The sequence below is a fragment of the Mobula hypostoma genome, chromosome 2 (assembly GCF_963921235.1).
Source record: "Mobula hypostoma chromosome 2, sMobHyp1.1, whole genome shotgun sequence".
Classification (NCBI taxonomy): Eukaryota; Metazoa; Chordata; class Chondrichthyes; order Myliobatiformes; family Myliobatidae; genus Mobula; species Mobula hypostoma.
This window is the reverse complement of record NC_086098.1, coordinates 239269199-239513073: the sequence shown is the minus strand read 5'-3', so window position 1 is coordinate 239513073 and position 243875 is coordinate 239269199. Positions and strand designations below refer to the sequence as shown.

The 243875-nt window shown below is 42.2% G+C and overlaps 2 protein-coding genes and 1 long non-coding RNA gene across 7 annotated transcripts in view; 1 reads left to right on the top strand and 2 right to left on the bottom strand.

The window, feature by feature from the left end:
• Positions 1-2402: 2402 nt before the first annotated feature.
• Positions 2403-135504, bottom strand: LOC134342973 (cingulin-like). Of its 4 annotated transcripts, none has more exons than XM_063041723.1 (22): positions 135364-135504; positions 87113-88509; positions 77205-77302; positions 75845-75914; positions 72116-72217; positions 65768-65916; positions 61574-61712; positions 56423-56635; positions 49670-49818; positions 48796-48937; positions 48271-48483; positions 45392-45598; positions 43006-43110; positions 41102-41254; positions 39919-40089; positions 37306-37467; positions 29783-29872; positions 20365-20448; positions 18513-18631; positions 14742-14850; positions 13993-14156; positions 2403-6862 (listed from the first exon to the last, which is right to left on the bottom strand). In XM_063041723.1, exons 2-22 carry the CDS (start codon positions 88475-88477, stop codon positions 6721-6723), a joined length of 4146 nt encoding a protein of 1381 aa, XP_062897793.1. In that variant the 5' UTR covers positions 88478-88509; positions 135364-135504; the 3' UTR covers positions 2403-6720. The 4 variants fall into 4 exon arrangements, with proteins under 4 accessions (XP_062897793.1, XP_062897794.1, XP_062897795.1 ...); XM_063041724.1 differs by lacking the exon at positions 135364-135504 and adding an exon at positions 117485-117728; XM_063041725.1 differs by lacking the exon at positions 135364-135504 and adding an exon at positions 88611-88630.
• A 31326-nt stretch (positions 135505-166830) lies between these two features.
• Positions 166831-243875, bottom strand: part of LOC134342970 (transcription factor 12-like) — a 177405-nt gene continuing 100360 nt past the window's right edge. Inside the window, exons 6-14 of one of the 2 annotated variants that reach the window (XM_063041721.1) lie at positions 220895-220973; positions 210135-210208; positions 206326-206397; positions 204756-204965; positions 182694-182814; positions 179924-180092; positions 176598-176827; positions 173757-173898; positions 166831-172704 (exon numbers count right to left, since the gene is read on the bottom strand). In XM_063041721.1, the coding sequence (XP_062897791.1) occupies positions 173762-173898; positions 176598-176827; positions 179924-180092; positions 182694-182814; positions 204756-204965; positions 206326-206397; positions 210135-210208; positions 220895-220973 (1092 nt within the window). In that variant the 3' untranslated portion in view covers positions 166831-172704; positions 173757-173761. The remainder of the gene's footprint in view (positions 172705-173756; positions 173899-176597; positions 176828-179923; positions 180093-182693; positions 182815-204755; positions 204966-206325; positions 206398-210134; positions 210209-220894; positions 220974-243875) is intronic. The other variant, XM_063041722.1, reaches the window with a different exon arrangement.
• Positions 176736-187432, top strand: LOC134342972 (uncharacterized). The gene is made up of 3 exons (XR_010017141.1): positions 176736-176846; positions 179401-179743; positions 187340-187432. It is a non-coding gene; the product is annotated as an uncharacterized LOC134342972 (long non-coding RNA).

The following is a 243875-nucleotide window of genomic DNA, read 5'->3' as shown; positions in this document are numbered from 1 at the left end:
TCTGATTTGATGGAGAATGGGCGTGAACGCACAGAGGAACATCTGGAGAAACTTCTCAAATGCTTGTTTGCTGCTGTTGTTACTGCGCAGTCGGGAATCTTCTGGAGGGACGTCCTCAAAATCCCCGGCTTTGCCTGCTGTTGGCAACTGAGATTGAGGTCGAATCGTTTGGACAGAGATGGCGCTCAGTACTCGGTGTTGGAAGGCTGATTCGGAGGCTCGAAGTTTTCGGATGACTCAGAGACGCAAAAGCAAAACGTGTCTAAAACAGTTCTTCAAACCTGTGGAGTCTGAAAGATTTAGACAGATTGGGAGAATGGGCAAAGTGGCAGATGGAATATGTGTAGGGAAGTGTTTGATCATACACTTTGATGGATGGAATAAAGGCATAGATTATTTTCTAAATGGGGAGAAAATTAAAAATCGGAGGTGCAAAGGCTAATTTGCAGGTTGAGTTGGTGGTAAGGAAGACAAATGCAATGTTAGCATTCATTTCAAGAGGACTAGAATACAAAAGCAAGGATGTAGTGCTAAGGCTTTATAAGGTATTGGTCATACCACACGAGAGTATTGTGAGCAGTTTTGGGCCCCTTATCTAAGAAAGGATGTGCTGGCATTGGAATGGGTCCAGGAGGTCCACGGGAATGAACAGGTTAACGTATGAGCAGCATTGATGGCTTTGAGCCTGTACTCACTGGAGTTTAGAAGAATGAGGGATCTCAATGCATTTGATCAAATATTGAACTATCTAGATAGAGTGGATGTGAAAAGGACGTTGCACAGGGCACAGCCTCAGAACAGAGGGATGTCCATTTAGAACAGATGTGGAGGAATTTCTTTAGCCAGAGGGTAGAGAATATGTGGAATTCCTTGCCAGAGATAGCTATGGAAGCTGCATTTGAATATATTTAAGGCAGAGGTTGGTAGGTCCTTGATTAGTCAGAGCATCAGTGGCTATGGGGAGAAGGCAAAAGAATGGTATTGAGAGGGATAATAAATCAGCCATAAAGGAATGGCCCAATTCTGCTCCTAATCTCACATTCCCAGATCATTTCACTTATCACTGCTCAGCCCTCCCATCACCTAACCTTCCTGTAATCTAAACCTCAATGATCCCCAGTCTCAGTCCAGTCTCCTCGATCTCCCTGATCACCCTGCAGGAAGATTGAAGGCGCACATATTCTCAGTGGCCACTTTACTAGGTACACCCGTACTTTAATACAAATACCTAACCAGCCAATCATGTGGCAGCACCTAAATGGATAAAAACATGCAGAGGTGGTCAAGAAGTTCAGTTATTTAGACCAAACATCAGAATAGGGAAGAAATGTGACCCAAGTGACTTTGACCACTTAGAAAGATTCTTGGTGCCAGACAGGGTGGTTTGAGCATCTCAGAAACTGCAGATCTCCTGCGATTTTCATACACAAGTCTCTAGAGCTTACAGAGAATGGCACGCATAAAAAAGTCAGTGGTGGTTCTGTGGGTGAAAACCCTCATTAATGAGAGAGGTCAGAGGAGAATGGCCAGGCTGGTTCAAAAGACTGGAAGGTGACAGTAACTCAAATAACCATGAATGTGGTGTGCAGAAGAGCATCTCTGAATGCATAAGACGTTGACACTTGAAATGGATAAGCCACTGCAGTAGAAGACCACACCAGGTTCCACTCCTGTACCTAATTAACTGGCCACTGAGTGTATAATATGATACTGAATTCCAGTGGAAACGTGTGTAGGCTATTTAACCCTTCTGCCATACAAGACCTGATACCATATACCATGGTACCAATGTCACTGGAGTAGCATTCAATAGATTAAGAGCCTAATATGCAAGTAGTGAAGTGTGGGTCCTCCCAAGCCTGACTTGTGTGCAGCCCATACATGCAGAGAAGCGTTGGGGAAACTGGTGGGAAGAATTTGCTGGGTGCTGCAGACATCTTTTGCTAGATGGGAATCCAGTTTTCTGCTGCATTTCTGATTTGGGAACTGTTTAGATTATGAAGAGTTGTCAGCTAAGGAGCTTTATTGCAAACTGGTTAGCCACCAGGGTAGTGCAGTGGTTGGTGTGACACTGTTATGGCTCGGGAGATCAGAGTTCAATATCGTAAGAATGTTCTCCCCATGACCGTGTGGGTTCCCTCTTGGTGCTCTGGTTTCCTCCCACAGTCTAAAGATGTATCAGCTGGTGGGTTAATTGTTCTCGTGATTAGGCCAGGGTTAAATAGGTGAGTTGCTCAGTAGTGAAGCTCTTTGGGCCAGAAGAGACTATTCCGCATTGTATCTCTGAATAAATAAACAATTTAAAAAAAGCACTAACTGAGGCAAAGTGTCATGTGTACTAATTAAACAAATCACCAAACAATTTGCAAAGAAAATATCTTAAGTATATTTATTTCCTTAAACATAAAATGCAAATTAAAGATTTGAATTTCAAACATATATACAAAAATACAAATATGGAAAAAAAAAGCTTTGAAAATTCCCACACAAACTGGAATCAAAATCTCATACAGAGTTGGATCAACAGGTAATCAATACTCTCATCTATACAGTTAATGTGTATATATTTATATATCTATATATAGATTTTGTATAAATTTCTTTAGTTGATATTCATTTTTCAATTTATACACCAGTGAACCTTGGCAACAGTAAAGTGTGAAATAGAAATACAGGATACATTTACATTGTAAATATACACAGTATACTTGCAGTTAATGGACAAGAGATTCTGCGGATGTTGGAAATACTGAGCAACTGTGCAACATAAAATGCTAGAAAAAACTCAGCAGGTCAGGCTGCATCTATGGAGGGGAATAAACAGTCGACATTTCAGGCCGAGGCCCTTCATGAGGAATGAGTCTTGATGAAGGGTCTGGGCCCGAAACGTTGACTGTTTATTCCCCTCCACAGATGCTGCCTGACCTGCTGAGCTCTTCCAGCATTCTCTGTGAGTGTGTTATACTTATAGCTGATACCAAGTGAAGAAACACTATAAAAACTGGTGTACAAGTCTGGGCATCTTTGGAAGGGGCCACACATACAGCTGAGTGACTTGTACATTGGTGTTCATCGGCTAAAATTAAGTATGACTGAAAAGCTTGGAAGAACCATTGTCAGCTGACATCACACAAGAGAAAATCTGCAGATGCTGAAAGTCCAATACACACAAAATGCTGGAGGAACTCAACGGGCCAAGAATACCGATGATGTTTCAGGTCGAAGTTGAAGGGTCTCAGCCCAAAACGTCGACTGTTTACTCTTTTCCACAGAGGCTGCCTGGCCTGCTGAGTTCCTCCAGCATTTTGTATGTGCCAGTTGACGTCTGTATTTTCATCTTCATTTAATCATGAGATAATGAAATTGTGAACGGCAACATCAAATAGGATGAATAAGGTTTCAGAACTGATTTGGAATGCATGGGAGAAAAGCCGGATATTAAGCCTAAGAAAGGCATTTTCTTGACATTAAAGTCCCTAAAGAACCTGTAACTCCACCATGGACAGTCCCAAGCTCGGTTATGAAAGGAGGTGGTTTGGAGATGGGGCTAGCAACCCAGCCCATCCCCATCCAGTAAAAACCCAGAGCTCCAGAGATACCAACAGAAGCTCCGAAGACCTCATCCCTATGAGAGGGAGGATCTTGACCTAGAAGACACAAGATGGGTTACACTGGGACAATGTGAAACACTACCCCAGCACAGAGGACTCTGTTGGCTAGGGTACAAGCCAGTGCAAATTATATACCAGGTGTTAGAGGTAATTTTATTTCCTTCTTTATTATTGCACAATTACAAAACTAGGCAACATCCAGCAAGATGGTTGTGCCTCAGTCATTACTAACAATACAAAAATAAGGATTCTGATGTTAGGCATTTGTAAAGTTGATGGCAGCTCACCTCATAATTCACCATGAAACAAAAACAAGACAACGCACGAGCCCAAGCAATATTAATAGCGAGACTGATGTAATGCATTTTCCAAGTAGTAATTGAAAAATACAAGAGATTCTGCAGATGCTGGAAATCCAGAGCAACACACACAAAAACGTGGGATGAACTCAGCGGCTCAAGCAGCATTTATGGAAAGGAATAAAGAGTCAATTTTTCACACTGATGAAGGGTCTTGGCCCAATACATTGACTTTCCATTGTAACTGTCAATTTCCTCCAGCATTTTGTGTGTGTACCCCAAATTGTAATTGGTGTTTCACTCATCTTTCCCATCAGGACCCTGCAGTTTTCCTTTTTGCAATTCTCTATTAATCATACATTGAATTAGGGATAGTTTTGACACGTGAACCTTGCCTGAAATGGGGAGGTGGGGATGTGGGGAGGAGTCTATGATCTCAAAGAGAATAAACAAATCCCTGAACTACCATTGCAGGGTCATTATTGGCAGGAAGGTCAGACAGAGGTCATGGATTGGCACTGAGTCACTTCACAGGCCTTCTAATCACATGAAACAAAGCAGGCACCAGCCCCAAATATTTTAATAATGCGAGTGCAAAGGAATCATTCATTATAATAACAAATCCTTTCCTGAAAGGTTAAAATCAGAGTTGAGTTTACATGTATGCACAGGTTCAAAGAAAACCTATTTGCAACAGCACCACAGGCACATTTTCACTTGACTTATCCTATATTTATTCTCAGACTAATATTGCTGAAACACATTACCCACCAACCCTCATTAGCACACTGCTGCTAGTGAGAGTTTGCTGGGTGCAAATACATTGCCTCATTTCATCCCCGTCCTCACTGGACGAACTCATAATTTTGAGACCACAGACCTTACTTATAGACCCTCTGGAAGGGACAGCTGCCTTTCATAATGTGTGTCATATTTATCTGGATGTTGTGAAATGCAACACATTATATATTATTCAGTTATATCTTTCATGATGAGCCATGTACAGTTCTGAAAAGCTGTTATTCTCTCCCTTACTCAAGCTGCTTCTACTGACTCCTGTATGATTGGTTGTACTATTACTGTTGAAGGCACAAATTAGGGAGGAGAAGAAAATGTGGTTGTGGAGAGCAGATCTTGTCCCACTCTTAATACCAAAAGAGGCAAGAAAATGAATCTAGGGTTCACGTATATGGTGACATTTACGTACTTTAATAATGAATTTATGTTGAACTCAGAACCCATCACCCTTTTCACTCAAAGATTGAACAATTTAATTTTAGAGGGATATCCTGTGTCCTTACTAATATTCATTTTGTAGTTACCTCAGCATGATCTGACCATTTTTCATATTGTTTGTGGGAATTTACTATACACAAATTTCCTATTTAAACAGTAACCACACTCCATGATAATTAATAGGCTGAATGGTGCTATATAAATGCAGTAATCTTTCTTCCCAAAATCCCTGTCATTCATTCTGAAAGCCACTTCATCTCGTGAAGCACAATCAATGGTTGCTTGTTGTGTCCAAAGGTGGGAGTTTGGGTAAAATGAAGGAACATTAATATGCCAACTGAAACACAAAACACATAATATTAAATAATTCCCATAATTACACCTATAGTATTCTGATTTCAGTTGATCCCAGACGTTTCCTGGTTAGAAGCAGATGGAATCAATCTTTCCCTCTGCACCTTCTCTCTCCTACATGCAGTCACTTGCAGAGATATGATTTACAAGCATCTGCAGACAATCAACTTCCACTTACAGAAACACCAGTCACAAATAATCTCACTCAAAGGCTTGCAAAACACTTCAGACTTGTACTTCAAAGAGTACAACCACAGGAATCTGAGAGGCACCACACCTAGAGCTTGCTCAGTAGAAAAGATTTTCAAGACACAGCAATTCAGAATAAAGGCAGCCTCAGATAAAGTGGTTGATATTGGTGATATGAACAGAGAGTTGACCAATTGAAGGGGAGAATACACAAACACTTGAGTTAGATATACAAGGCACAGGGGTTTCATTAGATTTATCCAGATACAAGGAGGACACACAGTAACCCATCCACAGATATGGTAGAAAACACAATCAAAAGAGGAATGTGGTTATTAGGGCTTAGTGCTGGGGGCCTGGAAGATATTAAGATCTTTTTATACACAACACTAATTTCAAGGTGGATTCTCAGTGAATGACCAGCAACCACCAATACCAGAGAGGAAACAACACTCAAGAGAGCTGTGCAACAAGGAGATGGGGGCAGACAGCAGCTTTCACTATGTACAACAGGATAGCGATGGGAGAGACTATTAGATCTGAGTGGTCTGTCAACAGATACAGTGGGTTCTATCATCCCACAAATTCAACACACACAATGTACCCGCCAGGGTGCAGTCAAGGCTGCCTACCTCAGTGACAAGCAGCCTCAAGCAGTTCAGAGACAATGCACATAGAATGACTCCCTTTTAGCTCCAATTCCTTTAGTGCTTTCAACCCTAGAAATCCAAACGACGAAACCTTTATTCATCTCCCTATGGTACGGGAATAAAAACTTGTTCCAACAAAAACCTTAAAATACAATATTCCTATCAAAAGCAGGTTTTAAGTTGTATGATTGTCTTGTACATTTACTAAAAGTGGATCCCAAAAGACAGATTAAAGCTTTGCATAATCAGATCATTTACATGCTGAATTTCTGACAATGATACTGTAGTCAAATGATTCAGCAAATAATCTTATTTCCTTCTGTACACACCAGCCACAGAGAGTGACATACTGAACTAGCGAAAATCTTCCAAAAGAAAGGTTTAACAGGAGCTTGTCTGCAAATTGCTCTCAGTAATCAGTGACTTGATGGAGGAAGGATTGAACGTGCTTTCGAAATCGTCGTCTGAACTCAAGTCGTCATCATCATCTTTTAGATCCATGTTGGAACGAGTATTTTTCCGCCTGTAGAATAAGCACAAGTGGAGTAGTTATGATCACCATTACTGAGGCTATGAAGGGAGAGCATTCAGGATGATACACAGGAATATAAGGAGAGGTGGTGGCCTGTAGCTATATTTGCAATTAATTAGATGATGGATGACCTGTTTCTTAGCTCCGGCTTTTATTTCGGATGGTGTCCTGGCTGAACTACAATAAATCTTGGCCTCACTTTTCGTAGATCACCAACCTCTCCAGAAGGGTCATACGAGGTGAAAGTTTTTAATACCACTTTTGCAAATTTCTATGGATATATAATAAAGAGTATCTTGACTGGTTGTATCTTGGCGTATGGAAGCACCAATGTCCAGGAATAGAAGAGTCTACAAAAAGTGGTGGACACAACCCAGTTCATCATAGGCAAAGCCTCCCCCTACCACTGAGTACAAAAAAAGCAGTGTCTATCAAAGATCCCATCATCCAGACCAGGCTCACTTCTCACTACTACCATCAGTAGGAGGAACAGGAGCCTTAGATCTCGTACCAGCAAGTTCAGGAGCCGCTACTACTCTTTAACCATCAGGCTCCTGAACCAGCGTGGACAACTTCATTCGACACGACTCTGAACTGATTCCACAACCTACAGATTCACTTCCAAGGATTCTACAACTCATGTTCTCAGTATTACATTTTTACTTGTACAGTTTGTTTTCTTTTGGACATTGGTTGTTTGTCCTCATCTCTTTATGTATAGTTTTTCACAAATTCTACTGCTTTTCTTTATTTTCCTGTAAATGTCTGCAAGAAAACAAATTTCAGGGTAGTAAGTGGTGACATACACGTACTTTGATAATGAAGTTATTTTGAACTTCACCTCTTGTTCCACACTCAGCCCATGAATCTGTCTGGTCACTTCCTTTATTCGTCTGAAACACTTCCATCTGATCATTTCTTAATTTTCTACATTTGAGGAAGTTAGCCCTTTTTTTGTACTGTAACCTCACAATTAAACCTTTTAGATTCTAATATTCCTTCCCAGGCCAAAGCATTTTTCTTGTGATTCAGTGTCAGAAAAATGTAAACTAAATTAATTCTTTCTCACTGGGCTTTCCCTATCAAATCTCCAACCCCATTACAAATCCCAAATGTTATAGAACATAGAATAGTACAGCACAGTACAGGCCCTTCGGCCCACAATGTTGTGCCGACCCTCAAACCCTGCCTCCCATATAACCCCCCACCTTAAATTCCTCCATATACCTGTCTAGTTATCTCTTAAACTTCACTAGTGTATCTGCCTCCAGCACTGACTCAGGCAGTGCATTCCACGCACCAACCACTCTCTGAGTAAAAAACCTTCCTCTAATATCCCCCTTGAACTTCCCACCCCTTACCTTAAAGCCATGTCCTCTTATATTGAGCAGTGGTGCCCTGGGGAAGAGGCGCTGGCTATCCACTCTATCTATTCCTCTTATTATCTTGTATACTCCTACCATGTCTCCTCTCATCCTCCTTCTCTCCAAAGAGTAAAGCCCCAGCTCCCTTAATCTCTGATCATCATGCATACTCTCTAAACCAGGCAGCATCCTGGTAAATCTCCTCCTTTACATGGAGAACCTTCCCATACTTGGGAAGCGGCCACAGTTATAGCTTGAATCTTGAAATATCATCCTAAAAACCCCTGTGTCAGGAGGACATCAGAGATGAACACAGATCTTACTGGACAATGGGGTGATGAACAAAAATGGCACTGCACTGTTTGCGTGGTCATCCGCCTGCCTGCTGGGAGAACATGAATACTCCTGTTACATTGATCCAAAAACAGCTGGGCATTCAAACTAGCAGTTCCCAGTTAGCCAGTGTCAAATAAAGTAACAAGTCGTTTAGCTCACTTTTGCTAGTGGGAGCTTGCTGTATGCAGACCAGCCGCAGTGTTTGGGTCTAATATCAGCTATTCATTCATAATTCACTGAATGCAAGACACAATGAATGCCAATAAACGCACTGTTTCAATCTGAACTTAAGACAAAAAATGACATCCAGCATCACAAGCTCTGGTTGAAAGGGAATGGAATGATTTCTATTTCAATATTTGACAGGTGTTTCCTGATCTCACTGGCACCACCCAAGTCTCACCACATATGATGTGCCAGCAGTGTTACACTGTTCATTTTTTTTTTAAACTTGCAATGTAAATGCACCCTTATGTTAATTTCTTTGTGGTAACATGACTGCGTGCTGTATGTGCATTATACATACTGAGTTGGGCACCTTGCTCTGGAGGAATGATTTTTGCTTGGCATGTATGCAGCTGAAGTGATAATAAACTTGAACTTGGTAACATAGTAAAATCAAACTCCTCATTCTCTGTCAAACAGGAATAGTATTTTATTTTTCTTCCTGTAATTTACTCTTTTCACCATTTCTTAACTTTAATTTCTTAATTGTATTTTTATCCTATCTGCTGAACTAACATAACTTATTCTAAATTTGATGATTTATTTTCATTTCTTAAGTTCTAGTTTGGAAGTGAGGTACACATCCGTCAATCTCTTCCCCAATTGACTGAGCAAAACTAAAGGACTGAATGTCACCCCCCACCAACTCCACGCAACAGACTGAGTTCCATTGTAATCACATTACATATTTCAGCAAGTCTCTGCACAAAAACACCAGACAATATTGAAATGGGCTTCTGCAGGTGGTGATTGATCATGAACACTTTCTATTGCACCCAGTAGCAACTAGTGCACTTAAGGGTCCAGGTACACTAAAGTTTGGTTTTCCATACCAGGTATGTCAATATTTGTCTTCTCAGCATCACAAACACAGAAGATTTCTTGGCTGTCCGCTATAGTGGATTCTGGTTAATTGAGACAGCTGTTTCTTTGGGACAACTCTTAAAGAACAAAAATATTGAGAAAATAGCCGGGATTCTCTTCTTTTATTTGGGACACTGTGCTGTTCAATTGGGACAGGAGACCGTTGCCAGACAGTTCCTAATTAGCATCAGACATGTGCATTTGTGTCGTCAGACACTACACCATGCGTAGAGCAACGTTTTTAAATAGCATCAGTTATGTGTACTCATGTTCAAAAATCAGTGATTTTTGTCAGTGCTAGTTGGCAAGAAATAAGCAGCAAGACAATTCAGAACTGTTTTGCTCACTGCAGTTTCAAACATTTGGGCTTGGAGATGCCAGGAATGAAAACGAAATGATTTCACTACTTCAACAAGTTAGGAACTACGAAGAATTTGAGGGTATTGACAATCATCTTTAATGTTACAATGAAAATGAAAATTTGTATGATGCAATTGTCCATAGCATTCTATGAAGGCAATCTACAGCAGGTGTCTGCTGAATTTGTCCATTCACAGTTAAAAGAACACAGCAGTGTACATTGGATGAAATCCTCCATTGATACTGTAGTAGCATTCATCGTGTTCTAATTTGTTTTGTATTTTATTTAAATATATAAATTGTTATTCCAGTTAAATGGTAGTTTGCTTTTTTTAAACTTTCTTAACTATTTCTATGAAATTTCAGCTAATTGGGGCAGCTGCTTAATTGGGCCAAAATGTACTGGTGCCAATGTGTCCCAGTCAACTGGAATCCACTGTATTGATTGATTGCTAATGACTGCGCTATAGGTGGATCCAAAGGCCTTTGGGACATTAGAAATACAGATTTTTCCTTCTGTACCTTGATGTACATTTCAAAATACAGCCCCAACTTCATTTTGCACAAACTTTCTCTGCCATATTGACAGCAACATGCCATTCAGTGAACATTAAGCAGCACAGCTTTTACTCATCCTGACAACACGATAATCAGACGACTGCTGGCTTCAGGAATGAGTTAACCAGTTAGTATTTCCTGCACTGAGGACTATCCAAACAAAACCGCACATTCAGAAGCATCTGGTTTAACAGCAAGCTAAAAGTGCATGTGCCTGTAACCGGGCAGCGGGCTGGTAAACCGATTATTATATATTTTAAAGCAGCGTGTAGAACAGTAATCTATGGAGGAGCAAGTAGCATTAGTGTTGAATCTGCTTGCAGAAATGGAGCGTGGGCATGTATGAGAGAGATACAGAACAAAAAAAAAACACTACTCACTTCTTGCTTACAGTGGAACTGCCTAGGAGGGGGGAAAGAAGAATAATTGTAAGGAGAACAAGAGTTCACAATCTGCTACAGCAACACATACAAAACGTTGGAGGAACTCAGCAAGTCAGGCAATAAACAGTTGACGTTTTGGTACGAGACCCTTCATCAGGACTGGAAAAGAAGGGGGCAGAAGCCAGAATAAGGTGGGAGGGGGGTGGGGAGGTGAAGGATTACAAGGTGGCAGGTAACAGTTGAGGCCAGGCAAGGGGAGATGAAATAAGAATTTGTGAGGGGACTGGTGGAAGAGGCAAGGGATTGATGAAGAAGGAACCTCATAGGAGAGCGTAGTGGACCATGGAAAAAAGGGAAGGAAGAGGGGAGGTAAAGAGAAGGGAAGAGGTAACCAGATTGAGGAATGGAAAAAAAGACTGTGGGGGGGGGAGGAAATGACCAGAAAGTAGAGAAATTAGTGTTTATGCCATTAGATTGGAGGATACCCAGACAGAATAGCAGGTGTTACTCCTCCCACCTGAGTTTGGCCTCATCTTGGCAGTAGAGGCAGGCATGGACAGACATGAAAGAATAGGAAGTCAAATTGAAATGGGTAGCCACCAGGAGATCTTGCCTGTTGTGACGTTCAAAGTCTGTTATTTTCCCTTTAAACTAATATCCAGCAGGTGGGTGACACACCTGTAGAGGATAAAGGAATCAGCTGATGACTACAGGGAGAAAATAAATCAAAGACAGTTAAGGGTCTCAGGATTCAGCAACACCACATTCACAGTCCGAGCAACCTCATGTCCGTATGGACAATCAACCTGCCCACGTGGCTTGGTGATGTAGGAGGAAGTGTGTGCACCCGAAGAAACCATGAAAGGAACACACAAGCTCCACACAGAGGCCAGAATTGAACCCGGGTCAGTAGAGCTTCAAAGACACAGCAGTGCTGATGGCTGTGCCCCTCCTAGTTTTCTCACAATCATATATCTCCAACTTCCACCGCAAATGGCTGGATTAGCTAAACGAGGTGAGCCACCACAAGACCATAAAACAAAGGAGCAGAATTAAGCCATTTGGGCCATTAAGTCTGCTCTGCCATTTCATCATGGCTGATTTACTATCCTTCTCAACCTCATTCTCCTTTCTCCCTGTAACCTTTCATGCCCTTGAACCTATCAATCTCCACTTTATGGTCTTTATGTTTTATAGTCCTTGGCCTCCACAGCCATCAGAGGAAATAAATTTCACAGATTCACCACCCTCTGGCTAAAGAAATTTCTCTTGATCTTCGCTCTAAAGGGATGTCCTTCTATTCTGAGGCTGCGTCTTCTGGTCCTTAGACTCTACCCTACTCTCCACTATTGCAGACATTCTCTCCACATCCATTCTATCTAGGCCTTTTAATATTCAATTGGTTTTAATGAGTCTCCCCCCCCCTATTTTTCTGGATGAACTCCAGTGAACACAGACCCAGGGCTCATGTTAGCCCTTTCATTCTGGGATCATTCTTGCGAATCCGCTCTCCAATCCCAACACACCCTTTCTTAGATAAGGTGGCCAAAACTGCGCACAGTACTCCAAGTGCAGTCTGACCAATGCCTTATAAGACCTCAGCATTACATTCTTAAGATCACATTTCCATCTTCTAGAGCTCTCTAGATAGAGGGCCAGTCTCTGACCTCGAGGGAGACACAAGGGACAGAAGATGCTGCAATATGCAACATCAAACAATCTGCCGCAGGAACTCAGCAGGTCAAACAGCATCTGTGGGAGGGAAGGAATTGTTGAGGATTTAGTTCGGAGATCCAGCATCAGGGCTTACAAACCTGAAAAGTCCTCAATTCCTGCCCTCCCAAAGATGCTGCTCAGTCCGCAGATTGTTCGACCTTAGAGAGGTTGGGAACAGTATCTCTGCCTCCGCCTCCACCCCAGACTCACTGGACTAAAGACTAAAGCAGTGAATAAAATGATTAAACTGTAAGAAACAATAAAATAAACAATATAACATGAACAATATTGCTTGCGTGGTGTTAAATCAAGAATGGATTAAAAACTTGTATGATAGTATGCAATACCTCTGGCTGTCACATTTCATCATCCCCGACTCCCTTTCCTCATCATAAAGCCACAAGTCTTCGGAACAGAATGAGGCCATTCAGCCCATTGAGTCTGCTCTGCCATTTCATCATGGCTGCTTTATTTCCCCATTCTCCTACCTTCTCTCAGTAACCCTGGATGCCCTTACTAACGAAGAACCTATCAATCACTGCTTTAAACATCTCCAGTGGTATTAATTCCACAGATTCACCACCCACTGGCTAAAGAACTTCCCCCTTATCTCTGTTCTAAAGGGATTTGAGGCTGTGCCCTCTGGTCCTAAAATTTCCCACTACTAGAAACATCCTCTATACATCCACTCTATCCAGACCTTTCAATAATTAATAGATTTCAATGAGAACCCCCCTCCTTCTTCTGAATTCCAGCAAGTACAGGCCCAGAGACAAACACACCTCGTACAGTTACCCTTTCATTTCCAGGATAATTTCTCGTAAACCTCCTTTGGATCCTCTCCAATTCACTTCTTTTCTTAGATTATGAGGCCAGAAATTTCTCACAACTTTATCTAATCATTAAGTCACATATCAGCTGAAAGGAAGTAATTACATTTTAAAGCTCTCATTACATTCCCAAACTGTTCAATAATTTAACAACTTCTTGCCTTTCCACACACAAAAGGGCATCTTGTTTTATTGAACACAGCAAACCAGTATATCGTTGCACTTTCCTCTCCAGAGCTGCAGCTATCAAGCATATGGGTTGAAAGAGATATTCACTGTCTATTCACCTCCCAGGATTGCAAAGTGTGGAATGCCTTACCTGCCACCTCTTCCCTTCCTCAACAATTTAATTAATCTGAGCTCTGCCACTTTAACCTGTTGATCCAATGTTGTTTAAACAACTGACTGCTATATTACTCTCTATTGTGTACTCAGTGTGCATTAGTATGAAAAGCATTTCAAGTTTTGCCCCGAGGCTGTCTTACCAGACGTCTTTTTCCAAGGACTTAATCCGACTCTGTAGTTGCTCATTGGCCTCGTGCACTTCCTCCAGCTCCCGCAGACTCTTCTTCCGTGCAGCTTCCAACCTCTCAATTTCCTCCTCAGCTTCGTCCACTTGTCGCTTCAGGGCTTTCACTCGCAAGGTCAGCTGCACGAGGGGAAAAGGGTCGTAAATGACAATAAGTAACTTACCGCAAAATTAAAAACTACTTTACCAGCCTCCAATTTGTGCCTGCCCAAATATTTCTCCTGTTGGCCATGTATACTCAAACTATATTCTGTGAACTACAATAGACAGATCCTCCCCATGGAATGTGTGGGTTTCCTCTGGGTGCTCCAGTTTCCACCCACAGTCCAAAGATGTACCGTTTGGTAGATTAACTGCTCATTGCAAATTGTCTCCTGACTAGGTTAAGTTTGAATCTAGGGGGTTGCTGGGGTGGTGCGGCTTGAAGGGCTGGAAGGGGCTACTCCATGCTGTAACTCTAAATAAAATAAAATAAACAGATCTCTGGGAAATGTAGCGGAATGGAACTCATGGGAATGCTGTGAGAGCTGACCTGTGTTAATGGGCCAGATGGCTTCTACGCCTTATAAATTATGAATTGTGAAAAGATTGTTCTATAGGGATTCAGAACAGACTATGTGGCAGAACAGGTTCCTTCAGTACTCCAAGGATTGTGTGATCTTTCACTCTATTAGAAACGACTCCATCTCCTTCCAAAGAACATACCTGGTCCTTCTCATCCGAGACATGCTGTCTCTCATCATCAAGCTGAATGGTCAGTTCCTTTACCTTCCTCTCCAGTTTACGATTCGACGTTTGCAAAATGCTTCGCTCCCTGTTAACACCAGATGGAGACAGATGGGAGACCATTGAGGAAAAGGAACATTTGCAAGTCATCTTACTATCAGGTTCTTACTGAAAATAGATTAAAAAAATTTCTGTGCTAGATTATTTTATAATAGCAAACCTATCACAAGTGCCCTGAAGTACTTTTAAAATTCAAAGTTCAAAGTAAATTTATTATCAAAATACATGTATGTAATCACATACTACACTGAGATTCATTTTCCTTTGGGCAATCACAATAGAACAGTACAATAGAATCAATGAAAAATTACACACAAAGACAGATATGCAACCAATGAGCAAATACAAAAAGAAACAAATAATAATAAATAAATAATACCGAGAACATGAACTTGAAACTGAGTCCATAAGTTGTGTTCGGAGTTGTGCTGAGTGAAGTTACCCTCGCTAGTTCAGGAGCCTGATGGTTGAACGCTAATACTTTTACATAGAAACATGGCAGGCATTTCACACTGTGAAGTTTTAATATTTGTAATTTATCCAATATTAATCTAGTTCCATCTCTATTTCCTGCTGTTTTGGGAAAGGAGTTAACATAATTAAGGACCTGTCCCACCTAGAACATTCTCTTCTGCACTCTCTCATCAGGGAGAAGACACAAAAGCCTGAAAGCATGAACTATTAGACTCAAGGACAGCATCGATCCCACTGTTAACAGACTCTCATATGCTAAGGCATGAACTTTTGATCTTCAAATCCATCTCAAATTGAAATAGCACTTTCATTGTGACTGTAACACTATATTCTGCATCGTTTTCTTTTTACTACCTTGATGTACAAAGTAAATATTATCAAAGTACTTTGTACATATATCTCACCATATACAACCGAAACTCACTTTCTTGTGGGAATAGTCAACAACTCCATAGAATAGTAACTACAACAGAAACAAGGAACAACCCCAAACTAGAGATTTCAATCAGAGTGCAGAAGTCAACAAACTGTGTATGGCATACTTGCATTTACCCTATCTATATTGCTCATAATTTTGCATTCAAAATTACAAAACTTGTTGGTTACAGTTGTTTATTAAGTATTACATTATATTTTATTAATATATTAAATGTATTAAGAATGAAGAGCAAAGAAAATGGCAAACACTATAAACTAGTTCAGACTAAAAAGTTAACAAGCCATTCCATGATAACAAATAACAGATCTATAAAAATTTGCAAGAGTCTTTTGAGAAATAACAAATCTCCTTGAACTCCTAGCAGAGCTGCTGATGTGCCTTCTTCATGATTGTGTCAATGTACTGGCCAGAGAGATCCACCAATAAGTTGGCACCCAGGGACAAAGCTGCTCACCTGTTCCACCACTGACCCTTCAATGAGGACTAATGTGTGTTTCGTGAAGTCCACAATTATTCCTTGGTCTTTCTGATATCAAGTGTGAGGTTCTTGTTGCATCAGCACTCAACCAGCCAATCTATCTCACTTCTGAATGCTTCCCTCGTCGGCATCTGAGACTTTACAACAGTATGCATGTTTATAGATGGCACTTGAATTATGCTTAGCCACACAGTTCCTCACTGAGTGTGGTTTCCCAATGAGGAAGATGAGGATCCAGTTGCAGAGGGAGGTTTAGCAGCTTGGTGATTAGTACTGAGAGGTTGATATTGAACACTAAGCTTGCTAAGAGCACAAACAAGGATGCTGATGTGAAGCAAATGGAATGGATCTGCAATATTTGTGCAAACTCTTCCTATACAGTGCACACTAAATCTCTCATTTAGGACTGGTGGAGAGCTAGGGCTCACATTATAGCATCAAATAATTGATCCAAAAATAGTGCGCAGACTGTTTCATTAAGGGACACGGTGAAGCTGTGCACTATGTGACATTATTGTGTCTCCTTTAAACAAATTATATTCTGATTACAAACACTAATTTTCTTCTCCCAATCCACAAGACATAGGAGCAGAATTAGGCAATTTGGCCCATTGAATCTTCTCCACCATTCCATCATGGCTGATTTATTATCCCTCTCAATTCCATTCCCCTGCCCGCTCTCTGTATGGGGCTTAGCCTGACAGAGGATTTCACTTCTCTAAATAGCTGCTCTTCATTTGCAGCTTTATCAGGCTACTTGAAGGAGGGAATGTGCACAGAAACACTGTGTAGCTCAGCCAGATAGGAGCCATACATAATATAATAAAGACATCATAATAGTTCTATAATTCACCAGGATTTCTATCAATGGGTTCATGGGACTTGCTGAGAGATTTCCTTTGATGTTTTCCTACAACTCCTTGGCTTTATTTCAGAAAGAATTGTTATAACAGGATTTGGTCATTTGGCCCAATGAGCCCTGATGAGTATTTTGCAAAAACAATCCAATTGGTCCCATTCTTGGTCGTCGTGCAAATTCTTTTCCTTCAAACAGTGATCCAATTATTTTCTGAGCGTTACAAGCCAGTTACAGATCATAACTCACTGAATTGAAAGCTATTCTTCAAGCCAGGTTTGATACTTTTGCCCATTCCTTGGTTTTCAACTATTCCAAAGTAAATGTGTTATCAGAGTACTTGTATGTCACCATATACTACACTGAGATTTATTTTTTCTTGCTGGTATTCACAGTAGAACAAGAAATGCAATAGAATTAATGCAAAACTTCACAAAGACTGACAAAACCAGTATGCAAAAGATGACAAACTGTGAAAAAACCAAAAAAAGCAAATAATAAATAAAGAAATAACATTGAGAGCATCAAGTGTCCTTGAAAGTGAGTCCATAGATTGTGGAATCAGTTCAGAGCTGTAGCTAGTGAAGTTATTCACATTGCTTCAAGACCCTGATGGTTGAGGGTTAATAACTGATCGTGAACCAGGTGGTTTGGGACCAAAGGCTCCTATACCTCCTTCTTGATGGCAGCAGTGAGAAGACAGCATGGCCTAGATGATGGAATTCCTTGATGTTGGATAATGACTTCTTGTGGCAGCACTCCTTGTAGATGTGCTCAATGATGGGGAGGCCTTTGCTTATGATGGACTGGGCTGTATCCACCATTTTTTGTATGCTTTCTGTCGGGCATTGGTGAATTGCAACAATTGCTTTTTATCCCAGAGGTTTTCAAAGTTCAAAGCTCATTTTTGACACATAGCCACCCATTTCTGCTCTTGGGATTAGCTGGGAACAACAATTTCTTAGGTGGAACATGTTCCTACACTGGAAATCCACAGACCTGAAGAAATGCTAAGGAATTTGAATTTAAGTAATCAAACAAATTGGGAAAAAGAAGCAATTTACCAACTGGAACTGAATCTGGAGCAACAATCCATCTGATGGGGGAACTCAGCAGGTTGAGCAGCACATGCTTTTGGCCTGTGAAGTTCTTCCAGCAGATGATTAATATTCTCAGTAAAACTCAACTGGCTCAGCAAGGTTCTTTAAGAGTGAAATATGATGTCTTTAATTGGTCTGGGGTAGATGTGACTGCAGATCACAGAGGTTTACTCTGGAAGTGGTTGCAGAAGGCCAGAGTTCAAGGTCATCACATATGGTAACTAATTCCTTTCACTGATATTAAAATCTCCTCAATAGGGATTCTGGTTAATGGAATGAATCTTTTCCTGCCTCAGCACTCACGGTGAACCTGGAATTGAACATTTCTTTTCAAAGCAAGTACCTTTCCTCCAACTGCAACTGATCCTCCAGCTCTCTAATTCGAGATTCAAGCTGCGGTAAATTAGCATTCGGTTTCAGATTGCCTTCACTGTTTGCCAGTCTGGTCTTCAGATCTTTGTTCTGCAAGACAAAGGAGAAATTCAATAGATGTATGACATCAGAGTCAAGACTAAGCGCTGTCAGATGGTTGTTGCATCTCCACTGGGCCTCACCATTGAACCACTATCATGTACACCAGGGTATACACAAATGTGGTCCAGCTCATGTGAACACTGGAGATGAGGAGACATTATGGGTTAACCATCTCATTCTTAGATCATACAACAATTATAGATCTAATAAATGGGACAGGATAACCTCAAATGAGACACATATCATTACCACTATGTCTGGAACACACCTTTCCCCAAAGCCCTAACACTCAAACACAAGAGATTCTGTAGATGTTGGAGATCCAAAGCAACAGTAAAAATGTTGGAGGAACTCAGCAGGTCAGGCAGAGGAATAAAGAGCCAACATTTTGAGCTGAGACCCTATCAGAACGCCTACTTGTACCCTAATACTCATCTCTCAAGTGCATTACTTGTATTTCCCTTGTAAAGCAATGCTGTTATAAAAGGTGCCATCAGATTTCTGAGTGGTACCTCACTGTTTTGCATGACTTATTTATTTTTTATATTTCTTATTGTAACTTATAGTAATTTTTAAACACATTGCACTGTATTGCCACTGCAAAACTTCATGACGTATATCAGTAATAATAATAAAGCTGATTCTGAGGTGTGATGCTATGTGGGTCCTGAATTTCTTTTCTGTGATTGCCTTATAGATCTGTGTTCATCCAATATTAGCATCTTGTACCATTTATTGTCATTCTTCAGTACATGAGTGTAAAGGACAACGAATTTCACAATATATGTCCGTGATATTAAACCCAATTCTGATAACAAAATGATCATTACTTTGGATCTGATGCACAATAAAAAACACAATAAGCAAAAAGGATAAAAGCAATCCTATAAAACAAAGTAACTGTTATATACGTACTGACTGTATGTGCATAAAGTGAGGCTAGGTGATGTGTATGTAGTAGTGGTGAGGGGTAATGGGTGGACATGTTGAATAGCCTAATGGCTTGCGGAAAGTAACTGTTTCTGAGACTAGTGGTCCTGATGTAGAGGCTGTGTGGTGTCTTCCCTGATGGGAGTGGGACAAACAGTCCATAAGCAGGGTGCGTGGGATCCTTCATAAAATTGCTGACCATGAAAACCCTACTGCTTCACCCAAACCCCAAGTTGCAGGCTAAGTCTTACCTGTGTGCTGCTGGATTGGGGGTTAGCCACTTCCACTAGTGCTGCCCTCCAGTGTTCACTCAGTGTAGAACAAGCTGGATTACGTTTCTCTGCTGCTGCACTTGTGCAAGATGAGGAAGTGCTGCGAGCTTGTGCTTGCAGAAACGTGGCTCCAGGACAACATCCATGCACTATTATTCCACAGGCCATGACACTCAAGGACTAGGGCTATATTATAACTTTTTAAAAATTGGTTTTGTAACTGTATGATTTTTTGCTATCATAATTATATGTGCTACATGTGCCTTCTGCTCTGTGTGACTGTTGGTACTGTACTTTGCACTTTGACCCTGGGAGAATGCTGTTTCATTTGGCTGTATTCATGTGTATGGCTGAGTAACAATTAAACTTGAATTTGAAGCTACGATTGTCTCTGCAATTTATTTATGATACACTTTAACACCTCTGAGCAAACCTAGGGGTGGAGCTGTTTGGCAAAGCTTTACAACATTAAAAACGTTGTGCAAACCAAAGCTGTTAAGTTTAATTGTTCCCACATACCTGTCTCTCCAAAGAAATTTTGTCACATTCCAGATCCTGCCTTGCAGCTCTTTCTTGCATTAGCTCACCCCTCAATTGCTCAATCTGTTAAAGAAGAAATGAAAGAAGTGAGCCACACCTCTATAACTAGATCCCTGTTCCGAGACACTTTGTTCTATAAGTTCCATCAGAAGAAAGGAGTACAAGAGACAGAGAAAAGGATTCAAGGACAAACTCAAAGTTTCCTTGAAGAAGGCAGCACAGTAGCATAATGTTAGCATAATGCCATCACAGTGCCAGTGACCAGAGTTCAATTCCACTGCTGTCTGTAAGGAGTTTGTACATTCTTCCTGTGACCACGTGGGTTTCCTCCGGGTGCTCCCGTTTTCTCTTACATTCCAAATATGAACGGGTTAGCAGGTTAATTGGTCACATGGGTGTAACTGGGCAGCACGGGCTCATTGGGCCCGTTACCGTGCAGCGTCTCCAAATAAAATAAACATAGCTGTAGATCCTTCTACTTCGGTGTTGGTATGCAAAGGAGAGAGTGACAGGAAGGGATTAACCATCAATTCCTTGCCATAGTGCACAGCTGCGAGGCGTTTGACAAGGATGACATCAGGTGTGATCTCATCGCCTAGTAAACTGTCTGTTAAATTTCTCTAAATTACTGCAGTAATTGGAATGTGGTACTCCAGCTGAGAGAAGGTGAGATGAGCCAGAGTGCATAAAACATCCCTTCTTCACACGATGGTGGAAAACATATGGCATAATAACGTAGGCCACTATGAACCGCAAACAAATCCATCTCTGACACGCATCAAGTCTTTGCTTGCTTATACGCTGAGTCAACATGATATACAAAAGAGGATAGCACTCAGTTGAGGTCTTTTCAAAAAGCACTATATCATTCATCAGACTTGAAGTCATCGGTGGGAGGAGAGAGAAACAACGCGCCGCGCGTGCACAGCCCTCCGGTGGAAAATGATATCGTATCCGTTAAATAGGGGCCGTGGACAATTCTGATTTGATGGAGATGGATGTGAAAGCACAGAGGAACATCTGGAAAAATTTCTGAAACGCTCATTCGCTACTGTCGTTACTGCATGGTGGGGAACCTTTCGGAGGGAAGGCCTCAAAATCCCCAGCTTTGCCTGCTGTTGGCGACCGAGATGGAGGTCGAATCGTTCGGATCGAGATGGCGCTCAGTGCTCAGTGTCGGAGAGCTGATCAGAGTTCGAAGTTTTCGGATGACTCAGAGACGGATTGTGGTCGGCATGGCAGAGAGAGATTTTCTTCCTTCTCCCGTCTGCGTGAGATGTGGGACATTTCAGAGACTTTGAACTTTACTGTGCTCATGGACTTCTTCATCAAGTTATGGTATTGTTGCACTGTTGTAACTATATGTTATAATTATGTGGTTTTGTTAGTTTTTTCAGTCTTGGTCTGTCCTGTGTTTTGTGATATCACACCGGAGGAAATATTGTATCATTTCTTAATGCATGCATTACTAAATGACAATAAAAGAGGACTGCGTGTCTTCATAATCTAAAAAAAAGTTATACACACACACACATTCTGCAAATATTTCCATTAGGACATCAAATTACCAGGGCACAATCAATATAAATCTGTAGACAAACTGAGCTGCCCTCATTTTAAGGCTTAGTACACTGAGTCCATTTTAACACCGAAGAGTGCCTTACTAAGCACAGGATTGATTCTGATTCCGAAGCCTCCGTTGGTCAGAGCTGACCATAGATATTGCATCCTAGCTGTCTAGATATGCAGGCCTGGGTGGTAAGATACGGAGAGCAAGCTGCTGCCTGTGTAGCAAGCTCCTCCTCCCAATGCAACTGATGAATGCAAAGAAATGGCAGAAGCTGATACCGTTGGTACCAGCAGAGCCACAGGAGTTGCCAGTCAGCATTGAACTCAATGTAGGACTGCCTTAGGGACTCCAACTCTGAATTTTTCCCTTGGGGTTTACTCCCAAAGCCTTCCCCAGAGTGGGTATAGCCACAAGGCAGCTGAGGTTTGAGATCAGAGTTTTCCTTCTCCTAGATCAACTGCCAACCATGGCTCTTGAGCCCCATCGGCCCGAAGCGACTGGTTTTAAGGCACCAGTAATCTGCCTATGCCCCTTCTCCCATCAGCAGAAACGGTTCTGCTGGACTTGGTAGCTAAGTCACACATGAAGGCCAGGAGCTGGACTTGGTTGTTAGATGCTAGTTGAGTTGCACGCTATTGGGAGCATTTAATAGGTAGTGGGAGCCTGCCCCATTACCATCCCTGGCTATAACAAACTTAAGGAACGTTAAGCTCAGAACCATCCAGTACTTCAGTTTAAGAAGCCCAATCGCCCTGTGATATCGGTGCCACCCTCACAGAAAGATGCGATTAGAGAAATTCTCCAGGTTCTTCCACATAATCATTTTTAAAGTACTTATCAAAGTTCTTCTCAAACAGCCTCTGACAAACACGTCCAGCTCCCGGCCTTCACGTGTAGCTTAGCTACTAAGCACAGCTGAACTGTTTCTATTGATAGGAGAAGGGGCAGAAGCAGGTTACTGGCGCCATAAAACCAGTCGCTTCAGGCAGATGGGGCTTGTCAGCTGCGGTTGGCAGCTCATCCAGAGGGAAAACTCTGATCTCACACATCCGCTGCCTTGCAGCTGTACCCACTCTTGGGGAAGGCTTCGGAGTAAACACTGAGGGAAAAATCTAGAGCTGGAGTCCTCAAGGCTGTCCTACGTTGAGTTCAATGCTGACTATCAACTCCTGCGATGCCACTGATGCCAAAATATATTGGTCTCTGCTGATCCTTTGGACTCATCAGCTGTGTGGACAGGGAAAACCTGCTGCACGGGCAACAGCTTTTTCTCTATAATCGTACTGCCCCGGCTTGCATAGGGTGCAACACCCATGGTCAACCCTGATCAATGGAGGGTTATGTGTGTGTGTGTCTGTGTGTATTTAATTTATAGTTTTAAAATTATGTATTACACTACAAAACAACAAATTACATGACATATATCGGTGATATTAAACCAGATTCAGATTCTAAATCCATGGCCCTCTGCCAATGGAAACAGTTTTCTTTAAGAAAGGATGAACGTGGTGGGACTTCTTTCCCCTTGGGACCCAAGAGAGGTTTGTAAGAATTAGGAAAGATTTCAATGAAATAGATAATGTTTCCACTTGAGGGAACGAGCATAACCAGACACTATCGATACAAGAGAACCAGTAAGAGAGCTATTATGTTAAATTGTTTGTTATGTTTGTGATGCAGCATTTATCCCATGACATTTGTATACCTATGAAGATCATCTTGAACTGAACGGATTTTTTTTTTTAAAACACTGGGAATATAGAATTACAGGGAGTGGTTGAAGCAAACAGTTAAAATGCTAAGCAGCAAAAGAACTGGATATTTCTATAAAATTGAAGCTTCTGTTGGTCAGGGTCAACCATGGATGTTGTGTCCTAGCTGTCAAGATACGCAAGCTAGGGCAGTTGCCAATGTAGCAAGCTCCCCCTCTCCGCAATCTAATGAACCCGAAGGAACGGTAGAAACAAATACAGTTTGGCAGCAGCAGAGGCACAGGAAATGCCAGTCAGCATTAAACTCAACCATGGTAGGACTGCCTTGGGGAGTCCAGCTCTGAATCCTTCCCTCAGCGTTTACTCCTGAGGTCCTCCCCATGAGTGGGTATTGACACAAGACAGCGGAGGTTTGAGATCAGAGTTTTTATTTTCTTAGATGACTTGCAGTGACTGGTTTCAAGGCACCAGTAACCTGCCTTTGCCTCTTCTCCATGAGTAGTAGTTTGTTGTTGTAGTTGGGGGGGGGGGCACAGTAGGGATGAGCTCCCACTACCTATTAAATGCTCCCAATGGCGTGTGCCTCAAATAGCCTCTGACAACCAAGTCCAGCTCCTGGCCTTCATGTGTAGCTTAGTTACTAAGTCCAGCAGAACTGTTTCTATGCAATAGTGATCTGCTTAGCTCTCTGTAGCTTAATTCCATATTTTGTGATTTTGAACATCATCACTTTGAAGTAGCTTTTAGCTGTACATGCCAGGTACTTCCCTATTACAATGGTGGGCATTTGACTTTTAGATCTCAAAGGATACGGAATCGATGCAGCAGAGTAGTATCAGACTGAACCATCAGCCATGATCTTATTGGTAAATTGCTAAATTGATTTGTTATTGTTATTTGTATCAGCATAGTGAAAAACCAGTCTTTCATATTGTTCATACAGATCTATTCATTACTATAATGTATGGTCATGCACTTTATGAGGAGGAGTAAAAATGCAGACTACATTCTAAATGTGGAAAGAAATCAAAGGTGCAGAGGGACTTGGGATTCCTTGTGCAGGATTCCCTAAAGGTTAACTTGTAGGTTGTGCCAGTATCAAGAAAGCATTCGTTTTGAGAAAACCTGAATATAAAAGCAAGAGTACAATGCTGAGGCTTTATAAGGCCACATTGTTAGCAGTTTTGGGCCCCATATTTAAGGATAGATGTGTCAGCTTTGCAGAGAGTCCAGAGGAAGTTTATGAAAGCATGAGTAGTGTTCAATGGCTCTGGGCCTGTATTTGCTGGAGTTTAAAGGAACAGGGATGAGGGTGGAGTGGGGGAAATCTCATTGAAACCTATTGAATTTTGAAAGGCCAAGATAGAGTGGCTGTGGAGAGGATGGTTCCAGTCGTATGAAAGTCTAGGACCAGAGGATATAGCCTCAGATGTCCCTTTAGAAGTAAGATATGGAGGAATTTCTTTAGCCAAAGGGTGGTGAATCTGTTGACTTCACTGCCACAGATGGCTGTGTTTATTGGGTATATTTAAAGAGGAGTTTGATAGGTTCTTGATTAGGTCATGGGGAGAATGGGGCTGAGAGGGAAAAATAAATCAGCCATGATGGAGTGGTGGAGCAGACTCCCATGCCTTACAGTCATTGAGGCAGTTCAAGTGCAAATACTGAATGAAGTGTTCCAGTTCCAGAGACAATGCAGTGCAGGTAGACAATAACAAGGATGGTTATAACAAGGTAGATTGTGAGGTCAAGAATCACTAAGAGACTATAAGACTCTTATAACAGTGAGCTAGAAGCTGTTGTTATGCTTGGTGGCATGCACACTCAGGCTTTTGTATCTCCTGCCCAAATGGAAGGGGGTGGGGATGCGACAGAATGCCCAGATTGCAAGGGGTCTCTGATTATGCTGGCCGCTTGACTGAGGCAGTGAGACGTGTAGATGGAGTCCATGGAGGGAAGGCTGACTTCCATGGTGTGCTGAGATGTGTCCACAACTCTTTAATTTCCTGCTGTCTTAGGCGCAGCAGTTACCATACCATACCACACTATGATGAATCTGGATAGGGTACCTTCTATGGTGCATCAATAAAAATTTGTGAGGGGCAAAAGAGGCATGTTAAATTTCTTTATCTTCCTGAGGAAGCAGAGGTGCTGGTGAGTTCCCTTGCCAGGGTGTCTAGGTGGTTGCTAGACCTGTTGCTGTACGACAGGTTATTGGTGAGGCTTATTCCTAGGAACTTGAAGCTCTCAAGTTCAGCATTGTTGTAAACAGAAGCATGTACTTTGTCCCCTTCCTGAAGTCAATGACCAGCTTTTTTTGTTTTGTTAACTTCGAGGAAGAGATTGTTGTCATGACACCATGTCACTAGGCTCTCTACCTCTTTCCTGTACTCCGACTCATTGTTATTTGAGATACAGCCTACTAAAGTGGTATCATCTGAAAATCTTGTAGATGGAGTTAGAAATGAATCTGGTCACACAGTGATGAGTGTGTCAGGAGGGCCCCAAGGACACAACCTTGTGGGGCACCAGTGTTGAGAATAATTGTGGCAGAGGTGTTGTCACCTATTAAATAGTGGATTAAACACATGGGGGGACTTGATGCTTTAATATTCACAAGAATGTTGCCAGGATTTGAGGACTCCAGTGAAAGGGAAAGGTTGAATTGGTTACGACTTTATTCCCTGGAGCGCAGGAGAATGAGAGGAGATCTTGTAGAGGTATACAAAACTATGAGGGGTATAGATAGGGTGAATGCAAACAGGCTTTCCTCTCTCAGCATAGGTGAGACTAGATGTCATAAAACATAACAATACAGTTCAGGCAATTTGGCCTACAATGTTGTGCCAATCTTTTAACCTGCTCTCTAAATAAATCTAACCCTTCCTTCCTACACAGCCCTCAATTTTTGATCATCCAAGTGTTTCTTAAATGCTCCTAATGTATCTGTCTCCACTAGCACCCATGGTAGGGTGTTCCACACACTCACCACTCTGTTTAAAAAAAAAACTTGGAAGTGAAATATTTAAGGGGGAGGTACAAGTGTTGAAGACAGATGTGGGTTCAATTATAACATTTAAGAGAAGTTTGGATAGATACATGGGTGAGGGGGGAAAGGAGGGCTATGGCCTAGGTGCAGGTAGATGTGATTGGACAGAATAACAGGTTGCCATGGATTGGAAGGGCTGAAGGATCTGTTGTGGTGCTGTAGTTCTCTATGACTCAATACTTCATGTTCCCCTGTAAACAGACAAGTTTGCAAATTAGGAGCAGATCTCTGGGTCTCTCTAATTTGTGCTGAAATTCAATGAAATCACAAATGATCCAATTGCAGTTTCAACTCTACATGCCTGCCCTGCCCAGGCAATCTTTCATCCTATTGTTTATTAAGAAATTATCTCCTCCTGCCTCAAACTATTCAAACACAGCTTCCACCATCCTTTTAGAATAGAGCTTTGAAGGTTGATGGCCTTCAGAAAATGAAAATAGACTCACCTTGGTCTTAAGTGGGTAATCCCCTTGTTCTAGATGTTCCCACACTAGGAAATAGTCACCATATCCACCCTATCAATACTCTGCAAGATCTTCGACATTTCAATAAATTCCCTCCCCCTCCCCCCCACTGTAAGTGCAGCAGATACAAGCCTGACAAGCTTTTCCTCAGAAGCCAACATTCCTATTCCAGGTAACAGCACACAAGTATGCATAATGAACTTTGGCTCGCCTTTGCTTGTTCAGTACACATAATAAACTTTCAATGGTTTCATTATGACTACAGGTGGAGGTTAACATGCTAGGGGGAAAAAAAAGGAGCATTTTCAACTTGAGACCCACAGTTACTGTAGGCTTATTTCACCGTTTATATGGATGAATCTCAATGCATAGAGACACACACACACATATATAAACATACACAGCAACTCAAATAACCACGTGTTACAACCATGGTGTATAGACGAGCATCTCTGAATGCACGTGTCGAACCTTGAAGTGAATGGGCTACAGGGGAAGACCACACCAGTTTCACTCCTGTACCTAATAAACTGGCTTCTGAGTGGACAACACAATGACCCTCACAGCTGCAGTTCAATCACGACTTTGGGAACTGTCTGTGTGGAGTCTGTATGCTTCCTTCAGGTGTTTCCTCAAGGATGGTTAACTGGCCACTGTAAATTGACCTCAGTGTGTGTAGGTGAGTAGCAGAACCTATAATGGTAAAGTGTACAATTGATTTATTATCATTCACAAGTACCAAGATACAGTGAAAGCCATCCAGACAGATCATGACATACATAATCACATTGAGGTAATACAAAGAAAACAGACTACAGAATAGTGTTACAGTTACAGAGAAAGCACAGTGCAGTTAGACAATAAGCTGCAAGGGACTTGATGAGAAAGACTGGGAGACGAAGAATTCCTCCCTTAACGTACGATACCCTGAGGCGGTGGGAAGTGTAGTCAGAGGCAATAGAGGGAAGACTGATTTGTATAATGGACTGTGTTCGCAACTCTTGGCTGTTACTTGCAGTCTTGGGTATAGCAATTGCCTTACCAAGCTGTGATGTGTCCAGATAGGATACATTCTATGCTGCATCTTTAAAAAGAAAATTGGCAAGCCATGAGAGACATGCTGAATTTCCTTCACTTGAGAACAGTTTTAGGGTGATTAGAGTGAGAGAGTGTGAGTGTGTGTAGAAGAGATAAAATGGTGTAGAGTATGATAATGTTCGAATCAGCATGGGCTGAAGGACCCACTTTGGTGATGTATCACTCTACAAACAAAACAGATTTTTCAGCACGGTGCAGGTAGAAGGAGGCATAGAAAATACGTCATCTTCACTAAACTGATACCTCTTGTACAATTCCAACAAGCATTGCCATCAGCTTACGATGTACTCTTTCCTCTGACACAGTGGCATGTCTACTTCCTCGCGGCTACAGCAACTTCCAAGTTCGGCTGGTGTGCTGAAGAGCCTATTTTGGTATGATGGCTGACACAGATTTGGTGTGCCAAAGGATCTGTTTTGGTGCTGACGGCTGACACACACTTGATGTGCTGATAAGCCTGTTTAGGCACTGGCAGCCGACACAGAATGTGCTGAAGAGCCCGTTTTGGTACTGACAACTGACACACACTTGGTGTGCCACAGGGCCTGTTTTGGTGCTGACTGGATCTATGACATGCTATAGCCCTGGGATTTGATCAGGATTCAACATACCTGTGATGTCATAGGATGTCAGCTGGTATTGGCCACATTATCGAGCACTAGAAACATTTTGACAGTACGTCCAAACCTTTCAAAGTTTAGTACACTTTGTTTTTAAACTTGAGTGCACATTACATTGGGAACATCTTGCGAGGTAGTCAGAGGGAGGCAAATCCAGTGCAAAATTACAAGCATAGGAAATAATAACCTGTTAACCACAGTACGAAGTTCAATTTTTCTTCAAGCAATTGAAAATGAATGACAGGGGAGGTCCCAGGTGTGATTATGGAATCAGATGAACTCAGCTGGGTCTGAAGCAAGTAAGCTCAGTGCCCTAGAAAGAGTCGGGCAGGATGAGAATTCAAATTAAAGCCACACCTGATTAGTAAAGCAGGGGCTGGTGGCTGTAAGGAGGTACACAAAAAGTGCAACAAAAGCAGGTCAGGTTGCAACAAACAGAGAAACGGTACAATCATTTCACATTGAGGAAGTCATAAGGTAATTTTAGGGTGACCAGTGAAGTGTTTTTGACCTTAAACATGAACCACAGATGCTGCCTGCGATCTCAACTGTGTTCTCTTCCACGATTTCCAACATTTGTAGTGTTTTGAATTTCAATTAATTGGAAGCACAAGACATTATGCCTCTGAAAAGAGCCAAGAGTGAAGGTGAAGAGATGGGAGAGGCCAGAAGCAAAACCATTCGGAGTAAATTACGACATCAACCTTGGTTAAGTGGAAAGAGTTCCAAGATGAGATAAAGACATTTTTCTAAGAACTTCTTTATAGAGTCCAAGTGTGATACGAATTTCTGATTAGATCTGGTCAAAGTGCAATCAAGTAAGAGTTTTATTGTTCATGCAGTGCAACGAGGCTGTCAGAGACATTTGACATCTCCTCCTCTACCTGTTCTCTACTCCTGTTGATTCGCTCAGCTGAAAGGTCAACACTGTTCTTCTCTTCTTCCAGTTCCAGCTCTAGGCGCTTGACTTTATCCTGAAAGCAAAGGGAGAGAAGCAGAGTTACAAACAAGTTTCCTGCAGAACTCACCCTCGAGCATGGTCATCAAGAGACACAAAACTGGTGCAATATGCAGACCAACTTGCCTGTCTAGTGGGTGGTAGGGGGTTGGCATGTTCTCTGCCAACCCTCACTACCCACTCATCTTCACGAAGGTTTTTAAAAATGCAGGAATCTCTCTTCCACCCATAACTACGTGAGCAAGAATTATTCTGTTTGGAGGTAGGGCAGCAGAATACAGGAATAAGTCAAAATAGCTGCACTCACATGCCTGATATAATGCATTTTTATTGATTTCATGTTTAAAACAGCATGCAAAACAGGCCTTTCGGCTCAATATTCATGCCAATCAATCTGTCTTCCTCACCTAGTCTCATTTTCTTGCACTTGCCTCATACGCCTGTAAACCAGAGGTTCCCAGCCTGGGGTCCACAGACCCTTTGGTAAATGGTAGGGGTCCATGGCATAAAAAACAGTTGGGTTCATGTATCTGTCCTAATGGTCTTTTGAACATTAAAACATCCTCTGGCAGCTTCCTCCAGCCTCGTTGTGGAAAAAGGTTGCCCTCACATCCCCTTTAAATCTTTCCCCTCTCACAAACTTACATCCTCTAGTACAAGACTTCACTTCCTTGGGTAAAAGACCTTCACCATTTACCATTACTTATGTTCCTTATGACTCATTAAGGTCTAAAAAGGCTACATATTAGTCACCTTCAATTCCAGGAAAAACAGTCACACATTAACTGTGTCTCCTTATAATTCAAACCTTCCAGAGCAGGGAAGATCCTCATGAACCTTTTCTGCACACTCCCTAGTTTAATTACATCCTACCTAAAGTATGGTGACCAGGAAAGAATACAATAGTCCAGATGCAGTCTCACCAATGTCGTGCATAGCTGCAAAATGACATCCCACCTCTTGTACTTGATGCTGTCCAATGAAGATAAGCATGCTATATGCCCTTTTGTCTATTTACATTGACGCTTTCAGAGAACTATCTACTAGTACCCTAGGTCCCTCCGCTCTACAACACCCTTTAGGGTCCCGCCATTTGCTGTGCATGTCCTACCTGGTTTAACTTCCCAAAATGAATCCTTTTGTATTGTGCAAATTCAGTTTTGTATGCCACAACCTTCCTCACTGTCTGCTACACCAACAATTTTAGTGTCATCTGCAAACCTACTAGTCATGCCAGCTACATTCTCATCCAAATTGTCAATGCGCATGATAAACAACAGGAGACTCAGCATAGATTCCTGTGGCACACCACTGGTAATAGGCCTCCAGACTGAAGAGTAACCCTTCACCATTACTGTCTGACTACTTCCACCAAGTCAATTTTGTATCCAATGGTCTAACTCACCCTGGACCTCATGTAATCTAAGGGGTGTTTGACAGGGGAAATGGTGAGGGGATGTTACTTCCTGTGGGAGAATCAATATTCAGGAATTTAGTTTCAGAATGAAGAATGGTTACGCATACAAAATAACGACAAGAAATGAGTTCTTTCAAAGGGTTGTAAATCTTTGTTACCTGCACCTTTAAAAATTGTGGCGGCTGAACCATTGAACATGTTCAACATAAAGTAGATCAGGGTTTTTGAGATCCATAGTAAAGTAACTTTAAGCCCAAGATCAGAATGATGGAGCAGGCTCAAGGGACTATAATTTAACACACTTCATTTTAGTCTAGACCACAGCAGTGTGTGTAGTGAAGGTGCTCGCTCCAACAGTGCTGTTGAGTTAAAGTCCTGGGATTTAAACCAAGTTGTGCTGGTGTGACTGTCGTCACTGAGGAGAAGATGGCAGCGTGACACAGTGCATGCGGCCTCTCCGGTGAAATGATATCGTATTTGTTAAATAGGGGCCGTGCACAATCCTGATTTGATGGAGATGGACGTGAGAAGCACGGAGGAACATCTGGGGAAACTTCTGAAATGCCTGGTTCGCTGCCGCTGCTACTGTGTGATCGAGAATCTCCAGAGGGGAAGGCCCCAAATCCTCGGCTCTGCCTGTTGCTGGCGGCTGGAGCTGGGGTTGAAGCGCTCGGCAGAGATGGTGCTCGGTGTCGGAGGCTCGAAGTTTTCGGATGGACTGAGAGTCGGACTGTGGTCAGGTGCTTCCAGGTTGCTGCATCAGCAAGTTTGTGGCGCTGGAAGCTCATGGGAGGGAGAGTTTTCTTCCTTCTACCATCTGCGTGAGATGTTGGGACTTTCAAGAGACTTTGAGACATTTTTTACCGTGCCCATGGTCTGTTCTTCTATCAAAATACGGTATTGCTTGCACTGTTATAACTACATGTTATAATTATGTGGTTTTTGTCAGTTTTTCAGTCTTGGTCTGTCTTGCGTTTCTGTGATATCACACTGGAGGAACATTGTATCATTTCTTAATGCATGCATTACTAAATGACAATAAAAGAGGGCTGTGCGTCCTCATAATCTAATAACTAAAATAACTGGGCCCAGATGAAACACAGTCTTACAATTCAAACATATTTTTATTTCAGTTGTGCAGAAGAACAGTGTGGTTCATCACCCACACTGTTGTGAAGCCAGGACAGAAAACTGCTATTTTAATACAGAATTGGCTCATCAATTATTGATACTGATTATTTGGTAAATTGGACATGTTTGAGTTCCTTACTTGCAGCCACCCTGTACTGTGTACAGGGAAACTATGTTGATCTAGGTTAATTACAGTGTCATTCTCACATATCTGTCTGCAGTAAGCAAGGTTGGCTCCAGCTGTCTTACTTCAAATATCTCCCTTGTCTGGGTTTGATTACACACCCCCACAGTCATCCTCACCTGGATGTTGTCTTTAACCCTTGCCTTACTGCAAAGTCCACATAACTTTTAAGAAACATTTAGATAGGCACATGAATGTCTGGAAAATGGAAGGATATGGTCATTGTGCAGGCAATGGGGATTACTTAGGTTACCCATTTGATTAGTAATTTAATTGGATTGGCACAACATTACAGGCCAAGAGGCCTGTTCCTGTGCTCAACTGTTCTACGTGTGACTTGGAGAGAAACTTGCAGGTAACAGCATTTTCCATAGTTGCTTATCTTCTTGATCTTCAAAGTTGCTGGGGGCAGATGTTTGGGAAATGATGCTGAAATACACTTGGCAAAATTGCAGCCATGTATCATACAGGTAATACACATGGTAGCCACGATATGCAAGTGATAAAGCCGGGGGGGGGGGGTCAATACATAAGGTGATGGTTGTGGCTAAGTACAGCTCCAACACTATATACAAATTTGCTGATGACTCCACTGTTGTGGGCTGTATCAAAGGCGGTGATGAATCAGCATACAAGAGGAAGAATGAAAATTTGGCAGAGTGGTGTAATAACAACAACCTCTTACTCAATGTCAATAAAACCAAGGAACTGATAGTACCTTACAGGAGAGGGAAACCAGAGGTCCAAGAGCCAGTAATCATTGGAGGATCAGAGGTAGAGAGGGTCAGAAACTTTAAATTCCTGGGTGTCATGATCTGAAAGAACCTGTTCTGGACCCACCATATAAATATAATTGCAAAGAAAGCACGACAGTGCCTCTACTTCTTCAGGAGTCTGCAGAGGTTTGACATGTCATCAAAATCCTTGGCAAACTTCTATAGATATGTGGTGGAAAATGTGCTGACTGGCTGCATTACGGCCTGTTATGGGAATACTAATGCCTTTAAGCAGAAAATCCTGCAAAGGGAAGTGGATTCAGCCCAATACATCCCGAAATAGAAGGGTCCTTCTTGAGGCAGCACCTTTGGAAGATGTTCTCAGTGGTGGAAAGGCAAGAAGAGTTGGTTATTGCTTATAGTCCTTCATAATAATAATGTATTACCCCTAAGTACATTGCAGACAAGGAAATGCTTTGAAATGTAATCTCTGCTGTGATGATATAGGCAAGGAGACACAGCAAGCTTCAACAGACAACAATGTAGTAATGACCAGACATCCTGCTAATTGGGTTTTTCATTAGTTAATGTTTGTAATCTGGGTATCACAAGACATCGGAGCAGAATTAAGCCACTCGACCCATCAAGCCTGCTCCATCATGGTTGAATTAGGATCCCCCTCAACCCCATTCTCCTGCCTTCTCCTCGTAACCTTTAACTTCCTGACTAATCAAGAACTTACCAACCTCTGCTTTAAATGTACTTAGCCTCCACAGCCATCTGTGGCAATGAATTCCACAGATTAATTCCCCCGGCTCAATAAATTTCTCCTCACATCTGTACCTTCTGGTCTTAGACTCCCATGTTCACTGTCTAAGCCTTTCAATATTCAGTAAGTTTCAGAGGTTCCACTCCCTCCCTCATTCTTCTAAACTCCATTAAGTACAGGCCTAGTGCCATCAAATGCTCACAGGTTAACCCTTTCATTTCTGGAATCATTGTGAACCTCCTCTGCACCCTCTCCATTACCAACACATTTTTTTCTTAGATTAAGGGGCACAAAACTGTCCACAATACTCCAAGTACAGCCTGACCAACACCTTATTAAAGCCTCACCATTACATTCTTGTCCTATATCCTTGTCCCCTCGAAATGAATGCTAACATTGCATTTGCCTTCCTTACCAACATCTCAACCTGCAGGTTAACCTTTAGGAAATCCTGCTCAAGGACCCGCAAGTCACTCTGCACCTCCGATTTTTGAATCTTCTCCGTTTAGAAACACCGACATCTGCGAATTAGTCACTGGCAGCCAACCAGAGAAGGCTTCCTTTATTCTCACTCTTTACCTCCTGCCAGTCAGCCAATCTTCTATCCATGCTAGTACTTGTCCTGTAATAGCATGGACTCTTATCTGGTTAAGCAGTCTCATGTGCAGCATCTTCAAAGGCTATCTGAAAATCCAAGTACACAACCTCCACTGATTCTCCTTTGTCTATCCTACCTGCTATTTCCTCAAAGAATTCCAACAGATTTGTCAGGCAAAATTTCCCCTTAAGGAAACCATGTTGGCTTTGCCTTATTTTATCATGTGCTTCCACGTACCCCAAAACTTCATCTTTAATAATGGACTCCAACACCTTCCGAACCACTGGTCAGGCTAATTGGCTTATAATTTTCTTTCTTCTGCCTTCCTCCCTTCTTAAAGGGTGGAGTGACTTTTGCAATTTTCCAACACTCTGCAACCATCAAGTCTACCAAACCAGTGTTTATTACTTCCCCCTTATTGACTATGAGGAGATGGTGATAAACTGTCAGCTTAAACTACTGAAGTCCTTCTGGCGAACGTACTCACACAATGCTGTTGGAAGGGGATTCCAGGATTTAGAGCAAGTGGTAATTCACTTCCAAGTCGGGAGTGTAAGTGCATTGGGAGGGATTCTGCAAGTGAAGCTGTTCCCTTTTCCCACTTGTCCTTCTGAATTGTAGGTGGTGGAGGGAATAAGGTATTGATATTACGACATAATATTGTACAGCAATACTGTTCCACTCAACTTGGATAAATTCTTCCTTGTGAGGGCTGTAAGTTGCCATCACCTCTGAAGGTGCCCTGACAGTTTGATGTTCTGCATGTATAAATTCTCATTTGATTCAGTAAACAAAATTTCTCCTCATCTCCCTGTATTGCACCTTTTCAGTTGCTTTTATACTTTATTCTGCATTATTGTTTTACCTTGGTGGAATGACAGGCTGAATTGCGTGCGTCTACATGCTGCCAGGAGACTGGACCATCGATTGTTGGTCACTGTCGCTCAGGGTCTTGGACTGTGTTTTTTTTTGAGTGAATATGCTTCCTTTGTTCTCTATTTTGAATTATGTTTCTTGCCGTTTTGAATGTTTTGCACATTGGCCCCAGAGGAACACTGTCTCATTCAGCTGCATCTAGGTATGGTTAGAACGATAGTTAAACTTGATTTGATTTATTGTAGCTCAATGGACTGTAATGATTTGATCTGAATGAACAGAATGCAAGATAAGCTTTTCACTGTATCTTGGTACATGTGACAATAATAAACCAGTAGCAAATATTTTGACAATGATCTCCTAGTTCTAGAAGGGGTATATTTAAAGCAGAGGTTGATAGGTACTTGATTAGTGAGTGTCAAAGGTTACAGGGAGATGGCAGAGGATGTGATTCAGAGGGAGAATAATCAGCCACCATGGAAGACCGGAGCAGACCTGATGGATAAATTAGCCTAATTCTGCTCATATGTCTATGGTCTAACACAGCTCCCTGCAAACATCTCAAAGACTACAAAGATTTAACATGCTTTCCTAGAAAGATCAGATGATAGCTGCCAATCTTGTCTGGGACCAGTAAAATATTCAGCAGCCGTCTCCATCTTCAACATCCTTCACCTCTCTGTCCACCTGCTGAGATCATCCAGCAGCCCGTTTCCCAACTTCACTCTTTTTCCCTTCCCACTCACCCACTTAGCTCAACTACCGCATCATCTTTCATCCATCCTCAGTCCACTAATCACCCGGGGCTCCTATCTTACCACTCTTCCTCAATTTTCAGCTTCAACACAAGGTCTCCATCAGAAACTTCAACAATTCCTCCCTCCCTACAGACGCTGCTTGGCACACGAAGCTCCTCCAGCAGACTGTGCATTGCTCCGGACAACATTCATTGGATTTGCCGATGACAGATGTTATGGATCTGAAACCCAGGTGAGTGGTTGCAATATTCTGTTTGAACAATGTCAAAGGTGTCAGGTCAGTGCTGCTCTTTATCGGCTGCAGGAACCCAGGCTCAATTCTGATTCTGGGTGTTGTCTGTATATAGACTTTGCACCTTCTGCTTGTGACAGTGTCTCTTTTCCTGGAGCTCCTGTTTCTTTCCACATACCAAAGACTTGCAGGCTGGTAGAATCAGAATCAGGTTTATTATCACTGACATATGCTGTGAAATTTGATGTTTTGTGGCAGCAGTACACTCCAATACGTAAATTTTTACAATAAGAGATTAGTGCAAAAACAAAACTAAAATAGTGAGGTAGTATTCATGGACTGTTCAGCAATCTGATGGTGGATGGAAATAAGCTAAAACACAGTGTCTTCAGGCTCCTGTACGTCTCCTTGATGGTAGCAATGAGAAGAGGGCATGTCCTGGGTGATGGAAGTCCTTAATGATGGATACTGCCTTTTTGAGGCAACACCTTTCGATGGTGTCCTCAAGGCTAGGGAGGCTGGTGCCCATGATGGAACTGGCAGCGTATACAACCCTTTGCAGATTTTTCTGATCCTGTGCATTGTCCACTCTGTACCAGATAGTGATGCACCAGTTAATGGCTGCTAGAAACCCTCCCTGAAATTGCGAAGGAATTAAAGGGGCACTTGGTAGGTGTGTGGACAGAAAAGGCTATTGGATTACTGGAAAATAATAGGGAGCAGGGGTGGATCAAATGGCCTCCTTGTATAAATACACAAGCAACTGACCTCCAGTACTTTTGCCAGCCTGGACTTGTCATCCTGGGTCTTTCGCTTGGTATCCATTTCCTGTTCCAAGTGCTGCACCTTCTGTCCCAGCACATCTTTATCCAGCAGCGCACTCTCCTTTTCAGCGTTGCTCTCTTGCAACTCCTGTTTCAAATGGCCAATCTGGAGGGATAAATACAGCACCTTTCATTGTGCAATGTAATTAACAGCAAAAACTGAAACTGCATCAAAGCTTTACCTCACAAAAGGAAACTGGAAATAAGATTTACAAGGAGATAGCCCAGTCCATCACAGGTAAATCTTTCCCCAACAAGTGAGCACATTTATATGGAGTGCTGCCACAAGAAAGCAGCATTCAGTTTCAAAGAACCTCACCATCCAGGCCATGCTCTCTTCTCACTACTACCATCGGGCAGGAGGTTCAGGAGCTTTAGGTCCCACACCACCAAGTTAAGAACAGTTATTACCCTACCCTAGGCTTCTGAGCCATCATGAATAACTTCATTTGCCACAACTTTGAACTGATTACACAACCTGTACTCACTTTCAAGGACCCTACAACTTGTATGTTCTATTTTTTTGTTACTTGCACAACTTGTCTTCTTTGGAACATTAGCTGCCTGTCAGGCTTTATGCATAGTTTTTCAGAAATTCTATTGTATTTTTTTATTTTCCTTTATGAGAACTTAAAAGTTCTAAGTGACCAAAAAAAAACTGGTTAAAAAGGTAGTACCATACGAAATAATGGGGAAACTCAGGAAGGCAGGCAGCACCCATGGAGGGGAATAAACAGTTAATGTTTCGACAATGTAAATGACTATGTAATGCTAAAGAGGCAAGTTTTAAGGAGCACCTTAGTGGAGAAAAACGGGGGCAAAGAAGTTCTGAGAGGGGATTCCAAAGTTTACAATCTCAGTAGTTGAAGGCTTGGCTGACAACAGTGGAATGATCAAGAGGAGCAAAAGTTTGACATTTCTGTCAGCCCTTTGATTAAATAAGAGATTAGGGCACGGAGGGACCTGAAGACGGGATGGGAATATTCTAAAGTCATGACTGGGTGCGGGCCAGTGTTGATTGAACAGACCTTGTGAAAGCTGGGATTTGGATAGAGCTTATAGAGAATAGAAACAGACTGTCAGTCCAGTCTGAAGATCACAGATGTTTGATATCTTTGACAGATGAACTAGGCAAGGCATGGTCGCATAGCAGTTGGTGTAACGCTTTACAGCGCCACCGATCAAGGTTCAATTCCCGCCACTGCCTGTAAGGAGTTTGTACATTTTCCCAGTGAGTGCATGGGTTTGCTCCAGGTGCTCTGGTTTCCTCCCACATTGCAAAAATGTACACATTAGGGTTAGTGAGTTGTGGGCATTCTATGTTGGCGCCAGAAGCATAGCAACACTTGCAGGGCTGCCCCCAGCACATCCTCGGATTATGTTGGTCATTGAAACAAACAACTGTTTGTCTAGATGTACGTATGACAAATAAACCCAATCTTTATTCTCTCAAAATGTTAATTTTGTTTTACCCTCATTGCAGATATTGCCTAAGTTGTTGAATTTTTCCAGGTTTTACTGTATTTATTTCAGTGTCTTGTTTTTCTACATTATCACACCACCCATTTGTTTACCGTGAAACTCTTGGGATGTGTGCTGTGAACAAGATACAAGATAAATGTTATGCCATATGCTAACTCTGTTACCATCTAGTGGCAGAAACTGATCACTACTTCAAATATAATGGATCATTTCAGGCTACCAATTTCATCAAAAGTCCTTCCTGGGTTTTTATTTAGAGATACAGCATCACAACAGGACCTTTCAGCTCAATAAGACACTACATCCATATGACTAATTAACCTATGAACCACAGTCTTTGGAATGTGGAAGAAAACCAGAGCACCCAGAGGAAACCTACGCGGTCGTGAGGAGAATGTACAAGGAGTGGGAATTAAACCCTGATTGCTGGCGTTAAGAGTTACACTAACCACTATGCTACTGTGATTCCAAATCAGTTCCCTAGAATATGCTGAAAATCCCCACAAATGTATTCCTTGATTTCCAAATTCTCTTGGAATACTGTCATTTTTGGTACCCTGATGTAGTGTACAGACCAGAAACTTCAACTGTTTATCTTTCCACAGGTGCTGCCTAATCAGTTGAATGTTTCCAACATCAGCTATTTTGACAACAGATTTCTGGTAGCTACATTTGACTTTTGCTCCTAAGTTAGCATGACATTGTTAGATTCAGCCTTTCATGTTGTGCTAGGCTGCTTCACATATCAGAATAGCTGAACTACTAATGTGTTTTGCTGTGTAGGCTCTTCAGCAAGATAACAGTTCTACATAAGTTTTCAAAAACAAATCCTATCAGACTCTTTAAAATGATTATGCCTGGCTTTGAATGGACAGTATGTAAACAATGCTGGTCTTCAACCACATTGGTTGCTGACCACAAATTTTATTGAGATTCATTTGTATCCACATTCAGGGAATCCTCGGCACTAGTATGTCTTATAGGGAAACGGGCTCACGAGCAAAGATGGAAGGCGGCCTGCAGCCGAGAGCAAACCTGGCTTGTACTTATAAGGAAGGCAAGAGGTGGCTTTTACCTCATCTTGTAGTCTTTTGATGGTCATATTTGCCTTTTCCAGTTCCAGCGTCTTCTCCTTCCCTTGTCTCTGGTGCTCAAGTAACTCGCGACGTGACTTATCTCGATGCTCCTCCAACTGAGACTGCAGCTTAACGACTGAACTTCCCGACTGCTCAGAGATTACTTCTATCTACGATGGGAAAAATCAAAAGGATCACGAGTTATTGGAACAACCTGGCTACATCAGGGGAACAACTTCTGGTCAACCAAGAAAATCTCAAGAGAAAATTTAGTGGAATTCCTCTAAACTATTAAGATAAGGAAAAATGTGTTTCTAGTCACAGAAGGTCTGGGAAGCCTGAGGACTCAAGGTTTCTGGTAAGAAGATTCTGAAAAAGTAGAGGTATAAAGAGTTCAAAAGCAGAATGTATTTTGCCGCGCAAGTGATAAGAGTGTTTAAGACTTGAAATATTGTGTTCTGTTCTGGTCACCTCATTATATGAAAGCTGTGAAAGTTTTAGAAAGGGTGCAGAGATTTATTAGGATGCTGGCTGAATTAGAGAGGGTAAAACAAGTTAGGACATCTTTCTTTAGAGATAAGAGGATGAGAGGTAACTTGATAGAGGTGTACAAGATGATAAGAGGCATAGATTGAGTAGGTAGCGCAGGGTGGAGATAGTTAACACCAGAGAGCATAATTTTAAGGTGATTGAAGGAAAATATGGGCGTGGGATGTCACAAATAAATAGTTTTTTCTTGCACTTTCCTCCCCACAGAGAGCATTGGGTGTGTGAATCACCCTGCAATGGTGGTGGCAGAGGCAGATACATCAGGGTCATTTAAGAAACTCCAAGATAGGCATATGAATGATAGGAAAAAAAAAAATGAGGGATACTTAGGAGGAAAGGATTAGATTGATCTTGAAATAGGTTAAAAGTTTGACACAACATCGTGGGCTGAAGGATCTGTGTGCTGTGATGTTCTATGTTGCTGTCTCATTGGCCTTTAAAATGATTTGTGTGAAACTTGGGTGTAAGCATCCCTGCTTAGGGTAACTATCTACGTTAATCTTTTTGCTGTCATTCTCAATGCAAACGTGCAATTACCCAAAGGTTAACCAGTGGGATCAATGTAAGCGTTCGAGCAGAGGACAAAGCAAGAGTGCCTTTTTGCAGAATTTGTTCCCCTTTTCTTCTTTGTACCTCTTTCTGGAGCTTTTCGACCATTTTTTCCCGAAGCCTCTTCTGTTCTTCCAGTTCACTCTTTGCTTTCTTGAGCTGCTCCTTCTGCTTCAACTCATCTTGGAAACGCTCGTTCAACTCTTGGTAGTCTTGGGTCATTCTGCTCAGGTTCCGCTGTTTATTGCAAAGGCGGGGAAAAGAAAATGAAAAAAGGTAGCAGGACGCTTCTCCCTCATGCTAACAAAGCAAGCTGAGCAATGAATACTCGAATGTACAAAATCCAGTGAATAGAATATTCCGGCTGCAACTGAACCTTTTATTTGAAATCATGGTCTGGAAAAAAAATGGAATCCATTAGTGGGACAAAGGAACAGAATTTGGCCAAATTTCTTTAACCACCTGAGGAAGTAAAGACATTGCTGGGCTTTCTTGGCTGAAGCATCTACATAGTTGTACCTCCACAGGCAACTGGCTCTAGGAACTTGAAGCTCTCAACCTCAGCACCATTGAGGTAGACAGGAATATGTGGGCTGCCCCCATTCCTGAAGTCAATGACCAGCTCTTTTGGTTTAGATCATAAGACATAGGAGCAGAATTAGGATATTTGGCCCATCAAGTCTGCTCCTCCATTCCTTCATGGCTGATTTATTATCCCTCTCAACCCCATTCTGCTGCCTTCTCCCCATCCTTTGACACCCTGACTAATCAAGAACCCATCAACCTCAGCTTTAAATATACTCAATGGCTTGGCATCCACAGCCATCTGTGACAATGACTTCTACAGATTCACCACCCTCTGGCTAAATAAATTCCTTCTCATCTCTGTTCTAAAGGGATATCCTTCTATTCTGAGGCTGTGTCCTCTGGTCCTATCTCTCCCTCTATTGGAAACACCCACTCCACATCTACTACCACTGGAGTGTTACAAAATCCATTGCTACCAGATACCTGGAATGGTGCAGCAGCTTCAGTAGGGCATCTGTCAGTGTTGACTTTTTGCAATGCAACAGAAGTGGTGCCTGGGGACATGGTTTATGAGACTCACCATATCTCATCTACTATTAATTGCTAACAAAGTAGATCGGAGGTTCTCTGCTGTGAATGATATGCTAAAGGTTAACTAGTTATCTTCACTGCATGGTAGCACAACAATTAGTGCAACTCTTTACAGCACCAGCTGAGAGATCAGGATCAATTCCCACTGCTATTTATACGGAGTTGTTCATTCTCCCTGTGACCATGTAGATTTCCTCCCACATTCCAAAGATGTATGGTTTAGGGTTAATGACTTGTGGGCATGCTATGTTGGCGCTGGAAGCATAATGACACTTGCAGCCTGCCCAGCACAATCCTTGCTAATTTGATATATGCAAATGACACATTACACTGCATGTTTCGACGTACGCATGACAAAAAAAAAAGCCTATTTCTTTTAAACTCAGGTTAAAATATTCCAATAAATGTTTTGCATTCAGAAAAAAGCATTTACAAAAATTCTTTCCATGTTTCAATCTGGATGCCCAGCCAAGTATTATGATACGTAGTCATCGGAAAACAACTGTCTGCACGAGCTAACAGTAACGTCATGATGACCACATGAGCTTTTACAATCTCAGTTGAGGGATAAACCTTGGGCCCAGGATATTCAGGAACTCTTCCCTGGCTCTCCGTCAGAACAGTGCTGTGGATTATTTTACATCCACTTGAGGGAGACAAGGACATTGGATGAATGCCTCATCTGAGCAGCACCTCTGACAGTGCAGTGCTCCCTCAGTACTGTAATGCCAGTTGTTTTGTTCGGAATTTTAGGAAAATAGACCAGCAATGTGACATGCAGCCCAACTCCAAGTTGAACGTGCTTCTCAACGAGGCACAGTTAACAAAGCATTAGAGTATGTTATGGATTCAGAGACAGAATGCTATACCTGTGTTTCTTCCAGACGGTTTTCCAACACTCTCTTTGCCACAGCTGCTTCCTGTTCCTGGTCAGTGACTTCTCCCAGAGACTCTTCCATCTGCTTTCGCTCCACCTAAAACAGGCAGGGTACTAACTTTATTTGGATACTTATCAGTAGCAGCCATTCAAAACCTCTGAAGTCATCTGGTTATTCAAATAGATAATAGCCAAACTGAGTTAAGTCATTTGCCCACCTTAGAACATTGAATACTAAAGCACAGTACTTGTCCTTTGGCCCATATGCCAACCTTTTGACCTACTCTAAGATTTATCTCACACTTCCTCCTATGAAGTCCTCCATTTTTCTATCAGTCATCTGAGTCATTTAAATGCCCCTAATATATCTGCCTCTACCATTATGTTCTATGCACTTACCAAACTCAGTAAAGAACTTACCACTGACATCCCCTCTATATTTTCCTCCAAACACCTTAAAATTATGCCCCCACATATTAGTCATATGTAACCTCGTTTCTGGATCTCTTTGTATCCGTACCCAATAAAAACCAATCAACCTCCAGTTTAAAATCTCCATCCAAATCACAACCATAAAACCTTCATCTAGGGCCAAGCCATTCAAGGACGACACCAACATTTATAGAAATGATGTGATTGCACTGGAAAGGTTGCAGAGAAGACTTACATTAACATCGCCAAGAATGGAAAATTTTAGCCAACAGCTAAGTTTGGCTAGTTTTGTCAGCACAGAGGGAGACAAAAGGGACTCAACCAGGTTAATGGAGAACTTATTGAATTTTCAAAATTCTCATGGGGAAAAAAATCTACCTATCAAATCCCAGCATCCTACTTCATCCTTACCTCACCTGGTCTGACCTATCACCTGGCAGCTTGTACTCTTTCTTCTCCCCACTCCCCCCACACCTTCTTATTTTGTCTTCTTTCCCCTACCTTCCCAGCCTTGATAAAGAGTCTCAGTCCAAAACATCAACTGATGAGAGATGACATGATAGGGGTGTACAAGATGAAAAGAGGCATAGATTGAGTGGACAGCCAGATACTTTTTCCCAGGGGTGGAAATGATTAATGAGGGGGCTTAATTTTAAAGTGATTGTATAGGGGGAATTTTTCTAAAAAATAGGTTTGTTGAAAGATAAGCTAAAAAAAAATAAAAATAGAGCGTGGTGAGTGCATGGAACACACTGCCGGGGGTGGTGGTAGAGGCAGATGCATTAGGGACATTTAAGGAACTCTTAGACAGGTACATAGGTGATAGAAAGATGGAGGGCTACATAGGATTGATCTTAGAGTGGATTAAAAGATCAGCATAGCATTTGTAACGGTAACAAATCACGCAGCATCCACACGAACAGGGGGAATTGGGGACCCTATGCTTCAATCTCCTACGTTTGGTGGGGCTGGAGGGTGTCTTCCCTAGACTTACACAGCCGACGGAAACAGAGTGTTACACTGGTAAATTGGTGAAGCAAGTAGCATGAAGAATAGGGGAAAGCCTCACTGGCCAATACAATATTTCACAGGACAGACATATGGGAAAAGTAACTTTTTCATCTAGTGGTGAGCAAGTCAACATCCCGATTCTCTAAAGCTTTTCCACAGCTGTAAGGTACAGTCAATATCATCTTGGAAAAATTACCTTCTGCCTCTGTGCAACTCCAAAATATTGAGAATCTCAACACATTCAAGGTAAAATCAGCTCGCTTGACTGGTGAATAATCCACTACCTGAGATAGTTACCACCTCTGTACTGGCCCTCCATAGCAATAGCATAGCATCTACTGAATGCATTGAGGCAATTTGCCAAAGTCAATGTCTCTCAGTCCTACTAATTCCACCATATGGGGGACAAGTGCAGTAGGGCATGGAAACATACCACTTGCAGGTTCTCTTTCAAATCACACACTACCAGACATTAAACATGTTATCACTGTTAAAATCCAACTACTCCTAACCCAATAGCACAACATCCCCACCACAAGCACTGCAGTAGTTAAAGATGGTAACAACTAATCACATCTTCTTAGGGGTCAATAAAGGACAGAAAATAAGTCCCATGTTTACCACTGGTGTCAACATCAAACAATCAAGATCTCTTTGGGGTCTTTTGCTTTAGCTTGCATGGTGGTGGGGGAGTGCAGGGGTGTCAGTACTTCTGCAAGTGAGAGAGGGTCAATGTTTCTGCTGCTGCTTGTCGGGGGGGGGGGTAGAGTAGGTTTCAGGGTTCTGATGTTCCTATCATTCATTCTGTGGGGTTTCTTGTTTCGTGGATGTCTGTGAATAGTGAGAATTTCAGGTTGTACACTGTATACATACTCTGATATTAAATTGAACTATTTGAACCTATTAAATTAGAAAACCTTTTGCTGTTTAATTACCTCAAGCCTGGCTATTTTGTCTTTCAACCTTGATTCAGAGCACCGAAATTCTTCAAGCATGTCCTTGCATTCTCCCATTTGGAAGTCCATCTGAGAAATCTTCCTCTTCAGGTCCTCATTATCCTGCCTCAATTGTTTCAGAGTAGAATCGGCTGCTTTCTTCGCCTGTTCTGTAACTCCCTTTTCATTTACTAGGTTTATTTTCTCCTGCAAGATCAAAAGAAAACAAAATACTTTCAAACTTGGAAGTTTTGATTGTGAACAGCTGTTTCAGTGACTGGAATTGGATTGAATAGATACATTTTATGTAGAGATAGCAGGTCCTTCCAACCCAATGATACGTGCAGCCCAGCAACCCACCAATTTAACACTAACCTAATCACAGGAAAATTTACAAAACTAATTAACCTACTAACCGGTATGTCTTTGAATTGTGGGAGGAAACTGGAGCACCTGGAAAAAACCCTCTCATTCAAGGGGAAGTTGTACATACACCTTATAGACAGCATCAAATTTGAACTCCGACACCCCGAACTGTAATAACTTTGTGCTAAATGCTACGCTACCATGTTGCCCACTTACTGCGGACCTTCAACACCACTAGGCTCTGCCACAGTTCAGGGCAACAGTGAAACTGTTGGCTTTGATTTCTGATCTATTGAAAGGCAACAAGCGGGCAAAATTGGAGAGATCATCTCTCTTAATTAAAAGTGACTTTTTACAACTTTTTGTCAAAAATTGTAAAATGTAAAACTCAAGTTAAAGTTTATTGTCATCCAACTGCACATGCAAACAAAACAACGTTCTCACAATACCTTTATCACACACAGCACATAAAATGAAATATTATCACAAATTAGTTAACAAAATACAACTCAAAATGCTTGTGAAGTGCACAGCACAGGTAAACAGTAAAGAGTTCAGTAACAATGAACAGCTCACTATCCTAGTGATGAGACCTCTGTGGTGGCAACTGAGCTCTACTTATACCATTTTCCCTACCCCAGTGAAGCTATATTTTTTTACTTATTTAGAGAAACAGCACAGCATAGACCCTTCCAGCCCTTTGAGCAGCACCATCCAGCAATTCCCAACAACCATGATTTAACTCTAACCTAATTACAGGACAATTTACAATGACCAATTAACCTACCTGGTATGTTTTGGACTGTGGGAAGAGGAAATCGGAGCACCTGGAGAAAACACAGCATTCCAATGGAAGAGCGTACAGAGACTCCTTACAGAGGATGCCGGGATTGAACTCCAAACTTTAGATACCGAGCTCTGTAACAGCGTTTCGCTAACCACTATGCTACTTATTTAATGCTCCGCACTTACAGCTAATGCCAGAAGTTCAAATCTCACTATTGAGATTCTACAATGCCGGTGGTGATACTTTATCTCACCCCGCTGCATTCTGCTTCTTTCCCCTGCCACCCCTACACACACACACACACACTAACAAAATGACTTGCCTGTGAAGCTACAGGATAGGCTAACACAGGATTGAATATTTAGCCCATCATCCCAATCCCTGCTCTTTGAACTCATTAGTCCTATTCACTTATTTTATATTTCAATAGTTTTCACAGCAACCCCATTTTCCCACTCCTCTGCCATTTCTCCGCAGCCCTTATAATTTTGGTTTGACAAATATTTATTTTGTTTTAAGTTATTTTGCTCTGGGACCACATGACTGTGTGGCTATGCACAGCTCCAATGCCATATTTGATTTTGCTGACGACACCTCTGCCAGGGGCTGAATCAAAGGTGGTGACAAATCAGCGTATAGGAAGGGGATTAGAAACCTGGCTGAGTGGTGATACAACAATCACCCACTCAACATCAGCAAGAATCACAGAGATCAGATTCGATCCTGACTTCAGGAAGCTGGAATTTCACTTTCCTGCTCACCTAAACCTCCTACTTCTTACAACTTTAAATGTACTTTTGATATCTGTTCTGATACCCCTATCTGATTCCTCTCCAAGCAAAGTTAGGAAACCCCTAGGAACCACCTTATGTACAGATCCTCTTGCACCTAGCATTACTTTATGTACAATCAGTCTATGTACATTAGCTAATCTTGTGTATATACAGCCACACTCAAAAGTGTGTTTTATAGCATTGCTTTTACATTTATTGTGTTTCTTTCATGTTGCATCAGATCTGGAGTAACAATCATTTTGTTATCCTTTACACTCGTGTATTAAAGGAGGACAACAAACAATTCTGAATCCTGAAACATCCTTAGGTGTGTTGGTTGGTAATACAAATAACGCATTTCATTGTTTGTTTCCATGTACAGGTAATAAATAAATCTGAATCAAAAAGAGATGTTTCACAACCTTAAATAAAGTACCTTGAAAATTTAAGATGCACAGCCTGCATGCAGCAAGTGCTTTCACATGACTGAAGTCATGTTGACAGTAAAACCGATGGCACACCATGGGACCTTTAACATGTAGCAGGGCTAGCAGACAAAACTTTCCCAGTAAAGATATTCATTCTGAAGAAAAACTGGTCCGAGAATCAAATCTGCTAGACCACAGCTGAATGAGCACTGTTTGACTGGTTGTGATTTTTTTTTTTTTTTTTACTTGCAACTATTTTTTATTTGGAGATACAGCAGTAACAGGCCTTTCAGCCCAACGAGCCCGTACTGCCCAATGATGCCCATGTGACCAATTAACCTACTAACTGTAGGTCTTTGGAATGTGGGAGGAAACCGGAGCACCCGCAGAAAAGCCACGTAGTCACAGGGAGAATGTACAAACTCCTTACAGACAGCGGCGGGAATTGAACCCAGGGTACAGGCACTGTAATAATGTTATGCTCCACTGCAGAACTTAAGCATACTGGTTGCAAGTTAAGCTCACCTCTGCCATGAGATCGCAGTTCTTCTTAAGCATCTCCACTTCTCTGCGATGGTTTTGTTTTAACTCCTCCAGCACTTTGCTATGACTCGCCGCCTTTTCGTTATGTGCCTCCTTCAGTAAACTTAATTCCTTCTCTTTTTGTTGAATTAATGCCTCATGGTACTCACTGGAAGCAGCCTTCTCCTTTAGTTCCTTCTTTGCTTTATCCAGTTCCTAATGCAGAAGAGATATGATCATGTGTTACATCAGGCCACTGGAAAACTTGCAGTTATGGGGTATCTGCAGAAGTGACAATCTGAAAGCAATACTTTTATTTTTAAGTAACACACAAATGAGCTGGACGAATCATGCGAGCCCAGCAGGATTTATGAAAGGAAACAGTCAGCATTTTGGGAAGAGTCCTGAGAGGAGTCTTGACCCAAAACAGACTGTCCATTTTCCTCCAAAGATGCTGCAAAGATTCCACCAGCTCCTTCGTACATTGCTCCAGATTTATAGTATCAGCAGTAGCTTGCGTCTCCATACTTTTTTAAGTGCCTCCATCCCAGCAATGTCTACCGAGGTCTTCTTCACATGGTCCACCTCGCCTTGCAGTGTAGAGTAACGATCCCGCAAATCTCGAAGTTCTTCGTCATATTCTTCCTTCTCCATCTTCATCTGCAGCAGTCTGGGATTTGGAAACAGTAATAAACGATAAAGATTAGCTTTGTCACATATGCATCAAAACATAATGAAATGTGTCATTTTGTGTCAATGACCAACAGACTGAGGATTGTGCTGAGTAGCCTATAAGTGACACCGTGCTTCTGGCACCACAACTCACAAACCCTAACCCACGTCTTTGGAAAGTGGGAGGAAACCTACGCAATCGAGGGGAGAACATACAAAGTCCTTACAGGTAGAGGTGGGAATAGAATCTAAATCGATGATAGCTGGTGCTGTAAGGCAACTGTGCTAACCCCTATGCTTAATCACAAGAGTTAATTCCACCCATATACAGAGCTTGCACCTCAGCATCCCTGGCACCCTTGGGATTGAACACGTGATCTGAAGCGTGACATGTTTGACAGCAGACTCTCAGCATTTTACTGGAGGAGTGGAAACGTTGGAGGGTGCATCACAAATCCTTAAGTGGCACTGGATTTAATATATTCTCATTCAAGAGGAGAGTGCTGGACATATCAGTTCTCTCTTTGTAGACTGTAGCCCTGCAGGCAGCAGTACTGCTAGTACACAGTCAGGTACTTAGAACTGCAGTAAAGTCTACCATCACCGCCCTTTCTGACAGCAAGTTCATCTGGATGCAAAGGCAAAATGAGCTCAATTTTCATTTAAAGTTAATTTTAAGCCCATGACTTGGATCAAATCAAGTGTGAAATCTTCCCAATGCTAAACATACTCTTGCTTGCTGCTGCGCAACTCCTCCCGGTTTTTCTGGAACATCTCTTTCCAATGGCTACTCTCTTCCATGCTTTCCTGGAGCTGCGTTTGCAGGTTCCTCATTGTTGAGTTGATCTTCTGCCTCTCAGATTCCACATTCTGTTGATTCTTGTTTTTCGGGGGGGGGGTGGAGAAGAAGAGAAAAAAATTTTAATCATTTCCCTAGTTATACCTTATTTATTATATTATTCAATTTATTATTTATTTGAGAGTGTCCTGCCTGGCTGCATCATTGTGCGGTACAGAAGCTGCAAGGCATTGGACTGCAAGATCCTATAGAAGGTAGTAAAAACTGCCAAGAGGATCATCAGAGTCTCCCATCCCATTTATGACATTTACCAGGAGCGTTGTATATGATGAGTCTGAAGCATAACACCTGTCCCACAATCTCTATAACCCACTATCACCAAAAAAGAGGTACAGGAGCATCAGGACTAGGACTGCCAGACTGGATAACTGCTTCTTCTCTCAGATTGTGAGACTAATGAATACCTTTGCCACTATCATCACTAGGACAGCGAGCTATTTGCTGTTTACCCATGCAGCACATTTCACATGCATTTTGAATTGTATTTTAGTAACTAATTGGTGGTAATACTTCCTTTTACGTGCTGTGTGATAAATGATTTGTGGATGCACTGTGGCCCAGAGGAACGTTGTTTCATTTGGTTGTATATACAGTATGTACAGGTTGAGCTTTCACTAGAACTATTCATTGAGTTCTGATGCAATCTTTAATTCCCAGCACATACAAATTAATGCAAAGACTCGATAGCCATTGCCTTTTATGTCAGTTTCTAATGCTGTGCCCATTTTCCAAAAAAATATTTCCAGTTGGGTAACACACATAAAAGTTGCTGGTGAGAGGTACAGTCGACGTTTCGGGCCGAGACCCTTCATCAGGACTAACTGAAAAAAGAGCTAATAAGAGATTTGAAAGCGGGAGGGGTAGGGGGAGATCCAAAATCATTTCGGATCTCCCCCTCCCACTTTCAAATCTCTTACTAGTTCTTCTTTCAGTTAGTCCTGATGAAGGGTCTCGGCCCGAAATGTCGACTGTACCTCTTCTAATAGATGCTGCCTGGCCTGCTGCGTTCACCAGCAACTTTTATGTGTGTTGCTTGAAATTCCAGCATCTGCAGATTTCCTCGTGTTTGCGTTTCCAGTTGGGTGTCAGTCTGCATATCCCAACTTCCAAATGAGAAAATGGACAGGTACATCACATTTTTCAACTGATGGCCAGAGAATTTAAGATTTACATTGTCCATTTTGCCCATAGCCATGACATCACATCTCACCACTATATCATTCAAATCCATGAACAAATCCATCTATTCCTTCCATCGTCACATGCTTATAGTTTTCCATCAAGGGTTTTCACCTTGACTACCATCTCTGCGAGCAAAGTCCATATTCCCTATCACTCGGCAGAAGGAAGCTTCCCTTGAATTCCATGCGATTAAAGAGCGACTTTCTTACATTAATGATATTTTTGCACTGTACTTTAGAACATGAGACAGTAACAAACCAGTTTACCAATTTCACCTTCTTGAAACAAGACTTTGCCCAGTATTTAAATCTCAAAGGCTAACACTCCAGCAAAGTTCAGAGCGTGTGTAGTGCTGTCCAAAACGTGCGCTTGGAAGTGGAGGTTAAATTAAAGAGCATACTTACTTGTTTAAATGGATTTTTAGGATATCACGTCACTGCTCAAGTACAAGAACACCCCCCAAAGCCTTGGTTAACTAGGAGCTCAAATTACTCATGCACATCTCTGCAGCTGGTGAAAATCAACAGAAAATACCAAAAATACCAACACTTACATCTACAATAATGCAGAGTTGAATACTGAATTTTCCATTTTCCAATTTTTCCCACCCACACTCTGTATTTCTCTCCCACACACAGTTACCCCTCCACCCTTTCCCAGCCCTGTTACCCTATCTGGATCTATTTGCACAGTATTCCCTTCCCATTTGATTTTACCTAACACTGACTAACTTTTGTGAACCTATCTCCCCATCTGGTTTCACCCATCACCTACTATCCTCTACCCTCCTCCCCACCACCCGAGGCCCTCTGTTCGTTAGGGTTCATCATAGATGTTGCGTCACAGCTTTCTACGTGATACGCAAGCCAGGACAGTACAAAATGGAGAGCAAGCTGATACCCATGCAGCAGGCTCCCACTCCACGTAGCTGATGAATCCAAAGGAACAGCAGAGACAAAAGATTGTTACAGTTTGCCACCAGCAGCATCACAGGAGTTCCCAAGCAGCATTGAACTCAACATAGGACTGTCTTAGGGACCCCAACTCTGGAGTTTTCCTCTGGGTTTACTTGCGAATGCTTCCCCATGAATATAGCCACAAGGCAACAGAGGTCTGACATCAGTTTTCCTTCTCCTAAATGAGCTGCCAACCATGGCTGACAAGCCTCATTTGCCCAAAGCAACTGGTTTTAGGGTGCCAGTAACCCACCTTTGCCCCTTCTCTTGTCAGCAGAAACTATTCCGCTGGGCTTAGTAGCTAAGCTACACGTGAAGGCCAGTAGCTGGACTTGGTTGTCAAAGGCTATTGGAGACGCACGCCATTGAGAGCACTTAATAGATGGTGAGAGTTTATTCCTGCTAGCTCTGCCAGCTATAACAACCTAAAGGACACCTCCGCCCCCACTGTATTGGTATTTACTGGAAATCCTTCCTCTTCCCTCATATCTTGATGCAGGATCCCAACTGAAGCATTGACTTGCACCTTCTGCCTCCACAGACGCTGCTCGACTTACTGAGTTCTTTCAGTGTTCTGTTTTTTTTGTTCCAGCTTCTAGCAGCTGCAGTCTCTTGTGCCATTAGCCAGTGTGGAGTAATTAATTGAAAAAAAAGACAATGCTGGAAGTACAACATAAAAACAGAAAATGCTGGAAGCACTCAGCAGGTTAGGCAGCATCTGTAGAAAGAGAAACAGAGTCAAGGTTTAAGGTTAATGCTGCTTGACCACTGTAATTGCCTGAGTCACTTCATGGGGGCGAGGTGGGGGATGGGTATCAAGGACAGTCAGAATGCAAACAATTATGTAAATTGCAAGGAAAACAAGAGTGCACAAGGACCTTACAATTTTAGGTTGAATGCCTTTTCGGTGAATTGGTACCCGATTCTCTAGAAGCCACAGCATGTGTCAGCAGGGAACAGATTGAATGAAGTCATGCACAGCACTAACCTCTCAAGAACTAGATTGCTCAATAGAGCAATAAAACCGCTTTTCATTCTTTTCCCTCTCTGCAATCTGAGCGAATTAGGAGCCAGACGTTGGCACTGTTAGTCAGTACTTTGTTTTTTTCTATGCAACATGTGTGGTCCCCTGTCTATCTACTCTACTTTCCAGACAGTATTCATGTAACACAATCAAAGCACTGTTTGCCCATGAAGACAACTCCATTCACTAACAAATAAACTTCAGTCTGTGCTAAACTGTTCTGTTGGAAGACGTTTTTATTAACAAATAGGAGGCATTTGACCACGAACACACCACTGCTCACCCGAATCCATCTGTCTGTAACGTCTGAGTAGGATTTTATTCCCTGGAGTGCAAGTGCACGAGGGAAGATTTGACAGAAGCATCGAATATTATGAAGGGTATAGATAGGGGACAGAAATGGAAAAAAGCTGCAGAAAGTTGCAACCAGCTCCATCATGGGCACCAGCTTCCCCAGCAGAGGACATCTTCAAAAGTTGATGTCTCAAAAAGGTGGCATCCATCATGAAGGGCCCCATCACTCATTACCATCATTGATCAGAAAACACACACGTTTCAGGAACAGCCTCTTTCCCTCTGCCATCAGATTTCTGAATGGACAATGAACACATGTCCACTACCTCACTATTTTTTTTTCATCATTGCTCACTTTTTGCACTACTTAATCTTTATGTACATATTTTCTTATTTTAATTTGTGTTGTCTTAAATTTATTATACTGTATTGATGTCACAAAAGAACAATTTTCACAACATACTGTATGCATGTCAGTGATATTAAACCTGATTGTAATTCTGATTTAGGGTAAATGAAAGTCAGCTTTTTCCACTGAGGTTTCGTGAGACTAGAACTAGAGGTCATGGGTTAAGGGTGAAAGGTGAAAGATTTAAGGGGAACCTTTTCACTCTGAGGGTGGTGAGAGTGTGGAATGAGCTGCCAGTGGGAACAGTGAATGCGGGTTCGACTACAACATTTAAGAAGTTTGGATAAGTAAACAGATGGAAGGGATATGGAGGGCTATGGTCCAGGTGCAGGGACTAGGCAGTATAACAGATTGGTACAGACAGATGGGACAAAGGGTCTGTTTCTTTGCTGTACTGTTCTATGCAGACATCCCACCTCTCCCAGAAGTTCCGGGAGACTCCCGCATATTAATAGTGGCTCCCTGATGCCTGCAAATTATATACAATGTCCCGGAAATTGATTTTTTTGAGAGCGAGTGTGAGAGAACGCGTGAGAAAGAGTGAGAGAGCGAGCGCAAGGGCAAGAAAGCAAGCGCGAGACAGCGAGAGCAAGAAAGCAAGCGCGAGTGAGAGCGATAACGAGAGAGAGAGCATGAGAGAGCGAGAGCAAAAGCAAGAAAGCAAGCGTGCGAGAGCAAGTGAGAAAGCAAGGGTGCGCGAGAGAGAGAGTGAGAGCAAGAGTGAGAAAGCAAGCGCGAGAGAGCGAGCGCGAGTGAGAGCCACCACGAGCGAGAGAGCACACGCGCGCGAGAAAGAGCGAGAGTGTTCCAAAAAAAGGAAAATATGAAACGTACGTCACCCCAGACTACACTAAAGTGTATCCCTGCCTAATAGGGGTCAAAAATACTGACAGTGTTGCTCGCTGCACTGTTTGCAACAGTGACTTTTCTATTGCCCATGGTGGGGTAAGACTGTAAAAGACATGTTGAGGTGAGTTGGTGTCATTCATTCATTAGCATAGCTAATGTTATTTAAACTAGCTGGCTAGCTGCTAAGGAGCTACTCTATTGCAGACATGCCATCTCTCCCGGAAGTCTCCCACAAATTGATGGTGCTACCTCCCTGAAATGAGTTTTTGCAGAGTGGGATGTCTGTCTATGACTAAGTGATGTTACTAGTGTGGTGTTGGATTAATGAGGTCTGTTCTAAAGTATTGTAATTGCAGAAAGACTGTCTCATGTTTCCACTTGGTCTGAGAGGCCAATAATTTTATAAATTTCAGCACCGCTGCAAAAAACAATGGAATGGGACCACATGGATTATGCTCCGAACATTTCACTGCATAAAAAGCAGATTGGTTTCTTGGTTTCTCCTGTGATTTACACTTTTGTGACACAAGGCTCCAAAATTGTTCACCGCCCTGCCTTAGATCACCAGTTGAGGGAATGCTAAACAAACTTGATTTTCATCAGTGTTTAGCCTTACCATTGGAACAGGTTTAGCCACAAAACTACTATGGCAAATTGCCCCTTCATGTTTATCCAAGTTCACATAACACTGACTTAGAACCATGGTTCTCACCCCTTTGCTTACAATTAGTTAAACAAGTGTTATTACCAACTCATCTCACTCAATCACAGGTCCAGAGTGCATGCGGAGACAACATTTCTTATAATGGGTGAATCTAGGACCAGAGGGCATAGGGACGTCCCATTACAACAGAGATGGGGAGGAATTTCTCTCGCCAGAGGGTGATGAATCTGTGGTATTCATTGCCACAGAAGGCTGTAGAGGTCAAGTCACTGGGTATATTTAATCAGAGGTTGAAATGTTCTTGATTAGTAAGCATGTTAAAGGTTACAGGGAGAATGGGTTGAGAGGGAAAGTAAATCAGGCATGATTGAATGGCAGAGCAGACACAATGGGTTGAAGAGCCTAATTCTTCTCCAATGTCTTATTTCTGCCCCTCTGGGGATTATCTCCATCTGACTGAACTTCTAATGGAGGGCTCATTGGGAATGCCAAGTATACTTTTCTACAGGTCTACATACGTCTACAGATATACTCTTGAAAGTATCCTGACTGATGCACCACAGTCTGCAAGCACAGGAGCTTAAGCTGCAGAGAGTAGTGGTCATGGTCATCACAGACACATTCCTCCCCACCATTAATAGTATCTACAGGAGATGCTGCCCCAAGAAAGCAGCCTCTATTATCAAAGATTCCCACCAGCCAGGCCAGGCCATGCAATCTTCTCGAAACTACCATAGGGCAGCAGGTACAGAAGCTGGAGGTCCCACACCACTGGGTTCAACAGCTACTTTCCTTCAACCAGTCAGTTCATGAAATAACCTGCATAACCCCAAACACCACAATTTAGCAACACTATGAACACTGACTACTTTGCACTAAAACAGACTGTTTTTATTTTGTATTAATTGTTTTCTAGAAAAAAAAGTATAATTTTATGTTTAATTTATTTTCTTATGAATTGTTTATATGATGCTGTGTGCCTGTGATGCTGTTGTTGCAAGCTTTTCATTGCACCAGTGCATACTGTATGACAAACTTGATATAACTTTAGCAAACTTTTCAACAATACTAAAGCTGCATCATACCCTCCAAAATCTTCAAGAGAGAAGAAAGAGACTGTGTGATTGTACACAAGAAATAAAGAAAAACAAGATCTAATTATAGTTGAGCTTTATAAAATCCGGATACAAATTCTTTAGGGGAAGGGAAAGGGAAAGCAGTTTAAAGGGTAATGATTCCCACTCACCTGAGACACCTCATCAATGTTTTTCCTCAACTGTTCCATATCCTTCTGATACTGGGCTGTAAGCTCTTCCATTGCTTTATCATGGCTGCTCACCTCCTCCTTCAGAACCCCTTTCAGGGCAGTCAACTCCCTTTCTTTCTGCCTTAAGATGTCTTCCACTGTCTGTTTTGCAGTAGCAATCATATCCAGCTCCTCTTTCGTTCTCGCCAACTCCTGTCAAAAGAAAGTTATACAGAGAGGTCATCCTTGTCCCTGTGCTTATGTTTTTATGAAAGAAGTGCGAATTAGCCCCACCATCTTCTGATTTAACAACAGGAAGGGGCATCCTTTCAAGATACACAAGTACTTGCAAGTTATGACATAATCTGCTTCTACTATTATTTAAGACACTGCATTCCATATCATGCTTGATGGACTGAAACATTATGAACTTCACTCATGTCTTTGTCAATCAAGTGCCTTGGTTACTGACTCTGCTGTTTCTCTCCATCTACTCTATTTCCTCAGTAATTCTCTCTCTCACTCTCATAGTAAATTTACATATTTATAAATTTCATGGACAGCCAGAGACTTTTGCCTCAGGGTGGAAATGGCTAATACAAGGAGCATAATTTTAAGGAGATTGGAGGAAAGTATAGGGAGGATTTTAGAGGTAGGATTTCTAAGTTAGTGGTGGGTGCATGGAATGCCCTGCCAGGGATAGTAGCGGCAGATACATTAGGGGCATTTAAGAAATTCTAAAGATTGGCACATGGATGAACAAAAAATGGAGGGCTACGTGGGGATGGGGGAGGAAGGATTAGATTGATGTTCAGAGTAAGTTAAAAGGCCAGAACAACATCATGGGCTGAAGAACCTGTACTGATCTATGATCTATGTTTTGTACTATTTTGCAACTTATGGAAACTTGTGTATTGCACTGTACTGTATCCATGAAACAACAAATTTCATGACATATGTGAATGATAATGAACCTGATTCTGATTGAATAGCTTGGGGTGGTTGACACGCAGAAATAACCTGGAGAGCTGTACAAGGAAGAAAATAGAGGGCTCTGAAACTTTGAAGATAGAGAAAGGCAAGGTGAAGGCAAGAAGAAATTTCAACACAGAACAGTAAAAGGTGGGAGAACTAGCAGTTAGATGGATTCTTATGAGAATGCAATCTTGGAAGCGAAGCTGGATAAGACTGCCAGGGATATAGAGGCTTTGTTTTTTTGAGGAAGCCCTGACCGCACTTTGGAAGCCTATTAAAAGTTCAAGCCTCAAAGTAAATTTATTATCAAAGTACATATATGTCATCTTATGCTACCCTGAGATTCATTTTCTTGCGAGTATTCATAGTAAATATAAAGAAACACAACAGGATCAACAAAAAAAAACTACACCCAAGACAGACAGCCAATGTGCAAAAGACAACAAACTCCAAATATGAGGAAAAAAGAAAACAATGATAAATAAAGCAATAATAAGCAATAAACAGAAAGAACATGAGATGAAGAGTACGTAAGTTGTGGAAACAGTTCATTATGACTAAATGCTAATAACTGGTAATTAGCTTGTTACTGTCACACATACTGAGATACAGTGGAAGAACTTCATTCAGCATGCCACTGGTACAGATTTTCACATATCAACACATTGAGATAGTATAGAGGGAAGAGGATAAATATAGAATATAGTGTAACAGTTAGAGAAAGTGCAGTGCAGGTACCCAGTAAGATGCGGAAGGTAGCACTCTTAACAATATTTTCCATTTTTCCATATTTTCCATAGTACTGATGACAGAGGGGAAACACATTAGGTGGAAATTAATACAATTTTCCCCTCACATGATCAGATTGATGCCAGACGTGTAACAAGTTGCAGAGGGCTACCGCTAGAATGCTCAGTCCCATAACTTTTCATGTATCAAGTGCATACAACCATTTCTTGATATCACAGCTCTGTAACAGTAGTGATCTCAGAAAAAAACTTGACGTGGAACATCCACTATGTACCTCAGCTAAACATGATTATTGGAGTCTGCTGCTATATCCTTCACACTTCACAATCTCCAGGACCAACTACATCTGCAAATCTGGAAACTATGACTTGTGTGCCCAATTATAGTTTGTGCGTCTGTCAAACCATAAACGATAGTCTAGGTGAACACACAAGAACAAGAAAATATGGGTAAATACAGGCCACCTGACCCCTAAGGCCTGCTCCATCAATCTTGATCTGCCCTAGGGCTCAACTCTACTTACCTACTCATTTTAAAATACAACATGGAGTAGGCTCTTCCAGCCACACTGCCCCAGCAATCCCCAACAAACCCTGATAAACCCTAACCTAATCACAGGACAATTTATAATGACCAATTAACCTACCTGGTACGTCTTTGGACTGCAAGAGCAAACTGGCGCACCCATTCCATGGGGAGGACATACAAAGACAGTGCCGGAATTGAACTCTAGACTCCAAGACCTTAAGCTGTAATAGTATTGCGTTAGCTGCTACGTTACAGTGACGCCCAACTTCTATGCAAGTTCCCTAAATCTTTCAAAAAAAAAAAAAAAAATCCATCTCCCTTCAAAGTACTACAATTCTCCTGGACAAAGTTTTCCAGAGATTGATCACCCTGTCCTCTTGATACAAATCCTTCCACTCAAAATTTCAAAAGCGGTAATAAAAATGACAACCATGGGTCCAAGTAGTAATGGACACAGCTTCCTCCTTACTGCCGTTTGAGTTATGCATCCTTCACAAATCTATTTTTATACAAATAAAATTCACTCCTATAAGAAATAAAATGAAATGTAAAAGAAAAATTGAATTTTGCTGTTTTTTAAAATTTCTAGTCACTCAAAAGAGTGGAGCAGTAAGATTTGGAAATTACATCACATCGATTTGGTTGGCACCCACAACCCAGTCCTTTCTTTGTCACGGCCACTCCATCTTAGAGTGCAATGCTACCATACTCTTCATCTGTGAGGTATTTTCTCAGACTGTTCCTTGTAGTAATCCCTCAGTCTTCACTCCACTTCCACTAATTTACTGGACCTTAACCCGTTACCCTCTTTGTCACCATCATTCTTTCATCAAACCTGACCCTCAAATACCATTTCTTTCCCTGATATCTCCACTTCCTAAAGCCTTTCCTACTCCACAAGTCTTGCTCATTAGTGAAAATGCCTTTCAGATAAGACTACAGCAGCACTGCACTCTTAGATGTCGGTTCTTGCGACATTAGGAACAGCTTCTTCCTCTCTGCCACCAGAGGTCTGAATGGGCTATGAACATTGCCTCACTATTTGTCATACCTACAGTATATTGCTACCACAAAGAAACAAATTACAGGGCACATGTCAGACTGATTCTGATTCAGACTGGAGAGGGAGTGGCAAAGGAGGGATTCATCGGCAAAGGCCAACCCAATTGACATTGACAGAGTCATAGTCATACTTTACTGATCCCGAGGGAAATTGGTTTTTGTTACAGTTGCACCTTTAAATAATTAAATAGTGATAAAACCATAAATAATTACATAGTAATACGTAAATTATGCCAGGAAATAAGTCCAGGACTAGCCTATTGGCTCAGGGTGTCTAATCCTCTAAGGGAGGAGTTGTAAAGTTTGATTTGATGGCCACAGGCAGGAATGACTTCCTATGACGCTCTGTGTTGCATCTCGGTGGAATGAGTCTCTGGCTGAATGTACTCCTGTGCCCAACCAGTACATTACGTAGTGGATGGGAGACATTGTCCAAGATGGCATGCAACTTGGGCAGCATCCTCTTTTCAGACACCACCGTGAGAGAGTCCAGTTCCATCCCCACAACATTACTGGCCTTACGAATGAGTTTGTTGATTCTGTTGGTGTCTGCTACCCTCAGCCTGCTGCCCCAGCACACAACAGCAAACATGATCGCACTGGCCACCACAGACTCGTAGAACATCCTCAGCATCGTCCGGCAGATGTTAAAGGACCTCAGTCTCCTCAGGAAATAGAGACGGCTCTGACCCTTCTTGTAGACAGCCTCAGTGTTCTTTGACCAGTCCAGTTTATTGATATGACATGATGATGTCATATCAAAACTTTATTGCCTCACTGTAGTGAGTTATTAAAAATAAAACTTGACAAAATGTATCGTTTCTTTTCCATAAGCAACGTCCATTCCCATCCTTACCTTAATGTCTAAAGTTGGCCTTAGGCGGGTCAATTGGTCTTGACCAATGAAATGGGTCAACACCACAGGACTACATCCTGTGGGGGAAATGAATCACCATTTATAACATGGGATTCAATGGAAAAAAGGGGTTCCAGTTACAGAAAAAAAACAATACAGATGGCTTTTTAGGATTGCAATCCCTTGCATTCCTAGAAATCCCTTAACATCACATTAATGCCATCCACAGATACAATTCCTTTCAATTAGAGTTAGTTTTAGTCTGATTGAATAAGAATACATTAATGGACTTCCCACAACCTAACCAAAAATCACAATTTAAAACCCAGAGTTAAATATATAAAAACACCAGTAATGAGAATGGCAAAAAAAAAAAAAAAAATTCACTTTCTTTCCTAGGAGGCAATAGATGAATAATCAGATACTAAATCTGGTCTTATTCTCATTGCTACCATCTGGCAGGAGGCACAGAAGCCTGCATGCACACACTCAATGTTTCAGGATTCTGAATGGACAATGAACCCATGTACACTACTTCACTATTTTAAGGTCCAGTACACTTATTATAATTTCTTTTTATAAAGCATTACAATGTACTACTGCTGCAAAACAAATTTTATGACATTATGACATATTCTTATTCTAGTCTATATTGTAGAAAAGGCTTTTTATATTTCCTACTTTTCTTATGATATTTCACTTGTTTTACCACCACCCACCCCGACTCTTTTTCCTTAATAGGGCCCTCAATGGCAATTAGTTAATAGCATATTCTGATACTGTTGATCAAGTTGATCCAACTACATGGTTAAGGATCCTTATCTGACTAAATAAAGTGGGTAAGAGAGGAAAAAAACATTCTGGTTCATTCATTTCAGGAGGAGAAATGCAAAGAGGAAATTTGTGTGGCGTAAGCTGTGTTTTTCCTCAGAACTCAGATGGTTTATTTGAATGAGTATTCAAAATGAAAAGTCACATACCTGTAAAGTTTCTTGGTCGCCACCACCTCCTGCAGATTTCCTTATCGTTCTCAGTTCTTTCTGCAACAGTGACATTTCTTCCTGCAAATCTTTCATTTCAGCTTCCAATGTATCCTTCTCCACCTTCACTTTCTTCAAACTAAGGAGAGAGTGAAGAAATAAATTGCAAGGCGAAGCACCCATGTGCAATCTTGGGCTTTATAAATCTTGAAAGGTGCTGAATGTTTGATTAGGGGGAACATTGGCTATATTATCTCAAGTGTAGATTAAAGATTATTTGTCACATGTACATCAAAACATACAGTGAAATGTGTCAGTTTGTGTCAAATAAGATCACGAGGATTGTGTTGGGGGCAGCCCGCAAGTGTCACCATGCTTCTGCGACCAACATAGCACATCCACAGTTTACTAAACCTAACCTGCACAATCCATGGAATGTGAGAGGAAAGCAGAGCACCCAGAGGAATTGAACCTCTTACAACTGGTGCTATAAAGTGATGTGATAACTGCTATGCTACTGTGCTACCCGCCTTAAGATATTAGAAGACATCATCAGAAAAACAACAAATCACCATAAATTGTGCCAGTCAGAAAAGGAGAACTATACCCATACTTAGGATAAATGTTTCATAATGGTGAAAACAGTGATCAAGATTTGAGCTGCAAACCCAGGGAAAATTTAAACTTCTGAACCATTTAACAATGGGATGTGAAGCTAGAGCTGGTGACAGCAGGAGGGATCAGAATTCCAACACCTTAATTCAGGCTTGAAGAAAAATAATTGAACAGCTGATCTCAGACAAGCCAAAGCTAATGAAAATAATTCAAGACCAATTATTGTCATTTTTTCTGCTACTGAAGTTCTGAGAAAGGGGTTTAATCAAAAGGACATGTTCTTGTAGACTATTTTGTTTACAAGAATGCAAGGGGTTCGTACGTTCTCCCCACGACTGGGTGGATTTCCTCTGAGTGCTCTGGTTTCCTCTCACATTCCAAAGACATACAGCTGACAAGGTTAAGTGGTTATGGGGGTAATTGGACAGTGCGGGCTCATTGGGCTGGAAGAGTCTGTAACTGTGTTGTAACTCTAAATAAAAAATAAATAAAGAGAGTCACAGACATACAACAATAAATGCCTAAACAACACCACCAAATTAAATCAGGAAACTACATAAATAAATGGGATAGTGAAAGCCAGGAGGGACAGAAAAGCTTAAGAGGGGAAATATATTTGAAAAATGAGGAGCAAAGAGTAGGAAAAACAAATTCTGCAAGTCAAAAAAGGTATTTTATTTATTAGATAGTTGGGGTTAGGGTATCCACGGGCACAAGTACAACACTTGGATGTCATTTAGGCAAGTTTGTGTATAGAAAAGGTTTGGAGGGATATGGGACAAAGACAAGAAAATGGGACAATGTCAGGGAGGCAACTTGGTCAGCATGCACAAGACGGACCAAAGTCCCTGTTTATGTGGTGTAAAATTCTGACTTTAAATGTATAACAATGTGAAAAGCAGCTGTCTTCAAAACTTATACTTGTTTTTGAGAAGATCTCAAATAACCAGCGACTTATAGCAACCGCCATAATGAATGATTGCAGCACTGAAGTAAATAATTATACAGAGTTTGGTACATCAGCCTTCGGCCAGATAAGCAAGTTGGAACTCAGTGACAGCTGTAACTACAGGCATCTCTTGTTTGTGAGCCATGTGCAAGAATCCTTTCAATGAGGCACTCTACAATCTGATTCTCTTTGATGCTAAACACATTAAATTGAGTGGTCATTAAAGTTCAAGTGTGTTTACATAAGATTGGGCTACATACATAGCAGTTATTTCACACCCAACCTCACTCCCATCCTGTCCCACTCTAGCATAGGATAAATTCCTGAGTTCTGATGAAGAGTCTTTGAGCTTTAATATTAATTGTTTCTTTTTCCACAGATGCTGCCTGATCCAGAGCTTCAAAAGTTTAAAGTAAATTACGCAAGTACATAAATGTCATTGAAAACTGCATCAAAGAACAGCCCCTTTGGCCCACCTAGTCTGTGCCAAACCATTTAAACTGCCTAGACCCATTGACCTACACCTGGACCATAGTCATCCATACCCGTACCATCCATGTGCCTATCCAAACTTCCCTTAAACATTGAAATTTAAACTGCATCAACCACTTGCGCTGGCAGCGCATTCCACACTCTCACCACCCTCTGAGTGAAGAAGTTTCCCTTCATGTTCACCTTAAAGATTTCATCTTTCACCCTTAACCCTTGACTAAATCTAGTTGTCGTCTCACTCAACCTCAGTGGAAAAAGCCTGTACTCTCTCTCTACCCCTCAATTTTGTACACCTTTATTAAATCTCCCCTCAATCTTCTACATTCTAAGGAATACAGTCCTAACCTATTCAACCTTTCCTTACAACTTAAGTCCTCCAGATCTGGCAAAAATCCTTGTAAATTTTCTCTGTACTCTTCCAACCTTATCTCTTTCCTCTAGGTAGGTGACCTAAACTGCACATAATACTTCAAATTTAGCCTCAGAAATGTCTTATACCTGCCATACACTATTATTTTCCCCCTTAACCAGGGCCTCAATTTATCTCGAAAACCAAGGTTTCTAAATCTGTTTTCCTTGCATTCTATTCTGCCAGGCACATACAAGCTTTGTGCTCTCAAAATTTCACTTTTGAAGACCTCCCACTTACCAAGTACTCCTTTGCCAGAAAGCAGCTTGTCCCAATCCACAGTTGCCAGATCCTTTCTGAAATCAAAAATGACCTTTCTCCAATCTAGAACCTCAAACCGAGGACCAGACCTACCCATTTCCGTAATTACCTTAAAACTAATGGCATGATGATCACGACATGCAACGTGTTCCTCTACACATACTTCTGTTAACTGCCTTATTCCCTGATAGATCAAATATTGCACACTCTTAGGACATACATATACTGATTAAGGAATCGTTCCTGAATACATTTGACAAACTCTATACCATCTAGTCTTTTTACAGTATGGGAGTCCCAGTCAATATATGGAAAGTTAAAATCACTTATCACAACCTTGTGTTTCTTGCAACAGTTTGTGATCTTTCTAACAATTTGTTCCTCTAAATCCTGTGGACTATTGCATGGTCTCTAATATAGCCCTATTAACATGGTCATACCTTTCTTATTCTTCAGTTCCACCCACAAAGCCTCACTAGACAAGATCTGTGTGTCCTGACTGAGCACTGCAGTGACATTTTCACTGACTGGTAATACCATATCACATCTAAAACAATGGAACCCCAGAATATTGAGCTGCCTGTCCTGCCCCTCCTGCAACCAAGTCTCACTAATGGCTACAACATCACAATTCCATGACCCCAGCTCACCTGCCTTTCCTACAATACTTCTTGCATTGAAATATACGCAACTCAGACTATTAGTCGCATCATGCTTAACCCTGAGGTCTGAGGTCTTAACAATATCTGTCTCCACAACCATTCTACTATCTGTTCTGGTATTCTGATTCCCATCTCCCTACAAATTTAGGTTAAACTCTGTTGGGTGGGGGGGGGGGTGAGGTCAGTGGGGATAAGTTCTCACTACCTAGTAAATGCTCCCAATGGCATGCATCTCAATTAGCTTCTGACAACCAAGACCAATTCCTAGCCTTTACTTGTGAATTAGCTACTAAGCCTAGCAAAACTATTTCTACTAACATACGAATGGGCTAAGCTGGGTTACTGTGTGCCTCAAAACCAGTCACTTTGTGCAGATGGGGCTCGTCAGCTATGGTTGGCAGCTCATCCAGAAGGAAAACTTAAACCTCCACTGCCTTGCAGCTATACCCACTCATAGGGAAGGCTTCGGGGTTAAATCCCAAGGAAACATCCAGAGCAGGGATCCCTAAAGCAGCCCTATGTTGAGTGCAAACCTGACTGGCAACTCCTGCAATGCCACTCGTGCCAAACTGTATTGGTTCTGTTGTTCCTTTGGGTTCATCAGCTCCATGGATAGGGGGAGCCTGCTGTATGGACAACAACTTGCTCTCCATATCCTATTGCCCTGGATATTGTATCGACTGATCGTAGACAGCTAGGGTGCAAAATCTATGAATGACCGCAACCAATGGAGGCCTCAAACATGCTTTAGGGGATGCAAGAGAAGAAGTGAGGAGTGAAACACAGATTAATTTTCATGCTCTTACTCTTCAATGTTATTCTGGAGTTCCTTTCTGTTCTTCTGGTAGAGTGAGTGTAACTGAGTCCTCTCCTCTATATTCTCCTCCAGCTGGATTCGTAGGTCCTGCAGTTCCAACTTGTTTTGGTCTTTCTCTGCTCTCAGCTGCTGACATTTCTGGAGAATTGCAGGGTAAGGAGGGAGAAGGTGGTGAGGCAGAAAAATTAAGAGTTCATCACTTTTAGCAAATAGTGTAATCAGAAGACTAAATACATAGAACTAATGGCTGATTTGTGTTGAGTAGATGAAGACAAGTCCTTCTGCTGTTTCCTCCTTTTTTGTGTTATACTGACCTTGGAAGCCTGGTCTTCTCTTGTCGGCACTGCAACTACTTGTGAAATATACAGTGGGTTTAGTCCCACAGGGAGACACACAGACTGAGTGTTCAAAATTCAAAGCCCAGTGGGAGCACTTCTGCTGCACACTGCATACAATAGAATACTACTGCTCTCTGTAGATATTTGAAGTTGGTCCATTAGTTCAGATTCAGGAACCCACTGATGTGGTTGAAGGTGAGGGTTGGCTAAGAATCCCACAGTACACAGAAGGCCAGATGTAGTGACAATACCATTCAGCAGAGAACGAAGATATTTGATAAATTCCAATTAATCAAGCCTCAGATTCAAAGTGTGATTTAAGTAGATAACCTCTACACCTTGCACTTCTTGAATGAAATTAGCCCTGCTTTTATTGGGACATACACCCTTTCTTTAATTACAAATTAACAAATTAATAGTTACAAATTAAAGCACTTTCATTAAGTACAATAAAAATAAATTCATTGCTTTGAACATCTTTTCTGGATGCAAAAATAAATAGACTTTTGGTTCAGGTTCGCAGTCAGCAATCCTCTGGAAGAGGGTTATAATGTAGGGCATATCGCATCTACAGCCCCAGTGCAAACATGAAGGAGAGCTGTACTGTCAGGGGTACCAGCTTTTGAATAAAATATGAGGCCTGCTCAGCTGAAATGCATCCTGCACAATTTTGGAGTTACCATCAGTGCCTGGGCAATATTTATCCCTCAAGCCCTGTTGTGGGAGGAAATATCCATAAATTGCTACTTCATTTTCCTATCTAAGAAATGACTTTTTTTCAAAAACATTTTAATAGACCATAAAGCCCTTAGGGATACACCCTATGGTTGGGCAAGGTACACAAAAGAAAACAAGCCCTTTAATAAAATATGCAGTCACCTCATTCTTCTGCTGCTATTTAGTAGCTTGCCACTAGATGATGCAGCAGAGACACTTCATGTTGCTTCCATGTTGTCCAATGCAAAGGAAAATTTATTGTCGAAAGCACAATTCCATATACGCACAGGTGCAATGAAAAAACTTACAGCAGCATCGCGGGCGCAAAGGATATAAACAGAACAAGGAAAACAAATAATACACATTTCTTACAAGATAAAAGACAATCGGAAGAAAAAAATGCAGTCCATTTTAGTGGAAAGAATTGAAATGATTTTAGTGTTGCTAAATAGTAGTGATTAGTGTTCTGCTGGTTGGTTTTAGAGCCAAATGAATCTGGTGGTGGTAGTAAGATTTCAGGCTTCTGTACCAATAGAGCAACAGGCTAACACACTAGGCAACAGGAATGGAATGCAAAGCTATCAACAATGCAATGCAGCTAATTTTTCCTTAAAACAAAACATTCCTGGGATGTCCAGGAATGTCTGATTTAATTATCCTCTTTGAGTATTGGGAATCATTTATTCTTCAGCAAACGAAACATAAAACGGTACAGGTCCTTCAGCTCACAATGATGTACTGACCCTTCAATCTACTCTAAGATCGATCTAAACCTTCCCTCCCACATAGCCCTCCATTTTTCTATCATCCATGTACCCATCTAAGAGTCACTTAAATATCCATAATGTATCTGCCTCCAACACTACCCTGGCAGGGTGTCCTAGGCCAGCGGTCCCCAACCACCAGGCCGCGGACCAGTACCGGGCCGCAAAGCAGGAGCTACCGGGCCGCGAGGAAATGATACGAGTCAGCTGCACCTTTCCTCGTTCCCTGTCACGCCCACTGTTGAGCTTGAACGCACGCGAGGTCATTACGCATGCGAGGTCATTACCCACGCGTCATCCATGTCAGCACGGGAAGGAGATCAACTCCTCGAGCTTGCAAATGACGACGGGCTGAAAAGTATGTTTGACATAACATTTCTGCCGGCATTCTGGATCAAAGTCAAGGCTAACCATCCTGAGATAGCCACAAAAGCACTGAAAACGTTGCTTCCATTTCCAACATATCTCTGCAATGAATGCAACGAGAACTAAATTGCGGAATAGACTGGACATAAAGAACCCCCTTCGAGTATCGCTGTATCCCATCACTCTTCGATGGGACCGTCTTGTTGCAGGGAAACAAGCCCAGGGCTCCCCCCGATTCAGCGATATTGGTGTGTTTCAATGACTTTATATGTTCATACGGGGAAAATATGTGCTGTGTTTAATATCCAAACATTACTTAAAATGATGCTATTGAATTATAAGTGACTTATATAACCATATAACATTCACAGCACGTAAACTGGCCATCTCTGCCCTTCTAGTCCATGCGGAACGCTACTCTCACCTAGTCCCACCGACCTGCACTCAGCCCATAACCCTCCATTCCTTTCCTGTCCATATAGCTATCCAATTTTTCTTTAAATGATAATATGGAACCTGCCTCTACCACTTCTACTGGAAATTCGTTCAACACTTACTTCAAGCTCCCCTGTCCTCCCCTGATAATTGACTTATCGCTATATTCATGCGAGGAAAATATGCAGTGTGTGTTTAATGTTAATTTCGCTAGATTAATCCCTTTTATAAATGAAATTGAGTGTATTAGCACCTAATCACCTATATTCCGGTCGTGATTAACCCCCCTCCCGGACAGAGTCGCCAAAAACGATTTGTTGAGAAAAATTGGCACAAACACGCATTCGCTAGTCATGCATGCGCACTGGTGCCCACACAAGGCTTCATGGTTATTGTAGTATTTTTTGGGGGTAAGCTCAACGTATTTGACTGCTACTCTTGTCCGTTGACAACCCTAGCCCCCCAGCCCCCCCGCCCCCCCGGATCGGCCGGTCCACAGTGCAAAAAAGGTTGGGGATCCCTGTCCTAGGCGTCCACAATTCCCTGCGTTAAAAAAAAACTACTTGGCGTCCTCCCCTATGCTTTCCTCCAATCACCTTAAAATTATGCACCCTGGTATTAGCTATCTCTGCCCTAGGAAAATGTCTCTGGCTATCTAATCAGTCTATGCCTCATCCTGTAAACCTCTATCAAGTAGCCTTTCATCCTCCAAAGAGAAAAGCCCTAGCTTGCTCAATCCATCTTCATAAGACAACAAAACTCTTACAACAATTTAACAACCCAATCTACTGTCAGAGGATATGGTCAGACAAGAGCAAAACGCAAACCAACATTGGGCAGAGCACATTAGTTCTCAAATTTTCTCAAGAGACAGAAGATTGCCAGGTTTAGCAAATTCAGCAGCAGAACTTGCAGAAATGGGTTCAAAACTCCCACGTACCAGGTTACAGGTTTGGTAGAACTGCGCATGGAATATGGTGCAGAAAATGGCAGGAGGAGAACAATGTCTGGGACAGCACGACAGTGTACTGGTAAGCACAACACTTTACACTACAAGGGACCTAGGATCAATTCCTGCTGCTGCCTGTAAGAAGTTTGTACGTTCTCCCCATGACTGTGTGTGTTTCCTCCAGGTGCTCTGGTTTCCTCCCACATTCCAAATACATAATGGTTGATAGGTTAATTGGTCATTGAAAATTGTCCTGTGATTAGGCTAGGGTTAAATTGGGGTTTGCTGGGCAGTGCAGCTTGAAGGGCCAGAAGGGTCTCTTCTGTGCTGTATCTGAATAAAAAAATTTTTAAATGGCAAAGGTTGCTTGAAAGTCAATGCATCACAGGAAAAATAGTTCTTTTTAATATGCCTTGTGTATTGTTAGAGTGGATAGATAAATTACTCTCACCACCAGTAACAGACCAAACTCTCCTATACCTCATTAGTGTTACAATTTTTCTATATTTGAAAGTGCAGAATCTGAATTTGTATTTTCATGTACTCTCCCCCCATGTGTACGAGTTCAATTTAAATATCACATGGTACGCTCATAGCCTCACTAAAACCTCAAAGTATGCACACACCCACACTCACTAAGGAGCTGGTGGTAGACCTCAGGAGAGCTAAGGTACCGGTGACCCCTGTTTTCATCCAGGGGGTCAGGGTGGACATGGTGGAGGATTACAAATACCTGGGGATACGAATTGACAATAAACTGGACTGGTCAAAGAACACTGAGGCTGTCTACAAGAAGGGTCAGAGCCGTCTCTATTTCTTGAGGAGACTGAGGTCCTTTAACATCTGCCGGACGATGCTGAGGATGTTCTACGAGTCTGTGGCGGCCAGTGCTATCATGCTTGCTGTTGTGTGCTGGGGCAGCAGGCTGAGGGTAGCAGACACCAACAGAATCAACAAACTCATTCGTAAGGCCAGTGATGTTGTGGGGATGGAACTGGACTCTCTCACGGTGGTGTCTGAAAAGAGGATGCTGTCTAAGTTGCATGCCATCTTGGACAATGTCTCCCATCCACTACATAATGTACTGGGTGGGCACAGGAGTACATTCAGCCAGAGACTCATTCCTCCGAGATGCAGCACAAAGCGTCATAGGAAGTCATTCCTGCCTGTGGCCATCAAACTTTACAACTCCTCCCTTGGAGGGTCAGACACCCTGCGCCGATAGGCTGGTCCTGGATTTATTTCATAATTTACTGGCATAATTTACATATTACTATCTAACTATTTATGGTTTTATTACTATTTATTATTCATGGTGCAACTGTAACGATTTCCCCCTGGGATTAATAAAGTATGACTATGACATAAAAATTTCACTCATTAATAAATCACCACAGCTTATAATAGGATTTATATTATAGTATAAATTATAATAATATTTAATATAATTACTATAGTCCTGATGAAGGGTTCTTGCCTAAACCATCGGTAGTTCACTCCTTTCCATAGATGCTGCCTGACCTGCTGAGTACCTCCAGCATTTTGTGCATGTTGCTCTGGTTTTCCAACATCCACAGAATCTCTGGTGTTTAGAATAATATGGCTTTTGGTGTCTTTAGGGCTAATGATGCTTTCTTCGAATGTGCATGCTAGTGTCAGAAGAACTCATTATATTACGAACATGTTATCAAGTGCACTGCTATGCCAGGAATCTGAAAGGATACCCTCCCCATCCTACTGTTGTGCCAAGAACTTCCCGGAAGAATAGAACAGATAAGGTAATCTGATTAACCCAAGGCAACAGCTGCCTACAAGAACAACAATCAGCACTGAGATATGGGGCAGCTAAACAGAGGGCTTCTATTATATTGAGTTAGAGGTGCTGAGAGAGACCGGGGGATTCGGGCAACACGTAAAACAGCCACTGATAGTAACCAGTATTGGCCCATATTCATCAGGCTGACCAGGATACACTGCTGAACCCAGTTACAAGCAAAAAGCAACACTCTCTCCCTGCACCAGTCCTCACGGACAACTTTTTAACATTGCCATGTTTCCCTGGGCACAAAATAATGTAGCCATGAAATTACTGGTTCAGTGCTGCTGGAATTCCAGCAGTGGGCAGGACTTCCTGCCAGGTTCCAGACACAGAAGGATGTAGACCGAAGACTTTTGGAATTATTTTTTTTAAAGTAGGGTGGGGTATTTACTTGTGACGACTACTCAGAGTCCAGGAGCAAGAGCATTGTACAAATCAGAACTCTGCAGGGTAACACTAAGTGGATGCCAGTGTAGGATAATTGAGATAATGCAGGACTCTTGCAGCACAAGACCATAGACATAGGAGCAGAATTAGGCCATTTGGCCCTGAGAGTCTGCTCCGCCATTCCATCATGGCTGATTTATCCCTCTCAACCCCATTCTCCTGCCTTCTCCCCGCAACCTTTGACTAATCAACAACCCATCAACTTCCATTAAATATACTCAATGACATAGCCTCCACTGGGGCAATGAATTCCACAGATTCACCACCCTCTGGCTAACTAAATTCCTCTTCATCTCTCTTCTAAAAGGTATGTCCTTGTATTCCGAGGCTGTGACCTCTGGTCCTAGATGTCCCACTGTAGGAAACATCCTTTCCACATTCACTCTATCTAGGACTTTTAATATTCAATAGGTTTCAGTGAGTCTCTCCCCCCCCCACCTTCTAAATACACAATGCCCAATGAAAACTCAAATCACATGATTGTGAAGTACAGAGTGCTTACTGTTAATTCTTCTTCAAAATTTTGCTGCAATTCTACGACCTTTTTCTCTAAATCATTCTTCTGCGCAGCAACACCCCTAAGATCAGGTGATAATTCTGCATACTGAATGTGGGGGGGGGGGGGGAAGAGAAAAAACAAGAAAATTAGGTGAAAATTAGCTGTCATCTTTCAAAGCTGTATCATGGTGGTGCTATATGCTTTAAGGTGTCTCAACTTGACATGACTACAGCACTGTGTAGAAGAAAATAACTAAGCAAGATTTTTAGCAAGAGGGTAGTGAATCTGTGGAATTCAATTCATTGGGTGTGTGTGTGTGTGTATATATATATATATATATATATATATATATATATATATATATGGCAGAGGATGATAGGTTCTTGATTAGTCAGGGTGTCAAAGAGTGTGGAAAGAAGACAGGAAAATAAAATCAGTCATGATGGAATACTGGAGCAAGTTTAAAAGGCCTAATTTTGCTCCTGTGTTTTATGGGCTCATTCTTAATGGCATGAAAGGAAGAGAAATAGTGAACTGTCCACAAGCCTGTTCAAAGTGAGCCACGCAACATGTAAACAGTCCTTTGGCCAAGCAAGTCGACACAGCCATCAGGCACACTGATCGAATTCTATCCTGCCCACATTCCCATCAACTCCTTGAAAAATCTACCACCCACTTACACAACAGCAAGCCAGTAATTTAGTAAAACTACTTTGTGGCACTAAGAAGACATCTATCTGGTCACAGGGAAAAGTGTAAAATGTCAATAACTGGGGTACGATATCAGGCAGCAGCTCTAACTGTCAGCTGCACCATTACATTTCTCTTATAATTCTCAATTTCAATAAAAAAATAGATATTATGTACTCAGAATTAATGTATTTATTTTACAATGGGGAATCATGTACAAAGCTACAATTTGGAGATATTGTAGAAAAATGAAAAAACAAATGAGTTTCATTATTTTTGAGATCCAAAGGAAAATCATGAAACTTATTAAGGATATAGACAAGAAAAGTTTACAAGTAAATTAGATCCATTGAAATCAATAGCTGAAAAGTAAATTTAAACACAAATCCAAGGACACACACTTAAATTTACATAAAGCTTTCCGTGGCCTTAACACAAACAAGAGAAAGTCTGCAGATGCTGGAAACCTGAGCAACATACACAAAATGCTGGAAGAACCCAGCAGGCCAGGCAGCATCCACGGAAAAAAGTACAGTCAACGTTTCAGGCCAAAACCCTTTGGCAAGACTGGAGAAAAAAAGCTGAGGAGTAGATTTTAAAGGTGGGGGGAGGAGAGAGAGAACCACCAGATGATAGGTGAAACCTGGAGGGGGAGGGATGAAGTAAAAAAGCTGGGAGATGAGATGAGAGAGGGAAAAGGGGATGGGAAATGGGGTATTGATGAGGGGGTTGAGGGGCATTACCAGAAGTTTGAGAAATCGATGTTCATGCCATCAAGTTGGAGACTACACCTCATCCCACCTTACTACTTGTAAAAACGCCATCCCCTTTTCTCAATTCCTCCATCTCTGCCACATCTGCTCTCAGGATGAGGCTTTTCATTCTAGAACAAAGGAGATGTCCTTCTTTTTCCAAAGGGGCTTCCCTTCCTCTACCATCGATGCTGAGCTCAACCGCATCTCTTCCATTTCATGCACATCTACTCTTACCCCATCCTCCCGCCACCCTACCAGGGATATGGTTCCTCTTGTCCTCACCTACCACTCTACCAGCCCCAGCATCCAGCACATAATTCTCCAAAACTTCTGCCACCTCCAATGGGATCCCACCACTAAGCACATCTTTCCCTCCCTTGTTGCCACCCCACCCCCCACTTTCTGCTTTCCACAGGGATTGCTCCCTATGCGACTCCCTTGTCCATTCATCCCTCCCCACTGATCTCCCTCCTGGCACTTATCCTTGCAAGCAAAACTAGTGCTATGTCTGTCCCTACACACCTCCTCCAGCACTACCATCCAGGACCCTAAACAGTCCTTCTAGGTGAAATGACACTTCATCTGTGAGTCTGTTGGGATCATTTACTGTGTTGAGTGCTCCCGGTGAGCCCCGACTTAGATTGGGAGACCGCTTTACTGAGCATCAGCCAGAATAAGCGGGATCTCCCAGTGGCCATCCATTTTAATTCCACTTCCCATATGTCCATTCATGGCCTCCTCCAGTGTCGTGATGAACACCTTGTAATTCCACTTGGATAGCCTCAAACTTGCGGTATTGCCTCCCAAAGCCCACTCCCTTCTCCATTTCCCATCAACTTTTCCCTCTCTCTTCACCTCACCAATCAACTTCCCAGTTCTTTACTTCATCCCTCCCCCTACAGGTTTCACCTATCATTTGGTGGTTCTCTCTCCCCACCCCCCCCCCACCTTTTAAATCTACTCCTCAGCGTTTTTCCCCCCCTCCAGTCCTGCCGAAGTGTTTCGGCCCAAAACATCGACTATACTTTTTTTCTCATCAATGCTGCCTGGCCTGCTGAGTTCCTCCAGCATTTTGTGTTGTGGCATTAACACTCTTGAAAGGTTTTGAAATACAGTTCCCTGTTGCAGAATGGGAATTAGAGTAGACAGTTTGCACAGAATTACGTGGCAATAAACAGCTTGGAGATATCCACTGAGAATTAAATAATGGCTAAGACACCATGATAGCTTTCCTGCTCTGCTTCAAAGTATTGCTTTGAAGAGGATGAAGAGGAGACCTACTAGGATGCAGCCTGGATTAGACAGCATGTCTTATGTCGAAAGGTTGAGTGAGCTAGGGCTTTTCTTTTTGGAGAGGAGGAGGATGAGAGGAAACCTTACAGAGGTGTCCAAGATGATGTGAGGAATAGACTGAGTGGTCAGCTGGAGGTCTCTGTCCAGGGCCAAAAGAGGTGTGTGTGCATGCGCATGTGTGTAGAACGCCCTGCCAGCAGTGGGAGGAGAGGCAGATACATTAGGGACATTTAAGAGACACTTAGACCGGCACATGAGATGATAGAAAAATGGAGGGTTATGTAGGAGGGAAAGGCTAGATTTATCTTAGGAGAGCCCTGTCCACCATGGGTAAAGCACATCTACACAGAGTATTATTGCAGGAAAGCAGCATCCATCAAGGACCACCATCATCCTGTATCACTCACTCTTCTCGCTGCTGTGATCAGGAAGGTGGTACAAGAGTCTCAGGACTCACACCACCAGGTTCAGGAGAGGTTATTACCCCTCAGGGGTCAACTTCACTTGCCCCATTACTGAACTATTCACACAACCCATGGACTCACTTTCAAGGACTCTTCACCTCATGTTTCAATATTTATTGCTTATTTATTTATTATTTTTTCTTTTGAATTTGCTCAGTTTGTTGCCTTTTTCCACACTGGTTGTCCGCCACATTTGGTGCAGTCTTTCATTGAATCTATTATGGTCACTGGATTTATTGAGCATGCTCACAAGAAATCCAATCTCAGCATTGTATATGGCAACATGTGTACTTTGATAATAAATTTACTTTGAACTTTGAAAAGCCCACATCATAATGGGCCAAAGGGCCTGATATACATTCTATGAAATTTCTTATATATTTTTGAAAGAACAAATGCATCATAGTTGTACATCTTTATTATGTGGAAGCCATCTCATTGAGAGATATCATTAGGGCCAACATTCAATATTATAAAATTAACTTTAATTCAAGAAAAAAATTTAGAGACTAAACGAGTACCACCCTTACTTTGGTGCCTTGGAGTTTGTCAAATACAAGGTTTGCTTTCTTCTTCAGGAAATTGTCACTCTCAATGCTCCTAGGAATGAACATCACAGTGTTAGGAAAAGTAATTTAAACACGCAACACGACTAAAAAACTTAACTTGAATGGAGAAGGGATGTGTACAAGATTTTCAATTTTTCAATTTTATGGGAAGATATTAAAGACAAAGATTAAAGATTTAAAGATTAGCTTTATTTGTCACACGTACATCGAAACATACAGTGAAATGCATTATTTGTGTCAAATCAAATAAGTGAGTATTCTGCTGGGGCCAACATAGCATGCTCACAACTTACTAACCCTAATCCAAACGTCTTTGGAATGTGGGAGGAAACAAGGGCATCAGCTGGAAACCCACGTGGTCACATGGTGATTGTACAAACTCCTTACAGACATTGGTATATTGTGTACTTGTATCCCCACATTCCTGTGTGCACTGTCACTAGATCAGAGAATTATCATCCAGCAAAAATTCAGAACTCGTGGGTAGGTGCAAAGGAAGTTCTATCAAACACAATCCTAATGCTCAACCACACTAAATTGCGAGCTGAGGCTTCAGCTGGAAAATTAGACTGGGCTACTGCCTAGACCATTAAAAGTTAAAATGAACACAATGCATTAATTACTTCAAAGACATGAGGTAATGTGATAAGTGGGAAGTACAGACATTGGCATCTACAAAGAGCAAAATGTGTCTGGTTGTGATGCCTTTGGTCTCCAGTAGCTTTGCCAAGTTTAGTGGTCAATATTCAACTTTGTGATTGACTGCAAACCAGCTGTTCACTGCCATAGAAATAAAACTTGGACAGTTTCTGTAACTGGGGGCTGACTTACTGCACTGGGTACAGAGATGAAGTTTAGACTCACTTGAGAAAAAAATGGGCAAGGATAGGATTGCCATGAATGACGGAATTGTTGAGGCTCAGAACATTATATAGAGATGAAGGGAAAATGAAGTCAAAACATTTACTTTACATAGGATTATATATGTACAAGGTCAGATCATACCCTTGAAACGAACCCATTTTTAAGCTGTAGTTAAGTCTCCTTCCACATTCCCTCTCAACTTTTCTTTCATGTATTCATCCAACTTCCCCATAAAAATACTCATACTATCAACTCCAATCACTCTCCATAGGAGTGAGTTCGAAACAGATGTCGTTTTTCTTAAATTTTCCTGTTGACTGCCTTGTATTGACGAGCTCCAGTTTCGGCCCCATGAGTGTAGACACCATGGGTGTTTCCCTTTCACAAATCCTCAAGGCCACTACTCAGCTCAATTTTTGATGTGTCTAACCTTACACTTTTGGTATTGGGAACTTACCCTTCCTTTAGTAGACTGAAAATTAACTGCTTTGTAAGCTCCTCGTTAGCAAGTGAGTGTGCTTTCTGGTCCTTCAAAAGGTCAGGAGTGCATTTTAACTGTAAAAACAAATAAGAATTTTAAAAGATAATTCAAGACGCCATGCATTCACATTTCCACAAATATCTTGCTATATGATTTTGAGGATTGCGGTTCAATGAATAGAAAGAAAAATACAAAATATTGTCCATCAATTTTCTCTATAATCACAAGGCCTCATTCTTACGAAACAAGGATTTAGATATATTATCTCATTGTAAAGTCAAAGTCTGTTATCAATTTTCTCTCAACCTTATTGAGGACTTGGACATGGAATCCCATTGCAAAGTCAAATGCTGCTTTCGTCTCTAGTCAGATGAAGATTATGCTACCTCTTACCTTGAGTGAGGAGGTTGGAGCTCAAGTTTTACCACAGAGACACGAGGACAAAAATCCAAGCCTACAATCTAGGCATGGTAAGGGAGCTGGGGCGGGGGGTGGGGGAGTTTAAATGGGGTATTGAACCAAGTGAAAAATCCTATGGCCCTGCTTCAGAGCGGTTAGAAGAATATCTTAGCCAACATTTATTCTTCAATCAACATCACCGAACACCAAGTATCTGCTCGTCAGATTACTGCGTGTGGAAGCCTGCTACTCACAAAATGGCCACCACATTTCTCATACTACAAAAAAGATGAAATTTCAGAAGCACAATCCAGACTATAAAGATTTAGAGGCATCCAACAGTTGTGAAAGGTGCTATATAGATACAAGCCTTTTCTCTCTGAAATATTAATTACAACATGGATCAAATAAATGGAGTGTAAGCGAAATCTATGCAAAATATACAAGAAAGAAAAGTCCTTTCATCAATTGATGCATACATTTCAGTTATTCAGTTAACTGGAATAGAAAGTATTTACCAATGTCTATTGGGTTAACTGATTTCATAATATCTAATCCAATGAATTCTTGCACTCTAGACCCACTCTGGAAAGGTGGGTTTCTTTGTGTGCGCTTTACACAGTCACGCATGCTGAAAGCCAAGGGCACCTGTGCAAGGAAACTAGCAGTTCAGCTCTGATGCCATCTGCAGTTGAAGCCTATCAATAGTCCACTACATGAGAAAGTTTCAGATCAGAAGGCCTTTGCAACTCAGCAACAGTCAGTCACTTTGAGAACTTCAGATGGTAGGAAGAAGGTGGGGAGTAGATTGTCAGGCAGTGAGGATGTTACTAACTACAAGGATAGTATGAACAATTTTATGAAGGAAAAAGGGAATAAGAAAGGTGTGTCAAGTAGCAAGTACTGAAAAATGTACAGATATATAGGGCCTAGTTTCTGACTTTAAATGACTAATTATAGTAATCTCACAGGATTTTACATGTGGCCCAATCCTCAAATGGACATGGAGTAGATAATGTACTGTTTTCAATATTTCTGGGAACACTGCAAATTTCAAAGTAAATTTATTACTAAAGTACATATATGTCACCATACACTACCCTTAGATTCATTTTCTTGCAGGCTTTCATAGTAGAACAAAGAAATACTATAGAATAATTGAAAAGCTACAAAGACTGATAAACGACCAGAGTGCAAAAGGCAGACAGCGTTATTTAGTGTTTTAGTATTATTAGTATTTTAGTATTATTTACTAAAAAATAATAAATAAATTTCTAATAAATACTGGAAACGTGAGTTGAAGAGCTCTTGAAATTGAGTCCATAGGTTGTGCTCAATGATTAGTTCAGTGTTGTGGTGAGTGAAAATGTCCACATTGGTTCAGAAGTTTTATGATTGTAGGGTAATATCTGATCCTGAACCTGGAGGCATGCGACCCAAGGCTCCTGAACCACTTTTCTGATGATTGTAGTGAGAAAAGAACATGGAAGAAGAGGATTTTACAGATAACCATCATAATGTAGTGTTTTGCTTAGGATTTCAAACAACACTGAAAAATTAAGTTGGAAAAAAATGACAAATTCATCCCATCATCTCAAAAACAGTGTATTAGTTAGCCATTAATTGACCAATTACATACATAAGCTATAAGATCCAGCAGAGGTGGAGGACTGGTGATGGAGGTGCATACTTATGAAGAGTTGCCCTTCACGTGATGGGGTACACTAAATTAATGCCACACCAGACACAGAAATAGCCTGCTCTTACACAATGACTGGAATACAAGGAAGAAGTTTTGCCACCATGAAACAAAACCTTAGTTGGACCACTCATGGAGTGCCATGAGCAGTTCTGGGCATCTTCTTTAGGAGAAGCAGAATAGCCTGGAGGAAGTGCAGCACAAAATTTATAATCATGCCTAGACTTTAAATATTAGATTACAAAATGAGACAATGCAAACTAGAACTCGATCCTCCTCTATGTCAGTGAGACCAGACATAGATTGGGGGATTGCTTTCTCGAGCGCATTAGCTCCATTCGCAAAAGGCAGAATTTCCCGATGGTCAACCATTTTAATTCCAACATGACAGCCTATGGCCTCCTTTACTGTGACAATGAGGAGCAACACCTCATATTCCATCTGGGTAGCCTCCAGCCTAGTGGCATGAACATCAATTTCTCCAACTTCTGGTAGGATTTCCCCCTCTCCCTCTTCCCTCCTGCAATTCCCCACTCAGGCTCACTCTTCTCCTCACCAGCTTATAATCTCCCCCAGTGCACCTCCTCCCCCTTTTCAACTCACCTCTCCCATCAGATTCCTTGTTCTCCAGCCCTTCACCTTTTCTACCCATCATCTCCCAGCTTCTTACTTCATCCCCCTCCCTTCAACCCACCTGGCGTTACCTACCACCTTCTTGCTTGCACTCCTTCCCCTCCTTATTCTGGCTTTTTCTCTCCTTCCTTCCTAGTCCTGATAAAAGGTCTTGGCCCAAAACATCAACTATTTACTCATCTCCATAGATGCTGCCTGACCTGCTGAGTTCCTCCAGTGTTTTGTCTGTGTTGCTCTGGATTTCTAGCATCTCCAGAATCTCGTGTTTAGAATTGGATTCCTTTGAATTTAGATTAATACCATTTTTCACCTGTTGGTTCTACAGATGAAGATGTTCCACCAAGGTCCAACTATTTATTCCCCTGCATAGATGCTGCCTGACCTCCAGGGGTGTGGGTGTCTCTTTCTTCCCCCCGTTGAGTGAAATGAATAATGTTCAATCCACTTCTGGCCCTTACACCAATTAACCTGAATTCACATGCTCCAATTATTAACTTTTTGGCCTGAGGATGTGCCTTTTTTTATTCACTTTCGTAACTATTTACCTCAATTGGATCTCCCTCAATCAGCTTTGTTGCAAAGTAAACAACCTTTCCTTGTAGCTTACATTTCCCAGCCTGGCAAATTCCTCATAAATCCCCTCGGTACACTCTCATACAATTACAATAGTGATTGAACTGTACTCTAGCCCTTCACCTCTTCCACCTATCTCACTTCATCCCCTTTTCTAGTTTCTTACTTCATCCCCTCCATCCCATCTATATTCCTCCTCACCTGGTCTCACTCATCACTTGTCAGCTTGTACTCATTCCCCTCCCCTCCACCTTCCTATTCTGGCTTCTGCCCCTTCCTTTTCAGTCCTGCTGAAGGGTCTTGGCCCAAATAGTTAGGTGGGTATTCCCCAAGTTCCTCCAGCATTGTACATGTTGCTCTAACCCTGGCTTAACTTGTGTCTAATACATCTTCAGCATGAGGTCTTTGCCTCAGGCCATCAAGTATCACCTACTTCCTTCAGAACCACAAATTGTTCATGACCAATTCCAAACACTACGTTGCTCTGAATGAGTAATTTCCGTGACTGCCAGCAGTTGAAACTTTGGGCTTTTGTTGGAATGTGGAATGGAGCTATGCAATGAAAGCAGGGTGTGAAAGGGCAAAGTTTATTTTTATTTAGAGCTACAGCACGAAACAAGCCCTTTTGGTTCAACGAGCCATACTGCCCAGCAACCCACCAACTTAACCCTAGCCTAATTAATAGGACAACTTACAATGACCAATTAATCTACTAACTGGTATGTCTGTGGATTGTGGGAGGAAACCAGAACACCCAGAGGAAACTCATGCAGTCATAGGGAGAATGAACAAACTCCTTACAGACAGCGCCAGAATTGAACTCCAAACTCCAACACCACAAGCTGTAATGCTCTAAATTGACCAAGACATTTCCCTCTAAACGACACCCGAGAGTTGAAGTTGGGTAAACAGAGTACATAGGGAGTAAAACATTAACTTATTTTGGACAGGGAAGTTGATAACAACTGCACACTGATAGTTTAAAACCCATAAATACTTCGGAGAACTATAACCAAATTACAGTTTATACTTCACTAGTTATAGCTCAGAAGGTGCCGATCTTACCGTAGCTTCAGCAAATCTCAGCTGCAAATCTGACACTATGTTACTGTTGGAAGACAACACAATCTAGCTTCAGCCTCTCGTGCTATACTAGAGCAATACATATATCCAAAAGTTGTGGATTTGTATTAAAACAAGTCTTCGTCTGTTCTTTCAAGCAACTGCATTGTAATATTTTGAACCAGTATCAGGAAAAAGATATGATCTCCAGAGTTCAAGGTTCAAAGTAAATATCAAACTACATATATGTCACCATATTCTTCCCCGAGATTCATTTTCTTGTGGGTATTGTATTTCAGCAAATACAAAGAAACAGAATAGAATCAAAGAAAAAAAATACAAAGACGGATAAGCAACCAACGCACAAAAGACAAAAATACAAAATAAAGAAATAAAATAATACTAATAACAAATAAGCAATAAATATTGAAAACATGAGTTGAAGAGTCCTTGGCAGTGAGTCCATAAGACCATAAGACAAAGGAGCAGAGGTCAGCCATTCGGCCCATCGAGTCTGCTCCGCCATTTTGTCATGAGCTGATCCATTCTCCCACTTAGTCCCACTCCCCTGCCTTCTCACCATAACCTTTGATGCCCTGGCTACTCAGATACCTATCAATCTCTGCCTTAAATACACCCAATGACTTGGCCTCCACTGTCGCCCGTGGCCACAAATTCCATAGATTCATCACCCTCTGGCTAAAAAAATTTCTTCACATTTCTGTTCTGAATGGGCGCCCTTCAATCCTTAAGTCATGCCCTCTCGTACTAGACTCCCCCATCATGGGAAACAACTTTGCCACATCCACTCTGTCCATGCCTTTCAACATTCGAAATGTTTCTATGAGGTCCCCCCTCATTCTTCTAAACTCCAAGGAATACAGTCCAAGAGCAGACAAACGTTCCTCATATGTTAACCCTCTCATTCCCGGAATCATTCTAGTGAATCTTCTCTGTACCCTTTCCAACGTCAGCACATCTTTTTTTAAATAAGGAGCCCAAAACTGCCCACAGTACTCCAAGTGAGATCTTACCAGCGCCTTATAGAGCCTCAACATCACATCCCTGCTCCTATACTCTATTCCTTTAGAATGAATGCCAACATTGCATTCACCTTCTTCACCACCAACTCAACCTGGAGGTTAACCTTAAGGGTATCCTGCACGAGGGCTCCCAAGTCCCATTGCATCTCAGAACTTTGAATTCTTTCCCCATTTAAATAATAGTCTGCCCATTTATTTCTTCTGCCAAAGTGCATAACCATACACTTTCCAACATTGTATTTCATTTGCCACTTCTTTGCCCATTCTTCCAATCTATCCAAGTCTCTCTGCAGACTCTCTCTTTCCTCAGCACTACTGGCCCCTCCATCTATCTTTGTATCATCAGAAAACTTAGCCACAAAGCCATCTATTCCATAATCCAAATCATTGACGTACAATGTAAAAAGGAGCGGCCCCAACACGGACCCCTGTGGAACACCACTGGTAACCGGCAGCCAACCACAATGCTCTATCCACGTATGTAACTTTCCCGTAATTCCATGGGCTCTCATCTTGTTTAGCAGCCTCATGTGTGGCACCTTGTCAAAGGCCTTCTGAAAATCCAAATATACAACATCCACTGCGTCTCCTTTGTCTAGCCTACTTGTAATTTCCTCAAAAAATTGTAATAGGTTTGTCAGCAGGAATTTCCTTTAAGGAAACCATGCTGAGTTCTGCTTATCTTGTCATATGCCTCCAAGTACTCTAACCTCATCCTTGACAATCGACTCCAACAACTTCCCAACCACGGATATCAAGCTACCAGGTCTATAATTTCCTATTTGCTTCCTTGCCCCCTCCTTAAGTAGTGGAGTGACATTTGCAATCTTCCAGTCCTGCGGAACCATGCCAGAATCTATCGACTTTTGGAAGGTCATTGCTAATGCCTCCGCAATCTCCACAGCTACTTCCTTCAGAACACGAGCGTGCATTCCATCTGGTCCAGGAGATTTATCTACCTTTAAGATTTATCTACCTTTATATTTATCTACCTTTACTATTCAGCTTCCTGAGTACTTTCTCTGTCGTAATTGTGACTGCGCACACCCTTGAGTGTGCGGTATACTGCTGATGTCTTCCTCAGAGAAGACTGATGCAAAATACTCGTTCACTTCCTCCGCCATCTCCTTATCTCCCATTACAATTTCTCCAGCATCATTTTCTATTGGTGCTATATCTACTCTCACCTGTCTTTTGTTCTTTATATACTTGAAAAAGCTTTTAGTATCCTCTTTGAGTCCATAGGTTGTAGAATCAGTAGTAAACACAAAATAATCTGCAGATGCTGGGATCAAAGCAACACTCACAACACGCTGGAGGAACTCAGCAGGTCGGGCAGCATCCGTGGAAACGATGAGTCAACGTTCCGGGTCGGAACCTGATGAAAGGTTCCAGCCCGAACCGTCGACTCATCGTTTCCACGGATGCTGCCCGACCTGCTGAGTTCCTCCAGCGTGTTGTGAGTGTTGCGTAGAATCAGTAGTGTTGGCGTGAGTGAATTTATTCCCTTAGGTTCAAGAGCTTGATGGTTGAGGGGTAATAACTGTTCCTGAACCTGGTGGTGTGAGACCTAAAGTTCCTATACCTCTTTCCTGATGGCAGAGATGAGAAGAAAGCATGGCAGGGATGTTCATCATCTTATGATCATATCACCTTACTGCTAAGTGTGGAACCTTGCAGTCTATAATTTGCTCTCCAATAGGGGAACTTGTACTCTCCCAACTGTTCTATAGTAAAACAAGCCAAGATGAAGCTACAAGAAAGCACAGTTTTCCAATAAATGAAAGGGCCAACTTAAATACAGGCTCAGTGGAACACAAAGCACAAGACACCTCAGGAGGAGTAAAATGCAAGTGAGAATAAGGCATGCATTTAAGATAGAATGCATGTTTGTGAAAAATCAGCGACTCAGACTTTTACCCCAGCATGGACAACTAAATATTTTGTCACTTCACGACCTGAAGTTTGATTGATTTAAGCACCAGGCCAAATTGGAAAGGTCGGGTGTGGAGCGAATTAAGGCAGTGGGGCCTGGGCCCGAGAGCAAGGAGCAACTTGAGGTTTGAATGATTTAAGTGCAGGGGCAGATTGAGAAGGTCAGAGTGTCAGGGCCAGAGGTGAGGGACAGGTCAATTCAATTCAGCTTGCTGCTCTGCGAGGTTTACTCATGTCTAGTTGAACTGAGGTTGTGGCCTGAAGCTATTGGGCTACTGAATCAGCTGTAGTCATGGACTCAGTGATTCACAGCTGTGGACTCACTTTGGTGAACTTCAGTCGTTTGCTTGCTTTTGTTCATTGCTCAATGCTTTTTTATCTATCTTTGGGCGTTTGGCAGTCTTCTTTGTTTAAAATGGGTTCTATTGGGTCTCTGTGTTTTGTGGCTGCCTGCAAGGAGACGAATCTCAAGGTTGTATATTGTATACATACTTTGATAATATATGTACTTTCAACTTCATTAGAACAGTCAGGTACTGTACGTAAACAATCACTGAACTCAGCAGCAATGTCAACTTTCACTGGATGCATTGTTAAACCTAACAATGCCTCCAGTGACTAACATGGTAACCTGCCTTAATATCTATTTCCAGTAGCATGTATATCCACTGTGAAAAGTGCTTTGAGGAGGTTGGTCACGTACATCAACTTCTGCCTGAGGAATAACTTGGATTCACTTCTATTTGCCTACCATAACAACAGACCAATAGCAGATGCTCTCCACTCAACTCTAGGACATCCGGACAATGAAGATGAGTACATCAGAATGCTCTTCATTGACTACAGCTCAGCATTCAACACTATTATCCCCTCAAAACAAATCAATAAGTTCTAAGACTTGGCCCTTGATACCTCCTTGTGAAACTAGATCCTCAATTTCTTCAGTTGCAGACTCCAGTTGGTAACATCTCCTCCACAATCACAAACAGCACATGTGCAACACAAGGCTGTGTGCTTAGCCCCCTGCTCTCTTTGCTTTATACTTATGACTCAAGTATAGCAAACAACAGGAATTTTGCAGATGCTGGAAATTCAAGCAACACACATAAAAGTTGCTGGTGAACGTAGCAGGCCAGGCAGCATCTCTAGGAAGAGGTGCAGTCGACGTTTCAGGCCAAGACCCTTCGTCAGGACTAACTGAAGGAAGAGTGAGTAAGGGATTTGAAAGTTGGAGGGGGAGGGGGAGATCCAAAATGATAGGAGAAGACAGGAGGGGGAGGGATGGAGCCAAGAGTTGGACAGGTGATAGGCAAAAGGGATACGAGAGGATCATGGGACAGGAGGTCCGGGAAGAAAGACAAGGGGGGGGGACCCAGAGGATGGGCAAGGGGTATATTCAGAGGGACAGAGGGAGAAAAAGGAGAGTGAAACAAAGAATGGGTGTATAAAAATAAGTAACAGATGGGGTACAGGAAGTAACAGGAGGGAGCCAACTCACAGGTGAAGTGTTGCCTCACCTGGAAGGATTGTCTGGGGCTCCCTCCTGGCACTTACCCGTGTAAGTGGAACAAGTGCTACACATGCTCTTACACTTCCTCCCTTACCACCATTCAGGGCCCCAAACAGTCCTTCCAGGTGAGGCAACACTTCACCTGTGAGTTGGCTGGGGTGATATACGGCGTCCAGTGCTCCCGATGTGGCCTTTTATATTATTGGCGAGACCCGACGCAGACTGGGAGACCGCTTTGCTGAACACCTACGCTCTGTCCGCCAGAGAAAGCAGGATCTCCCAGTGGCCACACATTTTAATTCCACATCCCATTCCCATTCTGACATGTCTATCCACGGCCTCCTCTACTATAAAAATGAAGCCACACTCAGGTTGGAGGAACAACACCTTATATTCCGTCTGGGTAGCCTCCAACCTGATGGCATGAACATCGACTTCTCTAACTTCCGCTAATGCCCCACCTCCCCCTTGTACCCCATCTGTTACTTATTTTTATACACCCATTCTTTGTCTCACTCTCCTTTTTCTCCCTCTGTCCCTCTGAATATACCCCTTGCCCATCCTCTGGGTCCCCCCCCTCCTTGTCTTTCTTCCCGGACCTCCTGTCCCATGATCCTCTCGTATCCCTTTTGCCTATCACCTGTCCAGCTCTTGGCTCCATCCCTCCCCCTCCTGTCTTCTCCTATCATTTTGGATCTCCCCCTCCCTCTCCAACTTTCAAATCCCTTACTCACTCTTCCTTCAGTTAGTCCTGACGAAGGGTCTCGGCCTGAAACGTCGACTGCACCTCTTCCTAGAGATGCTGCCTGGCCTGCTGTGTTCACCAGCAACTTTTGTGTGTGTGTTACTCAAGTATAGCTACGTGACTAATTTTGCCATATTTAAATTTGCTGATGACATCACTGTTGTTGGCCAAATCAAAAGGCGGTGAGGAATCTTTTAAATTAACTTTGAACCATATCGTAGTGAGTCTGTGATTTTTCAAAGTATTATAAATAGAATGTAAACTATTTCTTGTAAATTTCCTTACCTCTACATCTTGTTCAGCAAAGATGGCAGCCTTTGGATTCTTCTCCACTCTGGGTTCCATTTCCATTTGGTTTTGGTTCCATTTCCTGGGGAGGCTGGCTGAACTGAAAGAAGGATGGTTCCCTGATTCCTTGTCAAGTTTGTCCTGAAATCCTGTGGTGTATCCTTTATTTGTACAAGAATATTGCAGTGCAAATTGGATGGGAGAGGAAGACTCCCTAGAAACCACTGACGACTTTACCTCAAAGATACTGGCAGGTTCGATGTCTTTACCAATATCCATCATGTCACTGGATCGAAAAGGCTTTTGGTAGCTGGTCTCAGGCCGACTGTTAGTCTCAATTTCCCTGGAGGGGTATAGCTCTCTATCAAGGCTTTGTGATCGCTTGCGGTCTTCAGGGGAAATCCTGTTACGCCGCGCTGTTCTTCCTCTCTGTTGCCCTCCTTTTCTATCAAATTTACTAATTAGCGTATCCACAGAAGAGAGAGGCTTGGTGTCTATCTCAATGACATCATTGGACTTCAATGAAATATCAGTAACAGAGGAAGCTTTGGCCAGTGGCTTTGGTATATTTGTGGAATTAGATACGGTATTAGTCCATGGTTTCTCCAGGTGCTTATGATCCAAGTTGTCATGATGTTTTCCTTTCCAATTGCTAACAGATCTCTCACCATCAGCTGAAGCAGCAGGGCTTGGGATCCTAAAACCTGGCCTTTCTTCAGGCAAAAACTGGTAGTTTGGGCCAATTTCTCTGGAAAGCTCTACTCCATCTGAAATGAGCAATGATCCTTGAGAATGAAACTTTCTCAGCTGCTCTTCCTGGTGCATAGGCCTCCGACGTGGCAAGGACAGGTGACCTTCATCGTGTGTGTATGGAAGGGTGTTTGTGTTATTTTGCACATATATTTTTGAATCATAAACATTTGCGTAACATTTGGATCCAGTCTCCTCATCAGAGCTAGTACACTGGGAGCCACTGTGAGATTGTGGCTGCACTGAGATGGTGCCCCCATATGGGTTTTCGGGCACTTCAAACTGACTTGCTTTTGAGTGTGCTGTTCTCTGCATCTGTGTGCCAGGTCGAGCATCGCTGCTCCCTTCATGGATGCCACCTCTGGCATAATCCATTCTGCTTGATGCCCCAGGCGCAGAAGGCGCACCATCACTGTTATTCAATACCACAAACGGCTGTCCAGAAATCCCCTGGACTCTCACCACAACACCATAGGATCCTGATTTGGCCAAGTTCTTCTTGGGTTTCTTGACTTTGTTGGTGCCCTTGAGGTCATCTATGAATCGTATTTGGACTCCGTAATCCACCGGTGCCTGTTTGTCCACTGGGTTTTGCTCAACATGGCCATCCATTTTCTGCCTTTTAAGGATCAGACTCTCAGCTCCTGAAACAAAGCGAAAATAGTTAATGACATGGAGAACTTAATGAAAACAGTCAAGTCAATCAAGACACAGAATTCCAAGTATTTCTTAATATTTTCATTACATCCACTTTTAACAAGCCAGCAGAATACTTCAATGTAGGTCATTGGTGACAAACAGAAACTTCAGCTTGGTGCAGTAACTCAGCAATTAATCATTAACTTGCTTTAAAATGCAGGAACAAGATACCACATTACATATTTTGTACCTCTGATGTTTGGAATGTGGGCAGGCAATTAAAGGCACAGAGCATCTGACCACAACCGACAGAAAGCTAAAGGATAAAAGGCACATATCAGTGCATGTTATCTCTCTGGGCTTCTAAATGAATTCCAACAGTGGATTAGCAAAAATAAAAAGGGCAGAATTAAAGCAGATGAAAATGTAAAAGGTAAATGCAAGGTCATCCTTTTATGATCAAAGATAAGAGGGGAAAACCCTTCTCTTGCACAGTACTTCACTCATATCTCCATTTCTAATTTCAGTTTCTTATGTTGACTGACATTGACATTTTGCTTTCTGGCACCGTTCTGCATAAACCTTACATTCAAATGTCATCATTGTTAAAAATATAACTATCTCTGTCATTCCTCTAGTCATGAAGGTACTGTCTAATTAGCAGAAATTAATGATAGTCACTCTCCAAATGATCTCTCAAGTGGTCACTTCTGAGTAAATAATCTCTTGGTGCAGTTAAAGAATAGCAAGTTGTTGCTGTGTTGCAACGAAACCAACTCCACATCTGTGCTTCAAACAATTCCAGAAGAATGCACTTTATAACAACTATATTTTAAAAAACAGCTGCTTTTCTGCTCTTAAACTCAAATTGAGTTGCCATTAAACTTGAGTTCAAGTTTATTGTCAATCATACCAATGTATACAGTTAAACTAAGTATTGTTCCTCTGGGGCCAAGGTGCAAAACACAGTACATACAGTCACACACAGAACATACAGTAACTGAAACTATCTTTCAGTTAGTCCTGACAAAGAGTCTCGGCCCGAAATGTCGACTGTACCTCTTCCTATAGATGCTGCCTGGCCTGCTGCGTTCACCAGCATTTTTTGTGTGTGTTGCATGATTTTGTCCAAATTCATTCTCATATTAATTCAAGACCAAAATGAAGATGAGCTCTTTTTGTGTCAACTCTGCGTACGTATCCATTTCTTTAGCTAGGAAGCTTACTTCACCACAGACAGACTGAACTACTGAGTACTTCTAGCGTAAACACGAGGAATTCTGCAGATGCTGGAAATTCAAGCAACACACATCAAAGTTGCTGGTGAATGCAGCAGGCCAGGCAGCATCTCCAGGAAGAGGTACAGTCGACGTTTCGGGCCTAGACCCTTTGTCAGGACGAAGGGTCTCGGCCCGAAACGTCGACTGTACCTCTTCCTAGAGATGCTGCCTGGCCTGCTGCGTTCACCAGCAACTTTGATGTGTGTTGCGAGTACTTCTAGCATTGTTTTATTTCAGATTTTCAGCATCTGCAGTATTTTATTCTTGCATTTATAATCCAAGACTTGAGTTTTATCTTTAAATATACTTCCACAGTAAGCACCAGAAATGTTTATCTCACAGGTATATTATCACAAAATTTTCCAGGCAAAGTTTTAACCAGTAATTTTTCTACAGATGTGGGTTACTAAGAAGGATGGCTAAATACTAAAACTCATGGGTTCCCAACCCCGGAAGCCTGGGCATCAAATTCTCTGTTAGTGCCTTCAGATAGAGAGAAGTCCACATTGGATGCATCTCCAACTGAGAGTGTAAAGTTCAACCCCATTTAAAATATACCGTACCTTTTGACTTTGGGAATCTTGGCCTCTCATATAGGTCAAATTGCATGCTTTCCCTCATTTAGGCATTTTGCCTTTTATTTAAAGATCAGCATTATTGTCACATGTATTTTGAATCATACAGTTATTGAAAGCATACAGATATGCTTTACTTTGTGTCAACAACCAACACATTCCAAGGATGCACTGGGGGCAGCCCACAAGTGTTATCACACTACCGCACCAACATAGCATGCCCACAACCTACTCACCCATACATCCTTTGGAAGGTAGGAGGAAATCCACGCAGCTACGGGGAAAAAGTACAATTTCCTTACAGACAGCAGCGAGAATTGAACCTGGATCGGTGACCACTGATGCTGTAAAGTGTTGCACTATATTTGTGTTTGAATAATATAAAATACAACAGAATACAAAATATTCTAACCAAAAAATTAGAGGTAGCTGAAAGGCTGTTAAAAAAATCTAAAACAAAAGTAGCAAAGTTTTTGAGGAGGAATAAATTGAAAGAGGTAAAAGACAGCAGTTTATAGGTATATAGATGATAAGGAAATGTTTTTAGTGACAGAGCAGTTGTAGACATACATTAGTTACTTTGCAACAAAAAGATAGGAAACTCTTTACATAGGCACAACACAGCTGCTGTGACTATAAAGAACAATGACAATGTGGTCAGATTTATCAGATACTCTGGGGGAAAGATATAGTTTATTTTAGGACAAAATCTTAATGCAAATTTATGCTAAAAACATGGCCGTATTGTTACTGAAAACACAGCCATAATCTGCCAGTGGGTTGGAGACTAACCCCTCAGTTTTAGATTAAAGACCAATTCCAGTTGGAAGGAAACCCCTCTTTCCAGTCTCATAGGGGGAGTGGGGGGAGGCAAGTTCAAGATAGAATTAGCATATGCTGGTAAAACTCAATCCCTTAAACATTATTAGCATTTGGGACCTCCACCAAAATTAAAGTAATATGGCTGAAAATCTAATTTAGTATTCACAATTATTACTTAAAATGTTTTATTTGTACTTGCAAGCAATCATTTTTAATCAAACTGTTGCCACATTGAAAAATAATGATCACATCAAGATCAGTTTTTATTTCAACTTAAAACAACTGGGAAATTAATTAATTTATCTCAATTCTCCCGTGAAATTTTAGGGGTGAATTTTAAATAGAAAAGGTTTAAAAAGAACATTTATCATAACTCTCGTGAGATCCAGTTAGTTTTGCAATGCAGAAGCAGCCATGTATTACCCCCTGGCTGTTGAGGCAATCCAAGACTCAGGAGGCAGAGTCTTAAAATTAGACCTGGTTCTTTCTGGAGTTCTGAAGGATACCGGACCTTCACCCAAAATTGGTTTCTCTTTGCACACATGCTGCATGACTGACTGAGTTTTTCCAGTAGTTTTGATCTTGTTTCAGATTTCAGTATTTGCATTTTTGTTTTTCCTTCAGAGTGAATTTGGAAACTAGCAAAAATTTGGAAACTTTCTACAAACATTGCCGTGCCAATATAAAATCAGAAATTAATAGGCTTTTGTTACTCAAAAATATTGAGTTTTTGGGGGCATATTAAGGAAGCAGATATATAGAGATAGACTACAGATCAAACACATGACTAGAGCAAAAAACTGGAATTAAATGCCCTTTTTACTTCCAGGTTCATCCTGTCTCAACACCATTCAGAAATGCCACTCTAGACTACATAATTCTGAATTCCCAAATGCTCCTATTGATAAATTCAATTGTTGTATCACTGACCCATACTCCATTTAGAAATTCACGTTCAAGGTTACAAAGGAGGTTCAACAGCGGACTAGATGAGAATCTTGTACCTGATGTACAAGAACTGAAAATTGTCCTATTAAGAGAGACCATACAACAACTTAAATAATTAGACAGGCAGTTGTATTAAATGATAAGTTTAAAGTAACATGGGGGAATTGGGGATGTACACAAAACTTGTTCTTGTGTACAGGAAAGAATGATAAAAGTATTGCTATAATATGCTATGTTATTATTACACAGTCATGGAACACGACAGCACAGCAACAGGCCCTTTGACCCATCTAATCCGTACTGCAACATTGATCTGCCTAATCCCATTGACCTGAACCCAGACCACAGCCCTCCATACCCTTCCCATCCATGTACCTATCCAAATTTCTCTTAGATGTTGAAATCAACCCTGTATCCAGCACTTGTGCTGACAGCTCCCTCCACACACTCACCACCTGAGTGAAGATCCCCCTCCATGTTGCTCTTAAACATTTCACCTTCCAGCCTTAACCCATGACCTCTAGTTGTAGTTTCACCCAACTTCAGTGGGGGAAAAACTGCCTGCATTTACCCTATTTATACCCTTCATAATTTTGTATACCTCTATTAAATCGCTCCTCAATCTACTACACTCTAGAGAATGAAGTCCTAACCTATTCAACTTTTCCCTATAACTCATGTCGTCAAGTTCCAGCAACATCCTTGCAAATTTTCTCTGTACTCTTTCAATCTACTTACACCTTTCCTGTAGGAAGGTGACCAAAGCTGCACACAATACTCCAAATTAAGCCTCACCAACATCTTGTATAATTTCAACAAAACATACCAACTCCTGCACTCATACAATGACTTATGAAGGCCAATGTGCCAAAAACTTTCTTTATGACCCTACCTACCTGTGACACCACTTTCAAAGAATCACGGATCTTCATTCCCAGATCCCTCTGTTCTACCTGGTTGGGTTAGTTCTCCCAAAGTGTAACATCTCACAAATGTCTGCATTAAATCCCATCTGCCATTTTTCCAGCTTGTCCAGATCCCGCTTCAAGCTTTGATAGCCTTCCTCGCTATCCACTACACCAATCTTGATGTCTTCTGCAAATCTGCTGATTCAGTTTACCACATTGTCATCTATATCAATGATCTGGATGATAATCACCAACTGACACAGCACCAATCCGTAAAGCACACCACTAGTCACAGGCGCCAGTCACACAGGCAACCATCTACTACCACAAAGTCAGTGTCTAATCCAACTTACTACCTCATCTTGAAAGGCGAGCAACTGAACCTTCTTGACCAACCTCCCATGCAGGACCTTGTCAAAGGCCTTGCTAAAGTCCATGCAGACAATATCCATTGCCTTGTCTTCATCAACTTTCCTGTTAACTTACTCTAAAAGCTCAAAGATTGGTTAGACACGACTTACCAAGAACGGAGCATTGCTGACTATCCTTAATCAGTCCATGTCTATCCAAATACTCATATATCCGATCCCTTAGAATACCTTTCAATAACTTTCCACACTACCAACGTCAGGTTCACGAGCCTATAATTCCCTGGCTTATTCTTAGAGCCTTTCTTAAATAACTGAACAATGTTAACTCTGGCACTCACCCGTGGCTAAGGATGTTTTAAATATCTTTGCTACGACCCCTGTAGTTTCTGCATTAGCCTCCCACAGGGTTCATGAGAACACCTTGTCAGGCCCTGATGATTTGTCTGCCCTGATTTGCCTTAAGACAGTAAACACTTCATCCTCTAATCTGTGTAGGGCCATTATTTCGCTGCTGCATTGCCTCAAATCTATGGACTCCCCCTGTGTTCATTTCCCAGAAGTACAGATACAAAAAATTCATTTAAGATCTCCCTGCCCATCTCCTTTGGCTCCACGCACTGATTACCATTCTGATCTTCCGGAAGACTAATTTTGTCTATTGCTATCCTTTTGCTCATAATAGAAGTAGAAGCCATTTCCCTATAGCCCTCCCAATTTCCTTCTTAAGTGTTCTCTTGCATTTCTTATACTTAACTACATCATTTGTTCCTACCTGCCTATACCTCCATTTTTTCATTAACTACAGCCTCAACATTTAGAAAAACCAAGGTTTCCTAAACCTGTTATCCTTGCCTTTTATTCTGACAAAAACATACAAACTTTGCACCCTCAAAATTTCACTTTTGAATACACCAAGTACACCTTTGCTAGAAAACAACCTGACACGTCCTTTGTCAGATCCTTTTTGATACCATCAAAATAGGTCTTTCTTCAATTTAAAATCTCAACTCAAGCATCAGACCTATCCTTTACCACAATTACCTTGAAACTAATCGTATTATGATCACTAGATGCAAAGTGTTCACTTACACAAACTCAGATGGACCAGAAGTGGAAAGAGTGAGCCATTTCAAGTTCTTGGGTGTCTATATCTAACCTGGTCCCAACATATAGATGCAGTTATGCTTCATCAGGAGTTTGAGGAAATTTGGTTTGTCAGCAAAAACACTCAAAGTTTTTACACTTTTACTGTGGAGGGCATTCTGACTGGCTGCATCATGGGCTGATATGGGGGGGCTACTGCACAGGATCAAAGTAAGCTGCAGAAAGTTGTAATATTAGTCGGTTCCGTTATGGGTACTAGCCTCTGTAACATCCAAGACTTCAAGGAGCAGTGACTCAAGCAGTTTCCAACATCAAGGACCACCACCACCCAGCACGTGCCTTCTTCTCACTGTTACCATCAGGAAGGGAGGTACAGAAGCCTGAAGGCACACACTCAACGATTCAGGAACAGCTTCTTTTACTCTAGCCAACCGATTTCTAAATGGATATTGAACCCATGAACACTCCCTCACTACTTTTTTAAAATTTGCTTTTGAACTATTTATCTTAGTTTAACACATATATACACACTTACTGTAATTCAGATTTTTTCTATAATTATCAAGTATCACATTGTATTGCTGCCACATACTTAACAAATTTCACAACGTAGGCTGAAGATACAAGATCATAAGATAAAGGAGCAGAATTGGGTCATTTGGCCCATCGAGTCGGCTCTGCCATTCAATCATGGCTGATCCTTTTTTCTCTTCCTCAACTCCATTCCCCGGTCTTCTCCCCATAACCTTTGATGCCACATCCAACCAAGAACATATCAATCTTTACCTTAAATACACCCAACAATCTGGCTTCCACAGCTGCCTGTGGTAACAAATTTCACAAATTCACCACCCTCTGGCTAAAGAGATTTCTCCACAACTCTGTTCTAAATGGGTGCCCCTCTCTCCTGAGGCTGCGCCACCATGGGAAACATCCTTTTCACATCTACTCTGTCTAGGCTTTTCAACATGTTAAAGTTTTTAATGAGATCCCCCCCCCAACCTTCTAACTTCCAGTGAGTATAGACCCAGAGTCAAATGTTCCTCATATGATGACTCTCTCATTCCTGAAATCATACTTGTGAACTGCCTCTGGACCCTCTCCAATGCCAGCACATCTTTTCTTAGACAAGGAACCCATAGCTGTTCACACTACTGAGGGTGCAGCCTCACCAATGCCTTATAAAGCCTCAGCACCACATCCCTGCTCTTGTATTCAAGACCTCTTGAAATGAATGCTAACACTGCATTTGCCTTCCTCACTACTGACTCAACCTGCAAGTTAACCTTTAGGGTGTACTGTACAAGGACTCCCAAGTCCCTTTGCATCTCAGATTTTTGGATTTTCTCCCCATTTAGAAAAAAGCCTGCACATTACTTTCTAATCTAAGTGCATGACCATGCATTTTCCAACTTTGTATTTCATTTGCCACTTCCTTGCCCATTCTCCTAATCCAAGTCCTTCTGCATCCTATCCATTTCCTTAATACTACCTGCCCCTCCACCAGTCTTTTTCTGTTGATCAGTGTCAAAAAAGTCAACCATGGTGTTTAATCTGATGGCCAAGCAGCTCAATTTTGGGTTCATCGGACCATAGGGCCTTCTTCAACTGACTTGAAAGTCTCCCACATGCCTTCTGGCAAACTCCAGCTCAGATTTCATGTGAGTTTTTTTTTTACCCCCAACAGTGGCTTTCTCTTTGCCACTCTCCCATAAAGCTGTGACTGGTGAAGCACCCAGGTAACAGTTGTTGTATGCGCAGACTCTCCCATCTCAGCCACTGAAGCTTGTAACTCCCCCAGAGTTGTCATAGGTCTCTCGGTGGCCTCCCTCACTAGTCCCCTTCTTGCACGGTCACTCAGTTTTTGAGGACGGCCTGCTCTAGGCAGATTTACAGATCAGCCATATTCTTTCCATTTCTTGATGATTGACTTAACTATACTCTAAGGGATATTCAGTGACTTGGAAATGTTCTTGCATCCTTCTCCTGACTTGTGCTTTTCAATAACCTTTTTGCAAAGTTGCTTGGAGTGTTATTTTGTCTTTATGGTATAGTTGCTGCCAGGATACTAGCTCACCAGCAGTTGGACCTTCCAGATACAGGTGCTTTTACTACAATTAATTGAAACACCTTGACTGCACACAGGTCTCCAAAAAACAGATCTCCATTTAACTAATTATGTGACTTCTGAAACCAGCGATGATTTGGTATACCATATTAAAAGGGGGTGAATACTTACGCAATCATTTTCTGTTTTATATTTGTAATTAATTTAGATCACTTTGTAGAGATCGGTCTTCACCTTGACACAAAAGTCTTTTTCTGTTCATCAGTGTCAAACAAGCCAAATTAAATGCACTGTGATTCAATGTTTAAAACAAAACATGAAAACTTCCAAGGGGGTGAATACTTTTTATAGGCACTGTATATATGTGCCTAGGACTTTTGCAGAGTACTGTGTCTCCTCACAAAAATACTATACATGTGCACAAGCTATTTGGAAAACTTGTATGAAGTTCAAGTGCTGCCATTAATCTCTAAACAAATTATTGTCTGTAATTTAACTATCTCTCTTCAAAGGAAAACAAAAAATGGTAATTATTTGTATTTATTATAGATAATGCTACTACTTTAAAAATGCAGAACTGAGAACTTGCATCAGACAAACTAGGAAAAACTTCCATTTTTCACTATACAGGATATTTGATTTGAATAACTACTAAAAGAGCAATTTTCTTTTTAAAACTGTAAAGTTTATGATCAAAGCCAGTAAATTAAACCAACATCAGTGCCACTTCCTAAGTTCAACTCCCCAGGGTGACAAGGGGAAACTTACATCATTATAAGATGCATGATGCAAATCTCCTGCTAAATCAACTACAACACAAAATAAAATCTCTAAATACAATTAAAAAGTATAGCAATCCTCTGTACAAATCTAAAACATATTATCCAGGAGAGATCACCTGAACCAACCTGGAGGAGACATAAAACATGCAATATATATTCCAGTGGTGACATCTGCCCTTTTTTTGCTTTCCAAATGACCTAGCTCTTACTGGGATTTGGTTCCACAGGAATACTGAACCCTAGGACAAAGCCGGCATGATTTCCTTGAGGAAAAATCTTGCCTGATAAACCCCTGTTGGAATTATTTGAGGAGATTACAAGTAGGATAGATAACGGGGATGCTGTGAATGTTGTATATTTGGACTTTCAGAAGGCCTTTGACAAGGTGCCACACATGGGCTGCTCACCAAATTAAGAGCTCGTAGCATTATAGGAAAGTTACTGGCAAGATTAGAGCATTGGCTGATTGGTAAGAGGCAGCAAGTTGGAAAAGGATCATTTTCTGGTTGGTTACCAGTGACTAGGGGTGTTCTGCAGGGTTTGGTGCTGTATATCAATTTTTAGATGATGGAATAGACAAATATTATATCTTCTACTGTTGCATATTATATTTCCCCATTATCTTCCATATCTGCATGCAAGTTTGTATTCATGCCCAAGAATTCAAATCCCACTATTACCTCCAATAATATTCACTCTTACAATGTAACACTTTTGTGAGGCATCTCATAAAGCACCATTGCTAAGTTCAAATACACTCAGTGACCACTTTATTAGGTACAGCTGCTAGTTAATGTAAATATCTAATCAGTCAATCACGTGGCAGCAACTCATTGCATAAAAGCCTGCAGACATGGTCAATAGGTTCAGTTGTTCACACCAAACAAACATCAGAAGGGGGAAGAAATGTGATCCAAGTGACTTTAGATTTATTAGTCTATATTTATTTGCTTTATGCACCCCTTCCTTTTTGAATGGGGGCATGACACAACCAGTTTTCTAATCATAGAAACATAGAAAATAAGTGCAGGAGTAGGCCATTCGGCCCTTCGAGCCTGCACGGCCATTCAGTATGATCATGGCTGATCATCCAACTCAGAACCCTGTACCAGCCTTCCCTCCATACCCCCGATCCCTTTAGCCACAAGGGCCATATCTAACTCCCTCTTAAATATAGCCAATGAACTGGCCTCAACTGTTTCCTGTGGCAGAGAATTCCACAGATTCACCACTCTCTGTGTGAAGAAGTTTTTCCTCATCTCGGTCCTAAAAGGCTTCCCCTTTATCCTCAAACTGTGACCCCTCGTTCTGGACTTCCCCAACACCAGGAATAATCTTCCTGCATCTAGCCTGTCCAATTCCTTTAGGATTTTATACGTTTCAATAAGATCCCCCCTCAATCTTCTGAATTCCAACGAGTATAAGCCTAGTTCATCCAGTCTTTCATCATATGAAAGTCCTGCCATCCCAGGAATCAATCTGGTGAACCTTCTTTGTACTCCCTCTATGGCAAGGATGTCTTTCCTCAGATTAGGGTACCAAAACTGCACACAATACTCCAGGTGTGGTCTCACCAAGGCCTTGTACAACTGCAGTAGTACCTCCCTGCTCCTGTACTCGAATCCTCTTGCTATAAATGCCAGCATACCATTTGCCTTTTTCACTGCCTGCTGTACCTGCATGCCCACTTTCAATGACTGGTGTATGACACCCAGGTCTCGTTGCACCTCCCCTTTTCCTGATCAGCCACCATTCAGATAATAATCTGTTTTCCTGTTTTTGCCACCAAAGTGGATAACCTCTCATTTATCCACATTAAATTGCATCTGCCATGAATTTGCCCACTCACCCAACCTATCCAAGTCACCCTGCATCCTCTTAGCATCCTCCTCACAGCTAACACTGCCGCCCAGCTTCGTGTCATCCGCAAACTTGGAGATGCTGCATTTAATTCCCTCATCCAAGTCATTAATATATATTGTAAACAACTCGGGTCCCACCACTGAGCCTTGCGGTACCCCAATTGTTCAGTATTTCTCCACAACCCAAGGTCTTCTGTAAGACTGCATCTTATAACTCACTAATCACTTCCTATTGGGCCCTAGGATGAAAGCCTTCAGGCCTGAAAATACATCAGTGACAACCCGCTTGTCCAGGTAGACCCATTGTTTCAGCTTGTTGCTGCCCCACTGTACTCGTATCTGCATACCTCGACTCTGTTTTATCCCCCTTAGTTCAGTCCCTTCCTATCTACATCTGTGACACTTCACATGCTCTGGATCTTTTCAATTATTTCAGGTTCCCTGGTCCCCATCATTTTTACTATGGATGTCCACTCTCTCTACATCTCCATCTCCCACCAGGAAGGCCTCAAAGCTGTGCGCTTTTTTCTGGACACCAGACCTAACAAGTTCCCCTCCACCACCACTCTCCTCTGCTAGCGGAACATCCTCACTCTAAACTCATCAACTTCATCCACTTTGCCTCCATCTTCCACCCTGCCCTCAAATTCACCTGGTCCATTTCTGACACCTTCCTCCCCTTTCTCAATCTCATCATCTCTATCTCCAGAGACAGCTTATCCAGTGATGTCTATTATAGACCCATGGACTCTCATAGCTACCTGGACAATACCTCTTCCCACCCTGTTACTCATAAAAACACCATCCCCTTCTCTCAATTCCACCGTCTCCGCTGCATCTGCTCCCAAGATGAAGCTTTTCATTCTAGAACAAAGGAGATGGCCTCCTTTTTCAAAGAAAGGGGCTTCCCTTCTTCCACCAACACTGCTCTCAACCAATTCAAGCTCGTCTGCTCTTACCCAGTGCTCCCACCACTCTAGCAACAATTGGTTCCTCTTGTCCTCACCTACTGTCCCATGTCTCCACATCCAGCACATAATTCTCTAAAACTTCTGCCATCTCCAATGGAATCCCACCAACAAGCACATCTTTTCCTCCAACCCCCCCCCTTCACTTCCTGCTTTCCGCAGGGATCACTCCCTATGTGACTCCCTTGTCTATTCGTCCCTCCTCACTGATCTCCCTCCCGGCACTTATCATTGCAAGCGGAACAAGTGCTACACCTGCTCCTACACCTCCTCCTTCACTACCATTCAGGTCCCTAAACAGTCCTTCCAGGTGAGGTAACAGTTTACCTGAGAATTTGTTGGGGTCATTTATTGTGTCCGGTGCTCCTGGTGTGGCCTCCTCTATATCAGTGAGACCCGACGTAGATTGGGAGACCGCTTCACCGAGCACCTACCTTCATCCATCTGAAAAAGCAGGATCTCCCAGTGGCTATCCATTTTAATTCCACTTCCCAATTCCAATATGTCGATCCATTGCCTGCTCCACTGTCATAATGAGGCCACATTTAGGTTGGAGGAACAACATCTTATATTCCGTTTCGGTAGCCTCCAACCATGAACATTGATCTCTCAAACTTCCGGTAATGCCCCCCCCCTTCATCATTTCCCATCCCCTTTTCCCTCTCTCACTTTCCTTGCCCACCCATCACCTCCCTCTGGTGCTCCTCTCCACCTCTTCTTTCTTCCATGGCCTTCTGTCTCTTTTACCAATTTACTTCCCAGCTCTTTACTTCATCCCCTCCCCTTTCAGGTTTCACCTATCACATTGTGTTTCTCTCTCCCCCCTCCCCAACCTTTAAATCTACTCCTCAGCTTTTTTTCTCCAGTCCTGCCAAAGGGTTCCAGCTCGAAACATTGACTTTACTCTTTTTCCTAGATGCTGCCTGGCCTGCTGAGTTCCTCCAGGATTTTGTGTGTGTAGCGCAGATTTCCAGCATCTGCAGATTTTCTCATTCTCCCCAGAATGATTCAGTATTAATAGGATGCTCGTCATATCTTCTACTATTATGACTGATACAATATCTGTTTACCTCACAGTTCTTTGGGAAAATAATGTTTCCCCATTCTCAAAAGGGTTTACATACACTTTTCCTTTTTGAAACTGTTATTGTCTACATTTATATTTCTCTGTTATTATCTGCATTTAATTTTCCCTCCAGTTTATCCTCAGTTTAATTTCTCTCTTTTAAAACAATCTCTTGTTGTATTTTGAGTTTATCCCAGTGTTTGGATCAATCACCAGATTTGAATTGAATGGAATCGACTTTATTACTTACATCCTTCACATACATGAGTAAAAACCTTTGATACGTCTTTGTCTAAATGTGCATTGTGCAATTTATAGTATTTTGTAATAAACAGTATGTACTATACTCTTTTTGGCCCTTTAGATATTTTCTTTTTCAAACCAATACCCTCCTTTATCTTGATTAGCTACAGTTGGTCCATCCCTTCTTTAGGATCTTTCCTCCTTACTGGCATATCTTTGTTTGCCTAGAAAGTTGACAAAACTACAATGAACAAGGTCAGCAACCTTATCAGGTTTACACATTTTCTGTTCTTGGAACTTAAAACTTGCTACAGCTGCATTTGACAACAGTGTTTATAGACGACTCAAAAAAGTATCAAAGACAGAAGATAATTCAAAACATGTAATACTGTTAGTTTAAAAGTATGCATGCAACTTCATTTTATAGCACTTTTCCCTACTTCAGCGTGGCCCAAAGCATTCAGAGTCATTTTTTAAAGTTTAGTCAGTTTTGTGACATGGGAAATTACTGACAGTATAAGTGACAGTAAGTGTAAACATATGACAAATATGCTAGCACAAGATCGAAACCAAAACGCTATTCTTAATGTGCTCTCAACCAAGGCAGCAAAGTTACCTACAATAAATGCTACATTGGGACAGCAGAAAATGATAAGGAATCCCATTTCAAGTTCAACTTATTGTCAATCAACTGTAATCACGTGTACCATCAAAAGAAACAACATTCTTCTGGACCAAAGTGCACAACACAGTATATATAGCTCACACATAACACTAAGTAACATTGTCACAAATAAATTAATAATAAAGTACATATACAAGTTAAAAAGTAAACAGTATAACACTTCATATATGATAAGACCTGGGTGGTGGCAAGGAGTTCAGTAGTTTCACAGATTTTTCCCATCCTAACAGTTCTTGTCCTAACGTTATATCACGCAGTATTATATTGTCCTGAATATTATACCATAATCTCCTACTGGAAGACTAGCATATGGGCATCGTATAAAGACAGATTGTTTTTTCTGCTTACCAATTCCCATAATCAAATAACCAGTATGTACACATTCAAGATTCTCAAACTGAACAGCACTTAAAAGTATTCTTTTATCACTGCAAAGACTTTTAGAACAAGTCCCATGAAACCAATCAACACCTCTACAGGAGATTAGAGGTGGGGTGAGGGGTGAGATTGGTGAGTAACATCTCATATCAAATCATTATTCTGTTCTCATGGAACTATACATTCTAAAACTTTAGCCAAACATCTGTAAAGAGATTATACCCATAAGTGTCCCCTTTTTGATGAAAAGGATTTTAAAAGTTAAAAAGGTACCTCTTGTCCAAATGGACGACAGTAGTGCCCTTGATTTAGACTTTGGTCCACATGTGATTGCATCTGGAATGCAGTATAGTTCACTATCTAACTTCTCAAAATGGCATAGATAAGAGTCTCCAGAGAGACAGTGGAACATCCCTTCTAAGTCAGCACAGCTATGCAAAAAAGAGCCACAGCTGCACGTTATCACACACGCCTAGATTGGGCTCAGTTCCACGAATTAATTAGCATTTTTCACTGCATCAATTATTAGAAATGGTAACAACAAATTAAATTGTTTGTATAACAAAAAGTTATAAAGCCCACCACCATCCCCAAGTAACTTGTTCCATGGTTTTTAAGAAAACTCTTCAGAATCTCTTAAATTATTTCAAAAAGCATCTGAAGTTAAATAGCAAAGTTCCTATGCTTCCTTGCAATTTCCTGCCTTTTTAAAAAATAACCCTTAATCATGCATGCCTTTCATTTACTCCCCAAAGCTCAATGTGGTATTGCTCTACCTTTCCCAACCTACCCCACAACAATATCCTGACAATCAAGACCATTAACAAGATGCTATAAGCATGCATAATCTATCATTTTGTTTCTCTTCTAAGGAATGACGAATGTCACTACCATCTCCTGTGCAATAACAGAATCGACTATCTGAGCAGAAAAGACCTCAAAACCAGAATCATTGAGAAACAGTGATCATACCCTCACAGAGCACCTATCGATGCAATTCCAATCACTCAATCTCAGCAAAATCCTCCCAGGCCATCATACTCTAAATTTTCTTAGCCACCTCTGATAAGTGGACCATATTGCTGAAAACGAATACACTGAATGGCAAATCCAAAAGGAAGGGAAAAGTTACAGGAATCCTTAAGGAATTATGCAACATCTTCATCACCTTGCAGGATCACATGGCCCAGAACCATTAAAAATTGAACTGCACACAAGGCAGAATTACAATTGTTGTTGTTCCTTGTGGTGCATCAGGCAGCAACCTTGCCATTTCTCTAACGGTTATTTGTTTTTTTTTAAAAAGGAGGCCAAGTTGCTAGTTTGACACTCAACCAAGCACACATGTAAAGCGTGCAAGAAGCCAATCAGATTCGAATCCAGGACCATTTGCCTCCAAGTCCGGTGTTAATGCCATTATACCACCAGCTGGCTAGTACAATTGGAACTGATGTATTACTGTCACATGTGTCTAGATACAGTGAAAAGTTTTGCTCGCATACTGTTCATACAGATCAAATCATTATGTGGTGCATTGAGGCAGAATGCAGAATAAAGTGCAACAGTTACGGAGAAAGTGCAGTGCAGGTAAACAGTACGGGGCAACATCATAACGAGGTAGACTGTGAGACTGAGAGTCTATTTTAACCAAACTAGGGAACCGCCTTGTGGTCTCATAACTAGCAGGTTAGAAGCTGTCCTTGAGCCTGGTGGTACATGTTTTCAGGTTTTGTATCTTCTGCTCAATGGAATAGGGCAAAAGAGAGAATGCCTGAGTTGGGAGGGGTTTTTAATTACATTTACTGTTTTGCTGAGGCAACGAGAAGTACGTATAAACAAGAGTCCACGGAAAGAAGACTGGTTTCTTGATTCTGTGACGCACTGATGTGTGTCCAGAACTCCCTGCAGTTTCCAGCAGTTATCATACTAAGCTATTAGGCAACCAGGTGAAATCCCCATCGGGCAGCTTTTGTCCCACCTGAAGATTTAGATTTTTTGAATGGGCATTGTCAACCACCTCAAACCCCAGTTTAGTAGAAATAGAAACAAATAATCCTCAGCAAAAGACTTGCTCACGAAAGAGTTTTCTATCATGCACCATCCTGCAAGACAACAGGGAGATTACTTGATTTGAAAGCCATGATGAAAGTGCTCTGGAACAGAGTACTACAAAGTGTCACATACAGGCTTAGGTAATCACATCATTCAGATTCACCTCCGCCCCCAGTTTTCAGTGGGAGTACCAAAGAATCATTTATGATGCTGGCTTACCAAAATCTGAAACTAGCTGAGCATAAAAATGTACTAAATGAGTGTGCCTGCATAAACCAAAAACTGCAGAGAGAAATAAGATAGAAGCTATAAAAAGCAATAAGAATCTATGAACTTACCATCTTAATTTGTTGGAAACTGCTCAGTGGTGTTTTCTCTGTTTGTATCCAAGAACCCATAAAATTAATACTTTGCTGTTTATTATTAATCCCAATGGATTACATATCTGATGGATGGACATTAATAACACTCAATACTCCCCCCAACATTATCTGCACCAGTAACATAACTTCCCAAAATGTTCAATATTTACAGAGGTATTACAAATTATACCTCAAGAGCAAAAGAATCAGAATCAGATTTATTATCACTGGCATGTGACCTGAAATTTGTTAACTTAGCAGCAGTTCAATGTAACACAATCTAGGAGAGAGAAAAAATAATAACAATAAACAAGTAAATCAATTACATATATTGAACAGATTTTTAAAAATGTGCAAAAACAGAAATACTGTGTATTAAAAGTGAGGTAGTGTCCAAAGCTTCAATGTCAGAAGCACATTAACTCGAAAAAGGACACGGGGTAAATACCTGAAGAGGAGGAAACAAAACTTTTAGGGTTTATGAGAGTACAGGATTGGGTGAAACATACAGCTGAAAAATGAACTGCATGTTGGTCTCTGTGTTTACCATCATTATCCATCTCTCTGCTCAAAATGGATCTGCCTCCTCTTTCCCATATTCCCACTTTTTAAATATAGAAACCTCTCCTTTTTAAATATTTATTCCCTTTGAATTGATATTCATTGCCTCAATTGAATAATCATTCTACACCCTCTCTAACAGCAGTTAGCACCATCATGCAAAGTCCAAACTGAATGCCCAACAAAAACATTCAAAAAACTATCGATGTAGCATTCTGACAGGCTGCTTCACTGTCTGGTATTGGGGGGCAGCGGGGCCCAATGCACAGGACAGAAAGAAGCTGCAGAGGGTCATAAATTTAGTCAGTTCCATCCTGGGTACTAGCTTACAAAGTACCCAGAACATCTTCAAGGCGCAGCGTCTCAGAAAGGCAGCGCCCATTATTAACGTCCCTGAGTACCCAGGGCACACACCCTTTTCTTATTATTCCCTGGAGCGTAGAAGAATGAGGGGAGATTTGATAGAGGTATATAAAATTATGATGGGTATAGATAGAGTGAATGCAAGTAGGCTTTTTCCACTGAGGCAAGGGGAGAAAAAAAACCAGAGGACATGGGTTAAGGGTGAGGGGGGAAAAGTTTAAAGGGAACATTAGGGGGGGCTTCTTCACACAGAGAGTGGTGGGAGTATGGAATGAGCTGCCAGACGAGGTGGTAAATGCGGGTTCTTTTTTAACATTTAAGAATAAATTGGACAGATACATGGATGGGAGGTGTATGGAGGGATATGGTCCGTGTGCAGGTCAGTGGGACTAGGCAGAAAATGGTTCGGCACAGCCAAGAAGGGCCAAAAAGCCTGTTTCTGTGCTGTAGTTTTTCTATGGTTTCTAATCTCCCCATGATTAGACGCATCATTGCACTACTTTTGAATTGTAATGGTTCATGCTCATATAGTGACTATTATTCAACAGTCCCAATCCAAAATAATCAAAATCAAAGTGAAATTTATTATCGAAGTATATATCATGTTATACTACCATTACATTCATCTTCTTACAGGCATTTACAATAAATACAATGGAGTTTACAAAAAAGCTTTATGGCATGATTAGCAAGTAGCATACAGAACTAGATGAGTATTTTAGTATGAAGACAGAAGTGGAAATTTTCAAAAAGGTAACAGACATCACAGCATGAATGACTCCAACCCCTACTCTCTAAGACCTACTCAGAAAAGTATGTTATCACCCATCTTCAGAATCACACACTGCCATGAAATGCCATAATAAGACACCATTTTGTTCCAAAACACACTTGACTAAATATCAATAAATGTAACACACACTAGTCTTCCCAAACAAAGCAGAAAAGTGCCAGACTACTGTTTGAACTGGAATTGATTACTATAGTCAAATTGTAAGTGGAATAATATAAATAAATTAAGGATGAAAGCAAGGCTATAAAATTTGGCAATGTTTTCCTGCAGAGTATGGAATGATGTGAGGCATAGACAGAATGGATAAAACCATAAGGCCATAAGATATAGGAGCAGAGGTAGGCCATTTGGCCCATCGAGTCTTCTCCACTATTCAATCATGGGCTGATCCAATTCTTCCAGTCATCCCCACTCCCCTGCCTTCTCTCCATACCCTTTGATGCCCTGGCTAAACAAGAATCTATCTCTGCCTTAAATGCACCCAATGACTTGGCCTCCACAGTCACTCGTGGCAACAATTCCACAGATTTACCACCCTAAGACTAAAGTAATTTCTCCGCATCTCAGGTCTAAATGGACGTCCTTCAATCCTGAAGTCGTGCCCTGTTGTCCTAGAATCCCCTACCATAGGAGATAACTTTGCCATATCTAATCTGTTCAGGCCTTTTAACATTCAGAATGTTTCTATGACATTCCCCCTCCCCATTCTCCTGAGCTCCAGGGAATACAGCCTAAGAGCTGCCAGACATTCCTCATACTGTAACCCTTTCATTCCTGGAATCATTCTCGTGAATCTTCTCTGAACCCTCTCCAATGTCAGTATATCCTTTCTAAAATAAGGAACCCAAAACTGCACACAATGCTCCAAGTGTGATCTCATGAGTACCTTATAGAGCCTCAACATCACATCCCTGCTCTTATATTCTATACCTCTAGAAATGAATGCCAACATTGCATTCACCTTCTTCACCACCAACTCAACCTGGAGGTTAACCTTCAGGATATCTTGCGCAAGGATTCCCCAAGTCATTTTACATCTCTGCATTTTGAATTCTCTTCCCATCTAAATAATAGTCTGCCTGTTTACTTCTTCCAAAGTGCATGACCACACACTTTCCAACACTATTTCATTTGCCACTTCTTTTCCCATTCCTCTAAACTATCTAAGTCTCTCTGCAGACTGTTTCCTCAACACTACCCGTTCCCTCCACCTATCTTTGTATCATCGGCAAATTTAGCCACAAATCCATTAATCCCATAGTCCAAATCATTGACATACATCGTAAAAAGCAGTGGTCCCAACGCCGACCCCTGTGGAACTCCACTGGTAACCGGCAGCCAGCCAGAATAGATCTCGTTATTCCCACTCTCTGTTTTCTGCCAATCAGCCAATGCTCCACCCATGCTAGTGACTCCCCTGTAATTCCATGGGCTCTTATCTAAGCAGCCTCATGCGCAGCACCTTGTCAAAGGCCTTCTGAAAATCCAACTACACGTCTACTGCATCTCCTTTGTCTGCCCCGCTTGTAATTTCCTCAAAGAATTGCAGTAGGTTTGTCAGGCAGGATTTTCCTTTCAGGAAACCATGCTGGCTTTGGCCTATCTTGTCATGTACCTCCAGGTACTCCATAATCTCATCCCTAACAATTGTTTCCAACAACTTCCCAACCACTGATGTCAGGCTAACAGGTCTATAGTTTCCTTTCTGCTGCCTCCCACCCTTCTTAAATAGTGGAGTAATATTTGCAATTTTCCAGTCATCCGATACAATGCCAGAATCTATCGATTCTTGAAAGATCATCGTTAATGCCTCCGCAATCTCTCTACTTCCTTCAGAACCTGAGGGTGCATTTCATCAGGTCCAGATTTATCCACCCTCAGACCATTAAGCTTCCTGAGCACCTTCTCAGTCGTAATTTTCACTGCACAAACTTCACTTCCCTGACACTCTTAAATGTCCTGTATACTGCAGACATCTTCCACTGTGAAGACCAATACAAAATACACACAGTTCCTCTGCTATCTCTGCATCTCTCATCACAATATCTCCAGCGTCCTATATCTACCCTCGACTCTCTTTTACCCTTTATATACTTAAAAAAAAGCTTTCAGTATCTTCTTTGATACTAGTCACCAGTTTCCTTTAATAATTCATCTTTTTCTTCCTAATGACCTTCTTAGTTTCCTTCTGCAAGTTGTTAAAAAGCTTCCCAATCCTTTATCTTCCCACTAGGTCTGGAACTCATGCTTAGCATCCATATGTTAACATATGTCATGAGCAATAGAGTGAGAACTTCTGGAATCACTTCCAACACTGATCACAAGTAGAAGAAATGTGGGATTAATAAATTTAAAACATGATCTACCACTTTGGCTGCATCTTTGTATCCACTACATATTACTAAACACCCTCTATCCATGTTTGGACCCATGCAGCCAGTGCCATTTCTAGTTAAGTCCCAACATACAATGATACTCATCAATTTTTGAGCAACAAAGCAAGTTGGCCCTTGAGGTCTACTGGGAAAGAGAGAACTAGAAGTAGCAAAGTACCCAGTCAGGAGAGCAAAAAGAGAACATGAGGTAGCTTTGGCAAATAGGGTGAAGAAACCTAATTGTTTCTATAACTACAATAAGAGCAAGAGGGAGAGAATGGGTCGATAAGTGCAGCCAAGGGAGATGGGCAAGATCTTAAATGAATATTTCTTAACAGTAGCAAATTCAGGGAAGAGAATAGTGATGGAGACAAGAGTGATGCTGTAATCTGGAGCAACAAGTGCTGGATGAACTGAGTAGAGCAGGTCACATCTATAGAGGGAAATGGATAGTCAGCAGGACTAGAGAATAGTGATGTCTTGGAACATATCCACATTAAAGAAGAAATGGTGTTGACAGTCTCAAAGTGCATAAAGGTGGATAAATCCCTGGGGGCTGGCCAACTATATCCTAGGACATTGTGGGAAGCCAGAGAAGAAATTACTGGGGTCCAACAGAAGTAAACTGTATCATTGTTAGCCATGGACAAGGTATCAGAAGACTGGATGGTGATTAATGTTATTAAAGATTAGCTTTGTCATACAATTGTAAGAAAAAGTTTATGAACCCTTTGCAATTACCTGGTTTTCTACATTAATTACTCAAAATGTGGTCTGATCTTCATTTAAGTCACTGTAATAGACAAACATAATCTGTCTAAACTAATAACACCCAAACAATTGTACTTCTCATCAACACCAAGGACACCATTTAAACAATCACAGTCTAGGTTCAAAAAAGTATGTGAACCTCTGGGCAAATGCCTTCTACAAAAGCTATTTGGAGTCAGGTGTTTCAATCGATAAGAGGTGTGGATTGTAGAGGTGCCCTGCCAGACAAAAAAGACACACAAAGTCAAGTTACTGACAGAACCTGCTCTTCTCAAGAAAGATCTGTTTATGTCCACCATGCCTCAATCAAAACAACTTTCAGAAGACCTTAGAAGAATTGTAGATTCAGGAAACTGGAAAAGGCTACAAAAGCATTTTTAAAGACCCGAGTGTTCATCAGTCCACACAGTAAGAGAAAATGTCTACAAATGGAGGAAATTCAGTATAGTTGCTACTCTCCCTAGGAGTGGTCATCCTGTAAAGATTACACCAACAGCACAATGAGCAATGCTGAAGGAGATGAAAAAACCCCAAGGGTTACAACAAAAGACCTGCAGAAATCTCTCGAACTTGCTAAAGTATCTGTTCATATGTCTACTATATATAAAAAACAAGTGAAGAATGGTATGCATGGAAGGACACCACAGAGGAGATCACTTTCTCCAAAATAAACATTGCTGCATGTCTCAAGTTCGCAAAAGACCACCTGGATATTCCACAATGCTTCTGGGACAATATTCTGTGGACAGATGAGACAAAAGTTGAACTTTTTGGTAGAAATGCACACCATTATGTTTGGAGGAAAAATGGCACTGCACACCAACACCAAAAACTCATCACAACTGTGAAGCATGGTGGAAGGAGCATCATGATTTGGGGCTACTCTTTGGCCTCAGGGCCTGGACAGCTTGCAATTGCTCAGGAACAATGAATTCAAAATTTTATTAAGACATTTTACAGGACAATGTCAGGGTAGCAATCCGTCACCTGAAGCGTAATAGAAGTTAGATGACGTAACAAGACAATGATCCAAAACACAAGAGTAAAACAACAACAGAATGTTGTTTTTTTTTAAATTGTGTTTTGGAATGGCCAAGTCAGAGTTTTGACCTTAACCCAATTGAGATGTTGTGGCATGATCTAAAGAGGGCTGCTCATTCAAGTTATCCCAGAAATATTGATGAACTGAAACAGTTTTTGAGGAATGGTCTAAAATTCCTCCTTGTCATTGTGCAAGTCTGATCAGCAGCTACAGGAAATGTGGAGGTTCTACCAGTTATTAAATACAAGGGTTCACATTCTTTTTCCAGCCTGGACTGTGAATGATTAAACAATGCGTTCAATAAAGACATGAAAAGTACAACTATTTGTGCTATTAGTTTAGGCAGATTGTGTTTGCCTATTATTGTGACTTAGATGAAAATCAGACCAAATTTCACAGAGGGATCAGAAGTGGAGAGAGTGAGCAGCTGCAAGTTCCTGGGTGTCAAGATCTCCAAGGATCTAACCTGGTCCCAACATATCAATGTTGTTATAAAGAAGGCAAGACAGTAGCTATACTTTATTAGAAGTTTGAAGAGATTCCGCATGTCAACAAATACACTCAAAAATTTCTATAGTTGTACCATGGAGAGCATTAATGACAGGCTGTATCACTGTCTGGTATGGAGGGGCTGCTGCACAGGACCAAAAGAAGCTGCAGAAGGTTGTAATTCTAGTCAGCTCCATCTTGGGTACTAGCCTACAAAGTCCCCAGGACATCTTTAGGGAGCAGTGTCTCAGAAAGGCAGCGTCCATTATTAAGGACCTCCAGCACCCAGGACATGCCCTTTTCTCACTGTTACCATCAGGTAGGAGGTACAGGTGTCCCCTGCTTTTCGAGCGTTCACTTTACGAAACCTCACCGTTACGAAAGACCTACATTAGTTACCTGTTTTCGCTAACAGAAGGTGTTTTCACTGTTACGAAAAAAGGCAGCGCGCAATAAAAGGCAGTGCGTGAAAAAAAGCAGCGCACACCCCGAGCAGCCGCTTCTCCCCCAAATTCCGAACTGCATTCTCGCCGGCATTGCTTAAACACGTGCCTGTGAGATCCGTTTGCAAGATGAGTTCTATAGTATCGGAAAAGCCTAAAAGAGCTCATAAGGGTGTTACACTTAGCGTAAAACTGGACATAATTAAGCATTTCGATCATGGTGAACGAAGTAAGGACAAAGTGAGTTTGGCTTGTGGAAGTTGACGAAGATGTTGAAGAGGTTTGGCATCCCATGACCAAGAACTGATAAATGAAGAGCTGATGCAATTGGAAGACGAAAGGATAACAATCGAAACCGAATGCAGTAGCGAACAGACCAAAAGTGAAGTTATCCAGGAACTGAACGTGAAGCAACTGCATGAGATTTTCGCTGCAATGATAAAGTACCACTTTAATTTTGAAAGGGTACGTTGGTTTAGGGCATATTTGCAAGATGGTTTGAGTGCTTACAAAGAACTGTATGATAGAAAAATGCGTGAGGCTAGCAGTCAAGCATACTGTCATTTTTCAAGCCTTTCACATCAGCCACAGCAGACGACAAACCTCGACCTTCGACATCGAGGCAGGCAGACATGGAAGAAGATGACCTGCCTGCCCTCTTGGAAACAGACAACGATGAGATGACACCCCAGTGTCCCACCACCCCAACCCCCCCCGGCTGCGGACAGATACTGATTCGCGGAGAATGCAGCAGTAGCTGGGAGGGACCCAGCACATCTTTAAGAAAAAAAAGCCAAAATAAACAAGCTAATTAATTAGGTGTCGCCCAGAACGTAATTGTCAGCCCAGATCAGAGGCGATTGTGTCGCCTCTGATCTGGGCTGACATTTACGTGCCGGGTGGCACCTAATTAATTAGCTTGTTTATTTCAGCTTTTTTCTTAAAGATGTGCTGAGTGCGTCCCAGCCACCGCTGTACCCCTGCATGCTTCGCGGCAATGTATCGGTCTGCAGCCTGGAGGGTGGGGACCACTGCACCCCCAACCTCTGACGACTCAGCTTAACACACCACCAGTGTGCTCAATGTCTTCCCGATTCCCATAAGTGATACTACACTGTACATACATTATTTCTACTTTATGTAGGCTGTGTATTTTTGTGTTATTTGGTATGATTTGGCAGCTTCATAGCTTAAAGGTTACTGGAGAGTGTTTTTGCCGAGAGCGCTTGCGTGAGATTTTCGCTACAGAGAACAGTGCAGCAATGATTGTAGAGAAGTATTTCTACTTTATATAGACTGTGTATTTATATCATTCCTGCTTTTACTATATGTTACTGCTATTTTAGGTTTTATGTGTTATTTGGCATGATTTGGTAGGTTATTTTTGGGTCTGCGAACACTCACAAATTTTTCCAATATAAATAAATGGTAATTGCTTCTTCGCCTTACAACATTCCTGCTTACGAACCGTTTCATAGGAACGCTCTACCTTCGGGTGGCGGGGGAAACCTGTATAGAAGCCTGAAGGCATACACTCAGCAATTCAGGAACAAGCTTTTCCCCTCTGCCATCCGATTCTGAAATGGACTTTGAATCTTTGGACACTACCTCACTTTTTAAAAAACATACAGTATTTCTGTTTTTGCATGTTTTTTTTAATCTATTCAATATACATAATTGATTTACTTGTTTATTATCTTATTTTATTTATTATTTTTTCCTCTCTCTCTGCTAGATTATGTATTGCATTGAACTGCTGCTGCTAAATTAACAAGTTTCACATCACATGATGGTGACAATAAACCTGATTCTGATTACCAGGTAATTGCAAAGAGTTCATAAACTTTTTCTTGCAACTGTATGTACATCAAAACAGAGTGAAATGCACTGCTTGCTCAACAACCAACACAGTCTGAAGATGTGCTGCAGACAGCCCATAAAGTGTGGCCACGCTTCCAGCACCAACATAACATGTCCACAACTTACTAACCCTTACCAGTACATCTTTTGTAATGTGGGAGGAAACTGGAGCACACGAAAGAACCCATACAGTCACAGGGAGAACAGCGGTGGAAACTGAATCCTGATCTTCTGATCCCAGGCATGTTAACTACAATGCTACCATACATCTTTAAGGAGGGCTGCAAGGACAGGCTGTTGAATCTAAAATCAAGTGGTGGGAAAAGGTTGAAGGGGATTCTAGGGGAAAGGGGTTACCCACCTTTGGAAAGCCAAGAACTGATTATTTACTTTCAAGATTGTTTTATGTCATTTCCAGTACACAAGTGTAGAGGAGAATGAAATAATTGTTACTCCAGATCCGATGTAGCACAATAAGAAAATAACACAATATTTTTTTAAAAACACATAAATACATAAAATAGCTTATACATTGTACATAAATTTATTGCATGTCAATAAAGTGACAAGAGGCACAGGAGTATTTGTACATAAGGTGACTGACCGGAAATGATAAAATAGTGGTGGTTGCTGATGTGGAGGAGTGGGTTAGTGGGTGGAGATGTTGATCACCCTTACTGCTTGGGGAAAATAACTGTTTGAGTCTGGTGGTCCTGGTGGTATGGATGTTGTGTGTCCCGCTCCCATCAGGGAGGAGGCTAAAACAGTCCACAAGCAGGGTGGGCAGGATCCTTCAGGGTGTTACTGCCTTTTTCTGGTACCCATCTATATAGATGTCCTCGCTGGTGGATAGGTTAGTGCCGGTGATGTGTGGACAGTTTTGACAATCCGCTGTAGAGCCTTCCTGTCTGCTGCAGTGCAGTTTCCGTACTATACAGTGACGCACCATGTTAAAATGCTCTTTAAACCATAGACCCTATGACACAGGAGCAGAATTAGACCATTCAGCCTATCGAGTCTGCTCTGCCATTCCACTGGTGATGCATTATCCTTCTCTATCCTATTCTCCTGCCTTCTCCCTGTAACTTTTGATGCTGACTAATCAAAAACCTATGAATTTCCACTTTAAATATACTCAATGACTGGGCCTCCACTGCTGTTTCTGGCAATTAACTCCTCAGATTCACAACTCTCTGGTTGAAGAAATTCCTCATCTGTTCCAAAGTATTTCTGAAGTGTCATGTGCCCTGAAAGTACCCTGACTCCAACATCTTCCCAATTCAGGATAATTGGCCTAGAATTTCCTTTCTTCTGCCTCCCTCCATTCTCAAAGAGTGAAGCAAGATTTGCAATTTTCTAGTCCTCCAGAAGCATTCCAGATTCTAGTGATTCTTGAAAGATCATTACTAATGCTTCCAAAACCTTTTCAGCTACCTCTTTCAGAACCCTGGAATGTAGTCCATCTGGTACAGGTGATTTATCCATCTTCCCAAGTACCTTCTCCTTATTAATAGCAACAACACTCACTTCTGCCACTTACACTCTTGCATTTTTGGCATATGCGACTATCTTCCACAGTGAAGACAGACACAAAACAATTATTCAGTTCACCTGTCATTTCTTTGTCCCCCATTACAACTTTTCCAGCATCATTTGCCAGCGGTCCAATATCCACTCTCACCCCTCTTTAAAGATCTGATAAAACTTTTGGTATCCTCTTTTATATTATTGGCTAGCTTGCCTCCATGTTTCATCTTTTTCTCTCCTTTTGTCTTTTTAGTTGACTTCTGTTGGTTTTTAAAAGCTTCCCAATCCTCTAACTTCTCTCTAATTTTTTTTGGCTATATTGTACTTTTGCTTTTATGCTGTCTTTGACTTTTCTTGTCAGCCACAGTTGCTTCATCCTCCCTTTAGATATGTCTTCAGCTTCGAGATGCATCTATCCTGCACCTTCAGAATTGCCCCCAGAAGTTCCAACTATTGTTGTTCTGCCTTCATCACTGCTACTGTCTTTGCTATCATTTTAGCCAGCTCCTCTCTCATGCCTTGGTAATTCACTTTAACTCCACTGTAATACTGATACATCTGACTTTATCTTCTTCTTAAACTGCAGGGTGAATTCTATCATATTATGATCACTGCTTCCCAAGGGTTCCTTTACCTTAAGCTCCCTAATCAAATATAGCTCATTCTTCTAGGCATTCTATAAATTCCCTCTCATAATCCATCTTGAACCTGATTTTCCCAGTCTACCTGCATATTGAAATCCCCCATGACTATCACAACATTGCCTTTTTTACATGCCTTTTCTATCTCTCATTGCAATTTGTATCCTACACCCTAGCTACTATTTGGAAGTCTGTATATAAACTCTTATTAGGGTCTTTTTACCCTTGCAGTTTCTTAACTGTACCCACAAGGATTCTACATCTTCTGTGCCTATAATCACTTCTGATTTTACTTGTTAAACCAACAGTCATCCCACTCCCTCTGCCTACTTCCCTGTCCTTTCGATATAAGGTGTTAAGCTCCCAGCCATGACTAAGTGATTCTCCCAGCATCAATCCTGCCAATCTCTAACTGCACTACATCAAACTTATTCTGTATACTTGTCCATTCAAATACAATATTACTGTACATCTGTAGAATAAGACGGGTATAGATGTGCATTGTCCAGCTCTATTCATCCTCCTCAGAAAGGAGAGGCATTGATGAGCTTTTCTGACTGTGCAGAATTTATTCTGGGACCATGAGAGGTTGTGCGAGATGTGCACTCGCAGCAGTCTGAAACTGCTCTCAGCTTCCACTGCTATGCTTTGGTAAGTACTTTGATAATACATTTTACTTTGAACTTTGATTAGGTATAGTTCACATGGCTTTGTGCAATGGAATCCATGTCTTACAAATATAATTTAACTTTCTGATGATATGACCCAGGATGAAAGAGTACAAGGATATTGCCTACATGGATTCTAGCCTTTTCAAAGGCTCGCTTTGGAGGCTGATCTGAAGAAACAAGTTACAAGGACAGACTCCCCCCTGCCCCCCGCCCCAGAGTGTAGGGGTAACATTACAGGAGGTATATGAAAATCATGAGAGGCATATGCAAGGTGGATGGTCACAGATCCTGCCCCTGCCACTAAGTGTTTGTGGGGGTTGGGGAGGGGTGCGAGTAAGATCAAAAACCAGAAGGCATGGGTTTAAAGTTGAGAGGGGAAATTTTTTTTTTTTTGAGGAGACCTGAGAGTGATTGACTGCCAGAAGTGGTCAAGTGAAGTAACATGTACATGGATAGGAAGGATTTAGAGAGATAGGGCTAAATGGCACTAGCTTGGGTAGGCATCTTGGTTGACATGGATGAATGGGCCAAAGGGTGCTGTACCATATAACTCTGTAATTTTGATGCTCTAGGACTTTGCTGCATCTTGCAGGACAGCAAAAATTATACACTGCCTGCAAATCTACATTGGATCTTGATGTAATTTTTAAGCACAAAATTCCAGTCTGCTACTTCATGCAAATAAGTGGACAACATTAACAAAAATTATCAGTGAACAAAACTGGAAGTGTTCCTTACACAAGTTTATGCAAGCACTGAAGAGTGATTGTGCTGGAAGCACAAATAACAAATTCTTTGGTTAAGTGTTTCATATTCAGTACTTTCCTTCAGCAGACTCTATGATCGAACTACTTAATTTCACAACAGTTAACCATGGGCACGGAATGCACAGTAAATATTATCAACTCACAGAAACTTAGTAATTCTTTTGTTTGAAAAATTACATGGCAGAAATTCCAAACTAACTTACCACTTGGAGATTAATCTCTTGCTTTCTACTTCTGTAGGCAGCAATGACAGGCTCTTTGTACCCTCTGTGGTCACTGAGTTAATCACAAATTTGATAATAGTGGCATACTGCTCCCCAAGGCCACACAATCGGCACGTCCTTCCTAAATCATTGCTTTTCTTTCCCATCTTCTCTGGAGACTGGATTCCATCAGCAGCAACAAAACAAATACTGTCGAAGTAGGTTGTGAATATTACTGGTCTGAGGTTTAAAAGGCTTGTGAGGAGTGAATACAGGGGTTTGTCTGTCAATTTGGTAGCCCATTCATGCAAATAATAACTCTTATAACAACACAAGAGCTTCTGCAGCAAAAAACTCACAAAATGCAGGAGGAACTCAGCAGGTCAGGCATCTATGGAAATTAATACAGTCGATGTTTTGAGTTGAAACCCTTCTTCGGGACTGGAAAGTGGGGAGATGCGAGAATAAAAAGGTGGGGGGAGGGGAAGGTGCACTAACTAGGTGGTGAAGCCAGGAAAGCAGGAGAGGAAGGAATCTGATAGGAGAGGAGAGTGGACCATAGGAGAAAGGGAAGAAGGGGGGGCACCAAGGGAGGTGATAGGCAGGTGAGGAGACGAATTAAGAGGTCAGAGTGGGGAATGGGGGGGGGGGGGAAATTACTAGAAAAAGAAATTGATATTCATGTTATCAGGTTAGAGGCTACCTCGACAGAATTTGAGATGTTGCTCCTTCACCCTGAGAGTGGCCTCATTGGTGCACGAGAGGGCATGGATCAACATGTCAAAATGGGACTGGGGATAGGAATTAAATTGGATGGAGCAGGGTATTCAACAAAGCAGCTCCCCAGTTTATGTAGGCTGTCTCCAATGTAGAGGAGGTTGCATCAAGAGCACCAGAAACAATAGACGACCCCAACAAATATGCAGGTGAAATGTTGCCTCAGCTGGAAGGCCTGTTTGGGGCCCTGAGGTAAGGAGGAGGTAAATGGGCATGTATGTAGCATTTCTGGCCCTTGCAGGGATATCTGGCAGATTCGGCAGTTGCTGGAAATTGAAGTAACACACAAACAATGCTGAAGGAACTCAGCTGGTCAGGCGGCATCTATGGAAAGGAACAAAGAGTCAACATTTCAGGTCAAGATCCTGCTGCAGGGTTTTTGACTGTTTATTTCTTTCCATAGATGGGACCTGTCCTGCCGAGTTCCTCCAGCATTTGTGTCTTATTTATAATAATGCAACTGTTTTCTTCATTGCCATGCTGTGGGGCTGTTTCCACAGCACTTTACCTTGCCTACAATATGCCACAGCGCAAAAAGGCCATTTGAAAACAGGTTGGGCATCACAAGGGAACAGTTTTCAAACACAAACCAGCCATCTCTTCTGCATTCTTCTCCACTCATCTTTCCTGCCTGCTGCTGCTTCAAATTAGAATGCATACCCCTATAAAAGGGAAGGAACCCAGCTGCAATCATTTAGTTTTAATTGAAGACAAAAAGCAGCTGGAGAACTCTCTGAAATGAATCAAGCTGCCCAATGAATCAAGTCTTCTGATTTATGCTAAGATGATGTCATCGTGAGAACTCTATATCCATCACAAGCAGCACTTAACATATGCAGGTAAATCAATGGATATGATACACCACCTTTTGTAGGATTTTCCACTTAAAATCATTGGTGTTCCCATAAAAGGCCATAATGCAGCCAGTCAATACACTTTCCACCGCACACCTACAGAAGTTTGTCGTCTTTTGATGACACATCGACTCTCCACAGACTGAGAAAATAGAGGTGTCATCATACTTTCTTTGCAATTACATTTATATGATATTTCTGACATAAGGATCATCTTCAAGGATAATTAGGGATGAGCAACAAATGCTGACCTTTGCTAAATCATTAAAAAAATGAATAAAACTTACTTCTTGAAATTAAAACACCTTCTCACTTTTATTAGGTTACTACAATAAAACACAAATCGCATTCCAGCATACTTGCAAAAGCTGATTTTACTCCAAGTTCCTACAGCATTTAATTTGTATTTTAGTTGGATCATGGATCACAGAAAACGTGACATGCACAAACAAGAGAAAATCTGCAGATGCTGGAAACCCAAAGCACAAAATGGTGTAGGAACTTAGGTCAGGCAGCATCTATGGAGAGAAGTAAACAGTCAATGTTTCAGGCTGAGACCCTTCATCAGGTCTGGAAAGGAAGGGGGAGAAGTCAAAGTAAGAAGGTTGTGGGGGTAGTTAGTAGCACAAGGTGGCAAGTGATATGTGAAACTGGGAGAGAGGGAGAAGATGAAGTAAAGAGCTGGAAATTTGGTGAAAAGGATAAAGGGCTGGTGAAGGGGGAATCTGATAGGAGAACAGAAGACGATAGAAGAAAGGGGGGCGGGGGAGGAGGAGGAGGAGGAGGAATACCAGAAGGAGGTGATGAGCAGGTAAGGAAATCAGGTGAGAATGGGAAACAGGAATGGGGAATGGTGAAGAGGGTGGCAATTACCAGAAGTTCAAGAAAACATTGTTCACACCATCAGCTTGGAGGCTACCCAGACAGAATATGTACAGAACATTGGGACTGTGGGTCTTCTGAATCTCCTCTCCTTTCACGTCAGTATGGGATCAGAGTAACATTTGTAGTTTCTGCTTATGAGTCACCTTCAATGTCAAAGGATCTGTCTTGAAAACTATCTATAGCTGCACTGGCATTATGTACCTACAGTATTAGTCATAAATCTATGACTGATTTTAAAAGGTTACTGTTAATAGTAACCTTTTAAAAATCATAGAAACAAAGTTATACAACAAAAAAACAAACTTCAGCCCCACTCGTCCATGCCCAAAACCATCTTGAACTAGTCTCATTTGCCTGTTTTAGGCTCATATCGCTTAAAACCTTTCATATTCATGAACCTGTCTAAATGTTTTTGAAACATGTCACAAATAAAAAGTGAGTAGTCAGAGCAGTAATTAATATTTCACATGACATTTCACCTTGTAAGACCTAGTTTTCCTGATCCTGTCAAAACTCAACCTCAGTAGAACATACAAGTTAAATCTAAGGCAGAAGAAATTAAAAATACTCATCAAGGAATCAGGTTTATTATCACCAGACACGAGGAAATCTGCAGATGCTGGAAATTCAAGCAACACACACAAAATGCTGGTGGAACACAGCAGGTCAGGCAGCATCTACAGGAAGAGGTACAGTATCTACAGGAAGAGGTACAGTTGACATTTCAGGCCGAGACCCTTCATCAGGGCTAACTGAAAGAAGAGATATTCAGAGATTTGAAAGTAGGAGGGAGAGTGGCAGATCCAAAATGAGAGAAGACAGGAGGGGGAGGGATGGAGCTAAGAGCTGGAAAGTTGATTGGCAAAAGGGATACAAGGCTGGAGAAGGGAGAGGATCATGGGACAGGAGGCCTAGGGGGAAAGAAAGGGGGAGGGGAGCACCAGAGAAAGATATAGTGAGAGGGACAGAGGGAAAAAAAAGAGAAAGAAAAGGAAAAAATAAAAAATAATAAATAAATAAGGTATGGAGTAAGAAGGGGAGGAGGGGCATTAACAGAAGTTAGAGAAGTCAACGTTCATGCCATCAGGTTGGAGGCTACCCAGACGGAGTATAAAGTGTTGTTCCTCCAACCTGAGTGTGTCTTCATCTTGACAGTAGAGTAGGCCGTGCATGGACATTTCAGAATGGGAATGGGACGTGGAATTAAAATGAGTGGCCACTGGGAGATCCTGCTTTCTCTGGCGGACAGAGCATAGGTGTTCAGCGAAACGGTCTCCCAGTCTGCATCAGATCTCGCCAATATATAGAAGCCTGCACCGGGAGCACCGGATGCAGTATATCACCCCAGCTGACTCACAGGTGAAATGTCACCTTACTTGGAAGGACAGTCTGGGGCCCTGAATGGTAATGAGGGAGGAAGTGTAAGGGCATGTGTAGCACTTGTTCCGCTTACAAGGATAAGTGCCAGGAGGGAGATTGGTGGGAAGGGATGGGGGGGACGGATGGACAAGGGAGTCGCGTAGGGAGCGATCCCTGCGGAAAGCAGAGGGCGGGGGGGGAGGGAAAGATGTCCTTGGTGATGGGTTCCCGTTGGAGGTGGCGGAGGTTACAGAGAATTATATGTTGGACCCAGAGGCTGGTGGGGTGGTAGGTGAGGACAAGGGGAAACCTATCCCTAGTGGGGTGGCGTGAGGATGGGGTGACAGCAGATGTGCGTGAAATGGGAGAGATGTGTTTGAGAGCACAGTTGATGGTGGAGGAAGGGAAGCCTTTTCTTTAAAAAAGGAAGACATCTCCTTCGTCCTGGAATGAAAAGCCTCATCCTGAGAGCAGATGCGGCGGAGACGGAGGAATTGCGACAAGGGATGGCATTTTTGCAAGAGGTGGCTGTGAGAGTCCGTAGGCTTATAGTAGACATCAGTAGATAAGCTGTCTCCAGAGATAGAGACAGAAAGATCAAGAAAGGGGAGGGAGGTGTTGGAATGACACTTGCCTCAAGATGGAGCCATACTCAGGTTGGAGGAACAGCACCTTATATTCCGTCTGGGTAGCCTCCAACCTGATGGCATGAACATTGAACATTCTCTAACTTCCGTTAATGCCCCTCCTCCCCTTCTTACCCCATCCCTTATTTATTTCCCCTTTCTCTCTTTTTTCTCCCTCTGTCCCTCTCACTATATCTTCCTCTGGTGCTCCCCTCCCCTTTTCTTCCCCCCTAGGCCTCCCGTCCCATGATCCTCTCCCTTCTCCAGCCTTGTATCTCTTTTGCCAATCAACTTTCCAGCTCTTAGCTCCATCCCTCCCTGTCTTCTCCTATCATTTCGGATCTCCCCCTCCCCCTTTCAAATCTCTGGCTATTTCTTCTTTCAGTTAGTCCTGACAAAGGGTCTCGGCCTGAAACGTCGACTGTACCTCTTCCTATAGATGCTGCTTGGCCTGTTGCATTCCACCAGCATTTTGTGTGTTGCTTTAATATCACCAGCAAATGTTGTGAAATTGTTTTGCAGCAGCAGTACAGTGCAATACATAACAGTTTAAAAAACTATAAATTACAGTAAATATTAAAAAGTTGAACTAGTGCAAAAAGACAGCAAAGAGAAAAGTACTGAGGTAGTGAACATGGGTTCAATGTTCATTCAGAAATCTGATGGCGGAGGGGAAAGCTATTTCTAAACTATTGAGTGTGTGTCTTCAGGCTTTTGAACTTCCTCCCTGATGGTAGTAATGAGAAGAGAGCATGTCTTGGATGATGGTAGTCCTTATTGATAGATTCATTTCTGAGGCATTGTCTTTAATGTCCTCGACGGCTAGTGCCCATGATGGAGCTGGCTGAACTTGCAACTTTCTGATCCAAGGAATAACAGACTTGTCTGTTACATAAGTTTGAGATGCAAATTCCTGCACGTCTCCACTATTTTGCCTCAAATAAATTATGCCACATGCAAGCTCTGGACAGCATCACCTGCTAGTCAAGTTTTCTTTCTCCTTCAAAGAGACCCAGAATTCCACAGTTTCACTCAACATTACGCAATCATAATTGCGCAAATGGTTCAATTGTGGTTTAGGCAACTCTGCTGGAAGAACAGGCTCCAGCTGCATCTAAGTAACATCTTTTTGTTATGAGTGGGGAACAATTACTAACAGATTTTAAAGACACAGCACGATAACAGGCCCTTTCAGCCCAATTCCACTACATAATGTACTGGGTGGGCACAGGAGTACATTCAGCCAGAGACTCATTCCACCGAGATGCAACACAGAGCGTCATAGGAAGTCATTCCTGCCTGTGGCCATCAAACTTTACAACTCCTCCCTTGGAGGGTCAGACACCTTGAGCCAATAGGCTGGTCCTGGACTTATTTCCTGGCATAATTTACAAAATACTATTTAACTATTCATGGTTTTATTACTATTTATTATTTATGGTGCAACTGTAACAAAAACCAATTTCCCCCGGGATCAGTAAAGTATGACTATGACTATGGGACCAGTTAACCTGCTAACCTATATGTCTTTGGAATATGGGAGGGAAATGAACAAACTTAACTGACAAAAGATGCAATCTCTCAAGGCTAGGCAACATGCCCATTTCCCTTGAGCTTTGCTTTTCTTTCCAAAAATAAACATTGTTGTTGCAAACACTGGTGAGACCCAAGTTGGTGTACTGTGTGCAGTTTTGGTCACCTACCTATGGGAAAGATGTAAATAAAGTTGAAAGAGTACACAGAAAATTTACAAGGATGTTGCTAGGTCTGGAGAACCTGAGTTCTAAGGAAGGGTTGAATTGGTTAGGACTTCACACCCAAGAACATACAAGATTGAAGGGAGATTTAATAGAGGTATACAAAATTATGAGCGGTATAGATAGAGGAAATGCAAGCAGGTTTTTTCCACTGAGAAACAAGAGAAAATCTGCAGATGTTGGTAATCCAAGCGACACACACAAAATGCTGGAGGAACTCAGCAAGCCAGGCAGCATCAATGGAAAAGAGTACAGTCAACATTTCTGGCCGAAACCCTTGAGCAGGACCCTGCTGAAGAGTCTCGGCCTGAAACATTGATTGTACTCTTTTCCATAGATACTGCCTGGCCGGCTGAGTTCCTCCAGCATTTTGTGTGTGTTTCTTTATCCCCTGAGGTTGGGTGGTCTACAACCAGGGGTCATGGGTTAAAGGTGAAAGGTGAAAAGTGAAAAGTAAGGGAAACATGAGGGGAAAAACAGGATCATGGGAGTGTGTAACAAGCTTGCACAAGTGGTACATGCGAGCTCAGTCTGAATGTTTGAGAGAAGTTTGGATAGTAGGGGTATGGAGGCCTATGGTCCTGGCGCAATTCGATGGGAGTAGGCAGTTTAAATCATTTGGCGCGGACCAGATGGGACAAAAGGCCTGTTTCTGTGCTATACTTTTCATGACTATGTGCTGGACTAGCTCAGCAAAGATGATGTGGACTTGAAAGAAAAGCTAGTTACTTGGCTCCAGATATAATCCATGCCTCATATTTTGTAAATGCTTAAAGGTATTCAATGGTATGATGGTGGAAAATGCTGGCTTTCCACCCTTTAAAATCAGTCTCCAGTAGTTGGACTGCATCAGCCAGGGCTCAGTGGTATCAGTCTGACCTTGCATTCAGAGGGCCAGGTATTCAAACCATATCAATAAATTGGAGTTCATAGTCTTGGTCAAAATTCCCAGTGGTACACATATGAACTGATGGATTGGCTTTTAGATAAGGTGTTAAATGGGGTCCTGTGTGACCAAAGGATCGCAACTTTATTAATTAAGGAGTGTGGGAATTTTTGCCAGCATCCCAGCTTAATAGAAACCAAAAAGCTTTTAATTACTGTAGTGGAACTTTTTCATTAAATGGCCTAATACACATTATCACAGTTCTAAACAGATTGCATAATCAAAAGTATCCAAAAGTTTTGAATGGGCAGGATATGTTGAGATTATTGTTAGTAAATAACGTCAGATCCTAGAGCCATTGAGTAAAAAAGAACAGGGATGTAACATCTTTACAACACTCTGGTTAGTATTGGTCACTTAAGGTTTTAAAGGTTCCAAGATGGCTTATAAAAATAGTTCACCAGAGTGGTTCCATGGATGAAAGATTTCAGCTACCAGATTGGAATGGGAGTTGTTCTCCTTGGAGTGTCAGATACGACTTGAACCTGGAAGGCTTTGATGCAAGTTGTGATGGTGCTTCCAAATGTAGCCACAGCAGATGCATGCATTTCCAAGATAACTGGCCTGATGTGCCATATTGCTTTTTTGCACTACAAAAACTTGTGACAATGGATTCACAGGCTCTGAGCGAACTTGCCTTGGTCACAGATGTTAGCTGGTATATTTAAACCTTTATAGCACTTGGTCTAGGAGTTATTAACATTAAAAATAAGCACACTTTTTTCATAGGTATCTCCCGTCATAATGATTCTGTTGCTATTTAGACATAACTAAAATGAACTCTGTCACTACAAGATGTTAATTATGCAATCTAACATTAATTAGTCTCCATCAGCTAATGGTATAAACAGGTTCCTACCATTTACTATGAACTGAAACTGCAATAAAACCAATCTATCATGCAAGAGATGAAATAACTGGCATCTTGCCAAACTATTGTGTCATTTTAATAATACCTTTACTTTCCTCTACCTTTTAAGTATTGTACTTTTGAGTAACATCTGTAAAATTAAGAATATTTAATCACCTTCACATTCATAAAATATAAATAAGGACAAAACTATTTAGCAACAGTAGCTTTCTCCACAAGGCAAATAGTAGTGATCGAAACTGCCACTCCTAGACTAAAAGATTACCAATCATTTCCACACCTACAGAAACAGGAACGAGGCCAGACATTCTTTAGCAAAAACAAAGTACAAATTTATAACTCAATGAGGATGCAAAAAGCAGATTAAAACCTTACTTCATCATGCTCAGGCAATTACCTTTCTAAAATTCACTTGTGCATTTTAATTTCACAGTAAAGACGATTCCAGAGTAGAAATCATTCCTCAACTGATTCCAAAAGAGCAGTTGACCTTACTGAAAATGCGATAGCTTTCATCTAAAGATCTTGGAGCTGGTAAATACGTGCTCTACAGGTATATTCCCACCAAGAATGAGTATTTTGTTGATTTGGTGGATTAATGACCTTGCACAAATATGACAGACCAAATGGCCACCTGTAGTGACATTCCAGGAGTTAAATAATTCATTCACAATGTAATGAGCTTGCTGTAACACATAAAATGCTGGAGAAACTCAGCAGGTCAGGCAGCATCTATGGAAAGGAATAAACAGTCAATGTTTCATCAGGTCTAGAAAGGAACATGGAAGAAGCCAGAATGACAAATTATAAGCAGCCTACCTGTTCTTTTGGGTGGAAGGATTGAATTTGCTAAAATGCCAAGATCCAGCTCTACAATCTAATTGCACCTCCCAAACTCGTGACATCTACCACCAAGAAGACGCAGCTCAGCAGACACATGGGAACCAATTCCCTTTTACCCTCTTCATTTTCAAGCTCCCTTCAAGTCACACACCATTCTGACTTGGAAATATGTTGCTATGTCTTCATTACTAAGTTTAATTCCTGTACATTATAGCATAACAGAGCTCATGTATCTTCACAGGAAAAACTTCAGTGTTTCAAGGTGGTTCACCTCCATCAATAAATGTCAGATTTAATCGTGAGACCCATATTCCAAGAAATAAGTAAGAAATTGTAACAATGTGGCAGGCATTACCCCAGCATGAACTATTAAGGAAAGGAATATTAGGAAAACAGGATAGGAACTAAACCTACCAATAACCAGGTTTCTACGAACTGTCTCCACAATCATTACCAATATCTTGATATTCATTTTAGAGAGGTTAATGAAAATTTGTTTATTGCCATTCATCAGTACACAAGTGTAAAGGAGAATGAAATAACTATTACTCCAGATCCAATGCAGCATAAGAAAACACAATGAGCATAAAAAACTCAATTAAAAATAAATGTAAATGTATTAAATTTGTTTATATACAAGAGACTTAATGTACATGCAAAAGCATATACTAGGTATCTGTACATAAAGTGATTGACAGGAAATGATAAAGTACTGATGGTGTGGAGTGTGATGGGGTGGGTTAGTATGTGGAGGTGTTGAAGTTGAAGCATGTGGGGACAGCAGCCTGGATGAATAAAGTATTGAAGGTGTCTGTTAAAACGTCAGTGAGCTGGTGTGAACACTCCCGACTACTCGGACTGGGAGGTTGTTTGAACCATCAAGCTTACGAGAGTTGACTCTCTGCAGAGTCCTTCTCATGTGTAATGTTGTTACAGGCATTGGCTGCTCACCTGGAAGGTGGGTATAGCTTTTGTGGCTAGCGTTGAGTTGCATATTTTGAAGCATGCTTAAAAATTGTTTAGAACATCAGGAAGAGAGCTGTTGATATTGCTGTGGCTTGATCTTCTTCTGGATGTTTTAGAAGGTATGAGATGTAACAAATTCTACACCAAAAATACACATTTTAGCAATGCATACATGTCAACTAAGCATTAATGAATTAGTCTCTTCTGGTATATAAATACTAAAGAACCCTGGAAACAATAAAAAATAAATGCAACAACTTCCACATATTTTTAAATTTTGATTATTTGAGCCAAGTTTTTCTCCTTTCCTAAGGAGTTACTGGGATACAAGCCAATTTCTGCCCTCTCTTTTTAATTAAAAAAAAAATCAGGCCCAAGTGGTCAATCTTCAATGAGGAATGCTGACAAGCCACTCAACCATGAAGAGAACTTCAACAGTGAGATATTAGCCAATAAACACACTGGAAATTATAATTAGGAACTTGTCCCAGAATACTTCCTACATTGTCAAAAAAAGTTCATCAACATAACTTTCAGAGGAGGCTAAAGAGAGCTGGATTTTGCACATCCATTCTCACATCGTTCTACAGGTGTGGAGGAGAGAGCAACCTGACAAGCTGTATCACTGCTTGGTATCGACACTACACTGCAATGAATAGGAAGGCTCCACAACGGGTAGTCAAAACTCCCCACTGCAACACTGGTACCAGTCCACCCGCCATCAAGGACACATATACAAAAAGGTGCTGGATAAGTGCCAATATCATCACGAGGGATTCTACACATCCTGCTCATGGACTGTCTATCCTAATCCCATCAGGGAGGCTACGTAGCATCCGTGCCAAGACCAGACTCAAAAACAGTTACTTTCCCCAATCAATAAGGGTGATCAACACCTTCACTCACTGACTCCACCACTACTTTACTAGTTCCAGCCAGTCACCTTATGTATAGCCCAGCGTCACTTTTTGGACATTCATTGTATGTATTTAAACTTTTATTTAATCATTATTGCGTTATCTTTTGTTTTTTTAATGCCTCATCAGATTCAGAGTGACAACTATTTCATTCTTCTTTATATTTGTGTACAGAAAATGACGTTAAACAATCTTGAATCTTTGGAGACAACTGCTGCATTGTTCAGTCCACAGTAGCTAAGACCCAGTGGAGGCAGGCAATTTTGAGTGATTTCTCCCACTCAGCACTGTATTTAATCTTTAGACTGTTAATATTAATTTTGTTACACTGTTATTGCCCTGTATGTTTTTCAGGGTATTAATTTACAATGCTGATATACAATAAAGGAAATAATTGGATACAATTCTCCACCAGCATTTTTAAAATTTTCAAGGACCAGATTTTGAGAACAGTTCTGCACACTCAAAACTTTTTCAAATGCAAACAATCTTTGATGCAGTTACTGAAATTCAATGCAAGCACAATTGAAGTGCTGAAACTGTGATCACAGATTGGTCCCAGATGAAGGATGGGTTTAATTATATATTGATTTTGTGTGCAAGTTGGTATACACACAAAAATCATTGGATGTGGAAACCATACCTTCACAGTATTGCAAAGTAAGACATCAAAAGCATGCATTAGACTGATAAGAAAGAACAGTCATTGGAAGGGATGGAACTCATTCTGCTGTTTGTAGAAATGAACATATGTACATTCATCAGACCTTTGCATTTAATCATTTGGGGATTTATTCCTAGATAAGGATGTCCATAAGTCAAGTCTTTATAACCTGGGTTCAGCATGTTCTGTGAAACTGGAACCATCAGTATTAGCCTCTCTTCCTTCTTGAAAAGTGGAGTGACAGTTACAATTTTCCAGTGTTCCACAATCTCTTCAGCCACCTCTTCCAGAATCCTGGGTGTACAGTATCTGGTACAGGTGACTCATCTACCTTCAGACTTTTCAGTTTCCCAAGATTGTGTAAATGTGTAACTTCACACATTTCATGACCCTCAACATCTGGAACTTCCACCAAACTGTTAGTGTCTTCTACAGTGAAGAACGATGCAAAATACTTATTCAGTTTATCTGTCATTTCCTTTTCCCCTGTTACTACCTCTCCAGCATAGCTTCCAGTGGTCTGATATCCACCCTTGCCTCTTTTTTACACTTTATGTATCTGAAGAAACTTTCAGTATCCTCTTTAATATTATTGGGTAGCTTACTTTCATATCCCATCTTTAACTTCTTAGTCATTTTTTTAGTTGCCTTCTGTTGCTTTTTAAAAGCTTTCCAATCCTATCTTCCCACTAATTTTTGCCCTCTCTTCGGCTTTTATAGTGGCTTTGACTTATCTTGTTAACAATGTTTAACACAGTGTGCTAAACAAATTCAAGCCTTTTAAATACAAGACCAAAACAAAATCACATTGTACTTTTTACAGAGAGCTGGTGGTAAAATGTTATGTCCAAAACAATTAAAGGCCTAACCTTATTCAAAGAACCACATAATTTGTGCAGCAAGATCAGGCATGGTTTAGTATCAAATAATATTTGACCCACAATCTCACAGTATCCACCTATCCTTCCCATTCAGTGATATTAGAACTATCAGCATCCTGTGTGTAGCCATGTTAATATGGTCAGATGCTGAGTGTCTGAACAAATTATTCACTTCTTAAGATTAGAACCTTTCAATCATCTACAAGGTTCAACAGGAATGAGCAAAAGACTTGCTTGCTCCCTGTCTGAGTGCAGCTCCAAGAATATTGAGAAAGCATCCGATTCGTTTGGCACCTTATCCAACATTTTAAGCAATAACTCCTGCCACCAACATAACAGAAACATGTGGCAAATACAGAACGTAACTAATTTCTGTTTTTCTGACTGCAGCTTTTACTCTTAACAGCTATTACCAAAGAGGTCAAGTTCAGATAGATTAGAAAGTTACCATTAGTAGGCTTTCCCTCTAAAACTATCCTGGCTTAGTAATGTTTGCCCTTCTTCCTTTGTCATCAGGCCCAAGTACAAAATAAACTCTCCACCCAGACTACTGGGGAGCACCTTCCCTAGAAGGACTGAAGTGTTATGGTTCCTCGCCACAGAATTCTCAAAGTGAAATGAGCAACAGGCAATAGATAAAAGATAATTGATGCCCAAATCCTTAAAAAAATTGTTAAAGGCACACACCTAAAAGTATAAAACACTATAACTACTTTGATCACTCTGTACTAAAATGGGCTTTAATTCTTTTTGTTCTGATTATTCTCTCGAAAAACATTGTATAATTTATGTTTATCTTGTGAATATTAAGTCTCGGTTGCTCTGTCTTTGTGATGCTGCTGAAAGTTTTTCATTGCACACATGTACTTGAGTATATGACAATTCACTCAACTTGAACAAGAACACTCACACCAAGAACAACTGCTGATCCAAGTAACCATGAGCTCTTTCCAAATTTCTTTTTCCTCTTTCAAAAGGAACTACTTTATATGCCCTTAGTGAAAAAACTAGTTGCTGAAGGAACTCTGAAGAGGCAAAAGGCTGGTCAATGTTTCAGGTTGTAACCCTGCATCATTTCATTCATAATTCAAACAGCTATTTGGAAAAGCTCACAATTCAGGTTTCACACTACACAGCTTTCAAACTACAGGGCAGCTCAAGATGCCTTAGAAAAAGGATTAATATAATAATGTCCTGAAGAAGGATAGAACTAGAAGATGGCACCAAGAAAAACATTCTACAATGCAGTTATACCGGTCAGAAAGTTCTGTCACTGGTTGGACTATTCTGTGCCTACGATACAAAAGGCTTTAGCCACCATGGGCACTAGCCTTCCAAGCATCCAGGACATCTTCAAAGACGATGCCCTCAAAAGGCTGCATCCATCATTAAGGACCCCCATCTCCCAAGACATACTTTCTTCTCATTGCTACCATCAAGGTGGTGTACAGGACATACACTCAACATTTTAGGAACAGCTTCTTCCCCTCCATTATCAGATTTCTGAATGGACAATGAACTCATGTACTCTACTTTACAATTTTGCTTTCTTTTTCTGCACTACTTATTTAATTTTTATACAGATTTCTTATTGTAATTTATAGTTTTTTTTATGTATTGTACTGCTGCCGCTAAACAAATTTCATGACATATGCCAGTGATAGTAAACCTGATGATGAAGAGTGGAAAGCTGAAAAGTATTCCAGTTCAGTACAACACAAGAAGTGCTGTGTATAAAATCCCAGTGGAGATGGCAAAGATATGCATGACCTATTTTCCACACTTGCAAACTACCACCAAAATGATACAAAGTAGAAGCAAGTATCTTTCTGATTGAAAGTCATTGTGTCAGTTCCGCTTCACTCTTAGATCAGCCGAACTGTTAGTCCCAAACCCAGGACTAGTAGGGCAATACAGAGTGAAATATCACAATTGTCAAGGATCCCTCCCATCCATCCAACAATCTCTTTGACCCACAATTATCAGGCAGGAGGTACTGTACCATTAGGACAAGAACTGCAAGGATGGAAAACAACTTCTTCCCCCAGCCCATGAGATACTGAACACACTGCCACCAGCCAGGTCTCATCACCTATAAAGCGCCAGTAGCATTTTACGGTTTACTTTTAAACTCGTATCATAAATGCATCTTTTACTAAGTGTCAATTTTCTGGAATATATTCTATTATTTGCTAATTGATTTGCGGTAATATTACTTTACGTGTGTTGTGTGTGTTATACATATTTGTCGTGCACCTTGATCCAGAGGAACTTTTTCTCGCTTGGCAGTATACATGTGTACGGTGGATGACAATGAACTGAACTTATTTGAGCATCCTCATAGCAGCCATTACGGTCTGCTTTGTTGCAGCATTATCTCACAATTTACAGAAACTACAGGGAACTGTCAGACCAGCAGAAAAGGCCGTTGGCTGCAGTCTCCCATCACTGAAGGACTTTTATTTGTCCAGGACAGACAAGCAGGCAGGGAAAATCATTGTAAGACACTTCACACCCCGAAAACTTTCTTTTCCAAAAGCTCCCTTCTGAAAAACACTACAGGACTATTAAAATGAAAACATCACACCATCTTAAAAGTTTCTTCCCCCAGGCGGTTAATCTGATCAACCATTCAAGTTAGCCGCTCCTACCCCTCTATCACCTCAATCGCTGCTGTTTACATGGTAAATACTGTACATTCTTTATGTATGTATATTTTATTCCATAGCTGTACTTTAACCTCTAACTTTATTCTTACATAATTCAGAATCAGGTTTAATATTACCAGCTTATGTTGTGAAGTTTGCTTAGTGGCAGTAGTACATTGCAACACATAACAAAAATCTACAAATTACAATATACATAAAAATTAAATTAAGTCGTGAAAGGAAGGAAGGATAGACAAAATAACGAGGTAGCGTTCATGGATTTATTCTCCATTCAGAAATCTGATGGCGGAGGGGAAGAAGCTGACCCTGAACTGTTGACTGTATGTCTTCAGGCTCCTGTACCTCCTCTTTGATGGTAGTAATGAGAAGGGGGTCCTGGGTAGTGATGCCACCTTAATCAGACAATGCCTGAAGATGTCCTCGATGCTGGGGAGGCTGGTGCCCATGACGGAGCTATCTGAGTTTACAACTTTCTGCAGCTTTTTCCAATCCTGTGCAGCAGCCCCTCTATAACCAGACGGTGATGCAACCATTCAGAATGCTCTCCATGGTAGAAATTTGCAAGTGTCTTTAGTGATATACCAACTCCTAATGAAATATAAACTCCTAATGAAATATAGCTGCTGTTGTGCCTTATTTGTAATTGCATCAATATGTTGGGACCAGGATAGACTTTCAGAGATGTTGACACTCAGGAATTTTAAAACTGACACTACTCAGCCAGCCAATCTATCTTGCACCTCACGCCTCCTCATCACTATCTGAAATTCTGCCAACTATAGTCGAGTCATTGGCAAATTTATAATTCTTCACAATTGTTGACTGTTGTTCTTTGTTGCATGTTGTGCCCTGATCAACACACCACAGCAAATTCCTAATACATGTAAATGTATATGACAAATAAATTTGATCTTTAATCATTGACTAAACTACGTGCCAAGGCATCCAGCAGGGACAAAGAATCTGTGGCACTATCTTGGAGAGATCTCCATGATATTGAGGACAAACGTTTACTCCCTAACTGTTGTTAAATATTGTTGTAATCATATTGTATTTTATGAGACATTAAAACATGAGACTGCTGATACTGCGCACACAAAATGCTGAAAGAACTCAGGTCAGGCAGCACTGGGGTCACATATTGTACCCAGAGTTGAAGGGAGTAAACAGTCAGCAGTTCAGGCCTGGACCATTCATCAGAACTGGAAAGGATGGGGACAGAAGCCAGAATAAGGAGGTGTGGGGAGGCGAAGGAGTACAATCCTGCCACTTATCCCAGCAAGCATGACAATCACAATAACCTGCCCCTATGCCTCCTCTCTCATCACCATTCAGTCCTTCCAAGTGAGTTGACACTTCACCTGAGAGTCTGTCTGGTCATCTACTGCATCCAATGTTCCTGGTGCAGTCTCCTCTACATCAATGTAGGCTGGGTGAGCACTTTCATCAAGCATGCCACAAAAGGCAGGAGCTCCTGGTGGCAACCCATTTCAATTTGATTTCCCATTCTAATTCTAACATGTCTGCCCATGGCCTCCTCTACTGCCATAATAAGGCCAAGCACAGCATATTGGAGCAACACCTCATACTCCATCGGGGTAGCCACCCAACCTGAAGGCGTGAACATCAATTTCTCCAACTTCTGGTAATTTCTCCCCCTCCTCCTCCTCTCTTTTTCTATTCCCCATTCTGGTTCCCCTCTCACTCCTCCTCACCTGCCCATCACCACTCCCTGATTCCCTTCCTCCTACCCGTTCTCCCATGGTCCAGTCTCCTCTATTATATTCCTTCTTCTTCAGTCATCCCTTTACCTCTTCCACCTATCACATCCCAGCTTCTCACTTTATCCTCCATTCTCCACCCACCTTCCCCCTCACATGGTCTCACCTATCAGCTGTCATCTTGTATTCCTGCCTCCTCTCCCCACCACCTTATTCTATCTTCCTTTCCAGTCCTGATGGTCTCAGCCTGAAAGGTCGACCTGCAGAGTTCCTCCAGCATTTTGTGTGTATTGCATTTTGTAGGAGCTTGATGGGCACTTGATTAATCTTTTCTTATTCTGCAATATTAACAACTCAAAAATACTTAATTGGCTGTAAAATGTCAAGATCCCTTAACATTTTGGAGAAGCTACTAAGCTCATGAAATCAAGTACAGGCACAGGCACAAATTAAAGCAAAGACCACTTCTTTAATAAAGTGCTTTGTCAATCTTGTTTAAGGAAACCACAAATTCCCTGATTTGTTCAGTTTCTGGATCAAATTTTTCCAAATTCAGGGGAGAACATTATAAAAAGTTACAAAAATGAATTTAAGCAGCAAAAATAAAAACAAATTGAAGCATGAAATAGTCAGAAACTGAATGAATTGGTGCTAAATACTTGAACAAGTATTGTTAGAAATTTTAAACGAATAAGGGTTTCATTAGAACAAAAATATCAAGTGCCAGGCATGAAAACATTGTGAAAGAGCAAAACTGAAAAGTCGAAAGCAGAAACTGCACCTGACAACGTTTCAAATTACATCTGACTGACAAATCTACGCACTACAAAATATTCTAATTTGCGCACAGAAACAGGAAAAAACTTAAAACTTGTGTAACTAAATCATTTAAGAAAACTTTTTGACACATTTCTGCACCATGTTGTGCCTTTTCAGTCCAAGTGATAATACAGTACACTTCTCAAAAGAAAGAAAACCCTTATTTTCAGAGCCAAACATGCACCGAAGTTCCATTGACTTCACGTTACACTTTATTTTTTTCCACCTTGTCGTCCCTCAGGGGAAAAAACGTCGACATTCACCTGGCACCGTCTGTTCAGAACGATTTAATCGTAAAAATAAAGGCTATAAAGATCAACTTACCTCAGTAACTCCAATATTTTGTCAATAGAAACCAGGTTCCCACAAAAAAAATTTTTTTTTAATAATTGATCGCACTTTCACCCTCCTCACCGTCTCCAACCTTTACCTTTACCGCACTCTCAACCAAACCCAGCTCCTCTTTGGGCGAGGTGGGCGGGAAAGTAACGAACGGAAGTCCAGACGCTTTGCGCTCTCCGTTTCTGATTGGGCCGGCTGCCACCAGGACGCCCACACCATTGATTAATCTCCATGTCAATTAAGTTAGAGCCCCTCCCCGCTCACCGGCGATCATTAGGTTAGGTTGCAGGTAGGGGGGACGAATGTACCGTCGACGAAAACTGTTGGAGAGCTGAAACGACAGCGAGACAAGGTGTAACAGAGATGGCCCGAAACTACGTAAGCTCTGACAGGACAATTATATATTAATCTAGTGAATAAAGAAAAATGGTATTTCTGCCAAGAAAGATGACAACTCGCGCAGAAACAGACCGTTCGGCCCACCATTGCACCCGTTTATACTAATCCCAACGCATTGGTTTCATAGTCTTCTATGATTCAATCACTTGCTCATAAATAGCTGCCTTACCAGCTCGTAAAGCAGTACATTCCAGACTTTATACTTCGTGTAACCGCACCCCTATCCCTTCTAGCAACATACATCAAAGTTGCTGGTGAACACAGCAGGCCAGGCAGCATCTATAGGAAGAGGCGCAGTCGACGTTTCAGGCCGAGACCCTTTGTCAGGACTAACTGAAGGAAGAGTGAGTCCTGACGAAGGGTCTCGGCCTGAAACGTCGACTGCGCCTCTTCCTATAGATGCTGCTTGGCCTGCTGCGTTCACCAGCAGCTTTGATGTATGTTGCTTGAATTTCCAGCATCAGGCAGAATTCCTGTTGTTTCCCTATCCCTTCTACATGCTTTCTGCTTCTCACTTTAAACCCATGCCTCTTAGACATCCCCCATATGGGCAAAAAATTATTCCTTGTCTCATTATTTCGCATCGGAGAGACCTGGATGCCATCTCGACAACACTGAACCGTAACTCTGAGTCCAGGAACCAAGACTGAAATTGTTTAATGTCATTTCCACTACTACACCAGGTAAAAGGAGGACAAAGTAATGTTTGCTCCAGATCCAATGCCGCACAAATGTGTGTGTGTGTGGAGTATGTATTGCACATTCTTCTCGTGACCCTGTGTGGGTTTACCTTGGATGCTCCATTTCGGAATCAGAATTAATATCACCAGCCTATGTCATGAAATTTGTTGACTTTGCTGCAATGCAATATACAATAATAGAGAAAAAACTGAATTACAGTATTAAATATTCAAAAATTCACAGGAGTACATTCAACCAGAGACTCATTCCACCGAAATACAACACAGAGCGTCATAGGAAGTCATTCCTGCCGTGGCCATCAAACTTTACAACTCCTCCCTGGGAGGGTCAAACACCCTGAGCCAATAAGCTGGTCCTGGACTTATTTCCTGGTACAATTTACATATTACTATTTAACTATTTATGGTTTTATTACTATTTAATTATTTATGGTGCAACTGTAACGAAAAGCAATTTCCCTCGGGATCAATAAAGTATGACTATGACTATAACTATGAAATTGAATAAGTGTGCACATAAACAGAAATAAAAAGAGAAGTGAGGTAGTGTTCAATGTCCATTCAGAAATCAGATGGTGGGGGTGGGGGGAAGAAGCTATTCCTGAATTGTTGAGTGTGTGCCTGGTCGCTTCTGTACCTCCTTCCTGATGGTAACAATGAGAACAAGGCATGACTTGGGTGATGGGGGACCTTAACAATGGATGCCACCTTTTTGAGGCATCATCGCTCCTTGAAGATGTCCAGGATACTGTGGAGACTGATAGCCTCCATTTTCCTTCCACATCCCAAAAATGTGTTGGTTGGTAGATTAATTGGGAATGGAAATTTGCCCCCAGCATGTGATGGGGAGAAATTCTTAAAAAAAAATTACGCCCTGAAGAATGACAATGTGGGAGCTAGAGTGGAAGCAGATTGCATAGAATTTTGGTGTGGCTGTTTTTGTGCCTAAATTACAGGTAGCAAAAAGAAACATCTTACTAACCATTTATCAGTGTATACCGCAGAGCTGGTTGCCATCATTTTGAGCTCACGGTGGGTGGAGGAAATCTGTCCTTGCTACATTATAATTTGTTCAGATTCTTTTTCAGTTTTGACTAGTCTTAAAACAGGTCATTCTAGCAGTAGGTTAGATTTACTCCAGGAAGCTCTTCAAACTTTATTTCACATTCAAGATATTCATCGACAAGTTTTCTTCTTAAGGGTCTCTTCATATAGAGGTGTTGAGGGGAATGAGCGGGTTGATTGTTTGGCCAAAAAAAGCTGTTAAAAGTTCATCTGTGGATATAGACCTTCCACTTAGGAAATCAAAGCTATGGGGTTGGTGGGGCTAAGAATTAGGGGATTACGACAAGATTTGAGGGATCATGGGCATAAGAGGAGACACCTTTCCAGAATACTTAAAACTGTTGGACTGTTGGGAGAAAGGGGTAAAAAAAAAGGAAGGAATTATATTGACTCAACTTAGACTTACACATACTAAATTATTCCTTATATCTTGTTGGAAAACATCACCTTGGGGTGTAGGCTTTGTCATCGTTATGAAACAGTTGAACACACTCTTTTACAATGTGAAGCATGCAAGGTTGAAAGGAAGCAAATGCAGGCTGCACTACTAGCTTTGGGGGTTGGCAGTTTTCATTTATGGAAGTGACTAATTTAATTCACAATATTGTCTTTCGTTATTTACAATCTATAGGACTTCTTGGGGTAATTTAGTTTTCCTTTGATAAGGAGCTAGTAGGGGTTTTATTTCCCAACTCTCTACACCAAACTCTAGTCCATTTGGTGGCGGTAATGCACCTTTAAACTGGACTGCCAACCGCCATTAAAAGTCAGAAGAAGACGATAACAAAAAGGTAAGTGGATTGCTAGGCAAAGTGATTAGGTTTAGATTGGGGAGGCAGGTATGTGATTAATAGAGCAAAGGTAATAGATTTGTGTTTGGGGCTTTTCACATTACAGTATTCCAAATCACTTTATGATCATAGGTGTACCTGTTGACTGCTACTGAAGGAATCTGTGCAAGTCCCCACCAAGAGGTGGAGACTTACGTCACCGAAGTTGGACCCTGAGTCCTGCAACCAAGATTTAAATTGTTTAATGCCATTTCCAGTACACATGTGTAAAGGAGAACAAAATAATAGTTACTCTGGATCCGATGCAGCACACAAAAAAAGAAGATAAAGAACATAATAAAAAACACAATAAATCTAAATACCCAAGGTAGCTTATATAGGTAGATTGATTGTATGTCCGTAAAGTTATACTAGGGACAGGATGTCTGCACATAAGGTGACTGACAGGAAGTTACAAATTAGTGGCGGATGAGAATGTGGAGGGGTGAATTAATGGGTGAAGGTGAACTACAACACACAAACTACTGGAGGAACTCAGTGAGTCAGGCAGCATCTATGGAGGGGAATAAACAGTCGATGTTTTAGGCTGGGAGCCTTCACCTGGACTTCCAGACTCAGCCTGAAACATTGACTGCAAGCAAATGAATCTCAAGGTAGTATATGGTGACATATATATACTTTGGTAATATTTTTTACTTTGAACTCTGATGGGGGCCTTGGTTTAGCAATGCATAAGTTAAAGAGAATTACGCAGCACTTCCTCAATACTGCATTAGGCTTGTGAGTCCTCTGAATGAATCTTGAACCCACAACTGTCTGACTCATCCAAATGCCACAGGCCACACCTGAAGCATTCTTCTCCAAATAGGATATATTTATATATAGATGATTGCTGACAAGTACATTGATTTATTGTCTATAAAGTTCAAATTCAATTTTAAGTTCTCTGTTATTCGACCATATACATGTACACCACCAAATGAAAGAACATTCCTCCAGACCTATTACCACAAAGACATTAACAAGTAATAAAGGTATTACAACACAAGTTTAAAAAGTAATCAGCATAACGTTACTGCTGCTTCACACATGATGAGACCTGGGTGGACAGGAAATCAGGGCGTTCAGTAGTCTCATGGCCTGGGTTGGTGGGGGGTGGGTGGAATGTAGTTGTTTCCTAACCTAACTGTCCTTGTCCTAATGCTACGGTACCTCCTGCCTGATGGTAGGGGTCAAAGAGATTGTTGGACGAATGAGAGAGGTCACAGATAATGCTAAGGGCCCTGCGTGTGCAGTGCTCCTGATAAATATCTCAGATGGGTGGAAGAGCGACCTCAGTGATCCTGTCAGCAGTCCTTACAATCCTTTGCAGGAACTTGCAGTCTGATGCTTTGCAATTTCCATAACAAATGGGAATGCAATTGGGCATGACACTTTCAATGGTGCTCCTGTAAAAATTGGATTGAATGTGAGGTGTTTGGGGGGGAGGCACCTCAATCTCCTCAGAAACTGGAGACACTTCAGTGCTTTCTTGACTAAAGAGTGGTGAGGAGGGACCAGGAAAGATTGTCCATTATAGGCACTCCCTCATAAAAATAGAAAGTGCTAGAAGTATTCAGCAGCATTGAGAAGTGATGGAGAGTTATCACTACCCTTTGTCAAAAGTGGGAAAGAGAAAAAAAGATTTAAGTTGCAGAAAGATAGGAAGTGATAGATAGGACAAAGGGAGTATCTATGATAGGGTGAGGTTGCTATGGTGATACATGAGATTCTGCAGTTGCTGGAAATCTTGAGCAACATGCACGAAATGCTGGAGAAACTCAACAAGTCAGGCAGCATCTATGGAGGGGAATAAACAGTGGACATTTCAGACTGAGAACCTTCATCAGGACTGAAGCAACTAAACACTTGTGAAATGCAGAACTATGAGAATTACCCAGCACGTTAGACTGTGTTAAAGGAGAAAGAACATCTGACCCAAGGTTATGGATGGGTAACGACCAGTTGTGATTCAGTGAAAATTAAAATTATTGAACTGAAACTAATGGGTGATACAGTATCAGCACAGCAGTCAGCTGTAAAATTGTTCAGGGTCAATTTCATGTCGCTTTCTGTAAGGAGTTTGTACATGCTGCCCATGACAGCGTGGGCTTCCTCTAGATGCTCCGATTTCCTCTCATATTCCAAAGACATAGGATTAGTAAGTTGTAGGCATGCTATGTTGGTGCTGGAAGCATGGCGACAACTGTGGGATGCCCCAGTGCATCCTCTTACAGAGATGATTCTTCTAGTGAGCCTTGCTATAACATGAGGCCAGAAATAAAACTATGATTAGGAGTGAGGTGAAGAATTAAGTGAGGAGTGATCAAAACTTTCAGTGTTACTCCCGGACTTCCCACTTCTTCTATCCCACAATCTGGCCTCTTACCTCTTCTTCTTACCTGCCTATCACCACCTCCTGGTGGCCCTCCTTCCTATCCATGGTCCATTTTCCTCTCCTATCAGATTCTTTCTTCTCCAGCCCTTTACCTTTCCCACTTACCTGGCTTCACCTATCATATTTTAGCTAGTCCCCCCAACTTTTTATTTTGGCATCATCCCTCGTCCTTTCAAGTACTGAAGAAGAGTCTCAACCCACAACATTGTCTGCTCATTCATTTCCATGGATGCTGCCTGGCCTGCTGAGTCTCCTCCATCATTTAGTGTGTGTTGCTCTGGATTTCCAGCATTTCTGACTCCCTGACTAAACTCAGTTGCTCCACAGGGTGGTCACACGTCTACATTCAGTTCCTCCAATAAAGAGGAGGCCAAGTTGTGAGCACTGAAGTACACTGCAGTACACTAGAAGGTATGAAAATAGTTTGCTGCTTTGTCTAGGAGGACTCTTGTTTAACTGGGTTGTGGGAAAATAAAAGGCAAGTGGAAAGGAGTTGTGTTCCCTGCAGCTGCATGGGGAAGTGCTATGATAAGTGGAGTTGGAAGAGCAGATTGGGGAAATGCAAAGGCAACAATCCCCTTGGAATACGGAAAGCAGAGGGGCAGGGTCTGGTACTGGAATCTCATTGAAGATGGATGGAAAGATGTGTCTGTTTTTAGAATCTCATTGAAGACTAAGGGGATGATATGTCTGGTACTGGAATCTCATTGAAGATGGACGGAAAGATGTGTCTGTTTTTAGAATATCATTGAAGACCAAGGGGATGATATGTCTGGTACTGGAATCTCATTGAACATTGAGCGGATGATGTGTCTCTAAAAATGGCTTTAACAAGCACAGGATAGGGAAGTGAAAGGAAACAATCCAGTTCAAGTTTAATTGTCATCAATCATACATGAATACCCATGAACACAGCCAAACAGCATTACTCTGGGGCTAAGGTGCAAAACATCTTTCCCTCTGTCTTCAATCAGATTCCAGTACCAGACTCATCTTCCCCTCAGACTTCAATGAGATTCCATCATGAGGCAGATATAGCACATAAGATAGTAGTAAAATGCAGTCACAGGTTAAAAAATAGTAGAAATCCCCATGTCCATGAATGTTGCAGCAGTCTGCAATCAAACATAATATAGCTTGTCTTTTGCTGAGTGAACACTGGAGAGCAGCACTGACTCCAATACGTCTCCGCAGACAATTGCATACAGGCAGTGTTGAAGCTTTGTCCTCACTACGACTGAGACTACACAGCTCCCCCACCATCTGTAGAGCACAAGGCACACATAGCACATACAAGGTAGTAGTAAAACAGAGTCACACAAATAAGAGCACAGACTAAATCTCTGGTTCCATGAACGCCACACATTCTGCAGTGGCACACAACACAGCTTGTTCTCCACTGAGGGCAACTCTGACATCCCCCTCCCCCAGATGGCTGCAAACAGGCAACACTGTGGCTTGAGGCCTCGTCCTAGTCATGACTGAGGTGCCGACCAGTGATGAACTTAAAATTTTTAGTCTTTGACCACTTCACCGAGCATCTATGCTCCATCTGCCAGAACAATCAGGATCTCCCAATGGCCACTCATTTTAATTCCACTTACCATTCCCATTCCGATATGTCCAAGCATGGCCTCCTCCACTGTCAGGATAAGGCCACACTTAGGATGCAGGAACAACATCTTATGTTCTGATTGGGTAGCCTCCAACCTGATGGCATGAACATCAATTTCTCAAACTTCCAGTAATGTCTCCATATGCCCCCCCCCTTCACCATCTCCCATCCCTTTGTCCCTCTCTCATGTCATCTCCTTGCCTGCTCATCGCCTCCCCCTGGTGCCCCTCACCCCCCTTCTTCTTTCTTCCATGGCCTTCTGTCTTTTTCACCAATCAACTTCCAACTCTTTGCTTCATCTCTCTCCCTCCAAGTTTCACCTATCGCCTGGAGTTTCTCTCTCCCCTCCCCCACCTTTCAAATCTACTCCTCAGCGTTTTTTCTCCAATTTCAGCCTGAAACGTGGACTGTACTTTTTTTCCATAGATGCTGCCTGGCCTACTGAGTTCCTCCAGAATTTAAACGCAAACAACAGGAATTCTGCAGATGCTGGAAATTCAAGCAACATACATCAAAGTTGCTGGTGAACGCAGCAGGCCAAGCAGCATCTGTAGGAAGAGGTGCAGTCGACGTTTCAGGCTGAGACCCTTCGTCAGGACTAACTGAAGGAAGAGTGAGTAAGGGATTTGAAAGTTGGGGGGGGAGGGGGAGATCCAAAATGATAGGAGAAGACAGGAGGGGGAGGGATAGAGCCGAGAGCTGGACAGGTGATTGGCAAAAGGGGATACGAGAGGATCATGGGACAGGAGGTCCGGGAAGAAAGACAAGGGGGGGGTGACCCAGAGGATGGGCAAGAGGTATATTCAGAGGGACAGAGGGAGAAAAAGGAGAGTGAGAGAAAGAATGCGTGCATAAAAATGAGTAACAGATGGGGTACGAGGGGGGAGGTGGGGCCTTAGCGGAAGTTAGAGAAGTCGATGTTCATGCCATCAGGTTGGAGGCTACCCAGACGGAATATAAGGTGTTGTTCCTCCAACCTGAGTGTGGCTTCATCTTTACAGTAGAGGAGGCCGTGGATAGACATGTCAGAATGGGAATGGGATGTGGAATTAAAATGTGTGGCCACTGGGAGATCCTGCTTTCTCTGGCGGACAGAGCGTAGATGTTCAGCAAAGCGGTCTCCCAGTCTGCGTCGGGTCTCGCCAATATATAAAAGGCCACATCGGGAGCACCGGACGCAGTATATCACCCCAGTTGACTCACAGGTGAAGTGATGCCTCACCTGGAAGGATTGTTTGGGGCCCTGAATGGTGGTAAGGGAGGAAGTGTAAGGGCATGTGTAGCACTTGTTCCGCTTACACGGATAAGTGCCAGGAGGGAGATCAGTGGGGAGGGATGGGGGGGACGAATGGATGAGGGAGTTGTGTAGGGAGCGATCCCTGCAGAATGCAGAGAGAAGCGGGGAGGGAAAGATGTGCTTAGTGGTGGGATCCCGTTGGAGGTGGCGGAAGTTACGGAGAATAATATGTTGGACCCGGAGGCTGGTGGGGTGGTAGGTGAGGACCAGGGGAACCCTATTCCTAGTGGGGTGGTGGGAGGATGGAGTGAGAGCAGATGTACGTGAAATGGGGGAGATGCGTTTAAGAGCAGAGTTGATAGTGGAGGAAGGGAAGCCCCTTTCTTTAAAAAAGGAAGACATTTCCCTCGTCCTAGAATGAAAAGCCTCATCCTGAGAGCAGATGCGGCGGAGACGGAGGAATTGCGAGAAGGGTATGGCATTTTTGCAAGAGACAGTGTGAGAAGAGGAATAGTCCAGATAGCTGTGAGAGTCAGTAGGCTTATAGTAGACATCAGTGGATAAGCTGTCTCCAGAGACAGAGACAGAAAGATCTATTAAGGGGAGGGAGGTGCCGGAAATGGACCAGGTAAACTTGAGGGCAGGGTGAAAGTTGGAGGCAAAGTTAATAAAGTCAACGAGTTCTGCATGCGTGCAGGAAGCAGCGCCAATGCAGTCGTCGATGTAGCGAAGGAAAAGTGGGGGACAGATACCAGAATAGGCACGGAACATAGATTGTTCCACAAACCCAACAAAAAGGCAGGCATAGCTAGGACCCATACGGGTGCCCATAGCTACACCTTTAGTTTGGAGGAAATGGGAGGAGCAAAAGGAGAAATTATTAAGAGTAAGGACTAATTCCGCTAGACGGAGCAGAGTGGTGGTAGAGGGGAACTGATTAGGTCTGGAATCCAAAAAGAAGCGTAGAGCTTTGAGACCTTCCTGATGGGGGATGGAAGAATATAAGGACTGGACATCCATAGTGAAAATAAAGTGGTGGGGGCCAGGGAACTTAAAATCATCGAAAAGTTTAAGAGCGTGAGAAGTGTCACGAACATAGGTCGGAAGGGATTGAACAAGGGGTGATAAAACAGTGTCGAGGTATGCAGAAATGAGTTCGGTGGGGCAGGAGCAAGCTGAGACAATAGGTCGGCCAGGACAGGCAGGTTTGTGGATCTTGGGTAGGAGGTAGAAACGGGAAGTGCGGGGTGTGGGAACTATAAGGTTGGTAGCAGTGGATGGGAGATCCCCTGAGCGGATAAAGTCGGTGATGGTGTGGGAGACAATGGCCTGGTGCTCCTTAGTGGGGTCACGATCGAGGGATAAATAAGAGGAGGTATCCGCGAGTTGTCGCTGTACCTCGGCAAGGTAGAGGTCAGTACGCCAGACTACAACAGCACCCCCCTTATCGGCGGGTTTAATAATAAGGTTAGGATTAGTGCAGAGGGAGTGGAGAGCAGAGCGTTCCGAAGGAGTGAGGTTGGAATGGGGACAAGGTGCGGTGAAGTCGAGACGGTTAATGTCCCGTCAGGGACATCAACCGTCCTCCAGAATTTTGTGTGTTTTGCTCAGGTTTCCAGCAAAATCTTCAGTTTCTGCTGTTGCTGTGGCTTGATATTGAAATTCATACTGAGTTTGGCAGCATTGTAAGGCATCTAATAAATGTATTTTATTGCTGTCCTTTTCCAAGGGAAAAAGACATGGTCAAGAATGTCCTGCATGAAGTATCTGTACTCATAACAATTTTCCAGTCCACCAACGCCTCCTTGATTTTAATTTTTTTTTCCCATAGCCTCAAACCTACCTAATCATCTACAACCCTCAAATATCTCTTGGCTCATTCAGTTCTTGGCACTTGAGCATCCCTGATTTCCATTACTCTGCTAATAGCAGGAATATTAAGCTCTAGAATGCTGCCCTTTTCCTAAAACTTTCCACCATCATCTGCTTCTTAAATAATAAGCATAATAATAATAATAATAATGATAATAATAGATAAATAATAATAATAGGACCTCCAAGAAGACCACAACTTTGTGGTTTGGAGTCGTGTGTGCTTCAATGTGTGCTGGAGTCAGGGCTTTATGCTTTGGCTCTTGGTAGGGTCTCCCATGCCAAACAGATCAAAGGGTAGAGGATAGACTAAGAATGGTCCACCGGTCCTCCAGGTTCAGGGGTTCAGCTCAGGCCAACAGCCCTGACTGGTAAACTAAAATTGTTACAGAAACAGCAATGAAGAAGTCTTCTACATCTAAGTGTGACGGTATTCCTGAGTCTCCACCAAAGACTTGCATGTCTGACAGTAGGGAAGACTGAGAGGAAGCTACTAGCAAGATGAAGGAAGCCCTGAACACCACCAGAGATGGAGGACCTTCATTGCTGCCCTAAGTGCCAGTGGCATAACAGGCATTTCAAGAAGACCATAATACATAGGAGCAGAATTAAGCCATTTGGCCCATTGAGTCTGCTCCACCATTCCATCATAGCTAAATTATTATCCCTCTCAACTCCATTCTCCTGTCTTCCCCCACCGTAACCTTTGACACCCTGATTAATCAAGAACCTATCAATCAACGCCTTAAATATACCCAATGACTTGGCCTGCACAGCCTTTTGTGGCAATGAATTCCACAGATTCACCATCATCTGGCTAAAGAAAATTTTCCTCATCACTGTTCTGAATGGATGTCCCTCTATTCTGAGGTTGAGCCCTCTGGTCCTAGACTTCCCCCACTATAGGAAACATCCTCTCCACATCCATTCTATCTAGGCCTTTCAATATTCGATAGGTTTCAATGACATCCCCTTCATTCTTCTGAATTCCAGTGAGTACGGGCTCAGAGCCATCAGACACTCCTCATGCTCTAACCCTTTCCCATGAACCTCCTCTGGACCTTCTCCATTGCCAGCACATTTTTTTTAGATAAGGGGCCTAAAACTGCTCGCAGTACTCGACAATGATATATAATGTGAAAAGAAGCACTCTCAATGCTGACCCCTGTGGCACACCACTAGTCACTAGCATGCAACCAAAAAAGGCCCCCTTTATTCTCACTTTTTGCCTCCTCCTGGTCAGCCAATCTTCTATCCATGCTGGTACCTTTCCTGTAATCTTGTCAGAGGCCTTCTGAAGATCCACATAAACATCCACTGACTCTCCTTTGTCTATCTTGCCTGTTATTTAGAATATAGAACATAGAAATCTACAACACATTACAAACCTTTCAGCCCACAATGCTGTGCCAACCATGTAACCTACTCCAGAAACTGCCTAGAGTTACCCTACCGCTTTGCCCTCTATTTTTCTAAGTTCCGTGTACCTATCTGAATCTCTTAAAAGACCGTATTGTATCTGCCTTCACCACCATTGCTGGCAGTGAATTCCACACACCCACCACTCTCTGTGTGACAAACTTACCCCTGACATCCTCTCTGTATCTACTTCCAAGCACCTTAAAACTATGTCCCTTCATGCTGGTCATTTCAGCTCTGGGAAAAAAGCCTCTGGATATCCACACGACCAATGCCTCTCATACACCTCTTATACTTTATTGTCGCCAAGCAGTTGGTACTAGAACGTACAATCATCACAGCGATATTTGATTCTGCGCTTCACACTCCCTGGATTACAAATATTAAATATTAAAAATATTAAAAATAGGAAAAAATTAGTAAATATTAAAAATTTAAATTATAAATCATAAATACAAAATAGAAAAGGGAAAGTAAGGTAGTGCACAAAAACCGAGAGGCAGGTCTGGATAGTTGGAGGGTACGGCCCAGATCCGGGTCAGGATCCATTCAGCAGTCTTATCACAGTTGGAAAGAAGCTGTTCCCAAATCTGGCCGTACAAGTCTTCAAGCTCCTGAGCCTTCTCCCGGAGGGAAGAGGGACGAAAAGTGTGTTGGCTGGGTGGGTCGTGTCCTTGATTATCCTGGCAGCACTGCTCTGACAGTGTGCGGTGTAAAGTGAGTCCACGGACGGAAGATTGGTTTGTGTGATTTGCTGCGCCGTGTTCACGATCTTCTGCAGCTTCTTTCGGTCTTGGACAGGACAACTTCCATACCAGGTTGTAGAAGAATGCTTTCTATGGTGCATCTATAAAAATTAGTGAGAGTTGTAGTTTTCTCAGGAAGTAAAGGTGCTGGCGGGCCTTCTTAGCAGTGAACTCTGCTTGGTTAGACCAAGTCAGGTCATTTGTGATATTGACCCCGAGGAACTTAAAGCTTTTGACCTGTTCCACTTGCGCACCACCGATGTAAATTGGGTCGTGCAGTCCACTACTCCTTCTGAAGTCAACAACCAATTCCTTCGTTTTGCTGACGTTGAGAGATAGGTTATTGTCTCCGCACCATGCCACCAGGTTCTTAATTTCCTCTCTGTACTCAAACTCATCATTACACGAGATACGGCCTACAATTGTTGTGTCATCAGCAAACTTATCTATTGAGTTTGATGGAAACTTGGCTACACAATCATGAACAACAGGAATTCTGCAGATGCTGGAAATTCAAGCAACATACATCAAAGTTGCTGGTGAACGCAACTTTGTGCAAGTTAGTCCTGACGAAGGGTCTCGGCCTGAAACGTCGACTGTACCTCTTCCTATAGATGCTGCCTGGCCTGCTGCGTTCACCAGCAACTTTGATGTATGTTGCTACACAATCATGGGTGTACAGTGAGTACAGCAGGGGGCTGAGTACACAGCCTTGTGGGGCACCGATGCTCAGAGTGACTGTAGAGGAGAGCTTGTCCCCTATTTTTACAGCCTGGGTCCTGTCTGTGAGGAAGTTGAAGATCCAGCTGCAGATCTGAGTGCTAAGGCCCAGGTTCCGGAGCTTAGGAATCAGTTTATTTGGAATGATAGTATTAAAGGCAGAGCTGTAGTCAATGAAAAGGAGCCTTACGTATGCGCCTTTATTCTCCAGGTGTTCTAAGGAGGAAGGTAGGGCCAGAGAGATGGCATCTGCCGTTGACCTGTTGCTCCGGTAGGCGAATTGCAAAGCATTGAGGTTGATCGGTAGGCTGTGGTTGATGTGTGCCATAACCAATCTCTCGAAACACTTCATAGCAATTGATGTCAGAGCCACAGGTCGATAGTCATTCAGGCATGCCACCTTGCTCTTCTTCGGCACTGGGATTATCGTTGCCTTCTTAAAACACGAGGGGATCTTAGACTGAAGCAAGGAGCAGTTGAAGATGTCAGCAAATACTCCAGCTGGCTCACTTGCGCAGGCCCAGAGAACCCGTCCTTATACACCTTATACACCTCTAACAGGTCACCATTCAACCTCCATCACTCCAAGGAGAAAAGGCCAAGTTCACTCAACCTATTCTCATAAGGCACACTCTCTAATTCAGGCAACATCCTTGTAAATCTATTCTGCACTCTTTCTATAGTAGCCACATCCTTCTTGTAGTGAGGTGACCAGAACTGAACACAGTACTCTAAGTGGAGTCTGACCAAGGTCTTGTATAGCTGTAACACTACCTCACACTTCTCGAACTCAATCCCACGGTTGATGAATGCCAACATACCATACACTTTCTTAACAATACTGTCAACCTTCTTTCCTCAAAGAAGTCCAACAGATTTGTTAGGCAAAATTTCTCCTTAAGGAAACCGTCCTCACTTTGGCCTATTTGTCATATGCCCCTAAGTACCCCGAAACCTCATCCTTAATAATGGACTCCAATATCTTCCCAAGCACTGAAGTCAGGATAACTGGCCTATAATTTCCTTTCTTCTGCCTCCCTCCCTTCTTTAGAAGAGAGTTAAATTTGTAATTCCAGAATTTGGTGATTCTTGAAAGATCATTTCTAAAGCCTTCATAATTTCTTCCGCTACCTCTTTCAGAACACTGGGGTGTAGTCCATCTAGTCTTATGGACTTACCTACTCTCAGATTTTTCAGCATCCCAAGCACCATCTTGTTAGTAATAGCAATGAAACACACTTCTCCTGACACCATCACATTTAAGACTAGTGAAGACAGATGCAAAACAGTTATTAAGTTTGACCACAATTTCCTTGTCCCCCATTTCTTTGCTCCCCCCCCATTACTACCTCTCCAGCATCATTTTTCAGTGGTCCAATATCCACTCTCATCTCTCTTTTTCCATATCTGAAAAAATGTTTAGTATCCTCTTTTATATTATTGGCTAGCTTAACTTCATATTTCATCTTTTCTCTCTTTACGACTTTTTAGTTGCCTTCTATTTGGTTTTAAAAGCTTTCCAATCCTCTATCTCACCAATAATTTTTGCTATATCATAGCCCTCTCTTTTGCTTTTATGTTGTCCTTGACTTCCCTTGTCAGCCACAGTTGCCCCATCCTCCCTTTAAAATACTTCTTCATCTTTGGGATGCATCTTTCCTGCACCTTCCAAATCTACCTGCATATTGAAATCCCTCATGACTATCACAACATTGCCCTTTTCACACGCCTTTTCCATCTCCCATTGTAATTTGTAGCCCCTATCCTGGCTACTGTTCATAGACCTATATATAACTCCCATCAGGGTCTTTATACCCTTGCAGTTTCTTAATTCTACCCACAAGGATTCTACATTTTCCAATCCTATGTCACCTCCTTATAAGGATTTGATTTCATTTTTTTTTTACCGACGGAGCCACATCACCCCCTCTGCTTACCTGCCTGTCCTTTCAATACAATGTGTTGTCCTTGGATGTTAAGCTCCCGGCTAAGTATGAACTATCTGATGCCATGATCTTCTTTTAGCTACGAGTCAGCAATGCCCACAACATCATGCCTGCCAATCTCTGACAGCACTACAAAATCATCTACCTTATTCCATATACTGTCTGCATTCAAATATAACACCTTCAGTCCTGTATTCATCACCCTTTTTGATTTAGCCTACCTGTTACACTTTAACTCATCCAACTGACTGCAATTTTGCCCCATCATCTGCCTGCCCTTCCTCACAATCTCACTTCATACTGCATCTAGCTGTATACCGACTACCCCTATCAATCTGGTTCCCAACCCCCCCACCCAACTGCTCCAGAAAACCTGCCTGTAAGTATATTACTTCTTGATATTAATCTTTCATAATTATTCCAATCTACTGATTCATTGATGGTAAATGCAGTTGATTCATCATTAACCACTTTCAGAGTTAAAGGCACATCATCCAGCTCACACTTGGGGTTCTGCTCTTTACAGATGGCATTTCATTCTTCTGTAATTACTACAAATCACAATGAAAAGGTTCAAAATTCTGTGCATTTTATTTTCACAACGTATCATCAGCTCAACCAAAATCTGTCCATAATGAAGTTCTGGACAATGTGTCTTTCTCAACTTGGCTCAACTCTTCACCTTGGCGGACAACGTAATTCAAAAATCAGCAAAGCCGCTCTCAAACTTAGCATGTTCGATAGGTTCAATAGGTACATTTAACGTCAGAGAAATGTATACAATATACATCCTGAAATTCTTTTTCTTCACAAATATCCACGAAAACAGAGGAGTGCCCAAAGAATGAATGACAGTTAAAGATTAGAACCCCAAAGCCCCCTCCCCATTGTATTTGAAAACAAAGTTGTTCACCATAAGCATAAAAGTATTCAAGTTTGTGCCTTCAGCACCCTGTTTAATGGCATTAAAAGCTGGGACATGTACTCCAAGCAGCAGATTGAAAAAATCTCCATCTATGATGTCTCAGAAAAAACCTCAGAGTCCCTGGAGTTCAATGAATCACTAGCAGCTGACTTCTGGATACCTGCAGGCTTCTCTGGATAGATCGTGTGGAGCTCATGGCTTCAGATAGTTAATACTTATAAAAATGACCTTATGGAGTGTTTAAAGTCATGAAAAGCATAGATACATTGGCCAGTAAGTCTCTTTCCCAGGGTAGAGGAGTCCAAGATTAGGGGGCATAGATTTAGGGTGAGAGGGGAAAGATTTAAAAGGGCCCTGAGAGGCAGGTTTATCACACAGAGAATGGTGACTATATGGAATGGACCACCAGAGGAAGTAGCTGAGGGAAGTACAATAGTATCAATTAAGAAGCACTTGAATAGGTACGTGGAGGGAAGGGACCTAGAGGAATATGGGCCGAATGCGGGAGATTGGGACTAACTAGATGGACAACACGGTGGGCATGGACTCATTGGGCCCTAGGGCCTGTATATGTGCTGCATTGCTATGTGACTCATAGAAGGCCATGCTTTATGGCCAACTCAAGCACCAACTACAGCGCAACAGAAGCCTGAAGCTGTGATACAATAACAAATTCAACGAAGGAAAGTCAGCATTTCCACTGATAATTGGGAGAACCCTGCCTGTAACTGCAGAACTGCTTCATTAAAGCCACAAATAATAACATTGTCACCCATAGGAAAACCTGGAAGTGGACAGTACTTCACCGTCTGTCTGGCAAATGTCCCAATAACTCAAGCTTAACTGTCATTCAACCATACATGAATACAGCCAAGCGAAACATTACTCCTGCTATAGCAACTGTGGAAAGCTTCCCACTCACACAATTTTTCCAAACCATGAATGACATTATTAGGTCTACTCTGCTTTGTAAAGATGCTTACAAAATGGAAATATAATAGTTTGGCTTGGACGAGATGGGCCAAAGGGTCTGTATCTATTCTGAAGGGTTCTAGATGTGTCCAGAAGCATCAGTAGATGTATGTACACGGCTGACTCTATGACTTTATGCTGGATGGTTCAACTTGAAACCGGTCTCTATGACTAAAATTCTAGTCATCTAATCTAATATTCTTGTGTGTGACTTGTTTGGTATTCTGTTGTTACAAGTGAGGTGTAACTGGAAGCTGTTTGAATAATAATTTCCTTGCCAGTAGGACTATGATACTACTCAACAGCTCCACTGACAGGCAGTAAATTATAGTGCAGTTCTTTTAAACCAGGATAATCCTTTAGGTTGGACTGAAAAAAAGGTATAAAGCAAAACTTTAAGCCATTGATTTGTCTATTTCCTTCCATAGATGCAGCCTGACTTGAGTGTAAATGACAGGGTAAATGCAAGCAGGTTTTTTTCCCCCACTGAGGTTCAGTAAGACTAGAATTAGAGGTCATGAGTTAAGGGTGAAAGTGAAATGTTTAAGGGGAACATGAGGGAGAACTTCTTCACTCATAGGGTAGTGAGAGAGTGGAACAAGCTGCTAGTGGAACTGGTGGATGCGGGTTCGATTTCAACATTCAAGAGAAGTTTTGATCCGTACGCGTGAAAGGGAGGGTATGGAGGGCTATAGTCCAGGTGCAGGTCTATGGGACTAGGTAGATTAATAGTTCGGCACAGATTAGAAACCATGAGAGCACCTCACACCTGAATACCAGGTTCTTCCCAGTTATCAATAGGAAGCACCCTTCCCACAGTCCCAATTTCAGTTTTATCTTCCCTGTCCGTTCCAGCCAATTTTTGTTGCATGCCTCTGGCCCTCTGAACCCAATCCCCAGCACCTTCACATAATTGGACCTGAAAGTGAAGGGGACACTGGATTGGTTGGGCCAGTTGCTGAAGAGCATGGCCTCACTCTTCCTGTGGTTAACCCTAGCCCCGCTACTAACTCAAACTTGTCACAGATGCTGATAAACTTGTGAACTGACCTCGGGTCAGAGCAGAAGGTGGTGATGTTGTCCATCTACAGGGAGGTTTATACCTGTGTCCCTCCACTGCCCACTAGTGTTACCCCTCTTATGCTCTCATTCTTCCTGTTAGCTTCAGCAAAGGGTTCTATACAGCACACAGACAAGACAGGGGAGAGACGGCAATCCTGTTTGACTCCAGACTTGATGGAGAAGCTATCTGTTTCCCACCCAATGATTTGGACTGCACTACAGATGCTTCTGTAGAGCAGATGGATCCAATTCCTGATTCCCTCCCCAAATCCTATTTTGGAGAGTATGTCTATCATGTATGTATGAAATATCCTGTTGAAGGCTTTCTCGTGTTCCACGCTGACCAGGCAGGCATCCACCCCCCTTGTCCTGCACATAGGCAATGGTATCCCACAGTAGCACAGGGCTGTCAAAGATCTTCCTGCCAGATACAGCACAGGTTTAGTCCGGCTTGCTCCTGTTGGAAAGTGAAATTGGTGTCCAATTCTTGATGTCATTCCTTTCCCCCTTTCTGGTTGTAGATGGGTGTAATTACGCCCTTCCTCATGGAGTCTGAGTTGTTGCCTGCAAGAAGCATAGCATTGTACACATCCAGCAGGTTTGGGCCCATCCAATCCCACAGAGCCGAGTGAAACTCAGCCTGTAAAGTCGGGTCAAAGGAATTGATGGAGCCAATCAGCTCCTCCAGGGTCAGTGGCTGGTCCAGATACATGCTTGCTGTTATCTAACACTTATGTGATAGATGATGGGAAGTTCTGGGAGGCTCTGGTCTTTGTCATACAGACTGGCATAGAAGGATCTGCAGATCCTCATTATGGTTCTGAGTCATCCTGTTCCTTAAGGCTATGGATTACCAAACTCCCCACCCCCATGAACCCTTTAGAAATGGATCTGTAGAATCTACAGTCTTTTGTCTCCATACAAGTTAGTGCAAATCTATTTCTTTCTCTAGTTTCTGGTATATACAATAAGGATATGGTGAATAAAATGTGTGCAAGAATTAGCCTATTATGAAATCAGAAGGGAGAGGCTAATTCTGAACTGATTTCCCCCAATTTACAGAATATACACTCAGTGGCCACGATTAGGTACATCTGTATACCGACTTGTTAATGAAGTATCTAATCAGCCAGTCATGTGGCAGCAGCTCAATGCATAAAAGGGTGAAGATATGGTCAAGTGGTTCAGTTGCCTGGTCGACTGGGGAGTTGTGACAGAAGTGGTGGTTTGGCATAATCTGAACTATGACTGGGTTGAGATGGCAGGTAGTAGTGGTGGAATGAAAGAGGAAGATGTAAGGGACTATGAGGAATGGAAGAAAGTGCAGACAGGTAGGAAAAGAGGAAATAAACAAGAAAATCATGATGGAGAACAACGATCGACTCAAAGGAAGTTGATAGAAGAAGAGATTAAAGTACTGTTTAAGTTTAAGCAAGGGATTGAAGTAAATGCATTGAGTCCAATAGTACTGACTAACAAACTAAAGAAGTTAATAGGATATAAGTATGGCAAAGATTCTGCATAATTGGGCACTGTTGTTTGCAAAAATTTGGAGCTGGGGGAGAAAGCAATGAAGGTACTAAATATTGGCAAAAGAGAAGTTATAGGAAAGAGAGTATGGGGGGGGAATGGTGTTAAAGGGGTAATAATGGGATTACCAATTGGAGAAAACTTCAAGGAATTAAAGAAGAGTATTAAAGGAGTATTGGTGACTGAGATAAAGATTGAAAGCAGTGAGGAATGGAGGAAAGGTTGATAGCACATCTGTTCTGTTAATATTTCAGGGTTCAATCTTATCAGAAAAAATATCAATGGGATTCATACGCTCTGGAGTCAGAACCTATGTTCCACCACTACTTAGGTGTTATAAATGTCAGAGATATCCCTGTATCTAGTTTTTTTTTTAGATATTTACAAATTTGAGATTATGTTAGGAAATATATACCTAACTTCGAGGTTTTAGACAAACATGAGTCCCTGGAGGCAATAAATAAATTTGATCCTGTTACTCGTGGTGCAGTATCCTATTTTTATCAGATCCTACATAATGGAGCTCGGGTGAATACTACAGGTCTTAAACAGGCATGGGTGGATGAATTGGGTATAGAACTGACAGAGGAGGTCTGGGATGAGTGTTTAAAGAGTATACATGATTGTTCAGTCAACATCAGACACAGACTTATACAGTTTAAAGCACTACATAGACTCCATTATCCCAAAGAAAAGTTGCACAGCTTCTACCCTGATGTTTCACCAGTTTGTAATAGATGTAAATCTGTAAACAGTAACTTGTCACATTCATTCTGTTCATGTTTTAAGCTTTATGCATACTGGAAAAGTATTTTTCACTGTTCCTCTGAGGCTTTTGGGAAGCAGTGGGAACCAGATTCGCTCATAGCCATCCTTGGAACAACGAGCTCCCTATCTTTAGCCAATATGTATGACAAAGTGGCTGTATTGTTTGGAATGGTGATTGCTAAGAAGTTAATCCTGCAAATATGGAAAATGGACTCTGTGCCTACGTACGATCTGTGGCTGAGAGAACTGGCAAATACTTTACATTTGGAGAGACTGAGACTATATAATGAGGACAGAGGGGACATCTTTGAAAGGATATGGAGCCCTGTATTGGACTTTCTCACGGGGTGAGGACTGAGGTTTTTGGTGCAGTGCACCTCTGCTGTGTATGTTTACTTTTGCCTTTATATTTTTCTCTCTTTTGCTGCTCTATATTTAATTTGATTTTATTATGGTTGTAGTTTTTGTGGATGTGCTGTATTTTTTTGTTCGTTAAAAAAATAAAAAATATTTTTTAAAATGTCAGAAATATGGGCACATAGCGGCGATGTGTAAAGGAAGAAAGAGGTGTGATAGACATGGAGGAGATCATATGTATGAGCAGTGCAGACGAGTGAACTGATAAAATGTTGTTGTGATGGTGCCCATACATCAGTCTCAGGGGAATGTGAAATTAGGAAAAAGCAATGGAAATCCAACTAATGGGAACAGCATCAAGTGTCATATGCAGAAGTAGTTAGGATAGTAAACAATGAGAGAAATTTAAAGGAAGAAATGATTCAAATGCAGATTCAAGACAAGTTCAGTGAAATAATTCAACATTAGTGATTAGTACAGATAAATTAGTTTCATTCACGGCACATGTTATTAATTGTTCTGAACAGCAAAAACTAAAAAGGAAAATATAAAAAAGGTAGTGAAGGCAGCAATACTCGTTGCTCCGCGATGTTGGCTCTGCCCTTTGCTCTGTGATAGACTGAGGCTGAGGCTGTGGGCCAGCTCCGGCTGCTCCGGGCTTTGCTGTGTGATAGACTGAGGCTGTGGGCCTGCTCCGGCTGCTCCGGGCTTTGCTGTGTGATAGACTGAGGCTGTGGGCCTGCTCCGGGCTTTGCTGTGTGATAGACTGAGGCTGAGGCTGTGGGCCTGCTCCGGCTGCTCCGGGCTTTGCTGTGTGATAGACTGAGGCTGAGGCTGTGGGCCTGCTCCGGCTGCTCCGGGCTTTGCTGTGTGATAGACTGAGGCTGAGGCTGTGGGCCTGCTCCGGCTGCTCCGGGCTTTGCTGTGTGATAGACTGAGGCTGAGGCTGTGGGCCTGCTCCGGCTGCTCCGGGCTTTGCTGTGTGATAGACTGAGGCTGAGGCTGTGGGCCTGCTCCGGCTGCTCCGGGCTTTGCTGTGTGATAGACTGAGGCTGAGGCTGTGGGCCTGCTCCGGCTGCTCCGGCTGCTCCGGGCTTTGCTGTGTGATAGACTGAGGCTGAGGCTGTGGGCCAGCTCCAAGCTTCCTGTCTACAGACTCACTTTAGTTCTGATTGCTCTTGCTTGCTTTTATTGTTTGCGCAATTTGTGATTTTTTTCTTCTTCTCTCTCTGCACATTAAGTGTTATTTGGTCTTTTTTAATGGGTTCTTTTGGCTACCTTGTTTTGTGGCTGCCTGTAAGGAGATGAATCTCAAGGTTGTATAATTTACACATACTTTGATAATAAATGTACTTTGAACTTTGTGAGATGTGTGCAAAAAAACATGGCTTAACCCAACACAGATTTTGTAATTAATGGTTATGATAGTGTAAGAAATGATAGAGCAGACATCCCACCCAGCAAAAACTCATTTCAGGGAGGTAGCACCATCAATTTGCGGGAGACTACCGGAACTTCCGGGAGAGGTGGGATGTCTGCAATAGAGTAGCTCCTTAGCAGCTAGCCAGCTAGTTTAAATAACGTTAGCTATGCCAATGAATGAATGACACCTGTTAAACTCAGCTCAACACGTCTTTTACCAACTTAACCCACCATGGACAATAGAAAAGTCACTGTTGCAAACAGTGCAGCGAGCAATACTGTCATTATTTTTGACCCCTATTAGGCAGGGGTACACTTTAGTGTAATCTGGGGTGACGTACGTTTTATATTTTCTTTTTTTGAAACACTTTGGCATGGCGTGCACTCTCTCGCATGCTCTCTCTCTCTCTCTCTCTTGCTCTCTCGCTCTCAAAAAATTGATTTCTGGGATATTGTATATAATTTGCGGGCATCAGGGAGCCGCTATTAATATGCGGGAGACTCCCGGAACTTCCAGGAGAGGTGGGATGTCTGATAGAGTTAATGGAAGAGGGGGTAGGTGTGCAGCTCTTGTAAAAAGGGGTTACAATATAGAGATCTAAAGAAAGAAGAAGAATCAGATTATATAGTAACCAGAGTATGGATAAATGAAGGTGCAATACAAATTATTAATATCTATAATCATTGTAAAAAAATTTGAAATAGTTATACTGGAGCACATTGGTACACAGGGAAATGGAGTATGGTGTGGGAATTTTAATGCACACAGCACAATGTGGGGGGAGCATGATGACATTCATGGAACATTGATAGAAGAGTTTATGGAAAAGGGAAATCTGGTATGTATAAACGATGAAAGTGGGACAAGAACAGGTTCTGAATCAGCAATTGATTTAACTTTAGTTACAGTACCCTTTGGCAGGAAAGTGTTGATGGGAGGGTTTGAAAGAAACAGTGATCATTACCCTGTATTATTTCGAATAGGAATAGATAGTGCTAGATCAGGAAAATATGCTGGAACGCCGGCTATTTGAAGAACATTTAAAGAAGTAAGTGATCAGGAATTACAGAATATTGTAATGAATCAGGATGTGGATCTTTTGTGTGACAAGGCTGTAGAAGGGATAATGACAGTGGCAATGATAAATATACCAGGGAAATAGAATAGAATGAAAAAGAAAATTGTACCATGCTGGACAAAAGAATGTGGGGAAGCAGTAAGACATTATAATAAAGTATTTAGAATATTAAATGTTTAATTGAGTATAAAAATATGCAAGCAATAAGTAAGAAAAACAGTTTGAAAGGTCATCACCATAGCTTGTCACACCAGACAGCCAGCCACTCTAGTGTTGTTTGGTTGATGTTGAGCAGGTTAGTGTCAGCTGAATCAGGTGAGAGTGGGCAGTTGCGCAGAACGTGTTCGATGTTCTGCACCCTTTCGCCACACTCACAGGATTCGCTGGTCTTTAAACCCCACTTCACCATATTGTCTCCCGTCCTACAAACTCCCGCTCTCGCTCTGTTGAGAGTGCACCACCTCCGTCTGTCAGTGCCCCGTCTGGCAACATTTCTGTGGGGTCTTGCACTGTATTGTTTGGTGGGGTTCTGGCTTTTTGTTGCCAGAGGTCAATCCTGTATGTTTGGGGGGATGTTTCGTGCAGTAGTTCCTCCACTGTAGCAAAGTTTGAAAGGTGAAACAGGAATATTGGAGTAAGACACACAAAATGCCAGAGGTCAGGCAGCATCTATGGAAGGGAATAAACAGTTGACATTTTGGGCTAAGACCCTTCATCTGGACTGGGAAGCAAGAGTGCAGAAACCAGAATAGGAATGTTGGCGAGAGGAGGAAGGTATACTCAGCCCAAATTTTTAAACTGTTTATTCATCTCCATAGATGCTGCTTGTCGACACTTCGGGTCTTCTTCAGGACTGCGAGGGGAAGGGGTGGGGGAGGAGAAAGAGGCTAGTTGGAAGGTGATAGGTGAAACCAGGTGGGTGGGAAAGGTCAAGGGCAGGAGAGAAAGTAATCTTATAGAAGAGGAGAGTGGACAATAGGACAAAAGGAAAGAGGGGCGGATGCAGGGGGATGTAATAGGCTGGTGAGAAGAAGTAAAAGGTCAAAGAAGGGATAGAGGAAGTGGGGAGGGTAATTTTATTCCTGGAAGGAGAAATCGATATTCATACCATCAGATTGGAGGGTACCCAGACGGAATATAAGGTGTTGTTCCTCCGCCCTGAGGGTGTCCTCATCTTGGCACAAGAGGAGGCCATGGATTGACATGTTGGAACAGGAATGTGATTTGGAATTAAAATATTTAGCCTCAAGGAAGTGTTGCTTGTGGCAGATGTTGCAGAGATACTCGATGAAGCAGTTCCCCCAATGTACAATGGGTCTTAGTTTTACGACTCCGTAGTAATACAAACACCTATTGAAAGAATTTGTCATCATCATCATCAGGTGCCATGCCCAGTTTGAGCTTTGACTGCCATGGCCCACACACTCCTGTTTCGGGTCAAGTGGATCAATTCATTGGTATTCATTTCCAGTTCTCAGGCTGCTATCTCCGTCATCATTTGTCTTTGCCTTCCTCTTGCTTTCTTCCCTTCAGTCTTTCCCATAATTACCATGCATTCTAACTCCTCTTTCCTAATCACATGTCCAATGAAGTTATGTTGCCTTTTCATGATCTCATACATTATTTCTCTTTTTGTGCTTGCTCTGGTCATCCTCGTTAGCTATTTGTTTTGTCCATGATATTCTTTGCATCCTCCTCAAAAACCACATCTCTGCGCTTCAATTCGTTTCCTCATGTTACTAGATATTGTCCGACATTCTGAGCCATATAACATAACTGGATAAACATAATATTTCAGTACTCTGAGGCAGGTTGTCATGCCTAGTTTAGTGTTGGTCAGTATATTCTTCATTCTCATAAAGGTGTCTTTTGCCATCCCTATTCTTCTTTTGATGTCCATGTCACACCTGCCATCTGACGTCACCCAGCTTCCTAAGTAGCAAAAGTTCTGTACTTGTTTTATGTTTTCCCCATTTATTTTCAGCCTGCAGATAGGATTCTCCTTTTTGGATATTACCATACATTCTGTCTTTTGGTAATTGATAGACCCATTTTTGCTCTTTCTTCAACAGCTGTATCAATTAAGTTTTGTAGTTCTTCCTCCATGTTTGCAATTAGCACAGTGTCATCCACATATCTAAAATTATTGATGTTTTCACCACCAACTTTGATTCCCAAGATGTCTCTTATTTTTTGTAATATTGTTTCACTGTACACATTCAACAAATCAGGGGAGAAAACACACCCTTGTCTAACGCCTCGCTTGATTTTCGTAAACTGACTCACTTCTCCATCTATTCTTACAGCAGCAGTTTGTTCCCAGTACAGATTTCTGATTAGGCCGAGGTCTTTCAAACCTAGATCTAGAGTTTCCTGTAATATTTCAAATAACTTATTGTGCTTCACTTTATCAAATGCTTTTGTGTAGTCAATAAAACAAACAAATCTTTTTGCACTTGAATAGCTCATTCTGATAGTATCCTTAACATCAATATCGCATTTCTTGTACCTTTGTCTTTCACAAAACCACATTGTTCTTTACCTATTTCAGCTTGTATCTTACTTTTAGCTCTTGTCATCAAAATTCTTAGAAGTATCTTAGTGATATGACTCATTAAATTTATGGCCCTAGGTAATTAACGTTCTATTGCTCCAGGTTTCTTAGGAAGAGTGATAAATACTGATTTTTTCATCTCTTCTGGTATTATTCCAGTCTCATAAATGTCATTGATTAAATCAGTAAGTTTTTCAATTCCATAATCTTCAAGGGCGATAATTTGTTCTATTACTAATTCATCAGGACCTGCTGCCTTTTCTTTCAAAAATCTAGTGGAAGAAAGGAGAATGAAGAAAGCAAATCCTATAGAATATAAGTCCTTAGATAAAAAAGTTAAAAGCCTATGTCAAAAAGCCAAAGAAGAATGGTTAAACCAGGAATGTGAGCAACTAGAAAGAATCCTTATTACTGATCCAAAAAGGTTACATCACAAATCAAGAATATTACTGGTAAAAAGCTCTTCTGTTCTTCAGGTGGATGTTTGAAAGCAAAGGATGGTACCATTATCATGGTAAAAGATGAGATTATGAACAGATGGATTGAGTGTATTCAGGAATTGTTTTAAGACGATCAAGGCGAACAACCAGAAATTAAGAAGAACATTGAGGGTCCAAGTATTTTAAAATCTGAAGTTCATAATGCTATAAATAAGATGAAAGAATTTGTAAGATGATAAAAAGAATGAATGGTCTCACCAGGGAAATTGGATACCCAGTGTTATGTGACAGGGAGAGAGCTACAGTATTGAATGTAGATAAAACAGAAATGCTGTGCATACTTTTGTTAAAATACAATATGAGTAATGAAAGGGAGAGGAAAGTTAGCATTATCAGAGAACTTGGAAGCATTAGAGATGGATGGAATAGAAGGTACATTCAATTTGATGCTCCTGTGACAGAATTGAATTGTATTCTTAGAAAAGGAAAGAAACCATCTACTGGGCAGAATCAGATAAATTATGTGAGTGAGAAAGGGAAGGAAGTTATTTAAACATGTATGTGGAAAAGGAAAACTTCCTAAAGAATAGAAATAAGCAATCATAGTTGCAATACGGAAGCAGGCAGACATCCTAATAATCCAGCATATTATAGACCAATAGCATTAACCTCACATTTGTGTAAAACCATGGAAAAATTAATAAGAGATTGACATTTTACATTGAAAGAAGATGGAGTATTTTTAATGATTAGAGTGGGTTTAGGAGAGGAAGGAGAACCATGGATCCAGTTTGATGTCTAGAACAGGAGGTGAGGAGGTCTCAATTGAACAGAGAAAGTGTAGAAGTCTTCTCTGATGTAGTTAAAGCATATACAAACGTTTGTAATATGATGTGGAAGGAAGGTTTGATCATCAAATTATATAAATTGGGAATAAGAGGTAGAATGGAATGGATAAGATTTTTTAATTGTTAGATTAAATCTATCATGATGTGAGTAGGGAAATCTATTTTAAGTAAACAAATTGTGGAAACTGGAGCCCCTCGGAAGTATTGTCAGTCCATTATTATTTGCTATAACGATAAATGATATATTTTCTAATATAAATAGTAGTATCAGAGTATCATTATTTGCAGGTGATGGAGCTAAGTGGAAAAGGGGTGGGAATGTAGAATTTATAATATAGAAACTTAGGCAATAGTTAAAGTATGTAAGATTGGGCATGAAAATGGGGATTCAGATTTTCAGCAGAGAAATACAAAATAACGTTTTTCACTAGGAAGGGGATAGAACAACACTTAAAACTAAAACTTTATGGTATAGAATTAGAAAATGTGGATACCTTTATTTGGTTTGATAAAAGACTCATTTTGTCAGCACATATTAAGGAAATAATAACCAAAAGTAAAAAAGTGCTAAATGTTCTGAGGTGTTTACAGTAATAACAAAGGAATGGGGAGCTGATAGGATATCCTTGAAAGCAATATATATATAATATAGGATTAATAACATCAATCATAAACAAGAGAAAATCTGCAGATGCTGGAAATCCAAGCAACACACACAAAATGCTGGAGGAGCTCAGCAGGCCAGGCAGCATCTATGGAAAGGAGTAAACAGTCGATATTTTGGGCCAAGGCCCTTTATCATATTAATAAGATCAATACTGGACTATGGAAGTATGGTATATGGATCAGCATCACTCAGTATGCTGAATAAACTGGATATAATTCAAAGTCAGGCATTAAGGTTAATCAGTAGGGCAATAAGGACAAAATCAGTGGTGGCAATGCAGGTGGAATTGGAAGAGACACCTCTGGAACTGAGAAGAACACAGCTTGCATTAACATATCGGGTAAACCTACAAGGATATGGAGAAAATCATTCAACTAAACAGCTTTTAGATCCATGCTGGGAAAAGGAAAGAAAAAAATTTAGAAGTTTTGAATGGACTATTGAAGGAAAAGCAGAAAGGACAGGAATTAGTACTAAGACAATGACTGCTGCAGGGCCTTTACCTGGGATGCCTCCACGGCTGGCGAAGCACCGGAGGTGGATCTTAAATTATTTGAAAGCAGATAGAAATATAGAGAAGTGATTTTAAATCAAGATAAAGTTGAATCTTATGTAAATAATAATTCTGGATATTTACAAATACACAAGTGGTAATAGTGGTAAAAGTAGATTAAGGGTATGATTGGCAGTGCCTGACTTTAATATTAAAAAGCTGCTGAGCATGCAAGACCAAAGAACTGATTGCAGACTTCAGAAATAAGTCCACAAAATGATTGTGGACTTTAGTAAGGGTAAGATGAGAGCACACACACCAGTCCTCATAGAGGGATCAGAAGTGGAAAGAGTGAGCAATTTCAAGTTCCTTGGTGTCAATATCTCTGAGGACCTATCCTGGGCCAAACATACATATTGATACAGCTATAAAGAAGGCACAACAGTGGCAACAGAGTTTGAGAAGATTTAGTATGTCATGAAAAATACTTGCAAATTTCTACTGATGTACAGTGGAGAGTATTCTAACTGGCTGCATCACTGTCTGGTATGGGGGAGGGGGTAACTATGCAGGATCAACGTAATTTGCAGAGGGTTGTAAAATTAGTCAGCTCCATCATGGGTACTAGCCTCTGTAGTATCCAGGACATCTTCAAGGAGTGGTACCTCAAAAAGGCAGTGTCCATTATTGAGGATCCCCATCACCCAGGACATGCCCTCTTCTCATTGCTACCATCAGGAGAAGGTACAGAAGCCTGAAAGCAATGATTCAGGAACAGCTTCTTCCCCTCTGTCGTCCAATTTCTGAATGGATACCGAACCTATGAACACTGCCTCACTACTTTTTTATTTCCATTTTTTGTACTACTGTATTTAATTTAACTATTTAATATATTCATTCATACTCTAATTTGGTTTTTCTCTATTATTATGTATTACATTGTACCGCTGCTGCAAAGTTAACAAACAAATGCTGGTTATACTAAAACTGATTCTGATGATGATTTCTCAGTGTATACAGGTGAAATGACGGCTGTACTATTAGCTTTGCAGTGGGTGGAGAAAGGGAAACCGATGACAGTTGTAATATTGGCTGTTTCAAGCACAACGATCGGGAGTATGAAAGATTTACATTCAGAGGCAAAGACCAGATATTATGTGTGAGATAATGCAAACCTGATTTAGACTTGAAATAATGGGACTCTGTAAACATGAGGAAATCTGCAGATGCTAGGAAGAGGCAGCATCTCCAGGAAGAGTCCTGACGAAGGGTCTCGGCCCAAAACATCGACTGTACCTCTTCCTAGAGATGCTGCCTGGCCTGCTGCGTTCACCAGCAACTTTTATGTGTGTTAATGGGACTCTGTATTTGTTTTATGTGGATTCCAGGACATGTTTGTATTAGAAGGAATGGGCAAGTGGATAAGTTAGCAAAGGAGACAACTAGACAAGCAGAAGTAGGCATTCAAATAAATTACAGTAAAGGAGAAATATTCTATAAATATTTATTTATTTCTGGTTTTTTGCCTCGATCGTCTTCAAACAATTCCTGAATATCTAAAAAGGATGTCATGAACAGAACAAACACAAAAAGAGAAATAATGTATGAGATCATGAAAAGACAATATAACTTCACTGGACATGTGATTAGGAAAGAGGAGTTAGAATGCATGGTAATTATGGGAAAGATTGAAGGGAAGAAAGCAAGAGGAAGACAAAGACAAATGATGATGGAGACAGCAGCCAGAGAATTGGAAATGAATACCAATGAATTGATCCACTTGACCCGAAACAGGAGTGTGTGGGCCATGGCAGTCAAAGCTCAAACTGGGCATGGCACCTGATGATGATGATGATGAAAAGAGAAATAAAAAAACATTATTAAAAGTGAAATTTAAAATGTGGAGAAAACAATGGGTTGAAGAGAGAACAGGAAGACATCTTTATAAAATCCATGAAGAAGTGGGATGGTTGAGGAATGCAGGAAAGAGCAGGAAGGAGGAGGTGATAATATTGAGATTGAGATTTGGGCACACAGGGTTAAATAGTTCATTGTTTTCAATGAAGAAACACAATAATGGGAATCAACAAGAAACTATTGAGCATGTACTGGTGGGGTGTCCCAAGATAGAGTCAAGAGAGTGATTGGTTGGTTTTAAAGTTCGGTCTGAACAAAAACTGATCCTCTTCTTTTGAAGTTTCATGGTGGTTGTAAACAGCTTGAAGGCATATTACTGCCACCTTCTGAACTGGAGTATGGGTCAGGATATCTAAATCCTATATGTTTATATTTGTATCAAATTCTATAAAAAGACCTGTATTTCTAAGGAACTGTACTATATATATTTAAAGCAATAATCCTCTGATCATTTCCATTAAAAATATTGTTAATCTTAAATTTTATTTTATTCCATGACAACGTGCTGATGGGACAATAACACCTTTGGTTGACCCCATAGAAGCTGCTGCATCTGGGCCTGCTGCCATCTTAACTGAAATTACCAATACTAATACTTTTACACACCTCAGGAGTTCTCACGTCCTCCTTCTCAATCCAAAAGTACTTTTAAAAAGCATACTGAACATCATAATGGAATAACTATAGTTTATATACAGTTACCCTTCACAAACAGCAATGTGCTGAGAAACAATAATTTTAGTGGTAATGACAGAGAGAGAAATATTAATTCAGGATTTGGGACACTTACCATCAGAATCAGATTTAATATCAATGGCATATGTCGTGAAATTAGTTGACTTTGTGGCAGCAGTACATTGCAATGCATAATAGTAAAGGAAAAAAACATGAATTACAGCAAGTAGTGCAAAATAGAAATAAGAAAGTAGTGAGGTAGTGTTCATGGGTTCATTGTCCATTCAGAAATCTGATAGCAGAGAGGAAGAGGCAGTTCCTGATTTGCTGAGGGTGTGCCTTCAGGCTTCTGTACCTCATTCCTGATGGTAGCAATGAGAACAAGACATGACCTGGGTGATGGGTGTCCTGAATGATGGACCCCACATTTTTGACGCATTGCTCCGTGAAGGTGTTCTGGATACTCTGGAGGCTAGTGCCCACGATGGAGCTAAGTTTACAATTCTTTGTAGCTTATTTCGATCCTGTGTAGTGCCCCCCACCCCATACCAGATGGTGTTACAGCCAGTTAGAATGCCCTGCACGATACATCCACAGTATCGTGTGCTATTTTACACCCACCTCTAACAGAAGATAGTCCCACGGTGTAATGATGAATCTGAGAAACAGCATTCCCATAGTAGTAAAGAGATTTCTTATTTAGCTCTGATTACTGAAGATAATTAGACACTAGTTGAATAAATTTTTCCAAAAAATACTCAGAACTGGTTAGTTTTATAAAATCTCTTTTATTGCCATTGAAAGAATACAAAATTTTCCTTAAAACTGTAAGAAACAGATTCTAATATTTCAAAGTCATTTCCCTTCTTGAGTGAACACTCATGATCACTGAGTAAAATTTCTGTGGTAAACAGGTTAATCCCAAACTACAGGCGGACCGTGTCGAGATGTGATCACAGTGCTATCACATTTTGCCTGTTACTAACCCACAGTGGAGAGGTGGACAAACTTTACTAGACCTCTCCAATTATCAGACCGTGCACTACTTTGGATATACAGTGAAGCCTGTGTTGTGTGGTCACCCTTTTATGAATCTCAGCTTATAACACCCACTTTCCCCTTATTATAAGCCCAGATCATAATAGTTAAGACTTACAGTTACAAATAGCTTCCTCCCAAGCAAAAAATTTCCACTTGACTTACACCCACCCTATTTCATATTGGAGCACAGGAGAATGGGGTGGAGATATAGAGAGGGTAAATGCAAATAGGCTTTTTCTACTGAGTTTGGTGAGGTTAGAACTAGAGGCAGTAGGTTAAGGGTGAAAGGTGAAATGTTTAAGAGGAACCTGAGTGGGGACTCCTTCACTCAGAGTATGGTGCGAGTACGGCGAGCTTGGCCACTGCTGCAGTCAGGCGAGGAGATGCTGGAGGTGGCGTCCTTGTTTGGTTAGGAGCTGTCCCCCAATGTCCAATGGGTGGAATAACGGGCTGGATTGCATGTGTCAATTTTTGATGCATACTCCCTGGAACTGTACCATCAATTTGCGGGACGTGTAACTCTGGGCCTTGGGCTAACTATGTGCTTTTTTTTTGCATGGCAAAGTGTTTTTTTTTGGCTATTTTGAATGTGCTGTGTATGTTTTACACCTTGGCCCCAGAGGAACGCTGTTCCTTTTGGCTGTATCCGTGTCTGGTTGAACAATAATTAAATTTGATTTGATTTGAGTGTGGAACCAACTGCCATCTGAAGTGGTGGATGTGGGTTCAATTGCGGCACTAAAGAGAGGTTTTGGATAATTACATGCATGGGAGGGCTATGGAGAGCTATAGTCCAGGTGTAGGTCGATGGAACTAGGCAGAATAACAGCTCAGCATGGACTAGATGGGCCAAAAGGCCTGTTTCTATGCTGTGGTAACTAAGACTCTATGGTAACAAGGAAAGTATCCCTTTACCACCTTGTCCCACCCTCCCAAAACAACAAGTGGGGGTGCAATTTATTAAGCCGACCAAATATACTCTACAATTCTCAAGGTGCTAATGTTAACAACCATTTTTCCATACCTGGAAAATATTAGTGCCCACACGTTTATGTACATCAATAATTCACTCAACAGCAGCATGCACCTCCCCAGTACATTGAAATAGGGCTGGTATAAAATTTAACAGAAATTTCTTTTTTCATGAGTGACCACCACACAGGTTGGACTGCAGCAAAGTCCTATCATTTTGTTAAAGTGACCATGTCACTTTATACAGCATCAATAAACAGCTTCACTAAAAAAAAACTACAATCCTTCTACATAATATAGTAAAATAAACTTAGAAACATTTTTGCTCCAAACTTTTGTTTTTGATTTTCTTTGTAAATATTGAATACCTATGAAGAGTAATATTTTGCAGTTTCAAACTTCTTTGTACGAAAGATTACTATTGTATAAAACCTTAGGAATAGTGAAAAATAGGTTGGATTTTGGTTTTCTTTGTAAGTTACACATGTACCTGTTCTTTACGACTCGCATCTTCAGGGAATTATCATGGTCCTTGCCTTGTACCCTAAGACGTTTCCTGAGATGTTATGGCCACTTGTACGGCCTCTTCTATTCATATTTCAAAAATAAAAAGTTGAAGATGTACAGACCATATTTTATAGTGAAGCAGTAACAGCAAACCACTCCTGACAGGACAGAGCAAAACCACCCTCTCTTATTCCATTAAGATGCTGTTCTGTAACTGGAACAAAGGATTTTGCCCAACGATTTAGCCTGCCTTTTCAAACACTCTGCTGTGCATCACCAGCAGTTTTTGTTGGACTTCAGATCTACAGAAATCTCTTTGTCATTTTAGTTCCAAGCTCAGTCACTAAAAAATCAATGTCTTTTTCCTTAGCTTTTCATCTCTATTAAGATAAAGATGTGTCCCTATTCCCTGGGGCTGTTAAAGGAATGGATGGGCATGAAAACCAGCAGCAAGGGATCTCCCAAGACTCAGGAGTACTTCACATGAGAATGCTTGATCAAGTAGGGCTAGAGTAAGAGAATTTTGTACTTGCCAACTAAATATGGACAGCAGGCTCAAAATTTATTCTCAGTTCTCACCAACATGTGCTATATAGCATCGTAAACAGGAGATTCAGCAGATGCTGGAAATGCAAAGTAACACACACAAATGCTGGCGGATCACAGCAGGTGAAGGATATTGGCCCGAAACGTCAACTCTATTCCTTTCCACATATGCTGCCTAACCTGCTGAGTTCCTCCAGCATTTTGTGTATATCAGCACATTATATATTGTTTCACCATTGAGTTCACAAACACAGGAGGCAGAGAACAATGTACTGTTATATTGCATCTAGAGCTTCTGACGGGGGATTAATTTAAATGCAATTTTTAAAAACTACCATTTCAGAGGATAAGTCAATTTGCTCTCCAGGATTTTACCTGGGGGCAATTGAAGGAATGTCTGAGACCTGTTCAATTTGGGAGTGTGTGTGTGAGAGGGGAGATCTCGGAAGTGCCTCTGTTCCCATTCTTTTTTACCTTTCCGGACAGTAGGAAGGGCTACAGGGCATTTTTGGGAGGGTATCAATTGCAACAGGGAAGGAAAAACTCATCCAGGACACCTCATTCTGAAATAATGCCGGATTTACATGGACTCAATAATTGCATTATCTGTAAAGTTGCCGCACAAGTTGATAGGGTGGTTAAGAAGGAATATGGTGTGTTGGCCTTCGTTTGTCGGGGGATTGAGTTCAAGAGCTGCGAGATAATGTTGCAGCTATATAAAACCCTGGTTAGACCACACTTGACATACTGTGTTCAGTTCTGCTTGTCACATTACAAATAGGATGTGGAACCTTTAGAGAGGATCCAGAGGAGATTTACCGGGATGCAGCCTGGATTGGAAAGCATGTCTTATGAGGATAGGTTGAGCAAGCTAGGGCTGTTCTCTTTGGAGAGAAGGAGAATGAGAGGTGACATGATAGAGGTGTATAAGGTGATAAGAGGCATAGATTGAGTGGACAGTAGAGTTTTTTTTCTGATGGAAATGGATAATACCATGGTAGATAATTTTAAGGTGATTGGAGGAAAGTATTGGGGGATGTCAGAGATATGTTTTTTTCCATGGAGTGTGGTGGGCGAGTGAACGTGCTGCCAGGGGTGGTAGTAGAGGCATTAGGGACATTTAAGGGACTCTTAGATAGGCACATGGATGGAAAAAAGGATGGCTATGGGGGAGGGAAGGGTTAGATTGATCTTGGAGTAGGTTAATAGAAAGGCACAACATTGCGGGCCGAAGAGCCTGTGCTGCTCTGGGACAGGTGAGGGGAGGTTCGATATTCAATTTCATCAGTTAATTTGGAAAACCAATTAGTGGAGGGAAAAATCTGATGACATATAACTCCGTAAGAGTCAGCATCTTTATAAGTCTAATCTTCATATGGTGAAACTCCCCTTAGGGCAGAACAGATTCAGGTCAAGATATCAAAATCGTAAAGTATTTTGATATTACAGAATATTTGCTTCCACTGGCAGGAGGATCTATAAGTTTAAGGTCTTCGGCAAACGAAGAAGAGGCAAAAGAGGAATCTGTCAGAGCTTGAATCCATTCACTGAAAAGGTGGTAGAAGCAGATGTAATTGTAACCTTCAAAGGAAAATTGAACTGATACATGAATGGGCATAAGAGTAGGGGGCAAAAATAGTTAGATGGCTCTATCAAATAAACCAAATAGACACGAAAAGATGAATGGTCTCATTCTGGCTCTACTCAATTCTGCAAGTGCTTTCCGAAATGGAGCCTCTCTGAAACAGTTTCATACTATTTCAATTGTTGTTATGTTAATCATGATCATAAAAAAAATTCTAAAATTCCAATTCCATTCCCAGAAAGAAAACAAAAAGAGGGACACCATAATACAGAGCTAAGGAAGTTGAAATCCAAAGTATAAACAGGGGTTCAAGTAACTGAGCTTTGCTAATAATAAAATCCATCAAAACAACAGTCAGAATATTATTGCTCAGCATTAAGGGTTCAAAGGTTAGACTCAGAATCCAAATGTTAAAAGAAACATGATTCTCCCTCCCCACCACTATCAGAATAACCCATTCTTACTGCATCCCATTGCAATTTCCACTTGGATGAAGACTAGAGAACAAGGAAATGGAATATACTGGATTACGCAAGCCATTTGATGTCTCAATGGTCTCTGTCATCTTTTGTTACGAAATTCTATAGCTTGGCCACATTGAAAAGAAAATCTAAAACTCATCCCATACAGAATTCATGTTACTTCCTCCCACCCAGAGAATTAACCTCTTAATATCTCCTATCACTCCTCCAAGAGGACCACAACCTTATCAGGTTTTGTTGGCTTGTGTGCCTCCATGACTCAGAGAGTTTTGTTGGCTGGAATCAGGTCCCTGTGCTTTGGCTCTTGGTAGGGTCACCCATGCCAGATACGTCAAAGGGTAGAAGCCAGACTAAGTATGGTCTACCAGTCCTCCAGGTTCGGGGGTTTCAGCTCAGGGCTAACAACCCTGGCTGGGGAAAAGAAAAATTGTTATGGAAACAGCAATGAAGAATCCTTAAAGGACCTTCATCACTGCCCTAAACACCAGTGGCATAATAGGCAGTAAGAAAGTAGTACTTATTAGAAAAGTACTACTTACATTTAGTAGTACTATTACTAAAAGTAGTAAGTATCATGATTAGAAAATGCAATTTTCCTTCTCATGTTTTTAAAAAAAAGATACTAATATATCTTTATGCCTCAGGAACTCTGCACAACCTAAGATTAAAAGCAAGGATAGAACACAGAGGCACAAAGGCCTGTGGAATGCATTCCTGAAGTTAGTGATCAAATAAGCCAACTTTCAGGAAGAAGTCGATAGGAAACCTAAGGGCTCGTAATAAAGGACACGTTGGCAGGATTAGGATTACAGGTATGGGGGTTAAAGGACTACTTGGGTGTTTATATTGGGTGTATGATTAATACAGCCTCTTTAAAAAGACGTCCACTGACTTGGAATCAATTGGGATTTACTTCATCATGTCTGAAATGCTTGACCCTCCACTGAGACTAAGGTTGCAAATGATCACTTTCTCCATCCTCATTGGCATCAAATGGAGGTCGGGTGAATACAATATCAGCAGTGATGAACCACATTGGAAGTTTACAACACCCCAGTCACCATTCATCCCCAAGAATATTCTTCTTCCCCTTCTGGCTTATTTTGAACTAAGGTCAGGTACTTCTTCCTCTTCCCCTCACCATCTACATCTCCAACTCTGGATATTAATCAAGTGCTAACAAGAGAAATCTTTTTGAACCCCTGGTTTAAGACGACCTTGAAAGAAAATATTTCTCAAAGAAAAGGATGATACAATTTAAAAGACAATTAAAAAAAGAAACTCTTCAGTTGATGAATCCAACTCCAGGCACATTAAATGGAAAGGTAACAAGGGCAGTTGTGGGATAGATGGAAACAGTATCCCTAGAGTTCTGCTTTGCATTCCTCTGGCATTCATAAAACTGAATCTGGGATGTTCCTTGCTCAGAAGATTGGTGTCTTGTTGCAACAGAATCTTATGCAAAATCCAGTCAAAATGGAGGGGGCCCAAATTCCTCCTTTAAATTCATGAAGACCACTTGTAATTTCTGCCCTAAAATAAAAGTGAAGAAACAGAATATTAATGACAGAGCAACACACACAAAATGCTGCAGGAACTAAGCAGGTCAGGCAGCATCTATGGAAGGGAATAAAGAGTCAACGTTTCGGGCCGTGATCCTTCATCAGCACTGGAAAGGAAGGGGGCAGAACCCAAAATAAAAAGGTGTGGGAGATGGAAGGAGTTCAAGCTGGCAGAGGGAGATTTTCTAGTATGTAGGGGAGAGCATTTTCCCTATTGTTGGATTTGTGAGTTGAAGTACCCCCCCTTGAAAATGGAAGTGACACACTCAGAGCCTTACCAGATGAGATATTAAAGTCTGCTCTCTGAAATGGGCATAAAAGATCCCATGGCCACCATTTCAGAGATGTTGCAGGAGAGTTTTCCGTATGCTGTGGCCTAAATTATTGAAGTGACTGGATAGAATGGACGTAAAGAGGATGTTTCCAACAGTGTGAGCGTCTAGAACCATAGGGCACAACCTCAGAATATAGAGACATCCCTTTAGAACAGAGATGAGAAGGATTTTTTTAGCCAGAGGGTGGTGAATCTGTGGAATTCTTTGCCACAGGCTGCTAAGGAGTGATATCATTGTGTATATTTAAAGTGGAGATTGATAGGTAATTATTGAAGAACATCTCATTGAGATCACGAGGTAAATGAGAGGAGACTGAGGTGTTATATCACTAAGTAAATTAGAAAACTAACTGGTAGTTCACATAGAAGGAAACCGGACAGCGCCGGAATTGAACTCCCAACACTCCGAGTTGTAATAGTGTCACGCTAACCACTATGCTACCGTGTTCTGCCAGCCATTGTGGGCATACTATGTTGGCACTGGAATGTGTTGTAACACTTACCGCTGCCCCCAGCACACCCTTTGTTGGTTGTTAAGGCAAGCGACACATTTCACTGGATGTTTCAATGTACATACGACAAATAAACCTGTATCTTGAACCTTGACCAGATTCATAATTCAGAAACCATCTGGTTTCCCTCCTGCCCCTCATAAAATATAAATGGTTTCAAATAAGACTGGTATCTACCTGCTTCACATATGACCCATGGGGTTCGTAGTGTCACCAAGCCCCTGATGAACTACCATATGTGCAGACGTGGATTCGACATTAGAAATCTTCTCCTCTTCTCTTCTCTTAAGGCAAGCAGCTTTGGGGTTAAGATTCCGTTCTGTAGGAACAAATGACGTGGTTTCTGTCTCAGGAATATATTCCAAAATTATATTTAAACAATACCACTATTAAATCAAGAATATCCTTTCTATATTATTATTTCCATCACTTTGCTTTCAGGATGTTTCCAAATGCATGATAGTTAATGAGGTGCTTTATAAATGTACCGAGTGTGGTGATGCCACAGTATATACTCACAGGCATTGTGGCTCGGAGGGCCAAGATGGCACTGGCGATACATGGCAAAGTTCTTACAGTATTGTGGTAAACAACCACTTTGTACACTTCCAGGAGTAGGACCAAGATAAGAGCAAAATTTACCTGTACTTATTCAAGGGTTTACCAGGATGCCTTATGAGGAAAGGTTGAGCAAGCTAGGGTTATTCTCTTTGGAGTGAAGGAGGATGAGAGGAGACTTGATAGAGGTGTTCAAGATGATAAGATCAAGTGGACAGCCAGAGACTTTTTTCCAGAGCAGTAATGACTAATAGAAGGGGGCATACTTTGAAGGTAATTGGAGAAAATTACACTCAGTGGCCAATGTATTGGTCTTCTGCTGCTACAGCCCATTCATTTCAAGGTTTGACATGTTGTGCATTCAGAAGTTCTCTTCTACACACACTTGTTATGTGTAGTTATTTGAGTTACTGTCATCTTCCATTCTCCTCTGACGTCTTTCATTAACAAGGCATTTTCACCCACAGAACTGCTACTCATTGGATTTTTTAAAAACTCTAGAACGTTGTGTGTGAAAACTCTACAAGACCAGTAGTTTCTGAGATACTCAAACCACCGACCGGGCACCGCAAATCATTCCGCAGTCAAAGTTACTGAGATCACATATCCTCCCCATTCTGGTTTGGTCTGAACAACTGAACTGCTCGTCCATATCAGCACGCTTTTCTACATTGTGTTGCTGCCACATGCTTGGCTGATTAGATATTTGCATTAACTATTAGGTGTACCTAATAAAGTGGCCACTGAGTGTATAATGTGGATGTTAGAAATAGGTATTTTACTTAGAAAGTGGTGGGTGTATGCAACACACTGCCAGGGGTGGTGGTAGTAGAGGCAGATATGTTTGGGACATTTAAGAAACTCTTAGATAGGCACATGGTTGATAGAAAAGTGGAGGGCTATGTGAGAGGGAAGGGATAGTTTGATCTTAGATTAGATTAAAAGATTGGTACAACGTCATTGGCCAAAGGCCTGTACAGTTCTGTAATGTTCTATGTTCAAATGTTTGTGAATCCTTGGAATTCTCTGCTCCAGAGACCGTGCACCATTGAGCACATCTACATGGAGCACTGTCACAGGAAAGCAGCTTCCATCCTCAAAGACCCACCCTACTCAGACCCTGCTCTCTTGTCACTGCTGCCATCATGTAGAAGGTACAGGAGCCTCAGGAACAGTTACTACCCCACAACCATCAGGCTCCTGAACCTGTGTGGACAATTTCACTCAACGTCACTCGCCCATCAATGAACTGTTCCCAAAACCAATGGACTTACTTTGAAGGATTCTTAATCTCATGTTCTCAATATTTATTGCTCATTTTTTTTTTATCCTTCTGTATTTGCAGAGTTTGTTGTCTTCTGCACACTGGTTGCTTGTCTGTCTTATTGGGTGTTGTCTTTCATTGACTCTATTATATTTCTTGGATTTACTGTGAATGGCCTCATGAAAATGGATCTCTGGGTTGTACATGGTCATATATATGTACTTGATAATGAACTTATTTTGAACTTTGAACATTGTGGATGTTTATTTACCGAACTCATTCAAGGTCGAGATTGAGGGTATAGATACGGGGGAAATGGAGGGATATGGGGAATGGGTGAGAAAGTGTTTAAGATCAATCATGATTCACACCCGTACTCATTTCTTACATTCTTGTTAATGTCCCTCAACATCACCTCCCTGAACAAGAAGGCACTTCCGAAGGAGATTGAAACAAGCGAGGCTTCCCTTTCCCCACCCCCACATTTTAACTGAATTTTACAGGAGCACCATTGAGGGTGTCCTGACAAGCTGCATCGCCATTTGGTATGGGAGCCACCGAGCATCGGACTGGATGTCCCTACAGAGGACAGTGAGGACGCCTGAACGGATGATAGGGGACATTTATCAGTACTCAGGGCCCTTAGTATTATCAAGGATCCCATCCATCCGTCCAGCATCCTCTTTGACTTTCTACCTTCAGGCAGGAGACTCCGATGCATAAAAACAAGAAGAGTCAGGATGGGAAACAGGTTCTTCCCTCAGGCCATTAGGCTTCTGAACTCACTGCTGCATCACATTCAAAGTGTCACCAGTTAATCTGTTCTGTATCTGATATTATTTCATTTACGCACTTTATTTATTTATGCATAATTCATCTGTAGATTTTATCCTTACTTTCCTAAGTTATTGTGTGTTGTGTTTACCACTGTGCTTTACATCCTGTTCCAGAGAACTTTGTCTCATTTGACAGTTTATACATGATGATAGTTATATGACAATAAACTTGACATGACTTGATTCTTAAAGTGAACTAACTGACCCCCTATTACACGGATTGATCCCATTGAGAGCTTGGTGACTTAAAGTGCATACGCACAGAAGTCAGTGGGACCAAATCTCAACAATAGAGCACAATGTTATATGTTTTGTGCAAGTGACCAAATGTGTGACAGGTTGTATATTTCTCCAACTAACCTCTGACTTGTTGCTCCAGCCCCAGAATGACAGAGACAGCCTGGTGGAGGATCAGAAGTTTTGTCTGTGGTTTATCATTCTTCATGTGAAGCTGACACATCCTACCCAGTTCCTTAAACGCCTCATTGATGTCCCGTACACGGAGGCGCTCACGGGCGTTGTTTGCCATCCGCCGGTCCTTCTCTCGCTCAGCCTTCTGCTCTGGATTCAAGTCATCGTCCTCGTGATTGCTGGAACAAATCCAAACAGGTTCTGTACCTTTAACATTTTGTTTCCAGAAACTTCCCTTTCAGATTGCCCTCTCAGAAATCCAACAGGTATGATTGTCAGGGAGTGTAGAGGAGGGTTCCCCATTCTGATGTTTGGTCAAAACAACTGAACCTCTTGAGCGTGTCTGCATGCTGTTACTACCACGTGATTGGCTGATTAGATATTTGCATTATCGAGCAAGTGTACATGAATGACCACTGAGTGTGTATCACCTTACTGCCTATGAAGTCAATGGTCAGGGCACCAAAAGATCTGTGATGCTTTGTTGTGTCTGAGCAGGGGTTAGTGAGGCTGATTGTTACAGCGGACACCTCTGAGCCTCTGGTTCAGGGGGAAGGTAAGACCCTGGCTCATTCCCATCAACACCACTCCTCCCCCACCCACGGGCACACAGTCCATCCCAGAACTTGGCGCTGAGATGGATGCTCTTCCAGCTCCAAGATTCACCTGGTCACTGACCATGTTTGTGGATTCTGAGCCACACTGAACAAGATCTTGCAGAGGTTTAAGACTGAGAGGGATGGATCATTAAGAGCTTAAACCAGAGTAGGAGGACACATACTGAGAAATTGCTTCACTCAAAGGTTTGAATCTTTGGCATTCTCTACTCCAGCGAGCTATGAAGGACAGCATAAGAAACAAAAATTGTCAGGAAATGTAGAGGAGGCTTGACCCAAAAGCAGAGCAGCAGAGACAATTTAGCAGTGAACGATATTTTACTAATAAACTGCAAAATAACAAGCCACAAAAAAAGAGAGAACAGATAATAAACATGACAAGATAACTGAAGGCTAAGAGCAACTGGCTGGTTCGATGGGTGAACAAGTACTGTGGATAAGAGCTGGGTTTAAACAGACTGCAGGTGATGAGTTGGAAATGAGTAGCAGATGACTCCTGTCGGTTGGGTAGAGACTGTGCAGGTCTGATAATGATGGGCCTTTTTTCAAATATATTTAATGCTAGTATTTGTTGTATGTGGTAAACTGTTAACTTGGTTTATCATTGTCATGTGTACTGAGGTATTTGCATACTGTTATACAGATCAATTCATTGCAATATTGAGGGAATACAAGTTAAAAACAACAACAGAATTCAGAATAAACTGTTATTCCTTACAATAAAAGGAGCAAGATACAGGAGATGAATCTACTCTAATATTCAGCCGATGTGACCATCTATTTTAGTGATGTTGATTAGGAGATAACTTGTGGCTCCAAGACACCGAGGAGAATGTCATTGCCTTTCTTTGATAATGTATTATGAGATCTTTGCATCTACCTGTGGCGAAAGGTGTACTCAGTTAAATACAAAAACTTAAGACACAGGAGCAGAATTAGGTCACTTGGCCTATCGAATATGTTACACCATTCCATCATGGCTGATTTATTATCCCTCTCAACCACATTCTCCTGCCTTCTCTCCAAACCCTTTGACCTTGACTAATCAAGAATCTATCTGTGTCCAGTGGTCCTAGACCACCTCAAACGCCAGCACTTTTTTCTTAGATATGGGGCCCAAATGGCCCACAAAACTCCAAATGTTCTCTGATCAATGTCTTATAAAGTCTCAGCATTTCCTTTTGTATGGACCTTGATAGAAAGCAAACAGTTCCTAAAGATGTAATGTGGAACTGTGCAAGTCAATGATGAGATCACACTTGGAGTATCGAGTGCAGTTGTGGTCCAGTAGCTATTGGAAAGACATCATGAAACAGGAAAGGTTATGGGAAACATTCATGAGATACCACTGGGACAGGTAGGACTCATTGATCTTTATTTGGTCACTCCATGGCCTCGCTTCCTGAAGGGCTTCACAATGATCATCTCTTAATCTGGCATGAGGGCAGCATTGCTATGCTACGGGTAGTGCAAATTCTCACTGCTCTAATGACCTCTATTTGTTTCTAAGGTTCAGTTTGGATTGGGTACAAATCTAATAAAGTAAAGATTGGCTTTATTTGTCACATGTATATTTCAATATACAGTGAAATACATTGTTTGTCCTAACACGCTGTATCACTGCACTGCACAGAAACTGTGCTGTGGTGGTCAGGAAGGCTCTCCAATGAGTTATCAAAACTGCCCAATGCATTACTGCACTAGCCTACCCACCATCAAGGACATACATAAATACAGAAGGGTGCCAGAAAAGGACCAGTAAAATCATGAATGATCCCGCCCATCCTGCTCATGGACTGTTTGTCTCACTCCCATCAAGGAGGAGACTACGTAGCATCCACACCAGGACCACCAGACTCAAAATCAGTTACTGTCCCCAAGCAGTCAGACTGATCAATACCTCCATCCACTTACTCCACAAATACTTCAATATTTCCATCAGTTACTTTATGTCCAGCCTGGCATCACTTTATATATACAACCAATCTATCTATATAAGTTAATTTAATGTATTTATATTTATTGTGTTTATTATTATTATTATTGTTATTATGTTCTTTATTTGATTGTGTTATTTTGTGCTGCATTGGATCTGGAGTAACAATTATTTCATTCTCCTTTACACTTGTGTACAGGAAATGACATTAAACAATCTTGAATCTTGAATGACCAAAATATCTGAGGACGTGCTGGGGGCAGCCCACAGGTTCCGCCATGCTTCCAGCAACAACATCGCATGCCCACAACTTAATAACCCTAATCCATACATCTTTGGAATGTGAGAGGAAACCAGAGCACCCAGAGGAAACCCATGCAGTCATAGGAAGAACATACAAACTCCTTACAGAAAGCAGTGGGAATTTGACTCTGATCCATTCATAGCTGACGTTGTAAAGAGTTGTGCTAACTGCTACATTACCATGCCACAACATTCAGAATTGAACTGTGACCTTCTGGCCTGCTAAATATTTTACTGAGGTAAGGATGACTCATTTACTAATAATTTATGTGCGATTATTATACTTATGGTGATGATTAGATGATGAAAAATACTTGGGCACAGCTCGGGGTTTAAGTATTAAACCTGAGCAAATCTATAGTTGATAATGACCTCTTTTGTGCTTTTGTCAACGTTAAATCTCCCCATGCCTTCTTTACCTTGATCGGCTGCGTCCTGATTTGTCTTTCCTGTGATCCTCGCCATCGTCATCCTCAGACAAGTCATCTTCCAGCTGGGAGCTCAAGCTGTTCTCCTTCTCCTTCTCATCTCCTTTGGTCTCCGTGGAGATGGTGGAAGAGAGTGCCTGCGATCCTGACGTGAAAGCAGCTAAAATATATCAAGACCACTATCAGTCAAGAAGCTTAATTTTTTTGCCGTATTTCATGGAGCTAATTGACAACTTACACAACTGAAACATTCTTAGAAATGTGATCATATAAAATTTGATATTGTGATACAAAAAGAGAGCCCAGAACTAAGTTCCCCATGGGAGGCTAATCCAGAAGATTAAGATGTATAGGATCCACGGTGAATTGGCTGTGTGGATTCAGAACTGGCTTGCGCATAGAAGAGAGAGGACAGTGGTTGAAAGGACTTATTAAAGCTGGAGTCTGCAATTAGTGGTGTTTCACAGGGATCTGCACTGGGACCTCTGCTGCTTGTGATGTGTATAAATGACCTGGATGAAAACGTAGATGGGTGGGTTAGTAACTTTGTGGATGATACCAAGATTGGTGGAGCTGTGGAAAGTGCAGAGGACTGGCAACGAATACAGTATGATATAGACCATTTGCAGATATGGGCTGAGAAATAGCAGATGGAGTTTAACCCAGATAAATGTGAGGTGTTGCACCTCAGTATGGAAAATGTAAGGAGACAGTACATTGTTAAAGGCAAGGTCTTTAGCTGAGCAGAGAAAATCCTGGGATCTAAATCCATAGCTCCTTGAAAGTGGCTACACAGGTGGATAAGGTGTTTAGGAAGGCTTTATGGAATACTTGCTTTTGTTAGTCAAGGCATTGAGTTCGAAAGTCAGGAGGTGATGTTGCAACTTTATAAAACTCTGGTTAGTCCACATCTGGAGTATTGCACACAGTTCTGGTCACCCCACTATAGGAAGGATGTTGAGGCTTTGGAGAGGGTGCAGAAGAGATTTACCAGATGCTGCCTGGTTTAGAGGACATATGCTATCACAAGAGGCTGGATAAACTTGGGTTGTTTTCTCTGGAGTGCCGGAGGCTGAGGGGAGAGCTGATACAGATTTACAAGATTATGAGAGGCATAGATAGAGTGGACAGAGAGTGTCTTTGTATCTTTTTCCCAGGGTAAAAATATCTAATAGCAGAGAGCATGCATTGAAGGTGAGAGAGAGTAGGTTTGAGGGGAATGTGAGGAGTAGGTTTTTTTACTCAGAGAGTACCAGATGCCTGGAATGCGCTGGCTGGTATGGTGGTAGAGTCAAATACATTAGAGGATTTTAAGAGATGTTTGCATAGGCACATTGATATAAGGAAGATGGAGGGATATATACATGGTGTAGATAGGAAGGATTGGTGTTTGGGTACTTTTGATTTGCTTTTTAATTGGTTTGGCACAACATTGTGGGGCGAATGGCCTGTTCCTGTACTGTACTCTTCTTCTATAAAAAAGACAGTCAAAGTTCAGCCAAAACAAAAGGGATCTTAAAGGAGAAGCACTCAGCTTCACTTAGTCAGGATCAACATTGTGTCTTGCCTAACCTTCCTTGAAAACAAACAAAGCCATGATTCATCCCATCTGATGCTTCTATGACACTGAATGTATAAATCACTACAATGCAGGAAAGATTTCTTTCATACCATCTACAACAAAAGGGAAGATCGATCGGCCCATTGACTCAATGCTGTCTCTCACATCAATCTCTAACTCAACAACCAACTGGAGAAACCATCCATAACCCCCGAATTCCACACCTTATACTCTTTCTGCTTATACTGCAGCATGTACCAAATTTTATTTATTAAGGTACATTGGTCTTCATAAATCAGAGTATTGAGTACATGAAATGGGATGTTATGTTGAAGTTGGTGATGCTAATTCGGAGTACTGTGTGCAGCCTTGGTCACCTACGAACAGGAAAGATGCAAGTAATATCAAAAGAGTACAGAGGAAATTTATAAGGATGTTGCTGGATCTGAAGGACCTGAGTTACAAAGAAAGATTGAATAGGTTAGGACTTTATTTCTTGGAATGTAGAACAATGAGAGGAGATTGACTAGATGTAAACAAAATTATGAGGAGTATAGGTAGGGTAAACACAAGCAGGCATTTCCCCTGAACTTGGGTGGGACTACAACCAGAGGTCATGGGTTCGGGGTGAAAGGTGAAAAGTTTAAGGGGAACATGAAGGGGAACTTCTTCACTCAGAGGGTTGTGAGAGTGTTGACAAGTAGTCGATGGGAGTAGGCAGTTTAAATGGTTCAGAATGGACTAGATGGGCCAAATGGCCAGTTGTTGTGCTGTACCTTTCTATAATCTGTTTATTTACAGATGCAGAGGCTCTTCTGACCCTTCGAGCTGCCCTGCCCAACAACCCATTGATATAACCCGAGCCTAATCACAGGACCAATTAACCTACTAACCGGTACTTCTTTAGACTGTGGGAGGAAACCAGAGCACCCAGAGAAAACCCCCGCACTCACAAGAAGGAACATACACATTTGCTTACAAAGGATGCTGGAACTGAACTCCAACGGCCCGAGCTGTAATAGCATCACGCGAACTGCCATGCTACCGTGTATCACTGACATATGACATGAGAATTGTTGTTTTGCAGCAGCAGTACAGGTGCAAAGACATAAAAATCTATAAATTCACAAAAATAAATAAATACGGCAGTGACATCTCAGTGGAATTGATTAGAAAGGTATCACTTTCGCTTCACCTTACCTCGGCACACATCCTGAGCCTGGTGGTTGAGTCCGGCTGCTGCTAAGGCTGCAGAGACCACAGTGGGCAGACCTGTCAAACTAGAGTGGACACTTGTTGCGTCATCCCGATGAGTGGTTGCCTGTGGAAGATAAGCAAAAGACAAGGTTAGGACCAATACTGAGTGGCACGATAGCATTGTGGTTTGCTCAGTGCTCTACAGCGCCAGTAGTAAGATTAGGCTTCAGTTGCCGTCGCTGTCTGTAAGGAGTTTGTACATTCTCTCTGTGACCATGCCAGTTTCCTCTGTGTGCTTCAGTTTCCTTGCACAGTCTAAATAAGTTGTGGGCATGTTATTTTGGTGTCAGAAGCATGGTGACACCTGTAGGCTGCCCCCAGCACATCCTCAACTCCGTTGGTCGTTGACTCAAATGATGTATTTCACTGTGTATTTCAATGTACATGTGACAAATAAAGATTATCTTTAATTTTTAATGTTTAGATGAAGGCAATACAGGTTTCCCCTGCTATCCGAAAGTAGAGCGGTCCTATGAAACCTTGCGTAAGCCGAAATGCCGTAAAGTGAAGAAGCAATTACCATTAATTTATATGGGAAAAATTTTTGAGCGTTCCCGGACCCGAAAAATAACCTACCAAATCATACCAAATAACACATAAAACCTAAAATAACACTATCATATAGTAAAAGCAGGAATATGATATGATAAATACACAGCCTATATAAAGTAGAAAAATATATGTACTGTGTAGTTTCACTTACCAGAATCGGGAAGACAGCAAGCACACTGGAAGGTTCACGCATTTTTCTATCATACAGTTCTTTGTAAGCACTCAAAGCATCCTGCAAACCTGCCCTATACCTACAAGCCCTTTCAAAATCAAAGTCATACTTTTCTGTAATCGTTGCAGCTCTGTCAATCGTAGTGAAAATCTCACGCAGTTCAAAGCTCTATAACGGCTCGCTGCAAAACAAACGCTGAACGCTATTTTGGCTTTTCACTTCTTTTCGTAAAAGCGAAAATCCTCCGGATTTCTTTCAGTTAGCAAAAACAGGTACTAATGTAGGTCTTTCGTAAAAGTGAAGTGGCGTAAAGCAAACTTTCGTAAAGCGGGGGATACCTTTACCTGTGTGTGTCGGTGTGTGTGTGTGTGTGTGTGTGTGTGTGTGTGTGTGAGCGCACAACCTCGCGCATGTGGTTTATAAGATTAAAAGGAACCTGCAGAGTTACATTTTCCACACAGAGGTTAGTGGGTAAATGGAACATGCTACCAGAGAAAGTGGTACAGAGATGGATACAGTTAAGAAAATTAACATTTGGGCAGGTACATGGATAGGAAGGGTTTAGAGGGATGTGGGCCAAATTCAGGCTCAGTTAGGCATTTGGTCAGCATGAAGGAGTTGGGCTGAAGGGTTTGTTTTCTGTGCAACACAGCTCTGTGGCTCTCATTAGCTTTAGTTCAGTGAGTAGCACAATTCCTAAAGTTCTGGGTTCAAATCCCAGTCCAGAGCTCTTATGCCACTGGAAGAGCATTGTGCTATTCTGAGGGAGCCCAAGCACAGGGAAAGTTTCAAAGGAGGGTCTAATTATGTGAATGGCAGTGGGACTAACTGGAGCAATGTTTGAGGTAGTGCCAAACTCTGAGACATTAAAACAAAGTCCCACCTGGCTTCTTAGGCATGAGAAGGTTGTTATGTTGAAGGGGAGAGCAGGAAAATTATCAATATTGTTGTGGGGTTATTATTTATCCCACAACCACAAGCAGGTGATATCAGGGTTGTCTGAGCTAGGTGTACACAAATTGGCTGTTCTGTGTCCATATTACAACAGAGACACTTCAAAAAGTAGCTCTTGGCTGTAAGGTGCTAGGACAACCTAAGGTCAAGAAAGCAGCTCTCTCAAGTTCAAGGGTGTCAACATCTCTTAAGATCTATCCTGGGCCCAATATATTGCTGCAATTACAAAGGCAGCAGCTATACTTCATTAGGAGCTTGAGGTGATTTGGTATGTCACCAAATATCCAACAATGTTCTGTAGATGTACTGTGGAAAGCAGTCTGACTGGCTGCACCACCGTCTGGTATGGGGGTGGGGGCTACCGCACAGGATCAGAAAAACCTGCCGGAAGTTGTAAACTCAGTCAGCTCCATCATGGGCACTAGCCTCCCCAGCCTGAGGACATTTTCAAAAGGTGGTGCCTCAAGAAGGCGGTATCCATCAATAAGGACCCCCATTCTCTCTCTTTTTGTGCCCTCTTCTCATTGCTACCATCAAGGAGGAGGTCCAGGAGCCTGAAGACGCACTCTCAATGTTTTTGGGAACAGCTTTTTCCCCTCCGCCATCAGATTTCTGAATGGACAATGAAAACTACTTCACCACTCCTCTTGCACTACTCATTTATTTTACATGTTTCCCATTTTAACTCGGCAATTCTTATGTATTGCAATGGACTCCTGCAGCAAAACAACAAATTTCGTGACACCAGATTCTAATTCTGATTCTGACTACAATCAAAGTCAAGTGACAACGTGGAAGGATTTAAAATGCAGTTGTCAGTTTGAGTTGAGAACACTAGGTGGTGCCAGAGTCTGTCAACAGCACTTGGGAATTGTACACCAGGGCAAAGTAGACTCAGGACACAGAAAATGCTGCAGGTTATACAGCATCTGTGTTTTGGGCTGAGACCTTTCATCAGGACTGGAAAGGAAGAGGGGTAGAAGTCAAAGTAAATACTGGGGTCATATTAGTGTGCCCAGAATGTACTTTTAATGCTCAAGGCAGGCTTTAATCCACAGGAAAGATCTTCAGCCCCGTTGTCTATGGGTCTGTGCTGCTGAAAGCAACGGAGTCACTACAAACAAGAATAGCTACTTACCCTCCCTAAGCTGTTCTACAATCAACCAACTGTGGTACAAAGGAAGCCCTTTGGCCCACTGAATATGTGCCCATTCTAAATAGAGCAATTTCCCCAGCTCCTTGCCCAAAACAGTGCAAATCTTTAACTTTAATTTACTTTAGAGATTCAGCATGGTATCAGGTCCTTCCAGCTATCTCATAAACCTTTTTCTTGTAATTCCATGACTGGTAGAGAAATCCTGATCTTTAACCCCTTTCTGCTTCAAAGTTTTTTCCTTGCAGCCCCCTTGAAAGCCATAGATCAGAGGCACACAAATTTCAAGATTTGGATATGGTTGCAATCATGTTACACCCTGCATATACCTAATTTTCACTTGTTTTGCACTGAAAAAAGTATTCACTTGTGCATCGTTCTAGACCAACATATTCTAATAATAATACCATAGGACCATAAGACATAGGAGGAGGATTAGGCCATTCGGCCCATCAAGTCTGCTCTACCATTTCATCATGGCTGATCCACTTCCCCCCTCAGCCCCAGTCCCCTGCCTTTTCCCCATATCCCTTCATGTCCTGACTAATCAAGAATCAATTTCAGCCATAACTACATATAAAGTCATAGCATCCACCGTCATCTCCGTTCTAAAAGGACACCCTCCCCCCCACAATTCTGAGTTTGTGTTCTATGGTCTTATACTCCCCCGCCATAGGGAACTTCCTCTGCACATCTACTCTAGTCTTTCAACTCAACTGCCATGAATTACCAACACACACAAAATGCTGGAAGACCTCAGCAGGCCAGGCAGCCTCTAGTCAACTGTTTACTTTTTTCCATCGAGGCTGCCTGGCCTGCTGAGCTTCTCCAGCATTTTGTGTGTGTTGCTTGGATTTCCAGCGTCTGCAGATTTGTGCCATGAATTATCTCTTATTTCAGGATGAAAACTGGCTGCTGAAAATCAGTATAAAACTATTTTGCAAACCTCGTATTTGTACTATATCTGCAGAGTAAGGATATCAGATTTCCCTACCAATGGATGAGAGGATTATTCCCGGATACTAGTGGTGAAGAGCTTCAGATTTCCGCTACCAGCTCTATGAAGCTTCATAACCTACGCCCCTTGACAACCTATGCTTAATTTTCAAGCCTTCATGTTCTGAATTCTCCCACCAGAGCAGTTTCTTTCCATCTGAATTATCAAACTGATTTTGCACTGCAGTTTGATCGATCCACAGTCTTACCAGCCCTGCTCCAGGGTTTCAACCTGGAAAATCCACGAGTCCTTTTCCTTCACAGTTGCTGCTCGACCTGCTGAGGGTTGTGCAAGATCCCGGTGAAGGGTCTGCCTGAAACCCCTCATCGGATAACTTCATTCACTCCAACACTGAACTGTTCCCACAACCTATGAACTCTTCATCTCACGTTCTTGGTATTTGTTGTTTATTTATTTATCATTACTTTACTTTCTGTATTTGCACAGTTTGTTGTCTTTTGCACGAGTTGTTTGTCCAACTTGTGTACGGTCTTTCATTGATTCAAAGATGTATCTTTCTATTTACTGTGAATGTCCGCAAGAAAATCAATCTCAGAGTTGTAACTGGCAACATTTGATAATAAACTTACTTTGAACTTTAAGCATCAACTCTCCATAGATGTTGCCTGATGTGCTGATTTCCTCCAGCTTTTTGTGTTTGAATTACACTGGATTTCCAGCATCTGCAGAAACTCTCGTGTGTATGGTTAATAAGTATAGGATTCTTTTTCTGATTTTAATTAACATTTTTTTTCTTTCAGAAAGGGCCATCCATATCTGATCTGATACCATATGCTTACAACTTTCCAACAAGTCTCACTGTATAGCAAAACGGAGCTGAGACCCCACCTGATGTACGTATCTTCCTCTCACCTTACTCCCCATTTATGGTTTTCCCACTGCACACTGCTCATCATTGAAATAATTCAATGTTATAAACAGGACAAGGAGCTAACCACAATTATCTTGTGGGCCGGCAGTTTTTATAAGCATGCAGCACAGTACAGCAGGTACTTAAAAGACTTAGATTTCAGGATGGACAAATTACTTTTGAAATGCAGTCACAGTTAAAACTGAGGAAGCACTGCAAATTAACTGGGGTGTGCTGATGAGTAACGTCGATTTTAGTAAAGTTGGTTAAAAAATTAATATTTACCCAAAAAATCAGGGAGGATTTACTTTCAAAAACGATTAGACTTGCGACTGATTATATTTATTTATGTAAAGATACAGCATGGAACAGGCCCTTCCAGCACAATGAGCCGCACCACCAAACAATCTCAGTCAGCTCCATCATGGCCACAACCCTCCCCACTATTGAGGACATCTTCAAAAGGTGAAGCCTCAAGAAGGTGGCATCCATCATCAAGGACCCTCACCTTCAGGACCTGGCATGTTCTCATCAAGCAGGATAGACAGGAGCCTGAAGAGGCATACTTAACATTTTAGGAACAGCTTCTTCCTCTCCGCCATCAGATTTCTGAACAGTACATGAACAGTCTATGAATACTACTCCATTATTTTGCACTATTTATATATTTTTAAAATATATTATTGTAACTTGCAGTAATTTTGCACTGTACTACTGCCGTAAAACTACACATTTCATAACGTGTCAGTGATAACAAACCTGATTCTGATCAGATGGGAGAGAGTAGTAATTCAGCAAAATATTTCACAAACTCAATTCCTCCCAAAACATTTACAGGCATTGGAGTGTTCCTGAAACATGTATGGAAAACCTACACGGAACTTTGCCATGGACAGTCCTAAGCCTGGCTGTGAAAGGAGGATTGGACATGGGTCTAGCAACCCCATCCCTTCAAAACCCAGAGCTATAGTAATGCCAACAGAAGCTCCAAAGAACTCATCCCTGGGAGAGGACGATGGGAAAATTTGAAAGACTGGCTCAGGACCGAGGACTCTGGCAAGCTGCTATCAGTGGCCTATGCCCCTGTAGGGATGAAGGGCTAAGATGAAGAAGAAGAAGAAAAATCAGCTTGGACTGAGTCTTTGATGAGGGGTTCAACCCTTCTGGCGCCCTCAATGAATCACACATCTGTACTTGGAGCGTGAACCAAAGAGCCACAGTGCACAGATGACGCTGAATTACCATTACCGTGACGGCGTAGTGGTTAGCGCCATTGCTTCACACTGCCATCAATCACTGATCGGGGTTCAATTCCCATCACAGTTTGTAGGAGTTTGTACATTCTCTTCACGACTATGTGGGTTTCCTCTGGGTGCTCTGGTTTCCCCCCACATTCTAAAGATGTACGGGTAAGAGTTAGTGAGTTGTGGGCATGCTATGTTGGCGCCAGGAACATGGTGACACTTGAAGGTTGTCCCCCAGCACATCCTCGCTGATTTAATTTGACATAAATGATGCATTTCTCTATATGCTTTGCTGTACATGTGACAAATACAGCTAATCATTTGTCTTTATTTTATACCTTTAGGCCCTAACTTTGATTTCCCACACTCCCCCTCCAGTAAAACTCTCAGCCACTGAGCGGCATTTTGAAAAGACTGGGAGATGAAATCGCAGTTAAATTTCCCACCCCCCACCCCACCTATGGCAGTTCACAAAATGCATCTTTGTTTTAAAGGAAGGTTGGGATAATTTGTCTTTGGTTATAAAAACAAAACTTTTTTTCTCTCCCTGGGCAGCAATAGGAAAAGCCAGACAGCAGGTGTGCAAACAGTCAGCTGAAGCCTCTGTGTCACTCTTACCAAGCCTGGCCTGGTCAGATCAGGTTTCTGTTCATTGTTACTGTGCATTAACATACAGCTGCTGCCTCTGAGCTTGGGTGGGCAGAGAAATGGAGTGGGCTGGTATTAATAGGGTGGGGAAGGAGGAGTGAGAGACCTGGAAGGTGGGGGGGAGTTGGGGGAAGGGTAGATCCATCAACCAGCCACGATTAGCATTCCACACAAAGGTCCTTTTCAAAATAAAAGTCTCTTCTTGGGCGGCACGATTAGTACAACTCTTCAGAGCACCAGCGATCAGAGCTCAATTCCTTGCCGCTGTCTGAAAGGAGTTTGTACATTCTCCCCGTGACTGTGTGGGTTTCCTCCCACATTCCAAAGACATATGAGTCAGGATTAAAAAGTTGTGGGCATGTGGGCATGGCAACTCTTGTGGGCTGCTCCCAGCACATTCTCGGACTACGCTGTTCGTTGACACGAAAGACACATTTCACTGGATGTTTCGATGTTCATGTGACAAATAAAGTTAATCTCTCAGGATGAGGCTTTTCATTCTAGGATGAGGGAGATGTCTTCCTTTTTTAAAGAAAGGGGCTTCCCTTCCTTCACTATCAACTCTGCTCTTAAACGCATCTCCCCCATTTCACGTACATCTGCTCTCACTCCATCCTCCCGGCACCCCATTAGGATTAGGGTTCCCCTGGTCCTCACCTACCACCCCACCAGCCTCCGGGTCCAACATATTATTCTCCGTAACCTCCACCACCTCCAATGGGATCCCATCACTAAGCACATCTTTCCCTCCCCCCCTCTCTCTGCATTCCGCAGGGATCGCTCCCTACGCGACTCCCTTGTCCATTCGTACCCCCCATCCCTCCCCACTGATCTCCCTCCTGGCACTTATCCGTGTAAGCGGAACAAGTGCTACACATGCCCTTACACTTCCTCCCTTACCACCATTCAGGGCCCCAGACAGTCCTTCCAGGTGAGGCAACACTTCACCTGTGAGTCGGCTGGGGTGATATACTGCGTCCAGTGCTCCCAATGTGGCCTTTTATATATTGGCGAGACCCAACGCAGACTGGGAGACCACTTTGCTGAACACCTACGCTCTGTCCGCCAGAGAAAGCAGGATCTCCCAGTGGCCACACATTTTAATTCCACATCCCATTCCCATTCTGACATGTCTATCCACGGCCTCCTCTACTGTAAAGATGAAGCCACACTCAGGTTGGAGGAACAACACCTTATATTCCGTCTGGGTAGCCTCCAACCTGATGGCATGAACATCGACTTCTCTAACTTCCGTTAATGCCCCACCTCCCCCTCGTACCCCATCTGTTACTTATTTTTATACACACATTCTTTCTCTCACTCTCCTTTTTCTCCCTCTGTCCCTCTGAATATACCCCTTGCCCATCCTCTGGGTCCCCCCACCCTCCTTGTCTTTCTTCCCGGACCTCCTGTCCCATGATCCTCTCGTATCCCTTTTGCTTATCACCTGTCCAGCTCTTGGCTCCATCCCTCCCCCTCCTGTCTTCTCCTATCATTTTGGATCTCCCCCTCCCTCTCCAACTTTCAAATCCCTTACTCACTCTTCCTTCAGTTAGCCCTGACGAAGGGTCTCGGCCTGAAACATTGACTGCACCTCTTCCTAGAGATGCTGCCTGGCCTGCTGCGTTCACCAGCAACTTTTATGTGAGATGCACGGCAGATGCAGTTTAATGTGGATAAATGTGAGGTTATCCACTTTGGTGGCAAGAACAGGAAGGCAGGTTACTATCTGAATGGTGTCAAGTTAGAAAAAGGGGAAGTACAACGAGATCTGGGTGTCCTTGTTCATCAGTCACTGAAAGTAAGCATACAGGTACAGCAGGCAGTTAAGAAAGCTAATGGCATGTTGGCCTTCATAACAAGGGGAGTTGAGTATAGGAGCAAAGAGGTCCTTCTGCAGTTGTACAAGGCCCTGGTGAGACCCCACCTGGAGTATTGCGTGCAGTTTTGGTCTCTAATTCCAGGGATGGTGGGAATGTTATATGTTGAAAGATTGGAGCGACTGCGCTTGTATACACTGGAATTTAGAAGGATGAGAGGGGATCTGATTGAAACATATAAGATTATTAAGGGATTGGACACGCTAGAGGCAGGAAACATGTTCCTGATGTTGGGGTAGTCCAGAACCGGAGGCCACAGTTTAAGAATAAGGGGTAGACCATTTAGAACGGAGTTGAGGAAATCACACAGAGGGTTGTGGATCTGTGGAATGCTCTGCCTAAGAAGGCAGTGGAGGCCAATTCTCTGGATTCTTTCAAAAATGAGTCAGATAGAGCTCTTAAAGATAGCGGAGTCAAGGGATATGGGGAGAAGGCAGGAACAGGGTGCTGATTGTGGATGATCAGCCATGATCACAGTGAATGGTGATGCTGGCTCGAAGGGCCGAATGGCCTACTCCTGCACCTATTGTCTATTGTCTATTCTCTCTATTATTATTCTGATTATTCTGACATTTCACATTCTTAAAATAAAGTAGTGATCTTAGCTTAGCTAAGACAGGGAATGTTTTCTAGGATTAAATGTCAGGAATTTTGAAAAACTAAGTTTAAATGTATTTGGCTAAGGTGTATGTAAACTTCTGACTTCAACTGTAAGTCTGAGCCATGACCTGATGGACACCACAGCTCTGTGCCATCTCAACCAGAAGATTCTTCCACTCACCAAGACGCTTGGGGGACTTTACAACTGGCAATTAATTTATCATCCCGTACATCATTGGAATGTGGGAGGAAACCAGATAATCCGGAGGAAACTCATGTAGTTACAAGGAAAACATGCAAACTCCATAGACAAACCCAAGGTCAGGATCTGCGGAATTCATTGTCACACACAGCTGTGCAAGCCAAGTGATTTGGGTATTTTTAAAGTGGAGGTTGATAGGTTCGGAGAAATCAGGAGAATAGGGTTGAGAGGGATAATAAATCAGCCATAATAGAATGGCAGGGCAGACTCGATGGGCTGAGAGGTCTAATTCTACTCCTATGTTGTCTTATGGTATTGCGATTTTCCTGAATGTGAAGCCTTGTCATTTGCACATGCACCAAGAAACATGCATTGATTAATGTATAAAATGTTCATGAAGTCCAGCAGTGAATTTTACTCTGTACCTCAAAGTTTCAGGTGGTAATTTGTGAATTATGTAACGACTAACTTCCATTACCTGAATGGCCATAACCCAAGGATTGATGGTGCCATCAACTTCGGAAAACTGGATAATCCTCCCCTATTAAGGGTGCATCTTGTCTCTCAAAGCAGGAAATGGTTCAATACTTACACGGTCATTGCCATGGATACCTGTGGGGGCCAAGTCATTGGGTATATTTAAAGTAGGGGTTGACAGGGTGTCAATGATTACAGGGAGAAGGCAGGAGAATCGGGTTGAGAGGGGTAATAAATCAGCCATGTTAGAATGGCAGGGCAGACTTAATGGCCTAATTCTGCTTCTGTGGTCTTATACCCAGGACTCTAGTGCTGTGAAGCAGTGAGTCTACTACCTGTATCATTGGGACTGTTCATTACTGAGTATGTTTCTGTGACTTTTCTCCATGTTAGTGTCTGCAGTCATACAGCGTTACAGCACAGAAAGAGGTTCTTCAGCCCATCTAGGTAATAAAGTAAACAGAAGGGCTATTTTTCTCTTTACTCTAGAGTCATAGAGCGTTATACCACAGAAAAAGGCCCATTGACTCATCTGTAGTCCACCATACCTTTCCCATCCACTTACCTGTCCAAAACACTCTTAAATGTTGCACTCAAATCCACATCCACCACTTGTGCCGGCAGCTTGTTCCACACTCTCACCACCCTCTAAGTGAAGAAGTTCCCCCTCGGCTTCCCCTTAAACATTTCACCTTTCAGCTATAACCTCTAGTTCCAGTTTCACCCAACCTCAGTGGAAAAAGCCTGCTTGCATTTACCCTCTCCATACCCCTCATAATTTTGTATGCCTCCCTCAAATCTCCCCTCACTCTCCTACACTTCAGGGAATAAAGTCCAAACCTGTTCAACCTTTCCCTGTAACTCAGATCTCCAACTGCCCAGGGGATGTGATGAAATGGGAGACGCTGTGGGTGGAAATCCCTCTTGTTTCTCCATAGTGTACCCCAACAGGTGCTAAACAGAGATATAAACACAAGAGATGCTGAAAAATCCAGAGCAACACATAAATTGCTGGAAGAACACAGCAGGTCAGGCAGCATCTATGGAGAGGAATATACAGGCGATGTATCAGGCCACGACCCTTCATCAGCACTCATGAAGATGAAGGATCTTGACCCAAAATATTCATCTCCATAGATGCTGCCAGTCCTCATAAATTCCTCCAGCATTTTGTGTATGATGCACGGAACACAGACAACTTGAGGCCCACACTTCTGTGCTCTAATGCAGACAACTTGAGGACAACAGTAATTCAGCACAATGTATCATACCCCCAAAATGTCCTAAAGTGTTTACTTCCATTGATTTGTTATTAAAACATAGACACTGTGGTGATATACTCAACTTTGCTCCACCTCCCCCCCACCAATCTCTTAAAGCTTCCTCACTACACACAGCTTGAGACATTCCATCAAAGTTCGAGCCTCAGTGATTAACATTCTTGTATATAAAGAATCCAGGTTCAGGACTCATTTCAAAGGGTTGAATGATTAAACCAGGACAATACTCTTCGGGCAGTGATAAGGGAGAGCCACACCGGCAGAGGACAGGTGCTGAAAAAGTTCTGATTCCAAAGTAAATTTATTACTGAAGTACAAATATGACACCATTTTCTTGCAGGCATACTCAAAGTGCCAAGGGAGTATCATGCCTTCAGCAGGCCAGTGCTGAGGCTCCAGCACTGTCAAAGGAGTAGCGCTGAGGGAGAACTGCCTTGTGTGTGAGGCAAGTTTGGATTGACAACATCTCCTCCGCAATCTCCATCAGCACAGGTGCACCACAAGGCTGTGTGCTCAGTCTCCTGTTCTTGCTTTACACATATGACTGTGTAACTAACCACAGCTCCAATGCCATACTTAAGTTGCTGACAACACCACTGTCATTGGCTGATTCAAAGGTGGTGACAAATCAGCATATAGGAGGGAGACTGAAAATCTGGCTCTCATCAACTAGATCAATCAATGTCAGCAAGACCAATGAGCTGATTATTGACTTCAGGAGGAGGAATCTGGACATGCATGAGCAAGTCTTCATTGGGGCATCGGAGGTGGAGAAGGTCAGCAAGTTTAAATTCCTCAGTGTTATCATTTCAGAGGATCTGTACAGGACCTAGCATGTAAGTGCAATTATGAAGAAAGCAATGCAGTTCATCTGCTTTATCAGAAGTTTGCCAAGATTTGGCATGACAACACTTCGACGAATTTCTGTGAATATGTGGTGGAGAGTATATTGACTGGCTGCATCTTAGCCTGGTATGGATACCCCGATGCCTTTGAATGGAAAATCCTACAAAAACTAGTAGATACAGCCCAGTCCATCACAGGTAATGCACATTTACATGGAGTGCTGTCACAGGAGAGCAGCATCCATCACTAAGGACCCCCACCGTCCAGGTCATGCTCTCTACTCACAACTGCCATCAGGAAGAAGGCACAGGAGCTTCAGGATCCACACCAGCAGGTTCAGGAACAGTTATTGCCCCTCTACAAGTGGGGATAACTTCACTCAAATTCACTTGCCCCATCACTGAACTGTTCCCACAACCCACAGACTCACTTTCAAGGACTCTTCATCTCATGTTCTCTACATTTATTTATTATTATTTTTGTTATTTTTTCTTTTTGTATTTGCACAGTTTGTTGTCTTTTGTCCATCCTGTTGAGTGCAGTCTTTCATTGATTCTATTTTGTTTCTTGGATTTATTGATTATGCCCACATGAAGACAAATCTCAGGGATGCACATGGTGACATATATGCACTTTGATAAATTTACTTTGAACTTTGAAGTCATTGGGAATATTTACAGTGGAGGTTGATAGGTACTTGAGTAGTAAGTGTTAAGGGTTTTGGGGAGTGTGGCTGAGAGGAATAATAAATCAGCTATGATTTATATGATAGAATTCACCCTGCAATTTGAGAAGGAAAAGCTAAAGTCAAATGTATCAATATTATAGTGGAGTAAAGAGAATTACAGAGGCATGAGAGAGGAGCTGACAAAGTTGATAGAAATGGGACGACAGCAGAACAACAATGACTAGAATTTCTCGAGCAATTTGGAAGGCACAGGATAAATACATCCGAAAGTTGAAGAAGTATTCTAAAGAGAGGATGAGACAACCACCACATAACAGCAAAAAAAGAGGGCATAATACAGCAAAGATTAGTGGGAAGTCAGAGAATTGGGAAGCTTTTAAAGACCAACAGAGGGCAACTAAAAAACCATAAGGAGAGAAAGGCTGAAATATGTACGCTGGCCAGTAATATTAAAGAGGATCAGAAAGTTTTTTCAGATACACAAAGAGTAAAAGAGAGACTAGGGTGGATATTGGTCTGCTGGAAAATGATGCTGGAGAGGTAGTAATGGGAGACAAATAAATGGCAGAGGAATTTAGTAAGTATTTTGCATCAGTCTTCACTGTGGAAGACACTAGCAGAATGCCAGGAATGTAAGAGTGTCAGGTGCAGAAGTGTTTGCAATTACTAAGGAGAAGGTGCTTGAGAAGCTGAAAGGTTTGAAGGTAGGTAAGTCACTTGGACTAGATAGACTACACACCAGGGTTCTGAAAGAGGCAGATGAAGAGATAGTGGAGGCATTAGTAATGATCTTTCAGAAATCATTAGATTCTGGAATGGTTCTGGAGGACTGGAAAATTGCAAATGTCAATCCACTTTTTAAGGAGTGAGGAAGACGGCAAAAAACTTAGCCTGACTTCAGTGGCTGGAAAGATGTTGGAGTCCATTATTAAGGGTGAGGTTTCGGGGTACTTGGAGGTACATGATAAAATAGGCTGAAGTCAGCATGGTTTCTTTAAGGCAAAATTTTGCCTGGCAAATTTGTCAGAATTCTTTGAGGAAATAACAGGCAAGATGGATGAAGGGGAGTCAGAGGGTGTTGTTTACTTGAATTTTCAGAAGGCCTTTGACAAGGTGGCGCACATGTGGCTGCTTAACAAGATGAGAGTGCATGGTATTCCAGGAAAGATTCTAGCATGGATAGAAGATTGGCTGACTGACAGGAGACAAAGAGTTGAAATAAAGCATTGGCTGCCAGTGACTAGCGGTATTCTGCAGGGGTCCGTGTTGGGACCACTTCTTTTCACATTATATGTTAATGATTTGGATGATGGAATTGATGGCTTTGTGGTCAAGTTTGCGGATGATATGAAGATAAGTGGATGGGTAGGTTGTGTTGAGGAAGAAGGGTGTCTGCAAAGGGACTTAGACAGATTGGGAGAATGGGCAAAGAAGTGGCAGATGGAATATAGTGTTGAGAAGTGTATGGTTATGCATTTTGGATTCCCTAAAAGTTAATATGCAGGTTGAGTGAGTGGTGAGGAAGGCAAAGCAGTGTTAGCATTCATTTTGAGAGGACTAGAATATAAAAGCAGGGATGTAATGCTGTGGCTTTATAAGGCTTTGGTCAGACTGCACTTGGAGTATTGTGAGCAGTTTTGGGCCCCTTATTTAAGAAAGGATGTGCTGGTATTAGAGAGTGTCCAGAGAAAGTTCATGAGAATGATTCCGGGAATGAAAGGATTAATGTCTGAGGAGAGTTTGGTGATGTACTCACTGGCATTTAGAAGAATGAGGTGAGATCTCATTGTAACCTATCGAATATTGAAAGGCCTTGATGGAGTGGACATGGAGAAGACATTTCCTGTAGTGGGAGAGTCTAGGACTAGAGAGCACAGCCTCAGGACATACCTTTAGAACAGAGATGAGGAGGAATTTCTTTAGCCAGAGAGCGGTGAATCTGTGGAATTCATTGCCACTGACGGCTGTGGAGGTCAAGTCATTGGGTATATTTAAAGCAAAGGTTGATAGATTCTTCATCAGTAAGGGTTTCAGAGGTATGGATAGAAGGCAGGGGAATGGGGTTGAGAAGAAAAATAAATAATAGATAATAAATCAGCTATGATAGAATGGCAGAGTAGACGATGGGCTGAAAGGCCTTATTGTACTCCTATGCCTTATGGTGTACTGAACACAGTGTGAAGCACAGATTCGAGCTACTTAGTTTATGAAAAAGGATCTAGTACTTAGTTAATGCTCAATTATTACACTTTTCCTCCTTCATATTGACCCCATTTACAAATCCTTCCTTCCTTGTGTATTTTATCCAGCTATCCCTTAAATACATCTCTGTTCTCCCTAAACACTTCCTATGGAAGAAAATCCCAGATTCACACCACTCACTAGTGAAAAAACCAGATCTTCAGTTAACCATTGGTGACTTTTATATGTATGATGTCCAGTTTTGCATAGTAGCTGATAGGGGATAGATAATTCCCTGTATCTGCCCTATCAAGGATTGACTTTATTTGCCAGATACATTTACATGTATTAGGAATTTGCTGTGATGTGTCGGTGTGACATGCAACAGACAAACAACATTCAACAGTTATAATCCATAATCTTAAAGACATCTTTCTGAACATGCCTCGGCCTACACATTGATGCAGCACGAGCAGTTCGGGAATCATCTGTGCGCATTCCTCTCTGCACCTTTCCCAGTGTACGTGGAGGCTTTGCAGATTTTCAGTTGTCGGGATGAAAGCCTGCCGACACATGGTGAATCACTTCTCTTGCAGACCTCCACACAAGGCGGCTTGTGTTGTAGAGCCTCTCCAGGGAGAAAAAGCATTCACAAATCTGGGAGTAAAACCATCCCATATTTACTTTCCAGCATATGCTTTACAACAGCAACGTATCTGTTCCTGTGTTTATTTTCTCTCGCAAGTTCGCCAGTACTGACAGATGTCACTGATAGTGAACACCAGTAGACCCTGGCCCCTTGTCGCTCCAACAGGTATCAGGTTCTGCTAGCTCCACCCACCTTACAGGTACACACCAGGTGTGTAAACAAGAGCAGGTGTTTTCCGCAATAAAAGCTGGCACTGCTTAATCTCACGCGTTGCTGCAATGGAATTTCAGTTCACAATCTGCGTTTACCCAAGAACAGCCAACAGATCTGAGGCAGCGTGTCATTACTCCCCTCCCCCATAGTCAATGTATGCACTGCTCAGACTGAGATTTCCAAACAGCAGTGTGTAAATGGTAGCAAGGTGGCTGGGTACCTCTGACCACCCAAGGGATGCTCTTTTGACTTCAAGTGGATATCTGACCTTCTCAGTGCAATGGCTCGACTCTATCATAGAGGACCCCCCCCCCTTCAATTTGGAGGAGCAACACCTCATCTAGGTAGCCTCCAACCTGGTGGCACGAACCTCAATTTCTCCAAATTCTAGTTATTTTCTTCCTCCCTTTCCCGATTCTTCAATTCCCCACTCTGACCTCATCTTACTGCTTCTTTCCTCCTCACTTGCCTATCATCTACCCCCCCCCCCCCGGGTGCACCTTTTCCATGGTCTACTGCCCTCTCCTATCAGAACTCCTTCTTCAACTCTTTATCTCTTCCTTCTATCTTCTATCCCCTCCCAGCTTCTTACTTCATCCCCTCTCCCCCACCAGGTTCAGGAACAGTTATTACCCATCAACTATTAGGCTCCTGAACCAGTGTGGACTCAACAGTGAACTGACTCCATAACCTATAAGCTCACTTGCAAAGACTCTACAACGCATGTTCTTAGTAATATGTATTAACTTTTAAAAATTTTATTTGCACAATACGGCTTCTTTTGCTCTTTGGTTGTTTGTCAGTCTACCTAAGTATAGATTTTCATAAATTCACTTGTATTTATTTTCCTTTAAATGCTGCAAGAGAAAAGATTCTCAGGGTAGTACATAGTGACTTTTAAATATTTTGATAATAAATTTACTTTGACTTTCACGTTAGAAGTGCTCACTTGCTGTTCTTCCTTCTGCTAAGTTTGTAAGTGACACAAAAAAACTTTGTGGCCAAATTTGTAGAAGCTATCAAGATAGGTGGAGGACTGGTGGAGGTGAAGAAGCAGGGAGATAACAGAAGGACATGGACAGATTAGGAAAATGAGTAAAAAGTGGCGCACATGGAATACGGTGCTGGGAAGTGTATGGTCATGCACTTTGGTAGAAGGAATAAAGGAGTGGACTGTTTTCTAAATGAGGAGCAAATTCAGAAGTTAGAGATGCAAAGTGACTTGGGAGTCCTTGTGCAGGATCCCCTAAAGGTTAACTTGCAGGTTGAGTCATGGTGAGGAACGCAAGTGCAATGTTTGCGTTCATTTCAAAAGGATTAGAACATAAAAGCAAGAGTGTAATGCTGAGGGTTTATAAGGCATTGGTCAGACCACATTTGGAATATTGGTTTTTTTTTGGTTTTATTACTATTTATTATTTATGGTGCAACTGTAACGAAAACCAATTTCCCCCGGGATCAATAAAGTATGACTATGACTATGACTATGAGCAGTTTTATGCTCTATAGCTGAGAAAGGATGTGCTGGTATTGGAGAGAGTCCAGAGTGGGAGCATGTGAATGAAGGAGAATCATTCACATGCTGACTTCTTGAAAGGGTGCGTGGGTAATTGTCCACAACCCTGCTTTGTGTCCTCAATCCTGTAAATTCCTCTTACACCTCCCATCTAGAATTAATTACCAGGTCAGCTTCCAACATCTTTAAATAGAATAAATCAATTCTCAAGTGGAAGTTCTTAACCCCTCTGATATTTTACCAATGATTCTAAATCTGTGACCTAATTAGAGAACAGTTCACAGTTTATCTGCTTTTGTACACTGGTTATGTCTTTGCTTCTTTTTCATAAATTTCTACTATATTTTCTTTTTCCTATAAAAGCCTGCAAGTGTGCACCGTAGTGTAGTGGTTAACACAATGCTGTTACAGCTCAGGGTGTTGTGGTGTTCTGAGTTCAATTCTGACACTGTCAGTAAGGAGTTTGTATGTTCCTTCCCATGTGCACGTGGGTTTCCTCCGGGTGATCCGGTTTCCCACCACAGTCCGAAGACATACCAGTTAGTAGGTTAAATGGTCATTGTAAATTGTCCCATGTTTAGGCTGGTGTTAAATAGCTGAGTTGCTGGATGGCGTGGCTTGAAGGGCCTGTTTGGCACTCTATCTCAAAATCAATAAAAATTCTAAAAATGGGTCTCAAGGCAGTACAGTGGATTCCAGTTAATTAAGCGAACAGTTCATCAGATCAGCTTTTTATTTGGAACACCTCATATGCACCTCCCGACTCATAAAAAGCAAAAACTAAATTGAGAAAGGAGCCGGGATTCCCGTCATTTATTTGGGACACTATGCAACTTAACTGAGACTGGAGACTGTTGCTAAACAGTTTCTAATTAGCGTCATTCATGTGCACTTGTGTGGCCATTAGACACCACAGCATGCTTAGAGCAATCAGTTTTAAGATAGCATCAGTTGTGTGTGCTTGTGCTCAAAAAGCAGTGATTTTTGTCACTGATAGTGAGAAATAAGAAGTAAAACAGAACTGTTTTGCTCACCGCAGTTTCAAGTATTCAGGCTTAGAGATACCAGAGGTGGCTGGGAGTGAAAGTGAAATGATTTCTCTACTTCAACAAGTTAGGCACTATGCAGGTATTGATTACCTGGTCTTGATTGTTACAGTGAAAATGAAGATTTGGAAGATGCAGTCGTCGAAAGCATTGTATGAAGGCATTCATTTATCTGTGCAAGGTGTCTGCACTGATTTTGTTCATTTACAGTCAATCAAAAGAACAGGGTGGATGAATACCTCCGTCAATAACTATTAGGAACTAATACACTTTATACAGGACTTTATAGTACTGTGGAGGTATTGATAATGTTCTAATTTGTTCTGTATTTCATTTAAGTACATAAATTGTTACTCAGTTAAACAGTATTGTCTTTTTTAATCTTTTTAAAGTTCAAAAGATTAAAGTTCAAAGTAATTTTATTATCAAGCTACATATATGTCACCATATACAGCCCTGAGATTCATTTTCCTGTGGGCATATTCAATAAATCCTTAATAGGATAATAACCATAATAGAATCAATGAAAGACCGCACCAACTTGGGTGTTCAACCAGTGTACAAAAGACATCAAACAGTGGAAATACAAAAAACAAATCAACAACAACAATAATAATAATAATAAATAAATAAATAAGCAATAAATATCAAGAACTTGAGATGAAGAGTCCTTGAAGGTGAGTCCATAGGTTGTGGAACAGTTCATAGATGGGGCAAGTGAAATTGAGTGAAGTTATCCCTTTTGGTTTCAGAGCATGATGGTTGAGGGGTAATAACTGTTCCAGAGCCTGGTGGTGTGGGACCTGAGGTTCCTGTACCCTATTGCTGATGGCAGTAGTGAGAGGAGAGCAGGACCTTGGTAGTCTCTGATGATGGATACGGCTTTCTTGTGACAGCATTTCATGTAAATGTGCTCAATGATGGGGAGGGCATTACTCATGATTAACTGGGCCATATCCACTACTTTTTGTAGGATTTTCCATTCAAGGGCATTGGTGTTTTCTATACCAGGCTGTGATGCAGACAGTCAATATACTCTCCACCACACATCTACCAGAATCTGGTTTATTATTACCAGCATGTGTCGTGAAATTTGTTAACTTAGCAGCAGCAGTTCAATACAATACATGATAATACAGAAAGAAAATAAATAAATCAATCAATTATAGTAAGTATTCAATATGTATATTGAATAGATTAAAAATTGTGCAGAAACAGTGAGTTAGTGTTCATGGGTTCAATGTCCATTTAGGAATCATATGGCAGAGGGGAAGAAGCTATTCCTGAGTCACTGAGTGTGTGTCTTTAGGCTTCTGTACCTCCTTCCTGATGGTAACAATAGGAACAAGGCATGCCCTTGGTGAAGGGGGTCCTTAATAATGGACGTCACCTTTATGAGGCACTGCTCCTTGAAAATGTCTTGGGTACTACGGAGGATAATACCCATAATGGAGCTGACTAATCTTACAACTTTCTGTAGCTTCTTTTGGTCCTGTGCAGTAGCCACCCCATACCAGGCAGTGATGCAGCCTGTCAGAGTGCTCTCCATGGTACATCTATAGAAATTTTCAAGTGTTTTAGTTGACAAACCAAATCTGTTCAAGCTCCTAATGAAGTATAGCTGTTGTCTTGCCTTTTTTATAACTGCATCGATATGTTGGGACTAGGTTAGACCCTCAGAGATACTGACACCCAGGAACTTGAAATTGCTCACTCTCTCCACTTCTGATCCCTCCATCAGGATTGGTTTGTGTTCCCTCGTCTTACCCTTCCTGACTGATGTCCACAATCAGCTCTTTCGTCTTACTGATGTAGTGCAAGGCTGTTGCTGTGACACCAGTCAATTAGTTGGTACCTCTTACTCCCATACACCCTATCATCTTCATCTGAGATTCTACCGAGAATGGTTGTATCATCAGCAAACTTATAGATGTTATTTGAGCTGTACCTAACCACACAGTCATGGGTATGGAGAGAGCAGAGCAGTGGAGTGGGCTAAGCACACACCCCTGAGGTGAGCAAAGGTTAATCGTCAGAGAGGAGGAAGTATTATCACCTATCCGCACATGTTGTAGTCTTCCCAGAAGGAAGTCGAGGATCCAATTGCAGAGGGAGGTACAGAAACCCAGATTCTGTAATTTATTGATCAGGATTATAGGATTGATGGTGTCACTGAGCTATCGTCAACAAACAGCATCCTGAGACAGGTGTTTGTATTGTCCAGGTGATCTAAGTTTATGTGAAGAGCCATTGAGATTGCTTTTGCCATAGACCTATTGTAGATCTCTAGGCTATTTTTAATTATTTCCATGAAATTTTGGCTAATTGAGACAGCCATTTAAATTTTCTGGTTACGATGTGCCCGATTAACCATAATCCACAGTATATGGTGACATATATATACTTAAATAATAATTTTATTTTGAACTTTGAACTTGTTGTTTCAAAATCTCCCAACCCTTGCAACCTTAAAGTTAGCTCACAACATTTACAACTCCCAAGTTCTAACTAGGGTTGTACTGTCAGAGAGGCATAACATCAGTGAGGTAGGAGGCAGAAAAGATCCCTTGGCAGTATTCTAAAGAGAACCATGGAATTTATCCCCAATGTTCTGGTGTTTTTAATCCTTAACCAAAGATTATCTCCTCATTATAAATTCATGAAGGACATCGAAAAGGGTGGATTATCTCAGTTTTTTTCTCAAGGTAGAGGAGTCTCAAAAAAACTAAAGGACATAGGTTTAAGGCTTGAGGAAGAAGATTTGCAAGGGATAGACCACAAGAACATAAGATATATGAGCAGAATTAGGCCATTTGGCCCATCGAGTCCGCTCCACTATTTCATCAGGGCTGATCCATAGAGGCTATTTGACCTGCGGAGTTCGTCCAGCATTTTGTGTGTGTTACTCTGGATTCCCAGAATCTCTTGTGTTATGGACTTATGGCAATAGCTTGGATAAACATCTTGGTCAGCATGGATAAATTAAATTGGAATATTATAACTCTATGAAATTACACAGAACATAGGACAGTACAGTACAGGAACAGGCCCTTTGGCCCACAATGTTGTGCTGAACTGAGTAAGTTAGTAATTAAATGGCCTATTAAACTAATCCCCTCTGGCTTCGCAGTGTCCATGTCCTTCCATTTTCCTCACATTTGTGTGCCTATCCAAACACCTCTAAAAAGTTCCCAAGATATCTGCCTCTACCATCACCCCAGGCAGCGCATTCCAGCCACCCACCGCTCTCTCTGTGTAAAAAAGCTTTCCCCGCACATCTTGAAATTACCCCGCTCTTAGTTCACTGCATGCCCTCTGGTATTAGACATTTCAACCCTGGGAAAAAGATACTCTATGTATGCCTCTCATAATCTTATAAACCTCTATTTGATCTCTCCTCAGCTTCTGCTGCTTCAGAGAAAACAACCAGTGTTTGTGCAACTTCTCATTAAGACACATGCCCCCAAATCCTGACAGCATCCTGGTAAACCTCTTCTGCTCCCATTCCAAATCCTTCCACATCCTTTCTACAATGGAGCGATCAGAACTTTATGCAAAACTACAGATGTGGCCTAACTGGAATTGCAACATAATTTCCTGACTTTTGAACTCGATGCCTTGACTAATAAAGGTAAGTATGTCATTTGCCTTCTTAATCACCCTATCAATCTATGCAGCCACTTTCAGGGAGCTATGAACTTGAACCCCAAGGTCCCTCTTCTCAACATTGGTGCGAAGAAGTTTCATACACTGGGAAAGATTATTTTCTTCCCTCTCTCCAACTAACTGAAGCCCAAGAACCTTTGGTAACACCATAGTTGCCCACTTTGACTTACCATTGATGTTGCTCGAGCCGTAGGTCCCAGGTTGGGTGCAGCGTAGCCTGAGCCCAAGGCTGTGACCAGTCCACTGTGTGCCGAGGGGCCGAGCATGCCGTGCAGGTCTCCATGACTGCTGGGCAAGCTGGACGAGGGCCCCACAGCATGGTTGCGCAGGATGTGAATGGCATCATCCAGTCTGTCCAGTCGATCTTCCATTCGGCTTTGCTGTAAGAACCAGTGAGCAGAAACCTCAGCATGGGTCTCATGGAAGCACACACAACATTAAAGAGCATGTCCTGCGTAGTGGGGCAGGGAGACAGTAACAACAGATCATAAACAGGCAAGTCTAGTTCACAATAATTTATCAGAATGGCTGGAATCACCTTCCCATCAATATACCCTTCAGGAGTATAATAGCTCACAAGAAACCACAGGGTAGTATATAGTGACATATATGGAGTTTGATAATAAATTCACTTTGAACTTTGATTCCATAACGAATACTGAAAGGCCTAGGTTTAATATTGAAAGATCTAGATAGTGTGGAATTGGAGAAGATACTTCAAATAGTGTGAGGAATCAGACCAGAGATGAAGAGGAATTTCTTGAGACAGAGGGTGGTGAAAGTGTGGAATTCGTTGTCACAGATGGCTGTAGGGGCCAAGTCATTGGGTATATTTAAAGCAGAGGTTAATAGGTTCTTGATTAGTCAGGGCATCATTGGTTATGTGGAGAAAGCAGGAGACTGGAGTTAAGAGGGAAATAAATCAACCCATGATCAAATGGTACAATAGACTTGGTAGACCTAATGGCCAAATTCTATGCCATGTCTTATGGTTTTATGGGATAGCAAGGGTTGACTAAATGGCCCAAGTGATTCTTACATCAGGGAATTTCCTTAGTTCCAAGATGGAGGATTATTATATCAAACATTAATGTTCAGCGTCCTTCCTATGCATTCTGCTGTTTGACACATATGGGATTCACACCAAGTATTGTTTTTATTACCAACTATGCACATACTGCTAAATTTCCATTAAAACTGGTGAAAAGATCGCCACGCTGCAAACATTACACAGTAGCGTAGTGGTTTGCACAGTGCTTTACAACGTTGGCAACCCAGCTTCAATTCCCACCACTGCCGTTAAGGGATTTGTACATTCTCCCCTGACCGCATAGGTTTTCTCTGGGCGCTTCGTGTACGGGCTAGGGTTAGTAAGTTGTGGACATGCTATGTGATGACACTTTTGGACTGCCCCCAGCGCATCCTTGGACAGTGATGGTCACTGTCGCAATAATACATTTCACAGTGTGTTTCGATGTACATGTGACAAATAAAGCTAATTTTTAATCTTTTAATTTTTATCTCAGATTTCCACCATTCTAAAATTTCCTCCTTGGGATCAGAAAATTCCCACAAGTGAACAGATGCTGTTGGGAAATAAGGATTCTTAGGAAGTTCAAAACGGCAGACAAAGTAAATAGCTCTTTCAAATGATGACATGGTGGCGAATACCACAGAAACTGGACAGGAAATAAAATAAACTGGGAAAAAGTGAATTATGTTAATAGAAAACGCTACTACCTCGCACACATCCATTAACACAGAGATTGCGTCATGTAAGTGCTCCTTAAGCTGCCGCTCGGCTGGGTTTTTCTATAGGATGCAAAGAGTTGAGGAAAGTATGTTAGAAAACAAACAGGCCATGCAAAGCAGATATAGCAAGCACGGGACAACCAAACAATGAGGGAACGGGTAATAGCATTTTATACAAAACTCACAGCCCTTTCAGGCATCACAAACTCATCAGACAGCCTTCATTTGGTGGCCCTCCAACTTGTTTAAGGTTCAGTGTTGAGTGGCTTTCTTTATTTGGGACATTTGGGCATTAGGAGGAAAAGAGGCAGGCTTGTACTCAAAAGCATAAACTCTGCATTTCTGTGGACTGTGGAGCATGCCCCCTTTCTTGATTCAATGAGACGAAGATAGGGATGCGGAGTGTGAAAATTAACCAGTTCCTTACCCCACACTCTGGAATGTTACTAGCTAAGACCTTAAGACCATAGGAGCAAAGTTAGTCCCTCGGGCCCATGGAGTCTGCTCCACCGTTCCATCATGGCTGATTTATTATTCCTCCCTACTCCTTTCTTCTGTCTTCCACTTCCACCTTTGACACTCTGATTAACCAAAAACCTATCAACCTCTACATTATATAAACTGAATGACTTGGCCTCCACAATCATGCGTGGCAATGAATTCCACAGATTCACTACTCTCTGGCTAAAGAAATTTCTCATCTCTGTTCTAAATGGACTTCCCTCTATTCTGAGGCTGTGCTCTCTGGTCTCTGGTCCTAAGTTCATCCACTATAGGAAACATCCTCTCCATATCCACTCTCTCTAGGCCTTTCCATATTTGATAAGTTTCAATGAAATCCCCATCATTCTTCTAAACTCCGGCGAGTACAGGCCCAGAGCCACCAAATACTCCTCATATGTTAACCCTTTCATTCCCAGGATCATTCTCGTGAACCTCCTCTGGACCCTCTCCAATGCCAGCATATCTTTTCTTAGATAAGAGGACAAAAACTGCTCACTAAACTCCAAATAGATGCTTGGCAAGAACTAAAGCAACAGGCTGTCTGAGTGAAGTAGAAATATCAGAAACTGGATGCATGAAAATGAAGCGTGATTAGACCACGCAACCACTGAAGTCTCCCTATCACTGAGATCATAGCTAATCTTCTCTGACAACTCCTCTTTCTCCTTCAGTCCTAATTACTTTTGTTATCAAGGATGGCACAGTACTGTAGTTGTTATCAGGGATGGCATGGCACCTTATTAGTTATCATGGTTGGCACAGTCCCATAGTGGTTATCACAGATGGCATCTTACCATAGCAGTTATCAGGAATGGCACAGTAACGTAACAGTTATCAGGGATGGCACAGTACGGTAACAGTTATCAGGGATGGTGTGGTACCATAGCTGTTAGGGTAACCCTTTACAGCACCAGCTCCAATCCCTGTCGCTATTTGTAAGGAGTTTGTTCGTTCTCCCCACGACCACGTGGGTCTCCTCTGGGTGCTCTAGTTTCTGCCCACAACCCAAAAAGGACGTACGGTTAGAGTCAGTGAGTTGTGGCCGTGCTATGTCAGAGGTGTGGCAACACTTACACAATCCTCACTGATTTGATTTGACACAAATAATGCATTTCACTGCATGTTTTGATGTCCATGTGACAAATAAAATGAATCTTTATCTTTAGAAACTATCAGTCTCAACCAAGGACACCTGGAGTAGAGATTTACACAGGTTTACAACACTTCAAGTGAAGAAATTTCCCCTCTTCTTGGTCCAAAATGGTCAATCCATTCTCCCAAGAAGTACCTACTAGATCAGATTCCCAAGATCTACAGTTTTCTTTATTTTCACCCACTAGATCTAGACTCCCCAGACAGATCAGCCTCTTGATATCAATACCTCGAGTTTTATCATTAACTTCCCTTCTTCCAGATCCCAGTATCAATTCCAGAGATGAAGAGATTGTCAAACCTGTTCTCTCTTTCAGTAATACCACAGATGAGCTGTTGCAGTCGTGAGTCCTCATACCTGCCTACCAACCTCCGGTAACTTTTTAACCCCTTGTCTGTGGAATATTCATTTACCTGCCTTAAAAACATCCAGACATTGCACAGCACACTTTGAGGAACAGAAGCCAATGATTCACAAGAAAACAATCCCAACACCGTATAATCATGTCCCCTGTTGTCTACTTTTGATTGAATAAGAAGGGAAAGAAAGATTAGTGTAATTATTTAGAAGTACTACCTAATTAGCACATTGAAATATCCTTACATCCAAGCCACTAGGAGGCAACAGTGAGCTGAACAACCTGTGACAGCTTCACTTGAGGGAGGAATGTTAGTCAAAGCCACCTGGCAATCTGACTTCTCATTTTTGTACAGTGAAGTGGAGGATGTCACAACAGATATTAGCAGTTTTAACTCATTTTCGTTTAAATATATTAGCTGCTAATTGCTGTTAAGTCTCAAGAGAAGGCTGAGATTTACCTCCCACGGTGCAAAGGCAGTGTGATCCAAACTGCAGGTTCAAGTCCTGGAGCTTCTTAAGACCATAAGACATAGGAACAGAATTAGGTCATTTTGCCCATTGAGTCTGCTCCAAGGCAAATGCAATGTTGGCATTTATTTCTAGAGGTATAGAGTATAAGAGCAGGGATGTGATGTTGAGGCTCTGTAAGGCACTCGTGAGACCACACTTGGAATACTGTGTGCAGTTTTGGGCTGCTTATTTTAGAAAGGATATACTGACATTGGAGAGGGTTCAGAGAAGATTCACGAGAATGAATCCAGGAATGAAAGGGTTACCGTATGAGGAACGTCTGGCAGCTCTTGGGCTGTATTCCCTGGAATTCAGGAGAATTTCATAGAAACATTCCGAATGTTAGAAGGCCTGAACAGATTAGATATGGCAAAGTTATTTCCCATGGTAGGGGAGTCTAGGACAAGAGGGCATGACTTCAGGATTGAAGGACGTCCATTTAGAACTGAGGTGCGGAGAAAGTACTTTAGTCAGAAGGTGGTAAATCTGGGATTTGTTGCCATGCGTGGCTGTGGAGGCCAAGTCATTGGATGTATTTAAGGCAGAAATAGATAGGTTCTTGATTTGCCAGGGCATCAAAGGGTGTGGGGTGAAAGCAGGGGAGTGGGGATGACTGGAAGAATTGGATCAGCCCATGATTGAATGGCGGAGCAGACTCGATGGGCCGAATGGCCAACTTCTGCTCCTATATCTTATGGCCTTATTCCATCATGCTGATTTATTATCCCTCTCAACCCCATTCTTCTGCCTTCTCCCATTAACCTTTGACACCCTCACTAATCAAGAACCTATCAACTTCTGCTTTAGATATACCCAATGACTTGCCCTCCACAACCATCTATGGCAATGAATTCCACAGATTCACCACCCTCTGGCTAAAGAAATTCCTCCTCCTTTCTGTACTAAAGAGATGTCCTTGTATTCTGATGCTGTGACCTCTGGTCCTGCACTATTGGAAACATCTCCTCCATGTCCACTTTATCTAGGCCTTTCATTAAACATCATGTTCCAACCTTTTTTAAGCCATGGACCAATACTAGTAAGCAAGAGCTCCATGGACCCCAGGTTTGGAACCCCTGCATTAAGACATCAGACAATAAACTTGGAACTTCTGATCCAGACGAAAGAGTAATTGCACCCATCTGTTGCGTCACAAACACTGAGCACAACCACAGTACGTAATTGCTCACATAGTTGAGTAACAAGAGACCAATGTGTGTTAGCTCAATCCAACCTGCAATGACCTTAGGGTAACATTAGGCAGACTTACCAGTGAGTGCAGGGTATTCTCATAGCTTGGGGAAGCAGCTGCCTGCCCTCCAGGTCTGGGCCACTGAGCGGAACCTTAAGAGACATAACAATTAAAATAATGTTTTGTAGAGGAGTTATAGATCAAATACAGCATCCTTTGGCCCATCTTGACCACGCTGAGCATGATGCCCACTGAAATAGTAGTCCCTTTTGCCCAGGTTCAGCCCATGTTGAACTCTACTACCCCTTTTGGGTGTAACTGGATATGGTTTATACAAGGAAAAGTGCTTTGATCCAGTTATAGCTGCAGAAGCAGGCAACTTACACCAGCTGGAGAACCTCAGCAGGTCAAGTATCATCTACGGAAGGAAATGGACAGTCAACATACTGGGTCAAGACCCCTGCCTTACCTGCTAAGTTCCTGCACGTACCTACCATTATGTAAAAAAAACTACCTCTGACGCCAGCCACCCCCTTTATTTCCCTTCAGTCACCTTAAAATTCTGGACCTCATATTATCTACTTCTGCCCTGGAAAAGGTGCCAATTATCTATCAAGTCACCTCTCATCCTACTTCATTCCAAAGAGAAAAGCCCTAGCTCGCTCAACCTGTCCTCATAATTGCCTGCTCTCTAATCCAGGCAACATCCAGGTAAATCTCCTCTGCACCCTCTCTAAAACTTCCATATCCTTCCTATAATAAGACCAGAACTGAACGCAATACTCCAAGTGTGATCTAACCAGGGTTTTATAGAGCTGCAACATTACCTCTTGAACTCAATCCCCCGACAAGTGAAGGTCAACACACCTTAAGCCTTTTTAACCACAGTCAACAGACTTATGTTGGAAACTATTCAGAGAAAAGTTCATGAAGCTGATACCTAGGGTTGGCCTAATACTTGTTATATGTTAGAAACTAATGAGAGATCTTACTGAATCATGAGGGGATTAACATAATACATGTTGAGAGGATGTTTCCTGTGATGAGGAATCTAGAACTGGGACATAATTTTCGAACAAAGGGATCCTCATTCAGGTTTGAGAAGAAGAGGAATTTCTATTTCCAGAAGGCCTGGAGTCTGGAATTGTGTACCCTAAAGAGCTGCAGGGCTTTAGTCAAAACTGGTATCAATAGATATTTGGACAATGGTTGAAAAGACCTGGTAATTGTGCAGAAGATGCCAAACAGATAAGCTGTGATCTTTAGTTCTATGGCCTTCGGAGGCAGAGCGAAGTGATGATGGCACTAAACGGCGACTCCTTTACTTGCATCTTTGGAAACAGCTCTATTTCCATCTTTAATATCTTTATTTTACCCTTTCAGGGTTCTTTTAAAGACCCTGTCCTGAAGTTACATGCTGACTACGGTCCTTTGTGGAAATGGGACCCGCTCTCGGGGTTTCATAACTGGCTGTTGTTCGGCACGCCAAGGGCTCAGCTTTGGAGGCCTAGGATCTCAGGACTTGGGAGACGGGTGGATCGAAGGTTCGTGCCACGGCAGGAGACCTGTGTGTCACTGGGGGAGTCAGAATATCTACGGCTGTGTGCCCGGAGACTCGAGATCTCCAGCCATGTGCTTATCCAGACTTCTCTTACATGTTGAAATTGAGCTTACATCCTCCACCTCTGCTGGCACCTTGTTTCACACTCACGCCACATTCTGAGTGAAGTTCTCTTTCAGCTTCCCCTTAAATATTTGACCTTTCACCCTTAACCTATGATCTTCAGTTCTAGTCTCACCCAACTTCAGTGAAAAAAGCCTGCAAGCACTTACCCTATCTTTACCCCTCATAACTTTGTATACCTCTATCAAAGCTCCTCTCATTCTCCTACGTTCCAGGGATAAGGTCCTAACCTATTCAACCTTTCCCTATGACTCGGGCCCTCAATTCTCAGCAACATTCCCACTTTTCCAGCCCGAATTCCCATTGGCTCTTTAACTTCAACCCATGGGATTAGTGTCAGGAAGTGAAGAGGAGGCCTGACTCAGAGTCAGTGCACCAGAGGTGATTCAGCAGCGAATGATAACTTTAATAACAGACTACAAAAATAAAAAACCAGGGGCCAAGGGGCCACAAAAACAAGAGAGAGCAGATACTAAACACTACAGGCAACAAGATTGCTGAAGGTGGGGAGCAACTGGTCAATGCTGGCTGGTTCAATGAGTGAACAAGGACTGTGGATGAGAGCTAGGTTTAAATAGGCTGCAGGTCAGCGGCATGACAATCTGCTGGAGGTACTCAGCAGGGCATGCAACATCTGTAGGGTGTGGGGAAGCAATTGTTGATGTCCCTTCCTCCACAGATGCTGCTCAACCCCCTGATTGGCCTCCTGAGCTCCTCCGGCAGCTTCTTGTTCCTTGAGGTACTTTGGATCTCAGTTACATATCTGCAGCAAAAGATGGTACCCTCAAACACCTTCTTAACCTGGCTTCTGCCTCCTTCCTTTCCAGTTCTGATGAAGGGTCTCGGTCCAAAACATTAACTGTTTATTCCCCTCAACAGATGCTACCTGACCTGCTGAGTTCATCCAGCACTTTGTGTGTGTTACTCCCAGCCATGCAGTTATTCCTCCTGAGGGGTATCAGGAATACTTGCCTAGTTCTTAATGTTTGAATCTCTAGGGTGGGGCTTAAATTCAGTTCTCAGATCTGATGGGAAGGGTATAAATTACTTGAGTCACAGCTGGACTCCAGGCAAGCAGACAGCAACACAGTTATTGATGGAAATCTACATGTGGAATGACCGGTGTAGAGAATCACTTCACATAAAGAGCATTTCCACCATGATAAAGTAATACCAAATCTGATGGATGTTTATGTCATTCGGATGCCTAACTCATGTCTCCCCTTAACAAATCCTTTACTTCCAGTTGAAGGAAGGCTAACAAGAAATTCAACATGACATCTAAAAACTGGGAAGACATTGCACTCAATAGATACACCTGGAGGAAATCTGTTTAAGAGGGAGCTGTGCTACATGAGAGTGACTCCACTGTGTTACGGAGAACATGCAGCAGTTGTGATAGGAGGGACTGAAAGGAACATGCCCCGTTCCCATTGTTACCATCGGAAAGGCGCACAGAACCCTGAGGGCACACACTTAACGACTCAGTAACAGCTTCTTCCCCTCTGCCGTCCAATTTCTAAATGCACATTGAACCCATGAACACTACCTCACTACTTTATTTCTGTTTTAGTTTGTGCTGCTTATTTTAACTGAACTCTTTAATAGACATACGTATACTTACTGTAATTCAGTATTTTCTCTATAGTTATTTATTGTGTATTTCACGACAAATGCCAATGATATTAAACCTGATTCTGATTCTGAACAACCAAAAGACCCGCCCACTAACCACAACCATCACCTACCCTTGCCCGCACTGCACCAGAATATGTGGATCCCCAATTGGCCTCTACAGCGACCTGAGGACCCACCATTAGACAACCCGTTAGACATCACACTCGAGTGATACCGTAACTAGAATCTCTTCGGCATAGGGAGGACGTCAAATTTGACACCTGACGGAGCCAGTGGGTGGGAGAACCTTTGCCATTAGAAACAAGCCATTGACAGATATTTCAAACAATGGCTCTAGAGGTTATTGCTGGTCATACCAGTAGTATGTGAGTTAAATCAGCATTCTGGCATCGTCCCACTTTGCAATTCTTAAAAACCAGGAAGAATATTTTTACAGTGATTCACTGTGGGTCAGAAAAGTTCAGCTCGAGCTTTTCATGGGCTTCCTCGCTACCCTGATTTATTTATTTAAAAAGTTTAAAAGGCCCCACCACAGCAAGCCTCGTCCAGCACAGTTAATCAAAGCGGTCGCACTGCCTTGAGGCAACAAAGGAAAGAGAAGAGGCCCCTCACTGGCATTCAACAAAGCAGGGTTTGAGAGAGTGTGGCAGCTGCTCTCTGCAATCCCTCCCTTGGGGACCCCAACCAGGGGCACAGCAATTACAGACAATTCCCGTCCGGCAAATAACCTGTTTGTCAGAAAACTCCATTCAATCAGCGTCTAGAACATTCGCTTAATAGCAGGATTAATGGAAAAGCCCAGCGGAGCATTGGCACAGAGAGAATTCCAGCCCTATGACTCCATGAAACTTTACGCTGCACCTGCTCAAAATATCTACACCCTGACAGGTCTGTATTAATTTCTGCGCCATCTAATTTCCTGGGTTCATTCCCCTCCCCCTAATCTTGCTGACTTTAGCCTATGTACAATGGACGAAGAAAAGCAGTGCCTTTCCAGGTTAAAGCAAGACATTAATGCAACTAAAAGACTCCCAATATGTTCCAGACTGAATTAGTGATTAAAAATTGACACTGTTGACACATTAAGAGAGTTGTAAAACAGGTGACCCAGAAGTTTTATACATGGTTAGGTTAACGAGAGACAGAGGAGGAGAAACAGACACAAAGATTATAAAAAGAATTTCAAAGCTGAGAACCTAAGCAGTTAAAGATATGGATTCCAAAAATAGAAATCCGAGGCATGCAAGAGGCCGGAAACAAAGTACAGTGAACTCAGAGCATTGTGGGGCTCAGGGGGCATTGCAGAAATTTTTTAAAATGTGGGTGAAGCCCAGGATTAGTCGGGGTGTCAAAGGCAGGAGAATGAGGTTGAGAGGGAAAATAAATCAGCCATGTTGGAATGGCGGAGCAGGCTCTAATTCTGCCCCTATGTCTTATGGTCTTACAGTTTGAAGATAAGAAGGAGAATTTTAGAATTGAGTCATTGGGATGTCTGCATAAGTCAGTGTGTACAGTTAAGAAGAGATGAGGTGTGAATGGGACCTCTTGCCCTATTCTCCTTGGATGCAAACATCCAATTTGATATCAGCCCAGAAGTTAAGAGCCCCAAGTCTCTCTGTTAACCAAGGGTGTACAACGTTGGGATTGAACTCAAAATCATCTGAAAAGACTCAGAGCTCGCAGATAATGTTGTGCTACTACACTGTAAGTTATGGTCTATAGGCTTCAGGCAAACCCAGCATATCACTGCAGCTACAAAGAGGGCACACCAGCAGCTATATTTCATTTGGAGTTTGAGGAGTTTTGGTATGTCCCCAAAGACACTTCCACCTTCCAGAAATGTGTGTGAGGATCTCATTAGCAACCAACTGGCAACATCACCACCTGATATGGTGGGGGTGGGGGCTACCGCACAGGATCGAAGTAAGCTGCAGAGAGTTGTAAACTCAGTCAGCTCCATCATGGGCACTAGACTTGGTAGTGTCCAGTACATCTTCAAGGAGCGATGCCTTTAAAAGGTGGCATCCATTATTAAAAGCCCCTATCACCCAGGACATGCCCTCTTCTCATTGCTACCATCAGGGAGGGGCTACAGAAGCATGAAGACCCACACTCAGTGATTCAGGAACAGCTTCTTCCCCTCTGCCTTTTGATTTCTGAATGGACAACGAACCCATGAACACTACCTTACTATTTTTTTATTTCCAATACTTATTTATTTTAACTACATAATATATAAATTTACTACAATTCACATTTTTTCTCTATTATTATTCATTGCATTGTACTGCTGCCACAAAGTTAACAAATTTCACAACATATGTCAGTGATATTAAACCTCATCTGATTCTGATTCTAACTCGTAAAGGCCTCAGATTGACCAAAAACTTGTAGTAAAACGGCCTCACGAACCAAAGATACTGAAATATGTAAGAGTACAGAACAGACTCCATGTTCAGCGTACAGCGAATCCCAAAATTTTGGAGCAGCATCAGCAAATATTCACAGCCTTTGAGATTACCTGTGGAGGAACTCCATGGCTGAGCACTGTCAGTCGGGGTTCCCCTTCCTCTCCAGTCCTGATACAGAGTCTCAGCTTAAAACAACAACTGTTCATTCCCTTCCATAGATGCTGCCTGACCTGCTGAGTTCCTCCAACATTTTGTGTGTGTTCTGCTTAATATGCCCGATTGAGTCTGTGTTGAGAAGATGGTGGCGTGACGGCAGCGCGCGCAGCCTCTCTGGTGAATGATATCTGTAATCTGTCAAGTAGGGGACCGTGCACAATTCTGATTTGATGGAGACGGACGTGAGAGTACAGAGGAGCATCTGGAGAAACTTCTGAAATGCCCGCTTCGCTGCCGCTGCTACTGTGTGGTAACCGGAATCTCCGGAGCAGAAGGCCCCGAATCCTTGGCTTTACTTGTTTCAGCAGCCGGGGCAAAGTCGAAGGCACTCGGCAGAGGATGGCACTCGGGAGGCTGTATCGGAGGGGCTGGTCGGAGGCTCGAAGTTTTCGGACGGATGGACTCAGTGTCGGCTGCGGTCGGCTACTTCCAAGGCATCGGCAAGTTGACGGTGCCTGGAGGTTTATGGCAGGGAGTTTCTCCCTTTTGCCGCCTGCTATTGGGGACTCAGGAGTCGATCGACTCAGGAACTTTGAGACTTTTTTTTACCATGCCCATGGTTTGTTCTTCATCAAGTTATGGTATTGCTTTGCACTGCTGTAACTATATGTTATAATTATGTGGTTCTGTCAGTGTTAGTCTTTGGTTTGTCCTGTTTTCTGTGATATCACTCTGGAGAAACATTGTATCATTTCTTAATGCATGTATGCATTTCTAAATGACAATAAAAGAGGACTGAGTATTCTCATAATCTAATCTAATCTAATCAGTTTAACCTCACTAACTCTTCCACTGAGCGGGAAGGGCACCTTTAAAATAGCTTACTCCTCCAATCACCCTATACAGTACAGCAATGAGCCAAGTTACTGCTAGACACAAAAACCGACAGACTTGCGTCACCCAAGCACCAATAAAAATTACAATAAATAAATTTGGAATCTGGCATGAGCCAAGTGTCTGGCTGTGGAAATCATTAAAGGGATACTTAGGAGTTAAACTATACCTTTGTGACCATTAACCAATAAAATCTCAGACTGGGGACCTGGAGGGAAATAACTGTCTCCTTTTACAACCTCAATCCGACCTCCATATATGTCGTCATATATGTAAAAGCAATTTCATTAGCTAGCTTGAAAGCAGACGTCTCAACATCAGTAAGACCAAAGAACTGATTGTGGACTTCAGAAACAGTAAGAGGAGGGAACACACACCAGTCCTCATAGGGGAATCAGAAGTGGAAAGAGTGAGGAATTTCAAGTTCCTAGTTGTCAATATCTCTGAACACCTAACCTGGACCCAACATATTATTGCAGCTATATTTCATTAGGAGTTTGAGGAGATTTGGTATGTCACGAAAGATACTCGCAGAGAGTTGTAAAATTAGTCAGCTCCATCATGAGCACTAGCCTCGGTAGTGTTCAAGTCATCTTCAAGGAGCAGTTCTCAAAAAGCCGGCATCCATCATTAAGGAACCCCATCAGCCAGGACGTGTCCTCTTCTCATTGCTACCAGCAGACAGGAGGAACAGGAGCCTGAAGACCAACACTGAACAATTCAGGAACAGCTTCTCTGCCATCAGATTTATTAATGGACATTGAATCCATGGTCACTACCTCACCAATTTTTTATTTGTATTTTTTTGCGCTATTTATTTAATTTAACCATTTTTCTCTATTATTATGTATTGCATTGTACCGTTCCTGTAAAGTTCACAAATTTCACGACATATGCCAGTGATATTAAACCTGATTCTGATTCTCCAACAAACATACAGTGGGCATGCAAAAATTTGGGCGCCCCTGGTCAAAATTTCTGTTACCAGGAATAGGTAAATGAGTAAAAGATAACCTGATTTACCAATGTTAAAGATGACATATTTCTTTAATATTTTAAGCAAGATTACTTTATTTCCATCTTTTACAGTTTCAAAATAACAAAAAAGGAAAAGGGCCCGAAGCAAAAGTTTGGGCACCCTGCATGGTCAGTATTTAGTAACACCCCCTTTGGCAAGTATCACAGCTTGTAAACGCTTTCTGTAGCCAGCTAAGAGTCTTTCAATTCTTGTTTGGGGGATTTTCACCCATTCTTCCTTGCAAAAGGCTTCTAGTTCTGTGAGATTCTTGGGCCGTCTTGCACGCACTGCTCTTGAGGTCTATCCACAGATTTTCGATGATGTTTAGTTCGCGGGATTGTGAGGGCCATGGCAAAACCTTCAGCTTGTGCCTGTTGAGGTAGTCCATTGTGGATTTTGAGGTGTGCTTAGGATCATTATGCTGTTGTAAAAGCCATCCTCTTTACATCTTCAGCATTTTTATAGACAGTGTGATGTTTGCTTCCAGAATTTGCTGGTATTTAATTCTTCCCTCTACCAGTGAAATGTTCACCATGCCACTGGCTGCAACACAAGTCCAAAGCATTATCGATCCACCCCCATGCTTAACAGTTGGAGAGGTGTTCTTTTCATGAAATTCTGCACCCTTTTTTCTCCAAACATACCTTTGCTCATTGTGGCCAAAAAGTTCTAGTTTAACTTCATCAGTCCACAGGACTTGTTTCCAAAATGTATCAGGCTTGTTTAGATGTTCTTTTGCAAGCTTCTGATGCTGAATTTTGTGGTGAGGATGCAGGAAAGGTTTTCTTCTGATGACTCTTCCATGAAGGTCATATTTGTGCAGGTGTGGCTGCACAGTAGAACAGTGCACCATCACTCCAGAGTCTGCTAAACCTTCCTGAAGGTCTTTTGCAGTCAAACGGGGGTTTTGATTTGCCTTTCTAGCAATCCTATGAGCAGTTCTCTCAGAAAGTTTTCTTGGTCTTCCAGACCTCAACTTGACCTCCACCGTTCCTTTTAACGGCCATTTCATAATTACATTACAAACTGAGGAACGGCTACCTGAAAATGCTTTGCTATCTTCTTATAGCCATCTCCTGCTTTGTGGGCATCATTTATTTTAATTTTCAGAGTGCTAGGCAGCTGCTTAGAGGAGCCCATGGCTGCTGATTGTTGGGACAAGTTTTGAGGAGTCAGGGTATTTATAAAGCTTTGAAATTTGCATCACCTGGCCTTTCCTAACGATGACTGCGAACAAGCCATAGCCCTAACAAGCTAATTAAGGTCTGAGACCTTGGTAAAAGTTATCTGAGAGCTCAAATCTCTTGGGGTGCCCAAACTTTTGCATGGTGCTGCTTTCCTTTTTATCACTCTAAAATTGTACAAAACAAAAATAATACACTAATCTTGCTTAAAATGTTGAAAAGAATGTTTCATCTTTAACTTTATGACTTTTGGAGATCAGTTCATCTTCTACTCACTTAACTATTCACAGTAACAGAAATTTTGACCAGGGGCGACCAAACTTTTGCATGCCGTGGCCATGTATAAATAAACAACCAATCTTCCATTCGGTTGCACATCCATTCACAGCATTAATCTATGCTTGGATTTATGCCCACATCCAGCAGTACAGGGCTCCATTAGAATGACAGTGGCACCAGTCTAGATTACATGATGTCTTTGAAATGGGACAGGAACAATTTCAGCAGCATGGTAGCATAGCAGTTACCGTAATGCTTTACAGCGCCTACTGTAATTTATTTATTCAGAGATACCGCACGATAACAGGCTCTTCCAGCCCACATGGCCCAATTACATCAATGTGACCAATTAACTGGATAACCTGTACATCTTTGGACTGTGGGAGGAAACTGGGGCACCAGGAGGAAACCCACGCGGTCATGGGGAGAACGTGCAAACTCCTTACGGACAGTGGTGGGAATTGAACACCGGTCGCTGATGGTGTAATAGTGTTACGCCAGCTGCTAGGTTACTATGCCTCCCCTAAAGATCAGGGTTCAATTCCCATCACTGTCCGTAAGGAATTTGTACATTCTCCCTGTGATCGTGTGTGCTTCCTCCTGTTGCATCAGTTTCCTCCTACATGCCAAAGACATTCGGGTTAGGGTGAGTAAGTTTAGAGCATGCTATGTTGGTGCTGGAATCATGGCAACACTTGCGGGCTGGTCCCATAAAGCTGATCTCCAATCTCAGAGGCCATGGCTATACCGACCAAAGGTTAAAGGGGTGCATTAAGATATTGGAAAAGGAACTTCATTTGAAATGTTACTCCTTCATAAATGGCAGGAGCTGTGCACCATCTTACAATGTACACCACCCATCCACTCCCTGCTGGGCACCTCCTACCTCATCGATGGAAGAGACTGTGGTGTCCACATGGACCAGTCACCTCAGATCTACGGAACTGGAGTGGGGCAATCAGGGCCCCATGTCTGCGAAACTACGAGTCCACTAGAGGCCAAAGAAGTCCTGGGGTCATAGGACTGCATATGTGCATTGAGGAAGGAAAGGGGCTTGTTTTGCTAAGGTCACTTACTCGCTTGTTCCATTCTGTGTTGTTCTGCCGAGCATTGTGGGCATGCTATGTTGGAGACGGAATACGTGGCGACACTTGCGGGCTACCCTAGGCACACCCTCCCTAACGCACATATGCGTCCTCTTCTTTGCCTGGTTGGGGAGATTTCGGGATATGGGAGAAGTGGTTAAAAGAGTATGCAAAAATGTTGATTTTTGAGGTTGACCGTGATCCAATTCCTCCTGGTAATTACACAAATGAACATCCAATGAGCAGAGTACCGGTCTGACTCTCAGAGTCAAATACCCCAGATGACCATACAATCTAGGTTCGTGATGAACATGGGACAGTACAGATAATGGTGGACAGAATACATAGACAAGACATTGGGAGGACTGAGGGAGGGAGGAAATCAGGTCGAGAAGTCTTCCCAAATTAAGTTTGGATTTTGCAGAGGAGAAAAAAAAAAGTTCAAGTCATGAAGTCGCAGAGAACAAATCCACAACATTCCTTCCTTACCTGTTATAGATGGTGGGGAGCCCACAGGTGTGGATGGATTCGATGTGTAGCTGTTACTGGTGTGATCCGGTGAATAAATCTGTTTTAAAGAGGTAAGCGTATCAGAGTACGATTCCAGATCATAAACTTAAGTAGATGTTAGTCAATGTCTCTCTTTAACTAACGGTTTATCACATCTCTGAAAACATCCTGCAAAATGCTGCGCAATGTAGTGATGATCATATAGATAAATATACTAGCCATTGAGCATAGCAAGATCCCATAAACACCATAGTTAATCCTGCCTGCATCGGTGTTCATTGAAGAATCAGTGTTGGCCACAGCTCCCTGCTCTTGCTCAGACAGAACCATTCGCAAAACCATGCCAGCATGGCCTCATGTAATATCCAAGAGTAAAGCACTTTCTCTGTACCTACCGAAATTTTCACTTCAGGCTCTGAGCTTAGATCCTGAAGTAAGCTCGGAAAGAAAAAATATTCAAGGTACAAGGTCTTTACACCTTGTCCCCAGAGGAACAACGTTTTGTTTAGCTGTATAGATGTGTATGGTGGAAAGACAGTAAACTTGAACTTGAAGATCATTTCTTGTCATTCTTCAGTACTCAAGTGTTACTCTGGATCCAATGCAGCACAAAAAAAAACACAATAAACTTAAAGAACACAATAAACAAAACAAAAACTATAAAAGTAATCCTGTAAAACATGAAGTATAAGTTCTATAGGAATTGCTTTTACACTTATTGAACTAACATAGAATGTAAAATATTTAGTTGATACACTTGTATGGAGATTGAGAAATTAAGTTGCTGAGGTCAGGAATCTTACCTTAAAATTAAATGGAGAGAAATTTCAGGAAACACTTCTTGGCACAAAATAAATTTGTAAATTGGTTGCTATTGTCCCATGTACCAAGATTCAGTGACAAAATTTGTCTTGCATGCCATCAATGTTTTCTCTAATTTTTTTTACAACTCTGCGAACCAACCGTATTGCTCTGAGCAGGAAATTTTAACATGGACTGAAAACTGAGTGGCATTTTAAATACTTTTTTTTTGTAATATGCAGACTGCAAATATTTAGAATGAAATTTTATTTCATTTATTAATTGAAGGGAATAATGAAAATCTTTCATGTTTTATTACAGCTGCGTGGCAACAAAGGCTATGTGCACAGGAGCATTTCAATTGTTAGGCAGCCACGCACCCGCACAGCTTAGAGAGAACAGTGCATGCCATCCATACAGATCACTTCATCACATTAAGTATATCGAGGTAGTACAAGGGAAAAGCAATATAACCTTGCCATTACAGAGAAAGTGCAGACAATATAGTAGAAGGCCACAACGAGGTTGTTATTGCACAAGAGGTGTCATTTTAAGGTGTATACAAGGTGTATGAAGGTGTGTATAAGGTGTAGTATAGTAGTTAGTGTAACACTCCTACAGCACCAGCGACCCAGGTACAATTCACACTGCTGACTGTAAGGAGTTTTTATGGTCTCCCTGTGACCTTGAGGGTTTTCTACAGGTGTTGTGGTTTGCTCCAAAGATGTACGGCTTAGCTTTAGTAGGTTGTGGATATGTTATGTTGGCGGCAGAAGCATGGCAAGACTTGCACTGCCCCCAGCGCATCCTTGAACTGTGCTGATCTTTGACACAAGCAACGCATTTCACTGTGTGTTTTGATGTTTCAATGCACGTGTGACAAATAAAGCTAATCTTTAACTTCAGTAGCCTTATCAGAGTGGATAGAAGCTGTCCTTGAGCTTGGTAGTACATGATATCAGTATTTTGTATCTTCTGCCCAATACGAGAGGGGAGAACAGAGAATACAGTGGCATGTGAAAGTTTGGGCACCCCTGGTCAAAATTTCTGCTACTGTGAATAGTTAAGTGAGTAGAAGATGAACTGATCTCCAAAAGTCATAAAGTTAAAGGTGAAACATTCTTTTCAACATTTTAAGCAAGATTAGTGTATTATTTTTGTTTTGTACAATTATGAGTGAAAAAAAGGAAAGGAACACCATGTAAAAGTTTGGGCATCCCAAGAGATTTGAGCTCTTAGATAACTTTTACCAAGGTCTCAAACCTTAATTAGCTTATTAGGGCTATGGCTTGTTCACAGTCATCGTTAAGAAAAGCCAGGTGATGCAAATTTCAAAGCTTTATAAATACCCTGACTCCTCAAACCTTGTCCCAACAATCAGCAGCCATGGGCTCCTCTAAGCAGCTGCCTAGCACTAGCACTCTGAAAATTAAAATAAATGATGCCCAGGAGAAGGCTATAAGAAGATAGCAAAGTGTTTTCAGGTAGCTGTTTCCTCAGTTCGTAATGTGATTAAGAAATGGCAGTTAAAAGGAACGGTGGAGGTCAAGTTGAGGTCTGGAAGACCAAGAAAACTTTCCGAGAGAATTGCTTGTAGGATTGCAAGAAAGGCAAATCAAAACCCCTGTTTGACTGCAAAAGACCCTCAGGAAGATTTAGCAGACCCTGGAGTGGTGGTGCACTGTTCTACTGTGCAGTGACACCTGCAGAAATATGACTTTTGTGGAACAGTCATCAGAAGAAAACCTTTCCTGCGTCCTCACCATGACATTCAGCGTCAGAAGTTTGCAAAGGAACATCTAAACAAGCCTGATGTATTTTGGAAACAAGTCCTGTGGACTGATGGAGTTAAAATACAACTTTTTGGCCGCAATGAGGAAAGGTATGTTTGGAGAAAAAAGGGTGCAGAATTTCATGAAAAGAACCTCTCTCCAACTGTTAAGCACAGGGGTGGATCGATCATGCTTTGGGCTTGTGTTGCAGCCAGTGGCACGGGGAACATTTCACTGGTAGAGGGAAGAATGAATTCAATTAAATACCAGCAAATTCTGGAAGTAAACATCACACCATCTGTAAATAAAAGCTGAAGATGAAAAGAGGATGGCTTTTACAACAGGATAATGATCCTAAGCACACCTCAAAATCCACAATGGACTACCTCAAGAGGCGCAAGCTGAGGGTTTTGCCATGGCCCTCACAGTCCCCCAACCTAAACATCATCTGGACCTCAAAAGAGCAGTGCATGCAAGACAGCCCAAGAATCTTTATACTTCATTGTCGCCAAACAATTGGTACTAGAACGTACAATCATCACAGCGATATTTGATTCTGCGCTTCACACTCCCTGTATTACAAATATTAAATATTAAAAATATTAAAATAGTTAAAATTAGTAAATATTAAAATTTTATATTATAAATCATAAATAGAAAATAGAAAAATGGGAAGTAAGGTAGTGCAAAAAAAAATCCAAGAGGCAGGTCTGGATATTTGGAGGGTACGGTCAGATCCGGGTCAGGATCTGTTCAGCAGTCTTATCACAGTTGGAAAGAAGCTGTTCCCAAATCTGGCCGTACGAGTCTTCAAGCTCCTGAACCTTCTCCTGGAGGGAAAAGGGACAAAATGTGTGTTGGCTGGGTGGGTCGTGTCCTTGATTATCCTGGCAGCACTGCTCCGACAGCGTGCGGTGTAAAGTGAGTCCATGGACGGAAGATTAGTTTGTGTGATGTGCTGCGCCGTTTTCACGATCTTCTGCAGCTTCTTTCGGTCTTGGACAGGACAACTTCCATGTCAGGTTGTGATGCACCCTGAATGTCACAGAACTAGAAGCCTTTTGCAAGGAAGAATGGGCAAAAATCCCCCAAAACAAGAATTGAAAGATTCTTAGCTGGCTACTGAAAGTGTTTACAAGCTGTGATACTTGCCAAAGGGGGTGTTACTAAATACTGACCATGCAGGGTGCCCAAACTCTTGCTTTGGGCCCTTTTCCTTTTTTGTTATTTTGAAACTGTAAAAGATGGAAATAAAAAAGTATTCTTGCTTAAAATATTAAAGAAATGTGTCATCTTTAACTTTATGCCTTTTGTAAATCAGGTATTCTTTTACTCGCTTAGCTATTCACAATAACAGAAATTTTGACCGGGGGTGCCCAAACTTTTACATGCCACTGTATATGGAGTGGGGAAGGTCTTTGATTATGCGGGCTGCTTTACTGAGGCAGAGAGTATAAAGATTTTAAAGATTAAAGATTAGCTTTATTTGTCAAATGTACATCGAAATAGTGAAATACAGCATCTAAATAAGACTCCAATAAGAGGAGGCTGGTTCCCATGCGTGCTAAATTGTGTCAACAACTCACTGCATTTTCTTGCAGCCATAAGCATATCAGTTGCCATACCAAACTGTGATGCATTAGGATATGATTATTGTGCATCTATTAAAAACTGGTGAGTGTTAAGAAGGATATGCTGAATGACTTTATACTGGCAGTTTCCTAAGCTCTTTGCTGTGGCTCAGAATTCAATTGACAGTATTTTTGGGTCAGGGTATAAAGGGTTATGGAGCCGAGGAGAAGACCTCCAAGCTTTCCACAGGTCAGCCAGATTCTAAGTGAATGGCATCGTGGGCTGAACAACCTCCTACTATTCCCATGTTGTTTCTAACTGCACACCCTGAATACAATTCTCATTTCATTCCTGTTGTTTTAATTTCAGCAATAAATCTTGCATTTTGCTAGTCCATTAAGATATTCCAGAGGATCTCACAGCTGATGGGGTGCTTTTTGAAGTTCAGCCAGCATTGGAAATATACCAATCAGCAGATAGCAAGAACCCACGAAAGAGTAACCACATTATCTGTTTCTTGTGAAATTGGTTGAGGGCACCGGGGAGAGGATATCTGGTGGTCAGAGTTGACCATGGATGTTGTGTACCAGCTGCCTACGTGATATGCAAGCTGGGGCAGAACAATACGCAGGACAAGAGCTGGTGCCCACGCAGCAGGCTCTCCCTGTCCATGCAGCTGATGAACCCAAAAGAACAGCAGAGACCAATACAGCGACATCGCAGGAGTCACCAGTCAGCATTGAACTGGATTCTTCCTTAAGCTTTGCTCCCACAAAGCCTTCCCCATGAGTGGGTACAACCACAAGGCCGTGGAGGTTTGAGATCAGAGTTATTCTTCCCCTAGCTGAGCTGCCTACCATGGTTGACGAGCCCCATCTGCCTGAAGCGACTGGCTTTAAGGCACCAGTAGCCCAGCTTTGCCCCTTCTCCTGTCAGTAGAAATGTTTCCACTTAGCAGCTAAGCCACACTTGGTTGTCAGAGTCTATTTGAGATGCACGCCATTGGGAGCAGTGGTAGGTGGTGGGGGCTGATCCCCACCATCTTCCCCTGCATATGGGGAGAACCTCTTCCAATTCATGTCACAGGATCTACTGAGTCCATCGGAGTAAGCAAGCAGAGCTAACGTCTCCCCTGGACAAGAGCACTTTGTGGTTCCGTGTTTTATCAAGAGATGATATGATGAACATATGGATGAAAGCAGGTCTGTTCAGCTTCATTGCCAGTGTTTTATTTCTGCTGCACGGCTTTCAAAGGGTTAAGGTGATGTCTAGAACCGGTTGTATGCACCGTCTAACCCCAGTCCATTAGGCGCCTCTGATTATACCCTGATCAGTGTCTCAGAAAATTGGGCCTGGCACATTTGGCGTCTATCATCACGCTGGAACCGAGCCATTACAGCCGAACCCAGTCGACCTGCTGAAATAGAATTAAGAGTGCTGGTTTTGCAAGAGGCGTGTGCATCGGAGTGAGAGGGGAGGGGTGTTTTGCTGAAGCTGCCTGAAATTCATATTTCATTGTGACAGATGCTGCCCTGCTCGCCCCCACCCCTCGGTGAGCCAACTATTGTCTGTTGCATCAAAGAGTAAATTAGACAGGGTCAAGCAGTTCCAGCTGCCTGGTTTCAAAGCAACTGCTTTTTGACTGAGCCCTGCAAGGAAACTTTTAAAGGCAGCGAAACAGCCTCTGTCCCTCCCCTGCCGGCTTCCCTTGGGATCCAGCCGCAAATGGACCAGCGTCGTTTGCATCCCTGGTTCTCCACCCGATCAGCACACCCTGTCCTGGCCAGGAGATTGCCGAAAGTTTAGTTTCAATTTGTCACATGTACATCAAAACATGCAGTGTATCAACAGCCAACACTGTCTGTGGGTGTGCTGGGGGCAGCCCGCAAGCGTCGACACGCTTCCGGCAACAAGACAGCACGCCCACAACTCACTAACCTAACCCACACATCTCTGGAATGTGGGAGGAAACTGGAGCACCCGGAGGAAACCCACATAGTCACGGGGAGAACGTACAAACTCCTTACAGACGGCGGCGGGAATTGAACCCCAGTGAGTGTACAGCTGAGGTTCGAGGGCCATGGGTTTAAGAGGGGTGAAATTTGAAGCAGCTGTTGAGGGGCAAGTTTTTCACCTGCACAGTTTCTCACAAGGAACTGCTAGAAAATGTAATGAGGCAGATACTTGTACACAGATTGTAACAATGCTGTGGGATTTGAGATTAGTGTAGGCAATTGGGTTTAGTGTACATGGGCAACTACGGACAGCATCAGTTCCTCGGTTCCACATTCTAATGATTCTCTGAATCAGGCTGACTAATCTCCATACTGCAAGATCCCAACTGACAGCAATGCAATAGGGGCCAGGACTCGTATTCCTGGGTGTTAACTGTAATGTTCACCAAAGCTCAAACTTTCACAACTTCCTCACAGAATCACAGAAACATTCAGCACATGGTCCACGCTGACATTTTATCGTCCATCTATACAAATGTAATTTGCCCCTACTGGGACTGCCTTCCGGTCTATAAACATAGTATTTATATTTGAATCATCACCTCTTTTGACAGTACATTCCAGATATCAACCACTGCATTTCTAAATCCCTAAAATCCTCTTTCAGCTTCTTAAACCTTATAACCTCTGAGTTTGGATACTGTCTCTCTCATGGATTAAAAAAAATTGACTATCTACCCTGATCCCCCTCAACTTCCTTCACTGTTGGGGAAAGAAGCCCAGTCGATGCAATCTCTCCCAGTCAGTAAAGTCCGCCAATCCAGACAACATCTCGGTGAATCTCCTCTACACCTTCTCCACCACAGTGACATCCTTTGTGGAAACCAGAAATGCACATAATACTCCAAACGTGGTCTAAGCTTAGTTTTGTAAAATTGCAATGTGACATCCCAACTCTTCGGTTTTCTGAAATAGTGTTTGCATTACATACAAAGTGCAGGGGGAGCTAATCAGGTCAGGTAGCATCTATGGATAGGAATAAACAGTTGACGTGGATGACCCCAACAGACTCATGGGTGAAGTGTCACCTCATCTTGTACGTTCTCTTGGAGGAGGCACCGAGGGGCTCTGTCACAGAATGAAGGGATCTCATAGAAGCCTGCCAAATATTGAAAGGCCTAGACAAAGTGGATGAGGAGAGGATGTTCCCTTTAGTGAGTGAGTCTAGGGCCAGGGGACACGGCCTCAGAATGGTGGGATGTCATTTTAGAACAGAGGGAAAGAGTACACACAAAATGCTCGAGGAAGTTAGTAGGTCAGGCAGCATCTACAGAGGAAAATAAACAGTCATTCTTTCAGGCCGAGACCAAGAGGTGATGAGGAATTTATTTAGCCAGAGAACGCTGAATCTGTGGAATTCAAAGCCACAGGCATCGGTCTTGATTAGTAAGAGTGATAAAGCTAATGGGGAGAAGGGAGGAGAATGGGGTTGAAATGGAAAATAAATCAGACGTGATCAAAGGGCCTAATTCAGCTCCTATGGTCTTATGGTCTTATGAACTGCAAACGTTTACAGTGCAGGAAGAGACCATTTTAAGAAGAGGCCATTCATCTCATTGAAACCAGGCTGTGAAGTTAATGCTCTCTTGGTCCTTAGCCACCCTATTTTCAAGAGGCAGTGCTTAAAAAAGCATTCAGGGACAGCTTCTTCTCCTCTGAATGGTTCATGAACCAATGAATACTACCTTGTTATTCCATGTTTTTGTAACTCATAGCAACATAAATGTCTTTGCTCTGTTGTACTGCTGCCATGAAACAACAAATTCCACATCAGATAAGAGAGCAACAATAAACCTAATTCTGATTCTGAGGTGACAGCACAGCATTAAATTCTGCTCTATCATTCAAACGTGATAATCACCATCATCTCAGGCACAGCTTAAGATTTTAACTACAAGGGTGGCAGATTCAAGTTAATTGGTATATTCTTCGGCGGGGACTTTAAAAATATGTTTTTGCCCGAACAGTGTATTGAGACCTTTATTGAAAAGAAAACAATCCCAGCTGAGGCAATCTTTCCTTAAACTGCACAGTGGTGGACAGGAAGGCTCTACAATGGGAAGTTGAGACTGCCCAATCACTGGCACCAGCCTAGCCCGCCATCAAGGACATACTATATACAGAAAGGTACCGGAAAAGGGCCAGTAACATCATGAAGGAGCTCACCCACCCCGCTATGGACTGCCTGTCCCACTCCCATCAGGGACGAGGCTATGTAGCGTCCACACCAGGTCTAGCAGACTCAAAAACAGTTACTTTCCCCGAGCAGTAAAGGTGATCAACACCTCCACCCACTAATCCACCCCTTCACCCCCCCCCACCCCTTCAGCATTTCCTTACCTACAGACACTGCTTTGCCTAGCATCATTTTATGGGCATACAATCAGTCTACATATATAAGCCATCTTATGTATTTAGATTGATTGTGCTTTTTTTTTGTTATTATTGTGTTCTTTATCTTTTGTGCTGTATCGGATCCAGAGTAACCTTTATAACTTTCTCCTGTACACTTGTGTACTAGAAATGACCAGAAAGTTCCAGACATGGCAAAAATCCCTGTAAATCTTTGCACCACCCCCCCCCACCAGTTGAAACCAAATTGCCTAGGAAAGGGTTAACACACGCTGGAGTCCTCTGGCTGTTCTGTTGAAAGCGTCTGCCTCTGCGGGACACCTAATGAGTGGTATTTATCCATTAGAGAGGGACGGCTGGTAGGAAATGAATGGAGTTCAGACCGTGGGGGGCAGGGTAAGCTGCAGGGAGCGATTGCTGCTCCCCGTCCAGCAGCCACTCATTAGCATCCCCCCTGCCCCCCCCCCCCGTGCGTCCATTAGGAAGATTTTGTTATTTAAATCTTGGAAGTGAATGGGATGGGTCATCTGATGGGAAAGCTCCAATCTGGGACTTTATATCAAGGCACAAGTTTATTTTTTCTACGTTTATTTCTGGGATGTGGCAGTTTCTGCTAGGGCCAGTGAGATGTTGCACACCCCTAATTATCTGACTGCTGTTCTGACTTGTTAATGTGCAGTTGTATAGGAAGTATTTAAACTCAAAGATGGTGATATATTTCCGAGTCAGCACTGGACTATGATTAGGAAGGGTTCCTGCAGGTGATGCAGTTTAAAGATTAGCTTTCTTTGTCACGTGTTATATACCAAAGCATACAGTGAGATGCGTTGTTCACATCAATGCCCGAGGATTGTGCTGGGGGCAGCCTGCAAGTGCCACCATGCTTCCGGCACCAACATAGCACTCCCGCAATGCACCAACACAGCACTCCCACAGTGCACCAACACAGCACTCCCGCAATGCACCAAAACAGCACTCCCACAATGCACCAACACAGCACTCCGACAGTGCACCAACATAGCACTCCCGCAATGCACCAAAACAGCACTCCCGCAATGCACCAACACAGCACTCCGACAGTGCACCAACATAGCACTCCGACAGTGCACCAACATAGCACTCCCGCAATGCACCAACACAGCACTCCCGCAGTGCACCAACACAGCACTCCCGCAGTGCACCAACACAGCACTCCCGCAGTGCACCAACATAGCACTCCCGCAATGCACTAACCTTAACTCGTATGTCTTTGGAATGAAGAAGGAAGCTGGAGCACCCAATGGAAACCCATGTGGTGATCCGTATAAACTCCTTACAACAGTGGCAGGAAATGCACCCTGATCTTACAGCTAATGCTTTAAAGTGTTACACTAAGCTATTGTGCCGCCCCCATCTTGCTATTCATTGTCACATCTGAACATTTCTGCAGCTACCTTTCACATCCCTTTTTTAAGATATTTCAAAGCATTATATGTTTTTGGTATATTCCTATACAAAACAGAAGGAAACCATTGATTTCACTGCAGGACAAACACTTTCCTATAATCTGTGCAGTCTCCCTTCCAATTCTCCTACAACCTACAATCCACCTGCAGTTAGTGGAGTGGTGCTGCAGCAACAACCTTGCACTCAATGTCAGTAAGACATAAGAACTGACTGTGGGCTTCAGAAAGGGTATGACAAGGGAACACGCACACCAGTACTCATAGAGGGATGAGGAATGGAAAGAGAGAGCAATTTCAGGTTCCTGGGTTTCAATATCTCTGAGGATCCAATATATTGATGCAGTTACAAAGAAGGCACAACAGTGGCTATATTCCCTTAGGAGTTTGAGGAGATTTGGAATGTCACCTAAAACACTTGCAAATTTCTACAGATGCACTATGGAGAGCATTCTAACTGACTGCATCACCGCCTGGTATGGAGAGGGGTGGGCTACTGCACAGGATCGAAGCAAGCTGCAGAGAGCTGTACACTCAGTCAGCTCCATCATGAGCACTCGCCTCCGTAGTATCCAGGACATCTTCTTCAAGGAGCGACGGCTCAAAAAGGCAGCGTCCATCATTAGGGACCCCCGTCACCCAGGTCATGCCTTGTTCTCATTGCTACCTCAGGAAGGAGGTACAGAAGCTTGAAGACACACACTCAACAATTCAGGAACAGCTTCTTCCCCTCTGTCATCCGATTTCTGAATGGACATTCAACCCATGAACACTACCTCACTACTTTTTATTTCTATTTTTTCACTATTTACTTAAGTTAACTATTATTTATATATATTAAACCTGAATCTGATTCTGATTCACTGGGGCAATTTACTGAAAATGAGTAATCTACCAGCACGTGGAACATAACACAGAACATAGAATAATATAGCATATATAGCCCTCCATTTTTCTTTCATCCATGTGACTATCTAAAAGTCTCTTAAATGTCTCTGATAAACACCAGTGGCACATTCCACGCAGCCACTGCCTTCAGTATAAAAAACCCCACCTCTGACATCCTTCCTATACTTTCCTACAATCACCTTAAAATTCTGCCCCCTTGTATTACCCTGGGGAAAGTTTGCTCTCCAATTTCAACCCAGCAAGCCCTCATGATGCTGAGATACATCCTAGAATGTGCTGGGACACATCATCAGTGATGTAACCTGGGGTCATCAGGTGTTTCAGGGCTTTCAACATCAGACACTCTCACCCAGGCGACCCAGCCGGGGTTGATTTGGCCCCAGCTTCTGTCCCAGCAGCACTTGGCCATGGGTCACGATTCTTGATCCATACTCATCTCATAGTCATAATAACCAGGTAGTTCGCCTTCAAACATTCATTGAGGGAGGTGTTCGTCAAGCACCTCCACACCATCCACCACAAGTATAACTTCCCGGTGGCCAAACACCTTAATTCCAATTCCCATTCCTGTTCTGACGTGTCGATACGTGGCCTCTTCTGGTGCCAAGATGAAGCCAGGGTGGAGGAGCAACACCTTATATTCCAGCCGCCAACCTGATATTATGAATATTGATTTCCCCTTCCAGTGACCAAATTTACCTCTCCCCCTTCCTGTTCCCCACTATGACCTTTCACTTCTTCACACCTGCCTATTACTTCCTCCACTTCTCCTCCTCCTATCAGATGCTTTCTTCACCAGCCCTTGACCTTTCCCACCCACCTGGCTTCACCTGTCACCTTCCTCCCCCACACACGTTTTTATTCTAGTGTCTTCCTCCTTCCTTTCCGATCCTGAAGACGGGTCTCAGTCCAAAATGACGCAGGCACAGCCTGAGCTGCTGAGTTCCTCCAGCATTTTGTGTGTGTTGTCATTGAGGGAAGAAGATTGGTCAGAATGCTACAGGTGGGGTGGGGTCTTCAACACTTTACAAGTAGCAGCATGGAGTCTTACCCACTTGAGAGAATGAACCAAGTCACCATCTATTGACTCAAACAAAAAAACAACACCTCTGCATTCGGAAATATCAGCCTGGTTTTCTGTTCAAGATCAGAGCCTTGTGGAATCAAACCTGCCTCCAGATTGTTGGGCATAAGATTGTAAACATAGAATATCAAGCATGAACATTGATCTCTCTAACTTCTGGTCATTCTTCCCCTCTCCTTCTCCCTTTATCCATCCCCCAATTTGGTGTCCCTCTCACCTCTTCTACTCTCCTGCCCATCACCTCCCTCCTCCTTCCCGTTTTTCCATGCTCCACTGGTCTCTCCTCTCAGATTTCTTCTTCTTCAGCCCTTTATCTCTTTCACCTATCACCTCCCAGCTTCTTACTCCCTCTCCCCTCCCACCCACCCACCCCTCACCTGATCTCACCTGTCACCTCCCAGCTTCTTACTCCCTCTCCCACCACCCCCTCACCTGGTCGCACCTATCACCTCCCAGCTTCTTACTCCCTCTCCCCTCCCACCCACCCACCCCTCACCTGATCTCACCTGTCACCTCCCAGCTTCTTACTCCCTCTCCCACCACCCCCTCACCTGGTCTCACCTATCACCTCCCAGCTTCTTACTCCCTCTCCCCCACCCACCCACCCACCACCCCCCTCACCTGGTCTCACCTATCACTTCCCAGCTTCTTACTCCCTCTCCCACCACCCCCTCACCTGGTCTCACCTATCACCTCTCAGCCTCTTACTCCCTCTCCCCCACCCACCCATCCCCCCCTCACCTGGTCTCACCTATCACCTCCCAGCTTCTTACTCCCTCTCCCACCACCCCCTCACCTGGTCTCACCTATCACCTCTCAGCTTCTTACTCCCTCTCCCCCACCCCCCCATCCCCCCCTCACCTGGTCTCACCTATCACCTCCCAGCTTCTTACTCCCTCTCCCACCACCCCCTCACCTGGTCTCACCTATCACCTCCCAGCTTCTTACTCCCTCTTCCCTCCCACCCATCCCCCCCTCACCTGGTCTCACCTATCACCTCCCAGCTTCTTACTCCCTCTCCCCCACCCATCACCCCCCCTCACCTGGTCTCACCTATCACCCGCCAGCTTGTACTCTTCCCTCTCCCCCACCTTCTTATTCTGGTTATTCTGTACCAATGAAACGACCACGCTTATGGGAAGTACATTATTACCTCCAAAGAGGTCCGGAATATACTTAGCATAAGAGATTCCGCAGATGCTCGTGACCTTGAGCCATGCATACAAAATGCTGGGGGAACTCAGCAAGTCAGGCAGCGTCTATGGAGAGGAATAAACAGCGGATGTTTCAGGCTCAGGATGAGAAAGGTAGGGGGTTGATGCCAGAATAAGAAGGTGGGGGGGGGAGAGCGAGGAATACAAACTGGCAGGTGATAGGTGAGACCAGGTGAAGGGAAAGGTGAGTCACTACACGCTGGCTCGGAACAGAGACGGTGTTGCCCGCAGCTGAATTAATGTCTGTGGCCAGTTGTAGAAGCAGTTTTATTTGGGGAAAGGAAAGGAAAAGAAGATTCAAACCATTTTCATAATCTCTGGCGGCTTGTGGATGGAAAATTGTTTACAATGAGTTTCAGCCCATCCATTTAATGAGGATTGTGATCTACACTTGCCTGAATCGTGGCGGCTGGCCCCCATGGTCATAAAGGGGCTGATGTTATCACTGGTCTGTGGTCGTTGACAGGAAGCGGTTCTGTCATTTTCTGGCTTGCAAGCCAGGAATGTTAATGCCTGTGCCTGCAGTGACTAATATATGTTCCTCCCTTCTGTCAGCACCTCTCTTGAAGTCTCATCAACTTTTGGCCATGTTGGGAGAGGGTGGAGGGAGTGCGTGGGGAGGAGTGTGGTTCCACTGAAAGTCCCCCAGGAGCTGTGTCCGTACCCACTGATCGGGCATGTTGCCTTCCTTTGATTCAGAGAAGGAGTGTCAGTACAGAGAGTTAGAATTATCGACTCAATGTAAGGCAAGGTACTGTTAAAAACCACTTAAAATTTCAGAGGCTTGAGTGCAAAATCTGGGAGGTATTCTAGGTGAGGGCTGAAGCAATGCTGTGTTACCATTGGAATTAGAAGCTAAAACATACGACACAGGAGCAGAATTAGGCCATTTGACCCATCAAGTCTGCTCCACTATTGCATCATGGCTGATTTATTATCCCTCTCAACCCCGTTCTGCAGCCTTTGACATCCTGACTAGGTAAGTACTTATCAATCTCTGCTTTAAATATCCCCAGTGACTTGCTCATTGGTTGTGTATCAGTATTTCTCTGTTCATGCAGTTTTCTGTAAATTCTTTATTTTTCCTGTAAGTGCCTGCAAGAAAATGAATCTCTAGGTAATATATGGAAACCTAAATGTACTTTGATAATAGGTTTGGTCCGTACAGCTGATGAGGCACGGCAGCAATGTACAAACAGAAACATGTAATGGGACAATATGGGTGTCCCGAAGAAGGGTTTCGGCCAAAAATGTCGGCTGTTTATTCATTTCCATAGATGCTGCCCGACCTGCTGAGTTCCTCCAGCATTCCCTGTGTGTTGTTAATTTATCTATTATTTAATGAGATACAGCACAGGATAGGATCATAAGACCACAAGACATAAGAGCATCAGCCCGTTGAGTCTGATCAACCATTTCATCATGGCTGATGCCTGATGCCACTCAACCCCATACACCTGCCTTCTTGCCATATCCTTTGGTGCCCTGATTGATCTGGAAATGATCATCTTCTGTCTTAAACGTACGCACGGACTTGGCCTCCACCACAGCCTGTGCCGGAACTTGCCTCTGTTCTAAAGAGTCACCCCTCAGTTTTGAGGCTGTGCCCTCTACTTCTGGATACCCCCACCATAGGAAACATCCTCTCCACATCTACCCTATCTAGTCCTTTCAACGTTCGTAGGTGTCAATGAGATCCCCCCTGCATTCTTCTAAACTGCAGTGATAACAGGCCCAATGCTGCCAAACGCTCCTCATATGTTAATCCCATTCATTCCCAGAATCATCCTCGTAAACCTCCTCTGGACTCTCTCCAATAACAACACGTCCTTTCTGAGATATGGAGCCCAAAACTGTTGACAATACTCCAAATGCAGATTCATTAGTGTCTTATAAAAGCTGAGCATTATCTTGCTTTTATATTCAATTGCACTTGAAATAAATGCCAACATTGCATTTGCCTTCTTTACCACAGACTCAACCTGTAAATTAACCTCCTGGGAGTCTTGCATGAGGAATCCTAAGTCCCTCTGCACCTCTGATGTTTGAACCTTCTCTCCATTTAGATAATAGTCCCCACTATTGTTCCTTTTACCAAAATGCATTATCATACATTTCCCAACACTGTAATCCATCTGCCACTTTTCTGCCCATACTTCCAATTTGTCTAAGTCCTGCTGAAATCACATTGTTTCATCAGCACTACCTACCCCCACCTATCTTCATATCATCTGCAAACTTTGCCAGAAAGTCATCAATTCCATTATCCAAATCATTGACAAACAATGGGAAAAATAGCAGTCACAATACTGGCCCCTGAGGAACACCACTAGTCACTGGTAGCCAACCAGAAAAGGCCCCTTTATTTCCACTCGCTGCCTCCTGCCTGTCAGCCATTCTGCTATCCATGCCAGTATCTTTCCTGTAACGCCACAGGATTTTATCTTGTTAAGCAGCTTCATGTGTGGCACTATTAAACACCTTCTGAAAATCCAAGTAAATAACATCTACTGCCTCTCCTTTATCCACCCTGTATGTTACTCCCTTGAAGAACTCTTAACAGATTTGTCAGGCAAGATTTCCCTTTACAGAAACTTTGACTTATTTTATCATTAGTCTCCAAATACCTCGAAACCTCATCCTTAATAATGGACTCACCACTTTCCCAACCACTGAGGTTAGGCTAACTGGCCTATAATTTCCTTTCTTTTGCCTTCCTCCCTTCTTAAAGAGTGGACTAACATTTGCAATCTTCCAGTCTTCTGGGACCATGCCAGAATCAAATGATTCTTGGAAGATCAATTGGTCAATGCATCCGTTATCTCTTCAGCAACCTCTCTCAGGACTATGGGATGTAGTCCATCTGGTCCAGGTGACTTATCCACCTTAAGACCTTTCAGTTTGCCAGCACTTTTTCCTTTGTGATAGCAATGGCACTCACTCCTGATCCCTGACACTCACAGACCTCTGGCACACTGCTAGTGTCTTCCACAGTGAAGACTGATGCAGAGTACCCATCAAGTTCATCTGCCATTTTTCTCTCCCATTACAACCTCACCAGCATCATTTTTCAGTGATCCAATGTCAACTCTCACCTTCCTTTTACTCTTTATATAACTGAAAAAACTTCTGGTATCCTGCTTTATATTATTGACTAGTCTGCCCTCATATTTCATCTTTTCTCTTCTTATAGCTTCTTTAGTTGCCCTTTGTCGAATTATAAAAGCTTCCCAATCATCTAACTTCTCACTCATTTTTGCTACCTTATATGTCCTTTCCTTGGCTTTTATGCAGTGCCTAACTTCCCTTGTCAGCCACGGTTGCCTACCCCTCCCATTTGAGAACTTCATCCTGTGTGGCAGTGGTCCCCAACCTTCGGGCCGCGGACCGATACCGGGCCGCTAAGAATGCAGTGGTGCAGCGGTAACTGGAACACACCCAGCACATCTTTAAGAAAAAAGCCGAAATAAGCAAGCTAATTAATTAGGTGCCGCCTGGCACGTAAATGTTGGCCCTGATCAGAGGCGACGCAATCGGCAATCACCTCTGATCTGGGCCGACATTTATGTGCCGGGTGGCACCTAATTAATTAGCTTGTTTATTTTGTCTTTTTTCTTAAAGATGTGCTGGGTTCGTTCTGGCTACCGCTGCATTCTTCACGGCCTGATATCGGTCCACGGCCCGGAGGTTGGGGACCACTGCTCTGTGGGACATATCTATCCTACAACTAGTGAACTATTCCCAGAAAATTCAGCCATCTCTGCTCTGCCATCATCCCTACCAGTATCCTCCTCCAATCCACCTGGGCAAGCTCCTCTCTCACGCCTCTGTAATTCCCTTTATTCAATTGCAATACTGATACACGTGAATTATGCTTCTCCCTCTCAAACTTCAGTATGAATTCAATCATATTATGATCACTGTCTCCCAAGGGTTCCTTTATGTTAAGCTCCCTAATAAGATCTTGGTTATTACACAGTACCCAATCTAAGATAGCCTTTCCCCGAATAGGCTCAAGCACAAACTGCTCCAAAAAGCCATCTTGTAGGCAATCAACAAATTCCCTGTCTTGCCATCCGATACCAACCTGTTTTTCCCAATCCCCATGCACATTGAAGTGCCCCATTACAATTGTGTCATTACCCTAATTTCATGACTTTTCTAACTCCCTTTGCAATCTCAACCCCACATCTTACCTACTACTTGGAGGAGTATATATGATTCCCATATTACCTTTATGTGATTCCCATAATGTTTTTCTTACCCTTGCAATTTCTTAACTCCACCCACAAAGATTCAACATTCTCTGACCCTGTGTCAGCTCTTTCTAAAGGTGTAATTCCATCTCTTTCCAACAGAGCCACGCCTTCCCGCCTATGCCTTCCCGCACGTCCTTTCGATACAAGGTATATCCTTTGATGTTAAGGACATTCTGGTCCTTTGAGCTGTGCTGCCCAGCGATCCCACAATTTAACCCTAGCCTAAACACGGGACAATTCAAATTTAACCTACCAACTGGTACATCTTTGGGAGGAAACGGGAACACCCGAAGAAAACCCACTCGGTGACGGGAAGAACATACAAACTCCTACAATCAGTGGTGGGTATTGAACCCAGACATCCCACCTCTCCCGGAAGTTCCGGGGCTCTCCTGCATATCAATAGTGGCTTCCCGATGCCCGCAAATCATATAAAATGTCCCGGAAATCAATTTTTTTGAGAGAGAAAGCGAGCGAGCATGAGAGAGACCACGAGAATGAGAGAGAGAGCGAGCAAGACAGCGCGAGAGCAAGAGAGAGAGAGAGAGCACGCACGCCATGGCAGTGTGTTCCAAAAAAAGAAAATATAACACATACGTCACCCCAGACTACACTAAAGTGTACCCCTGCCTAATAGGGGTCAAAAATAATGACAGTGTTGCTCGCTGCACTGTTTGCAACAGTGACTTTTCTATTGCCCATGGTGGGTTAGGACTGTAAAAGACATGTTGAGGTGAGTTTAACAGGTGTCATTCGTTCATTAGCATAACTAACGTTATTTAAACTAGCTGGCTAGCTGGTAAGGAGCTACTCTATTGCAGACATTCCACCTCTCCCGGAAGTTCCGGGAGTCTCCCACAAGTTGATGGTGCTACCTCCCTGAAATGAGTTTTTGCAGGGTGGGATGTCTGTGAACCCATGTTGCTGGTACTGCAAAGCAGCGTACTAACCACTCCGGTAGGGACAATATGTCTCTTTTCACTTGCCAGCTGATACACGGATGCTGCCCCTTTAACTGATGGAATCCACGCAGAGGCCCAAAGATCTGGTTTATATCGAACCTCGAAACAATTAAGCAGCAATCCCACCGCTGCAGCCAGAGCTCAATTTGCAATTTCCACTTCCTTTATGTCAAAAAAAAATCTTTGGAAGAAACGTAAACACAGAGATTCCACAGATGGTGGAAATCCTGAGCAGCACACTCAAAATGCTGGAGGAACTCAGCAGGTCCGGCAACATCGATGGAAGTGAATAAACAGTCCATGTTTCAGGCCGAGACGCTTCTTTAGGAGGGTAGATATTCATTTCCATAAGACTATATGATGTAGGAGCAGAATTAGGCCATTTGGCCCATCAAGTCTGATCTGCCATTCCATCAGGGCTGATTTACTATCCCTCTCAACACGATTCTCCTGCCTTCTTCCCGTAACCTTACTAATCAAGAACCTATCAACCTCCGCTTTAAATTCACCCAGTGACTTAGTCTCCACAGTTATCCATGGCAATGAATTCCACAGATTCACCACCCTCTGTCTCAAAAAATTCCTCTACATCTCAGTTTGAAAGGGATGTCCCTCTGTTCTGAGTCTGTGCCCTCTGGTCCTAGACTCTCCCACTGTAGGGAACATCCTCTCCATGATAAAATAGGCCAAAGCCAGCACGGTTTCCTCGAGGGGAAATCTCCCCCGACAATTCCGCCAGACGTCTACAAAGAAACAACAGGCAGGATAGACAAAATGGATGCACCCACCCAGATCTCCAGAATGCAACTCGACAGTTCCAACCCTTGAACTCTAAAGAAACAGTCCTGGGTACTGCTACTTCTTTTGAGTTTGAGTCCACTCCTTATACTAAGAGCAGTTGGAGTCAAGTATCTCAGGAGTAATGTGGGGCCCTGGTTGAGGCCCAGAGGAGAGTCACGAAAACAATCCCAGGAATGAAAAGCTTAACATGTAAAAAGCGTTTCCAGGCCTGTTATACTGTAACCAGTACTGATCTATTGTAACCAGTCTAACCTCCTCTACGTCGGTGAGACCCGATGCAGACTGGGGGACCACTTCGTCGAGCCCCTTCACTCCGTCCACTGCAGATGGCAGGCTGCCCGTTTCACTTCCCATTCCCAGACTGGCGTGCCCTCACTGTGGGTTCCTTCACCGAACTCAGGTTGGAGGGGCAACACCTCGTATTCCATCTGGGTAGTCTCCAAGCTGATGGTTTCTTCCTCTAACTTCCAGTCAACACTAACCCCCCTCTCTCCTCTCCTCCCGACAACATTCTGGAGGCCCTCTCACCCCTTTTCTCCTCTCACCCTCCACTGCCCTCGTGACCCTCCCATCACATCCTGCTGGTTCCCCACCTCCTTCCCTTTATTCCACTATCGTCTCCTATCAGATTCCTTCGCCTTCGGCCCGTTACCTCTCCACCTATCACCTGCCAGCATTTCACTTCATCCCCTTCCCCCCACCCCCTCATCTGGTCTCACCTATCACCTCCCAGCATTCCACTTCGTCCCCTTCCCCCACCCCCTCACCTGGTCTCACCTATCACCTCCCAGCATTCCACTTCATCCCCTTCCCCCACCCCCTCACCTGGTCTCACCTATCACCTCCCAGCTCGTACTTCTCCCTCCACCCCACCCCCACACACCTCCTTATTCTGGCTCTCCAGTCCCGACGAAGGGTCTCGGCCCGAAATGTTGACTGTTTACTCCCCTCTATAGATGCTTGCCTGGCCTGTTGTGCCCCTCCAGCATTTTGTGTGTGTTGCTCAAGCTTTCCAGCATCTGCAGAATCTCTTGAGTTCGATCCAATTTTTTTTTTTGCGAATCACTTCCCCCTCCTGCAGGGAGTTTCTTTTACTAGGGGATGGAATTCCTGGTAAAGCAATTCCATCCCCTAGTAAAAGAAACTCCCTGCAGAGACAAGTCAGAATCTGGAATGTGGTGTCTGAAAAGGTGGTGGAACCATATTTATTCTCGGCTTTCTGATAGGAACTGGAACAGGACTTCATGCAAAATTCATTGTTGGACCATGGGGAAAGGAATGAACTGAATTGTTCTAAAGCAAGGACTGGTGTGTGCTCAACTACCTGGTTGTCCTCCTGCTGTTCTGTCCAGATCCCGAATCTTAAATGGTTTATCTCACAGAATTAGGCCATACCAATCAAAAGAAAGCTGCCCAGTTAATCCCACCTCACAGTGCTAGCAGTCAGGGTTCAATTCCAACTTCTTTCAGAATTATTCAGACTTCTTTCTCCTTCCTTTCCAGTCCTGATGAAGGGTCTCAACTCTAAACATTGTGGCATTACTTATGTATTTACTATTGAGCATATCTACATGAAACACTGTTATAGGAAAGCAGCGTCCATCAGTAGAAATCCTCACCACCCAGGCCAAGATTTTTTTCTCACTGCTGCTATCAGGCAGAAAGTACAAGAGCCTCAGGACTCGCACCACCAGCTTCAAGAACAGTTGCTACCCCTCAACCATCAGGCTCTTGGACAAAGGGATAACTACACTCATTTGCCCACCCATTGAGATGTTCCCACAACCAATGATCTCACCTTAAGGACTCTTTACCTTGTAATTTTATGTTCTCGTTATTTATTGCTATTTATTTATGTTTGCAGTTGCAGAGTTTGTAGTCTTCTGCACTCTGGTTGATCCTTCATTGATCCTGTTACAATAGACAATAGGTGCAGGAGTAGGCCATTCAGCCCTTCGAGCCAGCACCACCATTCACTGTGATCATGGCTGATCATCCACAATCAGTACCCTTTTCCTGCCTTCTCCCCACATCCCTTCACTCCGCTATCGTTAAGAGCTCTACCTAAGTGTTTTTTGAAAGAATCCAGAGAATTGGCCTCCACTACCTTCTGAGGCAGAGCATTCAGTTACAGTTACTATTCTATAGATTTGCTGAGTGTACCCACAGGAAAATGAATCTTAGGGTTGAATGTGGTGTCATATATGTACTCTGATAATAAATTTTACTTTAAACTTTTTGTGATTTGCACAGTTTGCCACATTGGTCATTTATCACTCCTCGTTTGTGTGTAACTTTTCATTGATCCTATTGCCTTTCTCTGTTGTACTGTGAATGCCTGCAAGAAGATGAATCTCTGGGTAGCATATGGTGAAACTTATGTACTTTGATAATAAATTTACTTCACTTTCAACTTTGAACATTGACTGTTTGTTCATTTCCATAGATGCTGCCTGACCTGCTGAGTTCCTCCAGCATTTTTGTGTGTGTTGCTCTGGATTTCCAACATCTGCAGAATCTCTTGCATCCACCAATGTCGGTGACTCATAACTGCACTCCAAGGTTGTTTAGGAAGCTCAGTCCGGCAACAAATGTTGGTCTTGCCAAAAAAAAGCAGCATAAATAAACCGAAGATATAGCCTACCAGTAAAGAGAGTAATTCAGAATGCAGGAGGGAAACCCATTCATCTGTACCCTGACCATCGCCAGCATAAGAGCAGAAGGGGGAGGAAATTGGTACTTTAAAGAATGTATCTGCATGCAATGCACTGTCTCTTTAATTAGTTTGCAGCCTGCAGGCCTGGATTCCTGAGCTCTGATGCCAGTGTCAGATGTATCCCCTGCGGGGCAGCTTTGAAATATGAACCCTCTGGCTTCACAGGAGCCTCAGCAGTTCTCACCCCACCCAGCCGCAACCTGCCCACGCTACCAGCCAATGCACAGTCTGTGCCCCGTTCTTAACTGTGGCTCGCCGAGGGGCAACTTTGCCTCACATGCAGAGGTTCAAGCCCCATTTCAGAGGCTTCAAAGTAAATTTATTATCACAGTACATATATGTTGCCATATACAACCCTGAGATTCATTTTCTTGCAGGCATACACAGTAAATCCCAGCAGCACAAGAGGATCAACAAAAGATCGCACCCAACAGGACGGACAAACAACAATGTGTGCAAGATACAACCAACCGTGCAAATACAAAAGAGAAAAAATAATAATAAATAAATAACAATTGAGTATAAGTGCATAGGTTTAAACAGGATTTAAACTCCTGGAGACAGGCCAGAGAACTGAGCATCCTTCAGATCCGGAGTGAAGTTGTCATCCTTGATGCCAAGGACTGAGACATTTGATTCCACTCCAATTCAGGTGGCTGCTGAGTCCAACAGAGTCCGGGCCTGGGACAGGAGGTTGGAGGCCCAGAGGCAGCCCGCCCTGGGGTTGGAGGCCCAGAGGCAGCCCGCCCTGGGGTTGGAGGCCCAGAGGCAGCCTGCCCTAAGGTTGGAGGCCTGTGTATGTAAGTGGGTTTCAAGGTTTCAAAGTAAATTTATTATCAAAGTACATATATGTCACCATATACAACCCTAAGACACATCTTACTTATTCATTTATTTGTTGAGATACAGGCTGTATACGCTCTTCTGGCCTTTCGAGCCAAGCTGCCCAGCAATCCCCCGAGTTAATCCTAGCCTAATCACAGGACAATTTACCATGTCCAATTAACCTCCCAACCGGAGCTCCCGGTCACAGGGAGAATGTACAAACTCCTACAGGCAGA

Bases quoted from the DNA above. Each gene is read 5' to 3' on its own strand.
- LOC134342973 (XM_063041723.1), bottom strand. From the start codon at position 88,477: ATGGATGGCCATGTTGAGCAAAACCCAGTGGACAAACAGGCACCGGTG. The intron at 48,484-48,795 runs GTATGGAGACGC...CTTCTGCATTAG, and splicing joins GGATGGAGGCACTTAAAAAA to GAACTGGATAAAGCAAAGAA. The intron at 6,863-13,992 runs GTAAGACAGCCT...CTTATTCTACAG, and splicing joins TCCTTGGAAAAAGACGTCTG to GCGGAAAAATACTCGTTCCA.